This window comes from Phlebotomus papatasi, chromosome 1 (assembly GCF_024763615.1).
Source record: "Phlebotomus papatasi isolate M1 chromosome 1, Ppap_2.1, whole genome shotgun sequence".
NCBI classification, from domain to species: domain Eukaryota; kingdom Metazoa; phylum Arthropoda; class Insecta; order Diptera; family Psychodidae; genus Phlebotomus; species Phlebotomus papatasi.
Window position 1 is genome coordinate 40,323,906 of NC_077222.1, and position 261,322 is coordinate 40,585,227.

The 261,322-nt window shown below is 34.4% G+C and overlaps 1 protein-coding gene across 1 annotated transcript; it reads left to right on the forward strand.

Annotated features, from left to right (window-relative positions):
- Positions 1 to 13,607: 13,607 nt before the first annotated feature.
- LOC129809986 (homeobox protein homothorax-like) lies at positions 13,608 to 166,767 on the forward strand. The gene is made up of 8 exons (XM_055860209.1): positions 13,608 to 13,671; positions 16,206 to 16,310; positions 27,201 to 27,236; positions 55,849 to 55,997; positions 95,874 to 95,950; positions 152,706 to 152,764; positions 162,997 to 163,179; positions 163,255 to 166,767. Exons 1-7 carry the CDS (start codon positions 13,608 to 13,610, stop codon positions 163,155 to 163,157), a joined length of 651 nt encoding a protein of 216 aa, XP_055716184.1. The 3' UTR covers positions 163,158 to 163,179; positions 163,255 to 166,767.
- Positions 166,768 to 261,322: the final 94,555 nt, after the last annotated feature.

The following is a 261,322-nucleotide window of genomic DNA, read 5'->3' on the forward strand; positions in this document are numbered from 1 at the left end:
GTTTTTTCTTTTTTTTTGCTTTTACTTCTTAACCTTACATAGAACCTGTTTCCTTTATCTGATTTGTTTTTTCTCTAGGTAAATCAATATCAAAATTATTGCACATATCTAAATTTTTTTTGAAATTATGTTGAATTGAAGATAGATATGCTCTGGGTCAATAAATTTGCCATTCAGAAATTGACAATTCATCGGAAGTTTCCAAGGATGTTGAGGAGCATTTTGAGGGGGTGGTTAATACAACGTTATATTTGTTTGCGGATATGATTTTGCACAAAATGGCGCTTGAATGTCTGGTAGGGCATCAGGCAATCTTCCACGTCATCAGAACGATTCTTGGAATTCTCATTATAGAAATTCTATTGTTACTTCGCGTTTTCGCGTCGTCTCTATGGCTCAACCCATACCTATCCACTCTTGCAGCCAGTATAGAGCCATTTGGGATGTAGGCCCACCCCCTCTGGCATCCCTCTGTCTTTTTCCCACTTATGTTGTGCCAACACCAAAGAAGAAAATTGTACTCATCCAGCAAAAGTATTTACCTCGCACATTTCGCCCCTCAAACTGCCGCCACTCGAATTCATTTCTGTTCAACTCCCGGTCACCCCCAACCCACGTATACGGGAAGGCCACCCCACCTCTCGGGGCGCACGAGGCGAATGAATGAAGTACATAATGTATTAGAGTTTTATTGAAGAAAATTCCGTATTCTGGATATGTATCAGTTCGTATACATCATGGAGTTCTTTATTTTCGGAGACGGAATGATGTTGGGTAGGGAGGGTAGGGGGTGGTTGGTGAGGCAAAAAAAGGCACATACAAAAAAACAACCCTTAAAATGAAAAGAATTCTCCATCCCTTCATAGTGCTGGGGACTGTGTTTTCTCGGGAAGCAGGATGAAGGGGCAGAAAAAAAAAAGAGGAGTCGAAGAGGAAGCTTTCTGGATGTGTGAGTGTGCACAGGATTGACCCAAGAGGATGGAAAACCTTATACTACCCCCCTTTTTGGAAAAGTTTTCTGGGGGGCACACAGAGATGAAGCAAAGAAGCCTCACCCTGTGTATTTTTGCCAGTTGCGAGGGAAATGAATAAAATGACGAAAAGGAAGCTCAAGTGGTTGTGGAAAAAAGCGGCACCACAGCTCAAAGATGTGGAAGAATGGGCAAATTCTGTGAGAATCATCTTAGTCTGGGATTCGTGATGCTGAGAGTCTGCGCTCTGTAGACACCAATCGCAATAAGGCCACCCTATAGTCCGCTCGAACCATCTCATTCACTCCCATTCTGATCCCATCGTTCACAACATTGCCTTCCTCTCGTCAAACAGTTTCAGGATTTTCGCCACGGAAAACACCACTCTTTTCTTTTTACCCATCCGAGAAAACACATACACTCAACTTTCATCATATTCCGGCTGGAGCTTTCAGTTCCCACTCCTTAACCAGTATAGCCGTATATATAGCAAGGCTAGTGCTGCCATCTCCGTTGCACCCACATCAGGATCAATTTCCCATCTCACCAAGTGGTGAATCCGAGGATACAGGGTGATTCGGGCTGAATGCAGGAGAATCCGTCTCGCCATCTTGATGCAGAAGCTCAGGGAAAGCTCAAGAATTGGGGCAATAATGTGACTCCTGTCCCCTCTCCCTGTCCCCCATCCACATGAAAAAAAACCTGCAATTACTGAGCGAAATTATATTCATCCGCAGTATTCCCACAAGTCTCAGGCCATCGTTCTTCACCACACTTGCAGATATTGGCATTCATCTGAGCTTTGGGAATTTCTCGCAATTCCCCCATAGTCTTTTCTTACTCACCAATGAAAAAGTTGCAATTCCCAGGATATGAAAGATAAACTGAAAATTTGTACATCTGGATAAAATTTTAAATTGAAGAGCTTTCGAAGATTAACTTGTGAAGCTTTTAGAGCTTTTGAAAAGATGTATTGTTTATTGTTTTTCCAAGAACTTATCGATTTTAGAGAGCTATCGATTTTAGGATAAAATTAACTGAGAAGATGAAAAAGCTCTATGTGAAAGCTCAACAATCGATAAATTGAATTTGGGTGTGAATGGAAAGTTTAAAGTAGGTATGGGTGCGACAGAGACAAATACCAAATAGTGCGGTGTGTAAACCAACATCCGTCGGCCTATTTAGGCATCATTTTGCCTCTCGCACAGAGCGCAACAGGCGCAATTTGAAAATACAGGGGGTGGGCGGCAGAAGGGTGCCTACGTCGGCGTACCGTAGTATGGGGAAGTTATTGTTTTTACGACTGTTTAAAATGGCCGATTGTCAAGGTTAATGGCCTGAACCACTCAATGAATATTCCACACTAAATTCCGGAGAAAGCATCCGAGGATCTTTAACTCACGACTAATTGATTTAATTTGGGGTGGCCATAAAGTGGTAATTTCGGAGGTAGTTAACCCAATTTTTAGATATAGGTCCTATACGAAACTAAATGCATTCTAAAGTCGGATTTTCTCCACAATTTTCAGCTGATGTATTTGTGCACAACATATTTGCCCTGAAGGGATGGCAGTAAATTTACGTAATACGTATTACAGTGTTAACGTCTGAAAGGTCTGCAAGTTAACGTATATGATATAATTCCCAAGCAGGTGTTCTAAATAAGACAAACAAATTCCGTGAAGAAACATTGAAATCTTAATTTTAAATTTAATATGCGCACATGCGCCACTGCAAGGTTCCACCCGTTTCCCATATCGCCCTGGCAACTATCCAAACACTCCTGCATGATTGTCTGCTGCTCCTGCACTATGAGATGTGTGATGGAGAAATCCTCATGAGAACTTGAATCCCAAGAAAGTTCCTTCCTTATATATTGAGACTCTGGTTCAATTTTTGCATCCTCATCCTTATGAACTAAGAGTCTCGTATAAGGACTAAGGGGTGTATGTTCATTGTTCTGAAGATAGCCAGAAGATGTTCTGGGGGTTTGAGGGTACGATGGTACAAGTAATTGGGCCAGGTGTTGAGTCGATAAATGCAATGGTTGGCAACAGTGTGACCCTTGTATGTCGAGGAATAATTTAGTGGCATGGAAGCTCATGTCGAAGGAGCAGGTGGAAGTTCACTGGACGATAAAGTTCAATTTACTGGGGTTGGATCGATTTTCAACCCCTTTCGCGACTCCTCGACGTTTTCCGTATCCGGCTTTGGATGAAATATCAATATCCAGGAAGACTCTGGTCATTCATCACTTTGTCACTCTATTTACTCTCAATTTCACTCTTAAATTTTTTTTTGAAAATTATTTTTGCAGTATTTGTATTATTTTCTAATTAAAAATCACCATAAATTTTTTATTAATTCGTTCTGTTATACAGAAATACAAGATTCCAGTACACCGGAAAAAATGCATTGTATTTTTGAAACAAAAAAAAAAGTTTAGCTAAGTAAAAGATTTGTTAATTTCATTACGTTTACACTGAAAAACTTTTAAAACTTTAAAACTTTGTTCCACCATTGTAGTTAATTAAATTAATAATGATTCACATATGTTTATTAACTTCTAAAGTTTTTTGTAAAATAATTTTATTGAAAATTAATAAAACCACTATTAAAATTATGGTTTATTTGGTGGTATACTAAATGACAGTTATTATTATTATTATTATTAATCGTATCAAGATATATTCATTACAAAGGTCAAATTTAACAAATCATTTTTACAATGTCCATGTCCCGTGTTAGAAGAATCTGCTAGTTCGTTTGTAGACTCGCCCAGGAGCACCTTCCCTGCATTTTGGATGCTTCTTCCATGCTCCCGGATTGTTGGGCGAAGGCGGTGCATTACATTACGTTATTAACATATAAAAATTTCATAAATCAGGCATTCAGATCTTTGCACCCGGTGGGACTCAAACTCACAATAGTAAGTCGAGCCGGGAAATCGATCCGCCCAAGAGCCAAGGGTCTTGCCTATTGCGCCATTGATTCCTCACTAAATGACAATAATTTCTCTATAACTCACAAACTTTCTAAATTAGAGTTTAAATGACATTTTGATATCAACAAATATAGGCAATTCTCAAATATATAATTATTTTCTTCATTTCTAATATTAGTTGTTAGAAAACTGTTTTTGAACAATTTGACTTTTAATTAAATTCAAATAGCCTTGTCGTATAAGTATTCGACTTGCTATAACATCGATATTTCGATATTTGAATACGTGTTCTTTAACATTAAAACAACTTTGCGATAAACCATCTCGACTGAAGTATATGCAAGAAGTTGAAAACTTATCGTCAATGACTAGAAATTATTTATGTAAACAAATTCAATTCAAAATTGTAAATATTACAAAATTTTAATCTAATCGACAAATGTTTTGTTATTTAAAAAAACTCAATTAACTAAAATTAATTCATTGTACAAAGTATTACGAGAAAATTGAAAATTTTCGTTTATATTGTATATTTAGTCAAAATTAGATATCTTTTTCTTTAAGCTGTTCACATTAAACTTTAATTTTGATTTTTTTTTCTATGGAAAACCATATACAAAAATTCTTCTCTTATATTTCTCTTTCCATTCCAGCATAGAGCTTCTAAAAATACACTGTTTTTTGCCATGTGAACGAAGAAAGAATGAGGAGAAAAAGCTATGCTAAATGAAAAATATCGTATAATATCCAAATAATGTTTTGTCTCACATGGTATATGTCAGCATTGGGATTTTCATATCTCCTCGACACGCCATTTCAATTTGAACGAACACAATTCTGGTGTATCAATTTATATTTTGTGCTATGGGTGGCTGAGGAGACTTGTTCTTTTTTTCTGGTTCCTGGGAGTGCATGGGTAGGGAATAAAAAAGAGATGAGGGAGGCTCCAGATAGAGCGTCAGACAAGAAGATAGCAAAGTGTATTGGATTCTCTGAGATTTCACATTAGAGGGTGGATGAAAAGTGGAAAATTCCTGCAGGATGATTTTCCACTGAGGGATAAATGGTGCGATAGACATGAGATTATTATTTTTTTTGCTGAAAATGTATGAAGGAAGGGACTAGAGATTTTCCATATCACTTCACTGTCTACCCTTTTCCACGTGGACCAACCTTATGTACAAAAAAAAAACATATAAAACAATGGATAGGACACAGAGAGTGAACCACCTTGTATTCCCTGCCAGAATACCCAGGATAAATCCTCTGTGAGGTGTGAGGATTGAAACCAATATTCCCATTCGGGTGCACATAGCACACGAAACTGAGATTGAGCATATAGGACGTGTATGGCGATATGGATGATTTATGAATATTCAAAAATATAAGAGGAAAATTCTATTCGTTGGCTTCCACTCTCTGGGTCTCATCTTCCCTCCAAAATCCCATCCTTGCACCCCATCCTCTGTGCTCCTTTAACACCCCCGAAAAGGCTCATACACCAATTTCAGACGACACCTCCGGAGTTTTACCATGAAAAAGAAATAGCATGCCAGATATTCCAAGTATGGTTGGTTGGGGATGGCGTGGAAAATGAAGAAAAGCTTTGCGTGTTCCATTTTCAATATAAAAGCTCTCTCACATATGGTGTTCAGTGGGAAAAAGCACGATGAGATTTCAGCATATCTGACAGCTGAAACATTGCATAAATTTTATCATCGGTCCCAGACACGAGGAATTTCACTCTTCGTGGTAGGTTTTGGTGTGAAAATTCCCAATAACAAATCACACATAATCCCAAATTGACGCCATGGAATTTCAAATTAACTCAATATAAGGCCTTTATATCAATGCTAAGTGTACGTATATTCTACGAAGGGTTGGGTTGGGGGTGATTTGATAGGCTTCTGATATTTCTTGATTGTTAGTCTTGTGACTTTTTGATACAGAAATTACTCAAGACATGTTTGGGAATTCGTTAGTATTTTAAATTTTCTTATATTGCCACTTAAAAATAAATTGAATGTCAAAACTAGATAACATAAAACGGTAAGTCAAGACACTCACCTGATAGACTCAGAACCCGTTTTATGTACAAAAAAACAATTTTCTTTAATTTAATTTAATGTTTATCTTTTTTTTTTGAGAAAATATTAGGAATCCAAAAAAGAAATTAAATGTTTCCACGGTGTGGTTGTTTAATAAACTTTATGGACTGTGTATTGACTTTTCGTAAAAACGTTAACATAACATAATCAATAGAGAAGAAACGAGCAAAAACCAAAATCTATATTCAAATTTAATATGGAAAGGAGAAAATATTCGAATGTTTTCCTGAATATTAACAATATCAAGAAATATTTGCGATCTTGTAAACTTCTGATTTATTATTTCATCTTTGAGCATAAGTACCAAAAGTTCATTTCCGATCCAATCTCTTCACTATAATAAATATTAAAATTCAAATTCAGAAGTGTAGGTAAATTTTTTTAGTATTACTTATAATTTTAAATTTTATTAAGAAAATGTATTTACCTTGTGAAAGTGTCTCGAAGAGAAAACTGTGTATTGTACGGGATAAATAATATTGTTGTCCTTGTTAAAATTTCTGAATAAAATCATGGAATTGTGAGATTAAAAAGATAATTTAATAAAACTCAAAAGATTCCCCGGGAAAGCTAAGGGAAAAGTACCAGCGATCGGCAGTATTCCTCGGATCGTCAGGTTATTACCATATTGTTGCACCAATTCAAATGAATTTTTAAAAATTATTATCTACTTTTAACATTTAATTCTCACAAGAATGCAGTGCATTATTTAAGATTAATTTTATAAAACCAATGTTCCATGAGACACATGATTAAATTCGTGACATTCCGAGGTACAGAGTACATAGTTGCGATTACATCTATATTTTATTAATTTATTATTATTTATTAATTTTATGATTTTATTAACCATATTGGTATGGTTCGCACAGACTGAGCCTTCAAACAACGCAGATTTTCTCTTTGTTTGCAAAGAGATAGTTCGTAATTCCTTAGGCATAAGATAGATCATTATAAAGCTCATGAAATGAGGTGAGAAATGGTAGGTCAGATTTTTGCATACAAAGAGAAAATTCGCATCGTTTGAAGGTTCACTCTGTGCGAACCATGCCTACATTCCCCTAGTTCTTGAATTTACTGTGTATTCGGGACCTTTCCAAGTTTTGGAAAATTGTACAATCGAAAGTAGAAAAGTGAGCAAAATGTAGTCAATAAACAGAGTTTAGTTTTGATTTGTGTAATCTTTAATCGTGTAAAAAGAAAGTTATTAAATTTACACAAAAAGCATTTTTTTGCATAAGAAACATACAAATTAATGACCTTAGACCAATTCTTTACATGTTTGGTTTTACAGAAAAAAATCATTACCTTTAATATATTACACAATTTCATTTCGATCATTTTTTGAGTTACGTTGGAGAGTGAATAAACAATAATCATTTAACATTTCTTTACCATATACTTTCCAAATCTCTCACATTGCCACTTAAAATTATTCTTCATAAAAGAAAAACCGTTTATAAATTCTTGGAAAAAATAATTTCTAGGAATTATAGAGCTCACACAACTTGTTAAACTTTTATTGGTTTCGGTTGGCGTCCGTCCCCCTATATAAGTTCCCAAGCATTATGGCTTGTAAATTGCTTACAAATTTGGACAAGAATATTCAATATATTTCTTTAGAACTTCCTCAATGATATCATCTAGATTTTGATGAACAATAAAATTGTCGACAGTCTTGGGAAAGGAATCAATGAAATTATCTTTAATACCCCACCGAAAATTATCGGTTGTCGACATTTTAATGTTATATTGGTGATGTTTGATGGTTTACATTTAATTTGTCCGCCATAAATAATGCAAAATGGCATTAGGTCGTGTCTCATTTATCCATCCTCCTAAAGTACAATATGCGATCCCAAAAGGCGCGCGATCGTATGAATAAATGAAGTGGATAATGAAGTGGATGGGAGATGAAGCTCCAAGGAACAACAAGAAATAATATAATATAATAATATTAAAAAAAAGGCGAAGACAAAGAACGCGATTTGCCCATGATCTAACAACCATCATCCACTGAGGCGGCATACCAGTATATGAGAATATATAGGATGATGAATAATAAATGAGTGACCGCTAATTTTTGATTAACTAAATGGAAATTGCTGTTCTCTCCCTCTCATTCACTCTCCTCGCCACGCATTGACTCCCAAAGAAAAATCATTAATAATAATCTGTTTCTGAGCTTAACCCGTAAAACGATTTTTTGTGTTTTCCACCACACTCAGAGAGCACACATGAGATAATCTTTTTTTGGGAAGAGAGCCATCCAGGTATGATGGTAAAAAAATCTAAATTCACACATTATAGAAGCACTTTGATGATTCTTATTTTGTCTTGAGACAGAGATATCACGAAAGGTTCCTAAATGACATTTCGGTTTCTCACTTTTGATCGTATATTGTTTTTTTGTGTGATTTTTCAATGATCTTAAATGTGTGAAATAGCACAAAAATACTGAATTTATGTATGGCATTGTCTATGATTGAAATATAGAATCCGGAAGACAGAAAGAGGAATTGTCTTGAGGACGTCTTGTAGAAAGTGTCGAATGTCTGACAGAAATTCTAAGGATTTATCCGCGGACGGTCATAGGACAAATATCGAGGGGTGTAGTTGTCATTCACGGAAGCTCGAGGGGTGAAGTGACCTCATGTGCATCCATGAAAGGCCCTATAAATCCCAAATGTAGAACACACTTTCCCGCTTTCCCGATAATATTTCTGCAATGAAATGAAACCGAAGCATCTTCATTGCTTCATCCTTCCCCCAAGTTGTCTTTTTTTTCCTTCTCATGGCGAATGGTGTGCGATGATGCGGTCACGTGACACATAAATCACGAATTTAATGTGTTGTGAAATGATTTCACAAATTCCGCGTCGTCAACGCATCATTCGTTCACATCTTTCTCTATGCCCTCACAGTGTGTTGCTAAATATTCCATTTTCTTTTGTGAATTAAATCGCTTACAAGACAGCTTTAATTCACATCTCACTTGGGAGTCACCAACAAGACGGATGACGCCTGAGGATCGCGCCAAGTGAATTGATAGCAAAACCACGAGTCACAGAGAGCTCAAAGAGTCAAACAATTTAATTATTATCGACAGGATGGGGCCAGGAACCCCCAGGGCAAATAGCTCAGGAATTTTGCCGAGAAAATTCCAACTAAATTACGATAATGTTCAAATGAGCGGAAAGAAAATAAATTTAGTCAATAAAAAACATAAAATTTGAGCAGTAACTCAATTTATAGTTACTTTAAAAGTATTGAAACTAACATTTTGACAAAGAGAAAAAAAGACTTTAAAATTTTACCTGCAACCGTCTTAAATGTTTAGTTTACCCATTTTTCTAATGCCTCCGGCACACTTTTTAGATCAAGAAAATTTCATGAAAACAAAATTCACGTGCCTTTCCCTCTCAAAAGATTTGCAGAGGTCTAACTCACTCTTTCGGTGATTGGATTGAACTAAATTTAAATTGGTGTGATGTACAAAGGAAGAAGAAGAGTGCAAAAGATAGATATATACTTGCAAAACTTTTAACAAAGAAAGGGATGTGAATTTTGATTTTTTGAAATTTTCCTAATCTAAAAGGTGTGCCGGAGCCATTAGACTTAGAATTTTTTGATCAATTTTATAAGAGCCAAATTCACATCCCGTTCTGTATCAAATATTTTGCATGTCTGTCCTACTCTCTCACACTCGAAATTGAATTGATCTAAATTGAATTTGTTGTGATGTTCAATAGAAGAAGAAGAGTTTAAATACATACACAAAACGCATAAGGGATGAGATTATTTAACTCGTCAAATTGTCCTGATATAAAAATTGTACCGGAAGCATTAAATATACTAAATCAAAATTCTCTCAATGTGTTTTTCCTTCATGTTAAAAAAAAAACTTAACGAATGATTTCACTAGACTTTCAACGGGAAAAAAATAATGCAACATTTCAATAAACACGAAAGATTTATTATCAATTAACAGTATTAATAGACAATGAAAAGATTAAGTTAAATCCACTTCAGATACTCGACGACTTGTGCAAATTAATTTACATTGCTGAATTTCATTAAATCTCCGCTGCATAATAAAGACATTAAATTCACTTTCTTTCATTTTTATGAATCTTACAATATTCAGACTTTACTATGATTGAAAGCAACACATGGGAATAATTGCTAGGCATTTATTGACTTTAATGGCGGAAAAGTACCAATCACAAAGATAAATTATTATTTCATAGCTTGAAATAAATAGAACTTAAAATATACATATTTTTTGGTTCAATGGCATTTAATTTTGAATGAGACTGAATTCCAACATGACAAGAAAGCTTCCCTTCAAATTGAGTTCAAAGATTTTACTGAGATTAATTGTTTGGATATTGTTAAACGATAAAAATTAACGAGAGATTTTAGTAGGGGAAAGTGCCCCCCATGCTTTCCACGATCTCAAGCTTTAAAATGACGAAATTTTTCCTTTGTTGTTCAATAAATGTGACTCATCTCAAACATATTTTGAAAACTAGGAGAAAGTGTCCTGTTTTTAAAATATATTGCAGAGTCATATTTATTCAGAAACATAGAGAAAATTTAGTCAGTATGAACCTTAGGACCGCGCAAGGCATAGGTACTTTCCCATAGACTTGTGTAGTATATCTTTATTATTTTTATCATTTTGCACTATTTTCATCTCGATTGACTGGCCCTATTTTCGCAGAGAAATATATTCACTGTTATTAAGTGAAAACGAACAAAAAACCAAGAATTTATTAACACTGACAACAATTTTGTCACGTGAAGGCGCTGTTACCTCCCGCAAGTGGTGCTGTTGTTCTCAATTTCATGATATAATTTTTTTAAACAAAATTTGATCAAAATAAAAAAAAATAAAACAAACTAGAGGAATATTAATATAAATCTGGAAATTTTAGTATAGAGAATCTGTTGATCAAATCCAATGAATCAAACACTTAATTTCTCCAGAGCTTTCGACTCTTATCGTGTCTGGTTGAGTGGTTCTTGACTGGTCTTTCCTTTAGCAAAAATCCTAAGCTTTATAATATCCTAAGCAAAAATCCTATTAAAAAACTAACCAAGAACCACTGAGGTAGACACGATAAGCGTCGAAAGCTCTGGTGAAATTGTGTATTTGATTCATAGGATTTGATCAACCGATTGTCCATATAAAAAACCTGAACTTAGAGGAAAATGTCAAAATTCTGTTCAAAATAAAAAAAAAATTATTTGACGAAAATTAACCAGTACACTTACAGTTTAGGCAGTAATACAGTTCTCAGACCAGATTAGTCCAGCTTCCGAAGGTCCTAAATTTGCAAACTAAAAGAAATTGCAGTAATTTTTGGAAAACAGATTCATAATTGCTTTTTAATATATTATTTTAATTAAAATGTTGCCAAAAACTTCGTATATTGAGAATTAGCATTAAATTCTTATAGATAAATTCGAAGGCCATGTAAAACAATTAAATTAAAACTAATTAAACTAATTAAAATTAAATTAAAAATTAAACCTTTAATAATTTGAAATAGTTGCTAGAAAAAGTTTTTTATTTGACTGAAAAAGTTCGATTTTACTAAACAAAAAGTTAAAACAATATCATAAAATTCGTAATTATTAATAATCATAATATTTTACTACTTTTATATAATAATATGAAATGACTAATTATTTTGATATTTTATTCATTATCTAATCTGCTGAACCTATATTTATAACAGATTTAACAACAAATTTAACCAATAAAAATATTCAAGAATTTTTCTATACACAGAAGGCATATTTAGTCCTGAAAATTGTCTTGTAAAATTCATCGAGTTTAGTTTTTGCAATATGGTAATATTCTCCCTCGAGAAATTAAAAAAAAATAATAAACGACGTAGGGGGAAGTGGGGTACCTTTGAAAGTGGGGCACCTTTGAAATTGGGATTTTTCACCTATTTTTAATAAAATTGAACCTTATCGTGATATAATTTAGCTGCACAAACAGATTGAGAAGCTAAATTACATTATGATATGGCTCAGTTCCATTTAAAGATAGGAGAAAAATCCCAATTTCAAAGGTACCCCGTTTTCAAAGGTGCTTCAATTCCCCCTATCGGTTACTTTACTGTATTACGGATATAGTAGAATAACGGGAGTAAATTTCAATGAAATCGAAATTCACATCCTTTTCTTTCTCATACGTTTTACATATATTTATCTCAGTCTTTCGCTTTCGTGTGACGTTTAAAAGAAGAAGAAGAGTGCGAAAGATCGAGATAGACATATGCAAAGCACGTGAGAAAGCAAGGGATTCGAATTTGGACTTCATGAAATATTCCAGATTTAAAAGTATTTCGAAGCCATAAAAACTGTAGTGAAATTTGTAAAAAAAAAATTAAAATTTAATATCTTGAAAGGATATTTATTTCGAAAAAAATAATTTAATCGACTAATCGGATCAAGTGACATTTGTTTCTCTATATTTTGAAATATAAAAAAATAAACTCATTTTTTGCTTCTACTAAACTTGTATCAATTGTTTGAATATTCGATTAATAAAAGTATACCGATAATGCACAGCTAATCGATTTTGCTTTAGAACTAACGTTCGATTTTGGGTGAAAATCGGTTCTAGAGCTTTTTTCTTCTTGTTTTGTGGAGAATCTTCATCCGCTCTTCGCTCTTCCATGCCAAGTAGAATAATATCTGGAAGACGTTGGGTGAGAAATGTGTGGCGCGCGAATAAGTGTGAATGTTGGTTTGTTGCAGTAATATGTGTGTAGTCGTCAACTGCCGGTTGTATTTCGTATTTTATTATTGGACATGGCAGGTCGGTCTTAAATCAATCCCTCCCATTTTGCGTGTGAATGCGCCACACTCGTAGTTCGCCGACAGTCTTTCATGGAATAGCCGTATTCTTGATTTGTGGCAGCACCGATGATAGAGAAGAATTTATGGCAAATTAATGTGACACCCGTTGCACTTCGATATCAAACGTCATCTTAAGACGTCGATAAGGTGCAATTGGGAGGTTCTTTCGCGGAATACATCTTTCTCAATTTCAATGTATTGAGTTTTGAGACGTATTGGAGCAACAATTACGTCATATAAACATGAATATCTGAGTGATGTATTGAGAGTCATAAACCATACAAATGAGCTCGGATCACATGGCTCGGAGGAAATATGAGGAGTGTGGGTGCGCTTTGGCTAAAATATCGGTTAGTTGAGCGCCGAAATGATAAATGAATGGGACGAAAATGTTCAACACCCCTTCAGGAATCAAATCGATTTTTCCACAGAAGAAAAACTACATCAATATTTCATCACTTTGGTTTGAAACTAATAAAGCACAATAATTTCTTGGATTTTTTCCTTCTATACCTTTCCACTTCTGAATTTGTTTAGTTGAGTTTTAACCAAGTTTTCCTCTTTGCTTTTTTTATAAATCATAAAATCTCGGATGCGAAGTAGCATCACAATTAATTAAAATGATGATGATGGACCATTCTGAAAGCCAAAATTCCTTTTAAAAGCTCCGGAGAAATACCAAAATTCCCATTCATGAGGATGATGGCTCATTGTGCGCCCCATATTAGCACGGAGCAATATGCCGTAGCCAAAATGAGCAATAACAGTGAGTGGTGAAGGTAAAAAACAATAAATTCTGATATCTCGCAGTTCTCTATTGTCTATATCACCACCCTTAAAGTACAGTACCTACCCAAAAAATTACTATCTTCCTTTAGCCGCATTGTCCTCACCAAAAAAAAGGTGCCTATCTTTTGGTGTTATGTGCGCAAAAATGTATGTTGTCGAAGGGAGAAAGTGTATAAGAGTGGAGATAGGCAAAAAAAATATTAAGGGATGATGCCGCAATGTAGCAATAGAGCACAATATAATTGAGAATATTGCCTTTTTTATGAATTTTTATGGCAAATGGCATATTTAATATGTATATGACAATTTTGCCGGCGAAATTAGTTTTTCCACCATTATTGTACCCTTGGCAGACAATTGGATGGAATGCCGAGGGGTGGTTTTATTTCCTTGAGCAGCAAGAAAACACCCTGAGAATCATTGAAATTAGTTTCGTAATGGTATTTTTTTTGTGCGTGGGATGTGGAGATGTTGGAATTGGAATTTCATTCCGTATCTTAGAACATTGAGAATTACAGACTTAGCAGCTTGGCTATGCGATTTTTTATAAGTTAAAATAAAAAGAACATCGAAAAACTACTAAATCATAAACTAGATTTAATTAGATCCTAAGTTTCTTAATAACTTAGCTATTGAAGCCTACTGATTCTATAATTTTTAGAGATATTTTCTTTTCTTTTTTCAATTTCTTAATTGAGAATATTAATTTTTGAATTGTAAGTTTAATCAAGTCAAGAGTATAAAATTCCCATAGGCGGTTTTAGAAAACTATTCATTCTTTTATTATTTTTTGAGCACTAACACAATAAACTAACAGAATATTATATATTTTTAAATAATATATTTGTCTATATTTTAAGGTTACGATATTTTAACATAGCCTTACTGTAAAACCCTATTCTTTATTATTTTGTTAATAATATTTTTATAATACCGAAAGTATTTGCTAGCTACATATATAATTATTTTTAACTGGATATTTCATATTTTTCGTTCTACACTTATTTAAAAACATTTTTTAACAATAAACCTACCAAGATCTGGACAAATTGATAATTTTCGAATTTGTAAATTAGTTTAGATGTTTAAATTTAACTATTTAATTTTTTTTTCAATTGTAAGACTAAAATCAATATCTAGACTTTGTAAAAACCTTATTCTTATGGCTCCGGCATACCTTTTAGATCAGGAAAATTTCATAAAGTCGAAATTCGGATCCCATTCTTTCTTACATGTTTTGCGTATGTCTATCTCATTCTCTCGCACTCTTCTTCTTCTTTTCAACATCACTCCAAATTCAATTTAGCTCAATCGGATTTGGTATGCGAAAGAATGAGAGTCATATGCAAAACATGTGAGAAAGAAGGGGATCCGAATTTCGACTTCATGAAATTTTCCTGATCTAAAAGGTGTGCCGGAGCCATTATATTCTAAATTTTTAAATTTCAAGTCTTTAAAATAATGTTGTGAATTTTGACTATGGAATTCTTAAAATTTTTGTTACCTGGTTTTTATCTTATATTTATAATAAAAAAAATTAAGAAATAACGGACATGCTAATACTTCTTTTTAAATAAATTTTATAAAACTCTTCGTCTCATTCGCTAAGCATTAATCATCAAAATTTCGTTGTTTTTTTTGTAATTTAAGTATTTTTTCGATTTTCAGATAAGTTCATAAATTCAATACATTCAAGAAGTTTTCAAAAAGGCATTTTGTTATAATAATAAAAGAATTATGGTACAAGTCGTAAATGCAAGAAACGGTTAACGGAAAAAGTTTACGAATTATAATTGTCTTCAGTAAATTACATAAAGTCTTAAATAAATTCCTATAATTCTTATTTATTCGTGATATTCTTTTCTGATCTTAGTAAATTTAACAAATTTAATTTTAAAATTCTCATTTTAATCTAATAGAATTGGTTTTTCTTAATTACCATTTTTCTTTGCATTTTTGCGTTTTTAAAATATTTTTCGACTTTTCCACTTTTCTTCTTCTTAAGTATGGTGATAAGTTGGGAAAAATAAAAATGTAAATATCAGTTATCTGCCACACAATTGGTTTGGTGAGGTCGAAAGCAATATCGGCAAATCGAGTTGTGTTCCATTGAAAATTTTGACAAATTTAATCTGATTCGATTAGGTTCCCGATCAGCGCCTAATTCTAAATGACCGATCGGTGTCTAAATTCAATTAACTCGATACTGATAGATATCTGTTTGCACACCATTTATTTATGTCACTCTCACACCTCTCGCACACCAAAAAAACACAATATTTTTCCATGGATATCGACAACTCACATTGGCTTCTCTTACTACATTTATGGATTTGATTTAATCACAATTTTGTCACATTTGACAGATACTCTGACCTCTGACAAACTCAACCGCAATGACGAGAAAATTCTATATAATGTGTTTACTCTGGTAATTAAAGACCTCGGTTGTTTTCAATATTACGGGTTTTCGATGATTTTCGAATATTAACATTAATTTTTTTGTTCCAGGTCGATGGTGTAGAAGAGAATGGACCTCACCTGCCGATGCCCGAAGTACGGACGCTTCACGGGGGCGAGGGATTCTCTACCAGTCAGTCTTCCTAGGTAGTCCTGGTAAGTGTCAAAATTTCTCATAATCTCTCCCATACTTACAACACATGCATTTTTTCAAAAACTTCTTTTTTTGGCAATCAATCACACGCAGAAACACTATCAGTTGACACCGTTTAGTCGGGTGCATGTAAAAGACCTGATAAAATTAATTTCTTTTGTCATGTTCAATAAAGCCGCCAATATTTATTACTCGCCCACCTCCTCTAAATTTATTACACTTCTCGAATTGATTGAATACAAATAGACAGTATAAGGCGACTAATTATCATTGGTGCTATGGATATAAATTTCTTCATTATGGGGAAATACGTTGAAAAGTTTGAGCATACCTTGCAAAATCTTTAATAAATCAAATTGGAAAATTTGTTCTGTAAATCCGAAATGAGGCTTTAATGGGATGTAGGTTTTTAAATTACGACTAATTTTGTCGTCTTGGTTGAAGAATTCTTTCCATATCCTTCCTTAGTTAAGGAAACTTTATGAAGTAGGGGAAACTGAGGCACCACCAAACACTAATTTTTATTTCTAAACTACTTGGCCTATCTCGACCATTCCTTCAGTGGACAAGCATCCCTATAGTGCCTATAAATTCCTATAGGACTTTTCCTCTGAAGTCGAATATCCGATTAAAAAATCGCAGTGTTTGGTGATAACCCGTGTTTGGTGGTGCCCCAGATTCCCCTATAGGGGTATCGGTATATGGCTTCAACCTATAGGATATTTTAAGATTTTTAGATCATTTTCAGATAGCTTCTGTAGACATTATTCAAAATTCCCAATTGTTAATTCTATCTGTCGATCTGTTAGATTTACTGAAGTTTAATTTCGGTGAATTTCGTTTGTCATGATTTTTGTTTTTAATGGCTTCGGAACAGCTTTTAGGTCAGGAAAATTTCATGAAGTAAAAATTCGAATCATTTTCTTTCTCACACGTTTTGCAAATGCCTATCTCATTCTTTCACACTCTTCTTCTTTATTTAGACATCACAACAAATTCAATTTAGCTCAATAGAATTTAAAGAGCGAAAGAATGAGATAAACATATGAAAAGTTTACGAGGAAGAAAGGGATGTGAATTTTGATTTCATGAAATTCTCCTGATCTAAAAGATATGCCAGAGCTATAAAGTTTGGTCGTTGAGTTTTTGGTTAAAATTCGAATGAACTTAATTCTCTCTTTATATAAATAATCCTCTAGTGATTAATTCCTATATACTTTTCGAGATACAGCTGTCAAATCTCAATTTTTTGATTAGGGTTGTCATGTGAATTTCGATGTATGTATACAGAGCATCACACAAAATTTGGATCGATTCAATTTCACTAAAATCGAAAGGGTGTGTACAAACACCATAATCATTTAGAAATTATTAATGATTATCGCAAAAGTTCATGAGAGCTTTTTAAGTTTTTCTTACAACTCTCTTAACTCTGTATCAATATCCCAAACTTTTTCACCACACCATCATTTGGCGAAAGATGCCAAATATAAATCTCAATTAATATCGATATTAAAGACTAAACTTCATGTTTGAGAAATTAAAGTTTCCCACCGAGACAATTAGGGAAAGTTTTACTAATTCCCAAGCTTTCTGGTATAGAAGATGGCTGAGGGGGTTTGGCATATGATTCATTTGGTTTCTTTTATTTTTATTTTTCTTGTTTCTTGTGCTACTCTTTGCCCCGAAATACATTGAAAGCTCTTGTTGCAGTAGATGAGCTTTTTCATCCATCTCAAATGATACACATGGCAAAAGTCCACGTGGGAAAGTGAGACAGTGAGTCTGAGCTTTTCAGTACAAAAGTGCTCTACATTCTGGACGCGGAGGCGCCTGTGTGCGTTGTGTCAGGATGGATATATACAGGGGATATGAGACGTTGGATGGGGTTCCAGCTGGTTTCACCATAAAAGCGGTGAAATAACGACGAAAACAAACCATAAGCTCTTGAGTGAGACGACTGTATGTGCGCAGGAATTGTTTGTTGTGTCGGGCAGGGTGGTTTTGTGGAGCTTTTGCGCGCAAGAAATTTTTGAGGGATGGGGTCTCTATGGCAACATTGAATTCACCACTACGATTGTGCAAGTTCAACTCCCCACACATTATATACGCAAACACCCTCAAGCCCAGACACGGTGTCCTCGGGAATTGTCTGTGTGGTAGAATGCGACTTGGGGCATTTTGGCTGGTGTACGTCGTTATGGCAACCCAGTACCACCTTCCCAGTCCCGCAAGTCCGCCAAACTGGTTCCACATCATCATCTTCCACCATCGCGCAGTACCACAGTATTGGAGCATCTTGCTGTGTATGCGAATGCCAGACTTTCTCGCAAAATAAGCCAATGAATATCTCCTCGTCATCGTCATCTTCTCGTCTTCCCAGGCATTTCATTTTGCCCAAAACACCCATCTCTCCACATCCCCATGGACCTGCACTTGTGTGGAGAATTCTTCTTGTTGTTCTTTTTTGGTGTGTGTTGCCATGTAATTTTTGCATCATTCGTTGCAACTCCATTTCTCGCATCAAATCAACCGTACACCATATTTGCTCTTAGATGGTGGGTCCAGCATATTCCCCACATAGTACTCCAGAGATGAAAAATTCATGAGAAGAAAATTGAGATATGCTCCAACGAACGCGACCACTTTCATTGCATCTCCAATCATGCCAATAATGTCTCACTTCGTGAACCTTTATATGAGGTTTTCCACCCAGGCTAACAAGGGTTAGGGTGGGTTAGGGTGTGAAGTTTAACTTCGAAGTTTAACTTCTTGAATTTCATAAAAGGCTAGATTCTTGGTGAAACTTTGACTTAAACAGGCCGTCAGGCCTAAAGGTTTATCTATGTTCGCAAATGTCTTCTAGTTCTAAATAATAAGCAATTGTGGTAATTTTCTAAAATCTAAAAGATCATTTATGGTGTTCAGGTTTAGAGTTTCAGGATTTAGCTCCCAAAAATCTACAATTTCGAAATAATGAACAATTTCAAGGATTTTTTTTAAAACTTTGTAGATCACTTGCCCTTGATAATCTATCTTAAGTGATTTCTCCTTCAAAAAAAAAAATCGTTGAATACAAAATTAGAACAGTCAAGTCCTTAGGTAAACTTTAAGTCTGAAGACAGTATAAAATTAATCATTTAACAATTTCAAAATATTGCCTGTGAGAATAAAGTGAAACTATTCTTTATAATACGAGCGTCAACAAGATTTTTGAGAAAATTTTGGATTAGAAGAGGTAATGGTTACAAAAAAAAATCCATAAAACAATTATCATTTCTCTTAGAATTTCCTGTTCTTAGGGAACTCGGGAAACTTTTAGTCTCAAGAGGCAGCTTAACTTGTGTAAGGAATCTATCCACATGTTTAACATGATATTTTAATTCGATATTATGAAATAAGGGCAAATGATCCTTCACTTAGTCTTTTGTTCTGTTTAGAAATTACAGATATTTAGAATGAGTGTTTAACACTCTGTGTAAAATCCATGTATAGGGCTGCATCAAATATTTCAATCCATGAGATAACAATCTTAGAAGTAATTTAGTAGTTCTATAGGGGGAGGTGGGGCTACTTTGAGCTGTGGGGCTATATTATTATACGATTTTTTTCACATATTTCTAATGAAAACTGGACTTTAACATGATGTAATTTAGATAGACAAAATAATTGTGGATCTAAAAAAAATAATTGTAAGGACCAGCTTCATTTAGAAATAGGCGAAATAGGCGTAAAACTCGTATAACAATCTAGCCCCACCGCTCAAAGTAGCCCCACCTCCAAATATGTTATATTGGTATACTCAAAAAAGCCTTATTAGATCTGTTTTTTAAATTAATCTTGACGACTGGAAAGTTTCATTTTAAAGGTTTTCGAAAATCAAGCTCCAACGACTGAATTTTTAAATGAAAATTTTAGAGAATATAATTTAAGTCTTGTATTTATATGCTTAAGACTTTGAATTAAATACATTTTATAATATATCAGAAAAATATTCAAGGGAGACCAGGGTTGAATTAATCAGGAGTAGCATTAGGCAGTCGAGAGTTCTAGCTTTACTTTAGAAAGAATATTGAGTAAATTACAATTTATTCAGAGTAAATAACTTCCTCCCTATTTATTAAAATATTTATCAGTCTGATATAAAGATATTTTTCGCAAATTATAAGCAAAAAAAAATTTCATTTGCTGGCTAATTCTGCCCCGATTTCCCCTGGTCTTTACATGTTAGATATTTTCGTCAAAATTTGTCATTTTGAAGTAAATCGTTTTCTATTCATTGGTGTTCTTCTGAAAATTACTTCAAAATGCTTATTATTAATATTATTATATTTATTTCAATACAATTTTGAAATTTTGAGTTGTCAGAATTTTTTGGTTTTGATTTGTTAAGCTATAAAACATTAGAATCTCATTTTATGTTGCAATCTCATCTCAAAGTTTTCACTACTTGAATTACTCATTACTTGAATTACTTACTACTTGAATTATTCACTACTTGTGTTTTAACATAGTTGATGTAAAGCTTTTGATTAAATTTGACATTTTAAAATCAAGGAGTTTTTACTGCAAAATATGAGTCAACGTTTTTAAAACTTAAAGAATTATCTTCTAAATTGAAGACTTAATCCGAAAGCTTTTTCCTTAAACATCTTGAAACTTTCGGCTTTTGGTATAAAAAATTGCGCAGAATGATTCTGAAATAGATTTCAAAATATTCGTGTGAATTTTCAGTGAGAGTTTCATGACCTTTCTCGCTTCTATCTGGAAGACATTATACGATCATGAACTCTCCAATTTTGCCTCATCACGATGTGACAAACAATAATAAAGCTCGCAACCGTCGCCAAATGGCTGGATGATGGAGTGTCTTTTTTTTGTCGATATCACCTCGCGGTACATCTCGATCTCTGACCGCGTTAGCGATCAATGTGCGCGGGATGATGGTGCAGAAAAAGAAGTGGAAGATCTCACGGATATCGGGACATATGATCTGCGTTCTTATGTGCAACGGTTGCCTCTGGAGTGTGTGCATCATTCTGGTGCTATTTGAAGCGATCAAGGACTCCGATATAGTCTCTCAATTGAGATCAAGAACGATCGAGACATGCAAATGAGCTCTCTGCAGCATCAGATGCTTGATCCACTTTACTAAGGCAATTTTCCTGTCAATTATTCTGCATTTTCTACTTCGACGAATTCGCAAACGAGGTTTCTCTCCTTGGGGTTCTGGTTATTGCTTCTTTTTTGGTCTGGGGCTCCCCTTCGATGCACTCGTCAGCAAAACACACAAGATTGAACATTTTATTGGCATAGTGCTCGCTGTGTGAAATTTTTAGTGATATTCTCTCTCGTTGCGCCTTTTTTTTTGCAATGGCAAATCCATATAAAAGAGAAAATATGGCCATTTGTTCTATAGACCACAAATCCATTGGTTGTGGTGTAATTTGTTCTCAACGAATAAATATTTCATCATTAAGCTATTTTCCATGTCTAATAATTCAGCTAAATTAGTTTAATTTTTCTCCAATTTATAATCACATACAACCAACTGAAATGGCCTTTTGGTAAATTATTTCAATGTGATTTTGATTAAATTAACACTAACACCCATTTATGTTCTATAAATATTGCCTGGCCAACATAGGCATGGACTTTTTCTTTAAAGAAAAAATAAGAACTCCAACGTGCCTCTTTCACATCTGAATTATCTGATTTTTCTGATGATGTTTAGTATGAGAAAGAGAGAGCTCAAGTATAGTGGATGAATGTTCTTTGAATTCCATAGCAATCATCATCATACCGTTGAGTGGGTAACCTTTAATCATAAATTATTATGCTATACCGATATGATGATGATCTCGATTCACTTCTATGCAATTAACATTTGTACCCTTTCGGAATTCAACAGTGCTGACAGCCTATAATTAAATTGAATTTCTTCAAGTCCAAATTTAGTTCAACACTCTTCCGAGGCATCAAGTCTGATGCGGTGGTATATTTGCTGGACCAAGAATCCCAAGAAACATTTGCTATTTTGTTATATTGTATTGTTTGTTGTATTTATAAATATGATCATTTTGAAACACGATTTTCCTAAAATCTTCTAAATGACTCAGAAAATTCATTAGAGTACCACTTGCAAGGAAAGTGTAACACCAAATAGGGCTCGGGATTCTTCGAACATATTTTCTATAAAGAAGAAGCGTGATAAAAAGAAGTGAAGCCGGTGAAAAATAAGTCGTTCTTCCAAGAAATCTAGGGCTATCTAAATATCTACGACGGATTTCTGGTTTGCTAATAATTTTTCATACTATTCCCGTAAGTTTCTATAGGTGTTTACTTAATTTCACTTCGATTTCTACTTGCTTTTAGTGGATTTCCAAGATTTTAAAAGTTTTCCATATCTTTTTATTGGTTTTTTGAGATCCTTGATTAGATTGGTTAGCCTCTTTCATCCTCATAAATTGGTATTACTCTGACATAGAACAATATAGAATAGAACTGTTCAATTGAATTTTTCAATTCTTCTCAATTTCTCAATTTAATTTTTGGTCGTATAATGAGATCTTTTTTAAAGGATGAAATGAAGAACTTTACCATAAAGTAGGGAAAGGCATTCGGTCTTCACATATACTCTGGCTTTTATTTACACTATAATTTAGTCGTTTTAGAATTTTGTAAGAATGTTAAAGAATAATCATAAAAATATGGTCTAAATTACTAAATCTTTAAAAATACACCATAAATATTTTTCATTACCATATCAAGTCAATAGGTTCTTAAAAAATAACTATATTTTGCATTTTAGAGCTTCCGATGTTCGTCAGAAACAGCCTTTTTTACACAAATTAAAAGAATTCGAACCTTATGCCCTAGACACACTTACGACTTAAACCGAGAGACGACTTAGTGGAAAATGATGAAAATACACTTTAACTATTATTTCTAATATAATTACGCTAAGCCGTCTCTCGGCTAATCCTCATATCTGTCAAGGCCCTTACTCAGAGCTTTCTTATTTTGCTGCATATCTTCCAAAGCGGACTATGAAATGGTTTATTTCTAGAACAGTACTAGATTTTTTTTAACATCCTCTATTATTTACTCAAAACCTACTGTAGAGCGTACGGCACATTTGACAATCGTTAACACAGTCGACGGCCGAACCTTTCAATCTTAATCCTTTATTTCTATTACACATCCAACCCATCATACCTAGGCGGGTGTTGAAGGTTGCTGGGGCTTTTGTTCGAGTCAATCGTATTCGTACTTCAGTTGCTGAGCATCAATCGCCCTGGAGTCACTCTGAGAAAATTAAAAGATGGGGTGGGGGTGGCGCCTATAGTTCCCCATTTTCCCTTTAGAAGTAATAATATTATTTGGGTAAGCCCCTTTTAAGACTTACACTACCTTTTGTTAAAAAATAAAACAGTTCACAGTCCACTGAGGAATACTCAATCTTAAATTAGAGAGTCAAAAGCTCTGGGGAAAATCTGAGTGAACAAAATCCATCAGATACCCATTCTGAAAATACAGATATTATTTTCATTTAGAAATTATTTCTATTATGTGATATTTTCTATGAACTTTAAGTCTTGAATTACACAAAATTAATGTGTTAGGATTTTGTCTTATCAAAGCTTTAAGCAACTTACATATTCAGAATTGTGAGTACTAAAAAATATTATAAAAAATCTCAAAAGGTTTTTCGTTATTGTCTTTTCCTTTAATAAGTCTTTATAAAGATCACCTCAAAATCTGTACTTCAAATTCTGTACTTCTACAATGGTTTTTGCTTCTTGGGATGCATTTTTAAAACGGTTCAGACATTCCAGATATTTTGGAAGGTTTTTGGAGGTGGACTTGGTCCATATACATCCCATTTTATTTCTTTTCTTTTTAGTGGATCTATCTTCTCTCCATCATAAATGAATATGTCTTACAACATTGTTAATTTTCAATTGCACTTCCATTGCGAACTAACAATCCTCCATGGAATAAATTACCAATCTCTCTGCCGCAATTACGTGTTGTTATATAGCGCTTAAAATCATTGGAAGAAGCATGTGAGGGAAGAGAGTAGGAGAATTGAGCTTCGGGCGCTTTTTACATATGTTCCTGACTGCCAAAACATTCCGATCGTGACTTATGGAGTGTATGTGCCAATCTGCATCCAAACCAATTCTTATATACATGTCTTTGGTATTTGTAAATTGCCATTTTATACACCAATGCCACACTCTCTGTCACGCTGCTTGCATTTATTTTGAGATTTTCATTCAATCATCATTCAATAGAAACCCATCATATACCATTATCTATAAGGGAGTGTTTAGTACCCAAAAAATTATCTATTTTGCCTTGAGATGAGGGAAGAATTTATCCTCCCTCGAGTATCCTTTCGATTAATTCATAAATCAAACAGAGGGGATTTAACCATGGAAAGTGGGTTATATCTTGGTCCTTTGCGGTGTCTCTTTTTATTCTACAACTCGCAGAATCTTCAAGTTCTCAGACTATATCCTAGAAATTAATGTGTGTACGTCGAGAGGGACACTGTTGAGCAGAACGTCGGCCTTAGCATCACCCCCTCCGGAGAGATACCATACCGAACCCACCCCTCAAATGCGAGATGTCAGTTTCAGTCACTTCTGGCTTTGACATGTGCGAAATGAATACTCCATGCACATCGGTCCCTTTTCCATGCCCAAAAAACACCCAGACCGTAGAGAAAATTCAACATAGCATATAGCGTCTATTGGTCTCAATTTCATCGATTTTGCCAAAAAAAAAAATCAGAGAGAAAAAGCACTTCAATAGCATATTGTTTGATGAACTTTATGGGGAAAATTGAAAAAGCCCTGCTTAAAGTTATTCAAACTGAAGTTTGATTAAATAGGGCTTGACTTTATAGGGCTCCAGTAAACTTTAATATAGAACTATGTAGTAAAGGACCGTAAAGGATTACTAAGAATATAAAATGAATTCATGCATATTTTTTTATCATTGATTTAATTGGAGTTTTTAAACCGTTCACTTTTTTAAGTAGGACATAGGGAAAACTGGGGCACCACCAAACACGGGGTAGCACCAAACACTGCGATTTTTTAATCAGATATTCGACATCTAAGGATAAGACCTATAGGAATTTATAGGCACTATAGGGATGCCTGTCTATTGAAGAAATGGTTGAGATAGTCCATGTACTTAAGAAATAAAAATTAGTGTTTGGTGCTACCCCGTGTTTTGTGGTGGCCCAGTTTCCCCTACTAGTTTAGTAAAAACTAAATGTCGGCTTATTTATTACAGTGCAGGAATGGCACAATTTTTCTTCTAAACATTAAACAAGTCTTTAAAATTGTTTTACATTCTTATAATTAGTACAATTAACCCTCTAAGGACGATAGGGACACCGGTGTCCCAAAAAATCCCTGCGGCTTTCTAATTCTTCAAAAGTTTTGTTTTACTTTAAGAAGTCATAAAGTGATTTTTATTTTCACCCCATAATTTTTTACCTTCTCGTCCTTAAAGGCTTAAAGACTAATCAGTCACTGAATGGAACCATACCAAAAACAAACTTGCCATAATACGGGCTTCAGACCTAAGGCTTAGCCATATGGCTTAACTTCTCTAATATCTTATCAGTCAAGATTTTTTGGAAAATTTTAACTTAGGATTGGTTTATTAAGGGCAAATGACCTATTACATTTTGAAAAATCAATAAAATCGGTTACTGTTTAAGGTTTTGAGACCCTCGGGAACTGGGCTAAACCTCTAGTATGAAGACGGTCTAAGTGTGAAATATTATTCGACTTGGCCGAAAATAAAAATGAAAAATAATTGGTTTTTATTGGACGTTATGACGGCGGTGGCCACTATTACTTATGAAATTCTCATCTATCCTATTGTATCTCTAAAATATACCTACTTTCATAAACACTAGCTCAAAAGTAGTCATATATTAATAAATTGTAAAAAAAGTTGGAGATATAGAAAATTTTAGAAATTTCCATTTGTGTTGGAAAGTCGGACAACGCGAAATGTCAAATAAATCAATTTAAAACTTCGGATTTTAATTATTATGGCGTATTAACCTAGTAATAATTTATAATTAAGCAATTTTAGAATACTTTGAAGATTATTGTCATATTACTTGTTTTTTTATTTAATTAAGTTTTAAACGAATTGTCGAATTTAAAATTTCTTTGTGCGATATTTTACGTTTACCGTCTTTATAATGTTTACGCTTCTAATAAGCTTCATAATTTTGATCAGTAGTTCAGTAAATTCAATTTGAAAAAACATTATTAATTAGATAATAAGGAAAGGGTGTAGATGATAATCGTTAATGTTGACAAATTATGAAATTATGTTTAGAAATGGGGAAATTAGAACATTATGAACCACTTTTATCTCCGACAAAGCTTAAATGGCTTTCAAATCAGTTTATAGTTTTTTTTCTTATCTAAATTGAATATTTTATAGACCAATTTAAATATAAGTTTTTTTTACTAATTAAAATGTTAATCTACTGACCTGACCAAAAATTTTTATACCAAACTTTTTTCTCTATTTTTTCTATAAGTGATTTTACCCATTTTGGTTTGAGAGCGAAAATCCCAAATAGCAAACATGATGAATGATCTCTTTTGAGACAGCTAATTTTCCTCCAATTTCTTCCATGGACCGTTAATTGATTTTCAATGAACTTGATCAGCATAATTACTTTCTTTCTTCACTTATAACACCGCTAGAGTGGATAAATGACCATTTTGCCAAAATAATTGATTTTTAATCGTTACAAACAAGAAACAATTTGTTAGACACTCAAAAAAAAAAACTCGTGAATCTTTCGTGGCTGAATTAACAAAGTCGTCAATTTTTTACAGACAATTCACGACGAGATAACTTGGCCTTTACATATGGTAAGATTGACTCTTTTGCAAATGTCACTTTTTAGTGAGTTCATTTTTTTTTAAATTTTTTTTTTTGTACTTTATAAATCTCTTACCTTTAATCTGAAATTAATTTGTTATTTTGTCATGAGTGTCTTCTATGAGTTGTGGTTTTTTTTCAATGTTACTGGAGTCTGCTTTTTATTTATTTATTTCTTTATATTTGCTGGTAATTTACTTCTCAAGCTCACAGTTTAATCTCCCGTTCGAGCAGACTCAAATTTATCCACTTTGTTGACAAGTTCATTGATTTAACCCGTTTTGAGAGCCTTCCTCTACTCAAAATGCATCAGACGTCCGTATCGCTTCGGTATAATAGTTGCTCTCTGCAATGTTGAATTTTATTTAATATCATTTACTTTTATTTGGTTTTTAATACTTATATCATTCGTTGTGCTCTTGTGTTGTCTCTGGGTTGAAGTTGATATTTACCTCCAGATGGTGTATAGTTGTTGATCGTGTGATTTATGTAGATTTTGTGCTCCCATAATCTCGCCAACTTCTTGTACCATCCGGAGTTTTGTTGATATGGCGATGACTGGGGCAGAATTGTGCACCAAGCATGTATACCTCCTCTCTTGATATCTTGATTTGATTGTAAATGCTCTGGTAGTGTTGCCATTGCTATTGGCAAGAGATTGAAGATGAAGACAGGAAAAATATATATATAACTTAGTATATCAATCAGAGATCAAACTATAAGCAATGTCCTACTTTTTCGAAAAATCTCACATATATATATAGCTCCTTCTCATATAGTCCCAATAGTATATAAGAGAGATGGTTGATGAAGAAAAAAGCTGTGAGATGATGGCGGAGGAAAAGGAAAATGTGAGGAATTCCATGTGATTTATACATGAGAGAATGAGCTATAAATACAAAATGATTAATCCAAAAGATTTTTTCCCCGTCAACATCGTCTCACACCCCCCATTTTCACCATCATACTCCACAGGCCACATAATCATTTTGTATGTATAAATTAACGTTGAAATTCTTATAAGCCGCTTATCTGCCTTGTTCGATCACGACACAGAGAATATTTGATATTTTCTCTCGATTACTGAGAATTGACGCGAGAGAATGGTATATATATGGTGGATAAATTTAACGACAAAAATGACCACAATATCGCTGTCACAACATTTTCTGTCGCACAAAAATCAGTTTCTCCAGACTCGTTTTCTGCTGGATTTGCCCTAATCTTTGTCCAAGAAGAAAAAAAAAAAGAAATAAAATTGCTTTGATGTCATTTCTATCCCTCAATCGATCATTGATTTCTCTCCATAATCAGGGACATAAATTGTAAATTTGTCAAATTTTCTGATCCTAAGATGCGACTAATTTTATTTAAAATCCTCCATACTTAAAAAGTTGACACCACTTTTTGACCTAGATTGTTGACCCTTGGCTTCTCAATAGCACGAGAGAAAAATTTAAATCCCCAACGGACACACCACAAGAATGTTTGATATTTTATGGATTGAATCGCTTGAATATTAAAAGTTGTGAACTTATGAGTCACTGGTAGTAATTTCTTGTCCAAATAGTCAATTAGCGTATCTTACTGTCTCAGTTTCATGATTATTGTCTCATAACTTTTTATAATAAACATTTTATGTGGTCTAATTTATATGCAAAAATTACAAAGTGGGCTTCTTAAGTATTTCATTAATTTTTCACACGTTTCAAATTGACACTTTTGGCAGAAAGGTGAATTTTTCATGACAATACATTAATTAAAATAATGAGATATATGCAAATTTATCGGTAAACACTATAAATAAATCATTCTACGGTTTTAAACATGCAATCGTTATTATATTCTGACATAAATACACCTTTTTGTTTACATATTGATCGTTAATTTTAGAAAACGGTTAGTCAAGACACATACCAGAAAATCATAAATAAAAACTACGCGACAATTATGTCTAGCAAGTCGGCTTTAATGTACACTTTAAAAAAATTAAAAAAAAGTTTTTTTTGCACTATTTACTAGCGATTTATTCGTTCTTTTTCCTTTGTTCAAGTATTCCAAGATTCGCAAATAAAGGCAACACATTGGCAGCAATTTTCGTCAAAAATTGCGTTTTGACAGAATTTTGACGTTTCCGCCTAGAGCACTTCAGGCGATTTCCTTCAAAAAACCAATTTTTGACGAAAATTTGTTACAATGTGTAGACGTCTTAATAGTCAAACTAGAACATTATAATAAACTTTTACTATAAGTGTCTTGTCTAACCTTTCTAATTTCCTCGGTGATTGTTTTTCAAACTATCTTAATTGTTCAAGAGTAACTCATTTCCATTTTTTCTAGCAAGAGTTTTTGGTCTCTATTTTCGCAATACAATTCTTGTCTTTCTCGGGTTTTGCGATGCAATTTTTGGAGTTTTCGGGTTTCGCGATGCAATTCTTGGGTTTCTCGGATTTCGCGAACCATTTCTCGGATAATTGAAAAGGGTTTTTTTTCAATGAGTTACCCCTTGGAATTCTTCAATACTTTTATTTTATTCAATATTTTCTAAAATATTTACTGTCTGTGTAAGATTTTGTTAAATTTAATATGTAATACGATATAAAAGATTATTTTGTTATTGCGTCTTAAATTTGAAAGCTTTAAAAGCTTTCAAAGATTTATCCAATCAGGGAATATGATTTTGCTACAATATTTTACGGATTAAATATTTAATTATTATCTAGTTAATATTTAAAGCATTCTTGATAAAATCTTTAATCGAGAAAGATATTCCAGTCCCATTGCGTTGTATGATTGGACTAGGCTTGTAAGCATTGGAAAACTTTAAAAGCTCCAGCAAATCCAAGAGTTCGAAGCGACTTTTGGAATTTTATGGGATTTAAAACTTAACTATATATAATTTGTAATAATTAAAAAGGAAAGGGTAAAAATGTAGGGTAAAAGGAACACCTATTGACACCCTACTCTGTACTATTTGGAATACGAAATTTGAACACTTATCCTTTTCGAAAAACGTGAAATAATTAAAAAATGCCATATTACTTACATTTTGTTAGATAAATTAGCTAAATTTTAACCTTTTGACAAAAGTGTTAATAGGAGTTCCCTGTCGAAGAGGTGTTCATGCGACCCTAATACATGTTTCGTACTTCATCGCTCTCCTACATTATATTTATTAAGATTGGCAACCACTATCCCATTTAATACGGTTTTCATCAATATAGATGCTAATTTTACTTTCTAATCTAAAATTTCTTACTTCTAAGTGCCACTGGTGAATTTATTGGTTGACAAAATGCCTATTAGCAATTTACATTTATCAAAGACATTGAAATATTTGTTTCCTGTTGAAAATTGAGACATTTGCGCTCCATATTAAATAATTATCGCAAATTTAATCAAGCGTAGAAAATAAAGATCAATGGGCTGAATTTCTTATAGCTAAATTACAAATTCATCGAATACAAATATCTTGAGAATTTTTTCGTCTAATCTTCTTGGCATTTTTAATGGAATTCAATGGGTTTTTCTTGGCTCTTTTAAAGCAACCAGAAAGAAAAAAAAAGAAAAATATTCTCCAGAACAAAAGTCCTCGACATTAATCCAATTTGGAGCATGATTTAGGAAGACAAACACGCGAGAGTAGAAATTCTCCCTGTTACAAAATACTTGGTTGGGGACTTTATCGTGAAACCACATGCGTTTTGATAAAGAACATTTGTTAATTGTTGTTTTTTCCTTGCTGAGCCGGATTGTATTGCTCAATATTTGTGGTTTGAGCATGGAGAGCAAAACTGTTTGAGTACCAAAAACATATAATTGATACGAGTTGTAATGGTGAAAAAAAAGAGGCACAACAAGTGAAATGGGCACCAAAAATGCTTACAACTTCATTGAATATGTGCGTGCTTGGCTTAGGAGGGCAATTAAGCACACCATATATAAAATATGTTCTAAATTTAAACAATTTGAAGTGGATTAATTTGCTTGAATGGTGTGTACATAAATTCAATTGAAAATCTCGCCCCCAAACCCATTTAGGAGTTTAAATGTTGAATATGGAGATTCCTCAAGTGGCGCTGTAAAATTTATTAGCAGTTTTAGATTATTTATATTTGAATGGAGAGAGAATGATTTGAATGGCTGTTTCACTTTTCAGCAGCTCAAGTGCTCGTGGAAATTTACGAGATGGTCCATTTGTAATTAAAGGAAAAAAAAATCAATTGGTCGAGAGGATTTATTGCTTATTTATTTTGACTGCTTTTTTTCCAATTTCAAGTTGTTTTTTTATTTTTATTTCTATTTTCCAAACGGAGGGCGCCGCCTTTCAATGAATTGGGTTTTCCTTGGTCATCTTTTTCTTTGATTTTTCCAGTGGAGTAAAATCCCGTTGGAAATTGTTCCTCAATGGTTTGCAGTAACAGTGCATGTTTTTCCTCTTTGGTGGCATTTTCCACAATCTCAGAGTCGAGTGATTGCAACTGTATAACACTTGATGTCTGACTATTTACATGGCGAGTGTTCCCACTCAATAAAACAAATTTCTCAAGACTCACAGATGTAATACAGACATCAGCTTTTCTCCGGCGCGTGATTTATTTAATGTCAGCTTTATCAGGCACTTCTTGTCTTTTCTTGGTCTTCCCTTCCATCTCACTTCCTCCTCAATGGTTACTTGCCTTGTTCAAACAATATCTCAGCCTTGGAATCTCCGTACACACACTCCTCACTTCTTGAAGGAAAGAAAAAAAATAAGAAGTTGAGCAGAGAAAATGTGACAACAAATATTGTCCGGTCTCATGTGAAAATAATCCACTATGTTGAATTTCTCATACACTGAGATTTAGTTTTTTGTTAACTAGAGATAGATAACTCTAAGAAAATTTGAATTTCCAACGATTTTATAACTGTCAAAGTTGATATCAAAACTGTTATACAGTTCGCCTCTAATAGTATAAGAGATGTGTGCTACTATTTTTTAGACTTTTATACTACTACATTACTATTTACACTACTGATGCTAATAATGACTTAAGTGGTTTTCAGACCAGAGGTTTAGCCCACTTCCCGAAGGTCTTGAAATCATATACCAATCAATTTCATTGGCTTTTCAGAACCTAAAGGGAAATGTGCTAATGAGGTAATTTACCTTTAATAATCCAATCCTAAGTCAAAATTTTAAAAGAAAACTTGACCGATAAGAAATTTGACAAGTTAAGCCAAGTGGCGAATCGTTAGGTCTGAAGCCCGTATTAGATTAGTAGTTGAGTCCTATGAAAAACCTATGGTCTGAAAAATGTTCTAGGTAAAATGCAATTAAGTACTATTACAAGCAGAATAATGATAAATATGCTTCCTGAACGTTTTTCACACTAAAATGTTTCTTATGTTGTTTTTGAGTACCGATTTTGAAATAACACTATAAAAAATATGCAAATATTGTCATATCGTATAAAGCAGTTTTAACCTTACGAGAAATACTAACGTAAAATTACATTGTTCTTAAGTTAAGTTGCTAATTTGGTAAAATAAAAAAATACTTTAGGTTAAAAATTTTAAAGATTCAAGACATAACTCAAAATTACAAATGGTTAATTAAAGACAAATACTCTATATGATGCTCTCAGAATTTTCACTATTTAAAATTCCTAAACTTTCAGCTTTGAAATGAAAAACAATTTAACAAAGATAACATTTTAATTTTTTAAATTTTCAATCAATTGAAATCCTTTGATATTAAACATTTATTTCAAAATTGCATAAGTGTAAAAGATAAATACATATCTGAGACTTTATTGCATTATTAATTTGTTTAAAAGTGCACAATTATGACGTTATTATTAAATATTTACTATTCCCGATGTATAGTTTTAGATGAATATGAATGATTTATTAAAATCTAAAAGTTTTTTTTATTAAATTTTTAGAATACTTTTTAAATAGTTTAACAGACTTGATTTGCTTTGCTCTCGAAATTTGAATAGATAATCTAAAAAATTCAAATTAGAGTGTTGAAAAAAAGGAAAATTTTTATGTTGAAACCGTAATAATTCGAAATTTTCATTTACAAGTTAAATATTTTTTGGCAACTCAAGTCGATTTAAAAACTAATTTGTCAAGCATTCATGCAATATATTAAAGCTAAATTTAGCTAGAATCTCCTGGATATTAACTGTTGTAAAAAATATACAGTAATTTTTCATATTTTTAATTTAATATTCCAAAATTTTATATTTTTTTAAAGCCATGCATCCTAGAAACTACCACATCCTCCCCTAATAATTTTTTATTTGCACTATGAATAATTTAGAGATAATTACTTTTAGTGTTTCTGTAGGAGAAGAATTACATAGGGTAAGTGTACCAAATTTCGGCATAGTTGCATGCAAGCGTCAAAGTCTTATGTTTGAAATGTAATATTTTTAATACAAATTGAATTTATTTGTTACTGTTTTTATAAAGAGTGTTCCTTGGAACCTTGTAGGCAGTCTATCGTCTTTATTTTCTCTAAATTCACTCTTAATACATTCTAAAATGCATAAAAATGTACACATTACATTTCTGGCCTATTTCGGCCACCTACATTTTCACAGTTCCTTGCCTTTCTGGAATTCTTCTAATGACTTTTTTAAATCATCTTGTTCGTCGAAGCGACATTTTTTGTTATTTTTTTCATTGTATTATTTCTAGAGTATGCAAAAACTAAAAATTCAATGAAATTCGAGGAACAAAAAATGTGGCCGAAATAACAAGCTGGCCGGAATTTGGCACACTTACCCTATATAGCAAGCAACCCTTAAGCTTAATTTCTATAAAATATTGATTCGAAAACCTAAACTTTCTGTGTAAAAGAGGTCACTTAAAAGTGAAAATATACTAAGAAATACTGTTAATCAATGAAAGTCTAAATAGAAATGTCGTTAATTGGATAGATTGACACCTTGTCGTCCTGAATGTGAAAGGCTTAACCAAATTAACAAATTTCAAAAAATATACAATAAATGCTTTTCATTTTGTATAAAGTAATAACTTATTAGTAGTAATCTGTTATATTTTTAAATAAGAAAATTAAGTAATTAACTCATCAAAAAATTATTTAAATTTCTCTGAGTGCATTCATCATACTTGTAAGATGCACTCAGTCAGTTGGTAAATGAGCGCGAAAAAGACTGTTGGAAGAAGTGGCAAAGAGGATTTTTGGGAGGGAAATGTGCACTTCTCTGGTGATGATCGCTGGAGATGTCACTGAAGGGGACAGAATAACAAATTTCACGTCACTCTATCAGTCCCGGACATCAAAATGTGCATTCCAGATCGTTACAAGTGGGTGTCTCTCTGCTCTGCAAATTGTCACTGTTTCTGCACTCATAACATTCACTTGGGAGGCTCATTAGAGACGCTCCCTGGATTCCTTATCCCGGTGTGTGTGCGTGGTTTAAAAAAAAAGGGCAAAAATAGTTTCTGCGGAGAAGCCAACAATGGCGAAGATGAAGAAGATCACACAAAATGAAGGAGAATCAAATTGAATTTCGAGTTGAATGCCAGGCAAAAATTTGCACTTGCAGAGAAGAAGACTCCATGGTGAGATAGGGAGTTCAGGCTAAGATTAAAAAGAGGAAAAAAAGACAGAGAGGCTTAAAAGAATCATGCGAAGAGCCCTCCTCGGCCCTCCTCAAATAATGTGTAAAGTACTTTATGTTCTGCGTGGGCTCCATGGACAGGTATTACTGCCATTTACCATATCTCGGTGCGCAAAGTGTATTACAAATGCCATAGCGAAGCGCGCGAAACATCATCAAGTGCAATGAGGAGGCAAAGGAAGCAACAAGAGTCTTGGGATGCAAGAAATAGCACCATTTCCAATTGGCAAAACCTGGGCATTCAGCAACAAGTTGGACAACTCGCCTCCCGATATATTGACTTCTCCCGCGCTTTTGCCAATAATTTCTTGTATATTTTGCCACACATTGTTGGTTTTTCTCATCCTCTGTACATTGCTTCCAATTCACCCATCTTTTGATACAATTTTAACAGTGAATGCCAATTCAATGGCATTTCATGCAAAGATTTTTGCTCAAGCACCGACACTCAGAAAAGATAATTTACGATTTTCATAAAAAAAAATCCATCGAGACACTTTACGATTCTTTCACTATTTTATTATGCTACTAATTTGCCATAGTAAGTGGTAGGAATTTTTTCCCACGCATTTCTTGCTAATAAAAGAATTGGAGCAAATCTCATTTTATTGCTCTCCCGTAATAAATAATTGTGTAGATTAATTAAGAAGTATGCGATGTATCAAATTATGCTGAAATCTTCACCTTAACCCCTTCAATTAAACAATAATGCAGTGCCATTAAATAAATAAATGTCTTAGTACACCTATTCTATATCCACCCCCTTTCATTTCCAACCAAAAGTTCTCGAAATTGCAAATGAAATATTAATTCCAAGTGCTTTTAGAAATCAATCAATTTAATTGCATCATCCCACTTATTGTCACCCATTAGAGATGCCCCTGAGCAGAAAAAGCAGTGATTTCTGGTGCATCGCCATTTGGAGGATGGTATTGTGTGTGTGTTCCCGGCATGAGAGTCTCTTGTAAGCCCTCCCAAAATAAGAACCCTCATCTTATCGACAAGACCACTTCAGTACTCAAGTGGCTATTCTTGTGCGGTTGCAGCATCCACTCCAGAGCGTCCCTCGGGAAATACCGAGGGGAAAGTGATGCGGTGTATCTTAGTGTTTCTTGTACCCAGACGCGCCCCATATGGCTCAAAATGCTCCAAGATCATTTTGGATGTGGTCTCAAGGGCCATTGGAAACACGCCGTTAGAGCACTTTTCCAATATCTTCATTGGCAATTAACAACCTCTCTCCTCGTCTCATCCACGCGGAATATACCGTGTGCAATTGAAGGGACGGATAAACAAACAATTTCCAGTATTTCTTCCATCCCATTTTCTGTACACAACTGATTTATGTTCTCCCCCCTTTCGGAGACCAGTAAATTGGCAAGCAACTACTGAGACGCTCAAAGTTACTATATAAATTAACTTTTTGTGAATAAAAATTGAAATGAAAATTTATAAGCTTATAAAATGCTAGGTCTATTAAATTGAAAAGGTATAAAATACATTATTTATTCATTTTTAATAGCAAAAATAAAGAAGAAATAAAAAGAAAAAGAAAAAGTAGTATTTAAAACATTTTAAAACTTTGTATTAGACAAGAAGTATTTTGTAAAATTTCCCTAGTAAACCATTTACATTAACTGCATTCTGGGCGAGATTCAAAAGGAAGGTCCGCCTTTTAAAAATTAAACCACACCCACAATAATAATTGTAATGATCGAAAATATTCACTTTCTGAATATTATTTTGAACAACTTGGTACTTTCTTGTGTTTCGCGATAATTTTGTGCCATAATGCATTGAAATTGACGGTTTTAAAGAAACAATTCTTTTTAGGTGGGCGTGGCTTCTACAGAAGCTTGGATAGATCAAGTTTTCCCTCAACACTTCCTTACAACAATATAATCAATTTTATTAAATCATTCTACAAAATTTAATATTTTTTCCTACCCAAATGTTACTGGGGAAAAAGGAAATAAGAAAATGTTTATTAATAAGAAAACAAACTTTAAACTCCGCCCAGAATTGGATTTGTGCACCATAATTAAAATCACTAGACAAAGAGTTACCTGACGATAATTTTTGGTTCAGTTCAATAAGTTTAATCCGTAAATCTTATTGTTCTGAATAACGTTTTTACTGGGTTTATGCAATCTGGAGATTTTCTACCATTTTGCTCCAGAAGAATGTACTAAATATAAATTTGTATAAATTAGTTCAAGGGGTGCATATGTAACTCTCAGAATGAACCGTGAGCGACGATTTACAAAAATATGCTGATCTGGAGTTAAAAATCGACAGATTGGCACTATTTTGCTAAAGATCGGCACAATTTAGCCAAAAATCGGCAGATAAGTCTGTTGAACATGCCATGTTCATTCACAAAAATCGGCAGATCGGCACGATTTTAGCGATAAATTGATGGCGTATTTAAGTCGTATTTAAGGCGTATAGTTCAGTTCGCTCTTACGAAGTATAGCGTTCTTTTAAGCTCGTATAATATTATAAATTTCCTACAGACAATTATAGTGGTAAATTTTAATGTACTGTACTGAAAACACTAATTTTGTATAGTTACTTGCGGCAGACCGGCACGAAATCGTCAGTTTGGCACTCGAGTTATCAGTGAACAGCACATTTAGCTACCCCTTGAATTTGTCTCTAAACTCAGTCTTAAAGTCACATTTCTTTTAACAAATTAGAAACTAGCATTACCATTTTTCAAAATACTTAATTCCAAAAAACTAATGATTTTGACTAAAATTGGCTAAAAAAATTACTAAATTATCCATAAGCACATAAATTTTCGATCTTTTAAAAATGATTGATTATGAATCTAATTCTCTCTTAATAAGTATTTTAATTTGATAGTTATTCTTGTATTCTTTATTCCTTCATTTACAGAAATCTTCCTCTATTTCACTACAAAATTTTTATTAATTTTAGAACAATTCTTTTGAAAGACCTTAAGAAATTATCACGCTACAATTATATATAGGGGGAACTGGGGCAGTAGTAAACTGGGGTAGTTGTAAACACTGTGATTTTTTTCATTAATTTTAAGACTCCAGAGGATAAAACCCATAAGCATTCATAGATACCATGGGGATGTATGTCCACAGATGAATTGGTCAATGAAATCCTAATACTTTAAAAATAAAAATCATTTTTGTCGAAAATGTTGATATTTCGATTATTTTGGTCATTTTGATTTCCACCTGGAAATTAAAAACTGTGTAAAATAATCGAAATGTAGCAATACCAGTTCTTTCCTACATCTTTTAGGATTATATTTATGCATTTACTAGAGAAATTGAGATTCTCATTATTTCAAAAGAATTAATAATTGATCAGAAAACAGCATTTGGGGTAGATGTAACCAGGCAATTTCAATTTCACAAAATGAGTAGGTAAAAGAGCGGGAAATTGGCCTTCATGCGAAATGTCTAATTCATTGACTACAAAAAAAATTGGTGGCGCTGTGTTCAATAAAAAGTCACATGATGTCAAAATATGGGGTAACTCCATTGAAAAATGTCTTTGATATGCATGCTTTTACTTTTTTTGCTATTTTAATTATTCTTTGTAAAAAGTGTCGTGATTTTTTGAAAAATATGCAGTCTTTATATATCTCTTAAGTAATTAAAATAATCGAAAGTGGTGCAAAGTTAATTTCAAGGGTGGAAAAAAGGGTGTTTACATCCTCCCCAGAAAGTGTTTACTTCTACCCCAGGTATTTTGTGAAAAGAGAAAAATGCACGGTGACACAAATTTTATTTTTATGGAAAACTCAATTGTTTTCCAGCATCCGCATTACCTTCGATGTATTGCCTATACCCAAGGGTAAAACATTAGCTAAGAAAGATTTTCCAAAAAATCACGGTGTCCTTGGAAAATCACCTCAAATTCACATCTATCGAAATTGGTTACATGTGCCCCAGTCTCCCCTACAAAAATAAATAAATTCTAAGAATTTTATGCTTTATAATATCTGCTAAATTACTGAATAACAATAAGGAATTTATTTTATGTAGAATGTTTATGAGCAAAGAGAAGAAAATAAGAAACATTGTATTTACATTTTATCAAAGTATTTGAAGCTTTTAAAATGTCTAAGATGTTTACTAAATTCAAGACACGCTTTTAAAAATACGTCAAACAAGCCCATTTTATCTAAATACAAGTCAAATAATGATACAAATTTAAACTAGTGATAAAATGAGAAGGAATGAATTGTCTTTTGTTGAATTATTTTTATATCAATTAACATTATTCAGAGTAATAGCTATATTATTTGCCATGTTGACGCACTTCGATTTGTCTTTTTGCCAATGACCCCTTTGGCCCAGTTGGTGTAATGTTAAAAATTCAGAGAATCTCAACTTGGATTATATTAAAGTAGGATTTTTCTAATAAATTGTGGATTAGTATCATTTCACAGTCTAAATCAATAAATTGTCGTCTAAAAATATACCTTCCTTTATATCATTCCGATGAACTACACACAGAGGCACGTTCACGCAATGATGAGATTTATGTCCTAAAGACATCTTATAAGACACTTATAGCTGAATATACTGAGAAGGTAAATTTTCGGTGGACTCTTGAAGGTGACAATGAACTGTGGCCCATCCCTGAGTGAAAGTGTCTAGTATTACAATCACTGTGATTTATTGGTTCTTCACACATTCAAGAACTTCGCTGAATTATCCCAATAGATGGTGGAATTTTCGCACCTTAGTCTGACACATTGATAGGATGGGGAATTATTGACATGATGTGTGAATTTTTTACGGTACTGTCTCAGGTGATTTTCAGGTGTTTCTCGCTATGCAAAATGCATGAATGTCACTGAACTTATGTCACAAGTCGTCGCCGTTATTGCAAAATTTCTAAGGAGAGAACGTATGTCTCTTTGAATTTTTCACGTACTCAATCCATCACAGAGTTAGGTGACATATCCTTGAACAATTTTATAGATGAGAATATAATTTTAAATTTGTAACAATAACACAGTTTTTTTTTTAATTAAAAGGGATATCTTTAAAATATTCGCTAGTTCTTTTTTTTAATGTAGGCTGCAGGACTCATTCGAATACAGATAGATATATAGTCCATAAGGGCCTTGACAGATCTGAGGATTAGCCGAGAGACGGCTTAGCGTAATTATATTAGAAAATGGTCAAACTACATTTCCATCATTTTCCATTATGTCGTCTCTCGGCTTAAGTCGTAAGTGTGTCTAGGGTCATAAGCCTCAATGATGCAAACTTCTCAATCTGTCAAATTTGACAGCAACATAATTGACAATGTCAAATTAGTAATTAAGAGAAATTTTAAGCTTGAGTAAATATGTAATTCTAATCTAGCAAGTTAAATCTGATTTCCATTTTTCATCTCTCACTGACTAACAATAACAAGTTGCAATAGTATCTCATTTGTAACAGAAAATATTACATATTTACAATAAAACAGAAAAAAATAAATAAAAGTTTTATAATAAACATAGCAGAGTGTACTATCCTCCAGAATTTGTTTTTAAAATTTGTTAAAAAAAAAACATACATATTCCTCAATCTATATATCAGTTAACTCTGTGCTCTGGGTATTGTTTCCATTCACCATGTAAATATCAATTGAAATTCTAATTTGATTTAGAACTTTAATTGGATACGACGTCTTGTATAATTCCCTCAAGACTGAGAAATTAAATACATATTCTAAAATGGCTAGAAATAAATTTCTCTCTTGGATTTACAAATCTCCTTGCATCTCAGATTGTGATCCTCAAGATTTCTCATCTCGTCTCGAGTTACAATTTTGCAGAAGATGAAGATGAGTACGACAGAGAAAAAAGGTACAATATGCATCTCATTGGGAGGTGAATCTCTGTGGTTTTGTGAAAATTAATTGGAATTAAGAGGGAGAATAAATTCTGCAGAAATTTCACAAGTTGACTATCGGATGATCGTAAATATCATTAATTGAAATTATTCGCTTATTTTTCCCTTTGGCATTGCATTTTAGCTTATGTGTCGTCTCCTTTTGGAATATTGAAAATATCTCTTTGAGGATGTCGCCTCATGGCCAAATTTATATCCAACTGGATTGTCGTACAGGGGCAGGGTGGGGGATAAAACGTGAAAAAGAGAAGAAATTTCAAAAGTTATGAAGGTATTAACGGTGGGAATTTATGTGGCCAGAATGTCTGAGTCAATTGGCGAATTGGGAATGGCGAAAAACTTATACGCAAATTTATGTTCGTTGCCTCATATTTCATAATTCACGCGCGAAAAATTGCGGATGCACTGTCAATTTCTGTAGCCAGGCTTCATGGATTTAGCCCAACCTCGAGATTGGGTTTTTTTTCCTTAGTGCGTTGGTGCAACGATAAAGGCCCTCATTTTGCAATGAAGAAATTTCTTTTCTTCACCGGGAATAACTTATGAGATTACCAACGAGAAATTCCACACCACAATTCAGCATCTTTCCCATTCAAGAAAGACATTTTCCTGTATTTGCAGAGTGCATTCAGAATAAATTTTACAATTTTATGGCATGACACCACGCCAAAATGCCATGTGGACCATAGAGATTGTCATGGGCTCATCCTCCAGCGCGTGTTTGTCGCCTCTGAATCTTCAGCGCGAGCTCAGTGTCATTTTTGCGAATTTATATGAGTGGTATATCATCTTGGAATCACTATGACTCGTGCTGAATCACCAGGGAAAGAGGGTGGATAGTAATATGGAATTCTACCATCGAATATCCTCTGCAGATATTTCAGATAGACATCTCTGTAACTGTGCTTTTGAGCATCTTTCTGTTGAGCATTTGAAATCTTATAAGCACAGGAATGTCATTTGAAAGATTTTAGAACATTTTATATGAAACTTTTATGCAAAAGAAAGATTTTGTATTTATTTTAACATGATTTCCCTAAAGGCCTCTACGGCCTCTACACAGTGAGAGAAATTTTAATTTAAAATTTAAAAATCGAATAAAACGATTTTTGTAAAAAAAATCGAGTTGTTCGATTTATATTCTGGAATCGTAGATATGTTTTAATACTTTAAAGAATTTGGTCCATTATAATATTAGATTTTAAGAAGAGCAAATCCAGTGACTGAAATTTCTGTAAAAGGGTCATGGATCAAATTCAGAAAATAACATAGAAAATATCAGGTGTCCGAAGTTTGAGTCGTCCGAAATTAGCGCAATTTCCTCTATACATGATTGACACTTACAACCAGAGAAAGAGCTTTTCCATAGTTTTGCCCTGGAGGTTGGTCTACAACAACGCTAATACGGCGGCGGACGCTGAAAACGAAATTGAACTTCGAAAACATTGCCGATACTGTGAGAAATCCGAAAAAGTTAAAATAACATTCCGGAAATGTTTATTTTACCCTGCAGTGTTTCGATGTAAATATTATGCTTTTTAGGTGTATTCACTGAGAAAAAAAGAGGCTGCGATTAACTTTTTTTCCTCATAACTTTAACACGTTTTAGGTGTAAAAATATAATAACATTTTTTAATCTTAATTTTACACCTTTTTAAGGATAAAACTAACATGAAAAAGGATAACTTTAACCCATAATACACCTAAAAAGCATAATATTTACACGGATTTTGGATCAATACTACAGGGTAAAATTAACTTTTCCGGAATGTTATTTTGATTTTTTCGGATTTCTCTTAGTGTTAGGGGTTAAAGTTGCCCTTCTCATGTTATTTTACCCTTAAAAAGGTGTAAAATTAACATTAAAAAATGTTCATATATTTTTACACCTAAGAAGTGTTAAAGTTGTGAGGAAAAAAAGTTAATCGCATCCCCGTTTTTTTCTCAGTGGATGAAAAAATATTGTTCTCAATTTAATAAATTCAGATTTAAGGTACTCTAGCGAATTAGTTTTTTAAACCTAAACCAAACTTATATTATGATTGATTTTAGAATTCAACGCTTTTCTGATTCTATTCAGACTAAATAAATAGAATTTTCAATTTTAACTGAGAAAGTAATATGTTTGAAGATCAGTAGCTCGGTATGGCATCTCAGCGTCAAAAATTGAAGTTCTTTTGGGTATATAGATAGTATTATACATAGTTCTTCATTATTATAAAAATTTCTCATAATATGTGGGAATCAGAAGAAGACTTTATGGTAACACAGAAATCTGCAACTCTCTAAACACTTCTAGCAGTTCCGGAAATTAATTTAAAACCTAAGATTTTTAAGAGATAATTTTCATAAGTTGCATATTAAGTTCGTATAATTTTACTAATGGGTTTTTATTCTTTTTCGGATCTTAATTAATTTTTGTGTTGTTAATGTTTCAAAACAATTCGCAGAGCGGTAATTTTCAATGAAACATTACTGGAAGTTCCGGTATTTTTCTTTGAGAATATGGGACACATAAATAGGCAATGACTCACCTCTTATGCATGAGCTTTCAAGGGTTAATTCAAATGGAAGTGCATCCCAATTAAAATAGCGTCCCAGGGCGAAGGAGAGAAAAAGTCAAGTCTATAAATTTGCTGACAAATTTATGTGTAATTCTGTATATAGAGCTACATGGTAATGATACTTCGTATTGTGACTAAATAGCTCATCTTTCTTGGTGGGCGCAAAATTTCTCCTAATGTCTGATGACAGGCTACCATTTCTTCAAATTGATATGCTGATCTATAAATTTTAATTAGCAAACTGTGCAAATCTCAAAAAGCATTTATTTTTCTCTTCTCTCTCTCTCCATTTTACCGTGTATTTTTGCATCTTCTGTCATCATCTTGAGATTTTCACAATGGATCCTCATCGAGGAGAATAAAAAGTGAAGATGAAGACAATGGAGATGTTATCGTGAGATGACGAGGACAGAAATCCAGAGGAGCATTCTGTCAAGGAGATAAGAGAGTTCTCTTTTTTCGGGAAATTGCCCGGCTGGGAAGACACTAATGAGATAATCCTTTAATAGCAAATCAATACCCCATGAGAGCACTTAATTGCGAAATTATATTGGGACTTTTTAATCACAGTGGGAAATCGATGTTATTCTTCTTTAGTATAACTTTTTCAATCCATATCAGGTGATTCTTTTTTTTTGCAGACGAAATTGAGAGTCTGGGTGAATGAGCGGGTGGATGGAGTTAAAGTGTCCACCATTCGCGTATTTAATATAAATTAATTTGGCGAAATGGGCGGAAAAAGGAAAGAAATCCGTTCATTAGGTTCATTAACAGAGAAAACGTCGTGGAAAACTTTCGTGAGCTCTTTAAGCGCACCGTGATATATGACTTTTGTCCGTTTCTCAGAGAAAATTGGATGGAGGAAAAAATAAGCGAGACAGATGAGGAAAATTGCGATTTTTCCTCTCGCTGGGATTTTGCACAACATTCATGGCAAAGCATGAAATTTATAAAGTCTGAATAGCATCTGGTGTGTGTGATTTTTTCGTTGTCCTCCATTCACTTTGCAAAAGGGGAATGCACTATGATTTTTGTTTTGTAAAATTTATCGTACGTTCACTTGGAATTTTTCATTAGATGTAAAAAAGCTCGCAGAGTACAGCAAATGATAAAACTCAGCATAACATTCTTAACAGTTAGCAAAAAAGTTCTGATCATGAGTACTTGGACCTTACTGGTCTTTTTCAATTTAACCTAGTTAACCTTTCTCGCAGAAGAATATTTAATTAAAATTTGTAAAGATTAAATAATTCTACCTATTAAACATCTGAAAATAAATATTTATCTCAAAATGCCTATCAACCTTTAAATATTGATTTAAAGATTTTAAACTTAAAAAATTGTCTAAGAATTGAAGACTAAGATTGTTAATTTGCGTAGTGCTCTGATATACACAAGTTTTATTGCATACTACCAATTTTCGATAAAATTTTAAAATTTATGTAAGGAAATATAAATTATTTGTACACTTATATCAACTATTGTAGGATTTTTAAAGAGCATTGTCTTATAAAATCCTTTCGATTTAAATAAAATCTCAGATGCAATTTAGTATGATAAGATAGATCATTTTTATCCTGAAACTTATGAAATTCTCTACTAGGTCATTATGAGATTCATTATGAGAAAAATGTGAAGATTTCAAAGTCAGAGTATGTGCGAAGCCTGAAAAACCTCCCCTATTGACATTTACCAAGCTCTCCTGGTCATTTTAAAGCTTTTGAACCAGTTGCTATATCAGTAGCTTCAGCAAATAGACTTTCTAACTTAAAAACATTTTCACTGTCAGCAATTTTCTCAGAGACTCATCACACAGATAGAAAATTCCCCATTTTGCCTCTGCACTTCACATTGGCTGAAAAACGTCCAAGAATTATCGCTTCTTAATGGTTTTGGCAAAAGAGATGTCTCATCCCAAGGGGATATTTTTGTGAAAAAATTCTCACGTTGTTTTTTTTCCTTCTCCTATCAACGATGGGTGCAGAAATGTGCGAGAAGGCGTTTGGACGCCAAAAAGTGCGTATTCCGAGTGGTAATGTTTAATTTTCAGTGGGTTGATTGCCGTCATGATTGACGTGGACAGGTGATTATTGTGTGTCTCAAGGAATGTGTTTTAAGGAAACGAGTGTGTGGAGAGACAATTTAAAAATAAATTAAATCGACACGGGAAGAATGCATGTAGTTGGTATTTAGAATATTTCGCGCATCGCATACGGGAAGACATATGAGAGAAATATGATGAGACATTTGATTTATGCACCCAAATTGAAAATTCAATTGAATTATTTTGTGAATGTGGCGGGCGGATCTCTTCAGCATCTCTTCATATGACTTCTCCAAATGCCACCCACGTGGAAGACAAATCGCCTAGTGCGCCTTTTTGGCGCACTTTTCCGCGAATCCACACGCGGATCGGACGCAATTACACGCATGTCCTTCTCGCCCAGCGAGTGTCCATGGCTCGCCAGGGAGACTTTCCATGGAGAATGGTCATCTTATACCTCACACAGTGTGTGATTAATTGTCCTGTGTTTGCATTCAGCACACAAAACTCCGGCTGCTACTTTGTAATATCCACAAAGGAAAAAACCATGGACAAGAAGGGAAGAAAAAGAAATCACAGTAAAATTCCCCTAAAATATCTCATGCGTATGGCATTTGTCAAATGAAAAGCTTTTCGGGATCTCTCGGCAGTAATTCGCCCTACATCGTTGACATTTATTTAAGGTGACAGAATACTAACTGTCGTTTATGTCAATTAAAAAAGATATATTAGGCTATCTTAATGGGATTTCTACTAATCGAATAAAGTTCAAGCAAATTTAATAAAATAAAGAAAAAATATTCTTTCCAGTATAATTCACTCTGACAAATATGAATTTTTATAGGGATCATAAATTTTCTGACCGCAAAGTAATGTCCTAAATATGAAAATAAGATATTTAGATTTCTGAAAATGTTTTTTTGGGGCACTGAAGAGATATAGAATGGATTTCAATTTTCCAAAAGGTTTTAGGGTAGCATGAAAACCTCCTTCAAAAGAATTCGTAAAGCTCAAAGACAAGGTAAAGCGACAAATTTCCTTAAAATTGTATCAAAGTGGGGTGAAAAATTTCATGAAATCGATCCAAACATGAATGTTCCCCAACAATATTTCCATGTTATATACATTGTTTAATTCCTGTTTTCCGCTGCCAAAAACACGATTGCCGGGAAATCAACATTACACCGGTTGGAAGCCAGTCGATTCCTGTGGCTTGGTTGGAACCCTATACCGCCTTCAGCGCAGACTTGAAAAAAAAGTGAAGCAAGTAGTGAACCTTTCTCCAGAACCCCCCAAACTTATCATACTTCAATTTTATTGCTCCAACTCAAAGAGGAAGCATCAATATTATATTAACTTTGATTTTAGGAATAAATGAATATAAAATTTTAAGGCAAAAGAAGTTCAGTGTTTGTGCATACGTTAGTCTATGAAATCGGTAGTGTATCTATAGCGCAAAGGGTTAGAGATAACGTCGGTGGCTACTTCGTAACCCCCTATAAAATTGAACAACGATAGGTTGGCCCAAAAGAATGTATGACTTCTTTTCTTTGATAAAGTTTAGTGAAGCATTAAAAAAAAGAATATTTATTTTTATAAACGGCAATTAACCCTTCTAGGTTCCTTTATATGAGGTGTCAAGGAAAATCTAAATCACTTAAGATAAAATTGCTTTAGTTTGAAAGGGTTCAAATCCGTATATAATCCTTAAACATTTTAATACTTAAATAGTAGAACCGATTTTGAGTTTATTAACGAACCGTTGTCAGTTAATCCCCTATTAAAGAAAAATGCTGATTATTCAAAATCCTTCTTGATCGAGCACTTGGCGAATTTTCCTTTGCCACATTTTCTATCGAAAGCAAACCGAAGCACCGTATACTGAATTGTCTGGCATGCGATGTGACTCCCCCTTCATATCAAAATCATCCCCGTCACATGGAAAATGGCACGGTTCTTCGTGCAACACTGGAAAATTTATTCATGTTCATGTGTGGCGTTTCGGGTACATTTTGTTTTTCCCAATATAGTCACCCACTCCTCCCAAAATGGAGCACCATCCGCCTTCGTTGAACATTTGGATTGTGAGAAAGACGGGGAGGGAATAAAGTGTGGGTGGTAGCGCGTGTTTTCCAATGGATCGAACACAATTTTTCTGCAATTTTCGATTGATTTATTGAAATTTCCCGAAGTGTTTCCTGTTTGGTGTTATAACTTGTCTTTCTGCCACGAAGAAGACACACAGAACGCCTATGGAAATTTGGAGTGAGAAACTTCTGAAGGAGTCCCCTACATTGAGACTTGATTGAGGAAATGGGATCGTAGTTTAAAAGAACATTATGGTTTTGAAGGGTCCAAGAATTTATTCAATAAACTTAGATCGTGTAGGTTGTGTAAGGTAAAATTTTTGGATAAAAGAAAAACTATACCGTTAAATTTGTCATCGAGCACAAAATGCTAATCGATATCAATTCAGCTCAAAACATATGTATTTTCAGCTGAATTCTGTTAACCTTGAAGGGACACTCGCAAGGCAGTGCCATTTTCATATATTTAGTTTGCACTTTTTGTACGGGGACTGCTAACCGATCAGCATATTTCTGCTGAAAACGCTGCCTTTTTCAGCTAACTGTGCCCGCTGAGACAGATCCTAATTTTTTAAATTTTAAATTCAAATAAAAATACCCGTATTTTTAGCCACTGAAAATGTTGTGAGCATATCGATTTATGCTTTTGGGTTTGTATTTACTTAAGAGAAGGGCAATACGAGTAGAATAATTGGAATTTCTATCCTTATTCTTAATCGCTTGGCCTTTGTGATCGGAAGACACCTAACAGTTAATGGCAAATAAACCACAGGACAAATTCCAGGATTTTATTATTGATTGCAATAAATTATAGTATCAAACTGTGATTTTTTTTAGTCAGTAGTTAATTGTCACAGTATTTAGGTAATCTTTAATTTTAGAGTTTTTTTTTACATTAAGCTTCCACATTTTAATTTTATTGATTGAAGATTGATTGATTGTGAAGTGATATTCCAACATTTAAATAATTACGACACTATGAAGACAGTAAAAAGAGTAATATCTTGTTCGTGAGACTCTTTTGTGAAACCTCTGGTGCAACTCTCAATGTGAAGTCTCTGAGTAAATATTTGTCTATTCAAATTAATGTTTCTCAATGGTTTTTCAACTCACCATCAATGCTTGTGCACTTTTGAGGACTATTTGTCCAGCTTCAAGCTAATTTCTTCACTCGATCTGTGGGAACAATTGTAAGAGATTGGCTCTCTGTGAGGACATGAGTGCCTCATTGCAATTTAGCTTGGGGAATTAACATAAAACATTGGCTCTGTCCATGAACTGTACTCAACTGCATACTTCTCCCGGTTAATTGTTGTAGATCATACAATATTAAAGCAAATAGTAATATTAAAGACAAGTCGAGATTGTTGAAGAGAATTTCAAATGACATTTCTTTCTATCATTATCCTAATTTTTTTTTTCTTCATCGTGTCCCCAAAACAGAGAGGACATTTTTTTTATCTTGGACATTTTGATATTTTTTTCCTGACACAAAAATACCCATAAAATTCCATCAAAACATACAATAAATTTCCTCACCGTGTATTTAGAGCGAATTCCAATGATAAAAATAGGTCATTGAGGTTCACAACGCTTCTCCTTAAAATAATCAGGAAGGAGAATTTTTAGCATTTGCTGTGACCAAAATAAACATGGTCGAAACGCCTACAAGAACTTGATGGTTTTTGTGCCAAATTTCCACGCACAACTTCTGCCCAGACATTTCTGTCATATCCATCAATCAATCAATTTTCCGCAATATCTTTTGGGAGGGAAATTGCAATAGGAAGTTGTTTAGAGGTGAAGCAGAAACCTCGATAAGGTGCTTTAATAATAAATTTTGATTAGGACTTTCCGAAATAACAGAAAGTTCGGAATTAACATTTCTGGTAAATAACCTAAAATTGATCAGAATCACTTTGAATGGTTGAATCATATTATTTTTTTTTGTAACATGTCTATTTTAAGCAATCTATACAGTGTTGTATAATAAGCTCATTTTTTGACGATTTTTAATGACATGTGAGTTGATCCTCAAGTGAACAACCCCTAAAGCAGTAAAAAGAGGTCCGAAGGTCTTGCCTTCTTCAGCCGCCGCTCCTCCTCACCAGTTGTTATGGCCAAATCCCCAGCTATGGCACTCGGATGCACCAACAGTCTGTTGAAATATCTCTCGGAGTAGTGACTAATTTCTTCTTCAATGGTTGGCATCTCCAAATCTCGGTGTAGAATAAAGTCCGGGACGTACCAGGGCGCATCTAGGACAAGTCTAAGCATTTTATTCTGAAACCTTTGAAGAATACTCATGTGACTTTTGGCCGCTGTTCCCCAAATCTGGATTCCATAAGACCAGATAGGCTTTATAATGGTTTTATAGATCAAGAGCTTGTTATATGTTGATAATCCTGACCCATTGCGGAACATCCAGAAAAGACTTCTAAGTTTCAGGCTCAGCTGCTTTCTTTTGGACAATATGTGAGTTCTCCAAGTGAGACGCCTGTCTAGATGAAATCCTAAATATTTGGCAACGTCACCTTGGGGGATCTCGGTGTTATTGAGTCGAACTGGAGGGCAGTTACCACGTCTTAGTGTGAAGGTAACATGCACAGACTTCGTTTCATTTGCTTTGATCCGCCAAATAGAGAACCACTTTTCTAGTTGTGTGATCGCTTCCTGCAGGATTTGCGACGCTATCTCCGCTGTGTCTCCAGTTGACATGAGGACCGTATCGTCCGCGTAGGAATCATATTATGTTGCCAAAATTTTTTCATAACGTTTGGATTGTAAGTTAAAATTTTAATTTTAACTGACCATTTTACAAAAATACTCCCCAATCTACTGCTAGTATCTGTAACTGTCAAATTTTCTTTTAGTTTAGTATTAATTTTCATTAGAATAATTAAATATACGGATATGTACAGTCACAAAACATGCAACAAAAGAAGGTATTTCTGGAATTTTCATCACGGAGGTTATAATCGACGTTAAGACGGTGATGGCCGAGTAAGGGATGGAAAAAAATTAGATAATAATAAATGATTTGAATTCTATTTAATACAAATTCAAAATTATACATATAATATCGTTTTTGTATCAAAATGAAGCGATCATCAGGCGATTATTCGTTACTTCACTGAACTCGATTTCGTCCAATTGTAATGAAAAGCCCCGGTCTTTCGATGAGTTTTAGGGTTTGTTATTCGACAATTCGTTTAATTATCTTTCAAAGCTTCGTTAGAAAATGTCGAATCTTGATCACTAGCACTATCGAACAAGATTCGTTTTGTGTAGTTAGAATTTAGTCTTCGACAGAGATGACAAGTCATCGAACGTATTCTTATATAATGTCGATTATGTCGATCATGTCGATCATGTCGATCATGCCGATCGACATTATATCAAAATATTTTCAGCCGTTCAAGTTTTTTTTTGTTTTCATCGGAAGAAAATTTATAAATCCACAAAAATTCCCTAAAACTTCATTAATTTCTAGACTGTTAAAGCGCCATATTTTTGTCTATAACGTGCCAACAAATTTGCATGGCGAAAGAATGTCATGTTGTAAAAACTTTTAGGAAAATCCTCACGTTTTTACACAACTCATACTCGTCCAATTATTTCGTGACTTCTATTTTCGGTCTCGATGGCAAATGGTTTGAATTTCCAGGACGAGGGATTACGTTGTTTGCGCGTCGCTGGTGGGCCAAACAACTAAATGCAGACTTTTTGGGTTGTTTTGCCGGCACAAAACTGCAAAGGTGTTCCGATTGCGGGGGGTCGAAAAAAAGCCCTCTGGGGGTTGTCAGGAGGGGCGGTGAAAGTCGACGGGTGAATTGTGTATGTGGACGAAGTTAATCCTTGTGATTTATAGGCAAATGTCACGCAAAATCGACGCGATCGTAACATCTCAGTCAAATCGAGCGTCTCTTCCCTGCCTCGCAACCCTCTCCAAAAAACCCCATTCCCGAAAAATCCCAGGGTGGATGCTAAAAGTACATGGATAGTCATAGAATGAGGGAAACAACTCGTCCAAAACTAAGAGGAGAATAGGTGTGAGTGAGATGGTACAATATTTTTATTGCCACCCCCTCATGAGGCCATCATGAGCCCCTCGGTTGGGGCAGCATAGAAAATGGGGAAAGCATACTTGAAATGCAAATTCCCGTACACGTTCAACCAATTTTATCTGGTTTCGCATTTCGCAGTGAGCTTAAAACCGTTTTCAGCGAAAAAGAATAATGTCCAGCAATTAAGCGTTACCCATTAAAGCAATATATCACGTGGCACCCGCGTTGAAAGTTCCATAAGCGCAACCTTTCTGCATATATGCCGTAGTGTTTGAGCCACAGTGCTTTGGTGAGAGAGTTGAAAGCTCTCTCTCACTCTCTGAATGAAATGCATGAAAGATAGAAACTTTTTTTTTGCACTGATCCATTTGCCAGATCACGACGAGCAATTGAAGAAAGTTCAGCAAAAGTTTTACTGATCGTATTCATGACAATTTCCCGAGTTTTTTTTTGGCAATAATTCACAAAGTGACATTACGAGGACGATGTTTGTTCAAAATGCTGTTGTATACCATTTAAATTTTACTAACTCTGAAAAAGGAATGCCTTCTAAATGAAAAAAAATGCATATTGCAATAATTATTCTTTTAATTGAACTTGACAAATGCAAAGAATTCGTTATAGAGCATGGAGACCACGTTATAAAGAACATCCAAAAATTTTTATAGAGACACTAACAATTTTAGCTTTTTCTTATCACTTTGAGTGATATGGTCTTAAACTTCAATGCTACTAAAGTCATAGAAGACAATGGCGCAGTTTTTTTCTTTTTTCAATTTTTCTGCAACATTTTTTGAAATATTGTCAGCTAATTTGCAAAAAAAAACAGGAACTTTCTCCCAGTTTCTGTCATTTTCTAACTTTTCGATTGCTCAAATTATTTACCAAAGCACTACAATTGGTATAACTTTTTATTTTTCAAAATAATAATTTTGTATTCATTTTATGATTTAAATAAATGTTCAGATAATTCATTTGAAACTTTTTAATGTTTGTTTTGGGTAGTTCTGACATTTTTTTCTAAATCACAAAAAAAATTATCGTTGTGACTACCCAAATTGAAAAATTTTCATAGTGTTCAATTTGATCATGAAAATTTTATTCACTCTTCCCTAAAATGACTTACGGTACTCCTCTAAGCTCAAGTCATTCTCCTACCTCAATATTACGTTATTTTACCTGAAATACTTACGTTCCAACTTGCCAAAACGATTATGTTAGTAATACGTTACACTTACGTCATTGAAACGTAATTCATTTTAATTGCGGTTATCCTTTTAGTAATTTTCTATTGCAATAACTACCTCATTATAACGTTGGGGTTATTGCTTGCATCTATGACGTCCGTATACCCTAATAATTACTATGACCATACGATAAAATTAACGTTATGCTGACTTAATTTTGCTACTTGGGTATACTGCTAAAATTATTTGTAGCTAGTTAGCCCAATTGACATTTTTAATTATAAATTCCCAAATCAACTGCCATAATATTTAATTTAAACAAAGATTTGTTTTTAAAATAATTTAGTTTTTCACTTTCACAACTTCAAAGATGAGAAAGTGCTTTTAAATTAATTAAGCTCGGTTATATTTCTGTTGAACAGAATGATTTATTCCCTCGAGATGATATGTAGTGTACCAATTATAAGGTTAACCAACTTCACCTTGTCAATAAGTATTGGTGGACAATCTATAAATTCTTATCGATACATTTAGTATATTTAGCGCTATGTTGAGTTTCCTATTGTGGATTTTATGTCTCTTTAGCAGAGTTGAGATATTTACCGAAAAATATTGGCAGATGTGATTTATTGGTTGTTCATGAGGTTCTTTCACATTATGTTTTTTGTGTCATCAGCTGCTTCTGCCTTCTTTCACGCACTCTCTCTCATTCTTGGAAACTTTGAGCAATCATCCTTTTTTTTTATATGTTTTGTGTGGATTTCTGTTGTCGTCTTGGGTGGATTCTCAGGAAAATAAAAATCACATAAAAAGAAGATCAAAAGAATTATTAAGCTCTAGTGGTTGGAGTGATTTGTGAAATATTGGCTGCGGGAAGGGGAGTAAATATGGGTCTATATAGTGTTACTAGTACTAGAAATAGATTGAGAAACCCTTCTGCAGAACACCATGTGGATTGTTGATGATGCGAGTTTTTTTTTTGCGCCATTCGCCTGGGACTCCTCTAATTTCATTAAGAATCCGAAGAATTTTGAGAGTTAGAAAGAAAACACCAGGGCTTTATTTGACACACACTGTGCTGGATATAACCGAAAAGAGTCATTAATCATTAGACAGCTCCGGGATTTTTGTTATCCTGTATCTACAATTGCCATCAGTTGAAATATTTACAGATACGATTACGGGGATTATGTTCCAACATCCGCCTGATTTTGCCTTCTGCAGCCCAGGAGCATCTCATCCTCATCATTTGACATCATCATTGGCACTGCCACCCCCTCTTATTGCGTTGTATGGTTGAATGTACCAGTGGTAGCAACATTGGGCTCAGACCTAGAGCGCGATTTGATTGTGAAGTGATAGTGGAAGTTACATTTGTTGTTCACTTCTGGTTCACTGTATCCCATTGTAATGGTCTATCTGAACGATCGGATTTGGGTGGAAATGATGTGAGACTCGTGTTTTCTCTCCCGAGGAATCCTCCCAGGGAATCAGTTCAATTTTCCAAAGAGGGAACTCACACTGTGCTGAATTCCTACAACCAGCAACATCAACTTGTTCACTTCCTATTTGAGTGTAAAAACATATTAAAAGCTTCATTGAAGGAGTAGGTGAAAACATCCAATGCAAAATGATTTATACCAGTTACATGCTATAAAAGATTTATAATCCATGTCAATGACCAGGCGCCTCCATATATGATACCCAAATGTAACGACAAGATTCGCGGATTGCTCGACTTCGTAAATTAGAGCACCCCATAGAATGATCCTTCACCAACGCTTTTCATTTTCCTAATATCCATTTATAGAATAAATTTACTGGATTTTTCAGATAACATTCTCCCCTTAATTGGATGAATAATCTCCCGCAAGAAATGACGAATCGCACAATTTCGCTAAAATTCAAATTAGGTAGGAAATACGCGTTGACTTCCAACCCCTGAAGTACCACTATCACCCATTTGCATGTCCTCATTGGTATTCCTTAGGATTATTTATTCATGGGTCTCCTGCCACAATGTTCTTGCCTTGTATTTGGGCTCCCTGAGACGAGCTTCTCGAATCTCAAAACTGTTTACAGTTTTATTAAGTAAAATGCTGTTTGGTGCCTCTGGCTTGATGGATTACTACTTTGCTTTATTTATTACACATATATTCAGCATTTAATGCTCCCCCGTTTGCTAAATGTGTAAGACACTGTCAAAAATCCTGGAAAATCCTTAAATTTCAAGATGAAAAATTATTCCTCAGCATCAGACTTGGGAGATCCGGAAAATTTCGTCAACGATAGTTAACAGTGTAGATTTAATATAAGCATCAGCAATTCAACCCTCCAGTGAATGGTGCACTGGGAGGGCTGTGAGTCTGTGTAAATGTTTGTGAGTCATTAACCACCCCATATATTTATAAATGAAGCTCAATGTCTGTCTCAAACCCCATGCCTAGCTGCCCTATCCATTTTCCAAAGTGAGCACAAAAAGGCAATGGGAATACCACCCTGAAATGCCAAAATGTACCCCTGATGGCGATTCTCGGGCGATTTCCACCAAAAATTCACCCATGTCTCACACTCGGCAAACATTCACCCATCCCGGCATTAAGATCCATTAACAATAGCCGAGGGTGTCGAAATAATACAGTTAAGCGATTACGCAAGCATTGCGTTTAATTTAAATTTTAATTTTAATCTTAATCACCCACCTCTTGGTTTCCATCTGCAAGGAAGCGCGGTCCTGGAATTTTTACCATACACCAAAATGAGGAGTGTGGGTTTGTTGTTGTGGTGCAATCCTGCAGGGCTTCCAGATATTTTTGCATGTCCTCAATGGATTTTAATAACTTGCAAATATGCGAAAGGGGTGAAAATGTGACTATGGGAACGATGCCCTACAACACTGTTAGATAGCTGGAAGAATTGATCTCAGGAGATTTAGAGGGCTAAAGAGATAGAATTTTCGGTATTGACTAGGATATGAGCATGATATTTCGCACTTGAGAATTGGTTTGAAATTGAACTTTTGGGATTTTATGCAAGAGTCCATTTTCATTGATTTTGGCTGAGATTTATTTTGATATTTTCTAATCACTTTCTCTATTTTATTCTCATTCTAGGTGACGCAAGCAATGCTAGTATAGGTAGTGGTGAAGGTACGGGAGAAGAAGATGATGATGCCAATGGCAAAAAGAACCAAAAGAAACGGGGGATTTTCCCCAAAGTAGCGACAAATATCCTCCGAGCGTGGCTGTTTCAACATTTAACGGTGAGTCCGTATAAGAAATTCTTTTGGAGACACAAGTCTATCATCCACTATCCTGTAGTTTGAGGGGTGGTATATGTATCTCTCAGTCCGTGACCAAGGGTGGCATCTTCCGAGCGCATTATCGTAATGCCATATCCATTAAATTCACAGCATTTGGAGAGTTGGTCAAATGTAATTGAGGCCATAAATCTAAATTTTCCTCAAAGTACCCCAGCACATAGTCTCTTACCAGTATTTTTTTTTTACTGGAGATATGTCGCCTTCTCTGGGGTACTCCATTTGGGTCACAGAGAAAGGATCCACCACGGGGGGATAATCCTTTAATAACGCGAATGTGAGCTTTAAACGTAAATCACATGTCGAACATTGAATTTATCTTCTGGTTTGGACACTGTACGGCAAAATCCAAAGAATTCTTGCTGAATCAGCGATATTTTTGGGTGAGGGTAGAAAATGTTTGGGGGCATCTTGAAAATTCGACACTTCATTTTCCCAGGAAGTGAATGTCAAGATTTTTCTCAAGAGTCTCTCCTATTTTAGTGGGTGGGCGGCAAACGAGTTTAACCTCATCGTCATTTAACTGTCTGGGTCTATTCGCTAATATCGTCGCTCCGCAGAAACCACAGACCATTATTTCAAATAAACCATCATCTCACTTGATGAATTACTCACGATTGACGTTTTAAACTCTTCTCTCCATCTTCGGGATGGCTCTGGTGGGGTCGAGATGACTAAGGCAAGTTGTATCCACCAGACACAGCACTTTTTAGGGCTCAAAATTGCCAAAGCACGATAACATTTCTTTCCCATCACCAACTAAAGAATTTTCACTAAAAGATATATAGAGAAAGAGAAAAGAGGAAGTTTGCTCCTTTTGTGTGCTGAGGGATTCCACTCAAGAAAGGATTTCCCATGCGAGAGGAGACATCTCTTTGGATGTCTCTACACAGCAAATCCATATGCGAGAATTGTAACCCTAAGAGCAAAGATGGGGAATTGGCAAGGATGGAATTCTCTGATGAAGGAGTTGGGTGGGATTTTATAGTTCAGTGAATGGTATTCGTTGCTCTCAAACCGCAATCCATCAATGTCTTGGCGAAACAATGAAAAGATTTCAGACCGATTGCAATGCACTTCAGTCGGCTCTTAGAACGCACCACAGAGAGAAGTCTTCTCTGCACGGCTGCTCTTGGTGTTCATCAACTTACCAACAAATCGATTGTTGCTATTTTTCCCTTCTGCCTTTCCAGTCCCTGGATCCACCTCCTCTTTTCAATGCATTTGAGGATTTTCTTCAAATTGTAAGCCTCACACGCCACCAATGACTTTTACCCTCGCTGAGTTGCAGTCTCATCATTAACATTCTTCATTCGCTAATGGTTTGATGGCCATTCTGGAAGGGTTTTGTTGGTGAGATTGTTGAACTTTTGACAAAAAAAAGAGAATTTAAAATCTAATGTATATTCTTTGAACAACAAACCAACTTTAACCCATTAAGGATCAACTGGAAGTTCCTAATCAATCCATTGGCAAATTTCGTAAATTTTGATAATGATACTGAGAGCAGAGAAAAAATGTATTAAGGAAATACTAGATTTTGGTTATGATTTTTATAACTCAAGATATTTCTTAATTTTAAGACGCATTGTAATTTTGAAAATTTATCAAAATTTTCATTTTTTTTTTGGTTGCAATCTTCCACCTTGAGATATGCCTGAAGACTATCTGCATATTAGAACCAAGAACACATTTAAAATATACTTATTTAACGATGCCAAATTTTAAATATCCATATTATATCTAAGACCCCTAAGACCGATATTCCAAATTTGACCTCGTAAATATCCGAACGGTCGACCTTCAATTATTCGTAAACAAAAGTCTATCATTTAAATTCTAATGTAACCAAAAACTTTTCAATTTTCTTCAAAGGTCCTTACAATCAAAAATTTTCAGCTCTATCAATTGACCACAAGACACATCAAGCTTTCCCATAGAACGAGCATACGTGGTATGGAAAAATTCCTCCAAGTCTTAAATGTTATCTCTGAGTGAGTGTTATTTTTCCCTTCAATAATTCTTAAAGCACAGAGACTCGGTCAAGGGAGTTTCTGGTAGTTGTAGAATAACTTCTACCACCATCCCCCATACATCCTCGCAGAACTATTTCAAGCAACTAGCGGGGCGAGTAAGCAAACCCAGAAGATAAGACGAGACTAGACAGTTCAATCAACTAAAGTGCTTACCCGTGGGGCGTCGCGACGTAGAAATTATTGTGAGAAACTTAGACGCTTCCCAACACAAATGTGGAATTATTCGAGAGCTTTTCCCATTCCAACTCAAAGATTTCTTTCGTTGATGTTTTCTTTTTTCTTTAGTTCTTGTGCCCCATGCGATGTGGTTTCGATATGGCGTTTTTCATACTCAGTTGTCCTTATGGGACTTCTTATTGGACTTTTGTAAACGTTTTTTGGTTTTGAAAGTCTCATCTCAAAGTTTTGGCGAAATTTAATTGTTGGATGCTGAATGAGGTGAAATCTCTTTTGGAAATTCCCAAAATTTAACCCTTGTGCACCAACTGGGGCAGTCTGATGGAGGTGGTGGGTTGAAAATTGTGTAATATATGGCGCCCATGGGGTCATCTGTCCCTCATCAAATCGGTGTGTGCAGCAGCTGGGTTGGAGGGGGGACGACCGACAAAACTCCATGGGATATCATGCTGGGATAGAAACGGCTTAAGAGTTAAGGATTATGTGCTCAAACACACACGTCCAGATCCAGCAGCAAAACATCCTCTCGTTTCTCTCTGTGGATACCGCCAATGATGGTGTGTTTTCGCATCAGGCTCCAGCAGAATGAAGCCACATGGAGGGTTAAACTTAATGAGAAGAGGGCTTTTGGAAGCAGCAAAAGCTGTCGCAATATTTGCGAGTGTTTGCATTTGCTTATCCCAATATCCACAACTTTTCCCAAAAAACTCTTTTGCTTGCCTTTCTGGAGAACTTTTCACCCCTGGAAGAGGATCTCATCCAGAAAATACATGCTTTCATGTAAATTTGTTGGTTTAAACAGATGGAACTAATCTTTGTGTTTGATATTGCTTGAAAAAATTATAGAAATGTCTTAAAGCTCTGCGCACAAAATAAGTTAATTGTGTAACGTTTTATCCAGAAAATAAAATTTAGAATAATATACTGCTTTTAACATAAAAAGAAATTTGAATATCAAACTTTATTTTAAAATTTTGGAAAAATACCAAAAGATGTTTACAACAAAATATTGCTACTTCTTTCACTGCCCATGCAGCAAAATAGGAAAAAGTATTATTATAATGATAACATCATCGTACAAGGGAACATCACAGTAATTCTTACGTTGATAAATGACGAAAGTTACGTAATTATTTAAAAAAAGAAAAAAAGGAAAAGAAAAAAACACGTCACAAGAACTGACGTTTTACGTTACGATTTCATAAAAGTTTCTATTTGAAAGTTACTTAAGTTTTTTGAAAGTTTGGAAAAATTTCTTTTATCATATTAATTGTCGATAAAACATATATTAACGATTTTTATACTGTGAAAAATCATGGAAAAAAACGCAAGACTTACGTTAGTTAGCATACCAACGTAATAATAATAATAATAATGGTGGTACAAAGTTCCATAGAGAACTCAAACCTTCCCGCAAGGGGAGTTCGGAACATTCATTATTATTTTTTCTTACGGAAAAGGGATTATCAGTCTCATGCCCCCTGGAATCAAGTGCAGTGAAGCTCACTGGATGAAATTCGAACACCCTTAACGCCTTTAGGTGACCGATTCGAACCCCGAACACTTGCATCATTGTGCGAGTGTTTACCACTGTGAGTGGGTCAGTGTATAGAGTACTGGCTCTATAACCGTGAGGTCTCGGGTTCAAAGCTGAGCAGCAGTAGAAAAAATGTATCATGCCATATCGGCTTTGAATTCATCCAGTGAATGAATGAATAGTAATGCCATTGGTGCATATTGGCAAAAAAAAGTGAACCGCCTAAACTATAGAAGCTGGTTGGTACGAGAACGAGTTTCGACATGAAAGTGGTACTTCAGTCGATACAAATATTCACTGTCACTGATCCAAACACACACCGAGATGGGCTGCTGTGATATAGTAGCGGCACTGGTTGCCGACAGGGCTGTGATATGGAGCGGCTACCCAAATCGGGAGATAAGATAGAATAGGAGTGGGGAAGGCATAAGGGGCCCAATTATGGCCTGGATGCATCTGTAATCAGAAATGGAGAACTGACCCCTGGAAAAATCTTATCTTATCTTACCACTTGATCCATTGAGTGCCCCAACGCTTCCCAACGAGTGCTTACCCATTGAGTTATTACCAAAGTTTCAAGTAATTTCTATAACGTAAAAATTACGTCTTTTTTACACTACGTTTCTCAAAATGACATAGAAGACTTTTACGAGAAAAAAGATCATCGTTAATTTATCGCACATGAAAGTAACCTCTCGTATTTCTTCAAAACATTATTAAAATATAAAAATAAATATATACATATATATCTTGCCGCACAAGAACTAAACAATTGAATCAATTGAAGATTGCGAAGAGGGAAGTGCAGGAGATTGTAGAACATCTCGGTAACAGTGATAAAAGATCACCAGAGAAAGACTCGATGTAAATGGTGTGTTCCACAGCGGGAAGTTGAAGAGGATTGTGCCATTAAAGACACAAGAGAATCTTCCAGCTTTTATCTCTATTGCACCATTGAATCTCTTCAATCTTTCTGGTTATTTTTTCCTGCACCGCGGCATTTTTTTGCCATCACGAGACACTTGAAGAGACATTGCATGAGAATTGAATTTGAACCATGACAAAGAACACATTAACACTTTAATGATTAATTAAATTTTATTTAGACGTGTTTGTGTTTTTGTGGTCTGCAGAGCAAGAAAAGATTTCGTGGAAATTGGTTTGAGTTTCTCCCTCAAGACTTTGGCTTTTCTTTTGCTTGACTTTTTGGTGAGGTAGAAAATCCCAATGACGTTATGCTGTGAGCCATAAAGTTTAAGTAGTGCGTTTCCTGTCACATCAAATAGAGCCAATCTGCATATTAACACCCAAACGATGACCATAAAATTCCAACCCCAAAAAGGGTTAGAAAATCCTTCTATGGTCCTGTGATATGCCAAAAGTGCCCAAGCAATCCTAAGGGGTATATTTTGCACAAGTATTTGCAATAGAGAGACCATTAAGATGACCATTTGAGTGCTGTTAAGAAAATGTAAATTTCCGGGATTGCTTCTGGTGAGAGATTCAATGACCACTGAATATCTTCCGAGTTGATAGAGGAAGAAGTTGTAACGAGTCAAAATATCGCCATCAAACTCAACGACACTCCAACGCCCACAAATTCTCCGGCATCTCCGTGCGATATTGGTGAGATAAGTTTAAGAATAATCGTGTTTAGAATGTTTGGCTGAAATGAAAATGATCTCATTTATGACTGCCATAATCGTACACCAACAAATTCGTCGACATATTTAAGAGAGGTCATTCACAATGCAATTTATTTGGCATTTCCACCGAAGATAGTTATCTCAACTCTCGGAAAGACATTTCTTGGACGCTGATTTTCTCATTTAGAATTATCTCTGTCATCAGATGGGAATTTGTTTTGGTGGTTCTGCTCTTCTTGGAGAAACTGTGGGCATTGTACACTTCAAAGTTTTATATGTAGAAGCCCTTATGGACTTTAAATGAACATGGACATTAGTTCATTTAATTTTTCATATTATTATTTGTATTATACTTTTCACAACATCTCTAAAAACTTGTTGACATTTTAAATTTCTTATTTTGATTTTTGCATTTCCGTTAAATAATGCGAAATTTATGAAAATCTTTTCTAATATTTTCGTGATAATGCATAGAATTAAAAATTAAACAAATAATAAAAAACTAAAATTGTTATTAGGGATATTTATTTTTCAATTTTTTCAAGTAATAAATATTTTAAACACTTGTGACAGTAACAATAAAATTATAAAAAAATGAAAGAGTAATTGTCTGATTAAAAAATTTAATAAAATATATTAATATGTTTTAAGTTCTTTTCAAGAAAATAGGTTTGTTTAAAAAAATGTTAACCTATATTTTTTCAATTGTGTTACCTATTTGTTAAACAAGTTTTTTTTATTTATTGAGTTATTTATTATTCATAATTAATGTTCTTGTCGGAGTGCAGGTTTTTGGAACTATATATTTTATTTATCAGTACATTAAAATATATTGTGAATAACTCGGAACTTTAGTAAAAAAAAACTCTAAAATCTGTAAATATGACTTCAAAATTAAATTATTAGAGGTACAAAAAAGTTGTCGGTGTTCACCGATAAATTATGCTGTTAAAGTCTGTGCGTACTGGCGGTATTTGTAACAAACGTCATAATGATTTTTTACGAATAGATTGGTATTGGTAGTAGAGGAAACTGGAGCACCACCAAACACGGGGTAGCACCAAACACTAACTTTTATTCTTAAACTACTTGTACTATCTATACCATTTCATCAGTGGACAAGCGGATCCCGGTCAAAATCCCGAAAGCCAAAATCCTGAATGGACCAAAATCCCGAAAGCCAAAATCCCGAATTCTTAAAAGTGTCATAGCTACTCCCATGATTGCACGCGCGTGCTGCTGGAGGCAAAGGGAAATCTTCTGTGTCTTGGGAAATTATTCTAAACATTTTCCTCCATATAATTTCATCCCTTTCAGAATTTTGAACATTCGGGATTTTGGCTTTCGGGGCTTTCGGGATTTTGGCTTTCGGGATTTTGGCTTTCGGAATTTTGGCGTTCGGGACTTTGGCTTTCGGAATTTTGGCGTTCGGGACTTTGGCTTTCGGAATTTTGGCTGCCACCGATATATGTATATATACAATATATATAATGTGGACAATATTTTGAATTAAATAATATTTTTAAATTTTCTTTAATAAAACTTGAATTTTTACAAAAAACAGTGAGTACTTTTTTATACACCCAATATTTGTAACAAGTTCAATCGTATTATGAAAACATATAATAGTTTCCGAGAAATAAGTAACATAGCACTCATCTTTATTTTTCTTAAAGTAATATTAACATTGTAATTTTTTTTAATATGTTAATATACTGAATGGCGGATGTATTTTAGTTATTTTGCGTTATTTCGACTTCATGTCAAAGTAAAAAGTAAATGTAAGACGACACAATGTATACATTAAATTACTATCGTCCTTTTTATCGGGACAATTTGCTAAAAGCCGGACAGCACTGAAAGTCGGACACACCGACAGTCGGATTATGCATATAATACAAATACATATTAGTCGAGCTGTTTCTTAATTGTCCGCTTTTCCAAATTTTAGCACTTTATTTTTTATTATAAACTTCCGCGAAATTTTTAAAATTTGAATTAAAGGTTCAACGACACCAGTATGAACTTTATAAAAACAAAAATCGTGAAATTGTTAGTAAAAAAAAAGCTCAATGTTTAATCCATGCGCATGTTGGAAAGAGGGTAAAAAGAATTGGCAGACAACATAAAGATTTCATCTATCGATAATTGTCAACATAAGTGTCAGAGTGAGTGGCAATAAAATTCAATAAAATATTCACTGAGCTTTCGTGTAGTATTTTGCTGCACTTGATTGACTCCCTAAAGTGACGTGAAACGTAACAAGAGGTACATTTTTCCTGGCCCATGTGGTATCTTTTGAATTCTGTGTGAGTTTTTACGGAGGGGAGAGGTTGTTGAGGATATACTGGTGGTATTGGGTGTTAGGATATGCTGTAGGAATTTCCGCATCACAGAGATATTCCTTGGCGATTTGGGTGCATTTCCCAGAGCGGGAAAAGGGGTGGATTTTTGATCATATATAGCACACTCCAGCATCTATATATGTATATAGGGTGGGCTTTTCCTCCTGATGGTCGTCTTAAATATTAACGCTCCAGCAGCATCGTATTGGGAATCCCTAAGTGACATTCGATGCCAAGTTTGTCGTTTTGATGGCGGTAAAACATGGCACTGGAGATACCTCCGGTTTTGCTCTTCGGTGAATGCTTGAGCCAGGGGATAAGGTCACCACTGGGGGCTCTATATTTATTGCTGAATGTGGTTGATTCCCCCAAAATACATTTGCTAATACTCTCTGGTGAGGTGGTGAGTTCTGTGTGCCCAGGATATAGAAGGAAGATTTTCCGATGGTGGATTGCCCAGATACTCCTCCGTCTATAACGGCAATAAGGGTGGGGAAAGAGGGGGGGAGGTGGATGGAGTAGAGCAAAAAGGAGCAACGGAGAAACACATAAATAAATCTTGTGAATTTCTTCATTTTCGATATGGAGGCGATTTTTCTCAATCCACCACCCACTTTGGCATCCCGCCCCCAAATTTTCCTTCAGCACCAGGAGATATGGGGTCTTCGATGGACAGGGGCTTTTGCAGTGAGGATAAACTGAAATATTGCTTCTTGAACTCAATGTATGAGTTCAAGGGGCATTTCGTCTCTTTGCGTGTGTGTCCCTTATCGATAAGGGTGGTTAGATTGCCGATCATTTGTCCTGAAAATAACCATGAGACAAATAAAACCGTTTCATTTCAACATTTCGTGAAATCTATGAAAATGTTTGTGAATTATTCAGATAATTAGTACACATGTGGTATGACAGAGAACAATTCCTATTAAAATTGCGGATGAATTGAAATATTGATAAAGCTGGGTATAGGTTTGTTAAGGGAAGATGTCAAGTATCAAGCCTTGAATTAGAATCCTTGGGTATTACATTTGAAATACTGATTTTCTCATGAGGCATGAGGAAAACTAAAGTTCATTTTACCTTTCAAACCCTTAACTTTCTCCATAGGATCGTCAGTTACGAATCTCCTAAATAATTTATTCTACCAGGTTCAATTTCATATATCTCAAATCCCAGAGAAAAAAGTTCTTTCATTGGGGAAAAAAAGCTCCAACGAATTAGTCTTAGCATCACCTAATTCATCTGAACATCGTGACAGATGATCAAAGAATGTTGCCCATGTTGGGTAAAAGGCCACATTAGAGGACATTGCTGTGATGGAGAGGATGGAGGCATGAACGAAGGAGACTCATGTAATTGATGACATTCCTCATATAGTCTATATAGAGGAAGAATCTATGAATGCTAAATACCACAAGGCTTAATGACATTATTCACCCACAGTGGGTCTCAATAGGGCCATGGGGCTCTTCTGGGGGGATATATATAGGCAGAAAATTGTGTATGTGCATGCCGAGGGAATAAGGCGCACAGGTAAATTGTCCAATCTACATATAAACAGCGAGACCGCGCTTTGATCAAAGTGGGATATTATATCGGAGGTCTTTTTTTTCTACCCAACTTCATCTTCTCTCTTGGAGCAACATTAGATGTTCGTGTTTCGTGTCGCGAACTGCAGGAGGTCGCCCGCATTTCGATCCCACGATCTTGGGGCAAAAATTATACATTCGATTATACCAAAGTGTATGAATTCCATCTCACATCGCGCAATAACAGATATATTCCTATCAGAAATCATTTTTATTTCCACGTGATTTCCATCTCACATCGTTTTGGCTTTCCAGAGATCCATTCTTTTGCCATACATATTCTTCCTTTTTACCTCACTCTCTGGCCAAGTGCTTTGTTACCCAGAATGGTCCGGTTAAATTTCAACACTTTAAGATTATGGTGTAGAACCGAGAAAGGGTAGCTTTAAGGCCACCAATGTTTTCTGGATGAGGAAAATTGAGAGACTAACCAATTCACAGGATAACTGTAGACCTGAGTATAGCTAAAAGGAATGAAATGGGGGAGAATTCAGTCGTTGGGTGATTTATTAGTACAGGTAGAGGTGGGGTGGTTGTATAGGCCCCTAATGAAATTGCAGTGCGAGAAAGTGTATGGATATTTCGGGGGATGTTTGTGTGCTTTCTAACCAATCTTTTTCACTCTCTCTCTCTCTCTCTCTCTCTCTCTCTATCCCATCTCTGGACTGAACCTCTACTCCTTTTGCCTAGGGTTCACAGTATCCCGACATGGACTCTTGTCACGTGACAGTAATTACCGGTAGGTGAATGTGACAAAGAGGTGGATGATTCAAAAGAGACCCAATGGAATGGATGTCTCTTTGAGCTTTTACCCATGGAAAATCCATCTTTCTCCCCAGACTCCCCATATAATACCATCTAGAGCCTTTTGTCGACTGAAATAAACAACAGAGGGGTTGTAACATCCATTCCTCCATAACTCCCTCTTTGAAACAGCCATTGATAATTCCTCAATCTCCGTGATGATAGCGGAAGAAGGGATGAGCTTTCAATACAAACTTCTCTCATTTGTGATCCATACAATTTCCGTTGGCGTAGTGAGGGAAATTTATCAAAAAAAAAAAAGAAAACAGAAATACCATCGAGTCCATTTGCCAGTGAGACGCCCCATTGCTATCTCTATCCATTAATGGTTTTCCATATTATCCCACCCATCAATGTCCTTACAAATATTGCAGTTTAAGCGGTTTTTTCCTCCTACCATGAAGAGTGAAATCTTCAAAATCCCTCACATTGTCCATTTCTCATATGAGATTCTCGTTTCGGAGATGCGAGGATAGTCGAGAGAGAGAGAAAATATCCCCAAAAAATTGAGACACACATTTCTATGATTCTAGGGCGGAAATCTATACAAATGGATAAAATGTAGCTGAGAGAGCTGAGGGTAGAATTTGCAACTGGTTTTTTTTGGTATCGTGTGTCGCTAGAAATCACATTTCCGGTTATGAAACAGGATATATGGATGAATACGAGGATTCCATGGAATGTAAAAATTATCCCTGGATTGGTTGAAGTTCTTCCGGTAATAGCTTGGTTTTGAGGGAAACTTAGAGATAAACTGATGCAATAAATTGTTACGCCATAAAACCGATTTTGAATTTTGAAATGGATCAATTTCTTTTTTTGGTTTTAGATTTTTTTTATTTGAAAATTCCAAAGTTAAACGAATTTATAAATTCAATTGATATTTATTACGATTTCTACTTAATTAAAAGCCGTACAAACTGTCATGAAGACCAGTTGCATATGAACTAAGGCGGAACTTTCGATTTACGAAAATTTGAATTTTGAATTAATCACTGGATAAGTTTTATTCAAATACCCGTTCTATGAAGATGTCTAACTGGAATTTTATCCTAGTTCTCAAGGATTTTGAATTTCTTAAGGATTTTGAACAAGTTATCACAGTAATTTTTGAAAATTCGTCAGGTTAGGGCTCCCCCCCATAATAAGGAAGAGGGCCATCATGACTGGGTTAATGCTCAACGCACAATAACTTTTGTTTTGTAAGCATGTTTTAGACATTTCAATGAGAATGAGTGAGATCTAGATCTAGTCATCTCGCTCACTCTCACAGGAAATTTTGAAAACATATTTACAAACAAAAGTTATTGTGCGCTGGGCATAATAATTGTCAAATAAATCGTATCGTATACTTTACACAACTTCATTTACGAATTAAATACAAAATTCTCATTATATTTATCTTAAAATAAATATACTATTTACAAACTTTATCCTTCTTAATTTTTAGACAAAAGTAAAAAAGAAAAAACCTTTTAAAATCATATGTTTTTTAATATAATGCATATTATCGTGATACATAATGGGATAGTATTTTCCAATTTCTAAGTAAAAACATCTCGACAATTGTGACAAGGCATAAAGTGACATAAAGAAAGAAATTTTGAAAAGTACGCCCCAAAAAACTGTTGACAAAAACGAAAAAAGGGGTCTTCGTGTACAACAAAATATTCATAATCAGAATCCAATTATGAAAGTGTCACAAGTAGATGGCTTGCATGGTATATTTATAGCTGAAAAATCCCATGAAAGTTGCAAGAATGTGAGATTTATTTATGTGTTATCCCTATTTTTGCACCATTCCTTCTACTGTTCTATTCGCGCCTCTTTTTTTCCTCAACATCTTCAACACCTCATCCGATAAACGAATCCCTTGTTGAAAGAAAGGGCGAATATATACTGAAAGAGTCATAATTTAACTTCACTTTCAACAAGATAATTCGAAAATGGTGCGACATTTCTCATTTCATCGTGAAGTCACGTGTTTTTATTTGGGTTTTGATTTATTTTCATAAATCCTGAAATATTTTTTTTGTCTGATGATTGCGATTTTCTGAGTTTTTGTTAAAATTCTCGAGGGATTTTCTAATGGTTACATCACTTTCTTCAGGAAAAAGATTGTCCTTAATTGAATGTACAAGGAGTTGAGTGCAAAAGAGCAATATTATCCTTATGTTTCGTCGTATTTTCGCATCGAGTTGCTATCCTGTGTGGGATAAATTTTCAACTTTTGGGGTAGGGGGTGCCGTTTCCAGACTGACGAGGTCACAGGTGCTCTTCTGGCTTATGTAAGATAAAACCGTCGACTTGCTTCTGTTTTGTCGCGATGCAGAAATATTTGAATGGAAGGGAACACTCGAAATGGGGAGAGGTTTTGTTGTCTTCTCTACTTGCTAAATTACACATATACAACCCCCTGCTTGTGCCACCCACAGAACTCTACTTCCCAGATACAACCATTTCCGTATGCATCAGGGATGATGAGAGTGAAGAAATAATTTCTCTATTTTACCCAGAAGCATCCCCTCTGCCATATGCCAGAGAGAAAGAACAGGGATACCAGAGGCTCATGTGGCAGTTATGGTTTAAATTGAAATCAGCAGTGTTTCAAAGTACTGCCGTAATTAGACAAAATATTTGTCTGCAATTTATCAAAGTAGATTTATAATTCATCCTCTTGCCAAATACTCGCGTGGGATTGGGGTAGGGGGTAAAATGAAGGTGGGTATTAATGGATGACTGCAAAATTTATGACAATTTAATGTCCTTCTTTTGCGCGCCCTTCCCCATTAGAGATTCTATTTGTTCAGCCATATATACAGCACAAAAATGTCGCGGGATTGACGGAAAATCTCCGAAACAAACATCTGATGCACTTCGCGGGGAATCCCTTACCATTAACCCAAAGAACATACCACACCTCAAGTTCTTGCATACTGCGTCTGCGGTTCGCCCCATCTCAATTGTGGATGCTTGTGCTTCTTGCCACATTCACAAATAGCCTCGATCTTCCACTCGTTTGCCCCCAAGATATATGTGTGCGGTGACGGAGAGACCCTTTCAACCAGAACCAGGATTTATGACTTTCCACCAAGTTTGAACACTGGACGCAATTACTCAAGCAACTCACTGTTTGTGCTCCACAAAATACACACATTGTACATAAAGTACACACAGTGCAAGGGTATGACCCTTAAGAGTTTTCCATCCCCCTTCAGATGGGATTTTACTTGGGTAATCCTCAATGATTGTTTTTGCTCATTTCTCTCCATGATTTTATTGACTTTGCACTGTTAGCCCTGGGTAAAATTTCTTTGGTACTTAATCCACAATCAAGCCTTATTAGCCAACTTATACTTAACCTTAGGCTTTATCCTAAACCCGGTCATAAGACAACATGAAAAAAATTTTTGAGATCAAATTCCCAATAATGAATAAATAAAATGTTGTTGAAAACTATTTGTATAACATGTCACGAAGATGAATTTGCCTTACTTTTAAAAGAGAAGAAAATGTTTGCGATTGAGAAAAAATGGCTTACGGGAAACTGGGGCAGTATCAAACACGGGGTAGTTGTAAAGATTTTGAGTAATTTTTAAAAGTTACCTTGAAGAAATATCTCAAATACGTTTGGACAAATACTGGAAAGTATGAGTTATTTTTTTCTTCAATATCTTATAAATTTAGTGTAAAGTGATATAATTTGGAATTAGTGTTACAAGTTGGACAATTCGCCGGTACAAGTTGGACATGGCTTTTTTCTTGATATATACAGTACAAAATTTGTTTTTAAGCACAAGAAACCAAATTTTAAAACTAAAGTATAAAAAATATACAAATAAAAATGAAGTACTAAATTTATCAAGACAAAAAGCCCTGTCCAAATTGTACCATTGTTCAACTTGTACCACTTTACCCTATCTCTTTTTTTATTTGTCGTCTTTTAATTTTCTTCATTAAATATCTTAATTGATAATTTTTTCCCTTTACAACTTCGCCGTAAACAATTTTTTACTACCTATCTTAACGAGTATTATATTTTTCAAGTCATTTTTCAAAAATTATTTTTTTCCAAAAAAAGTCGTTTCGCTGATTTACAAAAGATAGGAAAGGCGAACTGGAACTCATAACAATCAGTGTACATTTTCGCCACATTTATCCCCGTATCTTATGTTACATTTTACACCGATTTGGTTAGTGGCTAGGAAAAACATCTTTGGGAAATCCCATATTGTTTAACGGGTTAGAGTTCAGCGAACTTTATCCGAGAATCACATAAATTTTGGAAAATCAAAGTCAAAATGATATTCTATGTAAAAAAAACATGATTTCGAAATTTCAATATCTTTATTTTCCATGTTCTTTGCTCGTATTTAAAAATATGTTTAAGGGTATGTTTAATTCTGTGATTAAAAAAAAAACATTGATAAATTTTCATTCATCTGACACATATCTGAGAAATTTTCGAATTCTAAAAATTTCTTAAACCAAATGGCCCGGTATGAAAATTGTTCAAAAAAATTATAGGTCTGAGTTAGTATCTGAAGTAGTCTTCTAACGTATAATACTATATAATTTCGTGGTCCTTATTAAGTTCCAAAAGTCGAAATATTATGGTATAGTTGCTTGGTGGTCGGTCTGGTGGGAATCCACCCTTGGTGGTGGCCATTCCAGTAGGATGTAATCTCTGAGACGAGAAACGACGGGTGGTCGCATGCTGGTCCCGATAAGACTACACTCCGTCACGGGGTGACACTATCTGTACTCAGCTTGGGGTAGAAAAATGGCATGTGGGCCGCTTTTCCGCTTTTTCCATAAACACGCGCACACTGACCGAATTGTGTGCTGAATATTTCTATTTTGCACACAACAAAATTGCTCCTTAATTGCATTTTTCCACTCACCCTTTAGTTGTTTCAGGGGTGAGGGTGGTGCAATTTCTGCACTCATTTTCACTACCATTTTTCTGGCTCTTTTGGCCCAAAACTTATTCCCGAGGAGCGCAGTGCGATTTTTCACGTGCAGATATGGCCCGAGATACTTTCTAGCAAAACATTTTACACGGAAGAGGGTATAATTGGTTGGTGGAATGGCGAAGACTTAATGAAGTGGCGTATAATTGAGCTTATAGTGAAATTGAATGGGTGGTGACGAGTATGTTCATCAGCCATGTGTGGAATTTTCTTCCTGTGTTTTCCCTATTCAATGGAAAGTCTCACATTCTCCAGCCCATATAACAGAGAGATTGTTTAGAAATATAGAGGCTCCCACCAGAGTGTGTGAGGGAAATTATAAAAGGGTAGCAGGTGTATGCAATTGGATTGGTTGGACTCCACGCGAAGCAATCCCTTATGTCGCATTTCCCGCCATCATCCCCCAAAAGCAACCATCCAATCCATTGTACTAAGCGAAGCTTACATGAAATCATATACGAAGGTCTTTTTGTGCTAGGAAAATGGTCTATTTTGGATTGCAAACACCATTCCATCAACTTTTCATTCCCTCTGCCAAATAATGCCGGATAGGCGGTCTAGGGAGGATACACCAATGTGGTATCCAACGAGGACGACATCGAAGAGTCTTCCGGTGGGTGGGTTTTTGAAGGGAAAATAGCCGGAGGGTGCCTGGCTGGACCATCGTCAGTCACTGACTTGTCTTCTTCAATCCATGCGCAAGATTCTTGCAGCACATGACGAATGAGCGGAAATCGTTCATTCTCTCTTTGATGGAATCTTTCCTCGATGTATATTTTGTGTTTTGAAAAAATCAAATTTTCTGAAATTTAAAAAACGCTTTAAAAACCTTTTACAAAATAGAGGAAATAGCGCTACCTTCAAACGACCGAAGCTTCGCACAATTAATTTTTTTCGATGTGTTTTAACTAAATTTGGCCCATTATAATATTAGGTGATCTAATGCCTCAAATTTCCAGAAAAGAGCTGTGTGTAAAATCCATTAAAACATAGGAAAACAATTATATTGTCCGAAACTGGAGTCGTCTGAAGTTAACGTGGTTTATTCACAGATGCAAGATAGCAAAAATAATGATTTTTTATTTATTTTAATGTACCACGACCAGATTGATCACTTTACATTTTTCAGTTTACAAACGTTGATTCTATTTAAAATGCGTACGTTAAAAACGTACTCTTGGATGCTTAAACTCTTTTAGGACGATACGGTCACCGGTGACCTAAAAATGAAATTTTTCCTAGGGTCATCTAAAGTTGTGTTTTACTCTAAAAATTTAGAGAAAGTGATTTTTCCTGAACCCGGATTTTTGACTCTCTCGTCCTTAAAGGATTAAACCTCTGTACCGAGTAGGAGTCGAACTTGCAAAAGTGACAATCGAGTCAGAGTCTTGCTGCCCAATAGTCGAACACTCTTACCATTTACACCACGAGATCCCCCTATAACAAAAATATTAGGTGAGATTCTTAACAATCTCACCTACTATAATCCTAACAAAATTTCATGTCGTCCGATCAAGCTCAAACTTGGCCAAAATGTGTTTCAGCACTTCCTGATCACGAATATATATGTGGCTAATTTACGTTCCCGGCCGGCCGCTCTTTGGAGCTTAATAGCTCCTAAACTAAAAAAGATATCGACTTGCGGTTTTCGGCAAAGGTTATATATCGGATAAAAATTGCAAATTGGTGCATTGACCCCCCACCCCCCACCCCTCCTTCTGCCGTTTTGAAGACCCCCCTTTTTTTGTTTTCTCAATAGCTCCGCCCCTATGGCATCGAGCGGGCTCAAATTTTAGTATGTTATAGCTGGGCCTTAGAGCTTTCCATCAATACCAAATTTAAGGTCCCCCGACCCCCCTGACCCGAGCTATAAGGGTCCAAAAAAAATTTCTTAAAATGGCCATAACTCCGGTTCTAATTGTCAGAATTTAAAAAGTGAGGGCTTTTTGGAAAGCTCTCGTGAAATGCCACTTCCCCTTCTAACATCGCAAGTTCATAAAACCACCGCTAGGGGCGCTATTATTAAAAAGAAAATTTTTAAATTTTATAAGTTAAATAACTCAAAAATTCCATTGTGCATCGGGCTGAAATTTTAGTATGTTGTAGCCGTTGATTATACCTATCAAACAAAAAAAACCTTAAGTCGATCTAAAACCCCTGACCCGAGCTATAAGGGGTCAAAGTTCGAACATTGACCGGCCTCTATCTCCGGTTCTAACTAACATAGCGACCTAAATTTTACCTTTTTGGTTTCGTCTCAATGAGCACTTTCAGATAGAAGTTGAAAAAGTCACCACAGGTGGCGCTGTGATAGCGTCAAAATTCATCGAAATTCAAAGTCACTTTTCTCAAAAACGGCATTGTGCAAGTTAATGAAATTTTAGTATGTTGTAGTCCAGTCTAGGACGTTTCCAAAATGGTGCGTATGCGCGCTGTGGTTTCAATAGAACCGGAGATATGAGGGGTCAAAGTTCACGAAATTCAAAAAATCATATCTCCGGTTCTATGTGACCGATTTTGATGAATGAGGGCTTAAACGAAAGATCTCACCAAATGCTACAACTTTCTAGAATATTTGAACTTCGTGGGACCAACACCAGGGGCGCCACAGTCGAAAAACCAATTTCAATATCACATAACCTCAATTATCTCGACTGTCGCTGAACCGATTTTGATGATTACTTCGACATAATTGTAGAGCACATTTGTCTCTACATTTCGTCCATACATCATTTTCCACTCAGACTACGCTATCACTCCGATTTTGCTGTTTAAGTGTGAAAAAATTGATTTTTCCAATAATAACGCTTTGAAATCCCTCAGATGCCAATTTGACTGCCTCTATTCCACAAAGACACTTAAAATATGGTTTTAAATGGAAAGTCTCACAAAATACAACAATTCTTTGATATAGTTGAAGTTCAACAAATGACTACTTGGGGCACTCTGGATGGAAAAACGAGTTAAGAAACAAAAAACCTCGCTTATCTTGGCTTCTGAGTAATCGATGAGATCATGTTCTATAGGAAAATTATAGAGAACATTCTGGTCTACATTTCACCCATATATCACCTTTGTGCCAGTTCATCCAAATCCTTGATATTTTGGTTTAAATACAAAATTTGTATAATTTCACGAATTTGATTCAAGATAACTGAATGGCGTCTCCCAACTTCAGCTCCAAATCGAATTTGCATGCACTCCGAGTTAGGTCGCGTTAAGAATCTCACCTACATAAGCCGGTTAGGATTATCTGTCCCTTTTACCGTGAAAAGCACATTATTAAGTATTTTAAAAAAGTGTTCACAATTGAGCTTTATTAAAACGTAATAAATATTTAATCTTTCAAAATATTTTAGTCCCATCTTTATCCTAAATTGGCTAAATCTTTAGAGTGTCATAATTCATTCATAATAAAAATAGGTTTTAAACTGTTTCACTTTTGGATTTTAGTTTAGTTGATAAAAGTGAAATACTTTAAAAGAAAGATTTAAATAATTTTTATTAATGTTCATGACTTTTTAAATTTTGACACATAATTACTTTTATTATGTAGGTGCATCAAAGAGTGACAATAATTCAAATTTTAAAAACGTTGCCTCATCCGGAGAAATTTTAAATTTAAGAATAGATTGAAAAATCACCATGCGTTGAGTCATAAAATATTAAAAATTAAATTCAATAATTTTAAGTTTTAAAATAAGAAAATTAAATATTTAAATAGTTTCACAAGTCACAGTTTTTCAAATTTGTAATCTTATACGGGCTTCAGACTCAAGGCTTAGCCATATGGCTTAACTGTTATAATTTCTTATCAGTCAAAATCAGTTCAGAAAATAATTTAGGATTGGATTATTAAGGATAAATGATCTATTAGATTCAGAAAGAGCAATAAAATTGGTTGCCAATTAGGATTCTGTAACCTTCGGAAACTAGGCTAAACCTCTAGTCTGAAGACCGCTTTGCGCAACATTCAAAGAGAAGTAGGGTAAGTGTGCCAAATTTCGGCATAGTTGCATGCAAGCGTCAAAGTCTAAAGTTTGAAATGAAATACTTTAATTCAAATTGATTTTTTTATTCTTTCCTCTTAAGGAGTGTTTCTTGGAACCTTGTAAAGAGTTTACCATCTTTATTTACTCTAAAATCATTCTGAATACATTTTAAAATGAATAAAAATATAGACATAGCTTTGGTGGCTTATTTCGGCCACCTTCATTCTCATAGTTCCTTGCTCTTCGGGAATTCTTCCAATATCTTTTTCACGTCATCTCGATTGTCGAAGCTACATTTTTTGTTATTCTTTTGCATTGTATAATCTATAGAGTACGTAAAATATAAAAGTTCATGGAAATTCGAGGAACTAAAAAGGTGGCCGAAATTGCAATCTGGCCGGAATTTGGCACACTTACGTATTTGCAATATTTCCAAAATTTCTCTAGAAAGTTTTTCGACTTTTCATCTCTAAAATTCTTCGAGCTGGATCATGCAATAATCCTCCACTGCGCTTCTTCGACCATGTCTGAGTCGCCAGGATATTAAATCTCCGGCTGTGAAGTGAATTTTCCTCCATCTCCTGGTCCGAATTTTCCCATATAGAGCTATATGTATGTATATAGCAAAAATGGGGCAAAAGCGAGAGGGTGAAGAAAGAGGAAAAATCCCTCTACCATAAATTTTATTTGATGGCGGAAACTGAAAAATGTCACAGACGTTTTTGAGAGTAATTGCGCATTGTTTGACCACAGAGTATTGTTATTTATGCAATTATCGATAATTTATTTTATTTATAGAATTGCACACTGTGAGTGACCTGGGATGGGGGGTGTGAGGCACATGGTGAAATTGAACTTTTTAAAGTAATTAACGTAATTAAATTATGACGCCATTAAAATCGCTATATATTGATTTGTTTGCTAATTTGGTGCTTTTAGTTGCGTGGGGTGGGCACTACTGTGGGACCTGCTCTTTTGTGCAGAAAACAATTTTTATGTTTCATGGAGAGGAAATTGGAGGAAAAATCAAATACTGGTGGATGAATTCACAGTGATGTTATGTGAGGAAAATGCGTGTGTGGCTTCCGTACAATTTTAATTACACTGTCACACCTTTCCCGCCACGTTGTTCACTTTATCAAAAGCACATGTACTATTGCTTTGGCTGCAAGAAGTGTGAGTGAGAGAGAAAAAGAGGTACAAATATGGAGGAAGGTGGGCGAATACCTGTGTTTAATTACACTCTATATACCACCATAATCGTGATTCCCTCATATACATTTTTTTTGCTCCTCATTGCCCTCTTCTTCTGACCTCGGCGGAGAAATTCTTTTGTACATTGTAATTGCCATGTGCGTTCCTGTGTAGCACCTTTTAATTCGCCATTATTTTTAACTGAGCACCACATTTTTTTGAAGGGGCAGAGTAGGGGTCTTCTGCTCTTGGACCAATGCAAAATCTTCTTTGCTTCGTCATTGGAGAATTTCACACACCCACTGTTGTTTGTTTTTCCGCAGAAGAACCAAAAACCGTGAAAAAAAGTATAGAGAACCCCAACTAAGTTTAAATTTTTATGATTCTTACGATAAACGTACGATTAACATGTACCGCAAATTTAAAAAAAAAATAGAATTTCCGAACCGTTAGATTCAAATTCAAAACTTCTAAGATTTTGACATGCTGCTGTCGCGCCATCTCCACGTCACCTACAAGAAGTTTTCTTCAATTTAAAAAAAAAGAAACTAAATATTTGAGAATATTTAATAAATTTTAGAAAAAGACAAATTGATTTCCGTAACAGTTGTAGGTCGTTTAGAGTGTTTTTTTTTGAAAAATTGAAATTGGACGAAAGTTGGAAGTCTTAAAGTATTGTAAGCTGGACCCTTCAAGACCGAGTGGATCACAGGGGACATCGGTATAGATATTCCGCGTAATCACAATATCTGAAATTCATTGAAAGGCAATACAAGCTATAAAAGTTGGTTTTCATCTTACGCCCGCCACTTGGTCGCGATGGTGAAAATTGTAAGAGGCTAAAAAAGTAAATTAACACATCGCGGGTACTTGTATAAAAAATGTTAATCATAATTTCATGTGTTTATGCATGCATGAAATGGAAATTACGGTGAGAAATGTGGCCTCAGCATAGTGATATTTTGCCATTAGTGACTCCTCGCGGATTAAATGCTATAATATAGGCTCTTGTGTGGGTGATTAAAATGGGAGAACTAATTTATTAAATTTCGTGGTGTTTGAGAATGGGCGAAAAATTTCGTGTTTCCGGAAAAATAATGTATGTCTTAAACACTAATTTGAGGAAGGAATGCATATATAGAAAAATTTCCTTGAATTTTCCGAGCAAGAAAATACCACAATCGTGTATGAATATTTTTTAAGCGTCAACTTGAAATAGCGTAGACTAATTCCCCATTTACCATTTCCTTGTTGAATTTTCCGGGAAGAAATTTCAGGGTTACAAAGGCGATTTTTCCACAGAATAAAAAATGAAAGAGGTGATTCAAGTCCTGGAGGAAAGCTATACACAAAAAGATGAGATGAACGGAAGGTTATTTGATAAAATTTTGCAACTCTCTTTTCTGCAAAATTGTCAAAATAGAAAATACATTCTTGAATATATTTTCCACATACAATTTTCAACACAAAATCACCCACTGTGACAGACTCCTTGAACGGATTTTGTTCGCAATGTCATTAACTTCCTACAACATCCCGGAAAAGTTGGGTTAGCAAAAAAGGGGTTTCACTAGCTCCATCGAGTTACTTCCGCATTCATCCCCTGAGCCGGTTGCAGATTGGAAAATTTAATTTGAATTTGAAGTAAAAGAACACAATTCACTTCGGTTCGTAGGTTCTTACCCCGAAGAGAGTACCACCGATAAATTAGTCAATGGGAAAAGTTGAGCTACAGAAGCGATTTTCACACTCACCATGCTATAAAGACTGGTGTCTCATAAAGTACACCACCCCTTGGAAACACACCAAAAGATCGAAGCACTAACAAGACTGTCGTCTACGGTGAGAGTTATTGGCCATTTGCAAGGAAACCAAAATTCACCCATCGAGACAGGTACATTATTTGGCTAGGCTGAGGTGAAAATTTGAAAGGGCGCAATTTTCCGAATTTTAACCTGTATGTTGGTAGGGAATTTCATAAATAGAAGATAGGTTATTTTTTGAAGTGAGGTTGTGTTTGAAATAATTTTGGTAATGGTTTAGCAAAAACGATAAAGCTAAAAGTTTGTCATGCGAATTAGAAAGAGTAAACTGTTCTTTTTGGTTATGTTTCAACACCCTTTTGGCTATGTACAATATTAATACATAACCTAAAATTTAGACATTTGGCTTTTGATAATAATTTGACCTAAAAATGAAAGTAGAAGAAAATGTAATAAAACATTTTTTAACAAATCCAAGTTAAAACAGTTAATATTAAAATATGATATTTGAAAAATAATTAAAGATAAATTTTAAATTTAACAATATTTTGTTAGGGAATCAAATAAAAGAAATTATTGCTTTATGCAATCAATAGAAATTTATTGTATATTGGCAGTGCATAAATGAACAGTAAAACATTAAATTTGATCAACAAAAAAAAAAAACAAGTAAGATCAGTAACTTTAGAACTTTAACCGCCAGTGAAATTATCAAACAAATTTTGGCAGTGTCTTACCTTACGTCTATCTGTAAACATCTTGACGTCAATTAGGGTGAACGGAACACCTATTGACACTTTAAGAAGTTGTGTCAGGACTTATTAACACCTATTGCGTCTATGCGTCTCTTTAGTACTCCTCTTCTTCTTCTTCTTCTTTTGAACATCACAAAAAACTCAATTTAGCTAAATTTAATTTAAGTACGAAATGGGGTAGATTATATGCATTACACATTTGTTAATTTTGATTTTATGATATTCTCCCAAATTATAAGGCGTGCCGGAGGTATTATTGACCAAATTTAATTGTCAATGAGATGTAACATGAAGATCATTTCGATTTTATGTTCCAACAATGCATAACCTATAATTTTTTATTCGTCAATTTTTAACTACTGAAATTACTTATCATGTAATTGTACTTCAACTAATTGAAACGATTTTCAAAGAGAACACCGGTAAAAATGAAAAGATCAAATTAGATCATATTTGATCCTTTGAGATAAAAGTCACTTAAATCTACTTTATATTTTCTTTCTGTTCTAAACCTATGTTTAATATTTATAATATAGGTACTCTGAATTAAAGATGCTCCAATTAAATTAAAATTGGAACATTTACCTAAATTGTATATATACCTGCACTTTAATGCAATAAAATAAAAACTGATCCTTTGAAAGGATCACTAGTGTTTCTTGAGATATCGTATGCACATTTATCACGTTAGATTATGTTTTATCGTAAACTTTTTACTCATATGATATTTCTCTCATCTGAGCGAACACCAAAGATAACTTTTTCGTTGTTTCTGGAGTTAAATAAGTGTCAAAATAGGGACACTTTAAAAAGATCACCGGCAATCCTTTCATTTTTACCAGTGAACTCGTTCCATGTCAAAATTCGTTTTTGCAAGAAATGTAAATGAAATTAATGAAACTTTCAACAAAACTCTTGAAAATGAAAGTGTCCTTATATCGATTGTGTTTGTAGATGGCCAAGTTATACTTTCCCCAATGAGCCGATAAAATTTATGGGAGTCACCTCCAATTCACCGAGGCTTGAACTCTTCGATGCTCTTTTAAATAACTCCTGTGTCTCACCACACTTTCTAGGATTATCGAGATATCCGGGGGGTTACTGCTGAGAAAAAGATATCTCACAAACAGTGTCTTCCTTTTGTCCAACAATCGACACATTGCTCCTGGTGGAAATGACTAAGATTCATTGGGGTTTTCTGTCCTCTTTGGCAGCCCATCGAAGAAATGTGAGGGTGGCTTTTTGATCTGGGAAATGGAAAATGTGGCAAGAGATTCAAATTTTTCGGTGAAGCAGAAAAAAAGATCCCAGAAAGGGCAGAATGGGGAGCTTTGGGGTGCCGAAAAGAGGAAAGAAATCACGGCAAATGGCTCATAAATTTTCAGCTACACCACAGAATGTGAAAAGCAAAATCGATTGAATATCAAACACATAAAAATACAATATTCCCATTGTTAGAGGATGTGAAAGAAGAGGAGATGAAAGTACGATTGAGGGTGAGGAATAGATGGTATATCTGTTTACCGGGTTGTAAAACAATGAAAGGGCTGTTATTCAAATAAACCAATTCCTTTTTTTCTGGGGCACCCACTCCATTGAAATTGCAATGCAATTTACCGTCGGTTTTTCTCGGTGGGGGTGTAAAAGTATAATGCATTGAATGGCGAAAGTCTTTCTCGCAGAAAAGAATGGTAAAAGGGTGGTAGCTTGAAGGTTTACCACCCTCAAAGGATATGGAGAAAGGGGAAAAAAGGCGAGAAAATGCGTACAATGCTGGGAAAATTTCACCTTTGGGTGTAGTTAGCCATAAGATGATGGCTTTTCTTCATCACACAAGAGGATCTTCTTGAATAACATGCGAATATTATGGCGATTTTGCTCAAAGCCATCACACAAATATCTTGATACTCTCCCCCATTCTTTTTGGCCACTATTTGGGGTTGCGAGATGTGACAAATCCATGGGTATAAATCAAAATAAGAGCTATTCCAACCCCTAATTTTGTTTTAAATAAATTCCCTATAAATTTACTCTCATGGTTTCTTTTCTTCACATGTGCTGTCTTTTCTGCAAGGGTTTTCTATTGCCTTTTTTCCTTTTTTTTATTGTTCGAAGTCCAAAGAGAATGCTATTGTATAATATATTTAAAATTAAAGAATATCGACTCTTTACATGATTTGGTATAAGGAGTGTCTTAGGGCAATGGCTCATAACTTCGACCAGTTTGTTATTTTGGAGACTTTGAGGATAAAATTGGACACTAAAATAAATTGATTAAAATTATGGATTTTTATTCCAATATTTGATAAATAATGAATTCTATCTAAATATTTGTTCTTTTTGGAAGATTTTAAATTATTATATATTATTTTTATATTATAGTATTATATTATTATATTATATTATATTATGTATTATATTATATTATAATTATTATATTATAATTATTATATAGATTATAAATTAACAAAGGAGCATCATCTCTACGAAAGAGATGTAGCGAGAAAAGCCTTGAAAGGCTCCGGAAAAAATCAAGGAATGCGCTAATCTGCACGTACTTGGAGTATCGAAGTCAACTCACTTTAATGAATGATATAGAAAGTTTCCGGGCTTCTTGTAACATTCTATGTTTCCCTTACATGAACAGGAAGAGGACTTGGTAAGATTGGTTCATGAAATGAAGAACAATGGGCATCCTATTGAGGCGGATTATCTGTCCAAATTTACAGCCAAGTTGTTCAAATTAATAACCAAGTTGTCCAAAATAAGAGTCAAATTCACCTCTACATGCCAATTCATTTTTCAACGTATTAAGACTAATTCTAGTAAAAACAAAGACAACAAACCCTTGCCAAGTTTCTAAACAACCCTTCTGAAAAGAGAGTAACAAAAAAAGTTAATTAGTATTGAAAATATCGCACTTTAAGCTTGAAATATCAATGATAATAAGCAAACTGTCCAAAATTATGAGCCCTTACCCTATAAGTTAAAAAAATATATATTATTTTCGCTTTTCTTCGATCTGTTAGATTATTGTAATGAAGCAGTGTTACACTAAATAAATAGTAATAGTGAAAGAGATCATCACTTTGATTCCGAACTTTTCAACTTAAAAATCCATTTTATTTAAGTAAATTCTGGAAACAAAATTGCAAAAATAGACTAAATTTTCACAAAGAGAAAAATGTATAACTTTCACTTTGAAATCATAGTTCTTGACTTGCTTTAGTTTAATAATAAGAAACAAAGTTAATATATTATGCTTTTCAAATTTTTGAATATGCTAAGACGCCTTAACAATTGAAAATTTCATCCTTATACGTTAAAAAATACCTTTATTTCTTCATCAGTTTTTTTTAACGTAAAAACTAAAAACCTTTATTGAAGAACTTTTTTAAGTAATTCATTTGACTTAATTCATATTAATTATCTGAATTTATTTGAAATATTACAAAATCTTGATAAAATAAATCCTCGAATCCCTTAACTCTATTGAAAATTCACAAGTTTTCGAGCACTTGGCGAATTTCACCTCGCTATGGTTTTCTTTTCAAATGCGATATGCCTTTTGGGATGGCTTGCGGAGGATGGGGTCGTTGCGAAAATATTCAAAAGACGCAGATATTGCAAGAGGAATTTTTCCTATTACAATTTCCCACCCACATTCCCATTACACTCACATCCAATTCGCGAATGTGATTTTTACGACACCTCCGAGTGATGCTTTTTATTTGCAAATTCCTTTTTTCCCCCGGAAGGAATCTCTGATAAATATTTCACGAAATATCTCCGAAAAAGAGAATAGAATTCTCATGGGGTAGATTGTATGACCGTAAAATGGCATGGGTTACAGATTTTGCGGGATTTTTATTTAGTTTCTTGGATTTCTTTCAAGGGAAAATATAAGCAATATTAACAAAAAGCTTACAAACTTTGAATAAATTTAAAAAGAAAACATCAAAAAGGCCAAGAAATTGAAAAAAAAAAGATTAAAGAAACGTAGATTGGAAGTGAAAATTGTGACACAGTGTTGTCCAAATTAATCACTGATAGTGAGAGTATGTAGTTTTTTTTTCAAACTCTTGATTAATTGATAATGATGAGTCGATTAATAATTTTAACCTAAGAGTTATTTCTCCTTAACCAATGTTAAATGTACTTTCGAACAAGTGTGATAAGAATTAATTATATTTTTCGTGTCGCAACTTTTGAGCATTTGATGAAGTACCTGGGTGGAAAATCCTAAACACGGCGCTTTGATTATGTGATAAAAGTCACAGATTTAATTATTTGATTTTTTGACAAACTGTCACACATTTCACACTCAATTTCATTTGATGTGCAATGATAAAATATCTACAGTGCGAGAGAGATATTTCAGAAACCAAGCGTGGTGGGGGTCTTGTAAAAATTAATGATTCCAATGGAAGTCTGCAAGTGAAATTGATGACAATGATAAATATCTTGTAGATATATGTATATATTTCATTTTTCAACCTAATATTTGTCACAGTGCCAAGAGCCGAATCACAATACCAAACAAGAAGGGTGGGCATACGAAGGATGATTTGAGGTGAATTGAAACTGCAACTTACTCTTTTATGGTGTTGTTTGATTAGCTACCGAAAAAATCATGTTGATAGTGTACACCACATATTTTCATTTGACAAACAGTGGCAGTGTTTAATTTGGGTGGAATGGTGCGATAACCTCATATCAGATTTGAATCAGGCGCTTGTGTTATGCCTTCCTCTCTTTGACTTGTCGTCATCCACAATATTTTTTTTTTTCGGTGGTATATATGGTAGAAGAAAAGTGAGATATGGGGCCTCCTCGAAAATTCAACAATCCAGCAGGAAATATGTGTGTTAGTCAAAAGCCAAATAAAACTGAGAGAGAACAGCCAATAAAAGAGCTTCAGTGGAATGATTTTTGGGTTTTTCCACAAGGTCTTTTTCCACAACAATATGGGAGTTTGGAATTAGGTTAATATTTATTTCAATATACCGTCATAACTTCAAATTTTTGCGTTACAAATTTGAAAAAAGTTAAATTTATATTTTCAAATCCAAAAAAGAAAAAACTAATCAAATTTTTCTTCAAAAAGGGGTGACAAAGCGTCCCAGGCTTTGCGAAATGCTCGAACTCGTGACTTAGATGCTATACCTCAAAGGTACTTTCGCATCATTTACTGTTTACCCGTTCTCAACCGATTTATAAATCACTCAAAAGAACACTTAAAATAGTTTTAATAGTAATAAAATTGACTTTCGGACAAAAATTACTTATCGATTTATGATCGGTTCATTACCGGTTCACAACCGATTTGAATCTATTCATAAATCAATCAGAATATTTCCTAAAATTCACCTCAGGTGTAATTTAATTGAATTTCGCATAAAAATTTATTGGTTCATTACTGGTTCAAAACCTATTGGAACCGGTTCACGTTTCTCAGTTTACGTTTTCCAAAACCTTTCCAAGGAGCCCAAACATGGCCCCATTCGCTCGATAAATGCTCTCTCTAGAGCCTTTTTTAATCTTTGATTTTGAAAAATCTTTATTAGGAATGATTCTACGATATTTTTGGTTTTAATGTAGCTTCTTGGTAAAAATGAGTTTAAACAATCGAAACCTTCATGAAATCACTGCTAAAGGACATTTTTAAAAAGGGAATTCTTTTTTTTACCACTTTAAAATAGCAACGATACTTTTTTCGACGCACGTCTGAGACTCTGCCCGCCTTTACCGTAAATCAGGGGTGACATGATAACTTATTTTCGACAATATCGACTGTCGATTCTGAAAAATTTAAACGATAGCTCCATTTTCTATAGCTATTATAGATATTTATCAACAGTCACATGCTTTTACAAATGTCACAATGCGTAAAAATCGGCATTCACTTAATCTTACAAATTAGATTTATCGATACTATCGATTCGATAGTGTCGAAAAGTTATCATTCCGCTCTAGACTTCTGCACGCACGATTTTCATCTCTAAAGAACCCACAATTACTTGAATTTATCATCTAAACCAGAGGCGTGCAAGAACCGTTGAAACCGAATAAACGTCAAATAAAACATGTACGCCAATGGTCAAAACGCTACTATAACAAACTTATTTTGACGTTAATTCGTTTTCAACGGTTTTGCACACCTCTGATCTAAACACACTTTTACTGTGAAATGAAAACAAGTTTCTTTATGGGAATTTGACAGCTAACAAGTCACTGCCATGCAAATATCAGAAGAAAACTCGATGGATGACACTGTTTTCGATAGGAACAGTGTGGAAAACTGTTCTCAACTTTTATTTTTAAGCTTTTATACGAAAAAGTTTATCAAGGTTGAACATTTTCTCATAAAAGCACCTTTCTTCATATGGAGTTCAAAATTTTCTAACAAATTTGTTGAGAAATTTCTCAATGTAAATGGCCCATAAATCTGAATTTTACGTATTTTTTTTCACGGTGTTTAAAATTTTTAGGGGTTGACTCTATAGGAGGTGTCATACTGTATTCGCAATATAAACATAATCAAATCGCGATATTCAAAATATTTGTGACCAAATATTTTCTATGATCAGTATGAGTTTATCTAAGCCATAACAGTAAGAGTCTGATCAGTTTCCCATAATTTTTCTATCTAGTCAATTATTCTTCTTTTGAATATAGTATACAGGAGACTACTATAAAATATTTTATAAAGTTGTACTTCTAGAAAATAGAATCAATTTAATTTATGTTATTAAGAGGATTAAAGGAATCTATTAATCCTTTTCTAATAATTTTGAAATTCACTTTTATAATATTCCCAAAATATTCAACTTGATCTATAAATATCCTTGCAACCAGCCTAATTTTAAGCCCTATTCCAAATAGTCTGATAAAACCCTATCTACTCTATATCTCCAATTGATTAAGGTGTATTAAAGTCTACGACGTCACATGTAAACTTATCTCTAAACACACCTCTAATCATCACTTATCGCAATTGAATTTCTCATGAATCGTGTCCAATAGATGGTGTCTCAGGGGCTCAAAGTGCTGAAGGTATACAATTTCTGTATTTATTATTACCAACACTTGATTCTCGATTTTAATCACACTCTCAACACTGTAAATCCGTGGAGATTTATGCTACTGAATACCAGAGACTTGGAGGAGTATACCGTGTAAAAAAATCCCATTTCTAGCAATAGGTCAGACAACACAATCAAGCATTTCTCGACAGTTTAATAGTGACAAATTAAGCGGCTCAGCTTTCTGAAGATTTAGAGGGGCTCTCGTATTATTTTTTTTGCTGATTTTGATAAAAAGACCTTTTATTGCTCTTGCTGGTCATTTCTGATACTGATGTGTGTAAAGCTCAATGCCATGACTTCTCTATAGTCCCAGAGATAATTTCTGACTGGGCTGGATGTTAACTGATATTTGGAGCTTTTTGGGAGCTTTTTGGCATATTTATTTCAAATATGCTCCCCTTTCTCACCAATTTTCCCCCGGATATCTCTTGTATGACTTTGGTGCTTGTGGCTCTTCAATGGGGGGTGCTTTGTGAGGGTGAACAGAGCGGGGGGAGAGAAGAAATATCAAATATTTGGTACTGTTGATACATACAACAACTCGAGCACGTTATCACCTAATATCTATGCGTTCACACGACTCGATGCTCACACAATTCGTCTGTTTCACGGCTGATAACGATGTGATGTATTAACATATTCGTGATGTACGATGCGACCATTTATTAAACGCATTAAAATTGGCCAAAAATACCACCGCAGAGTTGATTTTGTTTGTACATAATTTCAATTTAATTACAAAATGGCATTATATTAATAAATTATTAATATCATTTTGTGGTATAACTTTCCATTGGTGGGTTTATACTTTTTTTTTATTACACTCCATTGTTAGATTATATATCTATGAGGGTACAAATAGGGGTAGTTTTAGCACCTCTTTCAACCTCAAAATATCACTTCCAATCCTCTCCAAAAAGCCAATATCAAAGAAATAGATTTTTCTGGGGTAGTGTTAAAATTACAAAAAAAAAGTTTTGCACCTTAAAAAAGGGAAAAATCCATTGCGTGGACAGATTTGACACCCACAGAAAAAATAATAAAACTAAATGATATTGCAGTGTGAAATTAATTTTTAATTTGTTTACCTCATGTGCTGCCACAGAAACGTGTTTGCACATAATAATTTTGCTATTTCGCATAAAATACACTCTCCGGCTGCTTTTTTCACTTATCCAACCCGTGTTTGTTGCAATTTATCAATGAAGATGACACTCAATGGCATATCGATATCACCAATCAATTTTCAGCGCATTTATAAGCATTATCCATTTGGCATTAATGAGGAGAGATATCTGCATACAAATACAACAAACACAATATAAGCTCCTTTTTAACCCATGCTCAATGCCCATAATTGAAATTGTGGTTGGAAATTAAAATCGCTCTCTGTCAATTGAATGATGATGTTCGTGCATGTGGATGGGATAATTGAATAAAATTGTGAAACATAAAAAAAATCATTATAATCAGGTTTTCATACATCAGGGATATGTCGATATGGCCTAAGCCAGGAGATTTTGCTAAGGGATAAAAAAAGCCACCCTGAAAGCTTACAAAACATATCCACAGAGCTTTTGGGTTTGAAAGTTTTGTGCATCCAAATGTCGATTTGAAATGTTGTGGTAAGCATACATGGATGTTCTAGGTATGGTCTCAAACTCATCCACTTGATTTATGTATATCTGCAAAGTTTTCTCCCATTCCATGGTATTCCCAATCAATCCAGAGCTTTTAGCGTGAATATCTGCAACGATGACTTTTGGAATGAGGCGTATAGCCACAGTTAAAGGGTTAAATTTTCCACTGACTCTAGGGTAAAACTATTGAAATTTCGTTTCTGACAACTAATTAACATTCCCCCACAAAGCCACCCCACCTTCCCAATATTTCAGAAACCTCTGTGCTTTACAAAGTTAATATTTAATGTAATTAATTTGGAGTTTATGTTATCTGCTGATTGTGTATGAGAACTTTGCAGAAGCAATTGACAGTGTTTGAGGGTTGAGAACAATAGTTTATCGAGAGCTTTTATGAACTTTAATTTGAAACTGTGAACATTGTTATTTAAAAATAAAAAAAAAGAAAATAATCAAGAACACAGCAATAAATTTAATAAAATTTCAATTCAAATAATTTTTCAACGGTCATAGTTGACCTTATAAGCAATTTTTTCAGTAGTACAAAACCTATTCTCGGATAAATCCGGAATTAGTGAAAGGGTAATAGAAGAGCTCATTCAATTCTCAATCCATAAACCAAATGCGGAAAAGGGGGAAAATTCGAAAAGGAGCATCAACGCTGTGAGGATCTGTTTTAATTTATGCTGATTCCATCCCCATAGACGTTAGAATAATCTGATGTGAAATACCTTTGAATGCGGGAGCAGAAAAAAAAATTGAAATGGTTTAAATTGCCCAAAATGGGCCATATCCTCATAACCATTACAAGCAGTTACTGGTTTTATGATCTGCCCATGGAGATTGTGTGGAATATTCACAGGATTTTGCCTGGGCGGGTGTGGTGTCTTGTCAAAATTATGCAAATCTGTCTGCTGATGTGATTTGGGGTGGATGTCAGTGGAATGGCACGTTGTTTTTCCAGCCATCTTCAACCCTCAAACAATACCAATCCCAGAGACAAGTATCCCTCTCTGGAATATACTCTGTGGATCCTCTTTTTTTCTCTTACACACTGTTTTTTATGTGGAATTAAGTGTCGTAAAAGTTTTCAAGGTGTTTTATTAGGCAAGAAAAATTTTATTCTTCCATTCACACCCCTAACATTGGACTGATGGGATGCTGTTCCCTTGCTGTGAATCCTTGGGCTGCAGAGGCAAGAAGGAAAGAAAAAAAAACAATACTCTCTCCTCAATATCAGATTTACCATAAAACCGACTATAGCAAAATTTTTTCCATCGAAATGACTTTTTCATGGAAATCCGTATGGAAATTCTCTCAGATCATGCCTGATGGAATGATGAGGGCATTTCCCATAAGAAAGCTGGGGATAAGAGAGTCCTCCAGTAAGGGGAAAAAAGGGCAATGAGCCGCAAGCACTTTGTAGGTCATTTCGAAGGCGTTGATCACCCAATTTGGCTTCACTAAAATGGCTCATCTTGAGGACAGACAACAGATTTAAATGGCATTGAATCTTGATTGTTGTCACCGAGTAAAAATTCAGCAGGGAAAAGAATATGAGGGTTGGATGGAGTGACTTCTATCGTATCACATAAAGAGGACTTACTTTGTATTTATATGCTATATACTTTTATTTTTATCGTCTCCTGAAGAAATTGGCTCATTCCTGCCAATGAATTATGTCTGTTGTCTTTGAGTGTGACAAAGTGAACGGCCAATTCCCATCTACAGCCACGGAGGGTTAATACTTTTCCGGAAGCTATAGACTAAATAAAGATTGATAACGATTTTTGTACTATATAAATTGAATGTGATCAGTAATGGCTCCGGCTGCCTTTTAGATCAAGAGTGTTGCATGAAGTCGAAATTCGCATCCCTTTCTTTTCCAAACATATTGCATATGTCTATCTCATTCTTCTCATCATAATTAAACATCATAACAAATTAAATTTAGCTCAACCGAATTTGGAGTGCGAGAGAATGAGATATACATATTCAAAATGTTTTAGAAACAAAGGTATGCGAATTTTGATTTCATGAAATTTTCTAAAAAGATATGCCGGAGCCATTAAAACAAATTTGGTTAGTCCAACAGTTAAGAATTTTAAAAGCAGTCAAAATTTCATGAAAGTTTTTGCAAAGGGAATTTTAAAACACTTTTATTCTACGTACACTCATCTTAAGATATTAATTTCATTTTTTACCAAACGAATTTAGTTTTGCCTGCTCGTTTTTTTCAATATCATTTAGACACCAAAAAGAAAACAAAACTAATACTGCGACTTGAATTGAAATAATCTTGAAAAATTCACATTAGTTACCATTCTTTCTGTATTTCTTAAATTAAAATCGAAAAAATCCAATTCACTTCACCCACTTCAGTATAAATATTGTAAAAAACAGTATTAATATTGTTGATCAATAAATTGGCAATTTCGTCAACAAGAAAATTTAAGATGTTTATTAAAACATTTTTTTTCTATTATTTTTTTACAACAAAATCGATCAAAAATCCATTTTAAGCCAAGTCCTTAATCAAAATTTCTAATTATTCTTTTCTTTAATATCATTTCATATATCGATTCTACTCTTTTACACTTAATTCTAAATTGAATTTATATTGAAGATCACGTAATGATAATTTTATTATCAAGACAAATTCAATTTAGATTTCAATGTGAAAAAGTGGAAATAAAATATCTAAAACATTCTTGGCAAAAGAGATTGAAATTTATTGTTATTATTATTAGGTTTCAAAAATTATTGTAGAAATATTTTTTATAAAATTAACTTGATCTAAAATGTGCACAGGATGCATATTTTATGATTTTTTTGATTTTTCGCTTTGGAAAGACTATCTTCACTTTTTATTTAATATTCTATTTAATATTTTTGAGCATTAAAATTAAACCTTTACAACATCTTAATAACATTCAAATTAAAGAACCAAAAAAATATTTGTTATTGATTTGTGCGATTGATTAAAGATTTTTATAGAGCATTGCTATAGAATTTAAAATTTATAATTAAATATTTATACCTACATTTTTAATTAAATCTCAAAGTATGATAATTGATTCAAGTTTTTTTTTTTGGTGCTGAACCCGCGAATAACATCCAAGAGCCTACAATTGAACCTACATTTAACTTTTCCGTAAAGTTAGTATAGAAATTCCATGTAATTATTGAACCATGTTCAGCCTCGGAGGCATCAATTTTCATGCAAAGCTGGTTATTTTGCATCAAATATTCACGTGACTGTTGATTTTTTCATCCAATTGAATCTCATCTGCATCCCTGCAATTTTGTCCATATACTCTCACACCAGTTTTAGGATGAGGCGGGGTAGCAATCTCCGGAAATGATTCCTTCCCGTAGATGTGCAATTACGGGGGAATTTATCGTTTATCCTTCAGTTTGAGGGGTGATTTTTTGTCTGATGAATCTCCAAGAGAAAAACATACCAAGACAATGCATAAGGCGTTTCTTGCACATGTAAGCAAAGTCACCCCGAAGGCCTCTGATGTTGTCCATCAAATTGCTCGTGCAACATTGTTGGCGAATTTCATGTTAAGTTGGAGATGAGTCTGGGCCTAATGATGGTTCGGGATTTTGGGCACTGTGAGATGAGGTGCGTGTTTGGGCGGTGCATTGAGTCCTGAGTTGGAACACGTGTGAGAGGTGGTCCTCTCTTGTGACAAACATTCTCCAGGATTGTGATTAGCATTGGACATGTTTCCAGTGCCACCCACTTTCCATGACATTCGATCCCTATTATAGTTTCAGGTATAATTGAGACAATCAACCCATGGGAATCTCCTTTTCTAGCCTTCGATGATGCAACTTTGTCACTATAATTGGAATCCTTTTGCATGTCCTAGTTAATTGAATGATCCACAGGATGTTCCCATGTGGAGAGCAGAGTTCTTAGAGAGAACTTTGGATAATTTGAGGTCAGTCGTTGTTAATTTCCGGGATAGCTGTAGAGGTGGGTTATTCATGAGATACCTAATGAAGCACTTAAAGTGATTTTCCCACAATTTCTCTGTTCGAGACATTGCATAAAACCTCAATAAAGAGGGATGCAAAATTTCTGAAATGTTTACCTCAAAATTGTTCTGAAGACTTTAGCTGAATGTTCTATGCAAGAGCTTTCGCTCATTTAATCACTAGACATATGGAATCCTTCTCGTTATTGTTAACTCTATACCCTTCCTCTAATTCGGATATTTCAGTGGTGAATATTTGAAATAATGAGGGAGTGACTTCGCGTGACACTTTTAGAGATGTGTCAGGGAGAATACAATGCCAGGGAATATGGTTCAAGTGATGACTTGGCACAAATGCAAGAGTCAGCGTTTCGCAGGATTCCATCCCCTCATCCGTTGTCAGTTTCGGTGGAGGCTATCACGATGCGATAGACAGTCGGTCTGTGTCCAGAGACAGACCGGCAATCCGGAGTCAGCGGAAAATTTTCCACAAAACAAAAACCTCTAAATCATCCTCCCATAGACAGATCCATACCAAAATTGGTGGGTTCAGGACCACCCACTCCGGAAGAGGTCTCTCTACCATGGAGATGGGGATACCTCTGACCATTGGTCCTTTGGCAAAACTTTTGGATGTCCCAGGTCCAGGGTATGTGTGTGTGTGTGTGTATGTAGAAAGTTTTGCAAAAGAGAAAATTGTAAACAATTTGCACTTTGTTGTAATTTTGGCATGTCATCCCCGGAAGATTGGGTCATTTTGCGGAAGCCAACAGATACAGACGGTCTTGGGGAAAAAGTTGTGACTGAGACGCATGTAACTGTCAATTATTTGCTCTATCATCACTGACTTCCTTTCCTTGAAAAGTATATGGCGCGGCTGGTTGGAAGAAGAAAATATAAAAAAAAAACGTTGGGGGTCAGAGGAGCATAGAGATTGAAGGCAAGCTCCTTGGCACGAGGGTTGAAAGCTTCCTTCCGAGTCATTTTTCATCTCATACCCAGTTCGATATGGGAGACCATGCCAGGGAGTTTATTTAGATGTAACATCGCTGTTAATAATTTATTCACTCTAGTTATTGTTATGATTATTGGCTGGTGAGGGGAGTTCATGTGACCATCAAGAGATAAATGGCACTCGTGGGGAATTCATTAAAACACGATAAAGCGATCACTGAGTGGGACGGTCCCTTATACTCTGTATATATATTTTTTTTCTGCCACCCAAAACACCCATACTGCAGAACATTTTCGCCTCTTAACTTTTTCCTTATCAGATAATGAGGTTTCTTTTCGACGTGCACTATGCCCAAGACAAAGCGCGGGATGAGGTGCAGAACTTCAACCCAACTGGGTGGGCGGTGGGCGGTAGGCGTTTTAATTTAATGGCTTTATAAAGAGGTTGTCTATCATTATCAGTGCAAACTCACACCCACCCAAGCTAATACCATTGTGCCATGAAACCATGAGCGTCTATCTCACTATATATAGTATTTACTTGCGAGTGTATTTTTATCTCGGGTAGAAGATCAAGCGGAAAATAGCGAAACGACAGCGGTGGAGCTTTAATAATCCCCAGGGAGATTGTGGAAAATTCGACGAATGGCGTGCAACTCCACATGTGGGGTGATGGCGACGCCAAGGAATACCATGAGTGGGTTGTGAGTGCCACAAAACAATTACCTAGATTGCTTTTCTTTCCTCTAGTTCGTACTCCATTCCACTGAGGATTTCTTCTCTTGGGCCTTCGACATGGACAAGGGACAAAAAGCTCAACATGGCTCATTCTTGCTGTATAGCCGAATTTACAGTTGAAAGCTTTGTTTAACATTCGGGTTTTATCGTTTTAAGTTAATAATCTAATATTTGCGACTTTAAAACATTGCAATTGTTTTGTCCTGACTATCACAATAAGTGCTTAGTAAACACTTAATAAGTGCTTAATTTAATACAATGTTTTATTTTTAAATAGTTGTAAAACAACTAACTATACTTACGAAAATATATCGACGGCTCCATTCCATACTATTCTAAGTCGACTTAGAATTATACTACTCCGAGAGATATGTTGTTCCTGATGGGACCGAGATCTACAACTGGCGAAAATTTGGTGATCATCCGGCGTTCGGGTAACAAGATATTCAATTTTTTCAAAAAAAAATTACACTTGCAGCATAGGAAATCGCCAACTTCAAGTGGTTCTCCTGAAATGTTGTCATTATGAGATAGAATAGTATGTAATGGAACCGTCGATATGAGAATGAAGCTATCCGATACCTTGTGCTATTCGGGTTGTTCAGAAATTTAGAACGTTCAAAAACCGATATTAACCCCTACACATCTAGTATAAAGTTTACCAATTTAGCTTAGTTTACGACCCCCTACTGTAGGGGGTCGTAAACTAAGCTAGGATAGATTTTGTGAAAAACTTATGAAAAAACAGTTATGTTAAAATCTTCCAAAAGGAACAAATATTAAGATAGAATTCATTATACATCAAATATTTAAATTATAATTCATAATTTTAATCAATTTATTTTTAGTGTCCAACTTTACCCTCAAAGTGTCCAAATTTAGAAACTGTTCAAAATTATGAGCTCTTACCCTAATTCTTAATATTTCTGGATGAAAACGACACAAAATACTTTTAAGGTACCTTTAAAGCTTTTAAAGATATTGTGCTCTCGAGTCTGAGAATTTAGTAAAATTTCTCGTATTTTTTCGCGTATTTTTTGTATCAATCTGTTAAATTTACATAAATGAATTGAACCAGAGTTCGAATCACTCAAAATTTCAATGATATAATTTCACTGAACTTGTCTAATTTATAGGAAAAAAATTGAGGAATTCTACTGTTTTCTCGGTATAGTTCTTCAAGTAGTAAAAACAAAATCAGGTTTTAGGAATTGGTATAGTTCACACTGTCGCACTGTTGTAAAACGTAAAATTTTTGGGGCACCCACAAATGGACACTGGGCCTCCACATTTCTAAATCCGGCCCTGCCCCTTACATCAAGCCTAATCTAAAGTCAGATTTAATGTATTGTTAGCAAATATGACAATAAATGTATTTCCATTGAAAACCGTAAGGAATTCCTGTCGTACTTCCATGTCCGTCAGCATTGTCTAATATATTAGATCATCTCGTATTAACATGACAGTTTACCTACCCCAATGACTCAACATGTCGAGCTAGTAAAAGTTTATTCTGTGACCTTGTACCCAACAATAAGACGGCAGTGGACGCGTTTATAGCTTTCTGATAAAATCCACTTTTGTAAAATAAACTGAATTATCTTCATTCATGTTAAGTAAAGGCTATAAAATTTAAGTGATCAATTTTATTGGATGCATCCTAATTTTATTATTTTTTCTTACATCTTTTTTTAAATGTTGTTTTAACCGTTAAAAATAAATAAAATATAATGGAGAAATTTAAAGGATTAACAATTTTAAACTACTTCAAATAAAAGTATGACCTCTGGAAAAGAAATAAACAGAAAAAAACGTTTTTTTGTACCCAAAAAACATAAAATTGAAATTACTCATAAAACAATAATGGTGTTCAAAGTTTATTGTTTTTTTTTGGTTTTAACGTCTCTGAAGAATTCACCCAAAGGAGGATGAGGCGCGAAAAAGGTGGTTTTAAAAATACTTTCACGGCTGCACATATCAAATATCCCTTTTCCCTTGTCGGTACCATTGAGACTATTGCACCATTTGAGACGCTGTAGTTGGCAACTTCCGGCAGATGTGGGTGTATATTTTTTTCTCATCAGTATCAACCCCTTTTCTACTCTGTTGCTGTGAAGACAAAAAAAAGTAAACCACATGCTAAACATGTCAATCAAAAGTTGTTCCCTGACTTGTGCCCAAGAAAACACTTCATAAAAATATATAAGCTCAAAAATTAAGATTTGAGGCAACAGCATTCAACAAAACACTGATGAAAAATAATATTGAAATAATTGTGGTGAGGTTAGGGGCTCATTCCATAGATGATCCCTTGATGGATTGCATACGGGGGGAAAATGGATGAAAAGAAAAATGTGCCAAAAACGGGAAGATGCTGGCACGTGGCTGATTGAGCTGAGAGAGTGACGGTTACCATTGTTAACCCTTTCAAGTACACTCGTCCAAACACACGCGAGCCCCTCAATTAACATCCCCTTACATCCACCCCATTGTACCCGGATTCTTGGAATTATTTTTTTTCTGCATTCGCACCACTCTATTGTGGAGCAATTATTAGATTTTGTCATGTTGAATTAACGCCTGTCTCTTTTCTTTGCAGCATCCGTATCCATCGGAAGACCAGAAAAAACAATTAGCGCAAGATACAGGGCTCACAATACTGCAAGTGAATAATTGGTAAGTGATCTTAGAATTATTTTAATAGATTGGTCATTGGGAAAGTAACTGGTCTCTTTCGTTTAATAAGCGCGAAGTATAAATGATATAACAGCAGGATGATTTTGCAATAGTTTTGTTACTTTTCTTTATGATCAGATCAAAGTTATTGGTATATCGTAACAAAATTCGTACGTTACTTTATTCGAAAATTCTAGTATAAGAAGATTTTAACTATATATGAACAATCTGGCTGGGATAGCCAACCGTGAGAGGGCCTATGTTAAACTTAAGCAAATATTTCCTATTCCTTACTGGATCAATTTAACGAAAGACTGTTTTACTAGTTTTACGAGATCTTTATTATTTTCAAGTCATACAAAGTTCACAAAACAGTTGAAGAATTAATGGATCTTTAAATAACTTCACTTGATTTATAACAAATCCTATTTTGAACTTAACGAAAAAGGTATTCTGCATACCTAAATACTTATTACCATAATCAAGCCCAGAATATACAAACTGATGTCAATCAGTTTTAAATCAAAATTATGCTCTAGACACACTTATGATTCAAGCCGAGACACGGTTTAGCATAATTATAAAAAAATAATAATAATCAGATTATGATTAGAACTAATGCATTTCACGGCTCAAGCCGAAAAACGGATTTAATTAGTGGGAAACTCATGAGAATTTAATCAAATCAACATTTTGATTATAAATACGTTAAGCCGTCTCTCGGCGTAAGTCATAAGTATGTACAGGCCATTTTCATTGCTAATAAATAACTTAACGAAAACTATAACTTAACGAAAGTCACCCAGATTAAGTTATTAGTTAATAACTATTATTAAAAAGTTTATTCTTGACATAAGAGGCATTATTATGATGTCCAACGTGTCAAGAAAACACTTAACGAAACAATTCTATGTGGAATGTAAAGAGACCAAGAACTTTCTAGTTGACCAATGCATGTGTGAAGAGTCCACCATATCTGTCTGCAGTGATAAATGATGAATTTGAGAGTATTTCCACTGGAGGCAATTGTCCACTGCCCACCCACATAGTGACCGCGAAATTCACGATCTCACCGATGAGATTTTCTCCCTCATGCATGTCTCATTCGTTTTATCTGCACTGAAGAGACTTGCATCATTTTTCATCAGTCGAACCATCCATTTGTGCACCATCCAATAAAATATCACAACCATGGTGACAATTTTTGTTCGCCATATTCAACGTCCTCCACCTCAGAGAGTATTCTTTGTGCTCCGTGGGGACTATTTATGGCCCAGAGGTGGTTTTGGGACCCAGAAGAAGGGGTACCGGGGAAAAAAGAGTTGTTTAGTGTGAATGCAACAAAACCCAGGCCAGGAAGAGACAGAAAGCATTGAAAAAAAAATCATCGGCCGTTCAACGACACCCATATAAACTCGTTTGATTTGTGCATCAAAGTGCAATTTACTCTGTGCAATTTTGTATGGTGCATAGGAGAGAGTTATTGGCATATTTCGCACATATGATTCTGAGGGTGAATTCCTCGCGAGCCACTCAGTTGCCATCCATGAAATACGAACTGTCACCTCTGTCAGCCAATTTAAATATAACCACGTGAAATATGACATCGTTAAGTTTGTGGTGCGAGAATGAGGACGAAATTGCCATGAAGAAGATGCCCAAGTTTCACCCATCGACGGGCCCCAGTTGGAGATCACCATGGCGCTAACGAGACACTCACGGAGGCCCAACAGTTTCTTGATAACACGCACTGCGTGTGGGATCTACCACCTCACGTGTTTGTAAGTTCTTTTTGTATAGGGCTTGCGCACCTGAAGTTAGTTACAAAATTTCAAACTGATTTGTTCGAAAAGATCAAATTGCCCCCCATCAACATCACAGTTATTTAACGAAATGTAACACTTTATAACAGTTATAACGGTTTCTGTGCTAAAAGTGGATCAATCTATCCAAAATTGTACGAAATGTAAATCGTTGTGTGACTGAGTGAATAAATTATCACTCCCAAATGAATTCACCGAGATCTTCAACATCCACCAAGAGACATTGAAGGAGAGACAGGAGGAAGACTAAATGTCGAGTCTCCTTTGGAAATTTGTTGTCCTCTCACTGTCACGGTGATTTGTTGATTCACCAACTGTGTTGGCATTACCAAGAGCCTTCCACGTCTCGGGGCAGCCCTTATTAGGTGACCGTATGATATAAATTTGGCCTTTCGGAGGCGTTGGCAGGTGTCGTGTGACATTTGTTCACCAACGATTCTCCTCCATTTTCCAGATTTATGGTGAATTCATAGACTTTAGCATCTGAGTGTGTTGTCACGCCAAAAGGAACTATAACCACAGTTTCACCTTCGGCCTCGCAAGAAATTTATTTCTACAATCAAGAGATGTATATATATATGTAGTGTTAAGTTTGTGGGGGTGACCCTTTCTGGAGGGTGGGTGGGAAAATGAAATTTTTGTGCACATGTGATGCAAGCCAAACACGAAATTAATGTTTTCCACTGCTGCAAAAACAAGCAAATAGACATTTAATCCCTTCTCCCATGGGGTCGAGGGTGGGAAGGCACCATAGATTCTGGGGAATGTAACCCTTTGATAGTGTATATGGGGAAAAGGGTTGCAACCCTTTTGGTATTTTTGCTGTCCACATGATATATTGCTCTTGGATATATGAACAAATCTTCCAATTGCCTAAGATTTCCTCCTCGTGGTGTCACAATCTGCTTTTTCCCCCCGAAAATGAGGAATGAAAATACTTTTGCTTTCCACCAAGATATGTGTGTGCTGCCCGCAAAAGTGACGGGAAACTGTATGAGGGATGAAATGGATTCTCGAGTGGCAAGATTAAATTACTAATACGATTGGGAATTTGTTTTGTTGTCAAATCACCCTATATCGCGAATTGGAATTGAATTCATTCCACCCCCGCACTCTATCTATTGTTGCTTGAACAATTGCAGAGTGGAAATTCCAATAGTATAAGATGACTATTTAACTAATTGTACGACATTGATGCCTTTTGTCTTGAACCATACACCGTCTCGACAATTGTACAAATGGAAAAAATGCATTCAGCACCCCATCTATCAAATTCTTTCTTATGGAGGTTCTATGTTAGGGACTTTTTGGGAGAGTTATAGGGGTCTGAGATGTAAGAAGTCTCTTCTCTCCATTGCGGGATATAATTCCCAAAATGGGAGAACTGATTGATTAATCGTGGCAATTACTGATCAACTTCAACTGCCTAATTAGATTCTCAGCTCTAACATCGGTGTTCACTCTGGGCATTAGATTACTAAAATAAGAGGGGTACGAGATTTGAGTATCGAGACATGAAAATCTGCAGATGTAGCTAATTTCTTTAGTGTGTACTCTAAAAAGAGACTTTCAGCACTGTTTTTTTTTTGGATAAAACAAATCAAATTTATTTATTACAGAGACGGAATTAAATTACAATTTAAGATTTTCCAAAATAAAAGTGCGAGAAGACTTCTATCAGTATTACTTCAACATCATTTTTAATCCTTTCTTTTTAGCCCAATTATTTGTTTTGCAATGTCTTTTAGAAATTTTTGAAAAATTTGAACAAAATTTTAAAAACCTTGTTCTCCAATATCTGATTAAGCTTATTTAAAGGAAACTCATTTAGGGGTAGTTTTGAAATTGGGTTTTTCTCCTATTATGAAATGGAAATTAGCCTTATCATAATGCAATTTAGCTTCAAAACTGGTTTGTGGAGCTAAATTATATGATGATAATGTCCAGTTTCATTTAAAAATATAATAAAAAAGCTCCTAATTTAAAAGCTACCGCAGTTCAAAGGTTCCCACCTCCCCTTACTCTGAAAATTTTTAAAATTTACGGTACAAAAGAAAAGTATTTTTTATTTCTTTCTTTTATACTTCAATTTAAAAAAAAATAATACTATTATTTTATTTTTTTCATGTTTGATTTTTATTATCTGTAATACATAGTAGGGGAGACTGGGGCAAAAAGTCGCAAAACGGATATTTTATTTTTTTACAAGCTACTCGAGCGCTTCAAAAATTTCTATTTAGTTCAGTTTTATAAAAAATTTACCGCTCTACAACTTTGTGAAAGTAATTTTCCTCTATTTTGTAAGGAAATACGTTTATCGAGCCAATTTTTAAAAGGAAATTTTGTGACTATTCTCAAAAATACTGGGGCAAATAGTACCAGACATTAGGTATTATCATATTTTGATTCGCTTCATTTCGGGCTTCCGCAAATTTGAAAAAATACCTAGAAGACATATTTTCATAGAAAATTTATTAATCTACACCTTTGGAAAACACCGTTTTCTCTGCGAAAAAAAGTGAGAAAACGGGAAAAGCGCTTTTCAAGCTATTTTAGAAAAAACACACAAAAGACTGCAAATCGTTTGACCAATCCAAACCAAAGCGGCGAGACATGATAATGACGTTTCTTTTCGCCGTGACACATCAGAAATTGCTTCGCTTTTTTGTTACTTTTTGTTCTATATCTTTTGTTACTTTTTACCCCAAGTGGCCATTTTTAATAAAAGGATTTCTGGAGAAAAGAACTTTTGTGAAATTCTGAAATAGATAGCGGATTCGTATTCAAAAAATCCAAATTATTTAGAAAATATTCACCAGTGCGTCAATTTTGGAAAGTGAGTAAGTAATAATTGTTATCTTCTGCAAGGAAAATATTTCAAAAATAGGACAAAAAATTTCAATATTTTTTATTTTCTAAATTCCTTGTTTGAATTCTAAGAAACTTACGACATTGGAGAAGGTCTATGGAAGCTATCTATAGAAAAAAATTTGAGCCGCTACCTTTTTACCTTGAAAGATATTTAATTTTGAATTTTTCGATTTGTGACTTTTTGCCCCAGTCTCCCCAATATTTAATAACCTTTGAAAACAAAATGTCTTCAAATCTGGAACTGAGATAATTAACATAAAAATCGAGACTTTACATTTAAAAATAGGGAGATCTATAAATAATAAGCTTTGAAATCTTGGAAAAAATAATATTGCCAAGTTATTAAAATTTCGAAATTTTATTAATTTAAATAATTTAGTGAAATTGTTCTTAATCTCGTATTAAAAACGAAAACAATACATTAAAAAAAATATTCTTAAGTTCTCAGTATTACTTCATAGAATATTAGCTCTTGTTCCTGTTGGGGTTGCAATTTCTCTTGCTTGAGAATATCACCCTTGTAGAAGCCTCTTGATGTAATTATCTAATTTCAAAATGTTATTATCCATGTTAAAGTCTTTTTGTTTAATTTCACAGTGTGCCCCACAGTTACAGTTTATAATCAATGCATGTGCGAAATTGAGATGAAAATCCACCCCCTTTTATCACAAACACACATACGCTCCCTAAATTGAGAAATAAAAACATTATATAGTTGAAATGAAAATTTTCCAGCTAGGGCTTAAATTAAAATATGCCATCCGAATGGGAATTTAAATAGTTGATTGTAATTTTTAGCTTCATAATCCACATGTGAAACAAACACCATGAAAAGGTTAATTGCAGAAGGCATTTAGAGGGATTTTCAAGGGGTGGTAGCATTTGGTGAAATATTCGCAACTTGTGCAGACTTTCCCATGTTAAATTATTTCGACATGTGCATGGGTTCATCTTGCAATTTTACTAAAAGAATGCAAAATTTTCACAGTTTTATTTTCTGGACTATGCAATTATCATAGTATTCTCTTTAAGACTTTCCTGGTACTTTAGGACAAGGCAGGGGGAAATACTCTTTAACCTAAACTCTAGGTCTTATTCCATTTGAAGAAGAGAATATCTTTTTAGCTCTCAAGATTGGGGAGTTTGGGCAAATTGCGAGAAAACTCGAGACATTTCACACGAGAGAAGACAAAAAAAAGCGAGAAGTTTGGTGAGTAAAACCAGACATCTTGCTAATTAATTAGAAGTTATTTAATGCAATATCCAGAAAATAAATGAGATAAAATCCAACTTTGAGAGAAATTCACCCTCCCAGAAAAAAAGTAAATTAGAATGTAGTGTACTTTTTTTTTTGGAGATTGAGGCTCGTGAATTGCATTAGGATGATGCGAAAGCTTTGTGAGAAGCTTCTATGGCAAAAACATCACAACAACTCCTCGTACCCTCCCTCAAATGGATATGCTTTTGGGTGGAAAAAAAAGTTGCGAAGAAGAAATAAATATTAATTAAAGTGGGATTGAGGGTTGATGGTTTGCCTTTCTCAATCCGAACCTTCAGACTTTGGTTGGGGGTGTAGATGTCTGAAAGCTTTCACTGGTGAAAATCTTAAGATTGCATTTACGATTATTTAAGCTTTTGTTGAGAAAATTGAGAATAACACATTCTCTATAATATTTCCTTCAATTCAAGCCAAGAAACTTTTTCTGGTATTTTCCGCTATTATTTTTTCTTACTTCTTTTGACTTCGCTTTCTAGTCCTTTCTTTCAACTTTTCCACCATAATATGCCTTTACCAGGTTATTTTGTGGAAAATTCTCATCATTTTCATTGAGATTATTGTTGCGGATAGATATAAAAAAATAATGTAAGGGTAGTATAGCAAAAATTACTTAAAAATAAAATTGGCAGTGTCTCCCCCACTAGGCATTCCCTTTTTATTTTCTTCGTATACTTGGGGATTTTTTCTATATAGGAGGGTGAAAGGCAAAAATTCAATCTTGTGTATGATATACAAGATGGGGCGAATATTTTTTTTTTGCTTTCTACTCAGGAATGAAAATAGACCCGGAAAAAAGGGAAAAAGGTACAATTTTCAGTTTTAGCTGATAAGGACTCAATCCTCGAGCCACTTTGCCTCACCCTCTCTAAGGAAATTCACCCTCTATCCCACACAGAAAGTCTCTGTCATTTATCATCCCCCGGTACGTGCATTTTGTCTCTCTGGCGCGTATAATTCAAATGATTTCGATTATGTACCACTGCTCCAGGACACTTTCCTGCTTGGGATGGAGGAGAGCACAAAAAAAAAGGTAATTTTTTCGCGATGGATTTTTCCATCTTCAATTGGTGTCTGCATATTCTTGCCTTTAGGGTGAAAGCGCACAAAAAAAAAGGTCTCGCGTAATTCGATGGGTCGTCAAGGGACAAGAGCCTGGATGGTTGATGATGATTCAAAGAATGGATAAGAGAGGCTAGTTAATTTCCTCTTTTATTCACCATTTTCACGCCACAATTGAGATGTTAGGATTTGTGAGATTCCTCCACAGAATTTCAATTTTAGCTCTTTGCAAATCCTCCTGACTTCACATATTCTGAATTCTAAAGAAAAAATATAAAAAATATGATTCTGATTATTGTTAAATTATTGGAAAAGGCTTAATTTGATATAACAACTCGTTTGTCTGCAAGAAAACCGATTAAACTTAATAATTACGAATTTGTCTGAAAACTGTGTCAATATGAGGGAAAAGCAGCAAAACTTTGTCTCTGACAGTAAAGATCTTTTCAAGCTTCAAATAAACGGGAGCCTCAAAAAGATCCTTGGAAATATAATATTTAGTTGGGAAAATTTGGCGATAAAGGATCAGCTCAAATTAACTTAAAGCCTTGAATAGACTCAGGCCGATCTTTGAGAATACTTAACCTGTACAAATTGTCTGTAAAGATTTATTCCAAACTGATATTCATTGAGGGCATTGGATCATCGAATAGGGGTGCTCTTCATAAAATACCTTTACGTAATCCTTTACAGCCAAATTATAGAGGCTAAATATTCTCGACGATCAGCCAAAGCCTCTATGAGTGCTTATGCCCTAGACACACTTACGACTTAAGCCGAGACATGGCTTAATGTAATTATAATCAAAATAATGATCATATTACATTTCCGTAAGTTTGTGACTAATCTGACTGTCGGATTAAGTCGAGAACCGGCTCAATTAGTGGGAATTTGATGGAAATTTAGTAAACACAGAAAAAATCTTTTTTATAGTTGTTCGTAAATATTTGTGAATTCCTATTAAGGACTCACGAAATGCTCGTAAATCGTATAATCCACGAAAAAGTTCGTAAAAGTTTATACTTTTTTCACAAACATAGATTATTTGACGAGCACTTTTTATACTTTTACAAACATTTGTTAATTTTTTGCACTCTTTACAATTTAAGATAGCAAGATAGCAATAATGAGTCACATAAAATTGACGTTCAATTTGCTAAACTACAACTTAATCGTCAGATTGAGAACAAAAAACACTGTGTGGCAAATATATTCCCATATATATTGATCTTGTTAGGAGATTCTGACCAAAGGGCAAAGAAATTTCTCTTCTCGTCCATTCCCTGAGTATGATTATTTTGTCTTTATGATGTGGTGCTGATGGTGACATTGTGAATCAATAAATGGCGTCTCGACGTCGTAAATTTCACGAAAAACGATAACAAAATTCCACTTCTTTTTTTTTGCCACAACACTCGACCTCTTTTGCTCTGCTACCAGAGAAATATTTTGTGTCCTTATTTCGTCCTCTGACTCCAAATTCATTCAATCGTGTTCTGGTGAAATTCAGAATGGGATATTGCAGTGATGTTGAAGGATTTTGGGGTATTGAAAATATATCCATAAAATCGAAATAGAATTAATTCAGCGTCTTTTGCATATTTTTTGGTCTTTCCCAAAATTTTAGCTTTTCAAGCAACTCAATATGGGGGTAGTTATTTATGTATGTAGCTCAAATAAATATTCATAATTGTCTCTAGAGTTATTCGTTGATGTCGTCTTGTGGCAGAATTTGGTTTGGGGAGTTGTATCCGGAAAAGCAATTAAGTAAATGGCATCTCAGAGATATTATCCTTAATGGATATGCCAATTTTCCACAATATGACATAATTGTTTTGTCGCCACCATTTGGAGCATTTCAATTTTGATTCTATTCTGGAATTTATTGTGTTTCTGAATATAGGGGGCGTTACAAATAGGATTTTTTTTATAAAAAGAATATAATAAACAATCTACATTGAATTTTTCTTCACCCCTTTTTTTACATTTCTAACATCACACACTCATTCAATATTAATAAACTTGCTGGTTTTTTCCCTTTTCCTAGCAAATCATCCACTTTTGCCACAGTTTCCTCCTTGCAAATTCATACTTTTGATGCATTCATGAAGAATTCATAACTAAGAGTTCCCTAGATATTTTCTGGGTGACATTCAAAACCAACAAACAAAACCACATTGCTCGTGAAAAATTCCTCTGAATTTCCATCTTGCATGCAATTCAATCATACTTCTCTCCAAAAACCAACCCTTCGTTCCCGAAAATTCTGTTAAATTCAAAGTGCCTCATCTTTATTTATTCAGCAACATTTTTTGTGTTCTCTTTCTGAATTTTCATTGATTTGTAAGGTTTTGTTTTCAAGAAAGTCTCTTTTCAATTTTGTAAAGTTGCGCTGGTTTTTTGCTTATGTTTTTTACCGGTGTATATCCCCATCTACAGCCTCAGAAAAAGAGTATTACAGTGAAAGTTGTCAAGGGACCGACTAAATTGAAATAAAACATTTCCTCTAACGCCAGCACCATCTGAGGCCACTTGTTTTTCACGGAGGCTGAGGAATTCATATTACAAAATACGGCAATATGCCTCAACCATACAGAAAGCCATCATCATCCCTTAAGTATTTCCTCCAGCAGCGTTGTACGATGTCACAGGGCGGTGCTTAACCTAGTCCCTGTGTTATTAAAGTTTTCACTTAAATTATTGATTAAAATTTTTGATGGAGTCGCAATGAAGCCTTTCGTTAAAGTTTATTAAGAATTGTTGCAGAATTTTATAAGTCATCAGAAAATAATCGTAAAACAAATTATCATATTCTTTTTTTACTACAAACTTTATGACCTATTATTCACTTATTGTGAAATATTACCAATTTTCAAACAACAAGAAATTCTTAAAAATTTCACTGCAAATTTCTCTTGATTTTAACTAAAACACATTTTAATCAGGCTATTACAGATCCAGAATTTGGAACAAGATTTAAGATTAAATATTTAATTAAGTATATTAGAGGTTTTAATATTTGTTATAAATTTAAAATTTAAATAACTTTTTTGTAGATGATTGAGATGACGTATAAGATTCCATATCGGCATTTGTCTCTATAATGTCCCTTCTAATCATTTTAAAATTTCCTGATATTTATCAAGATTCCATTTTTTAGTATAACTCACACTTCTTCTGCTGTAGATAATGCTCTAGCTAGATCTACGGTTCAAACAGAGAGACGGCTATGGTAAATAATCCACTTAGGAATGTAGTCTAATCATTATTTTGATTATAATCAAGTTATGTCGTCTCTTGGCTAATCCATGTAGCTTTATATAGATCATAAGATCTTTAAGTGTAGCGATTTATAAGAATAACACGTAACTACTTGTATCTTACTGATATAAAATATAAATCTAATATGGGTCCCGGTCAAAATCCCGAAAGCCAAAATCCCGAACGTCAAAATCCCAAAAGCCAAAATCCCGAACGCCAAAATCCTAAAAGCCAAAATCCCGAATTCTTAAAAGTGTTATAGCTACTCCCATGATTGTACCCGCTCTTGCTGGAGGCAAAGGGAAATCTTCTGTGTCTTGGGAAATTATTCGAAACATTTTCCTCTATATAATTTCATCCCTATCAGGATTTTGAACATTCGGGATTTTGGCTTTCGGGATTTTGGCTTTCGGGATTTTTGGCTGCCACCGATCTAAGATATTGATGATTATTGAAATATATTCATCAACGGTGAAAATCTTTTGAAACAGACTTTTTGAACATTCTAACTTCGAGAGATTACTTCAATTGACTCAAAACTTGAAATGTTTAAGTCTTAGGGTGGGAGGAACACCTGCACAGTAGGAAACACTTATAGGCAATTTTATCAAAATATTACTTCTTTTTAATATACCTAATAAAATGCAAGTAATATGACTTTCCATTAATCTACTTTTATCTATTAGGATAGGTGTTCCAGTTTCGTATACCAAATGGTACAGAATTGAGTGCCAATACGTTATGACATGTGTTCATAAAGTATCAATAAGTGTTTAGGTGTTCCTTCAACCCTACAACTCAAAAATGCTAAACGTAAAAGTGATTGTCGTAAGTGACTACGGGATAGGGGAAACTGGGGCACCACCAAACACGGGGTACCACCAAATACCAATTTTTATTTCTAAATTAAATACTTGGACTATCTCGACCATTTCTTCAGTGGACAAGCATCCCTATAGGTCTTATCCTCTGAAGTCGAATATCCGATTAAAAATCGCAGTGTTTGGTGGTACCCCGTGTTTGGTGGTGCCCCAGTTTCCACTACTTAGTTTTAAAACTATGACTTCTGTTCCATGGCAAAGTCTCAGTATCAGATGTGTAACATGTCACCAAATGATTATGGCAAATTTTATTATATCATTCATTAATCAGGACCTAGGATGCGTCTGTGCAAAAATTAAAATTCTGTATCACCCTATAAAGTACTCACCTCCTGCTCGATGTTAGCAAATACTATATATACAAATGTCGAGTCCTGAAAACAGAAAATGGGGGGCTAAATTGTAAAATGACACAGTTGGTATGGCAGCCAGACATTTCTCTCTTTGGTATCGTGCCGACCCCAAAAACCCAAACTATCCTAAGGGTGAAAATTCACTGGGGAAATATTCAGGATTTAACTAAATACTCCAAATCAGCCTAGGATTGACTTAAAGAATGCATTCCCCAAGGTGACTTTCATATTTTCCCAGAAATCATTCACTACTTAATTTCTTGCAATTCTCTGAAAATTAAGGGTATTTTCCCACATATTCAGTGGAATTGATGTAATATTTTCTTGGAATGTTTTTTATTAAGCTGCTCTGCATTTGAAATCAGCTGAAATGCCACCATGGAGACAAATGTGGAGAAATTAAATCTGTGACCCTCAGTCTGACCGGCAATCGTGGTGAAATATTTGCCTATGTTGCAGAAATCCCCCTTCAGTAGAGTTATTAACATAAATAACAATTTATAAGTCTGATTTTAATGACTTTAATTAATATGCCTCGATACAGCACTAATTGCCACTCTCAAGCTCCCATTGCCCATGGTATTTCTTTACAACTTGCTGCCTGTTCAAATGGTATTTTGTGGTCATATCACTTTGGTCCCTGTTTGCCCCATCGTCTGTCAATGTATATGTCCTAGTGCCATCCTCCAGCATCACCTCATCGTCACACCATCGACCTCCCTAATCATCTCTTCACCCTTCTCATCCCCCTTTGCCAGTAGCTAATGGCAATTTGCAATCAGGAGACCAAAGATGGAGTGACTGAGTACCAATAGGAGGCATTAGCGTACTTGCAATAAGGCTGTTATGCTAAATGTGATACACTAAAAGAGCATAAATGTGAATTATAGCGAGATAAATTTTCAACCATATGGATATTTATATCAAATGCGCTCTCTTGGCATTAAACATAAATTCACCAGGCGTCTCCATATCGTCTTAAGCTAGTGAAAGCTTTAGGCAATGGGGTAAGATTTCACCTACTGCAGTATCCCCACATGATCGTAAATAACAACTTTATTGCCTTTTCCATCAATATGATCTCTCCCCTATCTGTAAAAAGTTTTTCTTTGTTGTCTGAGAGTTGCCTTTTAAGCTAAAATTCTAAATTGTGGAGAATGATAGAAAATGCTTAAGATAATAAAACTTTGAAATAGTATTTTATGCATTTTTTGCAGAAAAACATCACATTTTATCAGCGATTAAAATTGAAAACATAAACAAATTCAATATTAATAGGACATAGATAAAATTTGAAGTTATGAAAAATCATGTATCTAAATCAGAAAACTTTGAGAGAATTTACTGAATAATTTTGGTCTGATCAATATCAAGTTTTCTGCCGAATTACAAAAAAAAGAAATTATTAATGATTATTCAATAAATTATAAGTAGCACAAAATGTAATATTACAGATTATTAATCAATAAATTAGCAGTTTGACTATAAAGAAATTAATCTGCTCGGTAAATTAATCAAAATTGTGCAGTAAAATATTGAATTTCGATTAGTAAGAAAGCTATTTCGATCAGTAAAGGACTATAATGTGATCGTACAAAATCAAAAAACAAAAATGATAGCTTTGTAATGCCCCTTTTTCCGGCACTTTTTGGGCACTCAGTCAGTGAGTCAAGTGGTAGAGCATTAGCTCTATGATACAAGTGTCCCGGGTTCGAATCCCCTTTAGGTCACCAGGAATTTTTCTGGCGTTAAAGGTGTTCGAATTGCATCCAGTGAGCTTCACTGCACTTGATTCCACGGGGCATGGGACTGATAAACCCATCTCTGTATAAGAAAAAAATAATAATGGATGTCCCGGATTCCCCTTGTGAGAAGGCCTTCTTCTATGGAACGTTGTGCCACCATTATTATTATTATTATTTTACCGAAATAATTTACCAGTTTTATGAAATTACAATGTATGTATCATTTCTTAAAGTTCGCAATTCTTCCAAAAATTTGTGCAAACATATATGTATAAATTGTCTCGCCTTGAGAAATAGACCAAAGATTGCTCTACAAGCCCCCTCTATAAGTTTTCCAAAGTGAATATCTCCAAGTAATCCACCATTTCATCTGCTAATATTAATTTACATGGGGCCATATGCTCTTCCTCTCAATGGCGCATAATCCCTCATATCCCTTTGTTGGCGTGTCCTTCCGTGAGCATTAGATCTCATTCTTCGGAAGTGCTTTTCGTGTGTTCAGAGGACGTTCACACGTGATGGGATGGAAAAAATAGTCCTTTGGTTATAAAGGTCTCAAGATATGTGATCCAGGAAGACTCATTTCTATGGGGATAAGTGGTGAAGAAGGCGCAAAGACACATGCAGGATTCCCATGAAAGGCTTTACTGGGAGTTTCTTTTTTTTTAGGGGAAGGGAAAAATGGTTCTAGATGGTGGATCATCGGGAAGAATTATAGCCTTCATAGTGAGAAATCCTCAAATTCTTCATAGAGCATTCCCTGTAATCATATGTGAACTTCAGGATGGTAAATAATAATCTTTTTCTCTCTTTTTATCATTTCAGGTAAGTCTTTTTGGCATACTTTGGCACATGGAAAATCTTCGAGTTCTCTAGTCAAACAATTCTTGAATGAAAAATTCCTTATATGGGTGAGTTGAGAATTTCCCGTAGGAGAAATACCTATAAGTGTAAAAATCTCGTTGTTTTTTTCGCTTTGGGAGGAAAACACATGATGTGGATCCGATGGGAAAATTCCAAACTGCTATTGACACCAAATAGCGATGACGTTTCATAAAGTTTTGTTCACGGGCTATACCAGAGAAGAGCAGGAGAAAAGAAGCGAAAAAATTGTGTGGGTGGAAAATGCTACGTCACTATTTTCCCATCCAGCACAACAATGCAGAACAAGCAGTGAATAAGAGTTGAGGGTGAAATACTTTCCATATTGCGCGGAGAAATGAAAATTTTTCCCTTGTTGTTCATTTATGGCACCAAAAAAAATTCAAGTTAAGCAATCACATTTTTGTCGCATCAAATATTAAAGGGAAAAGTATTATCCAAACGTTCGATGGTGCAAAATGCCAAGAGGGAGGTTAAAGTGTGCTTGGAAAAATCCCTGTTCTTGGCTGAAGAAATTTCACTGCAAATGGCACACGCAACCAATTTACCTGACCACAAATTGTGATTGTTTTCGATTTAGGGCAATTTGCCATTTGGAAGATATTCACAGATATGTATGTGCAATGGAATTGTTTTACACTGAGAAAAATCAAGCATAGTTTTAAGTTCGAAATACCGTTTGATTATAGATAGACTAAAATATATAGACTAAAACACGGTTCAGTTCAGAATTTTGCTCGAATTCAAAGGGGGAGCAATATTTTACAATACTCCTTTTCATCCTGGTATTAGAATAGAATTAAAACATTGCGAGATATCAACTTCTGACTTTCGATGACCCCATATAAAAAAGAGAATTATCTGGAATGACCGTTTTTGAAATTTTTTCTCGCGGAATTTTGGGTTTTCTGTAACACGGATCAAACGATTTATTTTAGATTTTTGGATATGCTTTGGAAATCGACCATACAAATATTTTGTCTACACAAATAGGGTGAAAGGAACACTTATTGACACTTTAAGAACTCGTGTCAGGACTTATTGACACCCTACTCTGTACCATTTGGAATATGAAATTCACACACTTAACCTTATCGAAATGAAAATTAATGAAAAAAACGTTATATTACTTAGATTTTATTGGATGCATAAATAAATTTCAAGATTTTGACAAAAGTGTCAATAGGGGTTCCCTGCCGAACAGGTGTTCCTTCGACCCTACATGACTGAAAAAATTCATATTCAGATTTTTTCAAGGTCAAATTTCAATCACTCTGGAGTATTCATTTCTCAACCAAATTGATCAAATTTAAATTTTATTGAAAAGCCTTTGTTGTCGAAATTTTCCACCTGAGCGAAATAGAGTCCGACTGGTACATTACCTTTCCTGTTCGCGGGAAATTCCTTACATCCCCCTCTCACTCCATGCAAGGCCTTTTCCTGGCGGTATATTTTTATTGCTCGTCGTGTGGGGAATTGGGTAAAAGTGGTATTGTCAGTCAGTCGGTAACATAGCCTAGAAAAGTTCGAATGGGGGCACAGAGCTGTATCGCTGCCGGGCAAATGGCTGCGATAAACCTTGGTCTCCCTAAGGAATCGTTCAGGACAATATCCCGACTACATCTTGGAATTTTCAAACTAGCTGCAATCCGTTCTAAACGATAAATTATAAATAAACGATAAAGTCCCTGTAATTGGTTTACCTTCAAATCTCATAATTCGAATGAAGACCAAATGATAGGAGATATCAATCACGTGTTCTGTTGACCCCTTCCCATGAATCTACAAGTTCAGCTGATATGAAAAGTTATAATGCCTAGCACACAATAATTTTTGTTTTGTGAATATGTTTTCGAAACTGCTCATAAGAGTGAGCGAGATGACAAGATCTACTTTTCATTCACTCTTATTGAAATATTAAAAACATGTTTACAAAACAAAAGCTATTATGCGTTAGGCATGCATTCTTATCAATTCGACGAAAACTTTGTTAGCTTAGTTGTTAGTAAATTTGACGAGTAATATTTAATAAATTATACAGGCAAACGCATTAACATATTCAAAAATTGTAATATATATATCGGTGGAATCAGCAATTATACTAACTGTATTTGCTTTGTGCCTACATTCGTTGCAAGAGCTATAGGGCGATACGTTGCTTGCGATGAATGCTGATAAAAAGCAAATGCAGTTAGCACAGTTGCTGATTGAATCAACGATAAATAGGGTAAAGTGGTACAAGTTGGACAATGCAATAGTATAATTTAGACAGCACTTTTTGTGATAAATTTATTACTTCATTTTAATTTTTATATTTTCAATGCTTTAGTTTTATAACTTAGTTCCTTGTGCTTAAAAACAAATTTAGTACTATATTTATCAAGAAGAAAGCCATGTCCAACTTGTACCGGCGAATTGCCCAACTTGTAACACTATGTCCAACTTGTATCACTTTACCCTACTGATATAATTTTCACATTGAAATTTTAAAATTGTTTACCTGTTTTTTTTTATGTTTTGCAAAGTAATTCAAATTCCGCTTAATTTAAATAAGACTGTAAACAGATTTTACCAAAAAAAATAATTCTTTTTTTTTAAGGTTTCATTAAAAAAGATTTAATGGATTTAATAAAAATTTCCTAAAACAGCAAACTATAACATAATCAAAATTAATTTATTATATTCAAGGTTTTATTAAATTTTAACACCTTTAACATAAAATACCTCACTCCAACTCGTCCAATAATTCTATCGGGAAAAAATTTTAATATTTGCCTCAAAAACCAAAAAAAAAATCAATAATATTCAATTAGCATTACCATAGTGTGGTGACGGTATGGTAAAATATTTTATTTTCTGCATAATTATGTCGAACAGAATTTTCAGCAAATGTTTGATTTATCGTCCTATCTCAACATTTATCGCAAATGCCACAGAAATTTTCTGCATGTAAACAGAAAATTTTGGGAAACAAAATCACACAAGTGTGAATAAACAAAATTCTAATTTATAAATTTTCCAACCACAAACAAAATTTTGTATAATATGTATCCACTATGGTGAATTAACTTTTGATATAGGGCAATTCATTAACTCAAATCCCAGAATGAGATTTAACCATTTATCAATAATATTGTGCACAGACAATTTTGCACAAAATCGCAATAATAATGTTTATTGCAAAATTACACTATTTTGTGTGCTGTATTTGTTCTCAAAATAATTTTCAAACAAATATCAACAACAATTCAACCCCAGTGCTGGGGCTTTTGTTAAAACGTCCCACTTTATTTCTCGAGCATTTTATCATTATTGTAAAATTTTCTGTGTTTTGGGCCAATTTTGATGGTGGTATGGGGTTTGGAAAATCGCATAAATCACGCGATTTTGAAATTGCTTATTAAAATTTTGATGTGCGGTTTTCATATCACAAAACACCATTCAATTGCACTTAATTCAGAACTATGAATTTTATACTTTTTGCACATTCCCCGAAGCAATATGGGGATTGTGAACTAATTTATTTATTTGTTTTGAATTGTATGATTCAATGTGTATATCTCAATGTTTGGCACAAAATGTGGTGACTACCATTTAGCTTCTAGGGGTTACATATGAAGTGTTCCAATTGTTTTTGAGGTCAAAATCACCCACGCAATTGAGGATTGAGCGGTTTATCAAAGTGAAAAAGTTCACCTGTCTTCCGTGCAACTCTTATTCATCATTACTTTTTTGTAGCCTCAACTTATACCCAAACCATCGTGAAGTGAAATTTTGTGTCTTTCCAGTCAATTTTTATCCATTCTTTCTATCTTACTCCACTTGTCCTGGTTTTTGTTGGCATCTTTTCTTAGGTATTCACCTGAGAAACATAATTCCCAATGGAGCGAAAATTGATAAATTCAACTGATATGGTGTATAAACATCTGCATCTGGCTCTCAAACTGACTCAACACTTGAATTTATTGTGCTGAAAATTCATTTCTCTCCTCAAATATGCACTTTAAAAAAAAGATGTCAAAAACCATTCACTGAAGCACTATATATATAATAGTTCTGATGAAGATATTAAGGGAATAAGACATGTGAACTTTACCAAATGCTCAATATAATTTTTGAAATTACATAAAATTATTTATCAATTTAAGAAATGTTTATTACAAATTTTCTTTGATTAATACATTGCTTTGAATTCATTTGATTTTTTTAAATTTTATTATTAGAGAAAGGTGGGGTAGTTGCCAGCAACATTAAATAATTAAAGGAACAAGGTTTGTCTTTGAATGCGGCAATTTCCGAATATTTCAATTTTTCTTTAATTCAAGCAAATATTGTATATTATTATTGGTAGTTAATAGAAAATAGTTAATACATCACAGAATAAAATTTTTGTTATGAAAAGTAATAGAAAATTTGAAATATTCAAAGGCAACACTCTTTCCCCTACACAGAAAAAAAATTTCGTAAAAATATTCATAAATGTTTGTGAATTTCTATTGAGGACTTACGAAATACTCATAAACTGTTTACCCCAGAAACAAGTTCGTAATTTTTTGTATTTTTCACAAACATAATTCGTAATATAAACACTTGAGAATCATTTTTGTTCTTTTACAAACATACAAACAAATGTTCGTAAAATTTTGTCATTTTTCGTATGTTTTTCCAGACAAACAATAATGTACAAAAAGTTTGTAAAAGAACAAAAAAAAATGCTCGACAAGTGATAGTGTTATGCTCAACGTACAATAACTTTTGTTTTGTAAACACGTTTTCGACATTTTAATGAGAGTGAGTGAGACCAGATCTAGTCATCTTACTCACTCTCATAGAAAATTTCGAAAACATGTTTACAAACAGAAGTTATTGTGCGTTGGGCATTACGAACAAGCTTTGCGAAAAAGTCCAAACTTTTCGAACTTTTTAGTGGATTATACAAATTACGAGCATTTAGTAAGTCTCCAATAGGAATTAACAAACATTTACGAACAATTTCACGAATTTTTTTTTCTGTGTACTATTATTTATTATTGTTATTAGTTTATTTAACCACAAAATATGGTCGTCCTTCTTATGCCCAACGCACAATAACTTTTGTTTAGTAAACATGTTATTGAAATTTAAGTGAGAGTGAATGAAATCTAGATCTAGTCGTATCGCTCACTCTCATACCAAATCTTGAAAAAAATATTTACAAACAAATGTTGTTGTGCACTGAGCATTATGATCAACGCACAATAACTTTTGTTTTGTAAACATGTTTTTGACATTTCAGTGAGAGTGAGTGAGATCTAGATCTAGTCATCTCGCTCATGCTCATGGGAAATTTTCAAAACATGATTGCAAACAAAAAGTTATTTTGCGCTTGTCATTAAGCCCAGCGAACAATAACTTCTGTTTGTAAATATGTTTTCAAAATTTTCTATGAGAGTGAGCGGGATGACTAGATCTAGATCTCACTCACTTTCATTGAAAAGTCAAAAACATGTTTACAAAACAAAAGTCATTGTGCATTGGACATTATGCTCAACGCACAATAACTCTTGTTTTGTAAACATGTTTTTGACATTTCAATGAGAGTGAATGAAACAGAGATCTAGTCATCTCGCTCACTCACATAACCAATTTTAAAAACATGTTTACAAACAAAAGTTATTGTGCGTTGGGCATTACAATTGTGATAATAAAAAAATAAAAGAAAAAAAGAAACATATTTGTATTTGAAAAATTTTTATATAGGGTCGAAGGAACACCTACCTGACCGGCAGAGATCACATATTTTCAGTTTCGTAAAAATTACCAATACTTTTTTCCGCTAAATGAAAAAAATAGTGCTTAGAAAAATAGAGAAAGGTTTACGATTAAACTTATCTCATAACCGTATGGAAAAGAATAATATAAAACATTTATTTAAATACACAAAAAAAACAGTCAAACACAATACATGGAAAATTATCAATTATTTTCATTATTGCTCTCCATATCAATGAGTATTGAAAAAAGTAAACATTCATAAGCGAAAGCTCAACGTGAGATTTCGATCGAATGATAAATCCAATATAATAATTTTAAGAGGGTCCATTTATTAAAAATTGACTAAAAGAAAAAGATTCACCTGCATGTTGTAAATTGAACGGCATAATAATCGGTTGAAATGACTTTATTTAAAATATCCTTTTGAATAATTCTTTTCGTTTTTGTTTAATTCACTTCTATCTCCAGGGAAGGTCTTCTGGATGACTTGCAGTCCTGTTTTCTGCATTTTTTCCCTAAATTATGAGTATCCAATAGAGCAAGAAAAACTGTCCATGTAAATGCCTTTTATGCACCTCCCGTTCATCTTGTGCAGGTGATATTATAATATATAGTTCGAATGGTACAAAGAAATGCTATTGTATGGAATTACTTTTGAGTCTTTGCTTAAAATCTTCTCTTTGTCATATAACGGACAAATGAATGAAAAATTCCATTGTTAATTTAAATTTAACTCCTTTTTTCCACACTCAACTAACTTTTTTTTCCTCAATTTCAAAACCATTCCTCTCTTTGTCGCTGTATTTGTCGATGATGAGAACAAAAAGAACCACCTCAATGGTTATTTTTAAGTCGAAAACTTTATTTGGGATTTTGTGAGGCAGAAAAAGGATCCCTGAATATGGAATCCTTCTATAAAAAATTAGTTTAAGGTTAGGAACTTTCAGAGGGTGAAAATATAGACGATTTACCTGAAGGGTTAATGTTCTATTGTTGAGAGTCTCTTTTTCTCTATCAACAATTACTGTTTATTTGCGGCACAAGCATATATTGAAAGTTCTGCGGGGAAAACCTCAAATTTGTGGTTTTTTCTACAGAGAAAAAGCAGAAAAGCAGACAAAGTTGCTGAGGGGTTGGAAAAAGACCTTTGGAAAAAATCGGGAATTTGACACCCCCGTCCAGGGGAAAAAGAAGAGATCCCTCAGTCATTCCATTCTGAAAGGAGTGTTTTCAGGAGAGTTTTCTCTGTTATGGCAGAATATAATGAAAATAATTGTCTGCGGCTAAAGACAATGGAGTGGTTTTAGATTGCACACCGTATTCATCGACAAGAATTCATCTTGGGGGTGTTTTGTGTACATTGTGTGCTCGTCACTCAGCTCTTTTTTTCTCCTTCGCCATTGTCGTGATTCCATGTGAAGACATGGCAAAAGATGATGGAGCCAGAGTAACATGACTTGTGCTCAGAATCAAATAAAAATCCAACACAGAAAGGCAGAAATGATGGATGACTTTCATGTGCACGAGACCTAAGGCTGATATTTTTGTGACTAAACAAGAAAATATACTCTAATTTTTCCCATTTGGGACACATTACCACCCCAATTTGTGCTTCATCTAAACTTCCTTGAGGGTATGACTGCCTCTGACTTGATGTCCTAAAGCTAGAAGGGTATTATTGAAGTTTTTTTTTTGTAATTCTAAAAAATAACACTAAAAAATCGATGTCGACATGTCTATAGATTTTCGACACTTGTCACAGGATAATTCCATGGAAAAGTCTGAAGAAAATGCTTAATGCTTAAAATGTTAAGAATTAGATTTTTCATCCATTTCAAAATTGCATATTTTACATACAAGATTCATTTGCAAAATGGCATTTCCTTGATATCAAAAAATCATATTCAGGAACAATTTTACAAATGTTTTCCCCTCTCGAATCCCAACAACCATTTCTCACAGAAATCCCTATTGGCTAGACATGAAATAGCAGAGGGCACAAGAATCGGAAATCCCTGAGCTGGGGAGTTAATAAAAATTACCGAAATTTCAGCATAAAACATTCAAATAATATTCAGTGAGACAAATCCTGAAGAATTTGTAAGACGGAAATCCATAGACATCCGACAAGGAGAATAGGGAGCAATTCTCGAATTCATTGAATTTTCCACCCCAAGAGTATATTCTCCCAACTACCCTGAGATATCCGACAAGAGATGGTATATTTGAAGGGGGGAATAGGAGGAGATTTCTGGGTCCTTCGGCTCGGAAATGTCGAATTTCATTAAAACAGAGTGACAAACTGACATGCCTTTTCTCGTTGTTTTCGGCCCAACCCATACCCCATGCTCACCCACTCGAGAATTCTGCAATTGTATGTTCCCTCGTCGCCCTCTCTTTCCGGGTTTTGGATTGGGACCCATGGGGGAAGAATGGGTGGCATGCCCAGAGTCGGGGTTTTGCGAGGAAAACGACACAATTCCTGGCGTGCTTTTGAAAGCACAAACCCCCGCAAATTCGCCCGAGAGTCGATTTTAAATGTAAATTGAAGAGGATTATCAGGAAAATGGCTAAGAATTCAATCGACAACGATATGAATTCTACCCATTCTGCCACTTCTTTGGTATTCAGGGACACATTTTTGGGTGGAAAAGACACCCTCGTGTCATCAATATTGGGTGAATTTTCTCCCATACCTTTTAATACTCCAGGGAGGCCAAGGCGCGAGCATTTTGGGGCGCTCAGGGGATAATTAGATAGATTTGAAAACGCTTACGGGGTGAATTTTTAATCAGGGCACCAGTGAACACCGATAAGTGGGTGTTTTCTGTGATTTTTTTTTCACTTATCTGACAATAAATGTCTTGCCCCAGGATACTTTTAGCCTATTATCATGATTCTTCTTTTATTTTTCAATTAATTCAGAAGACAAAAGGCATTACAGGAACTTGATGTGAAACTGAGAAATTTTTGGAGAATCAGCGGACATATCCAAAGTTATTTCACGGTCGACAAAATATTTATTGGGTTTTGTTACCTTTTGTCAAATTAACCTTTCAGAACTGATAAGCAAATATCTTTTTTTTGTCTCAGAATTACCCTAAAATACTCAAGCGATTTTTACCAGTGACTATTAGAATCCTTTAATTTTGGCGGGAAAATATTGGCAAATGGTGAGAAAGTCTTATAGCTTCTACAATGAGAGAAATCCGAAAAAGTTAAAATAACATTCCGGAAATGTTAATTTTACCCTGCATTATTGATCCAAAATCGGTGTAAATATTACCCTTTTTAGGTGTATTAGGGGTTAAAGGTACCCTTCTCCATGTTAATTTTACCCTTAATAAGGTGTAAAATTAACATTAAAAAATGTTGATATATTTTTACACATAAAATGTGTTAAATTTCTGAGGAAAAAATGTTAATCGCACCGCGCACCCTCTTTTTTTCTCAGTTCACACTAGAGAAATTTATGTCCATATTGAAACAAATTTCCCAAGCTTTGTGTAGGAAAACCTCTTCAATATGGACATAAATTTCTCATAAATATGTGCAAAACAAATTCTCTGTATTTTACTTTTTCAAAAAAATGTTAAAATTCACGAATAATTTTAATTTAAACTTCTTCTTTGAAAAAAAGCAAATCTTCTATATTTATTTTAGGGAAAAACGTCAAAATTTTGTCAAAAAGACAAATTTTTGGCGGAAATCTTTCTCAATATATAGAGACCCTAGTGCCATGCTTCAAATAAATTAGTTTTCCTTCTATATTAAGTAATATTGAATTTAAATTATAATGCCTCCGGCCGGCACACCTTTTAGATCGGTAAAATTTCATGAAATCAGAATTCGTGTCCCTTTTTTCTCAATAGTTTTGAATAAGTCTCTACCATTCTTTTGGTCTCAAAATTGGACTGAACTAAATTTAACTTGGAATGATGTTCAAAAGAAGAAGGAGAGCGTTAAAGAGTAAGATAGATATACGCAAAACTTTTAAGAAAGAAAGGGAGGTGAATTTTGACTTTATGAAATTTTCCTGATCTAAAAGGTGTGTCGGAGTCATAAAGAATTAATCAAATACTAATATTAGCAAATTATCCAAAATGCCATTAAATAATGCTTGGCACAAAGTGGTGCCACTACTCTAGAAGAGTGAAAAAGCTTCACATTGACGTTGAAGGATTAAAACTGAAGAGATTTATATACTGCATACTGCATAATACAACTTAACTAATTTATAAAAAAAAGTTAACCTAATTATTCTGCACTCGAGTAAAGTTAAAAGACCTTTAAATACTATACAAAGCAAAATATACCCAAGGGGCATGCAACTCACTTTAAAATTCCCTTTCGTTTCGGCTATTGAGAAAAAGGTACTCGAACTAATTGGTAACCAATTACAAGAAGTTCAAACTGAATGATAATACCAAAGGTCTTTGCTTAGGTTGATGCAGCATGAAGACAAGATTGAAAGAGTGCGACAGTCATTGAACATGGAAGATATTCAGAATTGTTTTTTCTTGTGCGTGAACTTGCTAATGCCCTTTGGAGCATGGCAGATCTTACTGGTAGATAACCCAATGAGCATGTAATGGATCATATAATTCTTTTCCGCAAGATCTTTGGAGATTAAAAATCTTGGACTTTTGGTATTTTGTGAATGTGGCAGGAAAGTTCATCGATCACTCGGTGAATTGACTTTATGGCAAAAGAAAGCCTTGTCATCGAAAATCTGATCAACACATCTTTTTCACTCTCAATGTTTTCTGATGCACCTCTTTTGGATATAGCCTTGTTTTTTGCATTCACTGCAATTTTGTTGCATTCGCATCCCGTGCCGTGTTTTGAGTTCTCTCGGCGTTAGGTTATGTTTTTTTTTTCTTTTTCGTTGCTGTTTTCCTCCCTGTACCCATGTTAATTTCGTTCTCCTTGTTTGTATATAGCATTTTGCTTGGCTTCACTGAGCTCCAATGCACGTATTTTTTTTTATACTTCTTCCTCCGATGTTATTCCACTCATTTATTTTTCTGCATCATACAAACACACACCATTCGGCGTGTAATTTTGTAATTGCATTGCGTTTCCATGGTTACTCGCGCTTAATAGGACTGCAATTTAATGGCGGAATTTTGATGCGATGGGGTCTCAGAGAGTGTTATTTTTTATTCACAAAACTTTTCATCTGCACCGAGAGCTTCATGTCCCTCGGTTTTTAATCTCTCTCACTCTGTCCTGGCATTGGGGCTTTTTTCCTGGCCAATTCTGGGTGCGAATAGCTGAAGCACGAGGAGTGTTTAACTATATGGATGACAGGCTTGCCCTCTTCAAAACCCAAGCACTCTACATATATATTGTAGCTGCTGAAATATGCAAATTCCTCCTGTATGCAAAATTCAACCATGTTGTGTGCCACTGACTAATTAAATTAAATTATTTTATAACGTACCACGGACGTTGGAGACAAACATTACAATATGGAAGAGAGAATGATGGCAATTTTCTCCATCACTGACTGCCTCTTCCTCCACATTTTGCCAATGTGCACTTTTGGCGCGAAATTGCCCAGTCGCACGAGACTCCCACGCAACCATCCCTTTGATAAAAAAGAGAATCATGGCGTGATATCGTCTCACTATCGAGATCAAGATTCCAATTCAATCTGATGCGCTTTTGTGATAAAAAAGAACCTTCATGTCTTTTGAAGCACGACACTATTCCCCACACATCTCGTGATCTTTCACGCTATTCTTTTAAACTCGAATTCCTCATCGCACCTCAGCACTAAATGTCATGCAACTTACCATTGTCCTCGCCAAGGGGCTGATTACTCACTTGAGATAAATAATAAATGTGCAAAATTCTCTACTTAACACACAAAGAAACATGCCTTTCCAATTCAATTATTTTGTCAGTTGCTGACCCCTTGATAATTCTAATTCTTACTTCTCACCAAAATCCCTTAAATATCGTATCCTGTTTGTCCAGAAAAAAATCCAATTTCCCAACAGTAACATAAAAATCTTACACCAAATGAAATGAAAAAAACTTACCTTTCATTACCATAAATTGAAATTAAATTGTAAATCATTCATTAGTCGTGTGCTGAATGTTTGGTGTGTCAGAGCCTTAGTGCCTCGTTTACATATTAATTTCACGCGTTTTAATCACGAAATGTCTACAGTTAGCTCGCCAAATGCCATCCCAAGAAAGGTGGCAAAAGCGCATTGAGAAGAGAACTCTTGACCCCATATAATGTGATTTTACTCACAGTGTCATTTTGCTATTCAGCATAATAGGAATAGGAAAATTTAATTTAAATCGTGTCTAATACTGGGACTTATTTTTTTTTCTTTCGGGAGATATGTTAAAGTCACGCGTTTTCTCGAGACAATATCATAAAGGGTGACCAAAAGGCCGAAATTCGTGTTGTAAAATGCAGGTTGAGTCATCGAGCATGGTATATACCGTTTAAGACATCACGCGATGCAATTTAAGCAAGGTATTGAGTCGAGAATAATCTTTTCTGATAAGCAATTAATCAAAATTATGGCGAATTTTGGAAGGAGTCTCGTGCAAAAATTTCTATCCTGGAATTTTTGCATTATTCAAACAGCCAAAATTGTGTCGGTAAATTCGTCGGGTTACTGCCCCTCGGCATTATATTTCATCTATCGTATTGCATTAGAAATTTTATATTTTCCTGCCAAATTTTATTGAGAATCCTCGCAGGAAATCATTTAATTATAGAGATAGTGCAATACAGTTCAAGCTCATGCCTACTTTTAAGTAGATATAAGGAAAGGAATGATGTTTCTTCAAATAGTTAACCCTTCAATGACCACAATTTTCAAATGTTTTTTTTTTTGTTATTTAAAAAAAACTATATTATTTGTTTTTTTTTTTTTGGATTTTCGATTAATGAAAAACGCGCTACTTTCGGACGACTGAAGCTTCAAACGGTTCATTTCTTTTATGTGTTTTAAATTAATTTGGCCATTGTAATATTATATTTTAATAGCTGATCCAATGCCTCAAATTTCCAGAAAAGGGCCAAAGGTCAAATCCATCATGAACATAGAAAAAGACTGAGTTGTCCGAAGCTTGAATCGTCCGAAGGTACAGTGTTTTCCCCTAGATCTTAAACTTGGCGTTTATATTATTACGTTGTTTAACAATATTTAAATTTAATTTAAAATTAATTTTATGTTTCATTATTCATTTATTTTAAAATAAAAATTATTAAGTTGTTCTAGATAATTTTAAAGTATCTTTCAAAATTCATAATTAAACTTTATCAAATTTAGTCACACATGAAAGTTCAGAATAAATTCTGTGATTAGTAAAAATTCTTTTGTTTACTGCATTTTTATTGTAAAAATATAATGTATTTTATGTATCAGACGGTATAGAGACCAATCCAACCATAAATCCACTTTGGGTAGATCACGCTTTAAATGTTTTCTTTTATTTATTATAAAATCGAAAATTAAGTTGTAAAGTAATTTCTTAACGATACTTTGGTTCTGTAGGGCGAAATGGGACACCTTTGAACTGGGGCAGCTGTAGAAATGGGCTTTTTCTCCTATTTTAAACGGAAGTGGACCATACGGAGATACAATTTAGCTTTACAAACCCATTGTGAAGCTAAATTACTTTATAATAAGCATTAATTTCTTTAAAAATATGAGAAAAATCCCTTTTAAAGGTACCACAATTCAAAGGTGTCCCACTTTCTCCTAATATCAAATAAACGTTTTTTTTTTCAAATCTAAAATAAAAGGTTATAATTATTCCTACCCAAAATAAACCCTTATCCGGTTTTCCATTAATGATCGAAAATAATTTTAAAAAAATCTTAATAATAACCGTATAGCGGACAAACTTATACTTAAATAAATTTAAAATTATCTTGTATAAGTTGTCTCGTATTTCCAAAACTCAATGATAAAAATTAAAATAATAATGTTGGACTTGTTTTCGATATTATATTAAAAAAAACAACATATTTTACAGAATAAAAAGTAGGAAATAAATACTGGTAAAAATAAAAGGATCAAATTGATCCAAATTTGATCTTTTTGAAAAGGATGGATCGAATTTCAAAATCTGAAAGCACATTTATCATAAAAGAACATATTAATTTGATCCATCCTTTGCAAAAGAATCAAATTTGGGTCAATTTGATCCTTTTATTTTTATCAGTGAGTATAAAAGGTACGTATTTGAGGAAAATAGATTTCCAAAAAAAGGGGGTTACTGGAGTCCTAAAGGCGCTAACTCATAAGATTTGCCTTCTATATTTAAGAAAAGATAGACTCAAACACAAAATGCAATGGTGGCAATGGTTATTAAAACTTAACAGATTATATCAAAAATGAGAAATTGCGTGAAATTTTCAATGAGATGTTCATCATTTTAATGAACCGTGTCTATGATATAGGATTGATATCACCTTGTTCTCCTGCCTTTTCGGTAAAATTCTTTAGAATTTTCTGAATGGGATTGAGCATCTCCGGGAGGCAAAACTCTTCCAACCACCCTCGTAGCTGGGAAAGTGTATTCTAGGGGGTACGAAGGGACCAAAATGAATAATAAACAAACACAAATGAATGGTGCAAACAAAACACAGTGGCTTGATAGTATCAAAATGTAGAATAGATAGGTTATGGTGCTCAGTTATTGTTTACCCTGATTTATTGCCTGGGAGTTTTCATGATTAGCCAGAATTTAGATGAGAAAATGCTGTCTGGGGCTTTTCTATTATCTCACCCATCCACACATATAGTCCACATTTTCTCACCATCAACAAGGGTGAAGAAGTTCTTTGATATATTCTAATATCAAATAAGCATCATCTTTGTCATTCAAGAAGAATAATATTTTGATCGAAGGGAGAAAAAAACATATGCATGTGTTAGAAATGCAGAATTTTTACTGAACTTAAAAAGACATTAACTTGTTTAAACACCAAAATAATAAATTCATCCTTGGTGAAACATTTCACCTGACAATAAATTCTTCACAAGTAGCAGAAGGGGTGAGAAATGCAGCAATTTTCATTTTCACCATCAAATAAATTTGCAGTGACTTCCACATCTCTCTACTCTTGCCATTTTCCAAATATCATGCAAATTTCCCATCACGCTCTTGGCTGGGGTGACACTAAATTTCAACCCATAAATCTCAAGATTGTGGTCATTAAAGTGTGACGGGCGCGAAAATGGGGGGGATCATGAAGAAATACTAACAGAGAGACATACTCTCTTTTTGTGTCGTCCAAATGAATTTGGTGGATGTGGGAAAATATCCCGGAGGAAAATTGAATTTCTTTTCCACTTGCTCCCAAAATGAAAATTGCACCCAATTCCTCGTGGCAAGAGTATAAATCCAATTAAAGACAAATAAATTTCCTCCACAGATGGTTTGGGATACTGCACGCGGGAAATTGAGTGTTATGTGTTGGTGTTATGTGGTTTATTTCAATATTTGGTGAACCGGATTCTTCAATTTAGTCAATTTATGTATCGACAACTCCATTTTCACTTAAATGCCTCGACTAACACTCTCTGTTTCATCAGTACCATACAATGAGACACTTCTTTTTGGGTGCTCTCGTTTAAATTCAATTGAATTTGTAAAACCACTCCAGGGCATTGAAATCACAACCAACTGGAGTTTGGGAGGATGTGGGATGTGTGCAGAGAATTTCCATGGATGGAATTATATTCATTGAAATTGGAAGAGTGGATTCTGTAGCTAAAATTGTAAGGCACGATCAAACTTGAAAATTTTTCTTCATTGATCAATTGCAGCAATTTTTGCAATTTTGCTAATTGTGTAATGTTTCATCCCGCATTGTAAACTAAAGTGATTCTTTTTATGTATTTTATTCCTCCAACTCGAAGAGCAAACAATATACAATTTGTTTTATTTTTTATTCATCTTGCTACTGGGCTAGAGATCAAACGTTAAGAGATAACTACTTTCGGTCTCCTGTGACCCTCCATAAATTAATATTATTTAAAGTCGTTTTCACTCTTGTTACCCTCATCCTGTAAAACCATAAATATATACCTACCAAGGATCGAAGACGATCGGAAGATCTTAAAATTTACAATCTAGCTCTTAATATGTAATATACAAAAAAAATTCCTGAATTTTTCAGTAGGGAAAAGTGGCATGCCTTTGAATGCGGCAGCCTCTGAATGCTTCAATTTTTTCCTTATTTCCCAAAGCTAAAATTCCATTTTGTCAATCGAAGTTAATAGAAAATAGTAAATATAATAGTAAACTATTGTTCATAGTAGAATTTTTGCTTTGAAAAATAAGAGAAAAATTTAAACATTCAAAGGCTGCCGCATTCAAAGGCAGACTACTTTCCCCTACCAGAATCTTTTGTTTGGCACAACTACAAAAAAAATTTTAAAACATTTCGTAAATGTTTGTGAACGCTTACTAAAGACTTACGAAATGTTCGTGAATTGTATAACCCACTAACAAGTTTGTGAAAGTTTGTAATTTCTCACAAATCTTGCTCGTAAATACAACGTTATTTGGTAGACTTTTGCCATTTATTTGTATATTTTTGTTTGTCTGACAAAATTTTACGAACAAATGACACAATACTACGATTTTTTTATTTGTATTTGAACATTTAAGAAAAACTAATTCTAAAAAAATGTATATTTTTCTTTATGAAAAATTATAAACTTTTGCAAACTTGTTAGTGAATTTATACGTTTCGCAAATATCTCGTACGGCCCCAATGGAAATTTACAAACTTTTACCAAATATTTTACAATTTTTTCTTGATTGTTAAGAATGACAACTACTTTTTTCTAGGAAAATCTTTAAAAAAAGGCACAAAATAAATGATGGTGAAATTATGATCCAAAAATATTGATCATAACAAATTCACCTAGGGTGGAATCACCAGTTCTCGCCAGTGCCCCACTTCTCGCCACTTACATTGAAATCGCTATTTTTCGCAATTTATGAAATAAATGAGTCGCAATTTTTGTGTATTGCTTGTGCTTCTACGCATAGAATCGAAAAATAATAATTATTCGTTTTGGATTCACGATTTTGATCACTTTTTAGAGCAATATTTTAAACAAGTGCATCGAATCCAACATCTCTTACAAAATGTACTAAGTGTCGTCAAATTTTCATCAGGCCAAAAATACCTATTTGGGTAAACAATTTGTCTATTGAATATTTAATTGCACTTGTGGACTACATAAAATTTGTATTTAGTCAATTAATATTTCATTTTATATTATTTTTGTATAAAAATGAGGCATGGCGAGAAGTGGTAATATTCTGGAATTGATTTTACTACCTGTCGCCATATCTTTTCAATAGGCGACGCTAACTTCACTTCGTACATTCTCAGTTGTCAAATCTGCATTGTTTACTTTCTGCAAAAGCCCCATAATTTGATTTCTCAAATAAAAGTGAAAAAAAATCATTTAAAGAGAGTAATAATAAAGTGATCACAAGGAAAGAGAAATGGTGAATGTATTCTTTTCATAGCATTGCCTAAAATAACCGAGTGTGGTTCTTTTCAAGTGGGTGGCGAGAAGTGGTTACAAATTTTACAAAACTGGCGAAAATTGGTAAAAAGTGGCGACGAAATGGTTATTTTTGCATTATTAATAAAACTCAGTTTTTTAAGTAGTCCAGCGTTATGTTCTAGGATTATTGTTTTCACGTATCTAGAGCCAATACATCTAAGTAACTTTGTGTCAAATTTGACTTATCTTGTAACAAGGATTCAAAAGTTACGATTAAATGAATTTAATTTTTTCCTAAACATGGCGATAGCCGGTTATTCCACCCTATCTTATATTAACTTTGTTGCAAAGCCGGAGCCAAGGTATATACAGATTAATTAAAAAAAAGTCATTTGGAGCCTCTCCAATAAGCTTCTCTTTTATATAGATTTATTCGTAATTATAAATTGTTGATGGCTTTCAATTTACTAAGACTTCCTCCTTGGAAATTTCACTCACATTGCAAATTGTCCATGTGGAGATACATCAAGAACCAATTATTCTCAACATAATATCGCAAATTCATCTCAAATGTCTCATCACAAGAATTATGAAGTTCCTATGAGTGGTGTTGTGTTATGCCACTAATTAAGACATTGTTAGAAATTCTTAGTACACCATTGAATTCTGAAATGAAAATTGTATGCCAATTCCATCCCTGAAATAGCAACAACTCTGTTCTGGTGTGGAAATAAGGAGATCCACACCAATTGTCTCATTCGATCGAGAGAAATGTGTCTCATTGCTTTATATAGAATTTTTGTATTAATTCACACTCTGGATGGTACAATCACCATGTTCCAGGTTTATTTCCAGGGGCGCAAAAGACGAGTGAATAAAATCCACTGTAGGATCAGTGTTTTATTCATATTGGTATATATGAGGTTGTAGGATGTTGATGGCCAGGAGGTGTATGGGCAAGGTATAACAGTGAAAAAAAAGAAGATAGGGACAAGGGAAGGTTTCTTGACTGGATTGTACGAGAGAGGTGTTTTGGATGAGGGAAAAGAGAGTGGCCATTGGTAGGCAAAGAAGGCAGCAACACTTGGGGAACAATAACAATAGTCCAATTATCTCATTGTTACCTGATGAAGAATATCCGTTTCGCTTCACTATATGGTGAAAATGAGGAGGAGAAGACAAGGTATGGGGAGATGGAAAAACATCACAAAAGAACCATCTCGAAAAACTGAAGGGAAACCACATGCAATGCAAATTCAATCTCAATTTAATTTTCACGTAAGAACACTCTCCATGGGTGCTCGTCAAGAGAAAAGTGGCTATTTTGAGGAGGGATTCACTACTGACTTTCATTGTTAGATGAAAAATCACCTAAAGGTGTGGCTCCACTTAAATTGTGTGCATGAGCTGTGTGTTTGGGGTGAGAAAAAAAGGTTCTTTTCTTTTCTGGAACAAGACTTCTCCGGGAGGATGTTGAAAGTGACTTCTTTTGCACCCCAGCTCCTTAAAAAAAACTGAACAACAACAATACTGGCGTGATTCATGGAAACATGCAAGAAGTTGACTACTCTCTTGGATACTCCAACATCAATTATCCACTTGCCAATAAATAGTTGATTGTTTTGTAAATTAAAATCACTCCCGCGGGTTGTTCTATCAAACACACTGATTCCCTGACTCGACGTCTCTAATTCTAATTTAGCCAATTGAACCAGCAACCTCTCCAGTTTTCATTCTTGCTGCCCAGAAAGTGTTGGGTCAAGGTCAAAATTACTTCTCTCCACTAGAGACTTGGTGTACTGGAAAATTGCCCTCAATATTACTTATGCATTTCCGCAAATTTACTCAGATAATTGGGAAGTTTGAATATTTTACATGCAAAGTTAAACAATATGATTGACTATTTTGCAGACATAACTTGTAGTTTGTTTACCTTTCGGAAGATAAAAAAAAAACATTTCTTTTCTGCTATTAATTATCTCTAAGGTCAATCAACTATAGCTATTTATAGGCACGCTCTTGATTTTTTTTTAAATAAGAATCTGGTATAAAACGGTTATAAATTTTTTTTTAAAAAAAGGGCTCATCATTTGTAAAGAAAGTTTCACGAAAACTTTCAAATTCAAAACTGTCTTTATATGTGGAGAAAGAATTTCTTGTCTAATTTTAAAATTGCATTCTTGGCACCTCAAACTAGTTTCTCATCGTCTTTTTTGTGTTTTTTTTTTCTTCCTGTCTTTGGTTCTCGACTTCTTGCAAAAGCTCCTTATCGCTGCATGTCGGTATAACTTTAATATACCACAGCACGATACTGCGATGGAAGGCGAGGAAAAAAGAAGAAAATAAAGTCTGCACTTTACCATCATCGTCATAATCTTGATATTTGATTCGCTACACTGCTACATGCCATCTTTATGTCCATCCCATTGAACACTCTGGGTAATCAAATATGCAAATGTTTACCTTCCCATGTGTATGCTGGAGTACAAAAGCCTCATCTCTTGGTTCGCGAATAACTCGTTTCTGATTATAACATTTTATTGTGTTACATGGATGGGTATCGCGAATAACCCAAGGATCTTTCTCTCTCTCTGGCCACTTCAAGAAAACTTGGTGGCTTTTTTTTCAGCCCCAAGAGCCAAAAATATGGTTGGGAATATGGTAGAGAGAAAAAAAGAAACATATATTTTAGCCTGTTTGTATCCCTCAGAAAAATATGGTAAAAGGTGCAAAATGATTGCTAAAGCGACGTGGTCAGAAAAAGAATTGTATATAAAAAAAAGAAAGAAAACCACACAAAATGTTTTTGAATACAGCTGGTTCGTAGAGCTACAATAATAAGAAAATATCGCTGAAAGGGGCATCTTTTAATTCTCAACATGTTTTCCTTATCCTTTTGTGAATATTTTAGCTGTTGATGTAATCAACATTTGGTCTGTCTTCACCCAAAAATTTGCCAATTCCCTCGGAGTTGCCAAGGATTTTGCCCATGCCTTCGTCCACCCCCTCAGTTCAACCCCAAAACTTGGGCTTAACACAGAGAGTTTATTGTACTTCTCAGATAAGAGAATTGCACTGTCAAGTGGGATGATATATTCAAGCTCACACAATTTCCATATAGCACCATCATCATCCAAAATACAGTGAGGGAAAGAATCCAATGGTAAATTTTACCATTTTTCCGTTCACAGCTCTTTTTTTTATTTAAACCCTTACTCTCTTCCAATTCGTCTATTGCAGACACAGAAAAAAGAGCATCAACGACTGAAGAAAAAAAAATTGCATCAAATTTGAGGGTGAAAATGTTTCATCCATGATTCAATTGACTCTGGTAGAACATTTCAAATTTATCTGAGTGAATCAAATGCCATTAATGATTTACATTTTTGCCCGAATTAATTTTTACTGCACAGTCAAACAAATTGCATGGCTACTGTGGGGGGTTTGGGGACACTTCTGCATTTTTCATACAACAACATTAAACATATAGAATGGATGCAAATGATTTTTTCATCCTCTGTCCCCTTCAAATAAAAAAAAATGCAGGAAAATTCACATGCTAAAGTGAAAATTGGATGTGGTGAATTCTAGAGCTATAACTATGTAATTGAAACATTTTTCTGATGCAGTAATTTTTTTTGGTCGAATACCAGGCATGATAGATGGTTTAATTATAAGAATATGTTCTGTTTTATCAAGGCTTTCGTATGCTTTTAAAATTCTCCAAATGCTTTTATTGAAGACCATTTTGAAAATTTCAATTTCTAAGAGTTTTTCTTTTTCTAATACACATTTCAAACACGGCCATTGTAATTTTGTCTTATCTCATATCTTATGTCTTTAATTTCAATAACTTATTGGTATGTTATACTTATAGGGTAAAGTGTATAATTTGGAATTAGTTTTACAAGTTGGACAATTCGCCCGTACAAGTTGGACATGGCTTTTTTCTTGATAAATGCAGTACAAAATTTGTTTTAAAGCACAATGAACTAAATTATAAAATTAAAGCATTAAAAATATACAAATAAAAGTGAAGTACTAAATTTATCAAGACAAAAAGCCCTGTCCAAATTGTACCATTGCATTGTCCAACTTGTACCACTGTCCAACTTATACCACTTTACCCTACCTACTAACAATTGAAGAGAAAGTTAACTTATAATTCCATTGTAAAATTAAATTTATAGTATGTATTATCCCTTGATTTTGTGTTGTATATTTCGACTCCTGAACCCTTAAGGGGTGTGTACCAAATTCCAGCCAGCTTGCAATTTCGACCACTATTTTTGTTCCTCAAATTTCCATGAATTTTTAGTTTTGGCATACTATAGAGATTATACAATGCAAAAAAGGTGTCGCTTAGACGAACGATATGATGTGAGAAAAGCTTTGAAAGAATTCCGGAAGGGCAAGGAACTATGAGAATGAAAGTGGCCGAAATAGGCCACCAAAGTTATGTCTACATTTTTATTCATTTTAAAATGTATTAAGAATGATTTTAGAGAAAATAAAGGCGATATACTATCTACAAGATTCCAAGCAGCACTTCTTAAAAAGAAGTAACAAAAAAAAAACAATTTGTAATAAAAATATTGCATTTCAAACTTAAGACTTTGGCGCTTGTATGCAACTATGCCGAAATTTGGCACACTTACGGCGTTATCACACTTGCACATTAAAATTTTAATATGATTCACATTAATTGTCGCTTGGGAGCATTCAAATATGTTATTTGTGTCTTTGAGTCACTTAATATTTGAGGTTTTTCTATTTATTGATAAAGAAGCGGACTTGGCCTGCAAAAATAAGTTTAAATTTACCTAAAGCATAAATATTTTTCACATTAAAAAATTAAAGAGAAAATCGCATTAATTTTTCGAATTAATGCTATAAATCAATTTATATCAAATTTTGCGGGCTAAGTCTACCTTTTTATCAACAAATAGATCAAATTTTGAATATAAAATGATTCAAACACACAAATTACACATTTGGACTCTTACCAGCGACAATTAATGTGAATAATATTAAAATTTTAATGTGCAAGTGTGATAACACAGTTACTCTATTTTGATAGAATTTAGGAAATCTGAAGTTTCGAGTTTTTTTTTACGTTTTCCTGTTTGGCCGTCTCTGTGTCCGGCCGTTACCACGCGTAGAGGCCAAACGGTTAGACTTAGTGACTTGGAATCTTCGGAAGACCCCCCCTCTCATAAGTCAACCCTGGGACCTTTAACATAAATACATTTCATTCATTTTAAGATTGAACAGTAAAATATTCCATTTCGGTTAGTAAAATAATCTATTTCGATAAATCAAAAATATAAAATTGATCAGAAATAACTTCAAACTGAAACTGATATGTCATTTACATGCACTGAAAATGCATTGTTTGGCATTTTATACTTGATATTTACTGACTTAATTGATCATATTTATGTATCTACTCCCCAATCTACTAAAGATATTAAAATTTAGATGAAAACTCCTGATCTAACTGAAAATCGATAATAATTTTTTCGAATTATAGAGTATATATTCGATACTATCAGCGTATACAAGTATGATTCCAATAACGTCAATTCATAAAAACTTTAAACCGCATTGAAAAATATATAAAATTCTAGGTTTAATGTCAAACTTTTAAATTTCTTTTGTTGACTAGTAAACTGAGAAAACTGTTACAGAGTGAAATAGTATCCTCAAAAGAAGAGAGAATTAAAGAATCAAGTACCTTAACAATATTAGTGTCGCATTATAAATTAAGGTTTGCCTTTCCCGTAGTTTTCTTGATCAGATCGGTTATGCTAAGTCAGCGGCAGCCGCAAAATTAAGCGTAAATTAATGAAACATAAAATAAATGAACAATTTCTTTCCAAAAAGAGGTAACATGTAAATACTCAAACTATTTTACAAAATATGATGAACAATATTTTTGCAAAATTTTCAACCACTTTGCAAATATTGATACACCATCGATGTGATGGAGATGGTGTTATGTTGTCCTTTCAATGATTTTTTAAGCCCAAAAATTCTGCAAGCTTTTCGCTATGAATCCAACGAGATTACGCACGTCTTTGTAGGGCAACATTCATCAACGACTGGGGTTGATTTTTTTTTTAACCTTTCCAGGCACTTTTGCACACAACATTCGCATTTGTTTATCACGGCAGTGTCGCTACTTTTGCTCTATATTCCGCGATGAATCGCAATAAATAAGCGCCAAAACAAAGTGATCCTCCTCCATCACGGACTGCGAGGGTGATTTTGGGGTAAACGAATGGGTGGACATGGAGGCCCCTCCTGAAGAGAAAAGTCACCCCAAATGGTGGCAGTGACGGCGGAAAAATGTTCATCATGTGTTTGTTTTCGCGCATTTCATCTCTTGTGCAAGCCCAAAGTGGTGGAATGTGAATTACGTGGTTCCATTAAAACGCTTCACACACCGTTGAAATGGCGTCGGAAGAATTTTAATCAAATCGCGTATAAATGCTCCCATTCCTCTCTTCAGAGCTCCAAAGTGGTGTGACAAACCCCCCTACCCCTCAAAAAAAAAAGGGCTTGCCACTCTCATGGTGGAAATGCAACCCACCCACTTTACTGGGTACGCGAAAATGTCGCGCGAATTGCTGCAATTTCCAAGAGTTATTGCCAAATGGATGGTTTGGGCGCGCGAGAAAAAAGCCCCAGAGACGAATGTTTAGGCTGAATTGGTGACACAAGTGGAGCACCATTTATTTCAAGCCATGGACAATTCTCTCTGTGTCCATCGAATGAGTCCTGTAAGATGTCCCTGACCACATGGACAATAATCTCTGTCGGATCAGAGACAATAGTCTCGTTAGTTGGGCTGGCTTTATAATAATGATACCTTGAGGGGGAAAAGAACTTGTAGCAATGCTTCCATGTGCCGTGTAAAGGTTCTGTCTCTTTTGTCTGTGGCGGCAGGTAATTCTGCCACTTTGAAACACCTCAGACACTCGAAGGTCACAAGAACTTCCTCAGCTGAATCTCAGCTATTCACTGTGATTGTGTAGAAATTTGATTTAATCTCTTAAATTGTTGTGTTTTCAACACTGAAAGAAAAACTGACGATATAAAGTTCCTTATGTATAGAAGTAATAATTCAAAATTTAAAAGGCGTTCTTAACTCTGTTAGAAAATCTATATCCATATCAAAATCACTAACATGAGTTCGACACAGAACTCTCATAACCGGAGTTTCCATAAGAGAAAGTAGATTCGAAGTTCGGTTTCCAAAGCCTAAAAAAGACATTTTTACTTCTCGTTTTGTCCGTGTGGTGACTGAAATGTGTCCTGTTCGAATTTCGAACTTTATTGCGATAAAAGCAACGAAGTTCGATATTCATGTCCTATTTTATTTAATTTCTTTATTATTTATTGAGTATAACTTACTTTACAAATTTTTACCGTAACATTTCATAAATTCTTTTAGTTTTATGCTAATTTTTATCTTAATATAATTCGAAGTAAAGTTTGAATTTGACGAACATCAACGACGTTTTGCACAAATCAAATGCTGTTGATCTTTTAGTCGACCCACTTATGAAGAATTAAAACCCAAATGTGAAAACACCGTTATGCCCTAGACACACTGAAGACTTAAGTCGAAAGATGTATTAGTCAAAAACTGAAGGAAAAATGATTTGATAGGTATTCATATTTCTGTCAAATTGTGATAAGGTCTTAATCTAGGGAAATTCGTCTATCGTAAAAAAACCAGTTGATTGTGAACGTATATATTCAAACGAATGCGTAAATTCATCTCAGTGTAGTCATATTTTGCAAGTGCGCAGAACCACGTGGAAGCCGAATACTATTCGTGGAAGTTAGAGAGTACACGCATCACTCTATATTCTGTATATATGTACCTTAACCTTAAGTGATAAATTTATTGCTTTACTTCTCATCTAATAAAAAGAACCACCCACGAAAATCTACGATTTATTCCTCTTCATCATGTACATAATTCTACGCAAACGCAATAGATGTTCTTCCTGCATTTTATTTACTACTCATTTTGCCTCACTTTATCTTATGTGCATGCTTAATAGAATCATTGCGAACAGAGGGTATAATCCATTAATATAATAAGGGAATGGTATGCATTCACAACAAGGGTTGACTGGATAGGATTTAAATTTAATATTCCCAAAAAGTGCAGTTTTATTAGAATCTATTTTAGAACCTAAATCCCAAAAAATCTTCAAATCACATCACGTAAAAATGAAATTTATCTAAAAATGTTTTTTTTTGTCACAAATTAAATTTATTAGTTTAATTCATTTGTGAGTGAATTTTCAAGTTTTGATCCAGGTGATATCCCGGAAAAAAGGAAGGATGGCGAGAAAAGTTAAGGGTGAAAAATTGATATTATTAAAAAGCACTCAAGCCAATAAAAAAATCTAAGCACATTAGAGATGCCAAAAGAGTCAAAATCAGTCAATTGAAGTGCATAAAAATTCTCCCATACAATGGATTGAGGCAAATGGTGTTCAATAAATTTCTTTTATTTACGGTCCAATGGAACCACACAGTGATTTTACTTGAAGATGGAAATAAAGCTCACTATGGAGGCTTTTCCCGTTTTTTTTTCTTTTTCACATTCAAGGCATAAAGGAAGCTTTTTCCTTTCAATTCCGAAAGGTTTTATAAAGCTGGTTATAGATTACATTGATAGAAAAACATTAGGAATGGAGTTCAATGGAAGGAGTATAAAACGATGGGAAAAAGTGAAGTTACATTTCGATCATTAATTTTCTAGACCTAGATATGTATTTATTGAAAATTTTCTTTTAGATATTTATTTATTAAATAATATTTGTAAGACTTTTTTATTATCATTTTATCATCGTAACTAAAAAAGAACACTATTTTTCATTTATATTATGACCAGCGCACAATAGCTTTTGTTTGTAAACATGTTTTCAAAATTTCCTATGAGAATGAGCGAGATGACTAGATCTAGATCTCATTCACTCTCATTGAAATGTCAAAAATATGTTTAATAAACAAAAGTTATTGTGCGTTACGCATTAATCACCTAATGATCTTTTTCTCTCAGTGTATGATATTATTTTATTACATATATTGAACCCCAAATTCCGAAAGCAAAATTTCAATATATATATTTTTCAAGAGGTCGAAAAAGATAGACATCCCCATCTACTAACCCCTAATGAAGGATAAATTCCAATAAAAATATTTATGAGTTGGGAGAAAGGATTGAAGTCTCTGCTTCAGTGAATCTATTGTTCATGTCCAGACAATCATCACTTTGTCACTCATCCTTGTAGGATCCCTCCTCCAGCTCCAAGTGTTTATGTTTTTCTTGTCAGTCGAAAAATCTACAACTTCCGGATCAATTTTCTGAACATCCCCCATTCTACCATTTAAGGATTAAGGATGGAAGTTTTTCCAACGGAAAAGAGAGCAGTGCTGAATTGGTGGATAATGTGCAATAAATAGCCTCGATCGAGGGGTTGAAAATTGAAGTATTAGTGGCGTGAAAGGGGTGAGAAAAAAGGGTTGAAAGAGCCCCTTTGACTTCTATTATATAGCAAGTGTGTGTTGTAGTTTTGCTTGACGATTACACTCAAATGAGAATTACCCCTTTTCCATCATCCTCATGGGGATTAAATGAACGCCATCCGGTTCTGGGGGTAGGTTGAGTGAGAATAGAGTGAGTCTAGGCCACCAGATTTGGCAGTGTTTTCACGCACATGGGAAGATTCTTGCATCGTATATGGATGGATATTGAGGGTCTATCCCTCGGGTTTCAGAGCTGGATGGACAGGGACAGAGTGTGATTCTCCAGTGTCTAAATTTTCAAATTGAGTTTGAGGTGTCTTTTTGTCTCTTTCGACCATCCCAGAGGTCTCTCTCATCCGCCCCAAAAGGGGAGTGCAAGAGTCGAGTGGAATTTTCATATACATGGGGTAGTAAATATAGAATGGTATAGTCCTAATGCTTAAAAATAATTTTGATGTATTTGACATTTGCTGTCAAATATTTGTTTAAATATTAATTGTCAAAGATTAGGTTATAACTGTAGTGCTATTTGCTTCCGTGGTCACTCGGTAACAATTAATCACTTCATGAGCTTAAATCGTCTGAAGAATAACTCGAAAGGGTAATCTTCTAGACACAATTACGACTTAAGCCGAGAGATGGCTTAAAGAAATTATAATCTAAATAGTGATCAGCTTATATTTCCAATAATTTCTAACTAATCCATCCCTCGACTTAAGCTGAGAAACGGTGTAATTAGTGGGAAACTGATAGGAATTTAGTCAAATCATTATTTGTATTATAACACTAAGAAAAAACCAAAAAAGTTAAAACATCTCTACGGCAGAGTTGAATTAACTCTACGAATATCCATGTAATTGTTACTCTTTTTCGTTGTAAATTTTAGTAAATAGACTTAAAACAACTCTTCGTGCGAGTTGAATTAATTCATCGGATATCGATGTAATTATTACTCTTTTTCGATGTAAAATTTCATCTCGACTGAAGTATATGCTTAAGTGTTTTCGTTTTAAGAATATACTTCAATCAAGAAGATTTTAGTGTGACAAAGTTCATAAGAAACATCAACTAAAAAATATGTCTAACAGTGTCATGTTCATGTCACTGTTCATCATGAACTGTTCATGTCAGTTATCTGTGAGAATAATAATAATGTTAAAGTGAGATTTATTTTGACTTTAAATATTACGTTTATATAATTAATCGTAGATGTTAAGTTTGAATTAAATTTTAATGCATTTTTTCATAAGAAATGGGGGATTTTTTACTCTTTTATTTTGATGGCCATAAGACATGTCATAATAAAACATAATCTTAGCAAAAAAGAATGGTCAACAATGATGTTGATAATGTCAGTACTTCGACGTTAGGGAGAAGTGGGGCACCTTTGAATGTAGGGCAGCTTTGAAATTGGTATTTTTACCAATTTTTAAATAAAATTGAGCCTTACGATTATAATTTTTTCACAAACAGACTGATAAGCTAAATTACATTATGATATGGCTCAGTTCCGTTAAACATAGGCGAAAAATCTCAATTTCAAAGCTGGCCCACATTCAAAGGTGCCTCACTTCCCCCTAAACTTGCATTAACTTTGTTTGCTCTCATAGTAAAAATAGAAACATTCTTCTGACGTAACATTAAATACGTTTAAATGACGTCTTTATGACCAAATATCGTATTTCAGTCATCCAATGCCTCTGCCTATAAGCCATACGTTAACATTGAACTCCTGCACAGAAGTACGATAGGTACAATGGCCAAAAGTGTGCTATATAACTGAAATATCGGCGCTTTTTTCAGTTTCTCAATAATATTTCCTAAACTCTTGAACCAATTTTATTCTTTTTTTCACATGGTCTAGATTAACTTGAGACCGTTCAAAAACATTGCCATTCTTAAAAATCCATTAAGTAATTTTCAAGATATAACTCCAAATGCATTCTAAATTCATTACTAAGACAGCTGATCACTGACTTTGAAAATCGAAGAGACACCTAGAATGTTCATTCTGTGGATGGAACATTATATATATCGTACTATGTCGGTCGGGTGTCTCGGTAGCGATGGTGAAAGAGTCCGGGGCAGGAGTAGTTGATTAATGTTGCTGGCGTCACCTGAACATGAGCATTCAATGTTGAATGTGTACTTGTTATGTGAATTAGATAGATGTGTAATTGGGAAATGGCTGCCGAGGGCTGTGTTTCAGCCCACAACCCACAAGTCTCTCCACATCACCCACTTTCTGCACACACCATTGCTGAGTGCTTTAGAATTTACCACCCTTTCTCTCACTACCCCTCTTCATCCCTAGCACAGTACCCAGACTTTAGGGGATGTTTTCATGGGCGACGAAGAGGAGATTGGATCTATTGGGACTACAATTTAATACGTTGAATATGCATTATGGTACACTCATACCCCTTGGGTCCCACCAGCCATGGCTAGAACCCGAGAGTTAGGGGTTTGGTGTGTGCATTCTAGTGATATGGTCTCATATTGGATTTTGATTTGATACCAATGCTTGATAGAGTCTGATGAATTTCGAACCAATTCTTCTTGCTCTGGCGTCCACTTTGTGGGATCTTGGGGATTCTCTTGGTCGCATACCTATAGGAGGGTAATTAGTTGATGGATCTAAAATCATTGAATGACGTATGTGCTTCTGTACTTAAGCCATAGAATTGACTTTCACACCTGAGATTTTAAGTATTTGCCTAAATATAGAACTTTAGGCAACTAAAATTTATAAGGATTAATGACATCCTCAATCTCTATTTCAGCATCATAGCAATTTCTTAAGATTTTTTTTTCATTCAGTGTTGATTTATTGCAAATTTGAACTCTAATGAAATTTTAATGTAAATCGCTCAGAAACTCTTTAAAAAAAAAAGAAAACTTTCATAAAGTGTGCAATAAAACGACAACTTCCTATAGACCACTCTTGGCTGATTCATACTCAAAAGATTCGCATGAATAGCCCATTTCGCAGGCGATAATTTATGTCTAAAGCGCTCTCACCAGGCGTCTCCATCTCACTCCTGCATCTCATAATTCTTCTAGCAATAGCACAATACCAGAGGAAATCATTCAAGCAAACAAGTTTAAAAAAAAAACTTCTACAAGACAACATATTTTCAAGAATTTTTCTCGCTCCAGTAGTTTGTGCATTTTACAACCTAGTTTGATGTTTTAATTTCAGAATGATTGCTTTTTAAAAGTGAATGTTTCCATTGTTTAAGACAAGAAATTGAAGTAATTTCGAGACATTCTATGGAGAAGGGGAGCTGTGTTTTGAGATGATGTTGGATAATTTGATGATGTGATACCTTGTCAGAAAAATCACATATATTTCAATTAAAACATAAATATGTATCTCTGCGAGAGTGGTTCGTTTTTTTGTGTAACCTCCCGGTGCGGTGGAGTTCTATAAAAGAGCAATTAAGGATATCCGTCATTTTGACAATTTCTAATTACGATTGCCATAAATAATTCCTTGAGGAGGCAAGCAAAAGTGTTTGTCCTTTCTCATATACATTTTTTTTTTGGTGCGCGAAGATATTAATATTTGAGTCACTTTGTAGCACATTTAGTTGGTGAGGAGAGTCATTTATTATAGGCGCAATGCTCCAAGTTATGAATTCGTCCAATTAAATCTTAAAAGCTGGAAGTCAGAAGCCGTTAATTTTCACAGCTGTTGATTCTTAATTAGCCTTACCATAGTACCACACATACATTCATTTTCGACGGGAATAAACAATTTTATTGCCTACGGAGAATGTTTGCTGAATGCAGACGCACTTGTCACGGAGACCCCTCTTGCATCACGTGCGCACCCAGAAAATGCGTTATAGTGAAAGGAGAAATTCGCCTCAAGAATTATCGACCGTGCAAGATTCTACTCAAGCTGATGAAGAATGGCCTCAAAGGCTCAAAGAGACATTTATGTCCTAAACAACTCTTTTAGTTGCTCGTAACAGGAAGTTCCTTCCTTCTTGCTTCTTATACTGAATCCAACAGAAATTTTTACAATATGTTTTTTCTACTTTAAACTTTTTCTGGAATGAAAATTGTGAAATTGTGTAAAAGAACTTTCCGTTTGAGGAAAAAAAAAGTCGCGATTCAATTTTTCACGAGAGATATTTTGTAAAAAAAATATCACTTAAGGTTCACTTATCGTTGGTCCAGGCTTATTGAGGATCTTCAAAAAACGATTAATGGGTAAGAAGCATTCTCTAAGGTTCGTTATATGTACATACAGCGAGATTTCGAAAACACCAAGTTGACATTTTTAATCGTTTATTCTCTAAAATTAAAAAAAATAGAAAAAATGAGAAAATATTATCATTTGCGACCACTACACTAAAGATATTTATTTCTATGTTTACACCAGGGGGGGTGACATAAGCTCTGAAAAATGCGACCAGTTTTAGTGTAAATTTTTACTGTTTTCGTACACATTTCACGAAATATCTCCAAAACAACGTGGGTTGCCAATTTGGGGTTTTCGGTTGCCTTTTCGTTATTAAATTTTCTTTTATTTTGTATTATTATTATTTGCTAATTCATTCTACAATGACAGAAAACAGCTAATAAACTCAAAAGTTTTTTCGGCACGCTAGAAACATATGGGAAACATAGGAAACGTCATGCCCCTGGTACTATGTTTAGTATTATTAAAGAAATTTTAAAAATTTACCCTATACAAGTGTAAACAATTTGCTTTGATATGCCAAATAGTGACGAAAGCGTCTTATAGTGTGTGGAAGTTATTAAGGCCTCTACATATTTTGAAAATTTTTTGTCCAAATGGGCATTTCGAAGAGAATTGTCTCAACATGAGTACGCAATTCTTATATAAAAGTAGATAGCTAGACAGATAGATTTTAATTTATTCCCTTATCATCATGTTATTTCTTAAGTATTGAAAAATCTGTAAGGGAAAAGCTTCGCAATTGATTTGCTGAGCTATATTTTATCACAAGAAGCTCCAGTTTCATTTAAAAATAGGAGAAAAAGTTCAATTTCAAAGTTGCCCCAATTCAAAGGTTCTCCACTTCCCCCTATTTGGACAAAAATTTCTCATAGTGTTTATAGAGACCATTGTGGGTAATAACCCAATATAATTCATAATACAAGGATTTTTTATTGCTCTTTCTTTTAATTATAGCAATAAAATATAACCTCACTTTTATTAAGATAGGTAAATTTATTCATTAACAATGCTTTCGAAATTACCTCAATCATATTGCAATTCAACTACATAAAAAAGGGACTTTTAAAAGCGTTTTAAACACTAAGAAAATGTTTCATTAAAGACCTCTTTAGAGAGATTTTCTTCAAAATACAGCATTTTGAAGAAAATCGCTTCAAAATACTCCATTTTGACAAAATTTCTGCCAGTAGGGTAAAGTGGTACAAGTTGGACCATGGTACAAGTTGGACAATGGTACAAGTTGGACAGGGCTTTTTTCTTGATATATTTAGTACTTCATTTTTATTTGTATATTTTCAATGCTTCAGTTTTATAATTTGGTTCCTTGTGCTTATAAAAAATTACTACTGTATTTATCAAGAAAAAATCCCTGTCTAACTTGTAACGGCGAATTGTCCAATTTGTAACACTATGTCCAACTTGTATCACTTTACCCTATGTAGAGGCCGTTTAAGAAAATGGAGCAATATTGGTGGTCAATGGATAATATTGTAGCTCCTTGGGCATATTTACTTTGAAAGATTTTGTGTTTATGATGAAAAACTCTCACGCAGAAAAATGATGCTATAAAATCAAATGGCAGGGTATTAGTTGGTCTCTCAAAGGAATTGGATATAAATTTCTTTCGTAATTCAGCTTTTAGCAGACACAATGGTTGGGGAGATTAATATAAAAACAAATTCCAAACACAATTCCTGGGACAATAATTCGACGAGAGTAACGAATGATTAGAGTGGTAAAATAGAGTTAAACACGTACTTTAGATGGTGGATCACGTACAAAAGTAACACCACTCATATCTAAGCACTAGAGAAAACTTGAGGGAGATAGAGGGGAGGATTTTTCCCACCAAAAACCCCCACTGGAGGATGAGGTGTTGTGATTATAATTAGAGAAAATGGCTAATCTTGATATGATGCCAAGTGTAAATCCCAAATGAAAATAAATTTCAATCTAACATCCACACCATCCAATTATATTTGATCAATCACCCGTTTATTGCTCGCCAAATGAGGGTTTTTTTCTGCCTGTCCATCCCCCAGAGAGTGTATTCTGGGGGAAGGAAAATCAAGGTCTATTTACCATAATTCGCCCATATCTATTCGGTCCACTGCAAATATTGTAATTACACCCACACCCAAGGGATACCCAGGACTTCGAAAACCAATAGAAATGGGACAGAAATTTTGGGGAAGAAATGGGATGGTTTTGATATTAGAGGGTGGCAATTTTCCACGGTGCGGCAAATTGAGAAGTTTGACGATCAAACTCCTCTATTTCCTTTAGCTGGGTGAAAATGACCCAAAACACTGGTCAAGAATTATTGGGGCAACAACTGTGATTTATTGTTTCAATTACTGATTTTATAGCACAAGAATTTTCCTTTATTAATCGTCTCCCAAGGAGCAGAGTTTTCTCACCTAATAGAATTAAACGTGATTAAATGCATATTTTCCTATAGATGGATATTAATTGCTGTAACAGACTTTATATTTTTTCTTATATAAGAAGATTTTAAATCAGGGATTCCTTTTAAACCCCATTATTTTCTTTAGTTTAAAAGGTCTCACCAGAAAGATGAAGAAAAGTAAGAAAGAAAAAATCGAGTTTCTTGGTCAAATACATCCCCAAACTCTCCCTATTGGGCTGAAATTCGTCCGACTAACAAATCTTTATGCCCAAATGCCAAAAGATGATCATATCTGCGGGGCTAAAGGCGCTCGCATTACATGGAATATGGAATTGGGATTTTTTCGTATCCATTATTGGCATTAGGAAGGTTTGTCTTATACATTTAAATGATGTATAATATATTTTGAAAGAAAATGGGTATTTATGGATATTGGATATGGAAAGGATCTCCGGACAGAAGATTGTGTATTTGTGGAGGAGGGGAGAATTGAGGATGCTGTATATAACCACATTATATTTCGTGCTATTTTCCACCAGCACGCACCAAAAAAAAAGAGCCAAAAGCCTGCGAGTAAGATAACTACTAAAGCTTTGAGGGCGAGAGAGAATATGGATCTCAACCCCAAAAGGACCCATCTTTGTGTTTGCCAAAAGAAAAAAAAACTGAGGAAAATCCTTGGCCACGCGAGAATTGGTCGGAATGTGGAAAAGTGTATTAAGAAAGCATCTCACAGTTATCTTTTTCTTGTGTTTTCACCCCCTACTAAAAGCACCCCTTATATGGTAGGGTAGGGTAGCATATCGGTTTATAAAGGAGTGGGACCGGAAATTTAAGTGGATATCCTTTTCAACGCACGACTCCCATTTGGCTGTGTTTGCCATTAGGAGACCCATTACTCAACTGTCACCGTGGACCAACACCTAACAAGTCTATTTACGGTACTCAAACGCACTCACACGTCCACCCATCAAACATCCATATATGAAAAGGCATCGAAAGATGGAAACTGCTGCTAAGCATCTGCTACCCCCCCCAATTGAAATCTCAGCACCTTCCCTTGGTGAAATATATCTCATTGTGCGTCATTCTGGAATGTGTTTGCAAAACAAATCCTTAGTCGTGGGGGATGGTAGTTTTTGGGCACCGGAAAAAAGACCTCTACACAACCGTTACGGCAAGCTGTCGTCAAATGGGACAACGAATATCAAATCAAAATTCTCAGTTCTATTTGTCTCTCATGGGGTTTGACTTTAGGGCCCAATGACTGAGAGTACCAAATGTTGCTTGGCGATTGGTTTGACCCCGTTGGTCCCTAGCATCATGTGCTCCCAGGAGTGACCAAAGAGGGAAAAAGTGGATTTCGAGCATTTACACTCTGGATAATGATGACGTTAAATGGGAGAGTACACCATCTGCTGACGGGTTTATATTGTTATTTATGAGGCACACAAGTTGGAAAATTGCATGCGAAAATGAGGAAGTTTTCCATACCTTGTTATGAAACCCATCTCACTAGTTGAAAGCTCAAGGGCTTGCAAGTTCTTATTTGGAGGAAGGACATTAAATTGATGAGACTGTTTAAGAGATGATTCCACTAGTCTTAATGGATTGAGGTGCTAATGTTTACTATAAGAAACTAGATCTGCATTAGCCAGGGGTAGAATTAGACAGAATTATACAGTTTTCTCTTTTCGAAGAAATATTAAGGATACAATTATTTATTTAGAATAAACATCACTTTCCGTATTTATTTAAAATATTTATCAGTAAGACTTTTTTCAGTAATATTTTTCACAAATTAATTTAGAAAGAAAAATTACATTTACTGGATAATTCTGCCCCGGTCATCCCTTATGCCGGCTTCAGATCTGAGGTTTAGCCCAGTTCCCGAAAATCTCAAATTTCAAAATAGTAACCGATTTTATTGATTTTTCAGAATTAACCTGTTCATTTGCCCATAATGTCCAATAATGTCCCATAATGTCCTACAAATCTTGACTGACAAGGAATTAGAGAAGTTATGCCATATAGTTAAGCCTTAGGCCTGAAGCCCGTATTAGGGTGAGAGTATGGCATTTACTTGGGCATTTACCTACATATGCAGTGTAGGAAAATTGCACTTGTTAAGATAATCTGTCTTCTGACGCTGTTTTGAACAGCAATTGTCGTAGCTTACTCCTCATCTAAATCAGCAGCTCGTATAAACTGAGCATGTATTTCACCACTGAGTTTTTATTTGCTGATTTAGGGTCGAATAAATTACGACAAGTACTGATTCAAGTAATTATTAGTTAATACTTGATTTAAATAAACAACGACTTTTCTTCAAAGATGAATACTATTCATTTTTGAAGAAAAGAAGCATATGAAAATGACAGTGTATGAATCTACCACATTTTTTCTATATAAAAATTAAATCTTACCCTATAATACTTTCCAACCATTTTTAACTTGGTATTTTTAAATTTCTTCAGTGTACAGAGAAGCAAATGAAAAGAAAACTAAGAAGGTGTACTCTTGAAGGGCTTTCACTTCCTTTTTCTTTCTGTTTGCCGATCCAAAACACTGGGAAAACTCAATTTCCCGAATGATAAATGGTACCAAATTACCTTATTGTACCCTATGTGCAGGGGAAGTCTGTAACAATATAATAATGTCATATGACAAATTTTCGTGGTAAATTCGGGAGCAGGACAACTTAAAGCCCAGTGAGAATCGAATAACAATTGCAAGGAGCTTTATAAAGCTATTAGTAACCGATAGATATCTGATTTTCGATTAATTTTCCGAATTTACTACATAAAATATTTTGAATTTGTCATATGACATTGTCATAGTGCTACAGAATTCTCCTATTGATAGGGATTCGAACCCGTAACATTTCTATAATAGAGTTAGCATTCAGCAACATAGTTCATTACGTTTTACTTTAAGGCCATTATACCCAAGCGCCTGGCATGTTGGTCTTTTTATGTGGAGCTATTTGAAATCAATTCCTAAATTGATCTCGGACTCAGCTCACAGTGCTCCGAGAAAAATTTATTTAAACAAAAATTTAGTATATTTATCCCTCCATACGGAAAGGTATCTTATAATACGGAAAAACTTCTCACTTTTTAAATATTTAGCATAACGGTAGCGAGTGCAAAAAAATTCCCATATAAATTTAAATAAAAGTATGAGAAAGTGACTTCAAATTTCAGGCAACTTACCAGGGGGTTGATTATACCCAATGTAATCTCTGTTGAGGCAATAAAACTGATAAGTTATCAGCCTCTTGGTAAAAAATGGCATCGTTGGCAAAGAGTGAACTTTTCGTTGATTTTGCATACCTTCGTGATCTTTTTTCTCCCATTTTGCTTGAAAATTGTCACAGAGAAGTGTCATTAAAGTGTATACCTGAGCTTGGTGTGATGATGGTGTGAAAGAGTGTGGCAAGAGATCTCATAAGAGTTTCTTATTTCAGCGAGGGTGCTCCGTTTTCTCCAGTTTCTCAATTTGCATTCTGAAATCCAAAATCATTACTTTGATAAATGAGTGTTCGTCTTATCTTGGCTACACTGAGACTCGGGAAAACTTCCTTGTCGCCTTTCGCTCTTCGAGACTCACCCTTCTTCTCTCTGCACAATTCATCTCAGAGTCAACCCCTCTTGTAAATTATCTACCATGTATCCCAGAGATCTTTTTCCTCCAACTCTCTGTATGTGGCATCCCCCAAACCACTGATTTCTTCAGGCTGAATCGTAGATGGAATTTTTGTCATTTTCCTTTGTCAGCGATGTCGTGGTGGGTCTACGTAATTACTATATAGTTGATGCATCAAATGACAAAAGATGAGATAACATATACCCTTCTTTACTGGGTAACTCCTCCTCGGCAAACGCCAGAATTCATCAATTCCACAGGCAAAATAAATGCATTTGGTTGTGATTGCGAGAGTTAAAGTATTTCACTTTAATAGACTTTATTGCACAAAGTACAGTGAAAGGAAAGGGTCACCGAACAGGGATGTATTGGATAAGGCTTCTGGAGATATTATCTAAGTCCAAGGGGATAGATAAGATATTTGTTGATGTTTCAGGTGATCTATGGATGTATATCTGAAAAATGTTTTCTTGATAAATTTCACTGATTTCCCAAGAGATTTGAGCAACAAAAAACGTTAAATAAAGAAATTTTCCGAAAACAGTCGAGTTCGGTGCTGAATTGAGAATTGAACTCTGGTGAATTTTCCACCCTCGACAGTGGCATTGCCAGCAGTCACTCATGCATAAGTTGTCACAATGTGATTAATGGGTGTCGAACAAATTGTCTAGAAAAACAGAAGGGTCACAGACTCACCAGTGCAACATTCAACCCAGAGATTCTGGTGAAAATTCATACAATTGGATTTAACTCCCATCTAGAATTCTGGGGGAAGAGATAGGGTGCTTCCCGGGCTGTGGATTTGGGAAAGTCAAAGAGAGAAGCAGACTAACACAACAATGAAAACTAACATGAGATTAGCTGAGAATTAAATACTTTGCATATTGCTGCAACCAAGGGGCTTTCCCAGTCAATACTCACTCTCTCTTTCTTCCTCCTGCCAGACTCACCCTCTTTTGGCTATTTTTATGTGTTCTCTTCTATAGATCTTCCCATTTCTAAAATGAAAAATTCTTCAGCTTCATGTCCGATTTTTTCTTCTATCCTTTGGCTATTTCAATTATTCAAATGAACAATAAACACAATACGATTTTCCTTCTTATTAATCTAATTTTGTCTGACGACATTATTTTTTCTTCCATCTTCAAACTATCAGCACAACAGAGACATCCATGGTAGAAATTTAATACGAAAATGATATTAAATTCACGTCCTGCGAGACCAACCCCTCAGCTCAGATCGATTTTAATCCATTTCGCATCCATTGACGATGGTGACTTGCAATTTTGTCTCTGCATATAACTTAGTCAACTTTATGAATAAAACACCGTCTAGTAATGGTCGTTCAGGGAAATGGCCATAATGTCTTGACTCACGAACCATCTCCACTATATCTCCCCATACCCATTGAGAATCTTCCCTTTTGCCATGTTGTGCCCACTTTCCCAAGAAACTGCCTGTACAGTTTCCGTACACTAGTAATAATTTGTTTCTGAGAAATGGAAGTTCATAAAGGGGTTGATTTAAGAAATTTATGAGCTAGTTCTAACCACGTTTGGAGATTTTGCTCAACAGTAAAATCTTTACTGCTATTGTATATTCGAGAATGTTTAACCCAGTCGATGGTCAAACCCCTTCAATTCTTATAGGGGGAACTATGATAGAACTAGCCAGGGATAAAATTAGACCGTTGGAAATTTTAGATTTGTTTAAATAATATTTTTTTAAAGATTAATCTTTATATCAGAATTGTGGGGTTAGATTAAGAAATTTATGATTTAATCTAAGCCTTATTAAAAAATAATACTTAGTAGAATATTTTAAAGTTTCCTACTATGACATTATATTTTTATTTCGCTATCTACTGTTATGTTACTATATAGATAAATAATCTGATAAATGCTACTGCTACAAAAAAAATGCGTGACTAAAACAATTAGCCTTTACAGGTGTTAGATTAAGAATTTCTCAACAATGATTAACACATAATCTTACACATCAAAATTTATTTTTAAACAACGTTTTAAAATTACCACTCTCAGTAAAGGGTGATTTTAATAACACTTTTCAATGATTTTTATCTGAGTGTATTTACACTGTCGACACAGAGATGAACTTTTGCCAGTGAATGTTGAAGCCTGCAAAAAATCATGGAAAGTGGAAGAGTGAGGAAAAGTGCACTCTTATCGATGCATTTTTTATCACATCCACCCACAATTTCCCTCACTTTTTTTCAGTCCTACAACCTAACCCTTGACATTCCCACAAACTTGGTGAACGACATTCCGTGGAATGTATTTCACCAATTGAATGAAAATTGGTGTATGTTATGAATTATTCAATTTTCACATGTACCTTTTCCTCTCTTTTTCCTGCAAAAGGAGTGGGTTTTGACTTTTTTTTCCTCTTCCTAGAGAGTGCACGAATTGCGGAATTTACATGAACCACATTTTGCTGGTGATGTAAAAAATTTATGAAATTTTTCAACGTAAATGTCTATCCATTTCAAACAGAAAACTACCTGATAAGTTTTCTGACATGAATCACAACTTCAAGTACTTTGGCGTAGATGATAAAGAGTATAGAGAGCTTTTTCTGTGATGGCTTTCAAAGATGTTAGAAAATGCGTAAAATTTTACGATACATTGAACAGTTTTAGTTATGGATAATTTTCTCTAACAAATTTACTTATAATCCAACAAGTGCTATATCTTGAGCAATATACTTTGAACAGTGTCAATAGAGTACCGATAAATAAACCATTGAACTCATTTTCGCTGAAAATACAAACAACATCGTAAAATGTAACTTTATGGGGATTTTATTGTATTGTGTTGAGTACAAAATTGCAATTTTGCTCTTTTCGTGGAGGCACACAATGAAATAGGGTATTTTGTGTATTTTCTATGACGATAATTCTGTCACCATAATCTCTTGTACTATACCCCTCCAAAATTATTATTTATTGATTAATAATTATGTTTCTGTCTCTATTTTGTGGAAATTCACTAATTGAGGGAATTCACGATAATTTTCTAAGATGTTCTCCTTGAAAATTTATCACAAAACTTCAAGCTAAATTTGCCATATTCTCAATGACCATGCGCTCTTTCCAGAATTGCTCTCTATCTCTCGAAAAATTGTTTCTATGTCAGATACAAAAAAAAAAGAAACAGAAAAAATATAAATGACCCATCCATTATATTGCTCAAGAAGTGTTAGGAAATTTCTCTGAAAACCATTTAAACCACTCCACAAAATTATTCTAATTGTTTGATGGAGTGCAGCCAAGAAAAAATCCAGACTCAAGTATAAGAAGCTTCAGAAAAAAGCTGATAAAAAGCCATGCAGAAAAAGAGCACTAACCATGACCTAACCCACAATATTTGTACTCAATTATAAAAATATTTGTGTCCCCATAAAATTCCCCATGGAATAGTCTTTGGCAATTGTGTCGTCTTTTTGTCGCTTCCAACTCGGTTTCCATGCAAAAGAATATGGACTTTTATCATTCCACCGATGAAACCTATAATAGTCGTAATAATAATAATCATAATCTGCTAGCATCAAGTTGACTCGTAAAAGAAACGGATTTTTGCATTTTACGACTGAACAAACTTGCAATAAAATTCACATAAAAGCAATATTACACGTCGCACATCACGTCATCTTCATCAGTTGACTTGCGGCTCATGCCCTCCTCATCCAAATACAACCCACAAGAAGACGCACTGTGAGAGCTTTTCCTCTACCAAGTTCTATGGTGGGATACCGAAAAAGAAATCTCACCACACACAACACCAAATGCCAAGGAATGAACGACATCCTCAATCCGCGCATAAAAGCCACGGCAAAGTCTCCCCTTGCCTTTATTCAATAGAATGGTGAAGGAGCAAAAAAAAAAGAATATAAAAATTTTATTTACCAGACAAGAAGTTATAAAACGACGGATTGAATGGTTTCAATGGAATCTCGAGTGTAGTGAGAAAAGATGTCTTTTCGCTCCCCCGCTTTATGCTTCACTCACCCTCCTAACAAACAATTTGCTATTTTGTAGTCTTTTGCCTTATAGGTTACATCATTTAGAAAATTGCTGTAAAAAAAGATATCTGACAAATCTATCTTAAGTTTAAAATTGAATAAGCATTTTTGGTCAGTATGTTAGAATGGTTAGTAAAAAATCCAAAATTGATCAGAAATCACTATACTTTAATCCTTGAAGTGCATTAATATGATTCCAAACTTCTAAATTTTCTTTCATCAAAGTATTTGTTATTTTCATTCATCTAAAATTCCTAATTTCTGTTTGAAATATCTGCTTTTCCAATTTGTCTTTGACTAAACTGCTGGAGCATATACACTGCTCCCGGAAGTTCAAAGAGTAAAATGGTAGATATGAAGTGTAATCATTATATCGATTATAATTTTGCTAAACTGTCTCCCCACTAATCTTCAAGTTTATACAAGGGCCCTTACAACAAATATTCAAGCTCAATATTCCATAAATTTTATCACTCTAGAGCAAAGAATTTGCTCTCAAATTGAAACATTGAGAAAAATCCGAAAAAGTCAAAATAACATTCCGGAAATGCTAATTTTACCCTGCAGTATTGATCCTAAAATGGTGTAAATATTACCCTTTTTAGGTGTATTATGGGTTAAAGTTACCCTACTTTCATGTTGATTTTACCCTTAAAAGGTGTAAAATTTACATTAAAAAGTGTTAATATATTTTTACATTCAAAAAGTGTTAAAGTTATGACGAAAAAAAGTTAATCGCAGCCCCTTTTTTCTCAGTGAAGGGATGGAAAGGGAAATTTGTTTTTTATACTTAGGTTAAGTGTGCCAAATTTCGGCATAGTTGCATGCAAGCGCCAAGGTCTCAAGTTTTAAATGCAATATTATTAATACAAATAGAATATTTTTATTACTTCTTCTTAAGGACTGTTGCTTGGAACCTTGCATAGAGTTAATCGTCTTTATTTACTTTAAAACCATCCTTAATACATTTTAAAATAAATAAAAATGTTGACATAGCTTTGGTGCCCTATTTCGGCCACCTTCATTCTCATAGTTCTTTGCCCATCGGGAATCCTTCAAATGTCTTTTTCACGTCATTTTGCTTGTCTAGGCTGCATTTTTTGTTATTCTTTTGCATTGTATAATCTCTAGAGTATGTAAAAACTAAAAATTCATGAAAATTCGAGGAACAAAAAATGTGGCCGAAATTGCAAGCTGGCCGGAATTTGGTACACTTACCCTATTTAAAGTTAATTACAAGGCCTTAGGTCATATTCACTAAAATTATAAGGAAACTTTTTACACTATAAAAACTCTGTCCATATAAAATACTTCCTTAACTATGATTCATAAACTATTTGTTCAATGATAAAATCTTAAAGAAGCCTTCAATGTCTTCCGGAATTTTTCAATCAAGAATCATTTGAAACAATGTTGCTCAAAGCACATCAATTAACCTCTTGACTTCTTCTTCTCTTTCAGGTTTATCAATGCGAGGCGTAGGATCGTGCAACCAATGATTGACCAATCAAATAGAGCCGGTAAGTAAACTTTCAATAAATATTCCAATTTATTATAATACCTCTTTAAATGATCCCCTGAGATCCCCCCAAAAAAAAAAAATACCTCACTGTGGGAAATGTCGTAAGATCTCGCACATTATTTTCGGCAAAATGATGAGAAACAAGATGATGCGAGGTGTAATGATAATAATTCCATTATGAAATTAAATTTAACGACTTAGAGAGCTTCATCTGTCGCGCATCCCCGCCAATTTGACCTAAAGTGTGTTATGCAAAGTATGGAAAATTGCTGTAGGTCATGGATCAAATGGTGAGCTTTCTCCAAAGAGGTTCAAACTTGCAGACATCATTGCCATTAAATTTGTTGTTGTTTATACAGAGGGTTGTTCCACACATTTTGCCCATTTTCTCTCTACCGAATGATCTTTTTACGACCATTTTACGTTCATCTTTTGTGTTCTGTAAATAAGCACACTCACCACGAAGTATTCTCAAGAGGGGATGGAAGCTATCCAAAAGGAGGAAAACTTCCTACCCAGAAGGAGCTTCTGTATTATTTTAGGGGTGGGCATTCCTTCATTCATTCAATACCTCAAAAAAGAAAATGTATCTGAATTTTAAAGAAAATCATCTCAGCAAAAATGGTTTCTGAAGAAAGACTTTTTCATATCAAAAACAAAATTATGAAAATTCCTACTGAAGCCCTTTATACCTCATATTACCGGGTGGATTTTTGGTTAAAATTCCCCAGAGAAAATCCCCCTCTTGGTCCACGTGTAATGAAGAAAATCCCAGGATATGATAAAATGGTCCATTGAGAGACAGTGAAATTCAGGTGAAAAATAAATTAGCAATTTAAATTCTAAGCGCAGGTGCGTTACGCGTTATTAATGAAATTTAATTAGAATACCTGAGAAGTGAAAAGAAAGTTTTATGGAGCGTGTGAGGATGATACCTTTTCGAGGTGGAGCAGGGGGCTTAGGATAGAAAGGATGAAGAAACCCTTTTTCTGTACCACAAAATATCACTCTGTGTAAAGTGAATAAAATTAAATTACAAAAGGTGAAACTTTTTAAGTCACCCTCTGACCCATCTCTTATAATTTCATGGGATTTTTTTTTCTACTTTTAAAGGAAAAAAAATAGACACCGCACCAATTCATCCCACCTTTAGTATGATCGTGTGAAAAATTAATAATACAAATGGTCCATGGAGGAAAAATAAGCAGACAATATAAATTCAAGATGCGAAGTCACAAAAGTTTGTAATCTTCCTTTTCAATTTTCCCACCGATACATGAGAGAAATGAAACTTCTGGGGTGGAAAATTCACTTAGGATATTGAATTCAATGGCATGGACTAGAGAGGGTGAATCTTCCTGAAATTTTCTTCTTATTGTTGCAATACTTAATGCTTAATATTTTTTAAACTTATATACGTATAATTGCTTGGAAAGATAATTTGTCTTTTTTTTTGCAAATTTTATAAATTACAATTTTTAGGTTATTCTTAAATTTTGCAAGTTAGATTAAATTTAAAAAAAAAACTATTTGATCTCTTATATAACTTAAAAATAATATAAATTTTATTTTTTAGTACTTAATTTAATTCGAATAATTTGTCATTGTTAGATTTGCATTATTTATCAATGTGAGATTGATGAATTAACTTAAGCAGACTATAAGTTAGAAAGGTTTTGTATTGTTTTATATCTTAATATTATTGTTAGAAATCAATCGATTTCTTTAATTCTAAGAGTTTTCCATATTCTACTATTCCTACGGGCAGGCCGTTCTCAAAGCTAAACGGTTAAAGATAGGGACTTGGGGTTCAAAGCACACCTTTTCTGTTAAGTCACCTTTCCAACTGTAGTCATGATCAGTATTTTCTCCCTCAAACTGCCTCTTTGCCTACAAAAATAACCAAATCATTATAAAAGTGTTTGAAAAAAAATCTTTTTTCAATACCATAAATATTTTCTACTTTTCTGTGTCTATACGTTAATTAAAACAAATATTGTTAATTTCCTGATACATTAATTTTCTATTTAAAAAAAAGTGAAACACTGCAAAGGGGAAAATGGCATTTCATTCTTTCACTCCCAATCCAAAACAATCACTCCATTAAGCATTTGCATTGTGAATTTTGTGGAAACATTAATGTCCTTTCTCTGTTTTCGGTGAAGCCGTCGAGGTTGCAAATATAGCAAATAAACTCTAATATATCGGGGACACATGTCCAATGGGAGTCTGATCATCAGATTGGCAATTTGCTCATTTTGGTATATTGCGTTCCAATTAGCTCTCCATTTATTTTAGGAAATTATTGTCCTGGAAGCCACTGCATCACGTATTCTGCCCTATTTCATCTATACGCCCAACCATATATACTGACAGGGGGCTAGGGTATAGGAAAATGTTGTTTCCGAGATGCCTCTGGGTGGGTATCATCGACAAGATAAAGTGCAAAAGCATGTCTCTCGAAAACCAAAAACACACAACTTCGCATCCAGTGGTTTACTCTTTTCGTTTTCGGGGAGGTAGGGGCACCCAGGATAGCTTGAAATCGAAAATCCAGATATGTCTGTACCATACGTCAATATTGGGGTAAAATTCATTCTACTTCTTTGGGGAAAATTATAATGCCTCATCCGTTTCAACCCAATTTAATTTCACCACCTATGCAAAGACAGGAGTTTGCCGAGGTGGTAGCCCTTGTGACAGTCCCCAAGACATAAATCTTTCAACGGGGTTTTATTTTCCTCCTTATACGGTACCTTCAATACAACACAATTTTCCACCAAGAAAATCCCCCCAAAATGCTTCCGCTCTTCAACACTTTCCCATCGAGATATCGTACCATATACTCTATACCTTCTTCCCACCCCCAACCCTTTCCAAAAGCGCCTGAGAAACTCATGTGTATATGGATTTTCGAAAAGGGGATGTATTTCGTGCTAAGGCTTTTGAGTCCTATCATCAGCCCAAAATCTCCCGGTTGTCCTATTTAATACGCTCTCAGCGAAGAACTCTTTTCTCCGTCACCATTTTCTATTGTATCCATTTTCACCCACGTCGAAAGTTTGGTGTTCGAGAGGAAGAAAAAAAGGCAAAACCTTCCCACCAATCCAGACCCCTAACTTTCCCTAAAATACACTCTTGGTTGTGAAAGAATTGGTGGCTGCGACAGGTTGAGAAATGGCGGTCCATTGACCCTCAGGGTACCATCCATCACAGCACCACCATCAATGGTTAGTTGCAGAAGCGCAAAAGGGTCCATCGGCCTTGAAAACTTTTATACATAGTTTAGCGCCTCATCGCTATGCATCGATGACTTGCTGATGAGGGCCCTTTCCAACATTCTACTTTTGCCAAAGCACTTTAATTTATGACAGGAAACTCCTTCAATTGTGCCAAACTTTGAGGGTGAAAATATATATCTCATGTTTCACCTACAATACTTGTGTACAAAATATTTGGCTCCTGGTGAACCAATGATTTGGCCCGAATTGGGAAAAATGGCAGATTTGAACTAGAGATCCTGGCTCGATATGTTTGGTTTCAAGGTTCATCCTTGACAGTTTAAGTTGACCCCTATACCTCCCCTATATTTATTTATATATTGAGCTTAATTTAAGCTTTAAGTCTTTTCTTGATCCAAATCCCAAATAGCTTTCTGAATAAGAACACCTAAAAATCCCCAAAAAGGGAAGACAACAATCGAGATCGTCAAAGGATAATTTCTCAGCTCTTTATTGATGTCTTCCTACCAGTGGAGAGGCTCCCTTCCTGGACTTGATATATGGCTCAAGGAGATTATGCAAAATGTGTATTATTGGTGAAAAGGGGGCGAAACAGTGGTATTTTATCTGACGAAGTGGGTAGAAAAAAAAACTGAGAGCTGAATCTCGAATTTTGGGAAGAAATCCTCGACAATCCTGCAACGTAAAATTTGGAGATTGATTTAGAGCCCTCAATGTGTATCTATTAGGGCTTCTATCTAGATCCCTCGCAAAATTCCAATACCACATCGTCACAAGAGGCGGAGGACCTTCTATATGGGTTCTTGTTGTCGTCATCAGTGACGATAATCCGGCAGTAAATCAATGTGGTGTCACAAAACATAAACCAAACACTGATGTATTCCACTCATTGCAACAGATAGAGCTTGGGGGATGGTGCTCCAAATCGCCAAAATGGGGATAAATGTCTCAGGGTATCCAATATTCTTTTTCAAACCACACACGAAGGGGGGTAGTAGGGGATATGTGGATCATGTGGAATTTCATTCATCCAGCGAGTTTTGGGGTTTTGGCACCCAACATTCCATAGAAATGGGGTTCATTGAGGGTGGGCGTGTTTGGGGTGACAAATGAAATGGAATTTATATGAGTTTAATGATTCTCAAGCAAACTTGTGAATCTATTTTAATTATAATCTCATTGGACTTTTTCTCTGTTTTATTTGGGGAGGATGGAGGATGGTGTAGGATGCGAAAAGAATTTATGCCCTTTAATTATGCAACAGTGAACGTAGTAGAATTAAGAGGCAACATTTCGAAAAGCAATTTTAGACACCAGGTAATTTCAACAAATCTCCTAAACACCATCTTCTGGGCTTAGAAGGATATAGGGGTGGTCTGTGGGGCGCATAGGGCACCTGTGTGAAGTGTCATAGATTTTCCCGCTGGATGCGGAGGAATTGTGTCGCTGTTGAGGAGTCTTTTCACTGAGGCCGGAATTAACGATTTGGCATTCGGAAAATGGCACCCCTAACGAGCCCTCTAGGTGCTGTTGAGCAATCAACAACACCGAAGAGGACACCACATTGTACCCACCCTTGATAAATGATTTGGGGATTCTTAATTACTCCCCAAACTGTCGTTGCCCACCAAAATAGACGTGTAAGAAAACTTCAAGCTAAAGTATATACCAGTAACATGGGAATTGTTTCGGAAATACGAATTTCTTTTTCTTATACACTATACAATATGAAGCCCTATCCCCCTGGAAATTCCCATTCTTACGTATAGATGATTGTATGCCGCATGAAAAATCGAATCGTCGACCAGAGATGAGAACGAGAGATTTTCCTCCTTTACGGTCCTGAATAATACATAAATCCCATTGATTGGCTCTTGTACCGGTCTATATATATATAGGACTCTATGGAGATGGGTGGGATATGTGGAAATGATTGCGTTAACGGCCATTAAGAGTTGCCAATAATGGATACTGTGGGGGAGAAGAAATTAAAATGGCGACTTGTTTGCACTGGGGATGATCAAGAAATTAGGATTTATACCTATTTCCTACAGCTTTCTACCACCTCAAATTACCAACTAACACCATCCAAAATGCACCCAAAAGGGACATAGCCAAAAAGGGAGAGAATAGACAGTGAATTTGGTTAATGGGATGTATTTAATTGGATTTTTTTCACAGTTCTTTTCTCACCCCAATCTTCTTATTCCTCTTCAATATATTTACTTCTCGACGAACAACACCTTTCTCCTGAGATTATGTGTCCAAACAGAAGACAAAAGAAGTATATCCACGTCATTCATGCAAATGTCTCGTGTCTTATGCATTAATCCTCAGTTCCTGGAGTTTGGTTGCACCTCTCCATGGAGAGTGGCTAATTTTGCGGTCACTTCAAAAGGTGCCTTCTATTGGTACATAAATCCACATTTGAAAATGTTTCACAATTCGATACGCCAAATAAAAATTCAATTAGAAAAGCGCTCCTTAGCGACGTTACGACGTCGTAAATCACATGGCACATTTCAAAAGTCACTACTGCACTTCCCAATATTCTCTTGAGGGGACAATCAATCTTTGAATTTAAGGCAATTGTTTATTGAACAATGAACATGCGAAAAAAAACACTTTACAAAAGACGTGAACTCGTGAGTTTGATGCTGTTTTCTTAGAAGTTTCTTGTATATTTTTTGAGTGAATAAATAAAGCCATAGGGCATGGTATTTAAATTACAAGTTTCGAGCATTATTCGACGAGACGTTTTTAGTACTTTGTCTTTACTTACTATTTCGATAAAATAAAAATAAAAGGGTCAAATCGATTTGTCGTTATTCGAAATAAATCCAAATCCAAATAAATTGAATTTTTAACTTTGAAAAACAGGCAGAAAGGACAAAGGCTATTAGTGAGTATTAAAAAAAAAATCAAACTATGCAATGAGCCCAAACAGAAGTAGATTTTGATTCTCCAATAGTGTCTTGGGTGAATGGTAAATGGAACTCTATTTGCACAAAAAGTTGTTGATGTTCGAAGAATTCAAATTCAATTTCGAATTTTCATACTAAATTTTCGAACAAGGTGGTGAAAATTTATCAAATATCACACTAAAAACCTGGCAAAAGAGTTACTCAGTGATTATGGAGTGATTAAATACTGGGGTAAGAACAGTAAACGTCGTTGTTCTGTTTTTTTCCTCACAACAGTGTGAAGACCGTCACATTTTGACACTTGAGCACTTCGAAATTCGAACAGGATGTAACTTCAGCCACCTTGCGTAAGTGTTAAGAAGTAAGAAAGTCTCTTTTTGGATCTTCAAATAGATTTTCAAATTTTTCAAGATCTACTTCTGTACGGAAAGAATGTCTAGCACATGTTCGAAAAATTGAAACTAATTTGCGAAGCTTGAATATATAAGGGCTCGCCTAAAGACCGAAATCACTAACCGTTCGGCCTCTAAATCTCATTATCTATGAACATTCTGGAAAAATGTGTAACATAATTTTGAATAAAAGTTCAAGATATACTATAAAAAAAGAAATATAAAAAAATATTTTTTTAAAAGAAAAAAGAACATTTCTGGATTCTCTAGATGTCAAAGTTTTCTAAAGATTTCTTAAAGCCCTTGATTTGTTTTCTATAACGTCACAGATTTATCTCTCATGGTATTTAAAAAGGAGAATTTATGTCCTTCATTTTGGAATTATTAACCCTGGTGTTTTTATGTTCCAATAGATGTATAACCCAGTATATCCTAGGCATGTCAAGTCTTTCGAAATGAATTCAATTGAAGTGTCTATCGCGTAATTCTCGCTACAATTCTCACTTGAGAATTCTACAGCGACTTTTTGCATGGATCCCCGTAAGGGAAACAAATCAAATTGATGGATATTCAAATGGGGTACTTTCGGAAGCGATTATCATGCCACCCATACAAGGCGGCAACTTATTGAGATAAGGAAAGACGGTGAAATCTCCTTTGGTACATACTCCCCAAAGAAGACACTCAAATACATAATTCCATTCATCGGAAATGCGGAAATGCGATCCGGAACATCTCATCAGATCCTCGCACATACAAAACGGATGCCAATTCCAAAAGAGCCCCACCATCGTCTTGTATGCTGAGTATTGAAACTCTGAAAGAGTTTTGGTCTTAGAGCCGATATAAGGGGAATGATTTCTTGTACCATATAGCATCTTCTCCCAGGACGATGCATATATTTGGAAATTTATATCCATGAGTGAGAAATTTATGTGCTCCATCTTTGCATGTTTCACCATTGTAATGGGTAAACGATAAACTTTTTTCTTCTGTACCCACACTTCCAAATAGCTTCCAGCATATACGCAAAAATTGAATATGTTGGCAATTTCGCGAAAGAACAAGCAACTTGTGTGAGGTATTGGGGGGTATGTATGGATGGAATGAAAAAAAAATCTCATTACATATCTCATGGTAAAATAAATATTTGGTTGCTAGTATAAAGTTTTGCAATAATAAATAAATTAGGGTAGGATATTTTCTCATGGCTAAATATTGCCTTTTTGCATATGATGGGGTATCTTGGAAGGGATGATGGAAGGATGGGTGGACTGGTGAGGGATGCCTTAGATGGGCATAAAGTCGCATTTTTCACAATTTTTCATTCATATTGGATGGGTGGTGGGCCGGTCTATCTGGGTGGAATCACATAATTTGGGATTGGCGTCGAGAAATGGGCAAAATTACATACACCATATATAGTGATGGAGAAAACCCCAAAAATCCTCCCTTCAAACCATATCTAGAGCCTGAATTCCATTTCCTTCCAACCCACACATATGAGTTCCTCTGGGTTTGGTCGCACAGTCTCTCTTCTCTTCCAGCCACCCCCCCCCCCGCCACCCGAAAACCCAGTCATGGTTTTGGGGCGATATGGGGGGAGTGTTTTTGGAGGGAAATGAAAACCCGTCGTTCATATCCCCCGGTTTTCTTTTTCCTTCCCCAATCCCCCTCACCTCGGTAACCTTCCCTCATATCATCTCGCTCTGTTTCTCTCTCTGGGAAACACATGCACAGCATACACATATTGCCATTATAACCCACCCCCTCTATTCGGAAAAGGTGGCGCGCACATGGAGAGAAAAGGCACCCAAAGTTAGAGAGCTTCAGGGACAGGCAAGTGAGGGTGTGAGGGAAAATGGAGCTTTTCTCTCTCCCGTATATACATTTGATATATCGCATGTAATATTGAAACGAAAACGGGTAACTCTCGGGATGAAATGTTTAATTTAAACGGCATACACCGCTTCCATATGTATCGTACACATCGCCATCCTACCACCCCTCATATACCTCTAGTTCGTATTCATCCAAAGAGCAACAACAGCTAGGCAGGCAAAAAAAAATCAACACCACCCCTGGATGCCTCCGTGTTTGCACGGGATGGTAGCCCCAATGTATGGCTGGGGTAGTTTATGAACGTGAGGAGCGATGGTGGAGCGAACGAATCGTAATATGGCTTTTAATGTGCAAAATGGTTGAGACGACTTGAAATGGTGCGCAAGAGCACCGAGAGGTATTTGGCTAATTTCTTGATGAACACATTTTCCACTATGGCACTGTTTTAATTATTTCGCGTTTCACCATTTAATATGACTTGCACTCCACTGAAATGTCTCACCCATTCCTCCTGTATATGCCGCTACAACCCTTATGGCAATGAATGTTCTCCTCTCTATGGTGGAAAATTTGCAGGTAGTAGATGAAATCCACCAGTTAAAGTATAATCAGAGCTGGTTAGTGTGAAGATAGAAGATTAACTAGGAATTCGGTTTAGGATACCCACGATACCAGATAAAGGTCACCAATGTATTTTCATATGTAATGTTCCATTTTGTGAAGTCTTTAGTTTCGAAATTTAATGGCTGTCCTCTATACTTAGACCTCTTAACCAGTAAAGATCTTTAAGACTTTATAATCATATTAAAGGGCAAATAACCTATTACTAAGTATTAGGTTTCGAATCAGAGATCTTAGTTCTACAATTAGAGATCAATCTAAGAAAAACATCTCATACGGTATGTAAGTGATTTCGATTAATATTGGTGTTATAGGGGTTTTAACTACCAAGTTCGTTAAATCTTTAGATTTTAGTCAGTTAAAGGACTACCTCTTTTACATCAATTTCTTATCGAATGGTGGTCTTAAAGATAATATTTTCATATTAGTTTATGAAAACTAATATGAAAATTTTAGTTCATATGAAGATTCATATTTTTATTAGGTAAGACATAAAGTTTATTGCTTTATGACTTACCAAGTTTTAAAACAGCCTAGCAGTCTTTCTTGAATAATTCGTAAAGAAGTCATTGATCAGAAATCAATGATTCCTGTATTAGAACATTTTTGAGTAACTAATTCCTTGAAAAATTAAATTATGTTTTAATTGATCTTTAACCCAGGTGTAATGCCGTAGACACTTATGACTTAAGCCGAGAGATGGATTTGTCAGAAACTTATGAAAATGCAAATTTATCACTATTTTGATTATAATTAGGGTAAGCCGTCTCTCGGCTTAAGTTGTATGTGTGTTTAAGGCATGGTTCAGTATAGTCGAATTCAATGGAATTAGAAACAAATCACTATGTTTGTACATTAAGTATCAAGTCCTATACTAAACCAATCTCATCTAGCTTGAAAGTCTTAAAGTGATCAACTCTGACCATGTGCGAGATGTAAGCGACATTTCATCCCACCAAATCTCTCACCCACTGAGCCCTCATTACCATTAGTTATAATTTCCTAATTGATATTGCGACCCTATCCACTGTGTGCGCCTCCGAATGTGTCTGGGTTTGGTAAGACAATGTCGTTGCAGACTCCAGTCAAAAGTCACATTCGCACAGTCTCCACGTGTACTTGCGACATATGGATACTGTGAAGGATACCCTGATATTTGGGGGGTAGTCCTAGGGGCGCGAAAGAACATGACATGACCTCCCTAATTAGTTTTCCCGCCACATGCAGGTCCATCGGCGGCATACGGACCCGAAGCCATGGGCTGGATGGATGGTCAGGCACAGATGATGCATCGTCCGCCTGGGGATCCAGCCTTCCACCAAGGCTACGCGCACTACCCACCTGCCGAGTACTATGGCCATCACTTGTAATGCGCACCACATAGTAAATCAGGTAAGATTGCTCTTATATGAGCAATTGGGTCGAAGGACCAAATGAAATTAATGTGAAAAGTTATTGTCATTTCAGTGTGTCATCCAAGACTCTGCACATTAGTCAAGTTCTCAGTAATCCCAGTGAGATGACCTTTGGCGGATAAGCCACGTTACCACCAAACCTTAAAGCCAGGAACGAATTCGTGGAAGGATCAAATCGGTGCAATCAATTTTATTAAGTCGTTCACTCGACGCAGATCATCAAAATTCTTCTACGAAGCCACAAGAAAATTTTCGGAAAGTCTGCGTCGAGGCTAAACCCAAACATAACACCTTTAAAACAAAAAATTAAAATAAAACAGTAGAGATGAAACAACGACCTTCACATTTTGACTGGAGTGAAAGAAAGTGGGAGACATTTAAAAATCATTCTCCTCTAAAAATCGATCTTAAAATATAACTAAATGAAATAAATGGGTAAAAATGTGATTTATTTGTACAAAATGTAAAGTGTTAAGAGTGTCGTGTCATGTACAAATCATAGTGAAAATGTGGTGGAGAGGCAGTGATAGAAACTGTGTTCCAACCGAAGACACTGGAGTAAGACATTGACGCTTCGAGTAATGAACTCAGAAGAACAAGTTTTAAGGAAAAAAAAAGCAAGAAAATATGGAAAAACTACAGTGATTAATTTTTTAAGTATAGAGAGAGAAAAAAAGAGATGAAATATAAATGATAGTAAAAGAAAAAAAATACCTAGCAAAATTACTATAAATAAAACGATCACATGCAGCAACTGATAAAAACTATGAGAGAGTGGAATAAAAGAAAATGATTTAGGATATAGCGAAAGAGCATTATAGGATATTAATATAAAAGTCGTATAAATATCAGTGGAGTGTTTTTCTAAAAATCAGTAAAAAAAAAACAAATGAAAAAATTAGCATTAATATATTTAAAAAAAGGAAATACAGTACTGTAAAAAAACAAGTATAAATTAAAAGAAAAAAAACAATGGTATATAAAAAATAGTGAATCTTAAATGCTGGTCATTGAACGAGAGGATACTTTGACGATTTGGAAACGTAGATCAACGCCCACAATCAGCAGACCTTAGTGAATTTCTCCTAACAAACCACCAAAAAAAAACAAAACAAAACAAGGATTTCCACTGATATTGGTGCGGTAACCAGAGGAAACATTAAAGGACAGTGAAGAAATCTACGCAACAAGATGGATGTTAACTGCTAAAGAATGCAGTGGCAATACCGACTGACCGGATAATGTCATTACTTATAAATAGGAATTTCAAGATGAAAGAAGTAATATAAATAATAATTGTAAGTTAAATAGTAATATTTGGAAAAAGTAATAAGGAGTATATTACATTTAAAAGAAAATGAGGAGAAAACAACTGTAATTATAAACTATCTTGCAAATAACGTAAACTATTATTATTGTGTATATTATTATTATTATTAATTATTATTATTATTACAATCATTGAATAAAATTAAATTCTTTTTCCGTACTATCCCAAAATTTTTAGATGCAAACTTGCAAAAAAAAACAACTCAAACCGAAATAGAGAGAAAAAGGAGATAAACTTCTGTACAAAACACATACTCACGTTTATTTAAAAAAAATGAATAAAAACGAGCCATCAAACCAGTTAAAAAAGCAGAATTCTAGAATATTAAATACCTGAAAAAAAGAAATATATCAAACTAAAAGTATTGATTATTTAAAGAAAAAAAAACTGAACAGTTTTAGAAAAAAATTAAATCATCATCAACAATAAAGAAAAATGATATTTAAAAATGAAAAATGAAGAAATTAGAATTTATATAGTCTCTCCATTGAACTTTGGCTCCGTTTGTGTAATAAAATGATGTAAGCATTAAAATGAAGACGAAATTGACGAAGATGCAACATTTTTAGGTAAAGAAAAAATGAAACAGAAATCCAGAAAACACTATACATGGCATAAAATTTAGCATTAGCACTCGTTGTCTAATATTCCCGGATGAAAATAAAAATGAAAGAGAATAATCTGCTGCCAATTGGAGATGGCAAAAGGGATCAAGATTTAAGAGGATGTCTTCAGGAAATGGTGCAGAAGAATATCATTAACAATGAAACATAGACTTCAGTGAACTCCAACACAGGTTAAATTTTTTCTTTTACATATTTTTTTCAAAATTGTTTTTATATTTTCAAAAATGTCTGACAAAAGAAAAGAATATTGGTTGTGACTTACTTTTCTGTATTTATTTTTCATTCTTCACATTTTTTTTAGATTTTTGATTTTTTTCAGTAAAATAAAAATAAATAACTGAGAGAGATAATGGAAGGTAAAAAAAATTATATTCAACTCGATATACGTAATTTTGAAGGACGATTAAAAGTTTTTAAAAAAAAATGAGGATAAATGAAAAATTAGAGCTTTTTGCTACATTAATGAAATAAAGAAAATACATTAAATAAATTACAATGGATTTCTATTTAAAAGAGATGGAAAAAATAATATATACATATATTTTTGCTTTACATATTGAATTTTTTATTGAAAGATACTGAAACACGCAGCATGGAAGTGGAAGGAAGGGCTAACAATTGACCAAAAAAAAATAATGTAAAACTTCCACTGAGTTTTCTTATCAGTTTCTTTTTCAAAAAAAAAAAAAAAATGGAAGAGACAAAATTGAAGAAAAAATCCCAAAATAAATCAAGTTCTACAGGGTGTTTGTAGTACTATACTGTATAAAAAAAAGAGAATTATAATAGTGAAGAAGGGTAAATAGATGGAATCACACAAATGGAAAAGAATATTGGGAGAAAGAACAATGTAAGAAACTCAAGAAAATGATAATAAGCAGCCTCTTATCGACACGCCTAATCATCCAACTCAGTATACGATTAAAATATACTCACTTTTGCACCTGAAAGTGAATCAATAAATTGTGAAATGACCTTTTTGGATAATTTTTTATTCTAATTGCAGATTCTAATAGTTAATCTTGTATGGATTTATCAGCTGGCAGTACAGCTTAAACATTGTTGATACGAAAAACTATGGTAAATATTTCCCCAAAACGGAAATTCAAGTAAAAAAAAAAGCTCGTCCTTTCAGCGAATTTTATTTTCTTCGGAAAAACCCCCTGAAAAAAATTACCTTGAGTTCCACTTCCACATAATATTAATTCGGCAAAATTGAAAACGAAAAATATCCTTAAATTTGATATGACGTTTTGGCTGTCGTCAAAATGGTTTATCCATTATTCGCCTTAACCATGTATACGAAAGATGAAGAAGAAACTTGAGGAAAATAATTGAATAAATTAAGACAGGACCTTATTTAAAAATAAAATAAATATTTTAATGAAGAATAAATATACAAAAAATAAATATTAAAAAAAATATCGTTGAGTAAAGATTATTCTTTTCATCCTGTTTTGCTTATTAGTCCAAATATTTAACTTTTCAAAAACAAATCCCATATTTTTGTTATTTGAAAATACTAAGAAAAAAACCGAGAAACCAGATATTTAAACGTGCTCAAATTTATTGACAAACCACCCCATTTTGCGATTGAAAATAAACAAAAGAAGATCAAGAGATTTCTTACAAAAAAAAAGCAAATAATCTTAGAAAAAATGTGAAAATGGGATAAAAAAAATAAATTGAAGAAATATTTTGAAACCATAACTGTGTAGGAGGAAGAAGAACATCATACATAATTATTGTATAATAAATACCTCTCTGTACATTTGCATTATTACACTTACACAACATTATTTCTGTATAGTCTTTTTCTTTTTATTTGGAAAACCAGAAGCATTAAATGCGCATCTTGTGTAAAAAAATTAAAATAACCTCTTGTGTTTTATTGGTTGGGTCCTTGGTGCTTTCGAAAAATTTTCTGCAGCGTTGGAATTTTATGTACCGTTGTTGCGGTAGACTTTGCATCCCTGCTTTTCGTAAGCTTTTCTTTAATTCTAGCCTTTTAGGATGGTTTTCTTCGATCATATACATTAGGATAAGATGAGGTAATTCGGAATCACGTCTATTTTGTGATTTTCAGATTTCCTCTGCTTATTTTCTTTGATTCTCTAATTCTCGAAGAGAAAAAGAAAACCATGAATAAGTACAAAACTTTACATTGGAGTGTACTTCTTCGTTGTTTTTTTTTGCCATCTAAAACTGTTGAAATCTCTAAAAGTACCAAATTAAACATGATTCCAAATTACCTTATCTTACTTTATGTTCGTTCAATAAAGATCATCCTTAAGTGCTAAAATTAAAGAAAATCTTACGGAAAACGGAGTGCAACGTCACTGTTGGAGTGCAAAATCACCCGCATCTACAGTATTTCTTTATAATCCACAATTTACTCTTATTTTCTAAACATTTGTTTGACATTCCGCTAGTGTGAGCAAGACCTACCTCTATTCTTCTCGCTTACATGTATACGAAGTTTCAAGTATTTATTTATAAAATAAAAATAATTATGTGTTTTCTATTATTTCGATCATATAATTCTTTATGGATCCAATTTTAAAAGTGAAATCAAAAACTTGGACTAACAGTGCATTTTGTTTTCATATAATACGAATATATCATTTTAAAAGACTAATAAGGTAAGTACTGAAATCAAGTATCTATGTGTAACATAGTAATATAATAATTGTCTAAAAAATGCAAACATCTTTAGCTAATGACATTCTGGAAGAATTAATGTTAACTACAAGGAGCTATTATATTTGCAATTCGTTATTACAACTTTAAAATTCATTTAATTTATCTTCAAAACATTTTGTATTGAGTTCATCAGATTTTCAAGATAATTAAAAAAAATACAATTTTTTGACTGAGTTCAATAAATTGTTCAGTTCAAATTTTTTCCAATTTTAAATTGTTAAAATTGAAACGAAATCGGTTTATCGGAAGTCGAGATAATTTAGGTTATGAATATTACATAAAAAATGGTTGTTTAATAGTAATTCCACTGGCATTAGTCTCACGAAGTTTAAATGCTATAAGGTAAAGGAAGTATGTTTCGGCCAGTTAAGAAAAATGCTCCATAATTTGCTTAAAATAAAGGCTCTAAAGCAATTTTTGGCATTTTTAAATGTGCCAATTGGAACTCTAATATTCCATTTATCTATATCTCTACATTTGATTTCTTAATTTTTATAGAAATTAGTAAAAAAAAATGGTAAAATTGCAACCATCATGCACCGTGCGTATTGCATCGGCCATATAAGTTCAGATGAAGAAGATATCAGCCGAGAGTCGAGCAGGTATCGGCGAATCAATAAGAGTAATTGAGTAGTATTTTTTGATTCAGACAGATGCGTAAATCATTTCCTTATTTTGTGTCACTAAAATTCTAGTATAAAATCATAAGAATTTGAGAAATGGCTGATTTTTTATTAAGACATCGATACAGTGATTCAATAAATTATTAGATGAATAATTATATTTTCTTATAAATTCGACGAAAAACTTAATTCAGAAGATTAAATATAAACAAACGTAATATATTTTGCATCAGATAATTGGTAAAACACACTAAATCATTTTTAAATATTCATTTTATCTTGGTGGTCGATATCGTCTGCAAGCTAGCCGATAAAAGATGCATGGACGATATATACTTCTTTTACCTTAACAAGTTATACTACTATGTGAGATATTTTATTTGCTCCCTGTGTCAACAAATTCGGTCAAATGGAACCGGAGATATGACATTTCGAATTTAATAAACTTTGACCCCTGATATTTGATAAAGAACAAACGATCAGTAAAAAAATCAAAATGGGCAGTAAAAAATTAAAAATAAGCAGTTAAATATCTAATTATGGTCAGTAAACATCTTAAATCTTTAGAAAAATAAGTCTAATTTATATATTTAACATTTAAAATTGTTGCAGATAGAATGAAAAGGACTTTATTTTCCCTTTGGCAAAATTGGGACGATAATATCACTGGTTTATTTTGTTTTTGTTACTGGTCAATTTTAACTTTTTACTGCTCATTTATACAGTATCCTCATATTTCTGTTTCTTGAAACAACAGGAAAATCACACTAATTTTTTTTAACTATCTCGGCCTAGGCTACAACACAGCAAAATTTGATCGAATTGAATTGAATAATAGAAAGTTTAAGAAAAATAAGTTTAAATAAGTGAGTTAGTAAATAGGGTAAGTGCACCAAATTCCGGCCGACTTGCAATTCCGGTCGGCTTGCAATTTCAGCCACTTTTTTAGTTCCTCGAATTTCCATGATTTTTTTTTAAATTTTTGCATATTCAAGAGATTCGGCAAGGCACTATGAGAATCAAGGTGGTCTAAATAGGCCACCAAAGCTAAATCTACATTTTTATTCATTTTAAAATGTATTAAGAATGATTTTAGAGAAAATAAGGGCTACAAGGTTCCAAGCAACACTCCTTAAGAAAGAATAAAAAAATCAATTTGTATTAAAAATATTACATTTAAAACTTGAGACTTTGGCACTTTCATGCAACTATGCAGAAATTTAGCACACTTACCCTAAATTTAACAAATAGCGACTATTTGAACTTTCATCTGAAAGCAATCATCATCATCACCATCATCATCATTTTCAACCGCTTATCCCAAGTTATCATGGTTTTGGTCAAAACGTCAATTGGAACTAGAGATAGGGCAGCTAATTTTTGAACTTATAGCTCAGGTCTCAGATAAAGCTCAAACAAAAAGAACCGAACATATAGTATTTCAAGTTTTGTAAGATTTGAGCCCTTGAGCTTTTGGCCTCCCTAATCCAATTTATTATCACGAAATTAAAATGAATAAGAATCTTACCTAGTACGAAATGATTTTTTTTTCAAATACAATTAGAATAACCTTCGTTGATTACTTCTTTAAAAAAAATGTTCTCTCAAAAATATTTTCAGTGACAATTTCACAAACAGAAGTTATTTTCTTATTCAAACCTAAGAAAGTAATATAGAACGCCCAAGGATAGATTGATGAAGCAATTTTTGGAATGTTATTAAAAATTTAAGTGAATTACCATGGAGGGGGCACATCTATGGGAAAGTTGTTCGAATTTTCCCCAAAGCCATGGACACACCAGAGGCAGAAGCATCACATGAATGGGGATATTTTGATTAAATTAAGTGGATCTTTCCCATCAAATGGAATGAGAAGGACTGGAGAGCGCGTGGAAAATTAATCATTCCGGTGTTTTCTGCGAGTATCTCAAGAAAACTTCCTCGGTGGAGTTTTTGATGGAAATTGCTGTTCTTGATAATTAAATACTATAACCAATTTTTCTGGTGAGATGAGAGGGAATTTCTCGTTGGAATTTGTGCGCAATTAAGAAAATTCTGCTCATGTTAAATGGAATGGAGAAACTTTCAATCAAACTGGGGATGGGGACTCATGGCACACAAACTGTGTGGGAGAAAAATGTGTGGCTGTTGGGTGGTTGGAGGAATGACAAATGATTGTCTCTCTGCATACATAAGTCTATTCGAAATGATCTTCCAGAGGAACAAACCCCTATCATTCGATGCGTGAAATCCATCGAGAATTCTTTTCCATCAACCACGATGTTTCCATTCACACGACATTTGGTGTGAAAATGCACAAAAATATTCCACTTTTCCCCAAACCAACTATCATTTTGGGGTTTGCAGGAGATGTCGAAGACTAACGACTAGGCGGATTCAGAAGTTGTGCACAAGAGCCTTCCCCCAGATAAAAAATGAAGCAGTGAATGTCATTTCGCTACCCTAAGATTATTCATCGGTGTCTTTTCGAAACTATGCTAACACTATAGTGGAAAATTTTCTTCTAAAAAACCACCTTTCAACTGAAAAGGTGACAATAGAAGTGTCGATGGACAACAAAAGACTCCACAAAAATATATAGATTCGAAAGATCCCAAAAACGATCTCAACAAAACAATCATAATGTCTTTCTATAAGAAATATATTCAGAGATGAATAAAGAGCTTACAAAACTACAATAAATGCACATTCTTTTTGGAGCAATTTTGATGAATCGTATATACTTAAAATGATTAAGTTTGTATTGGAAAAATGTTTAGAAATGATTTACTTTATTCAATTGGAACGAAATCGTATTTGGGATTTAAAAACTTCACCAGCGAACACAAAATGGGTTAAATTGATTGACAATACGATCATATAAACCTTTCACCGTAAGAAAAGATGATTGAAAACTATTCTGAATATGGAATAACCAACCTGTACAACTCAAAAATTCTAAAAAAAAAAACAAATTTAATTTAATATAATTTTGGAAAAGTCTTGAAATTAAGAATTTTTAAGGAATAGAAAAAGCAAAGGATATATTTTGGGTAATTTTAAATGAAGCTAAGTCATATCTTATGATGTAATTTAGCTTCATAAATGATCTATCGAGCTAAATAATATCGCAGTAGGGCAAATTAAGCTAATTCAAAACCTACTCTAAATGGAAATTTTTCGTTACTCCAAATAGAAACGTCATTGTTTTCATGATAAATATAGTACTAAATTGTTATATTTATATATTTTCTATACCACAGTTTCATTATTTAGTAAATTTTGCCCCAAATAAAGCGAAAATCCATTCATAATAACAAATTTTAATTTGTTAATTTCTCAGAAAAATTAAAAGTGTACCTTTTCACCATCGAATTTTTCATCGATCGACCATGTTTTCCAATGAAAAACACAATGAGGTGGCTGTTGTTTATTCGTTTTGTTTAACATTTATGTCATATTTCCGGCTAAGTTTAGTTAAATTTAATGATAATCCTTAGTTTTAACGGTACGTGAAGTTTTGAAATGAAATAATTACCTATTTCTTGAACAAAAAGGGTTTTTCTGAAGTGTCTGCAAATGCTTCAATAGGAAACCTCGGAAATATGATTTTTTGGTGAGATTTTCTTATTGGTTTAGATGGGAAAGGTGAAAAGACCAGAAATAAGAACAAATCCTGCACTCAAGAGCAAATTAACAAGGTTTTGGATGCCTTTCGTAGCGGTTTCAGTTACACTGTTTGTCTCCAATTAGAAACTTTCCCTTGTCTCCATTTGGATTAATATGTTTCCAATTGAAGCATTTTACGCTTGCGTATTTTTTTTGTATTTAAAAAATTTTCAAATTATATCTAAAGAATTTTCACTAAACAGTAACATTCTAGAAGAGTCAAGGAGCAAATTTATGTAATTCTCTTCAGAAAAAATATGAACGTAGTGTGTTGAATCTTCTGTCAAAGTTAAAGCGTTTGGAAATGGTTTTGAATTAGGACATTTACCCTAAGGCTCCGTTCCATTCAAAAAAAAATGAGAAAAAGCCCAATTTCAAAGCCGCCCCAATTCAAAAGTGCCCCACTTCTCCTTATGCCTAACTTTTTTCTTTATGCCGGTATGGGATCATCAGTCTTATTTCTCGTAAAACTAAGTACGCTAAAGCTTATTTATGGCGTCTACACACTAGAAGTATTTTTCTTCAATAATTGCCTTTAAAAAATGATATTGCTGCCTACAATGATAGGAGAAAGTTTTCATTAGAAAAAGCATTTTCGCCGTTTTCTTTTTTAAATTGTTCCTGGTGTATAAAGGTAAAGGCCTTTACAGTCTTCTGTAAAAGAACGGCTTTAATTTTTAATAAAAAAAAATCATAGCGTCTAAAAGGGTACTCGAACGCGAGATTGATTCACGATAGTTCCTTTAGCTGAACGTTTCATTTATGAGACTGTTTCATTTAGGATGTTGGAGGTCATAAATAGATCAAATTGCAATTGAATCAGATGTCAATTGTATGTATGATAATGAGGAAGGAGCAAAGTGATACATCTCTGCTTACTGCCAGATTTCTCCAGGAATTTTTAATACAAAAAAACTATCCACAGGTCACAATTTCAACTTATGTATTGTATATTAAGGGCAACTGATCCATTAGACATCGAGGAAAAATGATATTGCTTGTTATTTAAGATTTTGATGTATTCAGGAGTTAGGCTAACCTTTAGTCTGAAGCTCGGGAAGCCCTTTTTAGTCTATTTTTTCTATTATTCTTTTTTTTTATAGTTTAGTATGCACTTTTAATATGAAATGTTGCGTTCAATGCTTTTTTTATTATTATCTGTTTTTCTTTTATTTATCGAGACTATTTCTCATTATATGAAAGTTCTTAAAATTCACTTGTGAATTATTAATTTCTCAATTCACATTTCTCTGTGGACACAATTTTAAATTAAACTCCCACACCATTTTCTGCCATTCGTGAATGTGTTCTGGAGAAAAATTATCCACACTTTCAGCAGGCATTTTCCACCCACTATTCCAGCCACCCGTACCCCTGGCGAACTTTCCCATTGGATTATTATGAAGAACGTGTTCCACCCAAGCGTGTCGTATCTCATTCCGAACGACATTTTCATTTTTGCAAAAAGAACATACAAGACAAAATCTGCAAGGAGAGGTCTTGCTGAAAAAAAATGCCTCTTCATGAACGCGACTTTTTCCCATGGAGAACATTGAGACGGGGTGGCGAGACGTTTGGAGGAATCAAGGAGCAAGGGATGGTGAAAAAATTGGTATGTGGCAGTTCAAATAAAACATTCACCAGTTTCAGCTACACATATTCATGCATATCTGGGGAAATATGGGGATGTTTATGGTGTGGTGAAATGGAAATAAATAAAAATGACTCTGGGTGTATTAGAAGATGGGGTAAAGATTGAGCCAAAAGCTTCAGCTACACTTTAATCACAACAAAAGGCTCTTTTGTGATAAAGACAGAAAGATCACTGTAAAAATTTATAAGAGACCCTCAATGGCCTCTACACACTACGGACATTTATGTTTATATTTAACAGTTTTCTCTGCACAAGCGTAAGCAATTTTTTTCAATATGGACATAAATTTCTTTAGTGCGTAACTGTGTTACCACACTTGCACATTAAAATTTTAATATGATTCACATTAATTGTCGCTGATGAGAGTCCAAATGTGTAATTTGTGTGTTTGATTCATTTTATATTCAAAATTTGATCTATTTGTTGATAAAAAGGTAGACTTGGCCCGCAAAATTTGATATAAATTGATTTATTGCATTAATGCGAAAAAATTATGCGATTTTCTCTTTAATTTTTTAATGTGAAAAATATTTATGCTTTAGGTAAATTTAAACTTACTTTTGCAGACCAAGTCCACTTCTTTATCAATAAATGGAAAAACCCCAAATATTAAGTGACTCAAAGACACAAACAACATATTTGCACACTCAGAAGCGACAATTAATGTGAATCACATTAAAATTTTAATGTGCAAGTGTAATAACACCGTAAAGGTCATAATTCTAAGACTAATAAAACCTATTATAGAAGTAGCTTTTTCAGTAAAATCAAAATGTTTTTCGTTTGTACAAATTGATTTATAAAAAAAAACAAAAAGGGGAGACCGAGGTAGAACTAGCCACCAAATGGGATTTTTAATTGCGTATAATTCGTACAAAAAATGTTTGTATGAGGCTGATATATATTTCAATGAATTTAGAATAAAGAGTGGTTTCCTCAATATTTCGTCACAGGCAAACTATAAGATACCACTATCTAATACTATACGTGGCTAATTCTGCCCCGGTCTCCCCTATTATATAATTAATAATGTCAATTTAAGTACTTGTAGAGTCCTAGAGTCGATTGTCAACGTGCCATTTAATATATATATGTAAGTGTCAAATTAAAAAGTGATAACAGCAGGTTTTAAGTATTCCATAAGGTAAAGTGCCCACAACTCGGTCAGTTGAATTATTTATTTAATTTTTAAGTACTTTGTGGCCAATTTTTTTGAAATTGTCACTGATTTTTATTATTTGTAAAATAATTGTCCTACTAATTTTGGACCATGCGCTAAATATTGTAGCAAATATAAATAAAGTGACTACCGGTCGCCTTTAAGGCACTTTACCCTAATCATAATATACTTATAGGTTTCTACAAAATAAGTTAGAGAAGAAAAAATTTTTTGAGTAAAGATCATCTTTTACTACCTCCTTATGACTCCAGCAGAATGTTATTAAAAAGAACTAATATCAAAAAGCTGCATTCGCTGTATCTTATTTCCGATTTGTAATAAAACAGTCTTATTTGAAGACTCTTCAACCCCCAATGAGCCCAAGCACTTTTCCGTAAACCGCAATTCTGGAACATATAGCGAATTTAAGACTTCAAATAAATCTTTTAGGAAAAAAACTGAAGAGAAAACAAATGTCAGTCGTTCCATAACACTTTCCTCGAAGTCTTGTGGGTGGAAATGTGGCAAAAAAGACACGTTCTTTTTCCCACCCAAGGATATCTCGAAACATGTAGCTAGGAATAAATAATAAAAATTCCACTTTATGCATACAAAAGCGACACATTCATATGCATTACGTGCGATCGCGAAAAGCACGGTGACAGATAGATTTTTTGTGTGTTCCTATATGGGGGAGTTTGGGTGGCAAATTGATAAGAAGTGGTGCATGAGGTCGATGCCATAGGAGACTCTTCATCCTCAGCATCTGTAGCCGTAATTGGGACGCGTTGACGAGAGTAATTGGAGGCGAGGCGTCTCATGAATATGTGATCGGTTTGGTGTGTTATCTCTTCCTATAGAGCGTCCTTTTCTGGCCAAAATCATTCCCCTTGACATGACTTTTTCTCACAAATTTTCCCCATAAGAAAAATTCCAAAGAAAGTCCCGAGGATAAGAACAATTGGCAAAGAAAAAGACAAAACCTCACGATAATTTGATTCTTTGGCGCATTAAAGAGAAGATAATAAGGTTTTTCCTCTTTCGGTCCAGAAAACCATTTTCAACGTTGAAAATTTATTGAGGACTCCACTTGGTGTTGGTGAAAAATTTTTAATGGATAAATCATTGGTGATATTTTTCTCTTCAGTTCGGTCTCTTCTTCAGTAGAAACCTCCCCAGCAGCTGATTACAATTCATGAGGGAACTTTTATATGCAAATTGACTTTCAATTGATGGTGATGACTCGAAGAAGTCGCTGTTCTCTCGCGAATGCCACTTAATGGACAATTTATGCATTTGGCACGTCGTCAAGGGGGGTATGAGGCATATTATCTATTTCCAAAAGTGTCCAATATTTTAACAAAATTGAACACAAAGTCAATTATTAAAGTGTCTAATAGAGAAGACTCTACAAATTTTCTTCCAATCTCAGTTTCTTAAAGTCAGTTCTTTCTTGTCTCTTTTTTTACATTTTAACGAAATAACACCAAGGACTATATCTAAAAGAATCCTTTAACAACTTATTATAACAACTTTTAATGAACATATGCTTAATTATTGTGTAGTATTATGATCAAAATTTTATTTTATTTAAAGTTCGAAGTAAAATATTGTAAATATTGTAATATCGGGATAAAATATCGTATGATATAAATTGGTACTACGTTGCCTACGTCTTACCTTTCTTTTTCATACTCGCAATTAGAATTTTAATATTTTTTGTTTTAGGCTTTTTAAGGGTAGTTTAAAAACAAGTTTCGGTATATTTCTGGATATACCGAAATTGAGTTTCAAATTTTACAAATTTAATGATAATTTAGGCTCATTATCGTTTGATAAGTCCAAATCTGTTTCAGAATCATAAATCCATTTATGAAAGCAAAATTGCCTTAATCGGTTAAGGAAAACTTCAACTTTTTACAAACAATATTTCACTATTTTTATGAATTATAATTTTATAATTTCTATTTCAATTATCTATCTATTATGTTTGCTTTTTACTATTCAATTTAATTATTGCTCTATCTGCCTGTTAAAAATTACATAGGGTCGAAGGAACACTTCTTCGACAGGAAACACCATTTGTCAAAATGTTGAAATTTATTTAATGCGTCCCATAAAATCTAAGTAACTTTTTTCATTAATTTGCGTTTTCCGATAAGGATAAGTGTTCGAATTTCGTATTCCAAATGGTACAGAATAGGGTGTCAATAAGTTCTGACACGAGGTCATAAAGTGTAAATAGGTGTTCCTTTCACCCTACAACAATAACAAATTTCTTTCACTTACTAAACTCGGACGTTAATTCAAAAAATCATACTATGAAATTTCAGATGATACATGAAAATTATATACAATCTTTTTAACAATCGTTTTTTTTTAATTAAAGTTACTACGTCATTACTAAGACAAAAGTGAAAATAATTTATTAAAAAAAAGTATTATGTTCCAACCCCTTCAACCCATATTCCGATCAAGTGCATTTAAAGAGAGAAATAAAATAATGGAAACAATTCGCAATATAGAAAAAGTCACAAAAATACTCTATGGTGTTATATGGATATATACAAACACCCAAAAAAAGAAACACATAAAATAATTGAGTGCGAGGAGTATAGAAAAATATTCAAATATTGAACAAAAGTTGTCTGCTATTCGTTGAAATTTTTTTGCAATCTCTCTGCAATACAAAGTGCCCCAGCTTTGAAGAATGCTCGAAATCATATAAACGAGTTTTCCATGAATTATCTTTATTTTTATTATTTTATTTTAATTGTCATTATTGTTATATTTATTTTAATCTCATTTTAATCTTTTTCATTTTAATCAATGTCAATTTCAACTTCCGGAAAAAGGAATGGAAATTCCTTTTTCTAATTTAATGTTTTGGGTTACAATATCAATTGTTACAATTTCAATAGAAAATTGAAAGAGGAAAAAATAGTGATAGGCTAAAACAAGCTTATCTGGACTTATCACTGGTCATTTTCTATTTTCAATGATTTGAATATAGAAGGCCTACAAGAGAAGAAAAAGTTAATTGATATCGGTTAATAAACATTAGAGGTAGGGTCCGGTTAATTTCAGTATAGTAAGGATCGGAGTACAATAGGGTGGATTCAAGAGCGACGCAACCCATTATTAGAAAAGTCTCGACCCCAAATATAATACACTAAAATTTTATCGAAATTGCTTCATAATCATCGAAAATGCATTCCGGTCAAGACATTTTTGGTTATAGCTCAGGATAGGAAACATGGAAGGGTGAATGCGACCCATCATTGGACAAAATACTAAAATTTAATCAAAAAGCATAATCTATTTTTCGAAATATTAACATTGAATTTTCGAAAATTGGTGTTCAGAAGAGTTGTAGCATTTGACGAGAGCTTTTCAAATTACTATTTTTTTTTCAAATTCTGAAAATTAGAATCTGAGATATGGTCATTTAAAAATTAAATTTTTGACCCCTTCTAGCTCGAGTCAAAGGGATTGGAGGTAGAGATGTGCGCCAAGCCGATTTTAGCCGCTCGGCGCGAGCCGCCGCGATTTTTGCTTAGCCGCCGCCGCCAAAAATTTTTAATGCGCGCCGCGGCGAATTTTGTTTATATTTCAATTCAATTAAGTAATTTTTCTGACAATAACCATAATAAACAATTTTCATTCTTATGAAAAAAAATGTATAGTTAGGATAGTTAGTAATTATACTATCTATTGTCAAGAAGCTTTTGCTTAAAAAAATTTGGATATAAGGTAAAGTATCCTGGAGTCGATCGCCTCTCGAGTAGACCACCCTGGGGTCCTCAAGTCGACCGGTGGAAATATTTATTTAATTTATTTGCATTTACAATAATATTTAGCGAATGATTTAACATCATAGGGCCAATTATTTCATAATTAATTCAAATCAGTGAAAATATCATAGAAATTGACCATAAAACCCTGAAAAAAATCATAAAAATACGGAGCGTTAAAGTATTTCTTAAAAAAAAAATCGCAATTTTTCATCAAATTATGGCATACTTTTTGATATTCTTGACTTTTTTCTTAAGGAATTATTTCAATTATTACCCTTACAGATTACTGGAGAATTCAAATTGTTACTTGTGCAAAAATTTGACTTCCATGACTAAGTTGAAGATTAATTTTATATATTAAAATTGAAAGTGCATTTCAAATAAATTGTTCCTCAATTCGACCGGTCGACGAATCATAGCAAGTGAAGCTTTTTTCACTTGAACGTTGTTCTATACTTCCGAATGAATTCATAAAAGTGAGTTTCCCTATTTATTTTATTGATTAACTAAATTTTAAGTGCTATTCATGATGTATTAAACAAGCCAAAGTTAAATCAGTGACTTTTTAGTTTTGTGATTTGTTTAATTTTAAGAAAAATTGGTGGTCGAGTAGAGGAACCCCAGGCGGTCGAGGAGGAATACTGATATTGAAGTGGTCGAGTAGAAGAACACTTCGCACTTTTAAAACATTTTAACTTTTCCTAATGTAAAATTATATTATGACTAAATGAAGTTAACAATTAGATAAGAATCTATTCTATAGTTTTAGGCAAAAACCCTATCAAAAAACACAAATTATAACTGTTTTTTCATAATTTTTTCACAAAATCTATCCTTAAGTGGTCGACATAGGATACTTTACCTTATTATAAAAAATAATAATAATAAAAATCATTCATCAATGCGGTAGTTTGAAAATTATTCACTTTTGTGCTGCAATATTTACTAGATAGCAAATGGCTGAACATCTGCAAAAATATTATGGATTCCTACAACTTTTTACTTTACGATTACGTATAAACATTAAAAAAAATAACTTTAGTATGAGCTCTTTCTTGTATTGATACTGTACAAACGAGCAGTAAAACATCAAGTTTGAGAAGTGACTAAATTTACAACTTTTAAAAGCAGTAGAATTTTCATGAAAGTTTCGATCTTTATGGATAGAAAAATTAAATCCATTTTTGGAAATATTTGTATTTTTTACTTATCAAATTTAATTTTTTGCTGACCAAATAATTTTAATAGTAATAGTAATATTATTAGTAATATTATTTATCATTGATTACGTTCACCAGTTTAATTTTTATTGATGATTTTCGGTTCGTGAAAAGTGTCCCGTCGTTAAAGGGTTAAGATTTTAAACATTTTTTTTTTAAAATAATGTTTTAATCAAGTGCATCGAATTCAACATTTCTTACCAAATATTTCAACTGTTATCAAATTTTCATCGAGAAATATTTTTGTTTGTAGATAAACAATTTTTCTATTGGATATTGAATTTAAGTTTATAATTCCAGATAAAATTATTTTCATTTTTACGTGTCTACGGATTTCAAAAATTTTTGTTAATATTTTTATTTGAATCTGTCTTTTTGTAAAATCATCAAAAGTTGTGCCTAAAGTTGACAGATTGTTTTCTATCTGTTTTGTTGTTACTATTTTTTTTAAATAGATTTCCATGATTAGTAATTCTAGCAAGAAAAAAATTTGAGGAAAATCGATAATTTATGTGGATTGTAATCGAAAAATATTAAGGAAAAAAGTCTGGCGCGCCTAGCTGAGCCGCAGCCGATTGCTTTAGCTGGCGCGCCGGCGCGCAGCCAGCCGCCGACAATTTTTAAATGTTAGCCGCCGCCGCCGAAATTTCTCGGCGCACATCTCTAATTGGAGGCCCAACTTGTTTTTATTTTAAAGCTCTTAGGCCCAGCAATAACATTTTAAAACTTGATCCATGTTATAGGGGCTGAGATGTTGAGAAAACAAAATTGGGAGGGTTTCTAATTAGCGGTAAGGGGGGTGGGATGATGGATCTGACATAACTTCCGTGTAGTCGCCCATCGATAACGCTTAACCCTTGCTGAAAACCGCTTGTCAATATCTCTCTCAGTTCTCTCTCCAGAAGTAAATTATACGACGGACGGGACGGACGACGGTCACGAAAAATCGATTTTTAGCGTACATGACATTCGCAATCTGAGTGTCAAAACGTGTAAAAACAAAATTTGGGACCAATCTGGCGAGCTCGAATTTCACCTCGGACCACAAAATCTGAGATTGTTGAGAATCTCAGCTAAAAACGTCTCTATATTATATGGACTTGTGGGCGGTAATCAGAGACCGGAAACAGGATAACTCCTACCATCTACTTTGTAACTCCTTAACAAGATTTCGGATAAATATAATCGATTCTAAATAAAAATAATCGAGAAAAAATAATCATTTAAACGGGTACCACCGATACACTACCATTCAAAACCATTAAAAATCATTAAAAACAAAAAATTCAATTTCATAGAATCGGTTGAGAAATAAACCCACCACATCTGTATTACTTTAATCTTTAATTGTCGAATTATCCAGACATTAGGTAGCTATGCATGTTACATTCTCCAAAGAGAGTTTATTACCTATTTTTAGGAGAAAGAAGGAAACGCATCTGACGATAATACTAACTTTTAGGGAGGGGCTATCGAAGACCGGAAGCCGATATCTCTTACCGTATGAGTTACAGAACGGTAACAAACTGAAAAAAGTAGGATTGTTTATATTGCTCTCCTTTGAGTACGAGCTATAATAAAAACAATTTCGTCGCTATATGCATAGGACTTTTTTTACATGCTTTTTTTTACTGTTGCAATTTTGTTAATTTTATGTGACTCTCTTTTCTCGTGGAAAATGCCCGTGGTGCGATTTAAAATTCATTGAACATCATTCTGGGGCACTTTATGTTTGGCATTTAATGGTGAATGATGAGAAGCATCGCCAATTTGCTTCCTTCTGTATTTTTGTCCATTCATTTGAACAAACACCATTCACTGCAATTTCATGCAAAAGTCACACCATTTGCTCCCAATGTATGCATTTTTATATAACCATCCCTATCAGAAAATATACAGAGAGACGCGTTCGTTGCTGGAATTTCGGATGAAGATGTTTCCAAGGCAGCTCAAATGAATTTTGCATGAATTGTAGCTTTCCATATCACTTTACGATGGAACATCCCAGGCTGTAAGGGAACACCGCTTGCATTTCAAAATCCTTCTTATGGACTATTTTTCCTCACTGCATCTTGCAAAAACCAGTGACGTATTGAGTATTTAACTGTAAACGACAAAAATATCCAATTTTTCATTAAACTCATGGCAAAATGCGGAGAAATTTATGAACCCTAACCCTCTACTCACTAACCCCATCGTCGTCGTACCAATCGATCCACCTTTTAATTGCGCTCTCGTTCACTGACTCGCAACAATAATTCGCAATTAAATTTTTCCACCGACCCATAAAGCACCCACCATTCCTCAGGAGCTTTCTCCGCTCTCAAGGGGCAACCCACAAACACCCCCACAGACCACCCCATAAAATCACCATTTCACATCCCTCAAAACGCAAAAGGATTTTTCGGCACGGAAAAACATTTGCTCGTGAGTTGAAGGGTTTTCTCAGTAGCGGCTCATGAGGTGTATCATGGATTTGATTAGGTGAAATAAACATTTTATTGCAGTCTGACGACGCAATAAAAATTAAATTTCATTTAATGTGCAATTTCCGTGTAAAATTATCATTTACAGGAGGTCACCCGCAGTTATTTTGAGCACTCATTGCACATTTAATAGCCACATGAGCGATATTCGATGGGAGTCATCAAATTTATATCGCCTTATCGGAAGACTATTATGTGGAGTGCAATTTCAAATAAAGCACCAGAAAGAATCATGTTCATTATGTTCTATAAAATCTTTGAAACTTTTTAATCAGAATTCTTTATTTTACCCTTTGCAAATCGCAACAGTAAAATAAGATAATAACCCCTTATGGATAATTGCGAGAAAATTCTTCCATTTTAATTATCAGTTAATTTATTTGCTCTAAACTCTTAGTAAAATTATAGCAAAAGCTTCGTCAAAAGTATAAGACATTTTATTTTATTTCTTTTTTAATTAAGTAAATAACATAGCGTATGTTTCACTATTTTGCTGAATTTTATTGCTCAAACTCAATTTTATTAAATAATAAAACACGGAAGTAGCCGAAGTAGGTCAGTTGTAGTCGGTGTTTTATGATAACTTTAAAAAAAAGGTGAAAATTAATAGTTAAAAAATGAATGGTTTTCTATATATACCGATTTACTACAAATTTTAATTAGTTAATAAATCAACTAAAGCTGTTCCAATGTTGAATAGAGGTTATACCAACTGAATTTACAATAATAGTACAATTACATCTATACCTTACTGATTTATTATTATTACCAGTTGCAACCTCTCTAATTCTAGTTTGAGTTTTAACACTTTTGAAAGAAATCCAATGTAGACAAAAGCGGTTTGAAAGAGAAATTCTTTTGAGTGCAATGTTAATCTTAAAAAATTTAAATTGTAAATTTTCGTTCATAGGCTATGGAGTATAAGTCATACTATACTGTATGGGTCCCGGTCAAAATCCCGAAAGCCAAAATCCCAAATTCTTAAAAGTGTCATGGCTACTCCCGCGATTTCACTCGCGCTTGCTGGAGGCAAAGGGACATCTTCTGTGTCTTGGAAAATTTTTCTAAACATTTTCCTCCATATAATTTCATCCCTTTCAGGATTTTAAAAATTCGGGATTTTGGCTTTCGGGATTTTGGCCTTCGGGATTTTGGCTTTCGGGATTTTGGCGTTCGGGATCTTGGCTTTCGGGATTTTGGCTTTCGGGATTATGGCTGCCACCGATACTATATGACCTATACCTTTACGTTTAGCGCTTAAAACAAAGTAACAAACTAAAAACAAAGTTGAAACTGATATATTCAGATAAGAAATGTCAATACCTTTCCAAAAAATCCATATTTAACCAAATTGGTTGAAAAGTGGGCCCTCCAAAGTGATTGGTCTTTGCCCTTTAAGAATTCATAAATGGTGATTTTTCCGGTCATAAGTGTATTTGGATGAAATGTTTGCCTACCCCTAAAACCCCTAAAACCTAGTCCCCAGCGAGTGGCCTTCAAAGTTGAAGCCAATTTCCTACTTCTATGGGAATTTTTCTGCACTCGTGACCGTTACACGATATATCGTTGGTTGCGTCTACCTCTGTTGTATCTGCATTTCTTTTGTGTCAGCATTTCACGCAAGAGGGGACGTCTGTATTGTAGCTTGCACCAAATGCAGATACAAAACAAATGCAGATACGACAGAGGTAGACGCAACCGACGATATGTCAAAATTGAGGTTTGCCTTGTGTACAAAACTCTGGTCCTCGTGAAGAGGGATAAATATACTATATATCTGTCTAAATGCGGTCTTGTTCTAAGAAGTGTAAGCTTAATTTCTGATCTATTTATGAGTTGGCTTCAAACAGCTCCATATAATATTAAAAAAAAAAAACACTTCGCGAGGGGCTAGTCTAAAACATATCCGAAAATAAAAGTAATCTATAGTACCGTTTTCGAAATAAACCAATAAACATGATTTTGGAGGAGATGATGGGGAATGAGAGGAAAAAAGAAAAAACCGTCTGGTGATAATGTTTTTTTTTATTGAGGGTCACCGAAGACCGAAATTTGATATCTTTTTCCGCTTAAGCTCCAGAGTGATTACAAATTGAAAGAAAAGGATTGCTCTCTCTTTGAGTTCGAGCAGTAAAAAACAACAATAGAACATATTTTTTTCACCACAATGTTCTTGTAATTTAGTATATTCAAAATTCATATATTGACTCGATTGACCAATCTCAAATTGAATTTAGCACACCAATTCCACATAATACTTCCATTTGACTTTTATTTTCCATTTGGTTTCCGAGGTGTTTTCCACCCCCCTTCTCATCCAACAAAGAGAGAAAATGTTTAATATCCGTCTCGAGATTTGCTTGGGGAGTCATGAGGATAAATGTGTGACGAATCGCGCTATCGAGATCAATGACGGATCGAGGGAAATTGGGGTTCATTTCGATTTATTCTGGGTGACACAATGATTAAAAGGCACCCTCACGATGGGGGCCGGAAAATAGCTCAGACTCGCTGTTTTTCTGGGGGATGAAATTGCGCGAGGGGCTGAAGCCCAGGCTGGAGCAAAGCTCAGTAATCGGAAAAGTGGAAAAAAGGCACGAAAATAATTATCTGCATAAATACTAGAAAATTAAACCTTAATTTAAAAATTATGCAAACATCAAAATTCCCAATTAAATGGGATATACACATAGTGCGAAGGAGTCACTCCCCAACCCCTGTCGATTTGTGCCAAGGGTGGATTTTCCCTTTAAGAATCCCAGCCTCATGGCGTACCACCCTGTCGACAGGCTATAAAATTAACGAGTATTTTTGTCATTAAACATCTTAATGAAGCCGGGTGGGACTAGAAATCCACCCACTTCTTATTTTACAGCCCCTTAGTTTTTTTTCTCTTTTCACTTCTGGGTTTTACTGATGGCTCTTTTAAGAATTCTAACCTCGCCCACTCTTTTTTATTGAAATAAAATTATTTGACTTTTGCTTATAGACTTTAATAACGAATTTTTGATAATATTTTATAGAACGAATTTATTAAAAAGGAAAATTTCTTGTTCATTGAGAATGACCTTTAGACCATCCTTAAGTGGCCTTATGGTCACTAGCCGATCCTTAAGTCTTAGAATTAAAGCAAATCTTGCAAAAAAAAACATACCTAGGTGGAATGACACCCCCGGAATAAATACAAAGTCACTCGTATCTACGGTAATACGTTAAACGGTCTTCTGACTAGAGGTTTGTCAAATGTTTCAATACCCGAAATAGAAATCAATTTAATTGGTTTTTCAGAATCTAATAAAATATTTGCCCTCTATAAACCAATTTAGAAGCCGGTTCTTCTATAACTCTTGCAACGGTTATATTTTGAAATTCACGAGCACTTTCCTCTCGAACGGCACCGAACGGAGTGTGTTCGTGTGGAAGGGAAGTCAGTCTTGGTTGGAACGAGGAAAGGGATGCTTCGGGCTCCGTGTCCTGGATCTGATAAGGTGGATAAATTGCATATCCCAAGGCCCAGGGCAACACCAATCCTAAGTAAAAATTTTTACAAAAGTCTCGATTGATAAGAATTTAAAGAAATTAAACCATGTGGCTAAGTCTTTGGTCTTTGGACCGTAGTAGGGTACTATTTCAATGGAAACTATTCATGTTTTTTTTTTTTGACACTTTACTGTTCTCAAGTAACTACTTATGCATGATCGGCTTTTCTTTGTGTTGGTTCCTGTCTCAACTGTTTTCCGCAGTTAGAACCATACCATTCGTGACTAAAACTAACACAAAGAAACTCGATGACATAAAAGCATTTCAGAACTGTAAGGCTCTAACAAATAAATTATTGGAATAGCACCATTAGGGTAAAGTGATATAATTTGGAATTAGTGTTTGTAGTACAAGCTGGACAATTCGCCAGTACAAGTTGGACATGGCTTTTTTCTTGATAAATAAAGTACAAAATTTGTTTTTGAGCACAAAGAACGAAATTATAAAACTAAAGCATTAAAAATATACAAATAAAAATGAAGTACTAAATTTATCAAGACAAAGAGCCCTGTCCAAATTGTACCATAGTCCAACTTGTGCCACTTTACCCTACTCATACCGTACATTCGGGTGACTTTGTACTCAGAGAGTGACTTTAAACCCCTATTTTTCGCAAGCTTTGCTTTAATTCTAAGACTTAAGGATCGGCTAATGACTATAAAGGCACTTAAGGATAATCTAAAGATCATTTTCAAGTGCTGAATTTAAAGAAAAGCTTACGCAGGGGTGCAAAGTTATCCGCATCTACTTTATCGTAAGTCCTTTAAGGAATGAAATATTGTAGAATTTTCTAGGATCTTTTTATTCAATTTTTATTAAATCTTGATCCAGATCCAAAACATTTTACTGCTCGGATTAAAAGAGAAAGCAGTTAGGGTAAGTGTGCCAAATTTCGATATAGTTGCATGCAAGCGCCAAAGTGTCATGTTTGTAATGTAATATTTTTAATACAAAATTATTTTTTTGTTACTTTTTTATAAGGAGTGCTGCATGTAACCTTGTAGACAGTTCATCGTCTTTATTTTCTCTAAAATCATTCTTATTATATTTTAAAATGAATAAAAATGTAGACTTAGCATTGGTAGCCTATTCCGGCCACCTTCATTCTCATAGTTCCTTGCCCTTCTGGAATTTTTGCAATGCCTTTTTCAGATTATTTTGCTCGTCGAAGCGATATTTTTTCTTATTTTTTACATTGTAATCTATAGAGTATACAAAAAAACTAAAAAATCATGGAAATTTGAGGAATAAAAATAGTGGCCGAAATTGCAAGATAGGCGGAATTTGGTACACTTACTCTATTTTTTTTTCAATAAGGAAATACTAAAATGCATCCAAATTCTGAATAAAGTCTTTAGCCCTGACTTTTAGAAACAGTCTTACAACGCCAATTGGTATCATATGCCAAAATTTATTAACTTGTATTTTTCAAGATATTGACTATCCGTAATGAACTCGACATTAATTATATTATCATAGAAGAAACAAAGGTTTATGGTACATCTAATCTGAAAACCAGTGAAACCATTTACTTAAATCAAACTTTCTTTTATTCTCAAATTTTGTAAGTTTAGTAGACCTTCAAATATCTACCACCTTTATCTAAGGGTAAAGATTAAAAAAAAATTGAATATTTTTGGACATTACTAGACAAACCTTAAGTCTAAAATCCCGTTGCACGATTACTGAAATTCTATACTCAGAAGAATAGTGAAGGATTGAAAGAGACTTTTGCAAAATGTCGTTCAGCTTCCTTTTCCGCCACCCCTATCGACATCCGGTCAATTCATCGTGACCACCCCAAAATCTAGCAGGAGACTCGTTGTCTCCCCGTCTGGTTTCTGCTTATTGATTTTTGACATTTTGGGGGACAAACCAGCAGTAAATTCAATACTCCAAGACAACTGAAGCTCCCCCGAGGCCAAAATTAATTGTTCATTGACGTCTCCCCAAAATCGATTTTCCATCCCCGCAAAAGTTAGCTCTCGAATTAACCAAAAATGCGTTGTTTTGCCTCTTTTCCTTATCATACAATTTTCTGCTGGATAATTATAGCCTCGAGGGTGGCAAGACACTCAAGTCTGAGTTGGAGAAGCATAAAAAAAATGTTAAATAAAAAAAAGAAGCATACTAGAAGAAAGGACACAGAGACAGAAATTAGTCTGATTCTGACAGCTCTAATCGTCGTCCTCGCAGTCTAATTTAAAAATTCGATAACGCCCATCCCACTCCCAAGAAGAAATGGATGAAAATGGAGAAAAATACCCTGCTAAATGAGGATGGAAAAAAATCCACTCGAAATCCCAAGGGCAGGGGATGGAAAATTGCAATGACATCCGACAATTGGTGGATGCTTGAACTCTGGAGGGTGAATATGAATTCGCGGAGTATTTATCAGGATCATTATCTGAGAGAACACAAATTTTTATTATGTGATTATTGTCTATTAAAATACCATTGGTGTGTCAACATTCCAATACTCCTCAATTATTTACATTTTGATTAAATAGTTAGATTAAATTTTAATACACTTTGAAAAGTCTTGAGCTATATTCCAAGGGAGAATCTCAAACTCGAAATAGGTCAAACGTAATACAGGTTATGCCATCTGTATGCCAATAGCTTTATCTGACATGCGCTCATGAAAGGCTCCCTTCAGTAAACAATACACATTTGAATTTACCGTTGATGGGAAAACCACAAGGAACCTTTTAGAATTTTTTTTCACCTCCAGAGGATGGAACGTGAAGAAGAGCAGACAAAATAGTTAAGTTGAGTGATTTGAAAGAGAACTAGTCTGGCCAAGAAGAAAAATAAAAATTGAATGGAGCAGGTTCGTCGCTTGATTCCGCTCAAGTCTTTCGTTTTCAAGTCAATTCCATTCTATCAAAATTTGTTTCTCACCAGACCATTTAATTATTTCTCTTTTTGAGCATGTCGAAGAGCATATTTTAGTCTTTTTTTCATACCTTTTGTTTTTCATTTGAAACCTTTTGGAGTCGAAATACACCAAAAATGAGGAGAGAGAGAGAATGGGTACTGGACGCCAAAGACAAGGGAAAAAAGGCGGTGTGGCGGTGAGAGAGAAAAAAATTGAGGGGAGCTCAAAAGAACCCAGAGACGAGAATGCTGGAGCTGAAGAAGCAAAAAAAAGCATCCATATGAGATGGCTTCAATATTCCTTGATGCATAAAGGCGTGGCTCATTTGCATTTTTATGTTATACCACAAACGGTGCACAGCAGACAAAAAACCACGTCTTGATATTAATATAAAAAGAAATCAATGATTTCTGCAAGACGAATCGCAACAATTTGATGGACTTGAGATTGAGGCTGCACGATGGGTTATATGGTAAAAAAAAGTATTAAAAAAAGTAAAACAGACACGGCAAAAACACCACTTCCTTCTTGTGCATCGTATCTCCATTATTATTATTGATCTTCCCCTTCTTTTGCTCTGACTCATCTCGCAGTGTGGTGCAAAGATCGTGGCCTGCAGAGGCTCCTCACATTATCTTTTGCGAACTAGCAATCATCTTTCATTCGCTTCCATACAGTAATTCGTCCATCGTGATGGTCTTATTGCTGAAGCCAACATCCAAACACCATAGGCTTTCCAGGGATGCGTTTACACACCATACAAGACACACTGGCGAAAATTAACCGTGTGATCTCTTCAATTTGCCATTTTGAGCCAATGAAATATTGAAGTCTCCCCGAAATCTGCATCACTCACCCAGTAGACAGACTTCTCTTCCAAGACATACCAAAGCAATGTTTCTGCCCCAAAAATACTACAGCAGCCGATAAAGAAGACACCAAAAATCAATGTGAGGTGTGGCTAGACACAAATAACATACTCCGCGATCTCGAAAAATAATGATCACGATCGCGAACGAAGAATGATCACGAATTGAAATGCAGCAAACAGATCAATTACCCAGAGTTCTCCCGTGTGATCATATGGTTGGAAGGGCTATTTGTATGTAAGAATGAAGCAAGATGATGGTGCGATCGTGGCGTATCAAATTGATAAATATCGCATATCAATTTCAATTGTTTCGCAATACATAAATCCCGCACTCTCGGGAGATCGATGGACGATTGGCGGTAGAAAGGAGCGCTTGAGACACTTTTCGGCTGCTGACTTTTACCTTCTATCTCTTCGTTCGGGAAGCTACACAATTGAAATGCGTGACTCCGCGAACTAATGTCATTTGATTGACGGGTGTCTGTCACAGGAGCAAGAAACCGCGTAACTCTGCTGCCGCCGCACTTTTTTCCTTGCCCAACTGTACCCATACCCCTGCCTCCCTGTTTTCACAAAATTCAATAGTGTTCAACATTGTTGAGCCACCAAACAAATACGAGCTTAGACATATTTGAAGATCTGAGTCACAATTGTTTCAACACTCCGAGAAAAAAGGTAACGAAAATCAGTTACACAATATTGGCTTAGATTGAAATAGATTCAAATTCAAAATTCATCTTCATGGGCATCCCTATGTCGTTAAGTAGTATAAGTCAATTCAAGATGTTTTCTACCTACTCAAAATAAGTAGGGGGATTATACTTTTAATTAGATCTAGTTTATAGACACAGTCGATGCAATAATAAATTTATGATATTGGACAGATTCTGGATTTATCACTACTCGAAATTCTTACATAGCACCGTTTCTCAAAAGAAGCAGATTCAGTACATAAGTAACAATTGCCATATATATAAATTTAGTAAAAAGGTTATGAACTAAAATGGGAGGTTAGTAACTCTTAATAATTAATATAATAATAATAACTATTAATAATAATAATAAATAATGTAGCCCATTGATGATTTAGCAAACATAAATTAGGGGAAACTGGGGCACCACCAAACGTGGGGTAGCACGAAACACTAATTTTTATTTTAAACTACTTGTACTACCTTTACCATTTCTTCAGTGGACAAGCATTCCTATAATGCCTATAAATTTCTATAAGTCTTGTCCTCTGAAGTTGAATATTTGATTAAAAAATTGCAGTGTTTGGTGCTACCCCGTGTTTGGTAGTGCACCAGTTTCCCCTACAATGTAATCGTTCATTATGCGAAAGAGTTCGATTTTTTGTTCTCAATAATAATTCTTATATGGCAATTCTTATTAGTCTGCTGAATACACCCCCCCAGTATGCGTACCAAAATTTTTGTTGCTTAGTCTACTTTATTGAAACATTGTAAACTAGGCTAGGGGTCGGCGCAGGTAGGTTATATGCTAACTTCAATTGCCTTGTATCTGTACTTATTGCAAACGACGCGTAGCTGCGTAGTAAAATCAGATATAAAGCTAAAGGGCCAATCCATCTCAAGACGACCATAGGGGTACCCTTCATGGTCTTAGATGTTTCTGAATTTTACATATGTTAAAGTACACGATAAAATAATATACCCCTATTTTTTTTTTCGTCTGAAAAAAATTCCTGGCCGGAGATACATGGCGTCAAAGATGGCGCCTCGCGCTTCATTCCTCAATTGCGATTTTTAGCAAATAATTTAAAATGTTCTATTTCGGGAACGGGTTGAGATTTCTTCTTACTCTTTTTTTTATTTGAAAGATAATTTTATACTCTTTAAAACGATATACTTGATTTTGCATTATCTGCTTAAGTTTTTTTGTAACGGTATTTTAAAAAAAAATTGAAAAAAATTAAAAATTAATTTTTCTCAAAAACCCCATTCTCAAAAATTTTGATTTTTTTACTGTTGATCAGTAACATTGAGTACTACATTCCCTGAAAAGGCGAGCTTCCACTTTTGCACTTACTTTTTTTTAAAAATATTTGAAAAATTACCATATTTTCAAAATTGAAAATAACCAGTTAAACTCAAAATTTTGAGTTCAACTTTTCAGGGAATATAGTACTCCACAATACTTATAAACAGCCAAAAAATCAAAATTTTTCGAAATCAAGTTTTTGAAAAAATTTTTTTTTTGAGTTTTAAATAAAAATGTCTTTTATTGACAAAAATAAGCTTTTAAATCATATTAAACACATGTACTAATTATGTTTTTTTGTTTTCTTCTAGTTTTTCAAAAAAAAAATTTGGAAATTTTTTTGGATTATTTTTGAAAAAATTAAAAAAAAAAATTTTTTTGAAATTCCGTTTAAAAAAAAATCTACATATTGACACATGTGTCAAATGTATCTTAAAGTTTGATTTTTGTCAATAAAAGACATTTTTATTTAAAACTCAACAAAAAATTTTTTTTTCAAAAACTTGATTTCGAAAAATTTTGATTTTTTGGCTGTTTATAAGTATTTTGGAGTACTATATTCCCTGAAAAGTTGAACTCAAAATTTTGAGTTTAACTGGTTATTTTCAATTTTGTAAATATGGTAATTTTTCAAATATTTTTAAAAAAAAGTAAGTGCAAAAGTGGAAGCTCGCCTTTTCAGGGAATGTAGTACTCAATGTTACTGATCAACAGTAAAAAAATCAAAATTTTTGAGAATGGGGTTTTTGAGAAAAATTAATTTTTAATTTTTTTCAAATTTTTTTTAAAATACCGTTACAAAAAAACTTAAGCAGATAATGCAAAATCAAGTATATCGTTTTAAAGAGTATAAAATTATCTTTCAAATAAAAAAAAGAGTAAGAAGAAATCTCAACCCGTTCCCGAAATAGAACATTTTAAAATATTTGCTAAAAATCGCAATTGAGGAATGAAGCGCGAGGCGCCATCTTTGACGCCATGTATCTCCGGCCAGGAATTTTTTTCAGACGAAAAAAAAAATAGGGGTATATTATTTTATCGTGTACTTTAACATATGTAAAATTCAAAAACATCTAAGACCATGACCCCTCGATTTGCGATTTTTTCGGTCGTTTTGAGATGGATCGGCCCTAAAGCATTTGGAAAGTTGGTGATCCAAGAGGCAGCATGCCTCCGATATGTTTCATTTGATAGTGATAGTATTCGGAAGGAAGCATAGAGCTGGGTCGCTTACGGGTAATTGGTCGCGATAATCTTTGGCTACCATTATGAATCTTTCAGGGGATCTCACGCTATATCTCATAATAGCGTTGGTTTTTAGGCAAATAGATCCCTGACTTGACTCACCTAACCGGTGAGAAGATATGAATGTCTGCCCGATATAGACCATTTTTAACATATTAATAAAAGCATATAATACAGTGCACCACCTTTGCCCAACAACTCCAGGAACACGGAAGACGCATCGACATTACGAGAAGGCGCTCTTGAGTGGTCTACGATATGGATCTAACAGATACTTCCACTAAGGGATGATATGACATTGCAACGGTGATTATCTTGTAGGGTAAATGTCCTAATTCAAAACCATTTCCAGACGCTTTAACTTTGACAAAAGATTCAACACACTAAGTTCATATTTTTTCTGAAGAGAATTACACAAATTTGCTCCTTGACTCTTCTAGAATGTTACTGTTTAGTGAAAATTAAAATTTGTGAATATGAATGGATTTTCGCTTTATTTGGAGCAAAATTAACTAAATAATGAAACTGTGGTATAGAAAATATATAAATATAATAATTTAGTACTGCATTCAACATGAAACAATGACGTTTCCATTTGGAGTAGCGAAAAATTTCCATTTGGAGCAGGTTTTGAATTAACTTAATTTACCCTAACACAACTGTCTCGATATGATTAATAATAATAGGGTTGTACAAAGATTTTTTAGGCTGCATCGGGCTCATATGATAATCAGATAACCAGCACATCTAGACCTATTGCCCTAGATAAAAATTCAATTCTATTTGTTAAGAACTTACTTAAACGATTTTGTTAAGACCTAGGTTGCAATCTGGCATTAAAATAATATTGTCATTATACTGCTTCTTTTTGACAAGAATATTTTTGGAAAGCTTGGCTTAGATGGATTTTCAGAAATCGTACACAAACTTCTGCTGAAATGCTACTGACTTACTTACTTCAACCGGCGCGCTACAAACCAATTGCTGTTCTTGGCCTGACCCGTAGCCACTCGAGCCTGTAACGCGCCACTGTTCTCCAATTCCATACCCCTAATGAGCTGGTGTCCTGGTAAACGTCGTCGGTCCATCGGAAACTGAGTCAGCCTCGTTTCCTCGAAGCATAGAGTCCGTCCCTAAATACTGTCCAGGATGTGTCCTCCTCGTCCTTGTGAGCCAGATGACTAGCCCACCGGAGCCTATATTGAGGTGTATTTGCTTGACGACAGTTACTTCTCGGTAGGTCTCATATACCCCAGGTTGTATAGTAGGGCGTTTCAACTAGGAAAAATTTTTTTTGGCACTATTCTCACGGTGCTGTATTTGATGAGACAAGAAAGTTTTTCTTCTACGACCATATGATCAGACGCCGTTTAGAGGTGGCTGAACGACCCTCTCTGTAGTGTAAAATCCGGTAAAATCAGAAATTTGTTCTACAGAGAGGGTCATTCAGCCACCTCTAAACAGCGTCTGATCATATGGTCGTAGAAGAAAAACTTTCTTGTCTCATCAAATACAGCACCGTGAGAATAGTGCCAAAAAAATTTTTTCCTAGTTGAAACGCCCTATTGTATAGGCTTCAGAATCGTCCCTCCTCACCTACGATGCCTAATACCATCAAACTTCATCTCTTGAATAAACTTCGTCTTACCCAAAGTTTGAGTTTTAGTTATACTCTTTACTTCAAACCACGAAAGCTAAGATCGCAGTTCTCAGCCGGATTACTCTTTTCCGAGTTTGGTCATTAACCAACAGCCTACATCGAATCTTTGGTTGCCGCAATTGGGATGTAGTAAATGTTATTCATTGTAGCTACCATATAACGAAATACCTAATCTGAAACCCCTGTCGTAGAATTCAACAAACTTAGTCCTTAATTTATATCATGTTAGCAAATACTTTCTAAATTGGTATAGGGGAAACTGGGGCACCACCAAACACGGGGTACCATCAAACACTGCGATTTTTTAATCGGATATTCGACTTCAGATGATAAGATCTATAGGAATTTATAGGCACAATAGGGATGTTTGTCCACTGAAAGGAATGGTCGAGATAGTCCAAGTAGTTTAGAAATAACGATTAGTGTTTGGTGGTACCCCGTGTTTGGTGGTGCCCCAGTTTCCCCAAATCTATGCAATAAATAATATAAGCTACAAGAAAACCAAGTGAGTCCACCGTACATTTGAAAATTTGTACCAATTAAAATGCAGTTAAGTGAAGACGATAATATTTAAAAATCTAATGCAACATATATTTTTTTAATTAATATCTTTACAAACATAATGTTTGAAGATAAGGCTCTAGATTTTATAAAGAAAGAATTGTTGGATATGAGGCGATCTGCGCAAGTATTTTCAAAAATCAGTTGTTTCAGGATATACTGTTTAAGATGGTATTTTCAAGAAATGGCTAAGTTTTAGCACAAATCTGATGAACACTCTCCTCAAGACTTGAAGATTTGTATGGGTACAAAAGTGTATACGGTGTGAGACAAAAAGATCACTTACAATGGTTGAGAGTGACACCGGCCCAATCTCCATCGTCGTATTTGATAGTTTGCTATGGGTAATACGCCAAATGGACGACCAAACAGACAGACAGACACGGCAAACACGATTAATGACAATTGTACCAACCTAATTCGGGATAATTGGCCGCCTATTCACTACTCTTGGCTCAGAAAAACACACAAAAGTCACTTTTTACATCACGATCGCAAAGGTATCACATGTAATGATCCCATTTTTTGTGTTGTCCCCTATACCCCAGCATTGTGACTGTGTTTTTTTTGTAATCCCTCCAAGTATCCACGATGCGGCAAAACAATTTGATTTGCCATAGTTGGAGTCATTATTTGGTTTAATTCACTTCTTAAAGCCAGTTGCGCTTTTTGTATACCTCTTCAATCTCTCTCATATCTACTCCAGAGTGTACTTCTTCTGGATTGTTGGCTGGGCTTTTTTCACCATTTGCCCCTTTTTCATGCCGCTTTGAAGCACTTTTGACTCTTCCCGATGAGTCTACTCCAAGTCAAAAACATTGTTCAAGAGATCGATGAAGATGGAGTTTGGCGTAAGAGGACAGAAAAGCATACCCAAGCACATGGAGAAAGGAAACATTCCCAAAGAGTTTAGCGTGCGAGATGGCACAAAAAAAAAGAACTATCATGTGGCTTACTATAAAAGTACAAAATGTAGATAATTGCCATCATTTGACAAGTTGACAAGTCGTCATCCGACTAGAGGAAGATTATGTGATTAAATCTATGTGATCAGGGATTAATGTTGGGGGATTCTCGGTTAGTCCGCTTGTGATGGAGGAGAGGGAAACTCTGGCCAATTTAGTATGATCATGGATTATTATGAATTGCATGCTTTGAATCATTTATTGCCTTTTTAGCGTATCGGATATTTTGCAGACTTTTCACATTTATAATTAGCTTATTTTGCATTATGCAATGCCATCAGAGTTGAGAACAATTCCCACACAAATTTTCCCAGATCAATTTTAAAACTTTAGACAAAGTTAGACAAATTCACAGAAACAAAATCTTTCGAATAAAATTAAATTGGAGTGGGCAAAAATAATGATGTTGCAGCCAAATTGTTTAAGGGTAAGAATTGAGAAGACGAGGGACACTGAATTTTCGATAGACCATCAATGAGAACATAATCGTCAGCTTATTTGAAGAACAAAAAACTGTGGCATCTGACTCAAGATAAGACCGTAGGAATTGCTCAGAGAAAACCTAACCTAACCGTTTTTTTAAGTTCCTGGTGAACAATTTTACTAATCATCTAGTGATGATTTTTTGATAGGATTTCTGGAAAAGAAACTACACCCACAAAACATAATAGAAAAACTTTTATAAAAAATTGATATATCTTCTAAAGACCCTTATGGTGTCTACACACTAGAAAAAATTACGTCCATATTGAAGTAAATTCCCTACGCCTACGTTGGAAACACTCTTCAATATGGACATAAATTTCTCTAGTGTGTAGAGGCCATTACACATTTACAGCAATTTTAAAAGCTGCATTTTTGACAGAATTTTGACGTTTCCACCTATAGCAGTGCAGAAATTTTCATTCAAAAATTTTCGAACAATTCAAAAATTTTTAACAAAAAATTCTCTCAATGTGTAGAGGTCTTAAGAAAAATATTTTAAAAAGAAGGGCTAAAGTTCTTATATACTTTCTTTATTTCCTATTCTGTTTTGTCCTAAGAGGTTTTAACGTTCTAACTTCTAACTTCTAACGTTAATTTAATATAGGATTTAAGTTAGTAAAGTTACGTAATTTTAGTAAAATGCGAAATATACGTTTTTCTTTCAGTAAAGTTTCCAATTTGCTAATTAAATACCACTAGGTACTTGGAAAATATCGGATCTCAAAATTTTCAGCATGTCCCATATTGCCTAATGAATTTTCTATATTGTAAATCGCTTACATTAAATTTTAAAACAGTCACTAGTCTAACTTTTAGGCAGCTATATAATCTAAATCTAAATTTTTATTTTTAACTCCGACAATTTTGGTAAATTATTCCACCAAAATTTTTCATAAATTTAACTTTTATTGATTTTATTAACCAAAAACCTGCATTGAAAATTGGTATTAATGAGGCTTCTCATTCTCTCTCTCGCCCACAGAAATAATTCATAAAACCAAAAATGGTAAAAATTGTATGAATCCCAATAATGTTATTTTTTTTTCAATGGAAACAGAAGCAAATATTAATGAGAGAAAATTAACCCCAAAAATACAATGACGGTAGAGCCAGGGGGTGAAATCATTAACAATTCAATTCCAATCAAAAATCAAAACTTCATATGAATTGGGTTGGAAAATGTTATTGTAGAGGGGTAGCATTTATTGCGTTTCACAGTGAATAAAACCGTCAATTATTTATAATGTAATCGACTAATATTAAACATTTCACTAATGTCACAAATTATGACATTTTGCAATAATATGCAAAACCAAAATTTATTTTATCGCTTCGCTACCACTTTGTGTTCATCCTCCAACATCACCCTTTACCCCCCTCAGTGTCATTGGCTTGTGAGATCATTTTCCGCCATCAACCCCAAAAAACAATCGAAGGGAGGTGTAGGTGGGGTTGGTATCTGCAAAAATATCCAATTGACACTGGAGAATATGTGCGACATTTATGAGAGGGCGGTTAGAGCAAGTGGCATTGATGGGCAAATGAGGAGGAAATGCATAGACAAAATGCATTCAAATATATGTGATTTTCCGAGAGAAAATGTCGATCAGCAAATTTATTAATTTGTCCCATGAAGAGTGTGAATGGGCTGTTTGAAAAAAAGTCACGATTCCCTTAATTGGACTGCCATACACATGGCACTTTGACACCCATCTCGACATGAGACCGAAAGAGATCATGGTGGTGGCAAACAACACTAATTTTGGTATCATTTTTGTGTCAGGTCGATTATATTAAATGAGGTGTTGACGATAATGGACACCCCGACACTCCAATCCATTGGACGAGTCTTTCCCGATTTTGTCAATTAAGGCAAAAATCAACCACACCATCAACAACGATGTCTGTATCACCTGCCCACAAACTGAACCCCACTGCCGAGTTCTGCGACATTGCAAGTAACAAACGATGCAGTGAATAAATAAATTAACCATTTTAGCCACTCCCGCCACACCATTGAATTGTAAACTCACCAACTTTCTCCTCAGAATTCGGACTGGACACATCAAAAGTTCTGATCCTTAAATTTTAATATTTAACCGAATTTTTTTGTCACTCTTATTTCGCAGAAAAAACTATAATCCCTCAATATCTTAATAATGATGTCTAGATCTAGAAATTTGTACTGCTTACAACCCAAGGATAGAAAATCGATGTTAGCAACCCCAAATATTACGTCTGACTGTTCATCATTATACCGTTTAGAGACATAACAGAAGCATTAAGGGGTTACGTGGGTCAAAAAGACTGAAAAACACCATAATTTCTGTAAAGTTTTTTTAATATAATAAATTTTAATTTTTTATTTATCTTTTTAAGCTTACAAAAGTACAACATTAAAACTATATTTTCTGGATTTTTCATTAAAAAATCTTAAATATTCAGACGTTGGGCCTTGATTTTTGCAGACCTTTTTTGAAAAAAAAAAAACATACTTGTCAGTGGACACAATTTCTTAGAGTATAGGGTAAAGTAAAAAGTGGAAAGCGAGACAGTTTGGAAAGTGGAACCAAGCGGTGTGGAATATGAGACACCTCCCTAAAACTTGATAATAAATCAATTAAATTTTTCAATTTTCGATAAAAAGATTATTAAACCTAATTTTGTGATTATTTGAGAAGTTAAAAATGCAGAAGTCGTTATTAAACAATGAAAATGTGACTTGCAAGAAGAATTTAAAAAATGTATTGCATGCGTGATATTCATAACCTTGACACGGTTAATTGTCATTTTCTCTGTTTCTTATGGAAGTTGCTAGGAAAATATCAAAGCATTTTGTTTGATTTTTCGGCATAATTTGTAAAATATTATTAAGTCCGTAGTGAAAATCGAAGGACATACATCTATTTAAAATGTGAATAAAAAATATATATTACATTTAAAAAGGATAGAAAAGTGATTTAATTTCGTGTTGCTTTAAAAACAAGTTTTATGAAATCTTGGACAAGTTGATTTCATTAATGAATTTGGTGGTTTTGTGCAGTGAAATCATGTTAACTATCAACAAGGAAGACAAGGATCCTTAAGTATCCGGAAAAATAGTTGCAACAACAGTTAGATAAGGATAAAATCTCCTGGAGAAAAGCTGCCAAGATTTTCAGATTCCGAAGACCACTTTTTCTGACAAAGGTGGTAGTAAAAACCGCAAAGTATCGCAGAACTCCCAAAGCAAGTGGCAAAGGACCTGGGCGCATTGGGTATTGAAGTGTGCTAAAAAGTTGCATCCGCTTTAAAGCTGTAACTGCTGAACAGCGCGGGGCGTCTATGTGAAATTTACAGAACCTCCTTTTGGTTGGACGTCCAGAAAGTTCTTAATAATTAGGATTCCTCAAGTGTTACCCGGACATAAAGCAGGGATTAACATAACCATCCAATGTGCAAGTATACGCAGAAAACCCCCAACAATTGATTTTCTATATCACTATGTGCGTGCATCTTTCCAAAAGTTTTTGTTCCACTTTCCAAAATGTTGTCCATCTTTTCAAAATGTATTGTTTTCCAATTTGATTGAATATTCTAATTAATTGGTTGAAAATTCTAATAAAAACTGTTAAAATTCTGTTAGAATATTTCACAAGGAATCTCATGATACAAATTAAATGAAAATGATAAATATTTATTCGGCTTAAAAATACATTTAAAATTGAAGTTTTTCTTAAGTGTCTCCCTTTCCACAATTCACCCTATTCATCTGAGGTTAAAAAAAAACTAAATATTTCCTGTTAGCTGATGAATTAATCTCGTGCTTGATCGCTACATTATTTAAAAAATGAAATTTAGATTTTTGGTAAAATTTTATACAAAAAATACAATATTTCAAAACCAAACAGATGGATAGTCCAGATTGGTGTGGGCTACAGAGACTTTATTATTTAAATTCAATTGGAGAGTGCATTAACAGAGAACTAATTAAAATGCATTAAAGCTGTATTTTCACATTAACCCACCCACCTGAAATTGCAAATCCGCGACATTAATGTTTCATTTGCCGGATGCAGTTCTGAGGGTGGCTTTCCCCATTGTTCAGTTCGGTGAGTGGATGGCATCGATGATTGCTACTATATCATTGAGAATCAGGAGAATGATTTATCTTTAGAGTCTACGTCTGTGGGTGGTTAATTTGGCACTGAACAATTTCTCTATTCTAACATAGACCCATAGTCAAATTTGAGGTTGGTAGCGTGCCAATTGATTTTCGGTACAGGAAATTTATTCAAAATGAACCTAAAATGGTTTAAAATTGATAATTAACCCTTTTTAGGCAATTGTTGAACATAATTAACCTTCGCAAAGTAGCACAAAACAAACTGTTGCCCCCGATAAGGTAGTTTGCAAAACTAAAGTGTAATAATAGCTTAAATTTAAATTTGACAGAAATTTTATTGGCATTTTGTCGGGACGATTAACCACAATTGGGTTGTACGAAAAGAAGTATCAGATGTATTTTCAACAAATATTAAAAACTAACATAATATAAGTACAAGCATACATGCTAGTTGGAAAAATCATTATAACGAATTAAAATACCAGTCACTATCTATTCAAAGCAAATATAATGCAATTTTTTCAGAAAAAATGAAATTCTACTTTAAAAAAACGGTTAAATGTATATTAATCAAATTATTAAAATTAAGGGTTGCCGTCAAGGTAATGGTAAAACTAATCGATTTTTTTCTTCACCATTACTTTTTAATGTGTTCATTTCATACAATATTTAATTTAAATAATAATACTGTTCATCAATAAAAACAAGAGACACATATCAGGATAATTTTCCGTTTTAAACAATTTACTTTTTTACAGAATCTTTTAAAACCTTTTAGTCTTGACCAAAAACTAAAATAAGTTGGAAAAAATTTGTATAAAAAGGTTTGACTTTTTATCTTAATATATCCAGTAGGGGAATGTTGGCATGGTTCTCACACAGTGAACCTTCAAACAACGCAAATTTTCTCTTTGTTTGCAAAGATCTAGTTCGTCAATTCTTAGCCATAAGATAGACAATTATTAAGCTCATGAGACGAGATGAGAAATTTTAAGTCAGCTCTTTGCAAACAAAGAGAAAATTCACATCATTTGAAGGTTCACTCTGTGCGAACGATGCCTACATTCCCCTATATCCTTCAGATCAGAAAAATTTCAAGAAATCAAAATTTTCACCCATTTCTTTTTCAAAATTATTTGGTCCATTCCACTATTTCTCACTCTTCTGTTTTTAAGAATTACAACAAATTCAAATGAGACTTCTGATCAAAAGAATGGAATAAGAATATGCAGAACATCTCAGAAAGAAAAGAATATAAATTTCCATTTTATGAAATTGTCCTGATTTAGAAAGTATGCCGTATTACTACCAAGTCAAATCCGAAAATTTAAAAAGTCTCATATTTGTTTATCGTTATATCCCTTACAGCAAACATTATAGAGAAGTAGTGATGGAATAAAAAGGAAACGTCTACAGGTAATGGGAAGTGTAATGGGAAGGATTACCGAAAACCCTAAGTCGATAATTCTAACCAAATGGTCTTTAGATGATAAAAGATTAAGGGAAAATCGAACAAAGTTCAGCAAGAAGTTTCTGTAAACTTCACAATTACGCTAAATTTTTTCTAAATATTTCGAAGGTTTAGAGTAAGTTTATATTTGATCAAGACTTGAAAAACCTTTGTATTACTGTTTTTCAAACCCTTTTATTGAAGAAACTTAAACCTGCATTTCTTTGTTATTGAAATTTTCGGAATTTCTATTTTTAAAATAGTTATGATCAATTTTAGATCAATGATTTCAAAAATTTAAATTTTTGCTCGACACTTATTTAACTGCAATTTTGAAAACCACATTTTGGAATAGGTTCGTGAGAGTCGTTTTGGATCTTTGGTCCGAATTTCAACAAAAACAAAATTTAAAAGTCCCTAATTGGCAATCATTTATCACTTCAGAAGTATATGATCATGATCATTGCAATTTTTCTCAACGCTCCTGAGATTTCCAAAGAACATGCAAAAAGGCTAAATCATTGTAATTCACCGACCCAAGACAAATTTCACAGAGGCATGAATGGAGTGATGAAAAAAAATTGATGAAAGACATAATGACATGCGGGAGACAATTTAACAATCTCGCTAATTTGACATAATGTGGTCTATTTTGACAGGCGGGAGATGCCTCCTATTATTTATACAACAACACCCTGGTCTCTTTTTGCGGCGGCAAAAATACTAAAATTACATAATGACGACGACTTGATGATGAGAATCAATTTTCATGTCTTTTGCACTTCCCCGATGATGACTGCTCGACGGATGTGGCTCAATGTGCGTGCTGAAAAATGCCGTGATCCGCGTGAGTCAACTTCTGACGAGTCCTTTAGTAGCATTCATTCATTGTGTCACCCTCAAGAGTGTGACCAAATTCTGAGGTTAATGCACTAGTGAGTTGATTAATTGTAAGACTAACATGTGGGAGGCCCTTTACTGTCTATAGATGCCCTTTCTATATATCGAAACCACAGACATTGACCCTCTGTTTCAATGTGGTTTGCGTTAACCCTCCCTTTTTCGATGCTTCTGCGGTCTCAATTACTAAATTGGTTGTCTGATGAGATGGACACTTAAACTTAAACTTAAGGATCTTGTTTTTTTCATATCCGTCTAATCAACTAAATACAAAAGAAGAAAATTCTCACCCATCAACAACAGCCAGAAACATTCATCCCTGAAAGATCACGTGTTGGGGGCGGTGAAGAACGTGACGCAGTTTTACTTAACCGAAAAGTAATGATTATATACGCTAACGATGATGACGATTAAGGATAACGACCATTGCGTTCCCTGACTCTGATTCCTTCTCATTTTAACATCCAATTTTCCCACAGACTTTTCTCCTTTGGCCCTAGAAAGTGAAACTTGCCAACTTGCCCATTTATCAGGAGGTGCAAAAGAAGAATTCCAAGCTGGTGGAATTAATTGATATTTTATTGGAGTCTCAATTGGCTTGAATAAATTATTTGGGGCACACGTCGCAACGGCAATTCTTCCACCCACCCAAATTGAGTATCCTTGAAACTCGCCCTTGGAGAAGAAATTGACTAAAGTGGAGGAGGTTCTAATTGTCAGGATGGAACGAAATCGATACCAAACCAATAATTTACGATTTTTCCTCCAAGAATCCATTTGGTCAGTGTTTATTTCGCTTTTATGCAAACACCACGCGTGTTTCATATGGTAATTAGTCATTTTAATAAGGTGTTTGACTTATTATTTTTTTTTCATAGTATACAAGAACCCCCACAAATTGGTGTTTTGCAATTCTTTAGGAGAAATATTTTTCGTGCTCACATAACCATTTTTCTATTGTACGCTGGTGATACTCTCCATCACCAATTTGTTTTTTTCCTATTTTTCGCCAAGCACCCTCCTTCCTGGCAAACTGACCGCCCATCAAGGGGTTGCAAACTTATAGATACGTTTATGAAATATATATGCTTTTATTCAAAATTAAGTGATGAGCACAAAAATTTCGAATTGTTTTTAAATTCAACCTTTACGGAAGAACTATTTTGATTTTTTTTCAGATTTAGGAAATACGCTATTTTAAATACACCATCTTATTTTTTTACAATTTTATGATCAGAAAATAAATACTCCTACTTTGATATAACTTTTTTTATTTTAATTTTCCTTTTTTAAACTTAAATTAAATCCTATTTTAAACTCCTCTTTTAGACCGAACTATATAAATTATGGTTCTTTAACCTTTTAATTTCAACAATTCAATTATGAATTTTTATAAAAAAAATCTTCCCATATTTTCTTTTGTTACTTCTCAGCCTCTATATCTGAGAATTATAGACTGAACTTTGGTTTTTAAATTTAAATTATAGTGTTTACACATAATTTTAAAAGTTTTAATCAAACATTACGAATAAGATACGAACATTTAACTTCCATATGGTAAATTTTGGAATTTCGGAAAACTAATCCTCATATTCGACTTTGATAATCTTGTAACAATTAAGTAAATTACTTTAGACTATTTAATCGATATTTTATCAAGTGTTTCATCAAATTTTAAAAGAGTCGCTCGAGGTAAATTCGTTTGTCCAGAATTCCTCGTTATCCCGTATTTCAAACCTTTACCATGATTCGGCTATTAACTGAACTTGCTCCATCTTACAGTTTTATTAAGATCAAAATCTCTGCACACATCGTATATTAGTTAGAATATTTACAAAAGTTTGAACGTATTTGAAAAATTTCTTTCCTACAAGTCTAAATTGAATATACATCACCTGAAAAAAAGTGTACCTAAAGTAGAATAGCCTAATGCAGAGTCTGATCCAAACGAAAAAATTTCTTATTTTTGCACAACTCTAATAAACTCTAATAGATTTATCAATGATATTTGAATCGATTTTTAACATACTTTAGGGTAGCTGGTGCAAAATGAAACAAATCAAAAACCTCATAATTTGATAACTTCCAAAAATACAGAGATGATTTTAGAACATAAAGAAGACATTTAGTTTTCAAATTGTCTTCCAACTATTTTAAATTACTTTCAAATCAATAAGATCGTAATTGTGTTACCTTTTCCAATAAAGTGGTCCTTTACAATAAAATTCTTCTAAGATTCCACTTCTAAGTTTACTTAGAATATATCCAGATGTGACATCGTGGTAACAGAAGCTCCTCCATTATTTTACCTTTCAAGATCACTGGATATTCGAGTATCTATCTTGAAGATTTATCTTGTCACTAAACCTTGCCATATACAGATTCACAGGAAAATCCTAGATTACATCAGAATTACAATCCTTCTTGTCCCACATTGCCCACAATTTCCACCTCAGTTTTATTCGATCTTCAATACGAAAGTAAATTTGGAAATTTCCTGGTCCATATTCGATACTTTTTTCTCAATTTTACAAATTTTCACGAAAGAAAATATTGAAGTAATTGTTTTATTCACAGCACAATTTATTTGGCAACTGATTTTTCCGTGAACTTGATTTAAGAATTTAAAACAGTGCCAGGAACTAAATTTACATCATTAGCTTTAAAATTAATTACATTTCAGTTAAAGTTACTAAAGTTACTGGTAGCAAAACCGAGATTTGACCCTTAAACTTTCTTCTCTAAAATATTTCAAAGAAATTTGGAAAAACAAGAGAAATAACCAACAACTCTTTGTACGACCATCCCCTCAACTTTTGCTCAGTCAACTCTTCATCTGGGAGGAAACCAACCCTCCAACCCCCAAGAGTTGCCCATGAGAAGAGTATAGAAAAAAAGGGAAGTGGTGCGTTATTATTCTCTTCGTCCGCGCGAGGCACCATTTTGAATCATTTAATTTTTGAAATTTTTATGTGAACCAATTATGGAAGATTTATGACACCATCAAAACAAGAGCCACACCATCGTGCTTCCAAGTATATGCAGAATATATGATGAGGCTCTCCAAAATAAGGTATTTGCTGGTGTGGACTTCTCTGCAAAATTTGTGGTGGAAGAAAAAAACTACCCTCTTCCATGTGCCGGGGATTTTTTTTCTGGGACCAAAAATAAGAGGGTTTCGGACTGATGGAAAGGGTGGAGTTTACATAGAAGTGATTTCCTGCTGGTAACGCTTTTCAACACGCCATTTAAGAATTTTCCTCTTGAGCTTTTTCACTTCATATATGTATATAATATAGGACTTTTTTCTCGAGAAGGCCCTTCTTTGAGCTACGAGACGCCATTGCCTGTTTTTTTTTATAATCGATCCTCCATTCACTTAACTTTATGAAGAGTCCATGTTGTTAGGAAAAGACACACACTCTAAAGAGAAATCGACCATGCAACTCTATAAACATTACCAATGGTTCCAGCAGACGTGGAAATTAAATTTTAACTTAATTACAAGTTAAGAGTCTCGAATGCGCGGATATTTGGGAAAATATGAAATTACACTCCTTGGCATCTGACTATCATGGTGCTTCGAGCGCTCACCATGGGGCATGTCGAACATTTTGGGTTTTAAAGCTGGTTATTAAAAGTTCGTCTGGCGTTCCTCACTCACAGTGATCCCCATTGCAAACATGGGGTCGCAAGTGGGGTGAGAAAGAGATCTCTTGGGCAAGGGACTGCCCTCTAAACTTAGGACAGACTAAAAAGAGAAACTGACGTCGAAGTAAACAAATAATAAGCGAAAAGCGTTTAATTTTGCCTTTAAGAACAGACAGGAGCAACAATGTTCCCAAAGCAAGAGATTCATTGCCTTTTGCCGCCGAATAAGAATTTTTATCTCACTCTCTGAGCGGATGGAGAGGTGAACCATAAAATAATACATAATTGCATGTGATTATAGTATTATTACAATTATACGTCTTCTAAATACAACTGCAACATCTCATGGGTGAAATCTCTTGCGCGGAATCATCGTGGAAATTGCGAGGAAGACGGAAGAAACGATTATTTTTCGGTATAATTGCTTCACCGTGGATTTTGTATTTTCTCTTTTTTTGCTAATTTCATTGAATCACCAGTGATCGTTTTTTGCAATCCATCGGATGTGGCCCTTTGCGGATGAAGAACGATTCTTTCCGGCGATTAAAATAAGAGATATTTTCGCAAATTGTTCCTAAGTTAATCACATCTTTAAGGGCAATTTTAAATTCCATTCTCAGCTATCATATCGATAATAATGTTTTTTAATCCCAAAATAGAAATGTGAAGAACTTTTAGTTCAATTCATTCGAATAAAGGAGCGGTAACATCTCGAACTTCCCGAAAATTATTTAAATAATTTACAATGTTTTGAAGTGGCTTCAGTAAGATCTATTATATTATAATAAAAAATATATTAAAATTGAATTACTGAAAGTAAGAACCTGGGCCTGAACCTGATTTTTCAATAATATAATCTATTCTAAATACGTAAGCATTAAGCTATAAAATGTTTAAAAAACTGTCTAATAAATTTCCATATCGAAGTAGAAACCCTCCAATCATCCAAAATTGCAAAGAAAAATAAATTTGAAAAAATTATATATCGAATGTCTTTTAAACGATTTTTAAAAATTGCACCGCTTTTAAATCATTTTAAGTGAAGACCAAAAAATATTCCAACGACTCGTTTTAGAGATAGATTAGAGATACTTGCGTCTTAAAACATTTTCCCCATAGTGATAATATTTGACAAAGGAACTTCAGAAAGGAAAATCTATCTTGAAACGGTCACTAATTCAACATTTTGAATAATATTGTTAAGCTAAGTTAGACTTAAACCTAATTATTTTTTAATTCGTATTTTTTTGCTCGAATTAAGAGGTTTCACGAAATTTGTAACATCGGCCTGTATTATCTTGAAAATTATTGTTGGATTTGGAAAATTTTTGGCTTGTCATATCTTGGTTTCTTTTCATAATATACTTGTTATGGCAAAGTTTCTGATCTGCATGGTTTTTGGAAATATAAAATTTAAGGACGAGAAATATTTCGTAAATTTTTACACAGCCAGTACCCAAGAAAAGCAGCTAGAATTATTTGGCTTTTACGAATTACAGACACAGAGCCAAGGTCAGCCAAATAACTTTATTTCTCTGATTTCTTATCAATTAAGATTTTTGAAAAAATGTAACTCGAATAAATGTAAATATTAAGATAAAATTATTTATTTAGTTATCAAAATCCATAAAAAATTGCTTCTTATATAAGATTTCGAGACCCTTAAGAACTAGGCTAAACTCAAGGTGCCTGAACAAGCCCGTCTTCCCTCTCATAGACAATTTACAAATCTGAAGGCAAATTATTGAAATCGTTCTCGCACCCGCCAGTTCTTTAGATGCCGAAAGAAATCCACTCGTACACTCGGAAGATTCAAATCCTTTTGTAATTACTTCTTTATAATATGAAGTGCTGCAAGTACTCAAGAATCCTCGGGGTGTGCGAGTGGATTCCTCTCGGCCACTAAAAAGCTGACGGGTGCGATTATGATTTCAATAATTTGCCCTCTGATCTGATACATTTTTATCTATTTATTGAACGAAAATTAAGAAAAAAATAAATCGTTTGATGATAAATAAAGATGGTTCATAACATGAGTTTACCTACACTAAGAGAAATCCGAAAAAGGCAATATAACATTCCGGAAATGTTAATGTTACTCTGCAGTATTGATCCAAAATCGGTGTAAATATTACCCTTTGTAGGTGTATTATGGGTTAAAGTTACCCTTTTTTATGTTGATTTTACCCAAAAAAAGGTGTAAAAATAGCATTTAAAAATATTGATATATTTTTACACCCGAAAAGTGTTAAAGTTATGACGAAAAAAATTTAATCGTAGCCTCTTCTTTTTCTCAGTGTACATAACAACTATTCCAAATAGATAGAGGAAAAACTTTATATAAAGAGTAATCAGTCAAAATAATCAGTAGTTGTCCTTTAAATATATAGCTTCAGCGGCTTCAAGGATATTCGAATACGTATTCAATAAATATTAAATTGATCACTGATGATCGAATGAACTACAATATTACAATCACTGCGATTATGTTAAAATAACAGCTGGTAACATCTCAACAATGACAAAATTGCAACAGAAAAATTAGCTTATAATTGTGCTCAAAAAGTGATATGAATTGAGGAGAAACTCCCTTCAGCATTTAAATACAATAATCTTTTGTGCACCTGAAAAGGTCATAAAAATGACAAAGTATAATTTTTAATTCATATTCTCCCTCCTCCAAACCAATCATTCCCCATTTAATCGCACTTTGTAACGGAGCTTTCATAAAATCACAGACGTTGAAGCAAATGCGTGTAATTGGATTCCTGGCAAGAGCTAAAAATCCACAAGACATGTGCCCTTGTCCTCAATCTCTGTGGGTGAAATTGAGACAATTCATCTCTCGGGTCTGTGATTGCTGAAAATGAGATTCATAGACAATATCTCTTGTGTCTGGGTATGAAAGAAAATCCACAATAAGGCGTCTCAATATGCTCGGGCGGTTGAATTTTAAACATCTTCTTCGCCGGAGTCCAGCAGTGGGTGAGAAAGGGTGCGGGCGAATGGAGGGTGAGACACGATAGTTGATGGCGATTAAAGTCACACAATTCACTCACTGCGGTCATCCCACGCCAGATGAAACTTGAGCCACTTCATCAGATCAGCCACGATATAATTTATTCGATACAAATACACAGGCGAGGTTCTTTCAGATTGGGATGGAGATCTCCACGTTCCTGCCATAAATCTTCCCTCATTAGATCATCTTGCTGTTGGTGCTGGATGGCCAAGTGCCAGAAGGATTGCATTCCTGGCATTCCATTTCTTTTGTCATATGATACAATACACCATGAAAATTTATATTCTTGTCGTCGTTTGCACAATGTCTTTTATTTTCACCTCCCCAATCCACTTGGTGGAGGGTTTTACTTTTCTGCCACGCGATATGACTTCCCATCCTCAACACCAAGTCACATCCCTGCTCCGGAAAGAGTGCGTGACACTAGCTCCAGGGTGAAAGATCTTCCCTCGGGAGTTCGAATGGAAACAGCAAAAACAAGATAACTTTTTTTTGCTTTAGTCCCCGGCAGTTCAATCCAATTAAAAACACGTCCCATCTTATCGGACAAGTCGAGGGAGAATTCGTTTTATTTTTAACTTTCACAGCTAAGTTCAAATCAACACCTAGATAACACCCTCCCGAGGCGTTGCTCTCATTTCCGCGTGTCTTACTAGCATAAAAAAAACACCATCAACAATCATGTCCCTATCTACCCCTTCGTCTCACATATATCTTCCATCCAACGTACCAACCCACCTTAGGATTTTCTTCAATAAAAACATCAAACCAGCAGCGTCTTAATCTTAAAAGAATACTAAACAGTATTTTAAACACTGAAAAAGCCAGAATATATTTATTTTTTTAAAGTAAGAATTTTCTTTAACAGTTCAACGAATTTTAATGAATTCAATACAATTTAATGCTTGTAGTAAAATCGACTACATTTAGTATTTAAAAGAGCATTCCTGCAAGGAGTCAATAATTTTTTTTCTTTTAAAAAAATTATTTTCTAACCTAGAATTAAAACTCTCCCGAGGTACCCCGGGGGTAGCCTACATAAGGGGGCATCACTGCCTTAAGCCCAATATGGCTCGCAAGAGCCGTTACTAGAGGCTGTGAAAACAGCCGAGAGTCAGTTCAAACAGAGGACGAAATCCCCGGAATTTTTTGAAGATATAACCTACCAGAGCAAGGGAATAGTCTGACCAGATTCGGACTACCCTCTTCCTGTAGTTTCGGCTTTTCAGATGTTTGGAGTCGATTCACACTGATTAAAATTTAATCTATTTTACTGCTTTTTCGTTTTTTTAGTTATAAAGATTTGTATGGCGCTATTCACTGAGAAAAAAGAGGTTGCGATTAAATTTTTTTCGTCATTACTTTAACACCTTTTGGGTGTAAAAATATAGGGGAATGTTGGCATGGTTCGCACAGAGTGAACCTTCAAACAACGCAAATTTTCTCATTGTTTGCAAAGAACTAGTTTGTCAAATCTTAGCTATAAGATAGATCATCATTAAGCTCATGAAACGAGATGAGAATTGGCGGCTCAGCTCTTTGCAAACAAAGAGAGAATTTGCATCGTTTGAAGGTTCACTCTGTGCGAACCATGCCTACATTCCTACTATCAAAATTTTTTTATGTTAATTTTGCACCTTTTAAGGCTAAAATAAATATGAAATAAGGGTAACTTTAACCCATAATACACCTAAAAAAGGTAATATTTACACCGATTTCGGATCAATACTGCAAGGTAAAATTAATATTTATGGAATGTTATTTTAACTTTTTCGGATTTCTCTCAATGTTCCAATAAAAAATGAACATTTTTTTCTAATGACTTTATGTCCTCAAGTGTTTCTACACATAATCGATTTTGCTTCGTATTGGTTCCTGTCATGACTGTTTGGCGGTATAGTGGGGACTGCCAAAAACACTTCAAACAAAAACTATCGAAAAGAAAAATTAATAATTCAGAAGCACCTGAGAACAGTAAAATGATTTTCTTTTAAAAAACGTGTTTATTTTTCATTGAAATAGCACTATTTCTTCTCTGTTTCACACCTGCACCTGTGCAAAAACTATTTTGAAACAGTAAATCTATCTAAAAATAATTTTGTCACTTATATTATATTTCCTGAAAAAAATTAATTCTCTTCGTAAGTAGGGGAAATGCTCATAATTTTGTCCAGTTTCTTATTTTGGACACTTTGAGGATAACATTGAACACTAAAAATAAATTGATTAAAATGATGGATTTTTATTCCAATATTTGATGAATAATGAATTCTATCTAAATATTTGTTCTTTTTGGAAGATTTTAACACTAAATACGTTAAATTTTGAATATGATTTGAGTTAAAATTGCTTTGTTGAAAATTCAGTGTGAGCAATTGCTTACGAGAAATATGACAGAACTTCGTGGCTTACTTCAGTCTTATTTAGTTTTGGTGAAGTACTAACAAAGTTTGTTCGCTGTTTTTGAGTGATATTATTGAATATTCATTGAATATTGTGTTGATTCACGGTACTGATGATTTGTACATTTGACCTGAAGTGAGATTTGCCTTGTGAATTATATTTTTCGTGTGAAAAATGGGAAATTTTTTAAGACATTCACCAGTGAGGTGATGATTCTTATTTTGGACAGGTGTTTTTCTCACGAAATTTCGTGAAGTTTTAGCTTTTGTGATGACTAGGTTGGACAAATGCCTGGAGAAACAAAGGAGCATAATCTCTACGAAAGAGATGTAGCGAGAAATGCCTTGAAAGGCTCCCGGAAAGGTCAGGGAATGAGCGAATCCGCACGTACTTGGAGTATCGAAGTCAACTCACTTTAATGAATGATATGGAAAGTTTCCGGGCTTCTGTGACATTCTACGTTTCCCTTACATGAACAGGAAGAGGACTTGGTAAGATTGGTTCATCAAATGAAGAACAATGGGCATCCTATTGAGGCGGATTAGCTGTCCAAATTTACAGACAAGTTGTAAAAATTAATAACCAAGTTGTCCAAAATAAGAGTGAAATTCACCTCTACATATCAATTCATTTTTAAACGTATTAAAACTAATTTTAATAAAAATAAAACGATAAATAGCTTGCTAAGTTTCTAAACAACCATTCTGAAAAGAGAGTAACAAGAAATGTCAATTAGTATAGAAAATATCGCACTTCAAACTTGGAACTTCGATGCTTATAAGCAGACTGTCCAAAATTACAAGCACTTCCCCTATATGAAAATTTCAAAATCAAAAAAAATCTAGCTGATCATATATAATTTCTAAAAACCAAGGTGGTTTATACATAGCTTTAAAAAATCAAATATTTCTTTACAAAGCACTCCAGGCGATGTAACTTAGATAATTTGAACTCTCTAACTAGAAGAATTAAAGTAAAAGCTTGGTCTTATTTTCATGCCGTAACCTTTTCAATATCCTCTTTAAATTCTATTTTTAACATTCTATTATCCCGAATTTAAAGTTCTGATTACCGTTCCGTAAAAGGGGCGTGACCTAAAATGAAACATACAATGAATTTATTTAAAAGATTAAATTCTTTTTAATTAAAAAAACATAGATTAGAAGGATACTGATTTCACGAAACTTTTCAAACAAGTTTAAACTTTTCAACAATATTTTTAATACTAAAAACAACATAATTTCTTCTTAAATAAAACATGAAATAGGTAAATTAAACTTTAAGTTTCTAAGGAGATGAAAGCAAACAACTTCTGGCGCAGCTTCATCTGAAGGCGTAAAATATCCATATGCAAAACCAAGGGAGCTAAATTGTATTTCTATCCATTTTAAACACCATTCCTCCTCCCCCCTCCCATTAATGTCCTGTAAATTCTCAATGAAGGTGTGAAAGTCGAAATAGGGGAAATTGAGAAATCATTTCCATTAAAATTGTCTCAAACGTGTGACACGTTGATGAGTCCATCGTGAAGCATCTTCTGTAATATAGAATGGTTGAGCACATATTTGCAAGAGGTGGAGAGTAAAATGAGGAGGAAATTAGCATGGGGGGAGACTGTATAAATATTCATTTATAGTGGCACCAACCCACTTAATATCCTGTGCAGCAGCAGTTCTCGAAACGATTCGAATTATGGGTGCCTTTCGCTCATCGGAGAGTGGCGAGTGTGAGGCCCAAGTACTCACCAAAGGTGCTTATTTCGTGCTCTTTATATTCCCATGGCACAGAAAACACCCGAGAAGGCGGTTCTAGGTGATTGGGGGGTTGTTGTTGTTGCACAACATATATAATACAATGTTGTACATAAGGTGGTGCCTTTTTTTTAATCGACGTCTATCAGCATATTGAGGAAAAGTCTGCATGGTGTGAGCACCTGAGAAACCATTTGCCGTGTATGAGCCTAAAGCACAACACCAATGGAGCTCTCTCCTCCCCAGAAATTTTCTTCCTGGGACTCTAATGAAGTCACGACACGCCATGGAAGGAGTCTATTTATATACCCAAAACATTGGGTGTTTTCTGGGTGACCACAGCATTGGGTTGAGGGGAAATACGTTAGGGATGGAAATCCACTATATGAGAATCATTCTGGGAAGAGACTCACGCAAATAGACTCACCTTCCTTCTTTAATTGTAAAATATTGCTGGCAATTATTGACGGCTCTACGCGATTCCAGCTCTGAAGGGATTCCTGTCTCATTACTTCATACAATTCCATCCAAATTTCCACTAGAATACCAAACGAGATTTGTTTTTTTTTCTTCCTGCAGCATTAGTTTTTTGATATGGAATGCCTGAGACGCGTTTTTAGATTGAGGATGAATAAAAAGGTGTTGGAGAATCCCAGGAGAAAAATACCTTTCTGGACATGGTGAAGCATTCCAGATATTGTGATCTCTTGCTACCTTCTACCATGAATTTTTTCGTGGAATAAGAATATACAATGCCAAGAGATATTGAAAATAGTGAGAAACCACAATAGACTTTTTTTTACAGAATTCTGTGATGAGATGTAGGTCTCTGGGATCCTTCTAACTCACACCATCATCCCAGTTTGATAGATTGCGACGAGATATTTCTCTCTCGGTTTTTGATAATTCCAAGGAAAATCAGATGTTCTCAAACCATATTTCTTAGATTTACAAGAAATTTACCATTAGGTAAATTTCTTGTATTAGGTAAAAAAAAAAGTATACCCTATCAAACTTCAAAAAATTTGAATCAGCCTTTAAAGAATTAATTCTAAAAGAATCTTTCATATTAATATGCGAATTTTCCTTCAAAATTTTATGTAAAAAAAAACCTCACTGTAATGTGTTGGACACACTTACGACTTAAACCGAGAGACGACTTATCGTAATTATATAATCAAAATAATGATTAGATTTACATTACAAGCAGTTTCTGACTAAGCTATCTCTCGCCTTAACCCGAGAACCGGCTTAGTTAGTGAAAAACTGATGGGAGTTTAGTCTAATAATTATTTTCATTATAATTACGTTAAGCCGTATCTTGGTTTACTTTAAGTCGTAAGTCTACCCAGCACATAGCCAAACAAAACTATTATAATTATGTACCTTTACTTCTAAACTGATCACGATGACGTTTTCAATTTTTAAATCTTAAAAAAAAAATTACTAATGTTGTAAAAAGCATTATTTTATCAAACTGTGAAAAACATCGAAAATTAAAAACTTAAAAGGTAAGAGGGAAGTATAGCTTAGCGTAGCGTAACGGCTCATAATTTTGGACAGTCTGCTTATAAGCATCGATGTTCCATGTTTGAAGTGCAATATTTTCAATACTAATTGACTTTTTTTGTTACTCTCTTTTCAAAAGGGTTTTTTAGAAACTTGGCAAGGGTTTATTGTCTTTGTTTTTACTAAAATTAGTTTTAATACGTTTAAAAATGAATTGATATGTAGAGGTGAATTTGACTCGAATTTGGACAACTTGGTTATTAATTTGGACAGCTTGGCTGTTAATTTGGACAGCTAATCCGCCTCAACAGGATGCCCATTGGTCTTCACTTCATGAACCAGTCTTACCAAGTCCTCTTCCTGTTCATGTAAGGGAAACGTAGAATGTCACAAGAAGCCCAGAAACTTTCCATATCATTCATTAAAGTGAGTTGACTTCGGTACTCCAAGTACGCGCGGATTCGCTCATTCCCTGACCTTTTCGGGAGCCTTTCAAGGCTTTTCTCGCTACATCTCGTTCGTAGAGATGATGCTCCTTTGTTTCTCCAGGCATTTGTCCAACCTAGTCATCACAAAAGCTAAAATTTCACGAAAATTTCGTGAGAAAAACACCTGTCCAAAATAAGGATTATTACCTCACTACTGGTGAACCTCTTAGAAGATTGCCCATTTTTCACACGAAAAATCTAATTCACAAGGGAAATCTCACTTCAGGTCAAATGTACAAATCACCATTAATGTGAATCAACACAATATTCAATGAATATTTAATAATATCACTTAAAAAAGGCGAAGAAACATTGTTAGTACTTCATCACAGCTAATTAGGCCAGAAGTAAGCACGAAGTTCTGTCATATTTTTCGTAAGCAATTGCTCACACTGAATTTTCAACAAAGCAATTTCAACTCAAATCATATTCAAAATTTAACGTATTCAGTGTCAAAATCTTCCAAAAAGAACAAATATTTAGATAGAATTCATTATTCATCAAATATTCGAATAAAAACCCATGATTTTAATCAATTTATTTTTAGTGTCCAATTTTATCCTCAAAGTGTCCAAAATAAGAAACTGGACAAAATTATGAGCCTTTCCCCTACTTGATTTAGTAAAAATACTTTGACTATAATGTGCTTCATCATAATAAATACACTGAAGAAATCTCACCTTAGGGGAGACTGGGGCAAAAAGTCACAAATTGAAAATTTTAAAATTCAATACCTTCCCAGATAAATAAGATAGCGGCTTAAATTTTTTTCCATAGAGAGCCTCCATAGATCTTCTTCAATGTCGTAAATTTGTTAAAATTTGAACAAGGAATTTAGAAAATAAAAAATATCGAAATTTTTAGCCCTATTTTTGAAATATTTTCCATGCAGAAGATATCAATTATTATCTAATTATTTTATATTTGATGCACTATTGGTGAATATTTCCCAAATTATCTGGATATTCTTTGAATATAAATCCGCTAACTATTTTAGAATTTTAAAAAGGGTCTGTTACTATTTGCCCCAGCATTTTTGAGAATGATCACAAAATTACCTTTTAGAAAACAGCTCGATAAAATATATTTCCTTACAAAATAGAAGAAAATGACTTCTACAGAGTTGTAGAGCGGTAAATTTCCTAAAAAACTGTGCTGATTAGAAATTTTGGAGGTGTTCGGGTAGCTTGTAAAAAAATAAAATATCCGTTTTGTGACTTTTTGCCTCAGTGACCCCTACTGTTTAGTATTGCATAAAAATAAATTTAAAATTAATAAAAAGTTTTGAATTAATTTAATAAAATTTCTAACTTCAAAATCATAGCTTGGCAGGTCAAAGTTTAGGAAACACAATACTTCTCAATCATCTGTTTCCTTAAAAAGATTCAGCAAAAAATATTTTGATCTTTGACCAGCTCAAAACTTCGCGCAGTGACTTTGTTTTATTGTGAAAGAATAAATTGACTTCATATGGTTTGGTCGTTTTTTTGTTCATCTTCATTAACCCGCAAGGAAGATGATGCGACGGTGAAAAAATTAAAATTTAATTTTTATTGAGACACCAAAAAAGAATAATTCTCTCGATTAATAATTTATAACATTTCTGTCCTCGGGTCGTTCCACTGATATTTTGTCTGATGTTGTGCTGAAACCCACGCACAGTTTTCCTTGAGACTATTGTGACACCGTGAAAGGTGAGAGGTTAGCATAAGAAGCTAAAATAGGACACCACCTTCACTAAATCATATCCAGTCCATAAATTCAGGTTGGGTATGGACTGCAGGCGACAAATTAAGAGTTTGGGCAGGGGATGACTTTGCATGGGAATTTGCTCATTTCTCACCGTGTGAGTGTTGAAATGTTAGACAAGTTAATTGGGACATCTGTCAAAGATGTATCCCAAAAAGAAGGGGTGATAGAACCTCGTTGATCAAATCATCAAGAGCGTGTGTGAGGAAGAAATGTCCATTAGAATGATAAACAGCTTTGCTGACGATTGAGAAGTCCATCAGCAATCAATTATTGAGCACGCAGATAAGAATTCCATGATGATCCTCCGGTGAGATGATTGGTAGCTTCCAATTAGAGGAAAATCTCGCGGTGCCATAAAGGAATTATTGATGGTGTTCAAAACCCAGGAGGATATGTCTTCCGCAGTTGCAATTTGGTCGTGGAAAACACCACAACGCATAAGTCAAATTGGATGACACAAGAATTATCATCAAGTGTCTGTTGTAGATCAAATAGACCCCCCTCGATAGGGAATATCTTGTGTGTAATAGTGGACCCATAGGTGGAGAGCAAAAAGAGCAAACCAATATTGATTGGGACAATCTTCCAATGATGAGACCCTTTATTGAGCCGCCGTCGCCGCCACATAAAACCTCCCGCTCGAAGAGATCCATGGCGTTAAGTTGCCATAAATAGCCATCACAGGGGCACCGACTAATTACCAGTGTGCCACATAAATAAGCTACCCCGCACCAATCATCGTTGCGATGGGAAGCCATCCTCTGACCAATTGAACACGCGCTCTGGCCAAAATTGCAAATTAAACTGCGCCGACATGAAGGAAACCATCGCGTCTTACCACAAGATCACGAGGGGGAAAACTTCAGAGTATGATTATCGAATCAGCCCCGGAGCTGCTGCAGGAGCCATCCGGACTCCTCACTAGCTTCGCAGAAGCATCAGAAGCAACATCAGAAACATCCTTTGAAAAGAGTTGAGATAGGTATAGATTATAGATAATAAAGCCTTCACAAGCTACGCAGATGAACCACTAAAGGGGTGCTAGTTTCGATTCTCATATCGATCACACATAAAATTCTTTTTAAAAGAAAAACCACTTTAAAAAATAATTTTTTTGTAAACAAAGCGAATGCACAATGCTAAGCCATAAAAATAAATAATACAAGCTAAATTGACCTCATGACCGAAAAGGTGATTAGCTAAAATCTATGTTTTATATAAGAAAAATTTGGGCAATAAATAATAATCATGGGGTAATTGTAAACACTGATTTTTATTTCTCAACTACTTGGACTTAGGTCGACCATTTCTTCAGTGGACAAGGATCCCTATTGTATCTATAAATTCTTATAGGTTTTGTCCTCTGGAACCCAATATTTAATTTAAAAAATCGCAGTGTTTACAACTACCCCATATGTACTACTTTACTCCAGTTCCACTTTATAAAGTTTTCTAATGGCCTTTTCACATTCTAGGAGATTTTCGAAGAAATTAAGTATTTTTTAAGCAATTCTCTTAAAAATGTGCCATTTTAACAATATTTCTCATAATATGTAGAGGTCATAAGGGATAGCCAACACCACCTACATTAATTTCCCACAAATCTCAAAATACCAAGACAGATTGTTGTAAAACAACACAGATAAGCGAACATGAATGTTAAAGAGAGGGCAGCATGCAGTAAAAATCTTTTATGTGCCATATAATACGGTCTAATTATTTTTTTACAATGCATTGACAAGCATGCTTTTAGTAGTGATTTTTTAACAATAATTGAAGCAATATTTTTCCCAAAATTTCTTCCAAGAAGTTTATTTTCACAGGAGGATCTTACATTTGGATATGAACAGTCATGCAATCTGGCGAATTGGAAATTTTAAATGATAATTTTTTCTGAAGACGGAGAATACAAAAATCTAAAAAATCGCTTCTATTCAGCTTTAAAAAGTTAAAGATTTAGCTTAATGCTTTAACTTATTTAGTGCAAAACTGTCCAATTACATAATTTCACGTACTTTTTCATCGAAAACTGCTAATAATCTAGCATTGCAATTAAGTATAAATATTAGAAATATATCCTTTTCATCTTTATAAACATTTTCACTAAAATGAGTATAATACAAAATTATGGTGCACCTATGGGGGAAACTGGAGCACCACCGAACATGGGGTAGTACCGAATACTGAATTTTATTTCTCAACTACTTGGACTATGAGGATCATTTCTTCAGTGGAAAAGCATCCCTGTAGTATCAATGAATTTATACAGATCTCGTCCTCTGAAGTCTAATATTTAATTAAAAATCCCAGTGTTCGGTGCTGTGCTACCCCGTGTTCGGTGGTGCCCCAGTTTCCTCTATATAAATGATAAGAAACGATCTTGCACCATCATTTCTCAGGTTCGGTTCGAAGGACCATTTGAACTTGAAATCAATCTTAAACTAAAATTTATTTTTTTCTTTTTTCATCCGAATAATTAATCTCAATTGCTAGTCAACTCGGATTCCTTGAATGCATCTTGAAGTAAAAAAAAAGTCTGTAGAATCTTTTTGCAACTCCCAATTGCAATTTATCAGAGAACAATTTACTGAAATGCAGTAATTGCTCTTCTTGCTGCAGTAATTTCATTTCGATCCAATACTAATTCATGATACCCTGCAGATATCACAAACGACTTGGTCGATCGTGGGTTGTCGGCGGCCGTCATCATTGGTCTTCTTTATTGCACTTTGACTCTCTATCAATTTATTTCTTCATACTCTCCCTCATACACTATTTTCCAGCCCAATTACAATTATTTATTTTATCATTTGCCTCTCTCTGGCTTAATTTACCATTAATTTCAATGAAATTGAAATCTCCCGCCACATTTAACTCTGTGGATGTTCTCACTAGGGAAAAATTGGCTAAGAAGAAATCGTCTGGTTGGAAAAAAATATGTCCAAATGTTTCTTCTGCATGATGGAGAAGCAAGAAAAAAAAGCCCTGAACAAGGGTATTTTCTGCAGAAGGAGCAATTGCCAATTATCTCGTCATGCACTTTATCAAAATGATTAAATTATAGTGCTTTGGTTTCCTTTCTACGACATATCTTCTCACACAGCCCAAACCTCCAGGCCAGCCGAAGGTTCACAATTGGAAGGCCAGGGGAAAAGAAACGAAAATTGAGCACTGCGGTGAAAAATACCAAGAGTCTAATTAAAATAATAACAATATCGGTTGGATTGTGGTGGCAGGATTTAACAGCCAGTGTTCGCGATAAAGTGCAATTAGTGTATAATTAAGTGGTTTCTTCTCCAATGCGCCAACTCTCTTGACTTGATGGTGCGCGCGCGGGGCTACTGCGTACCATCGGCCTAGCCTTCATTTGGGTATTTTCCTCCCCTCGACCAGTGAGATAAATGGCCCAAATGATGCCCATCTCCATTGCATCGCTTGAATTATGAGGTCATTGTCATTCTCATTTCTCTCACTTGCAAAATTGAAGACTCTCTTTAGCAGCATTACTCATTGCAATTGGTAGTTAATAAGAAAAATTTGTGGCTTTTGACCACAGGCCTTGCTACTTTAAAATTCGATATGAAATTATATTCATTCAAATGCGATGGTAGACACTGATTAGCATAAAACTTCATCACAGCGTAACTTATATTATGAACACTGCGAGAAAGAGATATCGGTGGAAAGGACTTAAAACAAGTGTTAAATATAGGTTAAAGCAATCGAGATTTGGGTTTGAATTTAACCGAAAGACTTATACGAAAGAATTATCAAATGTTCAAGCAGAGTAACGCAATTTTATGTAATGGATGCAAAATATATCAAACTTAAAATATGTAAAGATTTTTTTTGATGATAAGACGACGATAACTACCTGATGAAACATAGTTTATAAAATATAAATGTTGAAAATGTAAACCAATATATATATATCTGTTTGACTAATGCTTTAACAAAAAACTTTTGTCCAAAATCCAAAATCCAAAATACAATTTTTTTTCAAAAACTCTAAAGACTATTTTAACTCATTTGCTAACATAAAATATTTGGTTTTTTTTTATTTTAGGTGAATAAATAATTTAAGTAATCGTCTACCGAAATTTTTTTTCTTTTTCAAAAAGGTCTCCGAATATCAAGTCTCAAAATTCCGGAATTTTTGAATTTTTTAATGAAATTTTCAGAAAATGTAATTTAAGAGTTGTACTTTTATTTATCAAAGAACTTGAATTAAATAAAATTTTTTATGTTCAAATAAATTATAGAAAATATTCTATTATTTAATCTTTTTAGAACAATCAACTTAAGACTATTATGACAGGGAAAATGTCCAAACTTCGTACGCTTCGTACGATACCAAGTTTCGTAATGACTAAATTTTTCCTATATTTCTGAATAAATGTGACAATCCGCAATATAGGGGAAACTGGGGCAAAAAGTCACAAAACGGATATTTTATTTTTTTACAAGCTACCCGAGCACCACCAAAATTTCTAATTAGCACAGTTTTTTAGGAAATTTACCGCTCTACAACTCTGTGGAAGTCATTTTCTTCTATTTTGTAAGGAAATATATTTATCGAGCCGTTTTCTAAAAGGTAATTTTGTGATCATTCTCAAAAATGCTGGGGCAAATAGTATTAGGCATGAGATACTATCACATTTTGATTCGCTTGATTATGGGATTCCGTAAATTTAAGTGAAATTCCGAGATTACATATTTTCATAGGAAATTTATTCTTCTCCACCTTTGTAAAACATCGTTTTCTCTATCTGAGCGAGAAAAGCGCATTATAAGCTATTTTACAAAAAACACACAAAAGACTGCAAATCGTTTGACCAATGCAAACAAGAAGCGGCGACACATACACTCTTAGAAAAAATTAGTTCGTACAAGCTCATATGCAGTTATTAGAACTATAAAATATAGTAAATATAGACCCAACTATATATTTAGTTTGGGTAACTAAATGAAATAGTTGACCACAGTTAGTTAAAGTATCCTTTTCATTTAGTTATCACAACTAAATCAAAATAGTAATGGGTACTATAACATATTATTTCCAATTACTAAATAAATGGGGTTGATACCCATCTTATTGGCTGTAATAACTATATCATATTAGTTGTGGTTACTATATAGCATTCATTGTGATGCGTATTTCTTATTAGTTGCTTAAAATTCGAAAGAGCTTCAACGCATTACTAAAATAAAAACCACTCTTTACTATTGGAAAAGTAGTCATAACTTTATGAAAATATAGGCCCATCTATTTACATTGGTTGTGAGAACTAAAAGGAATTAGTGACCAATATTAGTTGGGATAATGATTTCATTTAATTAACACAAGCAAATATAATTGTGTGAAAGCATTATGAAATAATTGCCGCAACTTATCCACGTAAATATTGTCTTATATTCTCACTACTAATAAATTTATTATGAGTATAATGTTTTAAGAATATAAGAACTATTTTAAATAGATTTGATAATAATCGCCCGAACAACTAATTTTCATTAGTAATCACGTCTAAACTTTTCTAAGAGTGTAGTATTGACGTTTCTTTTCACCATGGAACATCAGAAATTGTTTCGGTTTTTGTTACTTTTTGCTCCATAGCTTTTATTACTTTTTACCCCAACATAATCTTTGTAAAATTCTAAAATAGATACTGGATTTGTATTCAAAGAATATCCAGATAATTTGGGAAATATTCACCAGTGCATTAAATTTAATATAAGTAGATAATAATTGATTGCATGGAAAATATTTCAAAAATAGGTCTAAAATTTCGATATTTTTTTATTTTCTAAATTCCTTGTTCAAATTCCAACAAACTTACGACATTTAAGAAGACCTATGGAGGCCATCTATGAAAAAAAAATTTAGGCCACTATCTTATTTATCTTGGAAGGTATTGAATTAAGGGAGGTATTGGAAGGAATGAATCAATTTATGACTTTTTGCCCCAATCTCCCCTATACTTTAAAAACTGGCCATTTTTCTCAAGTTTTCAAAATATGGGTGCAATAAATCACATTTATTGTGAAACAGCAAAAATTTAGTGAGTATGAAGCTATTGATCATATGAAGCATAGGCCTTTTCTCCTATACACAATCTTCAGCCCATATCGATTTACAAATCAGTTTTCCATATCAGATAGTCCTTTAAATATTTTGGATTATCGTCTGAGGCTTGTTTGACTGATTATATTACAAATTGACAAAGTTTCTTAAATTATCATTTTCTTACAAATAAATTTATTATGGCTAAATTAAATGGAAATGTTAATTTGTTTTCAGACTTAACCTGGTAGCTAGTTTACCATATTTATTTATCAGCAATGGCATTAGCTTTGTCAACGTCATTCTTGGTTGAATTTATTAAATATGAAATGAATGCAAAAGTGTCAGGCAATTGACCAATGAGCGATACCTGTCTTTAGCGTGGGGCGTGTCATAATTTTTTTTCATCCACGGCATTACATTCCTGCTGCACTCATTTAAGCCTGGAGCGATGTTGAGGAAGAGCGTTGAGGGCAGAAAAAGTCTAAAAAGCAAGAACCATTAGTGGACTCGATGATTCCCAGTCGCAACCACTTCCATCGGTGAGATCTTCAATTAAACGAGATTCTTCTGTCTCTGGGACTTGAGTCATTGAGCAAAACAATTCTCAGTAAAAAAAAAACTACCCTTGAATGGTATGTTTGCATTCTTAGAATCCCAAAATCTCAGCCAACAATGTATTACAAAATATACCATTGAGCATCCAATTTTGAGCTCATCAAATTTTGATTGACATTTATGGCTGGAAAATTAATAGATTCATAACTAAAATGTTCCAATTTTTAATCGTTTTCGACTCCAATGTGTCTCAAGTCGTAAAAATTGTACACTTCTTCCGCACGAAATTCTCGCTTTGGAGCTTCTTCATGCAAGATTCTTCCACGCTCAATTCACCAAAGATCTTTTGATTGACGTTTACGGCCAAAATATTAATTGAGATCCATCCTTAAAGTGTGTTATTCCCTTTTCTTAAATACAATGTAGAGGAAGACTTTTTTTTCTACCTCCGACACATCCAAATGGGATTCTTTTATGATTTTATATGGCATGAGAATCAACACTTTTGACGCATTTTCACTTGGATAATTTCATGCCGCTTTCAAGATGAGTGAAACATTTTCAAAGACTTTAAGAAGAGCGTTTAATGCCTAAAGAATCGATTATGGATGTTTTATTAAATAAAAATGCAGAGTGAATTTTTCTTAAACACTGTCGGCTCTTCTGTATATTCTTTTTTTTAATTCTTCACCTTAATCAACAATTGATGCATATATTGAATTGATAAAGAAACATCCCGAATTTCAATTTCAAAAGACATTTGTCCAACATTGAAGGTGGAGTCATTAGAAAATTCAAACTCCCTCATATTCCAACCCACTCAATTTACCCAACATGAGATTACGAGACATCAACATTGCCGTTGGTATGATCATTGGAACATGGAGAAGTGATCATAACCATGTTCATATTTGTTGTAGAGCAAATATAATGGCTTTTAATAGTCACTTTATGATTTAATGGATTCAAAATTGACTCGACGTTCTTCGACAGATGTTTCAGCATTGTAACATTAGTTTCACGTGTAGAAAAAAACCGAGAGCTCCGGAATTCTTCGACTCCTCCTCACCATTTAGGCATTGATCTTCCTGGCCTCCAATCCTCGTCGACACTCTAATTGCATTATTATTCACTTGAAGACAACATTTTCAACCTTTCTCTACTCCAAATGCCGCACGATGGAACATTAATTGATTGACCCGCCATTTGGTGCTATGCTGCACCTCCATCGATCATCGGTTCATCGTGATAACCTCGTGAACCCAATGCAAAATTGATACATTGTAACTTCTGTATCGACGCCAACACGCAGTGAGCTGCCAAGGTCTTTTGGACACAGGATGCACAACGAAAGAGGGAATTTCTCTTCGCATAAACTTTTCCACGTTTTCACCTGCCTATCTTGAATATTATCTTTCATATTCATTTCTTGCACTGTAACACATGTCTCAGTAAATTGCTGATAGCTTTGTTAATGAATTTTGGATTTTTATAGCTCTTTTATCCCTCAACAAACGCAATTTTGACACATTTAGCAATGTTTGCTTTCAAAAAATCTCGTATTTTTAATTATATCTCAAAATTCATCTTTGAGTTTTGTCCATGTGTGCTATAAAACATCACTGAGGTAAACATCTTGTGTATTCTCAACCCCAAAATCAAAGTGAAGAATTTAGGCTTCAATTCTTCTTTGCGGAACAAATTGTGCCTTGGTCATTTGAAATCATTTTTATCTAACACGACGAGATTCTGTACACTTAAACAATTATAATTGAATTTGTAGTAAATATTAAAATTTTATTTTCAATTTGCAATACGTAAGAATAGTATAATCCAGTAGCAAACTTTTATGCTTAAATTAAAATGTGTGAGATTTAGCAACAACGTAACGTTAAAAGGAGAATGGGCAAAATTGGCAAAACGGTCTAACCTTACTATTAAGACCTCTTGAAGGTTTTTAAGGGACACTTAAAGAACACCTTCTTCGAAACAAAGCATATTCCTATATGTCTTTAATTTCTCTGTAATTTTATCATACTTTACTCATATATCCTAAAGATTTCCGAAAAGGATTGCATGTAGGAACATATTTCCTGTTTAGAAGTATTCTCATCTTTCAAAAACTTAAGGTCTCTTATGGGAAATTGGGGCAGCACCGAACAAAGGGTAGCACCATGTGGGGGACATTGGGATTTTTATTTAAATATTAGACTTCAAAGGACGAGACTTATATGATTGATAATGCTTGTTCATTGAAAAAATGTTCGTCATAGTCGAAGTAGTTTAGAAATAAGTCACTGTTCGGTGCTACCCCACATTCAGTGGTGCCCCAGTTTCCCCTATGCAAAAATATTATCCCAAGCCTTGAGATATTCTGAAACCCTAGTTTTTTTTTACAAAGGACAACATTTTCGTAAAGAAGGATAGTTGGTACGCGTAGGGAAAAGTACTCTCCCTTCGAACGTTCATGCCTTCGAATAATGTGAATTTTCTTTTATTTTTCCTAAGAGACTTACACATTTGTATTAAATATTAGTTAACTTATCATCAATTATTACGTGATAATTATGTGTAAGTCTCTTAGGGAAGACAAAAAAAATCACATTTTTCGAAGGCATGAACGTTTGAAGGCAGAGTACTTTCCCCTAATCATTTTTGTGGTATTATAGGGTATTTAAGGATTTATAGGAAAAAACACACAGGAAAAATTAAGAAGTAAAAGATAGGATTTTTAGAATGAAATCTATCTTGAATGTCATTTTAAAAATCTTTTATCGGCATTAAAAATTTACGATACCATTATTGGGAAAGAAGCAAGTATCATATAATGATTCTATTTAGTGGAAAGTGGTCTGCCTTTAAATGAGGCAGCAAAAAAATTTAAAGCAAAAATTCTATTTTGTGAACTATAGTTAATACTATTAACTATTTTCTAATTACTTCGATTAACAAAATGGAATTTGAGCTTTGGGAAATAAAAGAAAAATTGAAGCATTCAGAGACTGCCGCATTCGAAGGTAGGTACTTTCCCTTACTTATTTTTTAAGAGCCTTCTTCACCTTTAAATTACTCAGAAACTTGATGAGATGATTTATAAGTATCTTCAACAGATATGTCAAGATACACCAAAGACTATGATGATATCCATAGTTTCTTATAGTGGAACGGGTGTGGAATGAAAGCTTCTCTTCACAATAAATCAGGACGTAAAGAGAATTCCTTCTTGTCTTCTTCCCTACCCCCCAAGCAATCACAGCTCTATTCCAGTCCTAGTCCAAACTTTTTAAAATTAAGCTATAACTTGCCTTGCATTAAGTATTTATTGAATTAAATTGGTATTTTAAGAATACTATCTATCACTATGCTAGCCATCATCTCCACTCGCCATATCGACGCAGTTTCAGCAACAACCCTGCTTCCAGATGAAACAGTCAGATGTGAAATCTAAAAATATATTTTTAAAAGGGACAGATAATCCTAACCGGCTTATGTAGGTGAGATTCTTAACGTGAGCTAACTCGGAGTGCATGCAAATTCGATTTAGAGCCGAAATTGTGAGTCGCCATTCAGTTATCTTGAATCAAATTCGTGAAATTATACAAATTTTGTATTTAAACCAAAATATCAAGGATTTGGATGAACTGGCACAAAAGTGATATATGGGTGAAATGTAGACCAGAATGTACTCTATAATTTTTCTATAGAACATGATCTCATCGATTACTCAGAAGCCAAGATAAGCGAGGTTTTTTGTTTCTTAACTTGTTTTTTCATCCAGAGTGCCCTAAGTAGTCATTTGTTGAACTTCAACTATATCAAAGAATTGTTGTATTTTGTGAGATTTTCCATTTAAAACCATATTTTAAGTGTCTTGGTGGAGTAGAGGCAGTCAAATTGGCATCTGAGTGATTTCAAAGCGTTATTATGGGAAAAATCAATTTTTTCACACTTAAACGGCAAAATCGGAGTGATAGCGTAGTCTGAGTGGAAAATGATGTATATGGACGAAATGTAGAGACAAATTTCCTCTACAATTATGTCGAAGTAATCATCAAAATCGGTTCAGCGACAGTCGAGATAATTGAGGTTATGTGACATTGAAATTGGTTTTTCGACTGTGGCGTCCCTGGTGTTGGTCCCACGAAGTTCAAATATTCTAGAAAGTTGTAGCATTTGGTGAGATCTTTCGTTTAAGCCCTCATTCATCAAAATCGGTCACATAGAACCGGAGATATGATTTTTTGAATTTTGTGAACTTTGACCCCTCATATCTCCGGTTCTGTTTTAACCACAGCGCACATTTGCACCATTTTGGAAACGTCCTAGACTGGACTACAACATACTAAAATTTCATTAACTTGCACAATTCCGTTTTTGAGAAAAGTGACTTTGAATTTCGATGAATTTTGACGCTATCACAGCGCCACCTCTGGTGACTTTTTGAACTTCCATCTGAAAGTGCTCATCGAGACGAAACCAAAAAGGTAAAATTTAGGTCGCTATGTTAGTTAAAACCGGAGATAGAGGCCGGTCAATGTTCGAACTTTGACCCCTTATAGCTCGGGTCAGGGGTTTTAGATCGACTTAAGGTTTTTTTTGTTTGATAGGTATAATTAACGGCTACAACATACTAAAATTTCAGCCCGATGCACAATGGAATTTTTGAGTTATTTAACTTATAATATTTAAAAATTTTCTTTTTAATAATAGCGCCCCTAGCGGTGGTTTTATGAACTTGCGATGTTAGAAGAGGAAGTGGCATTTCACGAGAGCTTTCCGAAAAGCCCTCACTTTTAAATTCTGATAATTAGAACCGAAGTTATGGCCATTTTAAGAAATTTTTTTTGGACCCTTATAGCTCGGTTAGGGGGGTCGGGGGACCTTAAGTTTGGTATTGATGGAAAGCTCTAAGGCCCAGCTATAACATACTAAAATTTGAGCCCGCTCGATGCCATAGGGGCGGAGCTATTGAGAAAACAAAAAAAGGGGGGTCTTCAAAATGGCGGAAGGAGGGGTGGGGGGTGGGGGGTCTATGCACCAAGTTGCAATTTTCATACGATATTTAACCTTTGCCGTAAACCGCAAGTCGATATCTTTTTTAGTTTAGGAGCTATTAAGCTCCAAAGAGCGGCCGGACGGCCGGCCGGCCGGCCGGCCGGGAACGTAACTTAGCCCCCCATATATTCGTGATCAGGAAGTGGCGAAACACATTTTGGCCAAGTTTGAGCGCGATCGGACGACATGAAATTTTGTTAGGATTATAGTAGGTGAGATTGTTAAGAATCTCACCTAAATCTTTTATCGGCATTAAAAATGATATGATCATATAATGATTCAATTTAGGGGAAAGTGGTCTGCCTTAAAATGAGACAGCCTTTGAATGTTTCAATTTTTCTCTTATTCTTTAAAGCAAAAATTCTATTTTGTGAACTAAAGTTAATATTATACTATAAAATATTTTCTAATTATGTCGATTAACAAAATGGTATTTGAGCTTTGGGAAATAAGCATTCAAAGACTGCCGCATTCAAAAGTAAGCCACTTTCCCTTATTTATTTTTAAGAGCCTTCTTCACCTTTAAATTACTCAGAAACTTGACGAGATGAACTTATAAGTATCTTCAACAGATATGTCAAGATACACCAAGGACTATGATATATTATTAATTTTATATTTTATAAGTTCATGTCCCTGTACAAATTTTAAGTACTAAATGGGGCTGTATGATGATATCGATAGTTTCCTAAAAGGATTGTTGAGAAAGAATATGGCTCTGAATGTGGAACTGGTGTGGAATGAAATTCACAATAAATCAGGACGTAAAGAAAATTTCTTCTTGTCACCTTCGCTACTTCCAGTCCAAGTCCAAACTTCTCAAAATTAAGTTATAACTTGCCTTGCATTAAGTATTTAGTGAATTAAATTGGTAATAATAAGAATATTATCTATCACTGTGCTAGCCATCATCTCCACTCGCCATTTCGACGCAGTTTCAGCAACAACCCTGCTTCCAGATGAAACAGTCAGATGTGAAATCTAAAAATATATTTTTAAAATACTTATGCGAATTATAAAACTTGAAAAAAATAAACTAAACTAAATAAACTCTAAATAAAAATCGACATAAATTCCATTTTAATTCCTTAATTTCATTCAAAGTTTAAAGTTTTCTTTTAAGCTTTAGTCTTAAATCCAATGTACCCCGCATATAATGAATAGCCTTCTAAACTTTGTAAATTTTCTCTGTCACCATCCAAAAAAAGGCTCCTTAAAAGACAATCTCTAGAAAAAGCAACTTCATGGTGGAATTTGTGGCACTAGCTGTGAGAGTTGTATGAAAAAATCAATTATGAAATTCAAATTCGGTTTCCTTTATGGCCAATGTAATGCAGTTTTGCCATCGTCTCTATGCATTTATGTGATATTTTGTATGTACATAAATGAATAAGCGCGGTGGTCGTTGGATATCCATCGGATCGCTCATATTTTCATTCTTGTGCGAAAAACTCGTTTTTTAGCGTCGCCCGCGAAGAAAGGCAGCGTCATAACTATGGGCATAAAAGACGCTCATAACCATTTCATATTATTATTCCGCATTCTGCACTGACCACCACCTGAAGGAGGACCGCTCACATCAGGACAAAAAAAAGAGAAAGAAATGGAGGATTTCTTGTGCCATGGATATTTTCGGTGACGGTTTTGGAGCACTTTTGGAAATGAAGCATTGCAGGTTTCCTCTTCGTCACACCACCCCGTGTATTATGCACCAATTTTTTTTTAAACCATTTTAGCTCCAAACAACAGTGAAAGCAAGCAAGAATGGATATTGCCATGTCGTGCTTCATGAATTTTTCAATATTTTCCCCTCTTCTTTTGAGAATTGTTGCCCCAAAGATCATAATGTTGTTCTTTTTCGCCGAATGACTTTAACATCGATCTTCCACTTCTCACATGCTCCGATATCTTATCTTCCCGATTCGTATTTATTAGCCATTTATTAATGATGATTTCGTCCTTTGTCCAGTGCGCACCTCATCGGCAATTCATGTGCTCCTTCTTGGCACTGACGTTAAACATGAGATGTACACTGTCTCTCCCTGGATAGTACACATGAATTGAATGGCGATGGCTCTTGAGGATTCACAATGCCCGTAGCCCGATTCTCAATGGTTTAAAATTGAAATACTCAAGAGAGTTCCCAAGGATTGATTTACTGTACGGAGCTTATTTGTTAAACAATCAGTCAAATAACTGAAATTCCATGTAGTCACAAGACTGAATCAATTGAACGCTGCTGAAACTTGTTTCACATCTTATAAATATCAAACAGAGATCACACGGAGATGCGGGGTTGATTTGAGCACACACGAGAGTGAATTTAAAAAAATAAAAAATTATGCTATGTTTTCAAAAGAAAATAAGATGAAAAAGTGACACTATCGCTGAGAATAAAAAGAGCGTGGAGAAAAAAACCATTTAAATCCCAACTCGTTTATTCATTGTCGCTGCATGAGATTTTTCACTCTTGACCACACGATTTCAGTGTGGAATTGCCTGAGATTGACTAGACTGGATAAAAGATACAAAGATGAAAATTAAACTGATATAATTTTCCTTGAATCATTTCTATTAATCTTGTTAAATAAATCGATATTTGAAAGATTTTTTTTTGTAATGACATGACCTAATTTTAAAAGGGGTGGCAAAGCGTCTTTTATGTCTTGGGAAATGCTCGTACTCATGACTTGGATGGTATATACCACAAAAGTACTTTCGCATCATTAACCGTTTACCGGCCTACAGTCAATTTGAACAGATAAGCACTCGATATGTCATGAAAAAAAAATTTTTAATATTACTTTTAAAAAGTCGCGCGAAATAAATTTAGAATAGAAAGTAGAAATTGGTTCATAACCAGTTTAATACGGATTATTAAACGATTGAAATCGTTTCAGATTTATTAGAATTCCAAGACCACCAAATTTGATACTTTTCCAAAAGATGGATCAAATTTCGAACTCTGAATGCACATTTATCATAACAGAACATGTTAATTTGATCCATCCTTTGCAAAAGGATCAATTTTATCCTTTTATTTTACCAGTGCATGAGCCCAAAAATGATCCCATTCGATTGATAAATACAGTCTCTTGAACTTTTTAAACTATTGATCTTGAAGAACCGTTATTATAGTAATGATTCAACGGTAGTTTCGTGTATAGGCGAAAATTTTCGCTTAGAGTACTTACAGCTTCCATATTTAAAAATTTTAAAACCGTACGACCCTTATCTGAGTAACAATAAAAAAAACTGGTTAAGATGAGGAGTAGGGGAACGAGAAGCATTTTAATAGTTCGGAGGTTGACTTATGATGGGATGAGCCCCGAGCCTCTATCTCTAACCGTTTGGTCTTTAGAGGTAGGAATATACATACAGACGAACGGACGGAAAAACAACATGAAAACTATTGTTTAGGACTCGCTGGAGGATATTTTCTCTTGAACGAATACTTAAGAACGGAATTTTGTCTAATCATTAAAGCTAAACAGTAACGGTCGCATAAAGAATATGTAAACAACAAGGGATTATGCCAAATTTCGAACATGTAGTATATAAGTTTTAAAATTCTAACTTAGAAATTTAATATTTGTAAACGTTTTAGCATTTTAGACCAAGAAAATAAAACACTAATAATAGAATTTTGAGAAACAAAAGAAGTGTCTGATATTGTAAGTTATCTAAAATTTCACAAAGTTCTCTTAATTAGATGCTAAAAGTGTATAGATTAGAATCATTGTATTTCATTTTTTGAATTGACTCAAGCATGCAATCTTGACATCAGTGCCCAAACGGTAAAGGGATAGCCATCCTTGGAAGATAACGCCAATCAGTATAAGAAAAATCGCTTTACTCTTATTTTGTGTAACATGATAATTTTTAGTGTTAAATCTACTTACTGTTTTGTCTCAACTCTACTTAGAATTTTGAAGGTGATAAAGTATCATCGAAGGACCGAAAAAATGTGACACCACCAAAAAATTGCATCTTTGTAAATAGATTCGCGATCCCATTGAATTTTCGCGGTCTCTCAGATCTCCATCCCAAAGTCAAGCGGTCAATTCCAAGATCACAAAAAGTCTTCCACTTGGCTTGGAATTAAAATTGCCCCTCGTGTTGATGAAAGTCTCGCGAAAAATGCAGAGATGACGATTGTGATGCAGAAGACCTGGAAATGAGACATGAGATCCTTCAGTGCCCTGTTTTGTGGTTAACCAGCGATGGAAATACCTCACGTCCACCTGGACACTTTGGGCAAGATGATTTCTTCTGGGATGTTTCAATTGTTCCGACACGCTGGATTTTGGGGATTATTTCCGAGAACTCCAGCAATATCTCACTGCCACCAATACAATATATTCATAATCGAACATAAATTAAGATGGGACACACGTGGACACCTTTACGAAGATTTTTAGGATTTATGTCATCGAAATGGCTTTTTTGGAGGTGTTTAAGAAAAAAAGACGAAGTGTGGATCGATCGAAATGCACAAGATCGATATCAAAACGGGATCGCAATTAATTTTCACATGGTTCTTTGACAAATTGCCAGGCGAATCCCGCACTGTTGGCAGGAGGTCGTCCAATTCGGGCCACATGATGACTGTGGATGAGATCAAGCTGTGCAAGCTTGTTGTGGTCAGTGGGAACACCCAGGTCAGACTCTGAGCATGGGACCAGGGGAGAGAAGGTGCAAAAAGAGGCAAATCCCCAAGTGAAGTAGAGGAGACAGGAAACGAGGCAGAAGCATCGCCAGAGACAAGTCAATAATGCAAAAACCAAAACAGCCATTGAGGAAGGGATTATTTATCGAATGCAAGAATCAAATGACTTCACCAAGTAACTCCAATCAATTTTCTCCCCTCGAGGCATTGCCCAGCAATCTCTTAGTGCTACCAGTATGCAAATTCAATGTCAATTTCCCTGCCAATTGAACTACTTTGACTTGTAAAGACATCATTTGTTATCTCAAGAGAGAAATGCTCGCCTTTTGCCAGAGAGTCCACACGCGGCTTTGAGTTACTCAAGGTATAGTTTTTACGCAATAGCCACTGTACTAGCCATAAAGAGGATAATCACACGAGGAAGTCTACGTGCATCAACTGTACAGAATGCTGATGCTGAAATGGTGAGTACGCCTCTGCAGACACGGTCTTCCAGAAAGAATTTCTAGAAGTAAAATACAAAGATCTTGAAGGTTTTAAATTACTTTTAACCCATCAAGACCCACGACTTTGTCTTTATTAATTAAAACTTTTTCTATGTGTTACTTTTTTATAACTTTAAAAATAACCATGTGAGACTCACAACCCATTCAAGATATCTTTGATTTTTGTTGAATTAAACCGTGTTATATGCTTTATTTGGTAAAGAGGGTAAAGACATGAATTTCCGAAAATTATAATTTACAACGAATCGGTGAAGCAGCGGAAATTGAATAAAAACCTCAAATTGTACTATCTTTTTTCGATTTTGTTATGGGTTTTAGACGACTTCTGGACTAGTAATAACTATAGTTGTATAACTTTTTGGCTTTCGGTTCTTTGATTTTTCGGGATTTTGACAAATTCAGAATTGTGGCTTACTCTGAATTATGGTTTTTCAGGTTTTTGCCTTTACGGGATTTTGACACATTCAGGATTATGGCCTATTTGGGATTTTGGTTTTCAGGATTATGGCGTTCGGAATTTTGACTTTCAGGATTTTGACCGAGACCCATAACTTTAAAAAAAAATTAACTCACAAATGGAATATTTATACGGAAAGGAAGTGGTGTCAAATTTACCTCAAAAGCGAAAAAAAAGAAATTCTAATTCATTTGACCGTATTCTGAAGAATCGTACTACAATCTCTGTGGATGAGACTGGCACAATGATCACCGGAGCATTCCCAGACCGCAATCACCGGAGAAGTCCCGGATGATTAAATCCTTTTGCATTTATACGTCACACTTTTGTTCAAATTTTTCGTGTAACATTACTATGAAACTAACCAGCAAGAATTAGCTAGATTAACAAAAAATCAAAATTCGTGAATTTGTCAGCATGTTGCGTAATGGTTTTTTTTTCAGAATCGAGTATTTGGGAATCTAGAAACACTGAGAGAAATCCGAAAAAGTTAAAATAACATTCCGGAAAAGTTAATTTTACCCTGCAGTATTGATCCAAAATTGGTATAAATATTACCCTTTTTAGGTGTATTGGGGGTTAAACTTACCCTTTTCTATGTTAATTTTACCCTTAAAAAGATGTAAAATTAACATTAAAAAATGTTGATATATTTTTACACCTAAAAAGTGTTAAAGTTATGAGGAAAAAAAATTAATCGCACCCTCTTTTTATTTTCTCAGTGAACCAGTATTTTTCCGGCTTTGGCTTTACATGAATATCTTTTTCAACTTTTGGTAAGAAATTAAATGTAGCCAACATACATGACTCAGTTTTAATGGTTTAAGAATAAAGGATCTTTTCTAACCATAATCGACATACAAAAAGACAAATCAGAAATTGATCATACCGATCAAAAGACCACTTGCAAAATCTAATGATCACGCTTATATTCCATTATTGCTAGATCCCCACTTCACCCCTGTTGGCAAAAGCAAAAATATCCGGTAACATGCAATTATCTCTCATTCGTGATCGTCAATGGTGATCGCGTCAAAAGTTGATCAATTACGATCAATTTCGCGTGAGAGATAGCTGCTTATATGTTTTTTTTTTTCCAAGTCACCTGCACTAATGCAAAATGTCCAATACAAGATGGCAATAGAGCGATCAAATGCATGGGATATCAAAATCGATGGTGATCAATAAATAAGTTTTTGCCATCTGAGACTGATTTAGCTAAGTGATCACGGGCAGCAGAGCAGGAGATTACTAGAGGAGACCTGTATCCCTGTCTTTCGTTAAGTCAAAAGTAATAATGATATTGGCAATGTTGCTTATATATTTAATTGAAAATGGCATTCATGTGTCAACTGTGGTGATCATTTCCACAATCATTTATCGATGATCACTGTTTGATCGGCAGCTTTTATTTTCGTTGTCTCTTCCTCTTATGCGACGGATGATTGGTTCAAGAATTGACTTTTTGCGGAAGAACAACAAAAAGGAATTTTAAAAAATTAACTTTTAATTACCCAATTGCGTATATTTTTAAGCAATTAATCCACCAAATGATAGCAGTATAATTTGTTTTGTGGTGTTGGGAGGACATTCAGAAAAAAAACGAAAGTAACACAAGACACGAGTGAAAACATTCAATGGAAACTAAGTAAATCATCATAAAATAGCTCTTGAGTGTCCAATAAATAATCTCCACCTCTCCACCCATTGGGTCTCTTGTTACTCGAGAGAACACACCCGATGGTATAATTGAGGCACTTGTCTTCATCGTGGTGTCTCCTCCAGCTCTTCCTCCCGCGCGATTGAACCAAGTTCAAAAGATGCGCGAATGACTTTGCTGACTTATTTCTCTCGCCAGTCATATTACCATATTCAAATTAATTCATTGTTTCAGCCACATTCTTACATATTCCTGCCCCATCTTCTCCATCTCTTTCTCACCCTTTTCCACCCTCAGACCGTCAGCAACCATGTGTAATACACCTTTTATCGCTTTTCTGGGCGTCTTGATAGACTGTTTACACTGAAGGCCCTGATTTATTAAGACAAAACAAAAAGGATTTTTTATTGAGTAGATTTTTGTAATATTCCACACTAAAATAGCCTAACTCCAAATCTTTATTTTATTTTGTAACACCAGAGAATTTTTTCATTACACTCCAAAAGGCCTTACAATTTTGACCCCCACTGTATGGCCCAGCAAAAAAAGCCAGGTATTCCACATGGACAAAGGTTGAAGTAGAAGGAAAAGAATTAATACAGGAGGATGAACTTGAGGATGAATAAAATATAATAAGAAAAATTTAATAGCGCTGAGAGATATTTTGTACTAACAAATAGTGATGAGGTAAAAAAACGATGAACAAATTGCCGCTAAAGAGGAATATTTTATACTCGAACAATTCGATGAAGTGAATTTACTTTTTCATCTTTCCTCCTGAGCCTTTTTAATACATTTTTTTTACACACGGACCACTAGAATTATGATGATGTTCTTCTGAGACATTGAGTGCTTCATTTACAATTCCCCCGTGATATTGACAGGGGCGGTTCTTATTCGATGTAATATAGAAGGAAACAACACTTAAGACCTTGCCGTTGAAGGAGTCCTCTTAAGATTTGTCTTAATGCAGCAGGTGTAGCTTTGTCTGTTTATCAGACTGGAAAATAATCTAAATTTGTACCCTAATCATGAGATAAAATCAATTGAAAAAGTTGCATGAAACTGCTGTTTAGGCTTCTGTGACATCTATATAGCTTGTGTTCATGTATCAAGATTATTGTTAAAGCTGTCGTATTTTTGCTCAAATTCTTCAAGCAGACCACTACATATTTCCCTTTTGACCCCACCACTTTGGATCTATATTTAAAATACACACGATCGAAATCTATACGATTTTCTAAAACTTAAGTTACGCTGTTTGTCCAACTACACTGCTCACGCCTCTCAGTGGGGTAAAATACCCAAAAACCAGACAAAAAACATTTTATCGTAATTTTGCATTCTGAATGTCTCTAGAATGATTTAATTACTATTAAGTTTTAGAAATCAACATTTTTATTGTACTTTCTTTAAATTTATTTTACTGGAAACTTACTTATAAAAAGGATTATTTCTGGAATGGTACGGTCAGTTAGGGCTTTGACAGACTTGAGGATTAGCCGAGAAACGACTTAGCGTAATTATATTAGAAATAATGGTCAAACTACATTTCCATCATTTTCCACGAAGTCGTCTCTCGGCTTAAGTCGTAAGTGTGTCTGGGGCATTAGTTGTACTTTATGATGACTTAAAACACGAATTATGACCTGTGTCATAATGTTAAAAAGTAATAAATCCAAACATAGGTCATAATCCGTGTTTTAAATCATCATCAAGGATTATTACTTCCGAACTTTTTCGTGCAAAATTAATGCATAATGGTACATTTTGCAGTTACATAATCTTCGCAGTGACCCTAGTTTTTTTGTCAATGACGATGTTTCTGCAAAAGACACATTTCCTTACCCGCAACCCTTTCATAATTTTAAGGATATTTAAGGATCTATAAAGAAAATCTGAAAAATCATAAGAAAAATGAACAGATAAGGATATGATTCGCTCTAGAAAAATGTAATTTAAGTTTTTTTCTACAAATTATCCTTGTACACTAACTTCGTACAATGTACCGTTATTGTGATATACTAACAAGGAAAGTACTCTGGCCTTCCTTCGTTTGGATGATGTGGCATGACAAATACGATGGTGATAGTAAGAAACCTTGAAATTTATTGCGTCACCCGTTACAGGGGGAGGAAGTATTTGGGGCTAAAATTCACGTTTTTGGCTGTAGGAATCAGAAGGATGACGAAAGCAACTTGGGGTCTTCAGATGACCCCTACCCATAAGTCGATATTGAGAATCAAAATATGACCCTCATTTTTCCCTGATTTTCCTTCGAAAACTATTGATACGATAGTTTTAAAATCACGCACAGCTTAAGCATAAAAGGGTTAAGATTGCGCTTAAAAACACGCACAGCTGAATCGCAAAACGGTTAATATTGTGCTTAAAACACGCACAGCATTCTTAATCGTTTTATGCTTAAGCCGTGCATGTTTTTAAACGCAATCTTAGCCGTTTTATGCTTGATAATTGTATTGTATAAGTATTGACGTGAGAAATGGTATTGGAAATAGGAAGATGAAACTTCCTCCGGTTGCGTCAGGGTTGTTTTACCTTTTCAGGACAGGAAAAACATGAAAATCTTTGCCAAAGCTTTCGACGATAACAACGCGACTTCCTCCAGTAGCTAAAAGGAGGAAATTTTATTTGATACAATAAAACTACATTTCTTTGTTTCAAATAACTCACTGAAATCGTGAACAATGTCTCTGAAATTTGTCCTATTGTGACTGCTCCGCTCCTAAAGAGGAAGCACTAAACATATAAATACAATAAAAATAACGATTAACTATCCGATTAACGATTAATTTTCCACTAAAATACCCGGGGAAACACAGTTTTATGCTTAAGCTGTGCGTGTTTTTAGCGCTTAACCATTTAATGCTTAAGCTGTGCGTTTTTTTATGCGCGATCTAACCGTTTTATGCTTTACCTGTGCGTATTTTCACCACAATTATATTCGCCTAATAGAATTAGTGATAAGCCTAGATCAGCTTATAAATTTTTTTTTGTTCCCCCTTCCTTTAATCCCCTTTCTCAGGTCTCAGGCCTTAGACCTATTTTGACCGATATCCTATCTAATAAAATACATAAAAGGGATCAAACTGGCAATAACTTAAAAAATAAATAATCAATACTTACAGAAACGGACTACAACACGCTTAAAATCCACTCCTTTGAGTAAATATAGCCAGACTACAGCTTTTAATAGGTCTGATTCTTATATTGCAAATTCGTTTTCTAGGCAAACGTGAAGAGTTTTTTAACTGAGTTTTATTTGCAAGTAATGCTAATATTGTTTAATTTACATAAAAGTATATTAAAAAAACTTTAAAGTCGATTTTCTCAAAATCCATGAGAGATAGAAAATTTTGGGGTGTTCCAAAATGGCGAAAGGAGGGGGTAAGGAATGGATCTGACGAATCTGACATCACCTACTTCTAGCCGTCCATAGACATTCCTTACTTCCATTCCTTACTTCGACTTTCCTTACTTCTTCCTTATTTCCATTCTCTCTTCAATGATGGACCGGGACGTCTATGAAAATCGATTTTTGACGCATTTGATATTCGTGATCTATGAGTGTCAAAACGTATAAATCCAATATTTGAGTCCGATCTGACGAGGTCGGATTTCACCTAGGATCACAAAAGCAGAGACTTTAAAGAATCTCAGCTAAATAGAAAGACAGAGAAATTAAGATTAATAAATTCTCTTTGGAACCTTATACCACAAATTAACTAAATTTGGTTTAAAAAGCTTAAAATATATTTCAATTAAGCTCTTTAATCATTTCTCATTATATATACTAATTAATTGTAAACTAATGTAAAACATTTTAACATTTTCATTTTTTATACAAGCGTGGTATCAGAGTTTTACTTCTAAATCTAGACTCTTCTAGAGTATTCCAAATATAATGAAAAGCTTTATAAATTTTGTAAATTTTCTCTAATATTAGCTGGGTTACGATATTAATTTGTTTAAATTAAATTCTATTTCATTCAAACTATTAATTCATTTTGTATCGAAAATTATATTAAAATCATCAGATAACGTAAATTTATTTGCTTCTCTAATGGCTAGATTGCAAACAAACAATAAATATCAAATATTTTTAACTTCAAAACCCCTAATAAATGAGTTTAACAACAATAAATCAAATCTTAGCCAAGCTAAATATAAAAATTAGGCAGTATAACTTTTCTGCACGTGGAATTCAAAATTCAATCCCAATAAATATTTTAGTTCCAACGCGTTCTCTGATTGGATAAGGGTTTGAATGCTTTCAAAGCTCTAAAGCTCCAACCAATTAGAGAATGCAAAAGAAATTTTAAATGTTTTTATGATTAAATATTCTATCATGAATATGTATAAATTCAAAAGTTATCATATACATTTTTTTCATAAAGTCTTATAGTTAAACTGATAAAATTATGTGCAACTGCTAGTTTTGCGTATCATCTGTGTATTTTGATCAGACAGACAATGCGTCCATTTCGAAACACCTTTGTGGCTAATTATCCTCTTGATTAATGAACCTCAGATCCTCATTGATTGTTAAAGTTGAGCATAAATATCCATCTGCAATGTTTCACGTGCTCATATTGAGGCACACTCTTGAATAAATAACAAGTTTGAGGTCTATTAAGAGAAAAAAAAACTTGGGAGGAAACTTTACTGAGAAACTAAATTTATGCAATAGCGATACAAAGAATTATAGAAAGTCATTCTTGAATTTCTTTTGCCACCCAATTTATTTATCTTTGTATGCTAGTTTGCGCCAAAAAATCCGTCGCATGGACGCCAGGGGAATTATGCAACTTCTTCAAAAAGTCACTCCTTAGTCGCTTCTGGCGACGATTATTGCAAAAGTTTATCCCATCGCGAGTTGGGGGTTGAAGTGGGTGGTAATGTAGCTGAGGTGAAAATTCTATAGAAGTGTGTGAAACTATTCCGTGGGCGGAGGTGTAGGGAGCTTTCGGTGGGTCCCATTGAATGGTGCAGCGGTGATTTATAAACGTCCCGAGCGCATATCATGCAAAAAGTTATTTCTTCTTTGTCGTGAAAATTCAAGTCAGGAAAGTACTCTAGGTCACGGCAGGATTATTATTCGAGATAAATATGTGATTTGCATAAAATTTTCCGACAAGAATTCGATGGAGCTGAGAAGGACACTCCAGCAATATCCAGCAATTTTTCAATGCTTTGCCTTTTGCCTCACCAAGAAATCTTTATAAAACTCTTAATTATTTCACTTTGAATTAATTTTTGTCTGCTCTTTTGTAGATTTAAATAAATTCTGTTTGGCAAATGAACCAACCTGCATTCTATTTGGGAGGTATTTTTGAGTCTTCCAACAACCGCGAATGACAATGGATAAACCTCAACAGATTGAAAGTAATTTATCATAACTAATCCCCTGAAGAACACTCTTCAATAATTCTTTATTTGCCGATGGAACAGAGGAATCGAAATCGGACCAGGTCCAATTAACCATCTCAGCTCTTCAGCATGACATTTGCATGGGTCCACTTCATGAATTTTCGATGAAGAAGAACAAAAAGTGCCTGATTATCGACTGTGGCTTGCAAATTCATTCAATTTTATTGTCGGTGAATTAGTTGTTTTTTTTCTCCCTGGCCATGTCTCTCAGGCTTCCCCAATACGTTTGTTTGTCTCCATTTGATTCCATCTCTCCCACCTTGGCGTCTTTTTCACCTGAGCGATGATGCTGAGATCCGTCTTGGGATTGGTACGAGGTGAGGGGTAACAAAAGAAGTTGATGAGATGCAAAAGAGACGAGAGTATTTTAGTGGTTGTATCTGCATCTTTTTGCACTCCAAGTCGTTTGCTTTTGTGCGTGGAATCTGTGGGCAGATTTGTTGTTATTTTGGATTTGGACTTTTTTATTTTCACCTGCTCTTTTTCTTGTACCCATGTGGACAATCTCACCGATGAGGAGGAATGTCGCGCAATTTAGACAAGATTTCTTTCCACTCTCTTGCCCAAGACTTCTGACTTTTATTTCTTCCACGAGGTGTTTAAGGACAATGACTTTATGAGAGGTTCTCATGATACTTGCACTGAATTGGATTTTTTTTATTAAAATACTAAATGTTTTTTTTCATAATTCAAAATCATAAATCCCTAAAGGGCTTGAGGCATAATAATTAGAATTTAATTTTAATGATAATAAATTTTAAATTAGAGCAATATTCACACGTAATTAAATATTTGAACTCATCAAATATTTCAGTTCTATCGCTTTTTTTGATTGGTTAAAGTTTGAAGACTCGGAGTTCAAACCGTAGAGCCAAACAGAGAACGAGACTAAATATTTAACTACTTGTAAATGAAACATTAGAAATAATAATTACATAATCAAATGGATAATTTTTTAGTTCATCTTCGAAATTCTGTCATATTCATCGTCTATCATTCAAGAGTTTGTCCTGGATATGAAGCACAAGAAGTTTTTTGGGGGCAATTATCTTATAGATGAACCCCTCGTAATTAAAAATAAAAACAGAAGTTTATAATCTCGCTATTTTATTATATATTTAGTGATATAGTAGACAATGTGATATAGTAGTATAGACAATTTAGTGATATAGTAGTAGTAGTAGTAGTAGTATCCGTGCAAATGGGTCCAAAATGCGACACGGATTTAGATTGACACACGTTAAACCATTTGAAATCCAATGATTTATTTTGTTCTCTTTTTTGCAAACCTGCCTAATACTAAAATTTAGCGAAATAAAGCTAGAATTTTTTTAGCTTTTAGTAGGGTCGGAGGAAAGACTTTTCGATTATCGAATTATTTAATGTATCTAGTAGAATATAAGTAATATAACGGAATATACCTTTTACTATAAACAGAGATGTTCAAATTTCATTCAAATTTCACCTAAATGGTACGGAGTAGGGTGTCAATAGGTGCTGACACGAGTTCTTAAAGTGTCAATAGGCATTCCTTTCACCCTATAAGCTCAGTATTATTGTATGTTTCAATAAATTCAATGATAAGTTGAAATTTTCAAAACCCTTAGACACTATAGTTGTAAAAATTATTTGATGAGTGCTACATCCACAATTCTCAACCACAGGATCATCATCGAAAGGGATTCTGATGGTGGAGATGTGAAGAGATGGAAAACAATGGTGACGCAAAAAGCTTAAAGTGAATCTCTGAGTGGCTTTTTTGCTTCCTTTTGCCATTGACTTGGATGCGCCAGGACAACGGCCCATTGAAACACACAATAGTACCGGGGTAAAGCCAACAATCCGCCATATCAGTTGGTGCACCTATTCTTCCCAAGCACATGAGTGAAGAGACAATGGGTCGCGGGATGACAGAAGCTCGATGCTCGGCATTCACTGGGAGCGCCCGTCCTCCAATCTCTGGGCTGCACTTGCCGCAGTGGCCTCGTGGATTGAGGAAGCACACTGAAAGCGGCCTTCCGAGGGTTGGGCAGGAGGGGTGCGTGTATTTATTTCGAGACATTTTATGTTAATGATATCGTTGATAATTTAATGATGGAAGCTCCGATGGCAGCCGCTATTCCCAAACAGTAGCGACATTGTTGGCAGTTTTACCGGCGGTAATTGGGGTAATGGTGGCGGTGTCTCTTGGATCTTTCCCGCGAGGATGCTTTGCATATGGGCAGAAAGACGAGATGCACTTTATTTATTGTTACTGAGAGTGCAGAGGATTTTTCTCGTTGTGAACACTCAAAATGTTACATGTGAATTCAAATGATGATAATCTCAAAAGGAAAGGACGAAGCAGAACATTGGCTAAAAGAAAGAATTGAAGATCTGTGAAGGTCTTCAATCTTTGATTCTCCAAGAGACCCTTTAGCATGTTTTTTATTTCTTTTGGAAAAACCTTAAAATTACTGCATTTTTTAAATCACACAATTTTAAACAAAAGACATATACGAATTCATGAAAGGGATACACCCAAAAATATGTTAAAATTACTCCTTCAGCTAAAATTATGATTATGAATAACACAAATTAAAATTGTCTGTCTTAGTTTGACACACATTTTCGAAAAGATATTTACAAAAACGTTTATAATACTTGCTTTGAAAAATGTCAACCTCATTTTACCATTTTTGATTTAAAATGTTACTTAAGATATTAGTTCTCACCGTGAAAGGAAACCAGCATCACAAATTCAATCTAGAACGGGATTCACAAAATCACGCCTTTTAAAATAGGCCACGCCTTCAAAACTGATACGCTTGTATTTTTCTAGTGTATAGAGGCCTTAATAGAAAATTGCGGCTTTTGTATTCGTAGTTTATTTCAAAACCTAAGAAATTTTCCATCACTCCCAATATATGAAAAACAATGAGCGCAAATGAAAGCCCAGGCTCGGGTGCAGCAGTCCCATTACACAGAAAAAAATATTTTTTAAAAATGTTAGTAAATGTTTGTGAATTCCTATGTGGATAGTTACGAAATGCTCCTGAATCGTATAACCCACAAACAAGTTCGTAAAAATTTGTACTTTTTTCACAAACATTGTTCGTAACATGATCGACGAACATTTTTTGTACTTTTACAAACATTTGTTCATAAATGTTCGTAAACACACAAAAATGTTCGTAAAATTATGTCATTTGTTTGTAAATGTTCGTAAAATGCTCGACGGGAATACAATCATTTGCGAACAAATGACATAATTTTACGAACACTTTTTTGTGTGTTTACGAACATTTACGAACAAATGTTTGTAAAATTACAAAAAATGTTCGTCAAATGATCATGTTACGAACAATGTTTGTGAAAAAAGTACAAACTTTTACGAACTTGTTTGTGGGTTATACGATTCACGAGCATTTCGTAACTCTCACATAGGAATTCACAAACATTTACGAACATTTTTCCAAAATATTTTTTTCTGTGTAGAAAATTCACCCCTTAGGGTAAGATAGGGTAGTTGGGAATCATGTCTAATTTTGAACTTTGAGATTTCCTATCAGTTTTAGATAGCACAAGGGAAAACAACAAAGAGGTATTCTCGAAAGTAAAGTCCTGTACTTCTGCGTGACCTTTTTCTTTTTGACCATCTGAAACAGTAAGAAAATCTTAAAATTCCACAATAGGCATGACTCCGAATTACCTCATCTTACTCTATTGATGTATTCTAAGAGAGAATGTAGAGTTTTAACGAGTAGTTAATAAAAATAATTCAAACCTGGGTGGAGGCAGAAATTTTTTCTTGTCTCTATTTGGGTGAAATTGGTGAAGTTGGGAATCACTTGTTCTGATTGTCGCCTCTTTGTGCAAAAACACAAATACTCTTGGGCTTACATACCAAGCGAGCGGAAGTCTGTTCAATAACACTCACAATAAATAAAAATAATGTATTTGGGCAGATATATTCTCATAAGAGGGAGTGGGTTCAAAGATGACATAGTGGCACTAATTCTTCTATTTGTCATTTACTGCTAAAAACAAACCTAATTATTATTACCTGCTCGAATTCCACGAGAGAGCAGCTTTCACAATCTAATTTTTTTCAACTTCTCGCCATCCTGGATGCCAAACGGTAAGAGATATTAACCTCCGGTCTTCCGTGACCCCCCACAAGTTAGCATTCCCTAGCAAACTAATTTTAAGTAGTTAATAGTTCTTTCAATTGTTGTAAATATAGTTTTTTACTTTAAGTCTAAAAAGGTCAAGGCACTTTATGCTCCGCCCCAAATAAATCTTATGAGAGTAATGTGTCCTTTATAAGATCCTTATGGCGTCTACACACTACAAACAATTTTTTTTTAAATTGCCTGTTTTAAAATATTTTAACGTTTCTGCCTACAATGATAGACGAATCTTTCTTTAAAAAGGCATTTAAAAAAAATGCTCATAATGTGGAGAGGCCTTTAGTGACTTTATGTCCATCTTTTGTTATTAACAGTTGAAGAAGGCGTGTCCTAAAGTTATACGACAGTTAATTCAATTTAATTCACATTACTATTGCTCTATTAAATCACGGAAGTTAAAACAAAAAACGTATTTTTTTATAAACTCATAACACTTTCACTATTGATGGTTTTGCAATATTTTTGAAATGAAAGAAGAATAGCAATATTTTTTTACCAGAGATTTTTGAAAGAAAGTGCAGAGAGTATAGGAAATGCGTGAGAAGAAGATGCAAAAGACAAAACATCCATTTGCTTTCAGCAAGTCATTCCTTGGCAATGAATTGCTGATGAATGTGATGGATTTTGATGGGCAGAGTGTGGTGGAATGTCTTGTGGAAGATTGATAGATTTCTCTGTGATCCGTCGGCACTCGCCGGCTGATGTCTTTTTGGCCAATTCACCCAGAGACATTCTTGACCTCTTCTTCTCTGAGCCTCTCTTTGACAATTTTGGACTTGATTGATAATTGGTGAAAAGTGAAGGCGACACCACATCTGCCCCAAGTGGCAATAATTGTGTCATCCTTTCCCGGAGACACTCCACCTGGGTCAGTGTCACTCATTCATGCCCATGCTGTGCTCCCCATCTTCTGGTACAATCAAATTTGATGGCCATAAATTTTCAACACCGACACCACACACACCAATTTTCCAATCAAATTCACCTCCATCTTCATGCAGCCCACCTGAAATTCATCACTTTCCGCTGGCTTCTGGTGGCTCTGGGGGAATTAATGGCAATTCACACCTCGTGCCAATTTTATCCTCCTCCCGCCCGCGAAGAAGCCCAACCGAAAATTGTCCAAATGCCAATGGCGACTTCTGATGATGCCTCAACGGCAGTTGGTCCACTTTTTTTCGGTCATCAGCTTCATCATCTCTCGTCGTCATAATTCAATAATGATGGGTTACCATCTTCGCCACGCACAGAGTCATCAACGAAGAAATTCCCTCTCAAAAGATCACACGATAAAGCCAAATCGGGGCACAATTTCCCATCATCTGCGAAAGACATCTCCACGGCCAAGAAGATTATAGAGACAATTTGATTTGTCAATCCAACTAATCAATTATAAAATGATAATGAAACTCAATATCATTATATTCTTGTGTGCTCTCCATTAAGCTTCCAGCTTTTCTTCATCATCGTGTTTCGATGGTGAAGTTGATGGATACTTTTGTTCAGCGAACGCAATGAGATCAAACGACGCGAGGGGCAAAAAAGTCTCCATCATTTTTGCTATATGGATGGATATTGGATAAAAGGGGAGAAAAAATCCCTCAAAATGCTAATGTTTTGGTTTGCGGTGTTCTTTTTGTTCTTCCGCGTGTGCGGACATTGTTAAAAGGCTTGAAAGAATTGAACCATCCGCAAAGAGGAAGCTCATTCTGCTCTCAATCACTTTGGCAAAAAAAAAAGTCAATATAAAATTTTTATGAAGGCTCCAAAAATTATATTCATATGCTGCAGATCTCTCGCGATTTTTTTTCATAGTATCATGCACCTCAAATGGGTGTGTGCTGTTTTCATCATTGGGATCACCACCAGAGTTATCGGAAGATGAAGAAAACCATCGCGAGTCGATCCGAATCAAAAGTTTATGATCATAAATAATTTATAGAACTTTTTTATCTACCAAACCCTCCCAACTGATTCCTTAATGAAATCAACTAAATGTTTTTCATAACTGCCGCGTTCTCGATCGTATTTGAAATTCCCGGGCGTTTTTTTTCTGCTACCTTATATCAGAATATACCCACTCTCTGAAGATGGATTTCTTATTGCACATCCCGTAAAGAGAATCTCAATCAAAGAGCGGATTTTTATATCATCAGCAAAACATTAAATATATTAATCTTTCTCCTCCCCTTTGAGATTGAAAGAGGAAAAATGAAATCGTCAGCATTCAGTAAGTATACTAACCTTCTTATGGTTTCCTGGCGACAGAAAATTGCCTCCATATGATCGTCACATGATCACTATCAATCGACATCAGAAATTCTCACTACACACGATTATCTCACTCTTTGATAAATGACTGATAATTAACATCTAAAAGCATCGGTATGAAAAATGTTTTAGCTTATCAATTGATCGAGCTTCTTCGTCTGAGAACAAAACGATCACTATAATGACTATAATGATTGAGTTCTATAGAATAATTGTATACTCGATGATTCAAAACTGAAACATTTATGCATTTGAGTTATTTCAGATAAGAAAACATAATTTAGTTATTTAAGTAATGAAGATTACCCTATAATTTTGCATAACAAGATCCAAGATTACAATAGTAATTTTCAAATTTTGTCACATATCTAATTGATAAGCTATCGTATGGAATCGAAGATCACCCTAAAGTTACACCAATAGATTTCAGATATTAAATAAAATAAAGTTAATTCTAAATTAACCCGGACGACAGGGACACCGGTGTCTCAATTTTTTTTGGCTTTCGAAAGTTATGTTTTGATTTAAAAAGTCATAAAAAGTGATTTTTTTCTGATCCGCAATTTTTTACCCTCCTGACCTTAAATTATTTATTAAAAAACAAAACAGAAAAAATAACACTCAAAAAAACTACAGAAAAATAGTTTTAAACGCAATGCAATTAGTTTTGGTCCTGGAAGATTTATTATAAACCGTAATCTATCTGAATAAATTTCGTTCTAATCTGATAGTTCCAGATTACGTCTGACTAAATTTCTCACAAGGAAACGTATTGAATTTTCATATTGAAGAAGTTTGAAATCCTTTTCATAAAAGTGAGGAATCATCGAACGGGACGTGTCATACTTTAAAAGAAAATGCGAAATATTTCTTGTTAAGTTTTTCTAAGTTAAAAAAGAATTCAAACAGCGGCATAAGATTACAGAGATCCTTATTATCAGCAAGAGCGGCGATGGTGTAACGAGCTAACGAAAGAAACCTAACGTAACTGTCACGACCCGGGTTCGAGTCTGACATTCTTCTTCTTTTTTTCTTTTGAAGAGCGGTTATTCGTTTTTTATCAAAGGATAATCGTATTTTATTACCAATTTAGTAATTTTATACTTAGTATTTTAATAGTATAAGAAATCTTTTGAAATGCACGAAACTATTATATTTATTCTATACAACCCTTTATAAACCTTGCAGTGCGTTTTAATTATTTTTCTTTACAAAACTCAACCATTCACGGATTAGTTTGTAGACTAATTAACTAAATTGAATACATCATTATTTAAAAAAATAAACACAGAAAATCACAACATGTTTATCTAATAAAAGATATGTTGTCATCACAATCAATTGGATTAAAAAGTATCCATAAAGTATTCCTATTCCAAATTAATTTCGAATTTAAATTTTCACAAGTGTTTAATCAATTTATTCCATTTGATACCATGGTTTCGGCGCAAGTTTAAAAAAAAAACAAAACTACGAAATTCACAAAGGTATTTCACTACACTAACTTCAATAAATTAACTTTTAAAAACAATTTTTCAAGCAAAGTTATATTTTGATTATACTATCACCATTTTATAATTTTTTTTACTCTTCTATTAATCTGAAACGATATTTAAAAAAAGATAATACACTAAAGAAATATTTATTGGAATTCTTAAAAGTCTTGTTAAAAGTACAATTAGATTTATTTTAATGCAACAGCCACGGGAAAAAGTAATAGTATGACTATTAGATTTTTTTAAATCTAAAAATGCCAAAAATGTTAAAAGCAGATATAATTATGTTAATTTTACTGTCTGATTTTAATAATAGGGGAGACTGGGGCAAAGTCACAAAACGGATATTTTATTTTTTTACAAGCTACTCGAGCGCTTCAAAAATTTCTAATTAGCGCAGTTTTTTAGGAAATTTACCGCTCTACAACTTCGTGAAAGTAATATTCCTCTATTTTGTAAGAAAATACGTTTTTCGAGCCGATTTCTAAAAGGTAATTCTGTGATCATTCTCAAAAATGCTGGGGCAAATAGTACCAGACATGGGGTATTATCATATTTTAATTCGCTTCATTACGGGCTTCCGTAAATTTGAAAAATACCGAGAAGACATATTTTCATAGAAAATTTATTCAGCTTTGTAAAACACCCTTTTCTCTGCGAGAAAAGTGAGAAAATGAGGAAAGCGCTTTTCAAGCTATTTTAGAAAAAAAACACACACACAAAAGACTGAAAATCGTTTGACCAATGCAAACAACAAACGGCGAGACATCGTCGGTTGCGGCTACCTCTGTCGTATCTGCATTTCTTTTGTGTCAGCATTTCACGCAAGAGGGGACGTCTGTATTGTAGTTGCTCCGAATGCAGATACAAAACAAATGCAGATACGACAGAGGTAGCCGCAACCGACGACATGGTAATGACGTTTCTTTTCGCCGTGAGACATCAGAAATTGCTTCGCTTTTTGTTACTTTTCGCTCTATACCTTTTGTTACTTTTTACCCCAAGTGGTCGTTTTTAATAAAAGGATTTCTGGAGAAAAGAACCTTTGTGAAATTCTAAAATAGATAGCGGATTCGTATTCAAAGAATATCCAGATAATTTGGGAAATATTCACCAGTGAGTGCATTAAATTTAATATAAATAGCTAATAATTGTTATCTTCTGCAAGGAAAATATTTCAAAAATATGAAAGGAATTTAGAAAATATTTTATTTTCTAAATTCCTTGTTCGAATTCTAAGAAACTTACGACATTGAAGAAGGTCTATGGAGGCTATCTATAGAAATAGAGCCGCTATCTTTTTTACCTTGGAAGATATTGAATTTTTCGATATGTGACTTTTTGCCCCAGTCTCCCCTATATATTACGCTATGGCACATATGGTGCACATTTTATCATTATTGTCTTTGATGTCATTATTATAGATATTATATGAAAATTAATAATTGCGGTTACTAATACAAAATGTTATTATACATTTTTTTCCACGGCCAATGGAAATTTGCAGAAAAATACTACAAATACTACTTTTGCGAGTTCAAGGCATGTTTTCTGGCGGTGTTTTTGTTTAGCAAATACGAGAAATTATCCGCATGGAGTCATGTACAATTTCTACTAATGACTCCAAGAACGTGTTTTCCATGATCATGCAAAAGCTTACCCTTCGTCCCCAAAAAATTGTCTGTGCTGTATTAAATGAAAAATTGCCACAAGTTTAACTTGCAATTTTGATTAACACGCCAATTTTCAGATTGTGATATAAATCATTGAATTCCACACTGTGGTCAATTGTCAGTCTGGCGAATGAGATAAAGAGTTCAGTTGGAAAATGAACATGAAAATAAGACCAATTAAATCTCCTGACATTTTCCACAGCTCAATTGTACCCAATTAACCAATATGTTAGTGTGTTGTGTTTGAATTTAATAAATTCAAAACCGTGGCATTTGAAGTTGCAATTGGCGATTGTCACTCATACTTTTACCAATGAGAGCCGCATTTGATTTTATGTGCAGAAAACATTCTCCTGGTGTTACACACGCGCTGCACCGGATCCTCCGGATCGCGAGGGGTGGGTGTATTGGAGAGCGCGAAAAAGAGTTGTCGGCCCCGGTCTTGTTGTCGCTCAATAAATCACCACGACTATAAATCAAAATTCGCATATATGAGATCCATATGGGCACTTGTGCCAGACTATGTTCTGATTAGCATAATTATGCAGTGAAATCATAAATAAAAGACACCCCAAATTAACTCCAGCATTCACACGTCGTGCATCATCATCACGATTGGTCATACCTTCCCCCAAAGTCATCCTGGATGACGGCTGAGGTGTTATCTCTTCGAACCATTATAGTATTGAACTTTTACAGCAATTAAATCACATCCGGTGAATTTTCAAAAACACAAATCTTTTACCAACATTCAATAAACAAGCTTTTATCGCAAGCCCAATATTTGGACAACAATTGCAGTTATTGTCTGATACAAAAAAATATGGAGATATTTTCGTCTATTTCACATGTCTCCAAAATTGATTATTGAAAACTGAAGACTGGGGCAAAATTAGTCAGCAAATGTAATTTTTCATTACATATAATTCACAAAAAATGTTTGTATCAGGTTTATAATTTTTTTTAAATAGGAAGAGAAGTGTTTACTTTTATAAAATTATGGTTTCCTCAATATTCCTTCTAAAAAGCTAACTATTTCAAATCCGAATATTGTCTAATACTATTCGTGACTAACTTTTCCCCAGTCTCCCCTACTATCACATACTTTTACTTTAAATAAATATGGGAAAGCGCGCTTCCTTCGCACGACTCATTTTTTTTAATATGTTTTAATGAATTTGATCCGCTATAAATATTTAAGCTATTAATTAATTAAATAATTAATTAACAGCTAGTCCAATACCTAAAATTTTCTGAAAAGAACCATAGGTCAAATCCATTAAGAAAATAGAAAAAAATGAGTTGCCCGAAAATTGAGTTGTGGTGAAGGTAGCGCACCTTCCCCTAAAGTTTTTTTCCAACGTTACATTTCTAGTATAATTATTTTTGATAGGACTTTGAAATTCTGGTATCCAACTGTTATCGACCTTGTGGTAAAAAGGGATATAGGTTATCCGTTAACTTTTCGAACATTTTTTTTTTTTTTCAAGTAAAAGCCAGATTGGACTTACTTTACCTATGAAATTCAAAGAGTCAGTCAAACATTCTTACGATTTTTCACAATTTGAGCTACATTTTTGTAAAAATAAGATTCACTTGTTCCTTCAGCAACCAAGTTACACTGAATTTTTGGAACATATGAGGTCGCTATCATAAATTATTACAATGCGGTTATCAACTTTCCCAGTTAAAACCCTGGGTCTACCAGCAGCGTTTCTAAAATGTACTCGTACCTCATTAGCCTAAATTTAGACGATTTTATGTATATTCTATTGTGATTTTCTATAAAATTAAACAATTGACGACACAGATTCATTCTAGCAGTATCTCTGGACGATTTCCCTTTTCTGATTTTTTGATAATTTGCTATTTTAACCTAAATTATAAATGAACAAAAAATACATTATTTTATTTGTGTATTTTATCGCTCTTATAAGCTTAAATTGATCACTGCAAACTTTAGAAACGGGTTCCGGTCAATATCCCGAAGTAAAAATCCCGAAAGCCATAATCCCGAATTTTTAAGTGTCATAACTACTCCCACGATTGCACCTGCGGTTGCTGGAGGAAAAGGGAAATTTTCTGTGTCTTGGGAAATTATTCTACACATTATCCTCCATATAATTTTATCCCTTTTTGGATTTTTAACATTCAGGATTTTGGCCCTTTTGGGATTTATAACTCGGGAAAATAGATATATTCGAGTTATATTCGGGAAAATATAACTGGACTTAAAATAAGCTAGTAGCACGTATTTGACCATTTCAAATAAGATTTAAAAATGTGTCAAGAAACTTTTGGCCGATGAAAAATGATCAACTTTGGGAAAACAAGTATTTTTGATATGAAATATTTTTTTTTATATTTACATAAATAACATCTATAGATTACAAGCAACTCATTTCTATTCTTTTTTCACATGACTTCTCAAACACAGATCTGTCAAGAAACTTTTGGCAGACACTGTAATTCCTAATTACTTTAAAGATATGGAAGCCAAAAAAAAAGGATTATAGGCTATCTAATGTAAAAACTTAAAGACTCGGTCTTTCTATATTGGAAGCGGTGGCAGCCAAAATCCCGAAACCCAAAATCCCGAATGTTTAAAATTCTGAAAGGGATGAAATTATATGGAGGAAAATGTTTAGAATAATTTCCCAAGAGACAGAAGATTTCCCTTTGCCTCTAACAAGCGTGAGTGCAATCGTGGGAGTAGCTGTGACACTTTTGACACTTTTAAGAATTCGGGATTTTGGCTTTCGGGATTTTGGCCCATTCGGGATTTTGGCTCTCGGGATTTTGGCGTTCCGGATTTTGGCTTTCAGGATTTTGGCTTTCGAGATTTTGACGGGGACCCATAGGAAGATATCGAATTTTGAAGTTTTATTTTTATTTTGGCTTAGGTTCCGTATTGAAGAGATCTCAACCCACGTTTAATGGATTAGTCAAAAATTAAAATTAGTAACAAAATTAAAAAAAAAAACATAAAGATAGTTAAAAAGGGTGCATTTACCCTATCACATAACCAAAACGTTTGAATTCTGATCCAACAATAAAGAACTCTTGGATATTCTAAGGCTCGGCAGTTTTTCTGATAAGTAGCCTGCAGAAATATTACTTTGTTCACGAGGAGAAATTAAGCATAGACGGGATGTTATCCATATCCACTACAAAATCACAATTTCTGCATTCACTATCGCCCATAGTTTCACTTCATTTTCCTCCGCAGCATCTTTTTTGTAATTTATTTCCTCTCCCGCCAATACACCAACAGAAGCCTCTTGTGCCATGTTCTCGTTCGTCTCACCCGCCCTCCATGGGCCATCACAGGCAGAAAATTGCAGAAGCACCGGACTGCACCTCATCATCATCAGCAATATCGCGAGCATCATTCCATGGCGCGTCTCTCCCTCTGGGCGCGTCCGGCTATCTGAGTCCTCGTGAGGGAGCCGCAGTGAATCCCCGCTGTGGCCGGGATGCAGGGCGAGACGAGATTATTGAGGCAGATTATCGCACCAGACCACATGGATTTGCCAGGTGTCTGGTATATGTGTATTTGCTGGGAAATATTGTAAGCAATAGTGCAGATTACAATATTGCCAAGTCAAAATCCCCAACGAGATGGTCACACAATTCCCATTTTTTTTTTTCTGTAACCAACCCATTCGGCATTTTTCATTTCCTCCTGAAGCTTCTTCTGCCACATCTTTCGCCCTCAGTTGGATTATTAAATGGCAAAGATTACCATCTGAGTGTAGCAAGAGGCAAAAAAGATGCTCTCGGCAGAGTGATTTGGGATAGAAAAGGAATAATTTTTCCTGGGTGGACAGTAATATCTCTCCTTCTTCTGTGGTCTTTCGCGAAAACCGACGATAAAACAGTTTTAATGGCGATTAAAATGCGTTTCTTAGCATTCAAAAGTAATCATTCGGAATAAAATTCGAATCTTCTTCTTTTATCTAGTAAAGCTACAATGTTGCACGTATCTACCCCGATGGAGCACTGCTAGATAATTCTTGCACTATTCAATGTATTTCAAAAACAACTTTATTTATCCCAAAGTAACCATAACGAAAATGTAAAAACCGCATAACTTTCTATTCGAAGATTCATCGAAATTACACGATCATTTATAGTCAATGATGATAATACACTAATGAAAAAATTCCAAGAAAGCCATCTCGTAAAACTCTGTAAAGTATTACAATTTAAAGAAGTAATACGACTAATACCATTTTAACAGCATGCAAGTATTTTCACACTTGCAACTTAGAATAGAAGCTCGAATTGATAGCTCGTTGCAGGAAACTAAATTATTTATAATATAGAAAAATTAAATAAATTGCGGAAAACCCTGCATGGAATTCTTAAGAAAAAAAATATAAACTCACAGGCAATTCACTTAAGTCTGTGAAATAATTCAATTAAAATTCTTAAGCTTCAGAATTTCTTCCTATTAGACAAATATTTCACAACATTTCAGTGTAGATCATTTTCCTCTTTACAATTAGTAACATATCTTCCGTGTATTTCGCCTTGATGCAGAAATCCCCTATATAAAGCCAATTAAAATCTCAACTGGAGATTGAATGATGGAAAAAGAGGCACGAAATTGATTTCCGTAGCAGAGAAAGTCCTTCTTGAGTGCTTTCCGGCAGGATTGTCTTTCCGGGTGGTATCCTCAGAAAAAAAGGCCACCGAGACAATCGATATTTGATTTAATTTAGTGATAAAGTGAAGCCATTTAGTGGGAATCCGTCATCCTCCTAGTGTTAGGAGTCTTTGGATGGTTGAGAAGGGGATGTTTGCCTTCTATTATAAATTGTATTTTCATTTACAAAATGAACACCACAGCGCCCAGATTGAAAGATGATACCAAGAGTGTATCCGGAGAAATAATTACCATCGAAGAGTCTCACGATAAATTATTATTGTATGCTACATGTGCGTGGAAAAGACGAGAATGAGTCTTTTTTGGACTCCCATGGCTGACGATGGGGGGATATTCTTCCTCCTATTTTGGTGTTGGCGTATCTCGTACACCCTCATTTGTTGGACCCAAACACCCAAAAAATGATTCACAACAATATTTGAAATAAAATATTTATTTAAATGACCCTCTTGTTTGGATTTCTTGATCAATTCTGATTCATTTATATGCCGCAGCTTTTGTAATCCTGCAATTTAGTCATTACTGATCGAACTAATATTTCTACAGTAGATATTTCGACGTCCCTATAATTCCGAAAAAAAACTATCTTACTGAAATTGAGTGGACGTATTACCATACTCACTTATTTACTAATTTGTTTTGTTCTATAACCGTCTATTGCTGCTATTTTCCTAACTCGGGACTCGTAAGCATTCTCCAATAATAATAATAATGCTGGCACAACATTCCATGAAGAACGAGGCCTTCCCGCAAGGAGATTTCTAGACATGCACAATTATTTTGTTATTCACTAGTGATGGTAGATTTCACACCGAACTATCGTCGCGAATCGGTCAAGCTTCTGCAGTAATGAGGGAGCTTGGTGGAAGCGTCGTGAGGAAGGCCGAGCTCAGCCGTTCGGCTAAGTTATCGGTTTTCAAAGCTGTGTTTATTCCTATTCTCACCTATGGTCATGAGATTTAGGTAATGACCGAAAGTATAAGATCGCGAGTACAAGCTGCCGAGATGAGGTACCTTCGGGCGGTTAAGGGAATCACTCGTAGAGATCGAGTGAGGAATGTAGCCGTTCGTGAGGAACTAAGAGTCGAGGAGCTGCTTCTTCGGGTTGAGAGATCACAACTTCGATGGTATGGACATGTTCAGCGCATGGATAGAAAAACGGTGCAATTCGCCCGTCACCCGAGACTCTTTGTTGTGTTTTTCGCGATCAGACAACTGTGAAACATGGTGCAAGATCACAGGTCTCCTTACCCAAGAGACAAGGGTTTTAAGGTAATCCGGGGTTTAGTATTCACTACCCAAAAAACAAAATAGCTGCCTTATAGAACCAAGTATTAGACAAGTCTTTTAGTGCACTTTTAAAAGACTTAAGGTGAGAATTTTCTGTTGAAATTGCTATAGAAGCTCTAAAGATCCTTAAGAGTGCGCCACTTTACTTATAGTAATCTCAGTGATGGAACCAAGAGAGTTATAAGCAAATAAAAAGATTTTTGGTTCTATAATGCCTTACTTAGGGAATTCTACAAGACTCTATTAAGAAAAAATTGCTTCTTGGGTAAGGACTTCTCGTAGACTCAAAGATGCCGATACGTGCCTGTAGCTATTTCCAAACAAACTATAGCTAGTTCTAGAACCAACTACAGCCATTCCCTATCCGCCACCTGGGGCGCGCCCGATGGATACTCTAAACATTCGAAAGAATATGAAGAAAAATTCCCCAAGAAAAAACTATGTAAGCCATTGTGAAAAGACCTCGACCTCGGGGCTGACCTAGGGCAAAATGGCTGAATCAAATTCAGGATGTTGCTTTGGAGAGCCTTGGGATCAACCTCATACTTCTTCCTGAAGTAACGGAGGATCGACAGGCGTGGGCTGTTAACATTGATGTCATGGGCCTTCGACCTCAATAGGGATAAGCGATTTAAAACGATGATGATGGTGATGATGACAGCATTTATATGGCTCTTATACAAGCTCCCGAAAGACCTTCCACACATACGGGGCCCAAAGTCTACCGAAGTATCTTTTTCTCAAATCTCGATAATAATTCACAATTTTACTTGCTAAGGACTCACATTCCTAGTTGTTCATTCTTATCAAAAATGCTCAAGTACCTAAACCAGGTTATTCTTGAAAGATTGAATTAAGCCTTGTTGGTTTCAAAGTCGAGGGTGAATTTCATAACTGACGAAGCTCCTCGTAGGTTTTCTTCGTCGTGTAAAAAAATTACACTATCTTATTAAGGACTGTGGAATATCTAAAGCGTATAAGGAAATCAGTTACACAGTTCGTTGCTGTCCACATAGAGACAAAGCGATTAATCGTCTCCTACAAAATAACCTTCGGGTACCCATGCTATAAGTTGGTTCGACTTCACTCATGTAGGCCAACTTAATTCATGGCCCGATACCAGGCTATCCTCATCTCTATAAAGTTTTTAGAGTATGACTGATCCCACGACTTCTCTTAAAGACAAGATTAAAAACACGGCTTGACCTTTAAGCTTTTCTAATCTTTACTTTCGTAACGACGATGTATCGAAGGCGGAAAATTGTTGAAAGGAAATTTACTTGCAATGAGCACTTGGACTCTCACTTTAAACTTAAATATTAGCATGCAGACCGTCCAGTCCAAGACTAATTTCATCTTTTAACCCTTTAAAGACGAGACACTTTTTACGGACTGAAAATCAACAATAAAAAATAAACTGAGAAACATAGTCAATGATAAGTCTTACATCTAACCTTGGAAAGTCCAACGGGATTTTGGCTTTCGGGATTTTGGCGTTCGGGATTTTGGCTTTCGGGATTTTGACGTTCGAGATTTTGACCGGGACCCCTGATTCGGTGTATTTTGTGCTTCTATGAACAATAGGGACAAAAATAGCCCAAAAATTTAAGTAATTTTTCTGACAATACCAATGAATAATATTTTTCGCTTTAATGAAAAATAATATGTATGCATATTGTAGTTTTTATTGCCAAAAGGGTTTTGCTTAAAAAAAATTGGAAGTATAAAAATTAAATAAATTCAATTATGAATATGAGAATTTAAAAATTCGCTATTTTTGAGCTTAATTTTTAATTACATAGCAAATAGCTAGAGACTTGCAAAAAATATTCTAGATTCATTCAACTTTCTACTTTACAATTATGTAAGGTAAAGTACCCTGTAGTCGGCCGGTTTCTCAACTCGACCAGTGCGACTATTTATTCAATTTACTTAGATTTGTTATAATATGGTCTTACCGATTTAACATTATAAGGTGTATTATGTTATATATAACGTAAATCAGTGAAAGTTTCTTAGAAGTTGACTATAAAACGTTAATAAATTGGTTAAATAATTCAACTGGCCGAGTTGAGAAACCGGCCGACTAGAGGGTACTTTACCTTACAGACATAAGAAAAAAATAACTTTAGGTAGTCGGAAAAAATTATTTTCTTTATGGGACACCGGTGTTCCAATCGTCCTTAAAAGGTTAAAGACACTAGGCCTTTTCGAATGCTGTTCTTTTTATTTCAAATATGAGTTTGTCAATCTCAAACCTTATGATGTATACAGCAATGTTCACTGAACACGATTTAAACACCTTTAAGGGTAGAAAATTTTTGCAGACCTAAAGGACATTCGAACTTAAGAAACTTGCATCATAGAGCCTGTGTTCTTTCAAGACTTTGAATATATCCAAATATTATATATCAGAAAGCACTTTCAAAACTTCAATCATCTTCAAGATGGTTGTCGACAAAATCATAAAGAAACGGGAAGTCTTGTAAAGTCTTTCTGGGTTACTTTCAACCTGTTACCCCTATCCCTAATGGGGTTGCGAGCTTAGAATATCTAGGTGAGCCTTCCACGCCTATTTTAGAAAAATGTTCGGGGCCAATTCGAAAACATTTCTAGGAAAGATTCTGAATTTTATCCAACCACTTTGTCTGGTCTACGACGAAGTCGACACATTAACTCCATAATCTTCATATCATCATAGTTATTCAATTCGAAGAAATAGGTTCTTGCGAATGCAAACGTTCCCTAAACCGCTAGGAGAAACCTCGTCTCGGTTGCATCCCGATTTTATTCATTCTATTGTTACCCAAATCTCATGACCATGACTAATGAGCGGATCTCATTCAAACTGTTCTACACATTATCCTCCATGTAATTTCGTCCCTTTCCGGATTTTGACCATTCGGGATTTTGGCCCTTTCGATATTTTGGCCTTCAGGATTTCATCTACCATCGGAGTGAGGATAGGAATAAACTTTGACAACGGATAACTTAGCTATTTCAAAAGTATTCCTGATAATCGACGACTAGAACCACATTCAAAGAATCACAGTACCCATAAGCTGCAACAATCTTATCATCAGCTTTCTTCTTCTGTCCTCCATCAGATTCACCTTCATCCTCCTCCAACCGGTAAAAAATAATGGGCTGCTAGCAAGAGAGATTGGAGGTGGATGAGATGCAAGAAAATCACCATGAGTCTCTCATTGAGCTGTGTGGTCACTGCTTCGATGCCAATTGATTGATGATGGAGGGAATTTCAACTTGCAAAACATTCCATCGCCCCACACATCAAAATGCAATTTTAAACTTAATTCCCTGCCACGGCCATTATGCAAAAATCGCGCCTTTATCTCTCACTCTTGCCCAAAGAAATGATGGTTCTAAATTAAATTTGCACTCTTTCAGCTCAGGAAATTCACTTGTGTGTGCGGTGGACCAAGAAAAAAAAACAGTCCCACCCAAAATGAGAAATGGGAAGTTGAATCCCAATGAAGATTTTGCCAGTCGATTGCATTGAAATTCTCAGCAGATACGAAAAATTCTCCCCCTCTAACCCCCTTTTGCGGGACAAAACCATTTGAAATTCCAATATAATGCTCAAGTCTTGCCACTTTT

Coding starts and splice junctions, on each gene's coding strand:
- LOC129809986 (XM_055860209.1), top strand. CDS start 13,608: ATGGCTCATTGTGCGCCCCATATTAGCACGGAGCAATATGCCGTAGCC. Junction 16,311..27,200: donor AGTCTTCCTAGGTAGTCCTG/GTAAGTGTCAAA, acceptor AATTTTTTACAG/ACAATTCACGACGAGATAAC. Junction 27,237..55,848: donor TAACTTGGCCTTTACATATG/GTAAGATTGACT, acceptor TTCTCATTCTAG/GTGACGCAAGCAATGCTAGT.